Source organism: Saimiri boliviensis, chromosome X (assembly GCF_048565385.1).
Source record: "Saimiri boliviensis isolate mSaiBol1 chromosome X, mSaiBol1.pri, whole genome shotgun sequence".
NCBI lineage: Eukaryota > Metazoa > Chordata > Mammalia > Primates > Cebidae > Saimiri > Saimiri boliviensis.
In genome coordinates this window covers 1,270,320-1,558,677 of record NC_133470.1, presented here as the reverse complement: position 1 = coordinate 1,558,677, position 288,358 = coordinate 1,270,320, and the positions used below count along the sequence as shown (strand labels likewise).

General features: G+C 37.7%; 2 pseudogenes; one reads left to right on the top strand and one right to left on the bottom strand.

Annotated features, from left to right (window-relative positions):
* The first annotated feature begins 228,500 nt into the window (after window positions 1-228,500).
* Window positions 228,501-229,705, top strand: LOC101043580 (calponin-2 pseudogene; annotated as a pseudogene).
* Window positions 229,706-247,923: 18,218 nt separating this feature from the next.
* On the bottom strand, window positions 247,924-249,819 carry LOC101050373 (polyadenylate-binding protein 1 pseudogene; annotated as a pseudogene).
* Window positions 249,820-288,358: the final 38,539 nt, after the last annotated feature.

Here is a 288,358-nt window from a genome sequence, read left to right as displayed (position 1 = left end):
AATGCTGTTAGCCTCTAACAGTTTTAGGAAATGAAATTACACCTGTGTGAGGCCATGCGTCCAGGTGGGCTCCCAAGGACTTCTGTCTCGTGGTACCATTTGCCATGCCCTTCTGTGCAGCCAGCCCTCCCTGACTGTGCTAGAATAAGGTAGAGGTGATGTGGCGGATGGCATTTCTGAAAATGGATTAGAAAACACCTTGAAGTTTTTTTCTTCTCTGTATGTGTATGTGTGTCTTTCTTTCTGTGTTTTTCTCTCTGTGTGTCTCTTTCCCTCTCTATCTTTCTCTTTCTTTCTCTGCCTGTCTCTCTTCTCTCTTTCCCTCTCTCTCCTCTCCCTCTCTCCCTCCTCTCTCTCTGTCTCCCCCTTTCTCTGTCACTTTCCCTCTCTTTCTCCATTTCTCTGTCTGTCTCTCTCTTACCCTCTCTCTCCTTGCATAGCTCCCTCCCATCTTTCTTTCTTTCTCTTTCTTCATCAGCCTCTCTCTTTTTCCATCTCTCTGCCTCTCTCTCTATCCATCTCTTCCCTCTCCCTGCCCCATTCTCTGTCTTTATCTGTGCTGCTTTCTTCTTTTTTCTCTCTCCCTCTCTCTCTGTTTGTCTCTATCTGTTGGTCTCTCTCCCCCACCTGTCTCCCTCTGTCTCTCTCTCTCCCTTTTTCCACCTACCTCTGTCACTTTCTGTTTCTTTCCCACTCTCTCTTCTCTTCTATTTCTGTCTCTTTACCTCTGTCTCTCTGTCCCTCTCTCTTTTCCCAACCTTTCTCTCCTCCCATCAGCACTCCCTCTGCGGAAGCCAGCTACCATATCCTGAGCAGCCCATTTGATTGGAAACAACTGAGGCCTCTTCTGTAGGAACAGCCTTGTGACTGGATGTGGTAGCCGAATTTCAACCCCAGTACAGGTTTCCGATGGCTTCAGCCATAACTGAGAGCTTGATGTCCACTTAATGGGGGACCCAAGGCCACAAACCACCCCATGAAATGACTCCAAGATTCATGACCCCCACACACTGTGAGACAATAGCTGTTTGGAGATTCAGTTGCTACATTTGGGGAAAATTTGTTCTTCAGTGATAGAAAATTAATACAACTCAGTCGTCAAAAGCACAATAGGATTTTAAAATTAACTGAACCCAATAAAGAGTACAGGAATCATTACTAGCATGGCTAATTATTAATTCCAAGAAAGTAGATTAACGCAAATGTTATTTTTCTTAATAGTGGGACTTACGTAGAATAACAAGACAAGCTTTTTTTTTTCTTATAGAAGAACCTACCTTAAGTTCTGTGTGATAAGAACAGGGAACTAGAGAGACATTGGTTTCAAAAATAGACCAGGCAATAGGAAACAGCCCTAAATTTCAACATTTTGAAAATAGAATCTTCACATTCACTTCTATGAATGTATTTCTTTCTTTTCTTTTAGACCAACTGGATTTTCAACTATATTACTCACCACAGTGTTGTCTTTAAATTTTGGCCTCTGATTAAATGCTAAGACATAAAAGTAGTGCATAGAATACATGGATCTATACTTAGCATTCAAATTACATAATAAATTGTGGAATTCTAAGCCAAACATTTATAAATTGGATCTAATTTCTCAGTGTATTATGAAAATCGATAAGCTATTTTAATATATAGCAGGGGTCAACTTTTTTTCTCTTGTAAAGGGGAACGTAGTAAGTATTCTAAATGCTGCAAGCTGTGCTGTCTCTGTTGCAGCTACACACAACTGTGTTGCAGTCATGCAAAGCAACTACAGGAAGATGTAAATGAATGCACATGGTTATGTTTCCATAAATATTATTTACAAAAAAAATGGTGATCAACCAGAAATGGTCATATACCATAGTTTGTTAACTGTGATGGTTAATATTGAGTGTCAACTTGATTGGAGTGAAGGATGCAAAGTACTGTTCTTGGGTGTGTCTGTGAGGGTGTTGCCAAAGCAGATTAACATTTAAGTTAGTGGACTGGGAGAGGAAGACCCACCCTCAACTTGGGTGGGCACCATCTAATCAGCTGCTAGTGAGGCTAGAATAAAGAGGGCAGAAGAACATGGAAGGACTAGACTGGCTGAGTCTTCTGGTCCCCATCTTTCTCCCATGCTTTGTGCTTCCTGCCCTCAAACATCAGACTGCAAGTTCTTCAGCTTTCGGACTCTTGGACTTACACCAGTGGTTTGCCAGGGGCTCTCAGGCCTTCAGCCACAGAGTGAAGGCTGCACTGGCAGCTTTCTTACTTTTGAGATTTTGGGACTCGGACTGGCTTCCTTGCTCCTCAGCTTGCAGACGGCCTATTGTGGCACTTCATCTTGTGAACGTGTGACCCAATACTTCTTAATAAACTCCCCTTCGCATATACATCTATCCTATTAGTCCTGTCCCTCTGGAGAACCATGACTGATACATTAACCCTCTGCTGGTCAATGGCATTTGGGAAGTAACTGTATGTTATGAATATATGGGGTTACATTTTTTAAAAGGTTGAGGTTGTTCAACATCTTTGGAGAAATGCAAATCAAAACCACAATGAAATACTAGCTCCCACTAGTCAGATGGCTATGCTTAAAAGGTCAAAAAAACAACAGACGCCGGCAAGGCTAGGAAGAAATAGGAACACTTACATACTATTGGTGGGAATGTAAATTACTTCAGACATTGTGACAAAAGCAGTTTGGGCATTTCTCCAAGAACTTAAAACAGAACTACCATTTGACCCAGCAATCCCATTACTGCGTATACATCCAAAGGAAATAAATTGTTCTACAAAAGAGACAAATGTACTCATATGTTCATTGCAGCACTATTCACAATAGCAAAGACATAGAGTCAACCTAGCTGTCCATCAACAGTGGCCTGGATAAAGAAAATCTGGCACATATACACTGTGGAATACTATGCAGTCATCAAAAAGAATGAGATCATGGCTTTTGCAGCAACATAGATGCAGCTGGATGGCATTATGCTAAGAAAATTAACACAGGAACAGAAAATCGAATACCACATGTTCTTGCTTGTAAATGTGAGCTAAGTGTTAATTACTCATGGGCATAAAGATGGTAACAGTAGAAAAGGGAGACTACTAGAAGGAGGAAGAGGGAAGGGGGCAAAGGCTGAAACACTAACTATTGAGTGCAATGTTCACTACCTCGGTGGCAGGATCCAAAGCCTAAACACCAGCATCATGCAATATATACAGAGAACAAACCTGCACATGTACTCACTGACTCTAAAACAAAATCTGAAATTATTTTCTTAAAAATGTTACAGGAGGGATTTCATCTTTTGATAGAAGATTGGTCTATTCATCCTTTAAGGCTTTCAGTGGCAGTCTCGATGAGTCAATGACTTTCCTTATTGACCAGTGTGTGTAACTAAACACTGCAACAAATAAAGTAAAAAAACACTTCAAAAATATTGTATTTTTCCATATAGCACTTTGAGATGATGAGAGTTCTGAGTTTGTTCCTCATCTTTACAAGATTTGACCAGGAGGGACTATCCCAGTTGGCACCATGCAGCAAGGAAAGCTAGGTAGAAATCTTTATATGCACTGCCTTGAGCAACCAGAACAGGGGGATTTGGTCAACTGCAGTGGCTCATATAGGAAGATAAAAGTTCCCAGGAGGAGAAAGCTGGAAAAGAGACGCATCACATTCTGTGCCTAAACTCAACATTTTTTCCTGGGTGACCTGAGCAATGCGTGTGTAAGAACTAGTAAGGGCTAAAAGAAATAAAACTAGATTCCAACTGCCAAATATGGAAAGAAAGACTGAAAATTAACTGCCTGTTAAAATTTAAAAAATATATATTCTTTAGAATAACGTAAAGAGTGTAAGTCTCAGAGCACAACAAATGATAGTTCACACCCAGGCCTGATTTTTTGTGCCTGGCTCTTGAGCTTTTAGACTTGCAAAAAGCTGCAAACAAAACAAAAAATAAACAAAGAATGTGTAACAGATGATATGAAGCCAATCAAGTCTAAACCGTTTACTCTTTTGTCCTTTACACACACACAAAAAAGAAAGCTAAACATGTAATGCCCAGAATATAATCTAAAACGACTAGATATACCAAAAAGCAGGAGAAGTGGGCCCATACTGAAGAAAAAACAAAGCCAAAATACAAAAGCCAGCAATGTTGACTGACCTTAAGATACTCAGATGTTAAATTAGCAAACAAGAATGTTTATATAGCACTCATGTCTGTGATTAAGGATGTGAAGTTAAAAAGAAATAAGTGTGCATAATAAATGAAATGAAAGATAACTTCAACAAATAAATTTATAGCCAAAATATAAAAAATATTATATATGATCTAAAAAGTACCCGGATAGTCTTAACAGTTTGGGTTAATAAAGTTCAATTGATAGAAATCTTTCATCTGAACAATAAAGTAAGAGAGAAAGAGAAAGTAATGACTGAAAAAATAAATAAACAAACTGGGTGTGGTGGCTCACACCTGAAATCCCAACAGTTTGGGAGGCTGAGGAAGGCAGATCACTTGAGGCCAGGAGTTCAAGACCAGCCTGTCCACTGTGGCAAAACTCTGTCTCTACTAAAGATACAAAAATTAGCCAAGGGTGGTGGTGTTTGCCTGTAGTTCCAGTTAATTGAGAGTCTGAGACACAAGAATCACTTAAACGTGGGAGTTGGAGGTTGCAGTGAGCCAAGATCATGCCAGTGCAAACCAGGCTTAGTGACAGAGTGAGGCCTGTTTCAAAATAAATAAATAAATAAACGAATGAGAGACTTTTTTTTTCTTTAATTGCCCAGGCTGGCCTCGAACGCATAGTCTCGCCTTCTCAAGGGCCAGGAAAACTGGCCTGTGCCACCGTGGCTCTCTATAAAATAAACAAACTAACAGAGTCTCAGGAACATATATTGAAATATCAAAAAGTTTAATTGAATATTCAGGGAATCGAGCAGAAATGACAATAAACTTCTGGATTTTTGTGAAAGACATGCATTAATGATTCAAGAAACACAGTGAATCCCAAAAAGGATTAAAGATAACATAGACACATAATTGATCAACTTTTGAAGTCCAAAGATAAAAAGAGAACAAACAGAGAAAAAATGACTTGTTCCATACAGTTGAGTGGAGTATGGATATACATATATATATAAAATACCAGTAGATAGCAAATATATGTATTTCTATGTGTGCTATATATAGCAAATATATATTTAGCAAATATGTATATTTGTATGGTTGTATGTCTATCTTGCTATATATATATTTATATACATATATATTTGCTGAATATATTTTCTATATAATGACGAATATTTTTGTATATTTGCTACCTACTGGTATAATATATTGCAAATACATCTATATATTTGCTATCTGCTGGTCATATATATTATATATTTGTATCTAGAGATATACAAATAGACTTGTTAAGATAAAGTTCAAAGTGCATACAGAGCAAGCAATGTTTTGATACACTGTGTAGCTGCTCTAAATTTTATTACAGATTTTAAAAAGTACAAAGCAAACATTCACTAAAAGTTTTCATATGACTGCATCAATTTTCCCAGTTACGATAACGTTAATCAGTTTCATTTTTTCACACACACACAATCATGATAAACAAATATTTTCTACTGTTTCACTTTCCATGAGTAAGCTTAAGGATGGTTTCACGGAAATAGTTGAAATTCTCAGTTTGCCTGTCCTTTGCACAAACTCTTGGGATTACAAAAAATCACAGCTCTTCCCCTTGGTCCACTTGGTTGTCAGGTTTCCTGTACAAATAATGCTATAGGGGAAGTACTATATTTGTTTAGCTCTGATTCAAGAACTGAGTTTCAGAACATGTTCCAGCATCTTCAAGACTATACTTCTATCTCTCCCTGCTTTCTTTCAATAGCCTCAAAAACAAGTAAGAGTTGTAAACTCTAGAGATTTTCAACAGTATCTGCATTAACATTTTTTTACCGAACATTCATTTGTACTCTAGGAGGATTAGCAGCATCCCTGGCTTTTACCCAGTAGATCCCAGTCACATCCCATGCCTTCGTTGTGACAACCAAAGATGTCTCTGGAATTGCCAAATGTCTCATGGAGGGGAGCAAATCACCCCCAAATCTGAGCTACTATGATGGATGCTACATCAGTTATTTCTTCTAAAATTATTAGGCAACAGAGTCTGTGACAGTAAGTGTATCAGTTCATTTTCTCAGTGCTATAAAGAACTACCTAAGACTGGGTAATTTATGAAGAAAAGAGGTTTAACTGACTCTCAGTTCCACAGGTGTACAGGAGGCATGACTGGGAAGCCTCAGGAAACTTACAAGTATAAGTGTAACTTACATGGTGAAAGGCAAAGGGGAAGCAGGCATGCCTTACCATGGGAGAGCAGGAAAGAGAGAGAGAACGAGGAGGGACGTGTCAAACACTTTACAATAAACCATCAGGTCTCATGAGAACTCATTCATTATCATGAGAGCAGTATGGGGGAAATCTGCCCTCATGATCCAATCACCTCCCACCAGGCATTACAAATCAACTTCAGACTTGTGTGGGGGCATAGAGCCAAACCATATCAGTAAGTACTCAAAAATACCTGATGAATAGTTGCTACTACTTATTAAACTTCTACCATGTCTTCAGGATAGCAATAGATGAAAGCCTCATTTCCATTAGGGGGATGAGAAAGCAAGTTTGAAAAAGAAGCTGACTGCAGAGGCCAGATCTATATTTTCATTTTCCAGTAGAGAAGGTTGAAGAACTTCTTTCTACCTGTGGCTTTAAAATTTCCGTGTAATGGTCCCTGAACCAGACTGAGCCCATTTAATTATCTTTGGGCACTGCACATCCGCTGGCCCAAGGCCTTTAATAAATAGCAGGTGATGATGATATTTCTGTTGCTTCCGTGGAAGATACAAGGAAACCAATTCTTTCAATGCATGGTTGTGTCCTGGTAACAGAGGCAATTTGAGAGATGCATTAACTTTTTCAGACCATTAAGGTATTTTATGGGAAATGACTTCAACCAACGGTGCCCCAAATGGTCGTCTGGTGGCCTCGTCCAGTTAATGCAGCTTCCAAAATTACCTCCTCCACAGGAGTCCATCGGGAGCACTTAAGGTGAGCAGCTGTTAACATCAGAGTAAAGCCAAGGTATGCTCCGCATCTGTGTCTTTTTGCAAACTCTATTAGGTCCCCAGTGGATACAGAGGTGCAGTTGGTTCATCATGCATAGGGGACGCTGCTTCTCATAGAATCAGGACCCACGATAATCCCAGTTCTCTCCTTTGAACCACAATGTCACTGCCCTGCCCTATCCAACAACTCTGATATCTCCACCTCCTATGCTGTTGGGAAGGAGCAATGTGTCAGAATAAAAGTATGTGCTGCAAATCGTAGTGCATCATCATTAAGTATTCATGAATCATGAGATGCTGGTTCCGGGCAAATTTGAAGACATGGTGATTCAGAATTCAAAATGGATGTGTTTCAGAAAGAAGAAAACATCGAGGAACATTCATATCTTTTGTGCAGACTTCTTTGCAGAATTGTACTCATAGAAACAAGGCACTCTTCCTCCATATAATCTTTTTTTTTTTTTCACCTTTGAAATATGCGCTTTACTTTAAACGGTCATTTCTATCATCAGCAAATTTGCCTTCTAATGGTAGGTCAAGAGTTAAAAGTTAGGGTCAGTATCATTATTCTTAAACTACCCTGAAGTGAGGGACGTGGTTCTCTCATATGAATTACCCTTATAAATACATCGCTGCGTTTCTCTTTAAATTTTCTTTAAAGTGGGATTCAGGAACTCTTGTAAATAATTCTGCATGTAGAATTCTTCTGGGTGTCTTTGTTTGTTTGGTTGGTTGGTTGGTTGGTTGGTTTTGAGACAGAGTCTCACTTTGTCTCCGAGGAGGAAGTGCAGTGGCAAAATCATGGCTCACTACAGTTTCGACCTCCTGGGCTCAAGTGATCTTCCCATTTCAGCCCCCCAAGCAGCTGGGACCACAAGGTGAGTGCCGCTATGCCCAATGCCCGGCTAACTTTTGTATATTTTTCTAAAGATGTGGTTTCACCATATTGCCGGGGCTAGTCTCAAATTCCTGAGCTCAAGGGATCCTCCTGCCTCAGCCTCCCAAATTGCTGGGTTTACAGGTGTGAGTCACTGTGTCTGGCCTTTTTTTTTTTTTTCTTTTGGCTAGCCTCACCCCCTAGCATAGACATTATAGTTTCAACACTGGAGTATAGTTTTAAGACCAGAGTATAGTTTTAACACTGGACTATCATTTTGCCTGTTTCCAAATCTTGTACAATTTATACCATACAGAATATAATCATTTTGTAAGTGGATTCTTTCATTATGTACATGACATTCATTCATTTTGTATGCAGTTGGGCGTAATAGAAAATCTTCTAATATATGAATTTACAACTGTTTTCCATTCTGATATTGATGGGAGTTTCTTTTGTTTCCAATGCCTGGTTTCTTCCTGATACATGGCTATTTTGAAGAAGTGCTGCTAAGCAGATTCTTATGCACGTGTTCTGGTAAATATATGTATGCATTTCTAGTAAGTCCATGCTTAAGGGTGGAATTTCTGGATCACAACGCGTAACAAAACTTTTACACAGTCCCTGCGCCATATAACACTTCCTCCAGTTGTGTCAAGAAGTGAATCTACATTCTCCTCAACACTAAGTATTTCCTGCCATTCTGTTTTTAGTCTTTGGTAAGAGTACAGTGGTATTATATTTTGTTTTTAATTCCATTTTCTTAATAATGAGTAATGTTGAGAACCGGATTACAATTTTGTTGCTCATTTAAATGTCCTCATTAAAATTACAATATCTATTTTTTTCAAAAAGTGTTTAATGGGAGTGATGGACCAGTAGTTAGGTGGATGGATGAATAGACAGAAAAGCAGACAGACAAGTAGGTGAAATGGATATAGATAAATGATAGTTGAATAGAGAAATAGATCAATTAGATAGATGACAGATAGATATAATTGATAGATGATAGATGATAGATCTGATAGATAAACATGATAAATAGCTGATAGATAAAAATCATAGATATGAATCCTTTGTTGGATATATTTATTGTATGAAGATATTTTCTGTCTTTTTTTTTCTAAAATCATTATTATTTCATATTTTGCATTTAGGCTTACAATATACCTAGAAAGAATTTATGTAAATGATGTTAGCTGTTCTCACATGCCTGTAATCCCAGCTACTCAGGAGGCTGAGGCAGGAGAATTGCCTGGACCCGGGAGGTGGAGGTTACAGTGAGCCAAGATCGTGCCACTGCACTCCAGCCTGGGCAACAGAGTGAGACTTCGTTTCAAAAAAAAAAAAAAAGGAAAGAAAGAAAGAAAATGTGGAGTAGGTGCACCATGGAATAGTATTCAGCCATAAAAAAGAATGGATTCTGATCCTTGGCAGCAACATGGATGAACCTACAGGATATCATGTTAAGTGAAATAAACCAAGCACAGAAGGGCAAATACTGCATGACCTCACTTACATGGGGAAACTAAAAAGTTGAATTCATAGAAGCAGAGAATAGAACAGCAGTTACCAGAGACTAGGCAAGGGAGGTGTGAATGAGAGAGACTGGTCATTGGGTACAAACTTATAATTAGACAAGAAAAATAAGTCCTGGTGTTCTCCTGCACAGTAGGGTGACTATAGTCCACAATAATGCATAGAGTACTTCAAAATATCTAGAAAAGGGCTGAGTGGGTGGCTCATGCCTGTAATCCTAGCATTTTGGGAGGCTAGGGTGGGCAGATTACTTGAGGTCAGTAGTTCAAGACCAGTCTGGCCAACATGGTGAAACCCTGTCTCTAGTGAAAAATAGAAAAATTAACTGGGCGTGATGGTGCATGTGGTCCCAGCTACTCAGGAGGCTGAGGGAGGAGAATCACTTGAACCAGGGAAGTGGAGGTTGCTGTGAGCTGAGACTGCACCATTGCACTCCAGCCTGAGCGACAGAGTGAGACTGCTTCTCGAAAAAAAAAAAAAAAAAAAAAAAAAAAGCAGAAAAGGAAATTTGGAATGATCTCACTACAAAGAAATGACAAGTATTGGAGATGATGGATATGCTAATTACCCTGATTTGATCACTACACAATGTCTATATGTGTGAAAACATGACACTGTACCCCATAAATATGTCCAACTATTATTTGTTAATTGAAAGCAAAATTAAACTTTTTAAAGCCCCCCCTCAAAGAATCTTAAGGACAGGAAAAATGGAAACAATAAAATTTAACAACCATATCCTTGACTCATTTCAGATATTCATGGAACAGCTTTCACTAATAAATTATTAAGAATAATTTTAGGCTTACAGGTATTGGAAATATAGTTTGTCTGCTGAAAAAGGTGTTCTCATATTCATAGCACTGTGAAGAGTTTTATTAGAAATCAGTAATGATTCTTATCAAGTGCTTTATCTAAACTACTAAGACGATCATATAGTTCTTTTTCTTTATTCTGCTGTATGGGGAATTACATTGAGAATTTTCAAAGGTTAAACCAACACTATATTTCAGCAATAAACCTCACTTAAACAAGATGCATTATTTCTCTTATGTACCACAGATTTAGTTTGCTAATATTTTATCTATATTTGCCATTCTGGATATGGTAGAAATTGTATTTAATTCAATTTCCAGATTTGTTATTAGGTTAATTCTGTCCTCATAAAATGACTGGGAAAGTTTCTCTTTTCATTCTCTGCAAGAGTTTGTTTATGCTATTTCTTCATAAAATTTTGGGATGAATTCACTATTGTGTCCATTGTTTTTGGAGATTCTTTTGTGAAATTTCTAAAATAGTGAATAATTTAATAAGTTAATAGGGGTTAATGAGTTTCTACTCTTCGATTGTTAATTTTTGTTATATTATAAAAGAATTTGTTCATACCATCTAGATTTTTATTAAATAAGCATGCATTTGTACAGAAATTCTTTTAATATAGTTTAATGTAAAATGATGTTACCTTTGGTTTCTTAGTTTATTAATGGGATCATATCTTTTTTTTTCTGGGACAGTCTTATGGGAGTTTCTGTTATATTACTCTGCAAAGAAATAACTTATTACAATGTTGATTCACACTATTATTTGTACTGCTTATTATTTGTTTATTATCTCCTCTGAACTGCAATATATATTCTCCATTTTGCTTTGTTTGCATTCTATTTGCTGGAATTTCATTCACATGTATGATTTAGATAATTCATACTTGTTTTTCAACTTTTCTTTTTTCTGACATACATATTAACATCCATACATTTTCATTAAGTTTAATTGGAGCATCATAACACCTTCTTGGACACATTTTATTTCTTATTATTATAGAGTTCTATATTTTTTTCTAAATTGCAGTAAGTTATCTGGAAATTTCTTCTTTGACCAGTAAGTTATCTGGAAATGTATTGCTTAACTTTCAAATAATTTGACATTTTGCTTTGTCTGGTTGATTTCTAAATTAGTTTTGCTGAGACCAGAGACCGTTCATTGTAAATTCAGCACTTTGAAAATTGCCTGACCCTGAATTATGTTCCAGCATATTATCAAATTGGGCAGATGTTGCAAGTATTGTCAAAATGAGTGCATACTAACCAATTTTGTTAACCATATTGTAAAGGTTGTTTTTATCCTTACTCTTTTATTTTTTTTTTTTTTTTTGCTAAATTTATATCAGTTTCTGCATTCTGTATCACTCATTCTGATTTTGGATATCTCTGTCTTTTCCGTGTTTTGGTCAGTCATATTTTTGGAGCTTTGTCATTTACATATATATGAATTAAAATCATTATGTCTGTATTGGATTTATTAATGAAACCTTATTTTTTGGCAATTCTGCTTTCTAGTCTAAATAGAATAATATTAGGATAATTATTCCCATCTGGCTTGGTTAATGTTTACATGACATTAAACATATTTTTTCTATTCTTCTACTTAAAATATTATGTTACCTTTGTGCTTAATATGCTTCCCTAGTAAGTAGCATATAATCATATTTTACTTTTTAATCTAGTCTGAAAATATTTAAAATAAATATGAAAATATTCGATGACTAACATCTAGCATAATTACTGACATATGTGAACTAAACATATGACATATGTATTGTATTACTCTTTATTTTTGTATTTTTATTGTGCTATTATTTGTATTATTGTTTTTTCCCTGCCTGTCATTTGCTTCTTCTGTTGCTGCCATATCTTCTATCAATAATTTTTATTTTTTCCTCAAAGTTCATATTCATATTTTTCAGCCATTTACTAGTTTGTTCTGCAGGGTTTTTTACCATTATTTAACTAGATATTCTTGAAATTCAAATGTGCCTTCTTATGTTGCTGAAGTCAATATAAATTTATAGTTTTTCCTACTTCCCTGAACTTGTGTAGATTTAGAACACTTCAACTTAATAAACCTTAATCTATTCTTCTATCATCATGCATTTTTAAAGTGAAATTTATCTCACAAACCATAAGTGTCACTATTTCAAATTGCACAATTTAGTGGCTTTTACTATATTCACAGTGTTATGCAATGAACCCCACTCTCTAGTTCCAGAGCAATTTCATCATCCCAAAGAGAAACCCACTAACCATTAGCCAACTGTTCCCATTTACCTTTCCACAGTCCCTGGTAATCACTAATCTACTTACTGTCTGTGGATTAGCCTTTCCTGGGCATTTCATATAAACAGAATCATGTAATATATGGCCTTCTGTGACTTTTTTCTTTTACTTCATATAGTGTTTTCAAGGTTCATCCATGTTGTAGCATGTATTGGTGCTTTGTGCCCACCTGTAGCTGAATAATACTCCCTTGCATGGATAGATCACCTTTTGTGTAGGCATTCATCCATCAATAGACACTTGAGTTGTTTCTGCTTTTTGGCTCCCATGAACAATGCTGCTTTGAACATGTGTGTAAATCTCTTGAGTGGATACTTTCCTTTTCCTTTGAGTGAAATTGCTTGGTCATGGGTAACTTTCTCTGTAACACTAGTTCTGAACTTTTGCAGCCTGATGGTGAGCAATGGAGGAGGTAAAATTATTGGAAAGGACTATGACGCCAGCAACCACTACTGTTGAACATAAACTAAAGTATTTGACTCAAAAAATAGACATAAGTCATGCTACCTATCCATGTCGACTTCTTCAGTCTTTTTCTACTGACAAGTAGTTTTGTATTTTTCTTTTACTTCTAAATTATATATATGTATATATATATATATATATACACATATATATTTCCTGACAAACATGTTTCTATACACATAATAACATTACTCTCAAAAATGAGAGCAACGCTTTTTATTTTTCATGGTAGGTTTAAACAATTATCATAACTGTATATTGATATTGATCATATCAATATACAGTCATAACAATTATATAATTGATTATATCCATTATAATCATGACTTAATATTTCTATATGTTTCTTTTATCCAAATCATTGACTATAATTTAAAAATGAATTGTTTCTCTGATGACTGTTTTACATTTTCCAGGAATACTCCTTTTTAGATGTTCAAATATTTGGCACCTATAGCTTATAGACAGATATTAATCAGTGATGAATGTGACATACTTTTTATTTGAATCCATATTAAGCCAGATTGCTTGAATCAATTCACTAAATCACGAATCTCATTGGTACCAAATACATAGCAAATAAATTCCCAGGAATATAGATAGAATCTCAAACACAGTCACACACACACACACACACACACACACAAATACCCAGTCCATTATACACGTTAAAGTATTTGTATGAATTGTTTTTTTTTTACTTAAATATTTTGATTAGGTAACGCTTAATTTGTTTTATACAAAGCAATGATGGGTCAGTAATTAAACTCATAATTCTATGAGATGCATAAGTGACCCCTTTAAACACCAATAGTTGCAGACATAATTAAATCTAATTAATTAGGCATTACAACTAAGAACACCCATGATGGGTTCAGAGGGAACTTGGCCCCACCTTAAATTTATGCACATTATGTACTCATTTCTAGTTATTAATTCATTTCCACATCTCCATATGTTAAAAACAAAAGCACAGTAACAAGTTTCCTTTTTACCTTTTCTTTGTGTTATATAACTTCTCCCTCGGTTTCTGGTATCAAGTCACTTAGCTTACCCTATCATTCAAGCTCTATATCTGAATTGACATTTTTAAAATTTGAGCATATTTTATTTAAAAACTTACTATTACAGTTCATGGATATCTTTTTTTTTTTTTTTTTTTTTTTTTTTTTTTTGAGATGGAGTTTCTGTCTTGTCACCCAGGCTGGAGTACAATGGCGCCATCTCCGCTCACTGCAACTCTGCCTCCTGGGTTCAAGCAGTTCTCCTGCCTCAGCCTCTGTGTAGCTGGGATTACAGGTGTCCGCCACCATGCCCAGCTAATTTTTATATTGTTAGTAGAGACAGTGTTTCACCATGTTTGCCAAGCTGGTCTTGAACTCCTGACCTCAGGTAATCCACCTGCCTCGGCCTCCCAAAGTGCTGGGATTACAGGTGTGAGCCACTGCACCTGGCCCTATTGATATCTTAATATTTTAGATGAACCATTATCACTCTTTCTTTATATCTCTCTAATGAAGTATGCCTTTGAGGTTGTTAAAAACCATCTGCCCTCTCTAAGTAATAATATATACTCTGACTATAAATCAAATCTCACTGAATGAGCTACATTTTGACTGAATAAACAAATAAGGTCCTGGGAGATCAATTACAATATACTGCAGGTTATCTGGCCCAATTGCTGATCGTAATTTATAAGACTGCGATTAGAAATGAAAAGCAAACATGTTTTAATAATTAAATTTTAAATGTTTTAAATAACTTTTAACTTCCATTTTGATTGTATTTTAAATAGAATTGTCCATTTAACTATGAGTGAGTTGCCATGCTTGCTTTTATGAATTTTATCCTAAAAAGAAGTTTAAAATAGACATCCCAAAAATGGAGTCTGGGACAAAAACCTACAGATTGGGGTAGGTTGTAGATAAATTATTAAGAGCAAAATACCAGCTTAACTTAAATGGCAGATGATAAATGACTACAACTTAAAATTGTTTTTGTCAGGTTCATGTGCAGCTCATTACTTTTTAGCCCTTATTTTTCCCCTGCCAGATCTTAGGGAAAAAAAAATCTTAATTTAAAAATGACACAGATAATTTTGTATTCATTCCTATTACCATTTCTCTCTGTAAAACCATTGATTTATTCTTTGCTCTATTTTTCAAAAATTATTCTTTAAAAATCATTTTATAGGTTACTTGAAAGTTATCACAACTCAGTGCTATTAATAAGATACACAGCAGCTTTAGACAGAGATTAAAATTCTCTTAGTTTTTATTAGATTGAAGGAGTAACTCCACACTGAGACAGATGCTATAATTCAAAGTAGTCCCTTGAGCTGTAAAAACTTCTATGGCAGGAAACTGTTAAAAACCCCAAAGTTATATATTTTCCTCTAGAGACTGCTTTAAATGTGTCCCAGAGATTCTGGTATGTTGTGTCGTTCTTCACATGTACCCCCAAACCTAAAATGCAATAAAAAATAAAAATAAATTTTAAAAAAACCCAAAGTATTTCTGAAGCTTAAAATTTTATTTTGCTTTATTTTTTTTAGGCTTGGTGGCATGCATGTGTAGTCCTAGCTACACAAGAGGGAGGCTGAGGCTGGAGGATTACTTGAGCCCAGGAGTTCAAGACCAGCCTATGCAACATAGTAAGAACCTGTCTTTAAAATAAAAATTAAAAAAAAGCAATAAAACTTTCAATTTTTGTATGACAGTGTTAGTATGCTGACTTACAAGGGTAGATCATTCTAAGATGCATGTTACAGGCTTTCAAACCTGGTACTGTTTTATGCTTCAAAAATTATGTTTATTCATTGGGTCTCATGGGATTTCATTGCTGAGATGTAAACCTATAATCATAATGTTGAGAGGAAGGGATTACAAGATAGCTTTACAAAGCCATCTTTGCATTCGATGCTAGACATCATTCCCTTTTAGACTACAATGAGTAACATTGAGCTTTGTTTACTTTGAAAATGAGTCTTAGTCTATGAATGCCTGGGTAAGGTCAAGAATAAAGAAACAGTGGAATAGAGAAGCATCAGGTAGATAAAAAGATCAATGTCACAAATTTGCTATTTGTAAAAAGCATCATTCTAATTTTGAAACCAACAAAATGGGGAAAAAAACAGAATAATGAAATAGTAAGATGTCTTATGTACAAAAGCAACACATTTCAAGGATGATCTAAAACAATTTATTAGTTATAGGAAGAAATATACCTGAAAAGTGCAAACATAAATTGGGTTTGGCTTCTTGTCACTGAAATGATCTACTAAATCTAACAGCATCTATGTTCCTTTAGCCATTGTGTATATTGTATACAAATGTGAAACCATAACTCTTATATTACTTATAATAATTTCTTATAAATAACTTGCTATGAAGGCTTGCATGTCATTTCTGTAGACCTTATGAGTCTAACTCAAAGGAACTTTCCAAGAAAAATATTGAGATAGATGGTTATACATTTGCATATGCAATTATATACATATGCCATATATATGTACGTATATGAATAATGAACACACGCATATGTAATTTGAAATTTTTTCTCTAAAAATCAATACTCAGGGATTACCATTTTTTATAGGTTTCTTAAAAAGTTGTTAGTTTTGAAACTCCATATTTTATATGGATATTCAGTTATCACTATTTATTAAACATTCTTTTCCCATTGAATTTCTCTGGCATTCTTGCCAAAAATCAGTATACTATATAAATGAGGGTCAATTTACGTCCCCTTTGTTTTTATCCATTGGTTATTTGCCTCTATGTATGATAATAACAGGCTCTTTTAATTCCTGAAGTTTACAGTAAATTCTGGAATTACCCAGCCTCTTACATATGCAGTTCTTTTTCAACATCATGTGTTGTTCCTTGGTCCTTATATTTCCAGATAATACTTAGATTACACTTGTCCATTTCTACTTCAAAGGCCTGCCAGTATAATGAGGAAAACTGCATTAAATATATCAGTCAATTTGAGAAGATTTTGTATTTAACAACATTAGGTCTTCTAATCCATGCACATGGCATATATTCCAATTTATCTCAGCGTTCTTATTTTCTTAGAGCCATGCTATGTGGATTTCCGTGGAGACATCTTGGATGACTTTTGTAAAAAATATATTCTAAACATTTTCATTTGTTTTTATGCTAAGGTGAATTTTTCTTTAAGTTTTACTTACAATTGCTAGCTGCTAGTAGGTAGAAAAACAATTTATTTATATCGGCTCTGTAAATTGTGACCTTGCTAAGTTCATTTAATGATTCTATTATTGATTTTGCATGTTCATTAGGATTTTCGGCATTTGAAAAGCATATTGTCTTTGGATATAGACGATTTCATTTATTGTTTTTTAATCTTTATGAAATGTATTTGTCTTTCTTGAATCATTGCAGTGGCTGAGAGTTCCAGCATAATCTTGAAGACATAGGTGAGAGTGCATGTCAATGCTGAGCTCCCAATCTCGAAAAGAAAATGTTCCATATTTCAATATAAAGCACAATGTTAGCTGTAATTTTTTAAATTAGATGTCATTCATCAAATTAAAGAAATTCCAGGCTGGATTATGGGCTTACACCTGTAATTCCAACACTTTGAGAAGCTGAATCAGGAGGATCACTTGAGCCCAGGAGTTCAAGACCAGCTTGGGCAACATAGTGAGACCCTGACTCTACAAAATATTTAAAAATTAGCTGGGTGTGGTGGCACACACCTGTAGTCCCAGCCACTCAGGAGGCTGAGGCTGGAAGACTTCTTGATCCCAGGAGTTGGAGGCTGCAGTGAGCTGTGATCACACCACTGCCCTGCAGCTTGGGCAATGGAATGAGATCCTGTCTATAAAAAAAAAGAAAGAAAAAAAAAAAAGAAAGAAAGAAGTTTGCATTATTCTCACTGTATGTGGAGATTTTAATATTTTTGCATCCACTTTAGTAAGAAATTATCATTGTGTAATTTACTCTTCTTTGTGGTATCTTTGTCAGGAGTTGGTATTAAAATTACGTTGACATAAAATAAGTCTCTGAGTGTTCCTTCTCAATTTTCTGAAATAATTTTTGAAGATGTATATAATTTGAGTAAAATTGTCAGTGTCAGGAAAAATATTCTGATTTTCTAAATCACTTAAGACATGGGTAAGTGTATGGAAAATTACACCCAGTTATGAAATCCCAATATAAATGAAATCGAGCAACAGGGATATTTAAATTCTAATCTAGTTTTATTGTGGCTGTCTTCTGAGCATGGCCTGGCCTTCTGCTTGTACGGAATCTCTCTTCAGCCTTCAGTCTTCTAATGCAGTTTGTTTAGCAATTAATTAGACATTCTGGATGTCCAGGGATGTGGCACAGTCGAGTGGTTAAATACATGGAGTTCAGAGATAGAAAGGGAGAGTTTCAAAACCTAGCGCATCCCTTTGCTAGCTATGTTGGCCTGGAAAAGTTATTTAAACACTCTAAGTTAAAGTGCCACTGTCTTTAACACTGGATTAATAATATCTTCTCAGTGGGTTATAATATAAACTGAATGTGTTAGTGCTTATTAAACACAGTTCACAGCCTTGCTCATGGTGAAAGATGGTACTTCTTGCAATTTGGTTCATATTCAGTTGTTTTGATACAGCCATTTTTCTTAGACTTTTTACACTACCCTTACTTTCTTCACAGATTCCTTATAACAAAGAGGATTTTTGTGGGGGTCGGGGCGACAATCTCCTCTGGAGTGCAGTGGTGGGATCTTGGCTCACTGTCAGCTCTGTCTCTTGGGTTCAAGTGATTCTCATGCTTCAGCCCCCTGAGTAGCTGGGATTACAGGCATGCATCATCAGGCCCAGCTAATTTTTGTATTTACGGCAAAAGCAGGGTTTCACCATGTTGGCCTGGCTAGTCTCAAACTTCTGACCTCAGGTGATACCCCTGCCTCAGCCTCCCAAAGAGCTGGGATTGAAGGAGTAAGCCACTGTGCCCGACCAACAAAGAGGTAAATTAAAATTGCATTAAATATATCAATTTAAAGTGTTTACGCATATTTAAATGTTTTCTGCTTCATCAATGTTCTGTCTCCTTAGTCCCAAATGAAACAATATGACAACGTCCAACGATAGCTTCATATAATGAAATAAAATTAATTATGGTTGAATACAAAGATGGGCAACAGGACTAATGCCTTTAGAAAATACCTTTGGGATTTAGATTCTGAAAATTACATTGTGAAATTGTAGTCACTGCTTAACAAATGTAGTAGTGGTTGCTATTGCTGCCTATTACAAAAACACATGGATCCAATGTAGAAACAAGACACTAAAAGCTACATTTAATATAATTTCAATTGCTAAAATTGGTGTTGTCAAGAGCTTGAGTAATCTAAGTTGTGCGCATGTCCTTCTAGGTTTTGAAACCTATTTCTCAATTAAAGAAGAAGTCGACTGGTTGTTCCTTTCAGTCTTCCCACGTCGACAAGTGAAGCCAAGCACAATATTATCCCTGTTGTTTTGCTTTTCTTTTCTGCAAATATATTTTCCAATATATTCTAAAGCAAGGGGTGAGGGAGGCTGACTTCAGCTATTTTATAAAGAGTCTCATAACTTACATTTAATGTGCTGCCAAATGACTTTTTATAAGTGAACAGAAGTTAACTCTTCTGCAATAGTTTCTGTTTGTTATAAAACATTTTCAATTGCACACTTAGCACCAACCAAGTCATCTTTATTTAAAGAATGCATTCAAGGCTGGGTATAGCTGCTCATGCCTGTAATCCCAGCACTATGGAGGGCTGAGGCAAGAAAAGTGCTTGAACCCAGAAGTTCAAGATGAGCCTGAATATCATAGCAAAACCCTGTCTCTGCCAAAAAATTTTTAAAACTAGGCATGATGGTGCTTGCTTGTAGTCCCAGCTACTTTGGAGGCTGAGATGGGAAGATCACACCATTGCACTCCAGCCTAGGCAACAGAGAAAGACCCTAAATAAAAGGAAAAAAGCATTTATTTAAATTAAATCCAAACAAAATTTAAAGACATAAGAAAAACGCTTTAACTGAATTTGTCCATCTGTCTGTCTCGTTTTTGTAGAGACACACTGATGAATTTATAAAGGCTGATTCGACTGATACTGAAGAGGTTGCCTGACAACTGTAAAAGCACTGCGAATGCACTGACCAACAGAGCCTCTGTCCTGTTATTTTCCAGTCCTGTTTGGACTCTGAAGAGTTCACTCTGAAGAGTTATTGCTTCCGCAATAACCTCTGAGAATTCACCCTTATGGATTCGAAACCATCCTCCTCCCTCTTGCCATGTTTGAAATCTCGCCTGCTTTTCTCTTAACCCTTGAAAGGGACTTCTGTCTTCTTTGAGCTTTACTCCCATTGGTCTTCCCATCAGTTATATTCTCCAGGGCATCTTTTGTGACTCAATCCTGCATTCATACTATTTTTGTCTCTGGTCAAACATTATCAGCCCTCATTACTTCAGCTTTGCCTCTCTGTAGCTATCCTGGATTGAAGAGTGCACTCCTAAACTTCATGTACTCTGGGAACCTCAGAATGTGACCTTATCTGGAAATAGGCTCTTTGCATATGCAATTAATTTAGATCTTGAGATAAACTCATGGGTCCTAAATCCAATGACTGGTTTCATGACACAGAGACAAGAGAAAGAACATGGAAAAATGGAGGCAGAGATTGGACTGATGCAGCCACATACCAAGGAACACCTGCAGCCACCGGAAAATGGAAGGTGCACCAAGCAGCCTCCCCGAGAGCCTTCCATGGCAGCATGACCCTAAAGGCACCTTGATTTTGAGCTTTTCAGCGTATTGCAATTTATTACAGCAGCCCTGGGAAACTAACGCTCTCGTTAGCTCAGCATTCACTTTCTCTATTTCCATTTGCCATTTCTCTCTTGAGCTCCAGACCAAAATTTGAACTCTACTCAAAAGGTTAAAAGCATCTCAAATTAACATTTCTTTTTTTTTTTTATCTTTTATATTAGGTTCAGGGGTCCATGTGCAGGTTTGTTATATAGACAAATTGCACAGCGCTGGGGTATAGGGTGCAGATAATTTTGTCACCCAGATAATAAGCATACTACCCAACAGGTAGTTTTATCATTCTCTCACTTCTCCCTTCTTCCACCTTCAAGTAGGCCCCAGTGTCAGTTGTTCCCTTCTTAGAATTGATGTGTACTTAATGTTTAGCTCCCACTTATAAGTGAGAACATACAGTGTTTGATTTTCCGTTCCTGTGTTAGTTTGATTAGGGTCATGGCCTTCAGCTCCATCCATGTTGCTGCAACGGACAGGATCTCATTCTTATTTACAGCTGTGTAGTATATATGTGTATATGTACCAGATTTTCTTTATCCAGTCCACTGGTGATGGGCATCTGCGTTGATTCCATGTCTTTGCTGCTGTGAATCGTGCTGCAGTAAGCATATGCATGCATTGTCTTTATGGCAGAAGGATTTATATTCCTTTGAATATATACCCAATAATGGGATTGGGTCTGATTAACACTTCTAAAGCAAGAGGCATTCTCCCTCTTCTTCCCAAAAGCTGTCTGTTCCTTCAGAGCTTTCTATTTGTCATACTTTTCTTAATCCATTTTGGAATCCAAGCTAAAACCTCAGCAGAGACTCTGTCCTCATTCCATACTCATATTTATTTAGACCCCAAATACCACGGATTCTCGTTTCATAGGCTTCCTCACTTAGAGCCCCTCTTTTTCTTGACCATTGCAATTGATCAAGATCACATCAATGCTTAAAGAGTGCCACCCCCTAAAAATATCATCTCTGCATTTTAGTCATCCTGCTTGCTGCCAGCACACCCTTCCCCAGACCAGCCCCTTAATGCCCAGAGGAGAAAGTCGAAACATTGTCCCATGTTATATACACAGAAGCCAACAGGGTCTGCTGCCTGACCAAGTTTGGGGTCTTGAGTTTTCTGGCTTTTTTTGAGGTTCATGCTGGGATATTCCATCACTCCAATTTTCTTCCAGGCTCCTATAGAGCCCAATTCGTTGCTCTAGCTTTTTAAATTATTGTTATCAGAAAGTTCCCATTTTTCTGGTCCAACTTCAAAATTCATAAAGTCTCACTTCAAATGTCATCCCTTTCTTCAAAGTCTTCCCAACTCAGCCTCTGTGACAAAATATCTGATCTTTTTCTACCCTTTTGGACCCAATATTCATTTTTCATTTAGTCTTACCCTTGATTTTTCTATTGAGAGCCCTTAAATGCTCTTCACTCAGTAGTAATCGAAAAACTCTTTCAGGAAAGGAACTCAGGCTCATTCATATGTATTCCCTTGGTGCTTGGCTTAGTGCCCGAGAATGAACAGATACTAAATGTTTTTGAAGAAAAGAGACTCATGCGAGAATCAGACCACACCTCTGAAATCCAGTTTTCAGCTCAACAAACTATTATTTAATTGTTTTGACCTGGCAGGAAGGAATATTTTCTTCAAACCTTAAACACAGAAGACCTCAAAATTAAAGCTCTTCAAACGCATAAAATGCCTCAGCAATATAACAGACTCAGGATGACGAGAGTTTTATGAAGAGTCAGAAGAATCATCAGAAACAGAGTAGATTCTAACATGTGAGGAACGCTGTGTTATGTAACGTATGGAACATTGGCGGACTTTCAGCTCCTTGGCGGTTGTTTTTGCCTGTGCTGGGTCTCCACATCCTCCTTATAATTGGAATGTGTGTTTGAACAGAAAGCCATTAGAATAGCAACCTGTAGGCTTTGTATGCAAGCCAGTGGTTTTCTTGCCAATTTTGCTGCTAAACACTGAAACTTCTAATGGAGAAAAATACTTCTCACTGTGGTGTGAAGTAAGCTATCATAAAGAATAGGTCATTAGTGGTGGCAGTTTCTAGGAGCCGTGGTTATTATCCAAGAATAGAAGATGCTGAGGAAGCCCTGATGGTCTTTGAGGGAACTTATTCTTCTCATTCAATCACCTGCCACATAGCCAGACTGCCACCTCCAGAACTGTGTACAAAACATCCACCCTTTCTATTTCAATAAAGACAACAAAACACACAAAAATAGAGCCAGGATTCTCTCTGACAAGCCACAAAACCTCTTCACATGTATGTTTTCAAACGTATTAGATACAGACACATTACATTCCAGAGAGAATCTCTAAGGCTGAATGCCAGTTCATTATTTTTATCATTCTACCATCATTAAAAAAAAAAAAAGTGCCTGCTCTTAATACACTATTTACAGACAGACACTCGGTGCCAGAAATAACCCTGATGTGAAATCGGCGCTCATACATTATTCATGGTGTCTGGTTTATATTATTTCTGGCACTCACGAGGAAACAAGAAGCATGGGTCCCCTGGAGGATAATTCAGGACTCTTCAAACTCAAAGGATACCTGAGAGAACAATGTCAAACACCAAAACACAAGCAGAGGTCTGATGGAGTTGTGAGATTGTCAAAAAAAAAAAAAAAAAAAAAAAGGACCAAATGTACTCATTATGCTAAATTGTTAGATGAAGCAGGAAGGGGCATAATGTTCCTTGCTCCTTTTAAAAATACCCATAGGGACAGGGAGGTTTACCATAATCATGTCAAAGAAAGCCCTGATAAATCCCAATTACAACATTACCTTGGCAGTCATCTAGAAAATGCATCAAAGCACTAGATGTCAGCCCAGAGAGCAGTACTGTGAAAACAGAAAGGACTCCGGCTTGCTTTCAAAGACCGCATGGGTGAACCCGACTTGCATGACATTGAAAAATCCCATCACCTGCTTCCTCATGTGGAAAACTAGGGAAACAGTCGTACCTAGCAGGGCTGATAGATAGTTTAATGGAGCACCTAACTTAGTACTAGGCAAATTGCAGGTAATAAATGGCCATCCCTCTTATTTCTGTCCACCAAGGGATGTGAAAACTTCAGGGAAAACCCCCTTGGAGTGCGTGAGGAGGGTCTAAAATTTTTATTATAAGAGGAAGTACCTATCCTCAGATGTGTTTGACTTTGTATGGTGGAATGATTGACTCCAAGAGACACAGCAATTTCTAAAGCTCTTGTTAGAAATTTTATAATCTTGTAGTGTTCTGCACTGCCAGTCAATTTAGGTTTCAGCCGACATCAGAACGTGGATGAAGAGTGCCAAAATCTAAATTCCCTTCTTGACTCTGCTTCGTATCAGAATACTGACTTTGAATGAGCCTCTCCTGGTCTGCTTATCAGATGTAGATCTCCCCAGCACAGAAGCATGCATTTGGAAGTGTTGGCCACCTGTTCTCATGAAAATGGCTTCTCTCTTTTGTAGCTTGTGTTCTGGTAGGCAGTATTTTGCCTGCTTCATCTCAGGGTTCTTTGATTTTTCTCTCTCCATGTCTAGATTTCTCCCCCTAATTTCCCAGCAGGAAGCTCAAATATATGATGAACAATGAACTCATTAGTTCCCCAAACATTCTCTTCCTGGAGTATTCATCAACTGATTAAAGTTAGCATTACCCACCCAATCCTTGTAGGGAGAGACTTCAGCATCAGCCTTGCCCTTTTTGGTTTTCTCTGAATCACAGTCTAACTTTTTTTCTGTTTCTATGATAGATTCTTACTCTGTCACCCAGACTAGAGTGCAGTGGGAAAATCACAGCTCACTGTAGCCTCAACATTCCATGCTTAAGCAATCCTCCTGATTCAGCCTCCTGAGAAGCTGGGACTACAGGTGTATGCCACCACGCCTGGCTAATTTTTTATTTTTTTGTGGAGATGGGGTCTCACTCTGTCACCCAGGCTGGTCTTAAACTCCTGGTTTCAAGCGATCTACCTGTTTCAGCCTCACAGAGTACTGGGATTATAGGCGTGAGCCACTCTGCCCTGCTCGAGCGTAACATCTGATAACTTACTAAAACCATCCCTTGTTCTCTGTTCCCACATGATTATGTTCCTTCTGTCCATTCCATCTGTATTAGCTTCTAGAGCTATAGAAACAATATTCCACAAACTTGGCAGCTTCAGACAAGATTAATGTATCTTCTCACAGCTCAAGAGACCACAAGTCAGAATTCAAGATATCGGCAGGTCTGTACTGTCTCTGAGAGCTCTGTAAGAGAATATTTCTTGACTCTCCCAGCTGTGCTGATTGCTGGCAATCCTTGATTTGTGGCCACATCACTGCAACTTCTGCCTAGATCATGACTGTGTGTCTGTGTCTTCTCCTCCCTATGTGTGTTGGTCTCTGGGTCTACTTTTCTTCTATTCTGTTTTTTTTTCTTTCTTTCTTTCTTTCCTTTTCTTTTTCTTTTCTTTTCTCTTTCTCTTTTTTTTCTTTTTTTTTTTATTTTATTTGAGACAGGGTCTCTCTCTGTTGCCCAGGCTGAAGTACAGTGGTGCCATGTAGGCTCCCTGCAACCTCTGCCTCCTGGGCTCAAATGACACTCCCACCTCAGCCTCCTGAGTACCTGGGACTACACGTGCACACCACCACACCTGGCTAATTTTTGTATTTTTTGTAGAGACAGGGTCTGACTGCGTTGCCCAGGCTGGTCTCAAACTTCCGAGCTGAAGCAATCCTCCCTCCCTGGACTTCCAAAGTACCGGGATTATGGGCATGAGCCACCCTGCCCACCTTTCTCATCTTATGAAGACACCAGTCACACAGGGTAAGGTCCCACCCTACTGCACTACAACTTCATCTTAACGTACATCTTAATTACATCTGCAAAGGCCCTATTTTCAAATGGACAAGTACCAGAGAGGAGGAATTCAACATATCTTTTTGACAGAGACAAACCAACTCCTAACAAACTAATAGATATCATTGACTTTTTTTTCTCCAAATTCAGTTTTGTCACTCAACATCCAACATGTCTCTAAGAGTTCTCTTTCTTTAAAAACTCAAAAGCAGAAACCCATATGCTTTAAGTTTTCCTTAACCAGCTCCCATGGCATAGCACTGTTTACACCTCACTTAGAAAGTTTTTTAAAATTGAGTTGCAGAATACCTTGTTAGTCTACATCTTTTTTTTTTTTTTTTTTTTTTTTTCTGACTGAGTCTCACTCTGTCTCCCAAGCTTGACTGCAGTGGCATGATCTCGGCTCACTGCAACCTCCACCTCCAGGGTTCAAGCAATTCTCCTGCCTCAGCTTCCTGAGTAGCTGGGATTACAGTGTGTACCATCACGCTCCAGCTAATTTTGGTATTTTTAGTAGAGATGGGATTTCACCATGTTGGCCAGGCTGATCTCAAACTTCTGACCTCAGATGATCCACATGCCTCAGCCTCCCAAAGTTCTGGGATTACAGGCATGATCCACTGTGCCTGGCCTAGTCTATATATTTATTAATCATCAGTTCTCCAACTACACCAAGTCTCCAAGATTTGCTCTATGAGCATGCCCTGTTCTTCTGCCCCACCACCAGTATCGCTTTTGTCTATGATTCTTTTCCTAGGATTCTCATGATTCAAATAATCTCTCATCACTTCTGCCTCCTGCCCACAAAAGATTATGTACATCACCTTCCTTCCTCCTGTAGTACTTTCTACACCTATTATTTTAGCTTTTGTGTTTTAGAGAAAAGGAAAATTTGCTTGTAGTCTCCGCAACATGTGTCAGACATGAGTATAGATACAATCAATTTCTTGCTTAATCCTTGCAAAGACATCTCAGCTCAGTGCAGAAGTATTAATCTCACTTCAAAAACAAGAAAAGTAAGTGTCAGGGAGATAAATGTATTCAGGTTTGCATGGCTGAAATTTGGCGAAGCCATTGTTGCAACCTAAATCTGATGCTTTTACTCATTCTACCAACCTAATTCACCCCTACATTTGTGGTTATGATGGGCTCCTTGGCACCAAAACAACATCCTATTTATCTTTGTATTCCTAGAGCTCTTAGTGCCTTGAACTTTCCCAGATGGAAATGAGGATACAATAGATGAATAATCTCTCTGCCTGTAGCATTCTCTATGGGTGCAGGACTTTATTGATGTTCACATTTAAATAATGATTTAGAGAATTCATATAGAGTGAAAGTATTTTGTTGCAAATATTGCTTCCACGATGATCTTTGACCCCTTAAATTTCACCACAGAGGACTAATTTCCATGCATAAAAATCTGAACCACTCTATGAACATCTCTACTGTATCTACCAATGTAAAAACCTATCAGTTTTCACTTCTAGTTTCTGCTTTGATTTGAATAGAGAGTCAGATACAACCCCCCCCCCCCCCCCGCCCCAAATAAATCAGAAAATATTGTGAAAACTGAAGACAAGAAAGCAGGGAAGTGATGCAGCATCAACATTGCAATCCAGACTCTGATTAATAAGTACGGCTTGACTTCATCAAGGCATTTCCACTTGGGAGAGCTTTTAATGTTTATTATACACCAATTAAAATGCTTTTCCTCTCACACAAATTCTAATGGCTTTGTCTGGATAAAGTTGATGCGTGAGGAAATTTTGTTGACCTCGTTTTTAGTTTCAACTTGAGATATACTGAATTTTCTTTAATTGTTATTTGAAGCAAGTTTTGAAGTGAAACAAATATAAATTGTTTCAGCAAGTAAATTAATTACTTCGGTTGGTACACTTTGTGTTCATTTTACCAAGTGTCTTCTCATATATTAACTCCCTGAGTCTTTCATAATACCTTAACAATGTATAATTAAGTATACTGAGCTATGTGTACATTTAGGCATATATTTAAAATGTACACTCTAAACCCAAAATATCTGAGACAGGTCTCAATCAATTTTGAAAGTTAATTTTCACACGTTAAGGACGCACACATGATCCAGCCTCAGGAGGTCCTGATGATATGTGCCCAAGGTAGTCGGGGTACAATTTGCTTTTATACATTTTAGGGAGACATAATACATCAATCAATATATGAATAAGATTTACATGATTTTGATGGGGAATGGCAGGACAACTGGAAGCAGGAAGGGAGGGACTTGCAGGTGATAGGTAGATTTACAATTTTTCTGACTGGCAATTGGTTGAAAGAGTTATTCTTAGGTTGGTGCACAAGTAATTGCAGTTTACTTTCCATGGCAAAAACAGCAATTACTTGTGCACCAACCTACTATCAGTAGAAAGAAAGGAGTATCTACATTAAGATAAAGGGTTGTGGAGACCAAGGTTTTGCCATGCAGATGAAGCCCCCAGGTAGCAGGCTTCACAGAGAATAGATTGTAAACGTTTCTTATCAGACTTCAGATCTGTGTGGATGTTCATGCTGGAGGGTAGAATCTCAGTCTCCCACAGTGCTGGGATTACAGCTGTGATACCCTGCACACGGCCTGGTGAATGCTTTATTGCTGGTGATGATTTTGCAGAATCCCCAGGTGGCACACATGGGGCATCGCATGGCAAGGGTGCTAAAAGTGCTGACTCCGGTCTCTCCGCCTCTTCTCATAAAGCCACCACTCTCTTGATAAACCATTAAGGCGTTAACTTATTGATGCATTATTCCATGATAGCAAAGCTTTCATTATCCCATCACCTCTCACAGGCCCCACCTCTCAATACTGCTACATTGGGGATTACATTTCAACATGAGTTTTGGAGGGGACAAATATTCAAACTATAGCATAGGGCAAGTGAAAAACTTTACTTGTGTAAGAGTTTTTATTTTTGTGATTAGACTGGACTGGATTATTTTTAATCTCCTAAATAGGGCCTTCTTGCTATTTTCTAAAAAAAAAAAAAAAGGTAGGGGGGAGAATAAATGAAGAGAATGCGTCAAAATGACAAGAAAGAAAATATAATAACATGATGCCTTGCACCATCGTGTCCCGAGTGGTCAACTAACATTGCATTTCTCCATTGTCCCTTATTCTATATTTCATTTTGATGTTCTGACTTTCATATAGTTTGCACAAGGACAAGAGTATCTGATGAAAAGATATCTGTAAATGTGGAAAAATAATACACACCCTATTAATGGAGATAAAGGATGCCATTTAGCATCCACAGACAATGCTACAAAGTAGGAGATTGCAGCATTTTTCATAGTAAAGCCCCTGACGTTCCATCTGCATGAAAACTCCCAGCTGCCAAGAATACTCCTGCTGGGTTTGCTAGGAAAACACCACCAAGCGTACTGAAAAACTCTATTAGGGTTCATCTAAGAAAACTTTATCGTATTCTGCACATTCAAAGAACTGTTTTTGCACGCTTTGCAAATATTGGCTCTGCTTTTAGTGAATTCTGTCTGATTTATTGGAGATATGTGTGTCAAAGGAAAGTTACTCCAACTAGAGCAAAGCGTTTTGACATCATAGACCCCATTTTCCTTGCAAATCTTATCTCTTTAAAATTCATCACAAATAACACAATGAGGTGACAATTATTATCCTGATTTTACATATTTAATGTCAGAGGCTTGAAGCCTGGAATTTATACCCAGCCTGCTGATTCCAGAGTGTCTCTCCACCATGCCACCTTGCCTCTCTTTCTCTGCTACTGGCCATGTCTGACCATCATGAAGATTGTGTGGATTTTTATCTATGTGGCCACCAAGGACACCATCTACAAGTGTGAACCTCTTCTTGTTTTTTTCTTCCAAGTGCTTTCTTTCAATTTCACCCCATAACTCATTTGGAAATGATGGCTATAATTCTGGTTATTACAAGGAGTTGATTTCCCAAAACAGCATTACTTTAGCCATCCACTTAAAGTAAATTCATCTGTAATGTCCCAATACGGTATATTTTATACTTATACATACAATGGGCAGCTTCAAAATTATTTCTTCTTTTCTGTGCTCTGAATGTGAATCCTAGGTCCACTTTAATATATTAATTATTTGGTAAACTTTTTTCCTTCTAAAAATACACATTCCCTGTTTTGAAATGTAACACATATTACATTCGATAATGCATTATCAAGTACATTACATTGATTACATTACATGTATATTACATGTGAGTATGAATGTGAATCCTAGGTCCACTACAATATATTAATTATCTGATAGATATTTTCATTTTAAAAATACATATTACCTATTTTGAAAGGTAATACATAGTATATTTGGTAATGCATTATCAAATACATTGCATTCATTATATTACATTCATATTACATTTATAATACATATTACATATTATATAGTACATATTTCCATCTTTCACAGTAGACTGTGCCAAGTCACAAAGTAAATGTAATTGAAAATGTATTTGTTCTTCATTAAAACTCTCATTGCAGCACTGTTTACAATAGCAAAGACCTGGAACCAACCCAAATGCCCAACGATGATAGACTGGATAGGGAAAATGTGGTACATATACACCATGGAATATTACGCAGCCATCAAAAACGATGAGTTCACGTCCTTTGTAGGGACATGGATGAACCTGGAAACCATCATTCTCAGCAAACTGACACAAGAGCAGAAAATCGAACACCGTATATTCTCACTCATAGGCGGGTGTTGAACAATGAGAACACATGGACACAGGGAGGGGAGCACTACACACTGGGGTCCGTTGGGGGGAAATGGGGGAGTGGCGGGGGGTGGGGAGGTGGGAAGAGATAGCATGGGGAGAAATGACAGATACAGGTGAGGGGACGGAAGGCAGCAAACCACACTGCTATGTGTGTACCTATGCAACAATCTTGCATGTTCATCACATGTACCCCAAAACCTAAAATACAATAAAAAAAAAGAAAAAAGAAAAAAAAAAACAAAAAAAAACAAAACAACTCTGTATCGACATGGTAGAAAATTTCCCTTTTCTCCCCTTTTCCTTGTTCCCTCTTTTTCTATAGTATCCAGTCATAAACAGCACATATATCATATGCCTCTCCATTTATGCTAGTTAGATTTGGTACTTTTCCTTCTAAAGTTGCTGAAGTTTCAATGTGAGCTTCTTTAAGAATTTCACTTGGAGTAGATTCATGTTCTCAATCTTATCTTTTAACTAATCATTGCTAATGCATAGAAACGCTTTTGGAGTTTTTAATTTTCATGTGTTAATTTGATTGTCTTGAATTGTCCATGTATTAAATTATATTGTCTTTAAAAACATAATTATAATTCATGCTTTCCCAAAATTATATTTCTCTTTCCTTTCGAGGTCTTGTCTTAGTTTAGGCTGCTAACTAAACAGATTGGGTAGGTTAAACAAGGGACATTTATTGCTACAGCTCTGGAGGCTGGAAGTTCAAGATCAAGGCATGGCAGATCGACTTCTGTGGTGAGGGATCACTTTCTGACTTACTGGGTCCTACATGGAAAGGAGAGAGAGAATTCTGCTCTCTGGTCTCTGGTCTCTCATCCTCTTTCTATACGGACACTCATCCCATTATGGGAGCTCCACCTTCAAATGCCATTCCTTTGGGAGTTAGGGCTTGAACATGGGAATTTCAGAGGACACAAGAATTCAGAACATAGCAGATTTGAGTGAATTCGAGTTTGCAGAAAATGGCAGGACCAGCCAATCCATTCGCTGCCAGTTTTAAGGATGACATCATTAAGTGATCCTCTAGATGTTGGTTTAAGGAGAAATAGTTGGTTTATTAAATAAAATATCTGATTAAGTCTCATTTTCTAAAAGACTGTTTTATCTTTAATGCATGGTTAATACTAGTAAATTCTAAACATCAATTTAAAATAATACTTTGTTTATGTTTAAAGCATTATAATGATAAAAATATGTTTGAGAACATTTTGGAAAGGTAGTGATGTAGGAGAGAGAATCTAAAATAAGCCATAATTCAATAGGAAGAGACATTGCAAGTAATGTTTTATTTCTTCATGCAGACACTTGAAGTGCTTTAAAATATTGACCTAAATATGCAATATTTTTGAATATTCTATTTCCTCATATTAAAATTTTTGGTTCTGGGATAATAACATTTTTGGCTACATGACTAATTCTACTAAAAATCCAAATTAAGTCATACTTTTTCTAGGTTTTTCACATCATTATTTACAAATAATATTGTCACATAAACTTTATTTGTGTGGTATATCAGATGTTGGTACTAGGCTAAAGCTAAGTGCATTTTCTGAGTAAAATTTCATTTTTACTTTGTTCTGTAAAAATTATGTCATCAGCAGTATTCCTTTATTCAGATTTTAAAAGTTGTCCCACTGCTATCTGACCTGCTGCTTTTAGTAATGGCAAGCCTTTTTTTTTTTTTTGTAGGCTGAATTTGTCAAGGTCAATGGTTGATAAAATTTTACACTTTTCTTTCAATCAGTTTGACGTAGATCTTCGATAAATCCATTTAATTTAATGGCAAAAGTGGTGTTGTTTCTAAATGTTAACATTTACAGCAAATTTGGAATTGATCCATTTTTTTTCTACTACATCAATATTTTGCAAACTTTCAAAATCACTCAGAAATCATTTGTGAGATTTGAAGGACTAGGGTTCCTTCCCTTCCTTCCTCCTTCCTCCTTCCTCCTTCCTCCTTCCTCCTTCCTTCCTCCTTCCTCCTTCCTCTCTCCTTCCTTCCTTCCTTCCTCCTTCCTCCTTCCTCCTTCCTTCCTCCTTCCTTCCTCCTTCCTTCCTCCTTCCTTCCTCCTTCCTCCTTCCTCTCTCCTTCCTTCCTTCCTTCCTTCCTCCTTCCTCCTTCCTTCCTCCTTCCTCCTTCCTTCCTCCTTCCTCCTTCCTTCCTTCCTCCTTCCTCCTTCCTTCCTCCTTCCTCCTTCCTCCTTCCTTCCTCCTTCCTCCTTCCTCTCTCCTTCCTTCCTCCTTCCTCCTTCCTTCCTCCTTCCTCCTTCCTCTCTCCTTCCTTCCTCCTTCCTCCTTCCTTCCTCCTTCCTCCTTCCTCCTTCCTCCTTCCTTCCTTCCTCCTTCCTCCTTCCTCCTTCCTTCCTTCCTCCTTCCTCCTTCCTCTCTCCTTCCTTCCTTCCTCCTTTCTTCCTTCCTTGCTTTCTCTCTTTGTCTTTCTTTCTTTCCTCCTTCCTTCCATCGCTGTTTTTTTGGTCTTTTTTATTATTTCCCTTCCTCCTCCCCTTATCGCTGTTTAATTCTCCTCCCTGCCTCCTTTAATCCTTCTTTTCTTCCTCCCTCTCTCTACTTCTTTTTCCCTCCCTCCCTTCCTCCCTCCTTTCTTTCCTTTCTCCTTCCTTCCTTCCCTTTTTTTTTTTTATTGTCCCTTCTTCTATTCCCTTCTACTTTCCTTCCTTTCTTTCCTTTTTGGAATTTAAGGAGAGAACTTTTTCTTGTTGGAATGCTGTATGATGTATGCTGTCATTGATTCCTGTCCTCTGCAACTGAGTTTAGCTATGAACATCAAGTTGTAACTTTACGTTACAAAGCCGCAGGGGAAGGAGCAATAAGGAGATCTCCATTTTCGTCCTGACACTTGCTTTCCTGCTGTGCCGCTTTGCACGCTTAACCTTTGGGTACTTAGTTTTCCATCTGTTAGGCATATTTACTACTGTGTAATAATAGTAATAATTTATGACCTCTCTTTTCTTTAGTGAATGCCCATGTATATTTTAACATGAGACTGGCAATCTTTGACAATGTAAATGCACAAATTTACTGAATACCTCATTGGAAATGGTGTTAACGCTGTGTTAGCTTTACCTTGGTGCTCTTAAATCTGCAGGCAGCATTTCTCAAGAGCACTATTTGCCCACCACAGGGAGCTGCAAGCTGTTCCATTGGCTCTAGCGAAAGGGAAAGCTAAGCCCATTCCCCTTTAACCTACAACATTCAAAAGCTCTTTCTTTGAGTTCATCCAAGACAAAAGATTAAAATGAAATTTAAATGCATTCACTGGACTTACAGATGCCTTTGACCTTCAGGCGTATGTGTTGAACGTTATTTCACAACTGCAAACATAAATCTCAGAATGCTTTCTTTCCACAACTGCAAACATAGATCTTGGAATACTTTCTTATTCCACATGACTGAAACTTTAGGAGCAAAATTCTCTGCCTCACTATGCCTTATGTTTATTACCACCGTCAAATTTGGCTTTTTTAGGTCGATTTGATAAGTACGTAGTGAGTGCCAACACAGTCTTCTACTTGGCCAGAATTATCAGAGAATGGAACAAATATTGCATTCTTCTGATTTTTGACCTTGTTTCTTTTCTCCTCTTCCCTTTTATTGTTTTTCTGTTTCTCTTTTTTTTTCTTCCTCCTTGGAGTTCATTCAAATAAAAGAAAATTCTGGAATCTTAGGGAAGGGAAAATGAGAAACAATCTTCCAATGACATTGCCCAGATCATACTAGTGCCATGTTGCTAAGTCCACTGTTCAATGCTTATTATCTTACCTGGTCAATTAGAACTTGGCATATACTTATTTCCTACAGCAGCAGGAATTTCCCAATCACCAGGATTTCCCAATCTTCACTTCTCTTCTCCCTTCCCAATTGCTTTATTTTAACCCCCTTTCTTGGCTTTTCCTGTTCACTGGACTCGTTTGTGTTGGAGTTCTGTAAGTCAGTACTGCTCCTCTTCTTTATTGATCTTTCTATCCTTAGAGATCTCACCAACTATCATGACTTTTAATAGCACTGGCATACTTCATCTTCCCCACACTTACAATTCCAGCTCAGATTTCTTTTCTGAACCCATACTCTGCACCCAACTGCCTCCTTAACGTCTCCATTTACTGGTTTCATGGACATCCTGCACTCAACAGGTGGAAAATCAAACTCTAACTTGCCTACAACCCTGCTTAATTTACTTCCTTTCTCATTCCAGGGACTCAGTTCTGCCACAGGAGTAGCAAAATAAGTCAGGGTTTTCGGTGGAGTTTATTTAGTTTTCAGAGCAAATTTTAGCTCTTGGTGGCCTGTGTTTGGGCTGTAGTAACTTTTAAGCAATTTATATTCTCCAAGAAATATGCAACCCTCTGAGACTGTGTTAGCAACAAATGTTCCAATTAATGATTTACAACAGCTAGAAAACATGTATTTGTCCTATAGTTCTTTTATTTTTGTTATACTATAAATTCTTTTTCAAAAAACATATCAATATTTATTCAGCTATCAGGACAGCCTTTCTAGTGGTTCATGTTTCATATAGCCAGTGTTTATTTCTACCATGGTTCCTTCAACAATGTTTGCATTTTACCAAAAATAGAATCAATTCTCAGAGAAGTATGCACCCTCATGTTTAGATAATCTCACTGCTAGAAAAATTTCCATCCTTGAAGTCTTTCCTCTTGCCCCTCACTCTAAGATTTACAGCCTCCTCCAAGCTCCCAGACCAGTGGCTTCTCAATGTACATATCCCTGTAGGCTGGTCTGGGGCAGCTTGTTTGCAAAACTGTCCACAAAACGATGTTTGCAGCAAACGTCTCTGATTTTAATTCACATCATTACACAATTGCTAAGTCTCGAGCCCTTTTGTTTTCTTTGCTGTTGTAAAACTCAACAGTATTGTACTTAGGGAATTTCTCTTGCCATTGCCTTCTCAGATCGCGTGCAAGCACCCTTGGATCTTGAACTGGGTTTTGGAGCCAGGAAAATGGTCTCATCTGGTGGTCACTCCCTAGACATGAGAATCCTTGTGATTTCAGATACATGGTGGTAACGTGCCAGGGGACTTCAGCTCCTTCTGCAGCAAGCCTAAAAAATGGGAGTTTTGCAGGGTCCTCAATGCTTCCTATTGATGACATAGACAGGCAATTCTTCCTCATAGACCCCTGGGACAGAAACAAAATAAAACAGGGTTTGCCAACAGCTGGACACACAGAAATAAAAGAGAAGAAAAAGGGAAAGAAAGAAAAAAAGATGTCAGTGGCTTAAAATGAGCTAATCAGCTCAAAATTTCTTCAAAGTGCTAATATCTCAATATTAACTGCAAATGAATTTATACATCTTGAAAATAAAAATAATTTTCTTATTTGAGTATTCTGCTACCCACCCACCCCACCCCCGACTCCTGAAGATGTCAGACCCACTCACGTGACTTGATTTTCCAGGAGTTTAGCAGAATTTGGGGATTTGTGTGGCATCTACAGTGACTGCACACGGTTTGCATGTTTAATCCTGGACGTCAATGAGCAAATGCACTTTGGGACAGTTAAGCACTGATATGGCCCCAACAAGTCCCTGCCTCAGTTGTCTCCTTACGAAGAAGTCAAGTGTTCCTTGCTCTATAACTCCCAGATGTGATTTTTGGCCCTGAACTCTGAACTTTGAACCCCTCTTGTCGTTTAAACTCTGACCTGTGACTTCATTTGGGTCCTCTATCTTCCAAACTCTGATATCTGACCCCAGTTGACTCCTCTGCCTTTGGAACTCTGATCTATGACTCCAATTGGGTCCTCTGTCTCCTGAACTCTGACCTTTGACCCCAAAATTGGCCCTTGGTCTCTGATCCCTACTCTGTAACCCTTACATGGAACCTCTATCCATGATTGCCACTCTGTGACCTGTAAATGTGGACTCTGAGGATAATTTCTGACCTGTGACCCCCAGATTCCATTCTGTGAACTCAGATGTGACCTCTGCTCCTTGTATCAGATATGTGAATCACTCTCTTAAACTTGAACTATGCTCCTGAACTTTGACCTGTGACCCCCATCCATGACACATGTCATCAATACCTGACATGACCTGGAGCTGTGACCTCTCTCCATGAAGGTGGAGCTGGGACTTCAGTTCTCACCTTCTGCCTGTGAATTCTCCCTGTGAACCACAGATGCCGTGTTGGTGTTCAATCCCCTCTCTGTGACTTCCATTTCTTGTCTCTGCCCTGTTAACCCCAGATGTAATCTCTGCCCTCACTCCCCTTCATGTGACTTCTAGAAGCTCCATGACCCCTGATGCTGACATTGTGACCTCTTGAAAACCAAGATGGTAAATAGAACCTGGTTTTAGCTATGACAGGTAGAGAGCTTAGAAGTTGATACTTCATTTTGTCAAAATAAAAACACTGAACAAAGTAAAATCAATAAGCTTTCTTAGAGCTCTCAGAGAACTGATGGCACAGAAAGAAGTGCCACTCAGAAAACTGGAAAGACAGGTGCATATGGAGACACACGGCTGAGATCAGCTCACCTGGAGCAGAAGACACATAGTCCCGAACTGGTAGAGACACACACCCATGGTAAGTTTGCAGAATTGCTGGAGGCCGAGCGTGGAATAGCATGAGAGTGAGAACCTTCTGGAGTCAACTATCTTAAGAGGGAACCACAACTCTAATGGACTTTACTTCCAGAAACCCCCACCAAGATTTTATTATGAAGATTCCAGACAGATTCCTTGTGGCTCTGGAAAGGGGCTGAGAAATTAAACCACTGTCAATAAAAAAAATGGCCAGAGTTTCCTCCTAATTTAGGGAAAATGACTTTACTCAGCTTTAATCCAACTGGAGGAATAGCATGCTTCACATCTTAGACAACCTTTAATCTTCCTGCCTCACAAAAAAGAATATAAATGCTTACCACTGGAGAAACACTTTTAAAGATCTCAGCTCAGAATCATAGCCCTTCCAACCAAAAACAACTGAAATATAATATTAAGATTATGGATGTTTTTTCTCTACTCTTGATCACCACACTAAAATAGCTGCAGTTTAATAGTAGTGAACTACAGCAGAAAGAGTCAAAATTGCTAAACTCCCTCTAAGAAGACATAACTAGGGAAGCCCAAAGTCAAGATAGTAGATAAGAACAAGAATACCAGAGGAATATGAAAACCTCTAGCACAGATAGATATAGTGCAGATATTTAGATAGATGATAGACAGGCAGATAGATAGATAGATGATATATGAAGAGATAGATAGATATATAATACCTTGATGATTGATAGATGATACGCTGCTATTGTTGGATGACTTATTCTATAAGTGTGAGTTAAATCAAGTTAATTGATAGTGCTGTTCAGTTTAACTATACCTTTTCGGATTTTTTTTTTTTTTTTTTTTTTTTTGCTATTTCAACTATCAGTTACTGACAGATTCATAGGACTAGAAAGCATACTAAGAGAGGAGAAAGTAAAAAACTGGTCACACAGGCAGTTAGGGTAGGTTCTTATTAAAACTAGAAGAAAGAACAGCCTGAAAATCAAACTGCAGAGCCCGGATAAGAAAAAGCCTGTGTCTTTGAATGAAAATGCTTACTCTGTGAACCCAGATGAACAAATTCCACCCCTTTGTGGACACATTTCTCTCTCCTGTAATTGGCTGCAGGCTAAGTCTTCATTTAAATAGGGTGAATCATCACTTCAGTCGCTGATTGGTCCCAGGTCAAGATCCTGGGCCAAGCCTTCTCCTCTGTCTCCAAACGGTTCTTTACACTCTCATAGCTCTTTCTAAGTCAAGCTGTCTCTAAAACAGCCTGCAGCCTAGTCAGTAGATTCTTCCCCTTCTCAGTCCATCAAACCCCAGACTCAGCCTCATAACTGGTAACCTTCTTTCAGGCTCCCTCTCCACTGCAGAAGACTTTCTACTTCCACTTGTTAAACTTTTGCTCCCACCTCACTCTTTATGTCCACACTCCTTAATTTTCTTGGTCATGAGACAAAGAAACTCCAGGTAATACTTGAAACAAGGAGAGACTGCTACCTTGTGGTGCGTTGGTGAGATTATAACAAAACAAAGTGTATTCTCAGCCTACAATAGAACTAAACTAAAAATCAATAACAGAAAGATAGATGAATATTCCCAAAATATCTGGCAATGAAATAATACTCTCTTACATAACACACGGGCCAAAGAAAAAGTCTGAAGAAAATGTTTTAAATATTTTGAATTCAATGAAAATAAAAAAATACAACTTATTGAAACATGTGAAGTGCAAATGAAATCTGAAAGCAATAAATGCATATATTAGAGAAGAAAGAGCTAAAATCAATAATCTAAGTTTCCATGTTAGTAAAGTACAGGGAAAGAGATACATTTAAATTTAAAACAAGTAGAAAGAAAGAGAGAAATCAAAGCAGATAACAATAAATTTTAAAACAGCCAACAGAAAAAAATCAGCAACCAAAAAAAAAGATTATTTTAAAAGATCAGTAAAATTTAAAAACTTCTGAGTATGCTATCCAAGCAAAAAGAGAAAAGACACACTTTGGTAATATCACAAATGAAACAGATTATCATCAATGATCTCATGGACATGAAAATGTAATAAAAGAATACTATAAATAACTTTATGCCCACAAATCTGATAATTTCAATGAAAAAAAAATTCTGGAAAGATACCAACTGTCAGAACTCACACAAAGACAAATAGATAACTTGAATAGGCTAATATCTATAAAGAAATTGAATTGGTAATTAATATTTTTTCAAAAAATGTACCAGACCCACCTAGTTTAACTACAGAATTTTATCAGACCTCTAAAGAATAAACATTTATTAGTCTGCTTGAGTTGCCATATGAAATACCACAAAATGAGTGGCTAAAATAACATAATTTTATTTTTTCACAATTCTGAACACTAGAAGTCTAAGATTAAAGTATCTACAGGTTTGGCTTCTTCTGAGAACTCTCTCCTTTCTTGTTGATAGCTCTCTTCTCCCTGTGTCCTTACATAGTCTTTACTCTGTGTGCAAATCCCTGATGTCTCTTTTATTAGCACGCCAGTCATACTGGATAAAGGCCCCATCCCAATGACCCCATTTTTACTTAAGGCCTCTTTAAGGGCTTTATCTTCAAGTAAGATCACATTCTGAGGTACTGTGTGTCGGGACTTCAACATATGAAGACTTCAGGGTGACAATTCAGCTCATAAGAAACAACCTCAATTTCCTAAATGTTTTCCATGAAATAAGAGCAAAGGGAACCCTTTTTATCTCATGCTATGTGGAAAGTATGATCCTAATAATAAAACCAGATAAAATCATTGCACAAAAGAAAAACTACAGGCCAATATCTCTCATAAACATAAATGCAAAAATTGTTAACATAAATAATAGCAAGTAGAATTCTACATGATAAACCAGATAAAGGCAATGAACAAAACTAAAACTATAAGCCAATATCTCTTATAAACATAGATGCAAAAATTAACTGAAGTATTATCAAATAGATTTATACCATATATGAAAATATATATACACAATGACAAAGTGAGGTATATCCTATCTATGTGAGGCTGGTTCACATTTGCAAATCAATTAATATAATCAGCAAGCTAAAGAAGAAAAGTCATCAGATTATATAAATTGAGGCAGAAAAAGCATTTGATAAAATTCAGTACCAATTCATGAAAAAAAAAAAACTCTGAGGAAGTTAGGAGTAGAGTCCTTAATTCCTCAATTTCATGAAGAATATATCCACACATCCTAAAGCTAATATCCTACTTAATTAGGAGAAACTGAATATTTTCCACCTAAGATCAAGAGCAAAACACAGATGTCTCCTTTTTCTATTCCTTGTTCAACTTGTGATGGAGGTTCTAGGTTATGCAATAAGACAAGAAAAGGAGCTAAAAATTATATATATTGGTAAGGAAGATTAAAAATTGTCTTTTTCCCTATAGATAATATGATTATCTATGTGAAAAATCCCAAAGAATAAACAACTACAACAAAAACTCTCAGAAGCAATGCATGATTATAGCAAAATCACAGAACACAAAGTTAATGTACATAGTCAATTGCTTTTCTCTTCACCAGCAATGAGTAGTTGAAACTAAAAAATAATTAAAGGATTACTTAACACCATGGAAAGACAATTGACTACTGCAAGTAACAGTGAAAAATCTACTTTTACATTAAGGCTTTGCGTATGCTAACAAAATATTGTAGACAACCTCAGATCTATTAGTAGGGAGATGGCTAATCAAAGCATTGCATATGTGTGATTATTTATAAATCATGGCACAAATAATTATAATACTGATCTGCACGTACTGTGATGCACCCCAAGCTACATTATATAGTATATAAGTACCATATAATGTTATTGATGAAATACATCAGATTGTCCACATGTTGGGTATTTGTACATATGCCAATGATGATAGCTATCTCTCAAGAGGTGGCAGGAAAACGAAATCCTACAGAATAATCAAAATTTTGTTACTTTCACATGATTTCTATGAGATAACTAGTTCATCCCCTTCCTTACAGATGGGACAATTGAAGCTCAGAGAATTACCATTAACAGTGTTACCATCTACAGAATCAGAATTAAACTTGGTCTATGAAGTTTAAAAGTTCATGCTCTTGCACCAAAGCATCCTATTTTATATTCATAAAGCAAGTAAAATGTATCCCAATGAGAGGTATTATCTAGACGTAAAATATGACAGCATCGTAGGAATGGATATCATTAGAAGATCTATTTCCATATTATAGGGCCATTTCTGATCTCAGTAAATGACCCATAATAACAATGATTTGTAGATCTTGTTATAAAACCTTCTAATAAAAATTCCTATATAAGTATCCAACTTGTTTCAACAAGAATTCATTAGCTTGTTTTACCAATGTAAGCAAGTTTAGAATTAAAGTTTTATACCTAAGGGTTTTGGAGATCACAGGAGGCCACTTGCAGGGCTGAGACGAGAGATACAAATTTAGAAAGGAGAGAAGAAGACTTCAAAAAGTACAGACTGGACTCTGAAACAAATGATTGATAATGTAGACTTGTAGCCGGGTAAGAAATAAAACAAAACAAAAGAAAAATCAAGGATGTGCTATTTTCATGTAGGATTTTCGTATTTTTGTATATCCTTATTTTTCAGCATATCCCCCAAAATATATTGAAAAATAAGGGTATACAGCCACTCTCAATAGAAACCAGTCATGACCATATACCTAAACTTTAAATAAGTGGGTTTGAATGCACACAGAAATCTATTAATATCAGACTCTTTCTGATTTCTGAACATTTCTACTAGCTAAAATACGGCCATCGCATTTGAATTTTAATTTTCAATATAGAAGGTAAGATTACTTCACACTTCTCGGATATTACTTCATTTATTTCAAGAAAATTTTGTCTTTGTTTTCTGTCTTTCTCCCTGCTACTCTCCCTCCTTCCTTCCTTACTCCCACCCTCCTTTCTTCTTTCCTTTTTCCCTCCCTCCCTTGATGATGTGAATTTTGTCCTGGCAGAAATTGAATGACTCATCTGCCACAAAGTTGAATTCTAACACACAATGGTGCTTGGTTTCACGTAGTATAGTTGCAATTTCGTGCATTTAAAAATTACCTTAAACAACACTGAGATCCACAACAGCAATGGAAATCATTAACATGTGGAGAACTACCATCGACTGCCAAAATTCTTTCCACATCGGCTGCTTAAACTCGGGTCCTCTGCAGCCAGAGGTTGCTCTGTTTCCTCCTTTAGAAGCTAAAAACACTGTAAATGGTTGCGTGATATTTTAAAACTACAGAGATGTCATCCTCCAAAAAGAATAGACTAGGGCCGAACAGGTGTATACTCTGTAAACTTTGTTTCCCAAAAAGTCTGGTTGAGTGTTCAGGCTCCAACTAGCTACCAAGAAATATGCCAAGGTCTGCAAACTGTAGAATGCCAAACAATAGCAAAACATCCCTTCCAGGCATTTCATCAATTCATTCATTTTTCCCCCTTAAATAATAAGCTAACTTTACCCTTTATATTCAACCAGCAAAGCTTAGGGGATGACACATGTATAAGGCAGACTGTCAGAATGGTGCACTTTGTAAATAGAAAGAAATGAAAATAAAATAGAAAGAAAAACAAAGCAGATGATTTGGTAGGAACTCTGTCTGACTTGTAGTCTCTCAGCTCATTAACATTGTCTCTAGGGAAGAAGAGTTTATCTCGGGCTGCAAACAGACAGCAAATGGTAAGAAGGCTCAGGTTCTGAGACTTGGGTAACCGCAATAAGAATCCCCCATGTTAGAGTGATGCAGAGCTCAGCTTTCTAAAGCGGAGATTTCTAATGAAGAGACAAGTTTCCCGGTGTAGTGAGGGAGTTGGGCTTACAGCATTTTGCATTTTGCACAAAAAATTTTACACAAAAAATTTTCTGCATGAAGATTTGCATTTTCAGGTTTATTATTGTCAGATCTTGACAAAATTCAGATTCTGTAAAATTTTAAAGGGCATCTACAACAATTTTTTAAGGCACAGTTAAAAAGCTCTTCTCTTCTCCCTACCCTGTTTAATTCATCAACCTAGAAGATTTGGTTAAAGCCCTCTCTGTAACAGTTTAGAAGTGGGGTGTTACCATGGACTTTTGTTTGAGTGATACAAAATAACTCATTGGGTAGCTCTGACACTTTGCAAGAAAGCATGTAACTCTGTGTTATGCAAACTTAAGACCAGGAGTGGGCGCGCTGGTTCATGCCTGTAATCGCAGAACTTTGGGAGGCCGAGGCAGGTGGATCACCTGAGGTCAGGAGTTCGATATCAGCCTGGCCAAAATGGTAAAACCCTGTCGCTACAAAAATACAAAAATTATCCAGGCATAATCGAGAGTGCCTGTAATCCCAGCTACTCAGGAAGCTGAGGTGGGAAAATTGCTTGAACCTGGGAGGCAGAGGTTGCAGTGAGCCAAAATTGCACCATTGCACTCCAGCCTGGGTGAGGAGGCCTTGGGATTATCCACCTATTAGTGCTGAGACTGAGAAGCTGTTAAAAGTAATCCTTCTTGCTCCAAGCTTGTGCAGGATATTTTTTGATTTCAGCATTTTGTTGCGTATTGACTATGTCCTTCATCTTCTCTTAGGTTATATGTCAATTCACACCAGTCGGTTCAGTTCCTGGCGACTATACGAAGAGGCTGGCTGCCAAAATCTTTCATCACTTTGCCTGCAACTATGAAAAAGTTAGTTCTAAAAAATACAACCTTGCTGTGTCAACTACCAATAGGATTGGTTCGATTCTGTTCTGTCTGTTCCAAATTGATATGGTGCCCGTCTTTGCAATTCAGGCTTTGTAGAAGCTCTTCCATCTCTAACTTCTCACCAATGTTTGTGAACATATTTAGATTTGTAGAACTTTATTGCTTTAGACAAAATCAAGCATATAGTTCTAACTTAAAGGTCCATGAATGCCAGCAACATCACTGAAAATTAATGGCCTTTAAGATTATTTCCTATTTCTTACTGTGGCTCACAACTTAAGAATAACTCTGGCCAGGTGCGGTAGCTCACACCCTGTAATCCCAACACTTTGGGAGGCTGAGGCAGGCAGATCACTTGAGCCCAGGAGTTCAAGACCAGCCTGAGAAACACAGCAATACCCCACCTCTACAAAAAAAAAATACAAAAATTAGTCCGTTATGGTGGCATGCGCCTGTAGTCCCAGTGACTTAGAACACTGAGAGGGAAGGATCTCTTGAGCCCAGAAAATGGAGGCTACAGTGAGCCATGATCATGCTATTGTACTCCAGACAGGGTGACGGAGCACGATCCCATGTCAGAAAAAAAAAAAAAGAGAGAGAGAAAAGTAAATAACTCCTGTTGCTGAAGACATATAGGCTTCTCAGGGTGAGACAGTGAATTCTGTCTTTCCCAATGACGTTTCAGGATATTTGTTCACAGGACAAAACATATCAGGGATTGGTACTGCCTAGAAATTTCTGGTGAGTATTTATTACCCCATGATAATAATTGTAAACCACAATTTTTGAAGGTTTTTTTGAAGGTCTTTTTGAAAGTTTTAGAAGGTTTTTTTTGAAAGTCACACCATTTTCCAGAAAGGTAAGTGGAATATAGAAATGGAGGTGAAAGAATGAAATGCAGCTAACGTTTCTCAGAATTTCTAAAAGGTGTACAACATGTCCTACCTTTATTTTAACTATAGTAATGACTCTACAAAAGAAATGCCTGACAAAAATAAATTATGATTTATTTCATATTAACTTCTCAGGAGTACCTAGAAATTTATCATTTAGGAGTGTTAGAGTTTTATTCTGTTGAATGGACCTATGAGATGTCTCTCAAAGAAAACAGACTGGTTCTGCTCATGTATTTAACAATTGTCTTATATAAATACACATCATACATATTTTATTGTATGTATAGAGGCATAGAATATATGAGCTATATATATATAGTGTGTGTGTGTGTATATATATATATATATATATATATATATATATATGAGATCACAGTTTCAAAACTTACATTGTAAAACTGTATTTTCAAAAATCAGTAAGTTCATCCAGAAACTAAAAGCTGGGTGTTTCCAGAGCTGGCTCTAATATGCAAATCATCAAATAAAGAGATGTGAAAAGCATCATCCCAGGTATTTAATTATAAGCATGAGCCTTGGTTTGAAGTGCCCCAGCAAACAGTGCAACCTTTAAAATACAATTATGAAAAAATCAAATAAGCATCCATTTCATATCCAACTCCTCTTCTTCATTCCTTAATATAAAAACCACATTTTGAGATATACATGATTTTCAGTTTCTTGAAGAACTAAAGCATCACCTGCATTTTTTCACAGAGACAGCTGACAGCTGATATCATACAAGGGGGCTGCTGGTGGCATGGACTGAGTCTAATGTGTTTGTGGTTCTGAGATACTCTGGCATCTAGTTTGCTGGCCATATTGTCTATGAATTTGGGGGGTTGCTTTTTTTTTTTTTTTTTTTTTTGACATGGAGTCTCGCTCTGATGCCCTGGCTGGAGTGCATTGGCGCGATCTCAGCTCACTGCAACCTTCTGCCTCCCAGGTTCGAGCCATTCTCCTGCCTCAGCCTCCCGAGTAGCTGGGACTACAGGCACCCGCCACCGTGTCTGACCAATTTTTTGTATTTTAGTAGAGACGAGGTTTCTCCATGTTGCCCAGGCTGGTCTCAAACTCGTGAGCTCAGGCAATCTGCCCACCTTGGCCGCCCAAAGTGCTAGGATTACAGGCGTTAGCCACTGCGCCAGGCCAAATTTGGGGGTTTGATTTCTAGTTGTTCTGTTTGTTTTTGTGTGGGAATTTGGCAATAGATAAAAACAATGCAGTTACTACCACTGCCATCTTCCCAGAAACCCATTCAATTTTTACTTAAACAATTAAATCATTTTAGTTTTAATATTTGATAAATAGTCTTAATTGCAATTTTACTCTATGAAAAATACCTAGGTGAAGAGTTATCTGCACTCTCATGTTTATTGCAGCATGATTCATAATAGCCAAAATATGGAATCCACCTAAGTGTCCATAAATAGATGAATTGATAAAGAAATTGTGTTATGCCTACACAATGGAATACTACTCAGCCTTAAAAGGAATGAAAGCTGTTATTTGCAGCAACATGGATGGACCCAGAGGACATTATGTTAAGTGAAATAACCCAGGCACCCAAAGACAAATACCATATAATCTCAATTATACCTAGCAATTTAAAAACATCAAACATACAGAAGCCGAGAGTAGAGTGATGGTTACCTACCAGGGGTTGGAGGTGGTTGGAGGATTGGGGAGATATTGGTCAAAAATACAACCTTTTAGTTAAAACAGGAGGAATAAATTCAGGAAATGTATTCTACAACGTAGTGGCATTAACACTATGTTAGGGGTCTAACACTGTGTGATACGATGTTCTAGCTAATAACAGTATATTGTACACTTGAAAATGGCTACAACAATGGACTTTAAGTGTTCTCACACTAAATAAATGAAAAATATGTGATGTAATGCACATGTTAAGTAGCTTGATTTAGTCATTCCACAATGAATACATATTTCAGAAAGGTCTGAAAAAGCACCATCCCAGACATTTAGTTATAAGAATAAGGCTTGGTTCAAAGGGCCCCAGCAAACAGCACCACCTTTAAAACACAACATTATGGAAGAATCTTGTAAGCACCCATTTCATATGCCAGTTCCTCTTCATCCCTTAGTATAAAAATCTTATTTTGAGATGTACATGATTTTCAGTTACTTAAAGAATTAAAGCACCAGCTAGTTTCTTACAGATTCTTTAGATGACATGGTACACCCTAAATATAAATATAATTTTTATTTGTCAAATTAAAAATAAATGAATAACAAAAGGAAAGTCTTGAGAAATTCCAATTTTTATTAGTTTTGTTCAAGGAAACTATTAATCTTACAAAGATTTGTCCCAACCAGGTCAGATCTGGAAAATAACTATCATGAGGACACAAGAGTGTATTTTGATTTCCCTTCTATGAGAAATTGTACTCCTTACCTTGGACCATCTCTGTAAAGGGGTGTGTGTTTGTGTGTGTGTGTGTGTGTGTGTGTGTGTGTACACACAACACAGTGGACATTTGAAACTTTCATTTTACTTTTTTGCCATTGAATATAATCTAACCTCTCCAATGCAAATGTCCCTCCCTTATTATATTTTAGGACACTTAACTATTGCCATGGCAATTGCAAATAAATCAGAACATGAATATTAATTTTATAACACTATTATTTGCAGTAGAATAATGCTATTATTTGCAGTTCATAGCCTTGACTGCCCTTGGCCTTAGAGAATAGGATGTGAATGTGCAAATACAGCAAATATTGCGGAAGCAAGCAGAAGCTTCTCTGCCTCTCTGCCTACCACACCCAACATTGCTGCCCACTTCTACGTGCTTGTCCCTCTCCACGGATCAATCTACTCCCATTCGCTCACTGCCACCTCTACTGCACCACCGATCACAAATATCACTCCCTTGAAATGTCACAATTACTAAGTTGTACCAAGCACTTCCTATGTGTCAGACAATGTCTCCAGGGCATTATCCACTTTACCATGGCAAGGAGCCCACCTGGGGCACGCAGTTGCCCTCTGCATAACAGTGCAAGAAAACGGAGACTCAGAGAGCTAGAGGAACTTGTGCAAATAAGTGGCCTGTCCAGGGGTCAAAGGCTAGCCTGACTTCCTCCAGTAACAACATCCTGAGCAACTGCCTTCCACTGTCTTTCAAGAGTACATGTTCACCTTTGCTTCCCCGTGTATTAGGTTGGGCGATGCTTATCTGTCTTAATGCACTCCCTAAGCACTGTGGTAGAAATGATTGCACTGTGTCAAAAATACATAAGTAATTATTAGTGTAACTGAGTATACTATACATTCCTTGAGAGCAGTGACCTAGATTGTCTTGACTTTATAAACCTTATTTATTTGTTTGTTTGTTTGTTTATTTATTTATTTTATCACAGCAGCTGCTAAAGAAAAATCAGACAGCATAGGCAGGCACAAATTAAGGTTCATGAAGTCTAAACAAAAAGAAAACACAAATCAGAGGCTTGGTTAAGCTAGGGTTGTATCCTTCCTGTCCGACTGACACAGGAAACCCTGTGCAGCTGCAAAAGCTAAGGAATACTGCATAGGGGGGTTGGGGGGTGGGGGGGTGCGGGGATGGGGGGACGTTTAAGCCATCACTGACCTCAAAAGCAAGAAACAGTAATTCCAAGGGTCGGCATAGAAGAGAAAAAAGTACTAAGTTATAAGAGGGAGCTGAAGCTTCAATATGGAAAGGGAAATTATATATAAAGAATTGAAAATATTCAACCATTGTGGAAGACTGTGTGGTGATTCCTGAATGACCTAAAAATAGAAATCCCATTTGACCCAGCAATCCCATTACTGGGTATATATCCAAAGGATTATAAATCATTCTACTATAAGGACACATGCATGCGAATGTTCATTGCAGCACTGTTTACAATAGCAAAGACCTGGAACCAACCCAAATGCCCATCGATGATAGACTGGATAGAGAAAATGTGGTACATATACAAGATGGAATATTACGCAGCCATCAAAAACGATGCGTTCGCGTCCTTTGTAGGGACATGGATGAACCTGGAAACCATCATTCTCAGCAAACTGACACAAGAGCAGAAAATCAAACACCACATGTTCTCACTCATAGGCGGGTGTTGAACAATGAGAACACATGGACACAGGGAGGGGAGCACTACACACTGGGGTCTGTTGGGGGAAAATGGGGGAGGGAGGGGGGGTTGGGAGGTGGGAAGAGACAGCATGGGGAGAAATGACAGATACAGGTGAGGGGAAGGAAGGCAGCAAACCACACTGCCATGTGTGTACCTATGCAACAATCTTGCATGTTCTTCACATGTACCCCCAAACCTAAAATGCAATAAAAAAGAAAAAAGAAAAAGAAAATAAACCCAACTCCAGTCAATGCACCACTACAGAACATGCAGGTATCTCTTAAAAAGTTGCATAGAAATAAATGATAACAAAGAATTCTAAACCACATTTAAATATCTTTCAAGATTTAGGACCCGAGAAAATATGTTTAGACATCCAAGCATGCAGATTATGACTCTAGTAGAAACGATTTCTAGAAAATATGCTTCAAAAACATAACAATTGGATGCATAAATAAAGTAGGTTGTGGTGTAAGAAGCAATATTAAGCCACAAACTAGTAATGGCAGTAGTAAATATACGTTTGAAAATTTTATTTTTAGTTTTTGTGGGACATAGTAGAGTCATATATTTTATGTTATATGCAAGATATTTTGGTACAGTCATGAAATGTATAATAATCACATCAGGGAAAACTGGATATCCAGCCCTCTGGCATTTATCTTTTGTGTTACCAGCAATTCAATTGTACTCTTTTATTTATTTCATTATTTATTTACCACAAAATGCCAAAGGAGATGAAGGAAAATGTTTGATTATAAAGAAACAGCATACTTTGTAATGTTATTTTAGTTGGTTTGCTGTTTTCATTAAAGTATAGTTTATAAACAATAAAATGCACTAATGTAAACTAATGGCATGATGCATCAGGTTTACTAATTATATGTACAGAGAGTTAGTTTGGGGCAGTACTTTAGAACATTAGAGAGACCTTTTCTTAATTCTTTCAGGTTTGAGTGAATCTCATTCAACAGTTTATGCATGTATGAGTGTGTTTTGGCTGTTTGACTTAATCCTGAATTTGAATTCTACTGGGGCCTTAACTACTTTTTTTTCCATGAGGTTTTTTAAAAAATTAAGTTATTCTTCAGTCACCTTTACACAAGTATTAGCTTCTTTGTAAGAAACCAAATCCCATAATGCTGATTACTGAGAGAACTGCATTTGCATCTGAGTCCTGTTGAATCACAAATTGAAAGTATGTTTAATATTAGAAGCTGATGTAAATGAAAACCCAAGGGGAAAATAGCTCTGGAATGAGACTCTAAATGAAGATTGTCCTGTTGTAATTTTAATTCTAGAGTTGAAAGAATATTAAAAGCATATTCTAAACCTACTTCATCATTTTAGGAGCTGTAGTTTGGATACCAGAAAACTCTCTCTCTCTTTCTCTCTCTCTCTCTCTCTCTCTCTCTCTCTCTCTCTCTCTCTCTCTCTTTCATCAGCTAAAAAGCCAGGGTTGTTGATTTTTTTTAAGTAAGACTATCTATAAATGCTGGGGTCCCTAGAGTGGACAGTTCCCCCTCATCTCAGGAATGGCAATTTGCAAAATGCACAACTTCCCATTGTTCGTCTACATTCACCTAACTGCTACTCCTAGAATACCAAGAAACCAGGGCTTGAGTATCTTTCCGTCTTTTGAGTCACAAGTTCTTCTTTTAGCCTCAATCCATAGTCATTCCATAGTCATCCCAAAAGGTAGAAAAATATTAATCAAAAGGAAAGAGATACTGCCACAAAACCTCGAAAACTATGGAAAACATTTACCATGAAACTGCCTTTTTCAATACTCTATAAACCAAACAAGTATCTAAAGACTAATCTCCTTGGAGAAGTAGATAAATTAAATACAGTCCAAAAACTGGAGATCTTGAAATTCAAGTTCGTATAACCTTTTAGGGTACACATTGTCTTCTGAAATGTTAAGTTTAGGGTTAGTGCGCTGAAAGGTCATATAAAGTCCATTCAAAACTATAGGTTTTATTATTTCTAACTAGTATTTTGTACACCTTAACCAACTCCCCCGATTACCCTTCCCAGTCTCTGGTAGCCATCTTTCTACCCTCTATCTCCATCGTTCATTTGTTTTGATTTTCAGCTCCCACATATAAATGAGAACATGAAAAGTTTGTCTTTCTGTGTCTGGCTTAGTTCACTTAACATAATGACCTCCAGTTCCATCCACGTTCCTGCAAAGGACTGAATACAAATGACAAATACTTGAGGGGATGCTACCCCATTTGCCCTGATGTCATTATTACATATTGCATGCCTGTATCAAACTACTTCACGTAACCCATAAATAGATATACCTACTATGTTCCCACAAAAACTGACAATGAAAAATAAATACAACAAAACTATGTGTTTCATCTGAGGCATTTTCATTCTCATCAAGTCTGTGAATATATTTTTTCTTATCAAGAGCACTGACAGTCTTACAGCCCCATGTAATGTCAAAGAGATGTGACTAATTATTCTTTTTAATAACAAATTTATTACGTGTGCTCGCTATCTCACTACTCTTTGAGCTCTCTGCTTTCCATTTCTCCCCCAAAGCTTTATGACTGCCCTGGAAAGTAAGAACTGCAGAGAGATACTCAGAAAGGTATGGAGTTTGGAGCTAATCCCACCTGCATTTGAGCACTGTCAGTGGGGTGACTGAGGGTGTGTGGTCAACGCATTCTGAGCTTTGGTTTTCTCTTCTATGCTGAAAATAAATCGTGGTTTCTAACTCACGGAGGGAGCTGTGAGAGCAGAATGTTCTAAATGTTGTTTTCCCAAGCCTGGCACCTCCTTTATGTTTCATATGTTTATGGGTGTTCTCACAATGATGATTTTAAAAATAATTGTGGTTCTCTTGTATCTAAAGTAAAACTCACTCTTTTTATTGGAGGGTTTGGTGAGTTTTGAGAAAAATAGTAAACATATTGACAACATAATTTATGCATAAAACCGTTCCTCAACCTACATATCATGCTTTGACCTTTTGTCATCAACCCCTTGCTGTCACCTCAGCCCACGGGTACCACAAATCTGACCACTAGTCTCTCTGTAGAGTGCATTATCCAGAATATTTAATAAATGGATTACAATAGCACCTTACTGACACCGGCTTGTTGCGTATATCAGCAATTCGTTCCATTTTTATTGCTGGATGGTATTTCATTCTATACATATACTACAGCTCTGTTTTCTTTTGTTTAATCCTCAAATCCATTAAAGCACATCTGTGTTGTTTCCATTTTTTCATGATTACAACTAAAGCCAGAATGAATACTCAGTGATAGGATTTAAAAAAAAAAAATGTTAACTTTTCATTTGTCTTTGGTAACAGGAGGGGATTTCTGGGTCATATTGGGTCAGGTAGTGATAGGGACAGGAGTCACGGAAATACTGTGTAGAAAAGGGGGGTTCCCAAGCAAAAGCCAGATCCTCAAGCCTGGAAATCCATGGGCCTAAATGGGAACAAGCATTCCTGTTTTTGTTTTGTTTTTGTTTTTTTTTTTTGTTTTTTTTTTTTTTTGAGACGGAGTTTCGCTCTTGTTACCCAGGCTGGAGTGCAATGACGCGATCTCGGCTCACCGCAACCTCCGCCTCCTGGGTTCAGGCAATTCTCCTGCCTCAGCCTCCCGAGTAGCTGGGATTACAGGCACGCACCATCATGCCCAGTTAATTTTTTGTATTTTTAGTAGAGACGGGGTTTCACCATGTTGACCAGGATGGTCTCGATCTCTTGACCTCGTGATCCACCCGCCTCGGCCTCCCAAAGTGCTGGGATTACAGGCTTGAGCCACCGCGCCCGGCCGCATTCCTGTTTTCACACTCAAATGTTACCTTTTGGCTCACCACACCCCTGCCATTTTGTACCCATATAAACCCCAAGACCCAGGCTCCATGAGCAGAAGAGTAGTATAGCAGAGAAGGAAACAAGAAGAGAAGAGAAGGAGTATCTGAACATTGAGAAGAATTTGACTGGGGATGATCAGAGAGGACATCAGCCATGGGACGGCCAAACTCCAGGGGAAGATCATCTTTCCACTGCATCCCCTTTCCAGCTACTCATCCATCTCACTGATAGCCACCTCTATCTGGCAATAAAATCCCCCACATTTATTATTCTTCAATTTGTCTGTGTGTCCTGATTTTTCCTGGATGCCAGACAAAAACCTGGGTACCAAGAGGACACTGAGCTGGTTAACACTTAAGCCATGTGTGGATGACAGAGCTAAAAGCACACTGTGACATGCCCACTAGGGCTTCAGGAGTTGCAGGCACCCAACCCTAGAAGCTACTGTGGGGTCAGAGCCCAAAAGCACTCACTCCGGCTCCTGCACCTGCCTGTCTGTGTGCTCACCCTCCCATAAGGGGTTTGAGCCACAGCAGCTGAACAGACATGCCACATCCCTGTCACACATACTGCGAGGAAGGTTAGGGAACTCTCCTGTTTCAGTAGTACTTGCATGTTTGGTTTCGTAAGAAGCCACTGCTCTGTTTTCCTGTGCCTGTACCGTTCTGCATTCCCACCAACAACATATGAGGGCTCTCTGCTACACCCCCTCCTCACTGAGCTTCATACTGTCTGGGTTTTGTTTTAGTATTTTTGTTCTCCTATGTTGATTTAAATGTTAGACCTTCTCACTCTTGTGTAGTAACATGTCCCTGTGGTTGTAATTTGCCTTTCCTTATGGACTAAGGATGTTGAGCATCTTTTAATGACCCCGCCGTACTCTGTATCATCTTTGCTAAAGTTTCTGTTCAAACGACTTGCCCATTTTTTAATTGGATTGTTGATTCGGTATACCAGACTGTGTATTTCTTAAGATGGAATCTTAAAAATAGGCTTGATCGAATGATTTCCACTGAGTATGGGAAATCCCTGTAAATCTCTCACCCAGTTCCTCTCATTATTAACATCTAAAGCAGCTATGGCATACTTGTCAAAGCTAAGAATCCGACATCATTGAGACAACATTCCCAAGTACACTTCAGACCTTTTGTCAGAGTCCACCAGCTTTTTATGAATTTTTTTTCTGTTCCAGGATCACATTGGGGGATCACACGGCATTTACTTCTTGTCTCTCCCCTGTCTGCTCTTGTTTGTGGCCTTTTTTCAGCTTCCCTTGCTTTTTCATGACCTTGACTGTCTTGAGTACTGTTCAAGTAGCCTGTGGAATGTCTCCCATGCCAGGTTGGTCTGTTGTGTCTTATTATTAGAGTAGAATTAGGAGATGTTGGAAAGAATATCAGAGGCAAAGTACCCTTCTCAGCCCCTCAGCAGCATAGAGGGTTAGATAGATGATACATACAAAGATAATGGATACACAGATGATAAATTGATAGATGGATAAATGATAGATGATAGATAGTTGATAGGTGATAGATAGATGGTAGATGATACGTAGATGATAGATTTTATAGATGATAGATATAGATATAAATCATATACTATTAAAAACTAATAAAAAATTGTTAATTATGTTACAAAATATCACTATATACTTAAATATATTATATATGACATAATGAATATAATGTATAATGTTATACATAATATATGTATAACTATATATAATATATCATGTATTATATACAATTATATACATATATTATACATATATAATTGTATATTATACATATATAATTATACATATATAATTGTATACAGTTGATCCTTGAACAAGGCAAGGCTTGAGGCACCAATCCCCTGTATGGTTTAAAGTTCACATATAGGCTGGGTGCGGTGGCTCACACCTGTAATCCCAGCACTTTGGGAGGCCAAGGTGGGCAGATCGCTTCAAGTCAGGAGTTCAAGACCAGCCTGGTCAACATGGTGAAACCCATCTCTACTAGCAACACAAAAATTAGACAGGTGTAGTGATGCATGGCTGTAATCCTAGCTACTCAGGAGGCTGAGGCAGGAAAATTGCTTGATCCTGGGAGGAGGAAGTTGCAGTGAGCTGAGACTGCGCCACTGCACTCTAAGTTGGGCAACAGAGTGAGACCCTATCTCAAATAACAATAATAATAATAATAATAAATAAGAGTCCAAAGCCAAAGAACCTGGAGTCTCATGTCCAAGGGCAGGAGGAAAAGAACTGAAGCATCCAGCACCGGAGAGAGATGAAAGACAGAAGACCCCGCAAGCCAGCTTATTCTGCCTTCTTCCACCTGCTTTGCTCTATCTGAGCTGGCAACCGATTAGACATCGCCCATCTGAGAGTGGATCTTCTCCCAGCCTACCAAGTCAGTGCCACAGTCTCCTCTAGAAACACCCTCACAGACACACCCAGAAACAATACACCAACTATCTAGGCATCCCTCCATCCAATCAAATCGACACCTAATATTCACCATCACACACGACAACTGTGGTTTTCTGAAAGATTCAAGAACATTTGGATTTCGTTTATGATGTGTCCTTCATTTTGCCGTGAATGTGAGAGCAATGATTTTCTTGCCAGCTTTCTATATCCTAAGTTTAAGCTAGAAAGCTAAACTTTTTTTTTTTTTCTTTTTTTTTTTTGTAACGAAGAAGGGCTTCGAGTCAATCTGTTTAAGCACTGAGTTTAAATTGCTGGCTTTCGGTAAAATGTTCAAATGCATTTTTTAAAAAGAGACATGCCCTTTAAAGAATTAGTCTGGGTGAAGTTGCAGTTTCTGCCCATAAATTTATTATATCTCAGGAATATTTATTAAATGGAGTAGGGGATGGAGACCAAGCTGATAAGTAGGTGACCTTAGAACTAGCACCGGAAATGGAAGAACAACTTCTAGAAAGAACTGAAAGTAACCTCCTTTAGTCTCCATAGGGCGACACAGTATGCAGTCTTTACCACACAGCCGGTGCTCCATCTAGCTTTAACGAATGAACGAATTACTTAATTAATAGTCTAATGTCTGTACTGCTTTGTGTGGAAGAAAAAAAATCTAGCCAGTACGATTTAAAATGCTGTCTATAACCACTTCACTGAATCTGGAAACTAAGTGAATGCTCCAGAAATATTCCTGGTGATGTCTTTTTCCTAGTTCTGACCTGGTCATATTAGCATTTCTAATTCATCTCATGTGTGAAAATCTCATTCTTTTCTCCCATCTTTTTTTGGTGGTGCTCCATTTTTTTAACGTACGGAAACGAAAATTTCTGTTCAAGTCACAGAATTTAGGCTAAATGCATCTCTTTTCAGCTGGATTCAACTTCCAGCCGCAATTGTGCTTCTGTTTGTCACACCCGGGTAAACATTTCTTCACAAAAGCTTTACTTGCTCTCCTTCTCTGCATCATTTTGGAGAATGCCTCTTTTCTGGAATCAATGCTCATCATCAAATATCTGTCTGGAAAGACTGCATTTAGGTATATTTTCATGGTATCCTAAACATTAAACAAATACCGATGATTGAAGCATTTGCATGGTTTGAGCAAATACCATGACAAAGTTATGGTTTCAACACCTCAGGTATGAACGCTCATTATGTATAATTGTCCCTCTCCAGGCATTGGCAACTGCAGGTGTAGTTAAAACAAAGCAAAGCCCTTGAGGGGGTCACACGGAGATGCCAGATTTTTAAGGAAAATGTCTGGTCTCAGCAAGTCAAACCAACATCGCCACCTGCTGGTCATTGTCTGATATGCCATGCCCCATGAAGATGGCACTAAGAGGTTTTGCAAATGTGCCTTGACCATTATTAGCAAGGTAACTTCCTTTACAATGCATATTAACATGTCCCCTGCTTAGATAAAGTATCGTGCTCGCTGCACGCATAAAGATAGTGATAGCTCATGGGAAAAGCATCACGGGTGACCACGGGATCCCACATTTCTATGAATACATCGAGTATTGGTTCTTGGACTTACCTGCATATTAGCATCACCTGGAACTTTTAAAATTTCACATTTCTGCAGGTGAGTTTCAAAACACTTAAGTTTCTCATAGTGGGACTCAGAGGCATTTCTTTCTCCAAGGCTTCCAAATGATTCTAAAGTGCAGCCAAGCTTAGAAATAAAATTGAGCCTTCCTCTACTGCATGGCTTAGTTGAGAATGATGTAGACATTTGAGCTACATATTAAATAGCCAGATGTTGAAGTAGGACTGTTGAAGTGGTAATTAAAGAGAGCTTTGGAAACATCACTGGGTTAGGAGCCAGGCAGCAACATTTCTAGTATTACTTCTTTGAATTACAGTTGCTTGATGTGGGGTCAATACACACCTTTGTCACATCCCATTTCCCATTTTTTCAAGGGTTCACTGGGCTGTGGGCTATCTAAGGGATTTAACAGCTCAGAATTCTACTTAGCTCTCTTTGTTTGAAAATAATTATGGCAGAAATCAGAGCAGATATGAAACATTGTAGGAGTTAGTTTAAGTTACTAGGTGTATTACAGAGCATCTATCTCATTGGCAATAATGTTAGCTGAGTACATACAGAGCAGGTCATTAATAATTTTCAGTATTTTAAAGAGTTCCCCTAATAAATCATACTCATAGAACCAACTTGATATTTGAAAAAATAGAAAGAATTAACTGATCATGAAAATATCCCTTGACTTTCTTGACTAAAAACTTTTCAGATAGACTAAAACAAAGTTCTACAGCTAAAATGAACATAAAATCACCTGGCCTATTTGCTTAACCTGCAGCCACCCAAGGGGTTCACCTTGCCCACTGCCTAGACAGAGCCAATTCATTAAGACAGGGGAATTGCAATAAAGAAAGAGTAATTCACACAGAGCCAGCTGTGCGAGAGACTGGAGTTTTATTATTGCTGAAATCAGTCTCTCCAAGCATTCAGGGAGCAGACTTTTTAAGGGTGACTTGGCAGATCAGGGGAAGCCAGTGAGCCAGGAGTGCTGATTGGTCAGAGACGAAATCATAGGGAGTCAGAGCTGTCTTCTTGCGTCCGGTCAGTTCCTGGGTGAGGCCACAAGATCAGATGAGCCAGGTTACGGGTCTGGGTGGTGCCAGCTGATCCATCAAGTGCAGGGTCTGCAAAATACCTCAGGCACTGATCTCAGCAGCAGTTTAGGAGGGTCAGCATCTTGTAACCTCCAGCTGCGTGACTCCTAAACCGTAATTTCTAATCTTGTGGCTAAGGATAGTCCTATAAAGACAATCTAGTACACAGGTAAGAAAGAGGTCTGCTTTGGGAAAGGGCTGTTACCATCTTTGTTTAAACAATAAACAAAGTTTCTCCCAAAGTTAGTTTAGCCCATTCCCAGGAATGAACAAGGACAGCTTGGAGGTTAGAAGCAAAATGGAGTCAGTTAAGTTAGATCTCTTTCACTGTCTCAGTCATAATTTTGCACAAGTTGTTTCAATCCAATAGATAAGAAAACAAGTGGAGAAAAACAAATTAAACGGAACATCCAACAGCTGCTTACCACTACAGGAGTTTACAAAATTCAACTCTCAGGCTGTCTTCTGGGGTTATAAAATAAACAATGGTGGAAACACGGGTAAACCTGGAGGACATTATGTGAAGAGAAATCAGCCAGGCACAGAAAGACAGATACTGCATGATCTCACGTCTATGTGGAATCTACGAAAGAAAAATTAATAGACGTGTAACCGCCCAAAGGGTTCCTCCTGCCGACTGCATAAAGGCCAAGGCATTGTAGTAGAGAGAGAGTTGAATAGACACGAAGGTAGCCACGCCAAGAGGGAGATGGAATTCATACTCAAATCATCTTGTTCAAACTTGCAGATTAGGGGTTTTTCAAGAACTGTTTGGGGGAACTGTCCTTGGTCCTGGCGGCCAGGTAACCAGTGCTTGCTCCTGATTGGTGAGGGCAGAGATGAACTCATAGTGGGTTGAAGCTGTCCTGTGGACTGGATTCCTTCTGGGTGGGGCTACAGGTGTAGTCATGGGTGTTAGACATGCAAAAAACTGTCAAGATATCTCCAAAGGCCAATTTTCAACAGTGGAGCAGGAGAACTTGAGGAAGTTGCACATCTTACAAGGCTCCTCTCCTCCCCGCAGCCGGCAGGCCTTTAAAAATGCGGTTGAGTTTGAAGGCAAGCCCTATTATCATTTAAAACGTATCCTAAATGTCTTCCAAAGTTAGCATGCCCCAGTAGCCCAAAAATAATTAAGGGAAAAGCAAGATGGAGGTTGGGTTAGCTTAGCTTACTGTTAGAATTTTCCCGCTGATCTAATTTTTGCAAAGGTGGTTTCAGAAACAGAGAGTAGCATGATGAGTGCCAGGGACAGAGGAATGGAGAAAGAAAATGGGGAGATGTTGATTGAAGAGGAAAGTTCCAGTTGGACAGGAAGAATAATTTCTTGAAATCTATTGCACAGCATGGTGATTATAGTTATTAATAATGTAATGTATATTTCAAGATTATTGAAGGAGGCCATTTTAAATTTTGACCCCCACACACAAAAACACAAATAAGAAAGTGAGGTGAAAAATATACTAATTAGTTTGATTTAATCATTTCATCATGTATGCATTTATCAAAACATCACATTGTACTCCAGAAATAGATACAATTATGATGTCATTTAAACAAAAATGAAATAATACTTTTATTTAATAATAAATAATTTAATAATAATTTTACAGAAGATTTAAGATTTGAAGTTTTTCAGCCTCATTCTGTTAACAGAAAGGGATCTCAATCCAGACCCCAAGAGAGGATCCTTGAATCTCACACGAGAAAGACATCAAGGTTAGTTCATAGAGCAAAGTGAAAGCAAGTTTATTAGGGAAGTAAAGGAATAAACGAATGGCTACTCCATAGACACAGCAGTCCCGAGGCTGCTATTTGCCCATTTTTATGGTTATTTCTTGATGATATGCTATAAAAAAAGAGGGGGGAACTATTTATGCCTCCCCTTTTTAAACCATATAGGGTGACTTCCTGATGTTGCCATGGCATTTGTAAACTGCCATGGTGCTGGTGGGAGTGTAACAGTGACGATTACCAGCGGTGACTTTCGTGGCCATTTTGATTTTGGTAGTTCTTTACTGCAAACTGTTTCATCATCGAGGTCTTTATCACATGTATCTTGTGCTGACCTCCTGTTTCATCTTGTGACTTAGAATGCCTTCACTGCCTGGGAATGCAGCCCAGTAAGTTTCAGTCTTATTTCGGCCAGCCCCTATTCAAGATGGAGTTGCTATGATTCAAATGTTTCTGACAATTCTACCTCCTGTGAGTTATGAGATTGTGGATGATTTACTCATCCTGGTTGATACTGTACGTTTCTTTATATATAAAGTGATATCATTTTAAAGGAATTTGCGGGCAGATTGGGTGAAATAAGGTATAAGCAAAATGTTGTTTTTGTTAAAAATCTGTAATGTGTTATAAAGTACCATTGACATGTAAAGTGCTACGCCCACTCTAGTATTCTATCAAGTAAACCAGAGAATCTGAAGATTTATATATACACAGTTTAAAGTAAGTACTTATTCAGAATATTATGTGTGCAACATACTGTGATGGCCATATTTAAACACAAAGTAGTTAAGTCCCCTAAAAGGTATATTACCTAGATTAAATCTATAAATGTATTATAAGAATGACAGGCATAAAACCAGTTTATCCAGTCCTATCGATTGGTACTGGGATAAACAGAAAAACATTTCTGTTAGATTTAGATTTACATTGGACTAAAAAATGTTAAAATTTGGTATATGCCCCTCTATAAGATTTTATATACCTGCAATGAGGTTTTTGGTATTTTTTTTCCTATGTGATTCGTCTTCATGGCAAAATCCTAAATTCATTTTATAGGTCTTCAAATATGTTCCACTGCCCTTCAGTAACTTACTGTTTCAGCTTTTTACCAATAATCAGGTTTTCGCAAACCTCTCACAATATTTTTGCAAGCTATAATACTGTGTAAATTACAGAAAACTACACTTCTACTTGACGGACCCCAAAGACAGTGATGCTCCCAGAAGATTATAATAATGGTATTTTTAATGTACTGTGTTTCTGTTTAGATAAGTTTAGGTGGAAATACCTACCATTATGTTAAATTACCTGCAAGTGTTCAGTACAGTCAACTGCTGTATAGGTGTGTAGCCCAAGTGTGTAGTAACCTAGACCGTCTAGGTTTGTGTAAACGCACCCTTTAATGTTCACACAGTGATGAAATCGCCTCACAGTACATTTCTCAGAATGTAATCCTGTAGTTAACTGATGCATGACTGTATTTTAGATGTTTCTACTTCACAGCTGATATTGGAAGGGAAAATATTGAAGGATATTCTGATCTTTAAGGACCCTTGCAGGTGAAAGGGATACTATTTTCTCATCTGCCTCCAAGTTGCACAAGTCCATGAATAAGACCTGTAAGTCTATATGTTCCAGTCTTCTTGCAAGATTTTCAAAAACTCAACGTCCTAATTTTAAGTTGACTGAGCTGCAAGCCTTTTCAAAGGTGTGTCTTTTCCAATATTGACTATGACGAAAACTGCCACCTTATTCATTCATTTATTATTATCATGTCTCCTCGTCTTTTAGAAGTCTGTCTCTTCTTTGCGATCAGTCCTTTGGAAGTAAGAATCTGCCTCAAATATTTTGATTTCCGCATGGTCTTTCACTTAATAGATGTTCAATAAATTGCTTCATAAATAAATTAGCAGGAGAGGGAAAGAATAAGGGAATAGGAAGACACCTGAGGTAAAAAGTGGAACAAGTTTATTGAAAGTTCTTTTGCTTCACATGCAACTATATAACAATTATTCATACACTTAATCTCTACTGATTTCACAGATATTCTTATGAATGAAAAATGCAATTTGATCAATGCTTACCCAGGGAAATTAAAAAAGAAAGATTGTTCTTTTCTTACCTAACCTTGGCTATAAATAGATTACAATTACTTTGTCACAGTATTCAGGCTATTTCTACTGTTGGGGGAAAAGTTCAATGCAATTCCTTTCACATACAGCAGAGTCATGATAAAGTATCCCTTTAAGGCAATCATTTCTTTTATCTTGAACAACCTAAAATGTCTGACTCTCAAAAAAGAGGCTTTGGAAAAATCTAAAATGCAAGTTCCACATTTCCAGCTATTCGCAGTTGAATTAATAAGCTTGGTCCAGTGAACTACAGTGGAGTAGATGGAAATCATTTACATTAATTCTGTTACTCTCTGGTAAAGAATAATGTCCCTCAATCCACATCACTATAAAAGCAGCCAGATAAGATTCACTGCTCACATAAAAAAAATAAAAACCAAGACACAAGCCGTAACGCTATGTGTGTATTCTGAGTAAGCAAACCAGAAGCTGATCTCACAATGCTTTGAGCTTCTTAAGTAGTTTCTTTTGCATAGTTGTATGTGTATAGGGCAATGAACAATAAGAAGTTATTTGTTGATCAATTGATCTCTGGGATTTACCCAGAGGGCAGTCTCTGTTTTTGTTTTCAAAGTTAATGTGTCCATGTCCTCTAACCAAAGCCCACCAAGAACACACATGTAGTTGAAAAAGTTGGGTTTGTTACTTGGTTCAGCAAGAAAGAACCCTTAACCTGGGTGTAGTTAGACTAAACAAAGACATCTTCAAAGATATCATCAGATCCAAATCCCCAGAACCTGTAGGTATGTGATGGCATGGGAAAAGGCACTTTGTAGATAAGATGTAGAAAGGATCTGGAGATGGGAGATGACCCTGGGTTATCCGGGTGTCAATGTGATCACAAGAATTCTTATGAGAGGGTTTGAATGCACATGGACAGGAGAGGGCAATGTCAGCATGGAGCAAAGAGAGAGTTGAAGATGCCAGCCTTGAAGACTGGAACCATGGAGCCACAAGCCAAAGGATGCCTCCAGACCACAGTACTTGAAAAAGGCAGGAATTGTCCTTCCCTAGAGCCTCCAGAGGGAGCATGGTCCTGCAAGCTCTTTGATTTTGGACTTCTGTCCTCCAACCACATGAAAATGTATTTTGGATAACTCATCAAAATTGCAGCAGTTTGTGCAGCAGCCACAAAAAGTTCAAGCACCCTGGGAGCCTGTTCTGGCCACACTTGGCAGTGGCTGGAAATGCTGTCAAAATGGATGTGTGTGTGTGTGTATGTATATATATATGTGTGTGTGTGTGTATATATATATAAATATATACATGTATTTTATATATATGTGTCTGTGTGTATGTGCCCATATGTGTGTGTATATATACAATACATACTGGTATTATTTATGATAAATTCTTTTTATTACATAATATTTAGTAGTCATATTCAATTAACAAGGTCAACAGAAACTTGTAAAGGTTCTGCTAAGTAATCTTGCACACTAATCTGTCCTTACACATTTTTAGTGCAGTAACATTAAAATAATCCTTGTATCCTTTGTTTACAGGATTCTGCAAACTGGGCAATAAATACAGATATGAACACACAAGAAGTTATTTATTTTCTTAAAGCTGGTAAGGTTAACAGAGACTAAAGTTTATTGATAACACAAAGACTGACCCCGATCCTAATAGCATCAAACTCAACGTTACTCTTGGTCAGAAAAGTGCAGTGGAGGGTACAACAAAGTGACACTCTTTGGTCTCTTCTGTAGTCCATCTCTGTCTCTGAGAATATCCTTATTTTGGACATTTCATATAAATAGAATCATGCAACATGTGGCCTTTGTGTCTTTCTTCTTTCACTGAGCCAGATGCTTTCAAGGTTCTTCCACGCCAGGGAGACCTTCTCTATTGCTGATGAAAATGGGAAGTGACATGGTATAGGTACTATGAAAGACAGCTTGAAGATCCCTCAATGGGAAAAACACAGAATTACTGTATGACCCCAGAAACATTCCTATTTTACTACATGTTTTTCCCAGAAACACTCTCTAACAAATTTTCTAAGAACTTTTGTTCAGAATATGCTTCTAAGGAACACAAAGCAAAAACCAATGCCAACGCATCCACTGAATTATGCAAAAAAAAAAAAAATCATATGGCTAACTGTGAGAAATTCTCCACAAAGGGTGTAGCTAAAACTTTCTAACTGTGCTCATCTTATGGTTGCAAAAAATGTAAAAAGACCAGTCATTTTGTTGATCAGTGAGTGCGGAGATCTAAAAACAAGATATACCATGTCATGCTGTAATTGGGCAATTCTCACCCCATATATCAAAATTTCCAAAATGTTGTTTATGTTTCTTAACACATTGTTGAAGTTAAGCCCTCCTTCACTTCACACTTAACATAAACCACTGAGTTCTCTTCTTCCTGTATTGAATGAGAATTCCTCAAACATCTACATTCCTATTGCAATGCTTGTTGCAGGTATTTAAAAACCTATCCTTATATACCCTTGTGATATTTCGTGGCATGAAATGTATATTTAAAAATAAATATGTATATTTTTTAATAAATGTATATATATTTTGAAAAATATATATATTTAAAAGATAAGTATATACATTTAAAACAAATACATATATTTTTAAAATAAATGTATTTCACGACCCAATCTAAACATAATTACTTCCCAAAGACCCTACCTCCTAGTACCATCCCACTAGAGATCAGGGCTTCAACATATATTTTGAAGAAATAGAAACCTTTGTCCATAACAAAATTTATTAAATATTTATGAATATGCATAATAGTTCTTGCAGATACATTATCAAATAAAACTGAAGGATGTTATAGCCTTGTGAATTTTAAGAAGTATATACGCATGATGAAATAAGGCACATTTTCAAATAAGATTGGTCCCGAAAAATTCCACTAGTATTTAATTTGCAATGAGAAGATAAATTCCATCGAAGGGAAAAATCAATAGCGACATTTTCAGCAATTTTAAAAGATTAAGATTTTATCAAAAGTACAAAAATGACTGCATTTTTTAAAAATATGGGCTTGTGATTCTAGCAAGTGGGTTTAACTGGCAAGAATTAGCAATTTGGGGAAGAAACAATCTTTGTTTTGCACAGATTAGAACAGGAATACAGAAAAAGAAATGGTAACAACATAAAATAGATTGAGAATAGGCATATTACAAATTAGGCTCAAAATACCCACTCACTCACTCAAAGCAACATATAGTTTTTGATCAGTATTTATTTATAATTGCCACATAAAGATAGTAAAAATGGATACATCAATTACACCAATGTAGATCTCACGCACTCTTTAGGAAATAAGAGCAAAATAGGAACATTTTCTGTGATGGTGGACAGAATTTTAAAGCCCCTTGGAATTCGTTTTGTTTTATTAGTGGAGCTGTTACAGAGAAATAGAACATTCATCAAATAGCCATCAATCAAATAAAATTACCTGATTATCCATGATGCTACCTAAAACTCCAAAACAATGTGAAAGAGGGATTATAGTTAATCACAAAAAATTTCCTAAAGGCGCTAAGTAAATGCTGAAGTCATTTGTTTTATAGGGCTGTCCAACACAGTTCCTACATCCAAACATGGGAGAAGAGAGACATTAAACTAAGGCAGGAGAGAAATCAAGGTTTAGAAAATAATTACCTCTTAAAGTATCCTTAAATGTATAACTCTCTCTTTTTCATTTTTAAGAATCTCCTGAGCATATGAATACATGAGCTCTTTCAAATTTAAAAAAGTTTTTGGGAGGCTGAGGCATGAAATTCACTTGAGTCCAGGAGGCAGAGGTTGCAGTGAGCTGAGATTGTGTCACTGCACTCCTACGTGGGCGACAGAGTGAGACTCAGTCACGATAAATAGCAAACAAAAACAAAACAAAAACTATATGTGTGTGTGTGTGTGTGTGTGTGTGTGTGTACACATATATATGGTTTCATATGATTATAATAAATATTATATGTTTGAGTTTCGGGATTTACATAGAACTATAGAATAATATACAATTGGAAATAGGTATATATCCAAATGCCTAGAAAAGTCATAGATAGAAGTGGGTGAATGATAGATATATAGATAGATAATAGATATATAGAAAGAGATGTCCTATATCTATATATATCCTACACACACATATATACATGTATATAGGCATACATATGAGAGAGAAAGACCGAAAGAAATAGACGGGATGGAGACCTGGGTTCTGTCCAAGGCAAATGATAGAAGCCACCATGATGTGAAATGCATACCTGTGTTGTACAAAGCCACTTAGAATTTGCAGTGTGTAAATAAATGCAGCTGCTATTTACTCTAATTTCATACAGTTCTCTTCTACGTGTTTGAAAAATGCAGTAATGTCCTGGTTCCTTTTATATTGCTTTTAATAATTTTGAGTAAATTCCCAGAACTTAAGATACAATCAAACTCAGTGTTTAAACATAAATATATTCTAAAGCAGCGTTTTTTCTGAAGTATTCAAGCAGATCATTGAGTTTTCCTAAGAGCCATATGGCCTGCAAATATCCATACATCAATATTATTCTCAAAATGTGAAATATGTTTGCAATATGTGCCATGCCATGATAGATTAGTCACGATAAATAAGTTACTTACCAATCTCAGTAGAAGAAAACAAGGTTAGAAAAAGAAAAAAAAAAAAAAAACTCGGAATTTTTTTCCTAAGTCGTGAGTGCTAGATTTTAAAAGAAAACATAATGAAATAAGTATAGATCAGCTTTTAGAATCTACACAATATATGTCAATGAATTTATTCAATAAGTTTATATTTTCTTCAGTGGCATGTGATTTTCTGATGATAGACCAGCTTCTGGTTTGAATGCCAAATCTTGTAACATCTTAGTAAACATTGAAAAGATAAAACTCTTTTAAATTTGAAAGAGCTCTTGTATTCATATGCTCAGGAGATTTTTAAAAATGAAAAAGAGAGAGTTATGCACTTAAGGATACTTCGAGGTGTAATTATTTTCTAAACCTTCATTTCTCTCCTGCCTTAGTTTAATGAAGAAATAAGTCCTGTCCTTGAAGCTTGATGTTGTCATGAATATTCTTCAACAATTAGCTATTGGGGACCCCTTAAATTGAGAATTCTATAAACAGTGCTTGAAATTACATATTCAAACAGTACAACCACTAATTCTTTTAATTGTTTATATTGACCTTCCTTTTCCAAGAAAATCATTCTCCCATAGAAAGTACAAGATAATCTTTCCCTGACTATAGAAGAGTTAATTAGATTTAATTTGTTCAATCAAGGCTGATAAACAGATTATAATTTGCCTTACAAAAGGAAAGGTATAATTATGGTGACTTTTGGTGGTGTTATAAAACACCTTGTTGATTACAGTTGAGGGAAAAGATCAATGTGCAAGTATAGCATAATTGTTTTACTTAAAAACATAATTTTTCAGATGGATACTTCTGGCCACTTCTGAACTCAAGAAATGACATGATAATCTATTCACAATCAACGAATATTCACAACATAGAGAAGTTGAACTCAGTATTTTTTCATTGTTTCTAATTAGAGAATTATAAACCAATAACCACACCCACAATAAAATTAGCATTTGGGGAAGACTTAACGCTAGGACGCAAATAAGGTGCCTGAGAAGTGAGTCACTTTGAAAAACAATGAACTCTGCCAATTTCAAAGCCATATTTATATTTTTAAATGTTCTTCATTCCATTGGCTTACAGAAGCGATTGATATCTTTAAAAAAATACATTTTCACTTTGGGAGGTCAAGGTGGGATTTTCGCTTGAGTCCAGGAATTTGAGACAAGCCTGGGCAACATGGCAAAACCTCATCTCTACAAAAAAACTACAAAAATTAGCTGTTTTGGTGGCATAGGCATATAGTCCCAGTTCTTCGGGAGGCTGAGGTGGGAGGATCACTTGAGCCTGGGTGGTGGAGGCTGCGGTGAGCTATGATTTCGCCGCTGCACTCCAAACTGAACAACAGACTGTGACCTTGTCTCAAAAAGAAAAAAAAAATCTAATCAAAAAAACTGTTTATCTGCTCGTGGGTTTATAATGGGGATTCAAAGTGTTATTCACTATCATGTTGAATGAAAAGATTCAGTGTCATGCAGGAAAAATTGGAGAAAAAGAAACTGGCACATGAAAAATTAGTCACCCGCTCTCCATAATTATTCACTATATCCCCTAAAGGGATAGAACAGAGGAAAAATCTTCAAAGGTGCTCATACTGAGTTTACATCCTTTTTACATACATTCTGTGATCTAGAATGAAATAACATGTTTTTAAGGAACTGCCTGTCTTGAAAATACACATTCAATGTATGTTGAAATTTTACAGACAATAGGTGGTCATTTAGGTCACATTACTGACTGGAGTTGTATGTTTTCAATGGTAGCCTGTTGATGCCAACCTAAACAACCTAAAAACTTCTACGGTGCTTGGAGAAATTAAATGCTGGTGTACTTTTATTCTTAGATAAATATTTGACTGATCATATGTAGTTAATATAAAGTACATGTAACACATCAAGTAATACGATTCTAATTTTAAAACATTTTCTAGACCATCAAATCCTTACTATTAACATCACTGTTTGCTAACATTTTGGAGACGATCTAAGACAGGCAATGTATAAGAAATCAACTGTTGCCCGGGCACGGTGGCTCACGCCTGTAATCCCAGTACTTTGGGAGGCAGAGGGGGGCAGATAACGAGGTCAGGAGATCAAGACCATCCTGGCCAACATGGTGAAACCCCATCTCTACTAAAAATAAAAAAAATTAGCTAGGCGTGGTGGTGCACACCTGTAATCTTAGCTACTCAGGAGGCCGAGGCAGGAGAATTGCTTGAACCCGGAAGAGTTCAAACTGGGAAGTAGAACATCACATCTTACATGGCCCATGTCTGCAGCAAAATGCATTTTGTTCATTTTATACCCATTTCTGGACATTGCTAGCACACATTTATTGTGTCAAAGCTTATTATTGATATTTCCTTATAGCATCTTCTCTTTAAAAATGCATCATATTTTCACCTAAAATATGAAAAAGTGCTATTAAAAATTTATATTCTTATAGAGTAAAATTTTATTTTTTTCTCAAGCTCTGTCGGCGTTACCTTAACTATCTAGGTGCTTTTGTTGCATAATACGTGGGGTTTTCCTGTTCAGTTTTGAAGCTTGTTGGTGGGAAACCTCATTTCTATAAGAAACCAAGGTTAGTAACCCCATTTTATAAATTTTCATTACAACCCATGCTCTGTTCAGATAAACTGAATCAAATTGTACAGATACGACATAAATCTCACATACTAAGATATATATTTTAACAAAATAAACAGTTTAATTTTTCTATATTGATGTATTTCTTTCCACAAATAAGATCTAATTAAGTGAACATGGATGAAAACTTGAATTGATAATCTTAAGTAACACTAATGCTTCTTGCATATTCCAATGAACGAGGAAAAATTTTCTCAAAATCTTTCTTTCTTTTTAAAATAAATCCTTCTTGTATTTTAAAGAAATCTTTTTAAAAAAATTATTGTATTGTAAATTGGCAAATTATAATTGTATTTATTTATGGGGTAAAGAATGATGTTATATGTATGAAATGTAGAATGCTTAAAATCAAACTAAATAACATATTCATTACATCAAATCCTGTTTATTTTTTGTGGTGACAACATATGAAATGTTCTCTCTTGCAGTTTTGAAATATACATAGTATACTGTTGGTGAGTATGTAAACTTTACAGGCACTATGGAAAGTCACATGGAGGTTTCTGAAAAACCTAAAAACAGAATTACTATATGATCCAGCAACCCCACATCTAGCTATTTATATCCAAAGGATTTGAAATCAATATGTCACATAGCTATCTACACTCAAAATCTTTGTCCTCATAGACCTGAATTTAACTATTGGTATTTAATATTGTCTTAGTCCATTTGGGCTGTGTGATGGTTAATATTAATTGTCAACTTGATTGGGTTGAAGGATGTAAAGTATTGATTCTAGGTGTTGCCGGAAGAGATTGATATTTGAGTCAGCACACTGGAAGAGGAGGACTCACCCTCAGGAAGACCCACCCACAACGTGGATGGGCACCATCCAACTGGCTGCCAGCTTGGCGGAAGAAAGCAGTCAGAAGAAGGTGGAAGAAGCTGACTTGCTGAATCTTTCAGCCTTCATCTTTCTCCCATGCTGAATGTTTTCTGCCCTCGGACATCAGACTCCAAGTTCTTTGACTTTTGGACTCTTGGACTTACACCAGTGGTTTGCCAGGTGCTTTCAGGCCTTTGACCACAGACTGAAGGCTGCACTGTCTGCTTCCCTGCTTTTGAGACTTGGACTGAGCCACTACTGGCTTCCTTGCTCTTCAGCATGCAGAAGGATAGTGGGACTTACACCTTGTGATCGTGTAAGTCAATACTCCTTAATAAACTCCCTTTAATATATACATCTATCTTATTAGTTCTTTCCCTCTAGAAAACACTGACTAATACAGACTGCTATTACAAAATATTATAAACTGGATAGTTCATGAAAAACAGACATTTATTTCTGACAATTCTGTTACCTGAAAAGTTCAAGACCAGGGTGTCAGCATGGTCAGGTTCTGGTAAGTGCCACCTTCTGGGTTGAAGACTGCTGACCTCTCTCTGGATCCTCATCTGGTGGAAGGAGCAAGGGAACTTTCTCGAGTCCCTTTTAGAGGGGCTCTAATCCCATTCATGAAGCGTCACCCTCATAGCCTCATCACTTCCCAAAGGCCCCATCTCCTAAACCAATCACACAGATGATTAGGTTTTTGACTTATGAATTTTTGAGGGAACACAAACATTTGGACCATAGTAAGAGATTATGTCATGTTAATATATTCTTGAATTAGCAAAAGAAATCTTGAATGAGCAGTCCCTTATATTAATATCATCGATACTTTACTGTGAATTACTTAAATACAGTATTCAACTGGCAGAGTTTCAGTGATGTTGGGCAGAGTGTAAAGGCAGTGAGTTCTGAGACTTTGACAGAACCCAAAACTAGAAGAAGCCAACTTGAAGCAGAAGGCATAGTAATACATGTTATGAATAGTCACATAAGTATGGTGTTTCAGGGATTTCTTGGATGAGTTGTGCATTAGTCTGTTCTCATGCTGCTAATAAAGACGTACCCAAGACTGGGTAATTTATAAAGGAAAGAGGTTTAATGGACTCACAGTTCCAAATGGCTGAGGAGGCCTCACAATCATGGCAGAAGGCAAATGAGGAGCAAAACAGTCACATCTTAAATGGCAGCAGGCAAGAAAGTGTATGCAGGGAAACTCCCATTTATAAAACCATCGGCTCTTGAGACTCATTCACTATCATGAAAACAGCATGGGAACGACCTACCCCGCTGATTCAATTACCTCCCATTGGGTCCCTCCCATGACACATGGGTACTATGGGAGCTACAATTCAAGATGAGATGTTCATGGAGACATGATCAAGCCATGTCAAGTTGCAAGTTGCCCTTGTACAACCTCAGAACAGTGATATATCTGTCAGATACACAAGGCGATGCTTCAGTAACAAACAATCCATCTCCACAGCGTAAGTCGGCCAAGGTTTATCTCTCACTCACTCTTCCTCCATAGCAGGTTTGGTGACATAAAGACATTGTTACCCAGATCATTCAGGGATACAGTCACATGGCTGTGAAATCTCATAAAAAAAAGTACTGCAAAATTTTCGAAGTACTTAGCACCCACAGGGTCACTGTTGAAAACATTAAAAGTATTTTCAGTAGTTGTGCTGATAGAAGGTGGGAGAGGAAAGGGTATTTAAGAAAATGAACACCAAATAATGATACCTCTGTAGAGAATGGTAGATGAGGAGAGGGATTCATTAGGCACTGGGACAGGTATGTAGGATAGGGGTTTGGGAGGACTGCAGAAAGTTGAACATATTTAGAGTCCAATTCACCATTGTAATGGAAATTGCAGTCCTTGTAATTGTATTCCGTAATATTTTCCTTACTTCTTTAGCCTCTTCACTATATTGCTGAATTAAAATACAATAGTATTGAGGCTATTTGCAGGTGATTCATTTTTAAAACATTACTTATCCTTGCTTAAGTATTTTTGGTGTATAATTATAAGGGAAGATTGTTGGGAAAATATCATCAGCTTCACTAATTTTTGTACTTTATTCATTTCTCTGTTGACTGAGTCAGGATCATCAGTTTTAGAACTGAGTCAAGTATAGAAAGGATTGAAATTTTGTTTCATGTATTAAAATGTTCATTCGTCAGCCGGAGGAAGCAAAGCAGGTAAGCACCTACTTGTTCATTATATTGCTGTGGTACATTGACTGTCTTTCTGGAGACAAGGAGATGGGGAATGAATAGGATCATGATTTGTGTGTGTGTGTGTGTGTGTGTGTGTGTGTGTGTGTGTGTGTGTGCCTACGCAAAAACAGTGGAGCCACAATGAATACTGGGAACTTCTCCTGAGTTTAAAAGACTGCAATGCAAAACCTTTTATTTTTTTAATGGTAAACCTTTTATTCTCAATATTTCTTAAAGGTTTCCTTTTGTTTTCATTCCTAAGAAGTAATTAACCAAACAGAATTGATTTCCAAGTCTGATTGGAGAAAAAAAAATTTCAAATGCACAGAAACAAAATTTTGAAATATAGAGAAAAGGACACATTTATTTAAATAAGATCATATGGAATATATAAGGTTGATGCAAAAATAATCGTGATTTTTGCCAATAAAAGTCATGCTAAAAGTAGTAACTATATCTATACAACTACATCTATAACTACGTCTATATCTATACATTTGTATCTATAACTATGTCTATAACTACATCTATATAACCACATATATATAACTACGAATATATCTATGATTACATCTATACCTATAAACATAACTATGTAACTATAAATATATCTATATATGTAACTACATCTAAACTGTAACTATATCTATACATCTATATAACCATCTCTATAACTATATCTATAAGAACATATATATCTATAGCTATATCTTATCTATATCTATACTACTTCTGTATCTATAACTTTATCTATAACTACATCTATATCTGTAACTATAAATATATCTATATTCAATCTCTAATTACATCTATATTTATAAATATATCTATCATTACATCTATATCTATAACTACATCTCTATCTATAAATATATCTGAATTATATCTATATATCTATGCCCATATCTATACCTATATATCTATTTATCTACATCTATATTCCTATATCTACATCTATATATCCAACTTTTGTATCTGTATATCAGAATCTCTATCTACATATCTGTATCTATCTATAACTACAACTCTATCTACAAACACATCTACATCTATATTCATAACCATACCCACACCTATATCTGTGCATTTATTCATATATTTATATATTTGTAACAATACCTATATCTACATCTCTGTTATCTATGTCTATACCTATATCTATATCTATGTAGCTCTATTTGTATCTATCTATATCTAAATAACTACAGTCATGTGTCACTTAACAATAGGAATATATACTGAGAAATACGTTGTTAGATTGACTTTGTCATCATGGGATTATCCTAGTGTCCACTTACGCAAACCAAGATGGGGTAGCCTACTAAAGGCCTAGGCTGTGTGGTGTAGCTTATCGCTCCTAGGCTGCAAGCCTGTACAGCATTTTCCTATATACATACTACAGGCAGTTGTAACACTATAGTATTTCTGTACTGAAACATATTACAGGGTAGTTGCAGAGAAAAGATTTGGTAAAACAGAGAAAAGGTATGGTAAAAATACAGTCTCATAATCTTACAGAACCACCCTCATATCTGTGGTTCATTGTTGACCTAAATGTCATTATGCAGCCCATGATTCTATATCTAAATCTATATATATGAACATATCTAGGTCTACATAACTACATGATATAGATTGGATATATATCCCTGCCAAATCCCATGTTGAATTGACATCCCCAGTGTTGGAGGTGAGGCCTGGTGGAAGGTATTTGGGTCATGAGGACGGATTTCTCATGGTTTGGTGCTGTCCTTGAAATAGTGTGTGAGTTCTTATGAGATCTGCTTGTTTAAGTGTGCGTCTCTTCCTCTCTACCCCATTCTCTGTCTCTTGCTCCTACTTTTGCCATGAGATGTGCCAGCTCCCGCTTTGCCTTCTGCCATGAGTAAAAACTCTCTGAGGCCTGCCAAGAAACCTAGCACATGCCAGTACTACACTTCTTGTATAGCCGCAGAACCATAAGCCAATGCGGCTTATTTCTTATAAATCATGTAGCCACAGGAATTTTTTATAGCAATGCAAGAATGGACTAATACATAGATCTTTCTATAGCTATCTCTATCTCCGTCTCCATCTCCATCATGTATATCTTTGCCATAACCATCCATGGATGAACAGTGGGCATGCTATGTTTTCTGATAAAGCTTTGCATTGTAATGCTATTTGGAGCTCCCTAGTGAAGGCTTCCCTAGAAATGAGTCTTTCTGCGTTATCCTTTATTCAGTTCCTTTCTTCTTCATGTACAACAGCAAGACTGGCTCCTTGCCTCATTGAGCCACTGAGATTCCCTTGAATACTCTGGGGCCCACTTCCACCCACTGGCCTATTTTTAGGGCTTTTCGGGTTGGCAGCTGCCAACATCTCTTTGCAACTGTACCCATTTTCCTCCTGATTAAAAAATCTGTAGGGACACAGCAAAAGAAATAACAGCAATCGTGATCTTTGCCTGTATTGATGAAGACAATAGATGCATGGAAGGTCTGGAAACCGGACCCTACCTTGAGGTCAAACTTTATTGAAAATGAGGTCAAACTTTATCGAAAATACATGGAAGAAAACAAGGAGATTCTTCCACTTTCTTATAGAGGATGTTTCCTATACAGAGTTGATGTTATTTTTTCTTTACCTACTTTGAGGCTTTCATAACAATAATTAAGATGGTGTCAGCAATGAAGATATTTCCTATGTTAAGAAATTAGCTACTACCTTTGTGTTAGAGCAGTAATTTTTTTTTTTCTTTTCTTTTTTTGTTTTTTTTTTTTTTTTAAACAGTTTTGCTCTGTTGCCTAGGCTTGAGTGCAGTGGCATGATCTCGGCTCACGGCAACCTCCGCTTCCCAGGTTCAAGCAATTCTCCTGCCTCAGCTTCCCGAGTAGCTGGGATTACATGAAGCTGCCACCATGCCAGGCTAACTTTTTGTATTTTTAGTAAAGACATGGGTTTACCATGTTGGCCAGGCTGGTCTCAAACTCGTGGTCTCAAGTGATCTGCCTGCCTTGGCCTCCTAGAGTGCTGGGATTGCAGGTGTGAGCCATCACGCCCGACCAGAGCAGTACTTTTCAAACAGTATTGTGTGTATGCATATGCATGTGTATGAATGTGTGTGTGTGTGTGTGTGTGTGTGTGTGTGCACGTCTGTTTACTCATGCAGCAAACATTAGTGCTACAGTGAATAACCCACCTTACTTTCCCTGAATTGTACAGGGCAATATTGCATAGCAGAATGGACAGCAATACATTTTAATATGTTGTACTTAGGTGTCTTCGAGATGGCTCCTATTTCTACAGGTCTTGGTGGAGCTAAGTTTTTAATCATCTTCCAAGTGACATTGATGATATTCAGAAAAGAAAACAACAACAACAAAAAATCAAAAACAGAGGCCAGAAAGTTACTAGGTTGGTGCGAAAGTAATTACGGTTTTTGCTGTTCCTCTTCTTTTTGTGAGACAAAGTCTCACTCTGTCACCCAAGCTGGAGTGCAGTGACGCCATCTGGGCTCACTGCAAGCTTGGTCTCCCGGATTCAAGCAATTCCCACCTCTGCCTCCCAAGTAGCTGGGACCACAGGCATGTATCACCATACCTAGCTAATGATTTTTTTTTTTTTTTTTTGATAGGGACAGGGTTTTGCTATGTTATCCAGGCTGATCTTGAACTCCTTAGCTCAGGCAGTCCTTCTACCTCGGCCTCCAAAAGTGCTGGGATTACAGGCATGAGTCACTACACACTGCCCAATCTGTTATTTTTTTACAAACTGTCTCTTTTCCTTTTATGACCATCTACTGTTGTTTTAAAGACCCAGTACTCTTATTTATATCTTTGAATATGTTAAGTATGCTTAATTAAATATATTTTTCTGTTTCCTTGATCAACTCTTCACTTAGATGGAGTTCTTTGGATTATCAAATGTATCATTTCTAATGTATGATGGGTATTATCTTCAAATGTTCATTGATTTTGAAGACACATGCGTCAGTTGACTTATGGCTCTTGAATGCATCAATAATGCTTAGTTGTTGAAGTTAACTACATGTTCATCATCTATCTGTCTGATAGAGCCCTTGTTTAGACTTTCTGGTGTGGGATTCACATTTAGCTTTTGGAAGATTTTATGCTGTTTTCCATTAGATGTGTGACAGATGTTAGCCTTCAGACTCTTAATTTTTTTTAAACTCTCGGTTTTGGTCCAGGAGTTACCTATGTAACAAACATGAGTAGGTTTGTTACACAGGTAAATTGCATGTCGCAGGAGTTCGGTGTACAGATTATTTCACCACCCAGATAATAAGCAGAGTACCCAAAAGATAGTGTTTCTTTCCTTATTTTCCTCCCTCCCTCTCCCCACAAGTAGTTCCAGTGTTTGTTTTTCTCTTCTTTGTGTCCATAGACGCCCGATTTCAAAGATAAGTTTGCATGTTCTCTGTTCTCACCTGGAGTCAACCATCCTTAACATTGCTAAACTAATTCACTCATAGACGTGAATGAGTTTGCTACAGAATCCGTAAGTCAAGATTCTGCTCTTTTAATAATAGCCCGGGTCCTCATACCTAGCAATCTGCCTTCTTTTTCCCTTTTCCTGTTTGCTGTGCCTTGCCTCTTCCCAATTAACAGAACTTCTCGTAATGTCCTGCGCTCTGGCGCTTCCTCCGAGGTCTGGCTTCTTTCTTCCTGTTTTTGGTCTGTTACCTGTATGTCTGGGCTTCCTGAGAAATCTTCATACTAAATACGGTCATTGCTATACACGTAAGTATGTGTACATTTATATTAGGCCGGTGCAAAAGTCATTGCGGGTTTTGCCGCTGCTTTCAACGGCAAAAACCGCAACGACTTTTGCACCAACCTAATACGATTTTAATCGTTTCTATATGTTTGTGTAGAGTGATATAGAACATACCGTATGCTTAGTTTATTATCAGGTTATCTTCATCAACTCACCTTTCATCTTTGCTCTCCTTCTGTAAATTACTCAGAACAAATGCATTTCTACATACTTTAAAGTAGTTATGTTTTCTACTAATCCCAATAGTATCTTCCAGATGGAAAATTCTTTGAGGTCCTTCAAACTGATTTTTCTTTTTATGGATTGCTCAATCATGGTGGCCATTTCAACAAAATAAAGAAATCTTTCAACTCGTGGGAACTAAGCTAACACCTAATTTGCAGGTTCTTTCGTTTCCGGAAATCTCTGGGTGCCCCCAAGAAGATTAAATCTTTTGAGCATTATGCACGTCTCAGAGTGTCTAAATTAATGGGGCATGCTGAGGGTTGTTTGTTTGTTTTTCGCAATGCATCTATATGCATTTATTAGACCCTGACTGCAGCAGTTGAATTTGTGTGAAGGAATATGTCTTTACCCAAATAGGATTGCAGATCACAGACATAAACACAAACGCTGCCAGATTTTATGAGGGGGAAAACAACCCATTCCAGTAAGATGTTATCATGGATTTACACTGAGAGTTACTGCCTAGAAGGACTATAATGCAACCGCCTCTCCCACATATTTCTAACAGAACACCCTGCCAGATTGAGGCCAACTCTCTGTGGCTGTGTCAATCCCACACGTTCATTTTTCTTCGTCCTGCTTTGGTAACATACAGATTCTTTCAGTGACTTCCCTTGTTCACGTTTCTTTGCCTCCTTATAGGATTTTTGATAAAGATAGTTTACTTCAAAAATATCAATGCTGTTTAACTCACTCATGCTAGACTTGGTTTTCTGATACATTTTGCCATCAGTCAAGAAGCCACAAGCACAGACTTATGCTGTTCATCTCTGTTCACTTAACTAAGTAGTTCTTTCCCATGGAGGATCTTGAGATTGTATGACACTTTCAATTTATGCAGAACTGTGCAATCATCTTTTTTGATACAAAACCATTTGGGAAACTACATGGATGCTTGCTGGGCAGACACCTCAGAGGTGATACAAAATGGCATAGACAGCCTTAGATGTGGCATCAGACTTTTCTGAGCTTCAGATCTAATGGAGTATATTCCTTTTATGGCTACTTATCAGGGCCGTAGTGAGGGAAACTGAGAGTATGCATCCCACAATTCTGCATAAATAAAAACTCTCCTGCAATCTGAGGAACTTCTGTGTAAAAGAACTATTCTGTAAGTGAATGAAGATGAATAGTTCAGGTCAGTGCTTACAGCTTCTTGACAGATGGCAAAATTGCTCAGGAAATCAAGTCTATCAAAGCTGTGTCCAAAATACTTCATAGATTTCAATTTTATGACTGAAAGACAGCTTTAAATCTAAACCACATTTTGCTGAAAATACTAGTGGTGTTGAGAAAGTGGCAAACTTGGTCCCAGAAATCTCTTGGGATATATATATATATATATATATACACACACACACACACACACACACGTGTGTGTGTGTGTGTGTGTGTGTGTGTGTGTGTGTATCTTCCCTGGATAACTTCTGATTCCTATTCACAGAGCTGAGTCTCTCAAATTTGTGCAATGAGTTTATTTCTCAAATGAGAATAACCCACAAATTTTTTGACAGAGGGTTGGAGGAATAGGAGAAAAAGAAAAACCTCACAACATACACAGGCATACACATGCACAAACTGCTGTACATATATAGATAGAGAAAAATCCAGCATCAAGAATGCATTAAGGAAGATGAAAGGTAGAATAAACCATGGCTAGCCCGTTATTTTCAAAATAATTTCCAAAGTGGACAGTGGCCCAAAATCTTGTCCTCAGCCTCCCAAAGTGCTGGGATTACAGATGCAAACCTCTGTGAGCTGGAAACCATTATCCTAAGTAAATTAAGACGGAAACAGAAAACTAGTTACTGCATGTTTTCACTTCTAATTGGGAGCTAAACATTGTGTACTCCTGGACATAAAGATGAGAACAACAGACACTGGGGGCTACTAGAGGGGAGAGGGTGAGGGGCAAAGTTTGGATACTATGCTCAGTACCTGTGTGATGAGATCAACTGTACCCCAAACCTCAGCATCACATGATATACCCAGGTAACAAACCTGCACATACACCCTCTGAATCTAACATAAAAGTTGCAAAACGAAAAGAAATGTAGAAAATGAAATCCCCTTCCTCTCTATTTTCTGGAAATTGGATTCTGCTTCACTGGGGGCATCAGAGCTTTATTGAACAAGAAGGCTGCAAGACACAAGTCTTCTGAAAGTTTTTCCCACCGTGATGACTTCTTCCTGGGCACCTGTTTTCCTAGATAAGACCAATGCATTCTCTCTTCAGGACATAGTGAGGCATGAACTTGCAACGGCAGCCTGCGTTTTCAGACTCAAATCAGGATGAAAGCAGAACCACTGCAGATAATGAGTCTTCATTTGAGAGGATCAACAGTTTTATTCTGAAAAACATGGTAACCTAAGACCCAGAAATATTAGTTAATGTTTAGAAGTACTTATGCTTAGAAGAGTGTCTAAATCCTTGTTCTGCCTCCAATAAGTTTTCAAGATGATTTCTTTGTATCTAATCAAGTCTTATTGTTGTATCTGGCAACATTCATCTGCAACACTCAGCCTCCTTAATAATTTAAAGCAAAAAAAAAATGCATTGAAGTAGGCACTACGGTACTCACTTTTACCATAAATCCAGTAGATTTCTTTTGAATATGTATTAGTAATTTTATAAACACCTTCAAAAATTGTTATGGTCTACATTAGCAAATGAACTGGGTACATATTAACAAATGTAGCTTGTCCTGTGTACGTTTTAAATAATTTCATTCCAGGATAATTGGTTGTAAGGTGTTTCAAATTATACACTTTGAGAAAAGCAGATCAATTTCAATTTAAAGAAACATTAAGAGTTGCAGGCTGTGCCAAGAATTGATGTTCGTGTTGTAAATCAAATCTCATTTTCTGCTCAGAATTACTGATTTATTTTCTTCCTATCCTAATGCCTGTTTAATCACAAATAAAAATAGGTATACGATAAAATGTGCCTGTAGAATGTAATTTGCAATTTCCAACATTTAACACTTTTTAAATGTTACATTGCCAATCTCTCTTTCTTGCTATCCATACAATTTTGATATGTAGCTGATTTAAGAGGCACGAGGACATTTATATTAAAAGTCTACATTTTGAGGTGTGTGTGTGTGTGTGTATGTGTGTGTGTGTGTGTGTGTGTGTGGAGGTGGGGGGTCTCACTATGTTGCCCAGGCTGGTCTTGAACTCCTAGGTTCAAATTATACTCCCTGTCAATCTCCCAAAGTGCTGGGAGTACAAGTGGGAAGCAGGACCTTGAGGATCTTAATGTTGGTTATCTTACACTTTTAAAGCAGACAGCATCTGAATCTTCTTCAATATTCTAAATTTGTTCCAAATTCTACCACCTCAAGGAAATTTTCTAGAAATTATCAATGAAAATGGTTCACATATGAAAAAGTAATGCCTAGTATTTAGTAATTCCTAATATTCTAGAGACTCTTGTTTGATGGGGATTGCATTATTTTAACCTAAGCAATTGTTAAGTTGTGAAAACAGAGAAGGCTACCCCTAAGATTGAGAATTAACTGAAACATGAATTGTGCCTTTATGTCGCCTAATTGGGTCAAAATTTTGCCTTAAGAGTGGAAGTATCATTTTCTTCTATAGCAAATTATACTTTCATAATTCCACACTTTAATATATTATCACTCACTGCATCAGAGGGAACTGCTACATTTTTTATTTGACGTTTGAAACAAAAAGTTTTCCTGGGCAGATATCTCCATTGTTATATGCTTTTGAAGGGAGTGATGCTATTTTCTAGCTTTTTAAAAAGAAAGAATGAAGAAGAATAGCACAGAGTTTGGGGAGATTTTGATATGGAAACAGAAGACTTCTAAAGCAGGTAGAATATAAGACAAATATAATCCGTGATCTGGAAGTAGTAGGAATCCAACTGAAAAATAAATCCCCATGAAGAAAAGTGCTGTAAAGCCCCAAGAGTATAACCACACTGTAATTACATGGTCCTACAAATATGACACTGTAATGGTGGATCCACGTCATTATACATTGATCCAAATCCACATTCTGTACAACACCAAGGGTGAACCTTCCTGTAAATTATGGACATTGAGTGACAATGACATGTCAAAATAGGTTCATCACTGTACCAGATGTGCCACTCTGGTGGGGGATGTTAATAATGAGGGAGGCAGTGCATGTATGAGGACAGGAGATATATGGGATCTCTCTGGACCATCCACTCAGTTATGCTATGCACCTAACACATCTCTAAGAAAATAAACTCCTTATAAATGATATGTAAGATACTATGCAGTCATTTAAAAAAGATAGAACCTAATAACAACTTGAAATAAACTAGTTCATTCATTAAATAATTTTAATAATACTGTGTTAGTTGCTAAAGACTTAAAAACGCTAAGTTGTCTAGGAGATGGGAGTGTTTATGTGATATTGTATTTATTGAGTCTATTACATTAAATGCCCTCATGACTAGCAATGGGGGATCAGTTGATATCTTTATAATTTCTAATTAAAGATATCTCAGAATCTCATATACTTTTTTTAAATGAATTCTTAGTCTTTCATATTGTTTCTTATTTCTGTTTTCATCTGTCAAAGAGGGTGAAGAGTGTGTGTGTGTGTGTGTGTGTGTGTGTGTGTGTGTGTGTGTGTGTTTCCTGGGAGTTACATCTCAAAAGGCATAGGTGTCATTCATTTTTATACAAAAGTGGACCTTAGAAACAATAAAACCTGGCAGCTGAAAACCAAGAGAATTCTGTACTAGCTTAATTATTGCCTATGCAAATGATGGCATGCACATCAGACCCAAAACAGCATTTATAATTTTCTCCTCTCTCAGTGTCTGCCAAAGAGAATGGCATACAACACAAAGTAAAAATTAAAATGCTTGCATGGGCATTAATAGGCATTTGCTAATGGCAAAATAATGACCTCAGACCTTATCAAATGTCTCCTCACAGAAAAGAAATGCATAATCTCTGACATTACCTCTGTTCAAAACCTCAGATCAGATATATGCATCAATTTGAATGGTGGTGACCTAATGTAGCCTGATAAAGCATGCCCAAACTGGGATCCTTATGGAACCTCCCCCAATGGGGAAGTGTGCTCATGAGAGAGGACTTTCTAATTATTGGAAACTGTATCTCTTTCTTGCAGAACGCACAAGCTTTTACAAGTCACTGTGTACTCTGCCTACCATGTGCTTTCCAATATTAGTCCTAATTATAGGGGAAAATTAGGTAAGCCTTTTCTTGGATCAAGAACCACCCAAGCCCCTCAACCATTTACATTGCCCCTTTATTTTATCAGGTCTCCATCAATCTCCTCAACACTTCCATTCTTGCCACCCACTCAGCTGGAAGATTGGCTGCTATAGGTTGGATGTTTATCCTCCCAAACCTCATGTTGAAATTGGATCCCCAATGTTGGAGGTGGGGCCTGATGGGAGGTGTTTGAGTCCTGGGAGTGGATTTCTTTTGCATGGTTTCATGCCATCCTTGCAGTAATAGGTGAGTTCTATTAGATTCTGCAAAACCTGGTTCTTTAAAAGAGCTTGGCAGCTTACACGCTCTCTCTCTTGCTTCCTTTCTCACCATGTGATCTCTGCACAAACCATCTCTCCTTCTGCCATAAACAGAAACAGTCTTAGGCCCTCATCAGGTGCCCAGTCTTCCAGCCACTAGTATCATGAGCCATATCAACTTTTCTATCAACCAGCCAGACTTAGTGTTCTTTCATAACAACACAAAACATACTAGGACATTAGCCAAGCTCAGTGAATAAAGAGAGTCACTTGCTGAACATCCTAGGTGTATAAGCATTTGAAGGCTCTAAAGCATCTGTTTTGAACTTGAGATGTCTTCATGTATTTTATCTGAATCAGGTTTACCTAGAGTGCTTGTTGAAGTACTCGATTTTTTAGGAACATTTCTCACCCATCATCAAAGAACTAATTCTCTTTGTGTAGAATGCAAGGATCTTTATTTTAGCAAACTTCCCAAATGGTGTAGACTACATTGGGAAAAACTTTTCCAGAAGGCAAATGATAAATTTTTTACCTTCAGCCAGATAATGTGTGTGCTCAGGTCTGCTGGGTAGAAATTACAGAAGCAGGAGAAGGTATGGCCTTGGTCTTGTGTCTTAGGAGTCAACAATAGCCTCCTGAATAATCAGGGTCATTCTAATTTGAGTTTTTATTTAAAATTATTGTTTATCTCTTGTAACCAATGTATTTGAGAGTGGGCAGGTTAGATCACTGTCAGTCCAAGCTGAGGCATGAAGAAAAAGTGTATTCCTTGAGAGAGGTAAGATTTGGTGCAAAGATATTTATGTAGATTTAACAAAAAAAAAACTATTCATGACAAGCTTTGATTGAAAATATATATATATGATTCACATTTTCCTTCGTCTCAAACTACCTCATATTAAGATATTTGTGTTACCCAATATGTGAGTTTGTTTGGAAACAAACTCAAAGGCCCCACCTTCTAATATAGATGCTCCTTGAATAACAATGAGGTTACATCCAAATAAACCCATCATAAGTTGCAAATATTATAAATAAAAGGTGCATTTGGTGCATTTAATACACCTCGCCTACCAAACATCAAAACTAAGCCCAGCCTACCTTAAATACACTCAGAACACTTACACGTGGGCACAATCATCTAACTCAATGCCTATTATATATTAAAGAGCTGAAGATCTCATGTAGTTTTTTAATCCTCTACTAAAAGTAAAATACATATGAATACGTATGGATACTTGAAGTACAATTTCTACTAAATGCATATCACTTTCATACCATCATAAGTCAAATCATCCTAAGCTCCAATTATCTGTACCATCACCTTGGGGATTAGGACTTCAGCATATGGGTTCTGGGAGTGACACAAACATTCAGTCCATAAAAACCATAAATCTTATGTTTATCATATTCTTACTTCCTTTTTTTCTCAACTGAGGCTTTGTTTGACTGGCATATGTTTTTAAACATGCATATGCTTTTATTTTAATTGCCCTTAATTTTGCAAAGGAAAAAGAGTAAACTGCAGTTTGGAATCTTGTTGAACTCATGATTTTAGCTATGTAAAAACACTGGTGTGTTTCCCACAGTGCTATGCTATGTGTGACAATGGATTCACTCTTCTCAGCGTTCATCAGGAATACTGTGGATTCACATCAGAACTTATGCTTGACTATCAGCTGATTTGTTTCTATTTATCAAACTTGTAAAATACCATCATATGAGTAAAATAACATGTGGCACATATCCTCATCTCATTTCTATTTTAAAATTAATGTGACTGAGTCTGGAAAAGCTCACATATCTAATCTCAGCACTTCAGGAGGCCAAAGTGGGAGGATTTCTTGAGCCCAAGAGTTCAAGACCAGCCTGGGTAACATACTGAGACACTTTCTCTACAAAAAAATAAAAATGAAAAATTAGGCAGGCATGATGGTGGATGCCTGTAGTCCCAGCTACTCAGGAAGCTGAAGTGAGAGGATTGCTTGAGACCAGAATTTGGAGGCTGTAGAGATGAGCTAAGATCTTGCCACTGCCCTCCAGTCTGGGCAGCAAAGTGAGGCACTGTGTCTGAAAATAAAATAAATGTCAAAAAAAAAAAGGAAGAAAAAAATAATGTGCTTCCATTTAAGGCGGTGTTTTACTCTCTTTTTTATGTTATTTTACTCCCTTAAGTTCCATTTGATTTCTAATTTACAGCGTATTTTGAGATATGAGATATGGTGGAGTGCCTCAGTATTGGTGGACACCCCTCCCCCACAGAGCTGGACCGTCTCTGGTTCAGCTGCGCTTGCTGTGAAACTCTCAACCCAGTGTTTTCAGTTACTGCTTTTTTTTTTCCTTTGGTGGGGGTGGGGAACCAGCCGAGCCTGATTACCTGGCTCCCTGACTCAGAGTCTTTTTTTTTTTTTTTAGTTGAACAGTCGACTCTCTCCCAGGTGTTCCAGTCTCCTGTTGAAAAGGCGCTGGGATCTATGTGATTTCCCGTGCAGTGACTCACTGCACCAGCTGAAACAGTGGTGCTGAGATTCCTGGAAGGTTTTTTTGCCCAGGAATCTCCTGGCCTGGCTCCCTATTTCAGTATCCTTTTAAATCAGATGAATGGGTGATCTGCCTTCCCAGGGCTCCAATCGCCAGCTAAGAGGGCACCAGGACCGGTGTATTTTGTACAGAGAATCCCCGCGCCAGGGCGCCGGCAAAGCAGCCACCGGGACAAAACAGCCGCACGGGCCAAAATAGCCACGCGCGGGTCAAAACAGCCTTGCTGGTGACCCGTGGGGGCTCCACTGCCTGGGAATCTCCTGGTCAGTGGGCAATAAAAATCCATTTGGAAATGTGGCATCCACTCACCCTCTGTGCTTTCACTGGGAGCTGCAATCCTGAGCTGTTCCTAGTCGTCCGACGAGAATCGGGATAATCTATTTCTTGAACATCCTGTAAAAGTTATCTGGGCTTGATGTTCTAAACAGTTGAAAGACTTCTAGCCACTCCTTTTTCACTTCTTAGTAAGCCAACCTTCACAAAATTCTTAAATTTTCCCTTAACCTTTGGCCCTAGGTCATAGTGTTTGAAGTGTGATATTTTGTTCTTTTCAATCTCTATTTTATTTCTAGTTTTGCCCCCTTCTACATTTATAATGTTTATTTGTTTTTGTCTCTTTATTCCTTAGTCAGTATTGCCTCACATGTCCCTCTTTTCCTAGCTGCTTTTCAAAGAACAACTGTGGGTTATGTTGAGTTTCTCAATTGTACTATTAGAAATTTTCATAATTCACATTTTTTATTTCTTCTCTTATTTATCTCTTTCTCTTCATATTCTTACGATGTGTGCTATTGTTTTTTTACTGTTTTGTGTGTGTGTGTGTGTGTGTGTGTGTGTGTGTGTGGTTGTTGTTGTTATTGTTTGTTTTTTGAGACAGAGTGTAGTTCTGTTGCCCAGGCTGAAGTGCAGAGGTGTGACTAGGGCTCACTGCAACCTCTACCTCCCAGGTTCAAGCAATCTTCCCACCTCAACTTCATGAGTAGCTGGGACTGCAGGTGTGTGCTACCATGCCTGGCTAATTTTTGCACTTTTTTAGAGACAGAGTTTTGCCATGTTGTCTAGTCTTGTCTCTTAACTCCTGAGCTCTGGTGATCCATCTGCCTCAGCCTTTCAAAGTGCTGGGATTATAGGTGTGAGCCACCACGTCCAGCCCTTTTGATTGTTTTCGTGTGAGTACTTGGATTATCACTTGTGAATTATTTTGTTTTTTGCTTAAAATTTCTAAGGATACAATTCCTTCAATGAACCAATTTTACTTAATGTAATATTTCAATATGTAGTATATCATTATTATTTGCTTCTGATAATACTTTAAAACTCTGCATGATTTCATCTCTAATCCATGAGTTGTTTACCTAAGCATGTTCATATTTTGATTTAGTATGCAGGAATTCATTTTCTACTTTCTTATTAATTTATAAATTAAAGTAAACTTAAATCAAAATGATATGAATTAAGAGTTATACAGAAAGTATGGTCTCCATTATTCTTGTTCTTTGATATTTGTGGAGAGATTTTTATGGCCTAATAGGTGATCAGTCATTGTAGTACTCTAAATGCTTAAAAAATAAGGTGTCTATTAACATGGTCCATCTCACACCTGCACACTTTACTATTAGGTACTTTTGTGCATTGCTTCAAAGTATTTTAGCTCTACCTCCAATGCATGCTACTTTGGTGATCAACACCATGCAGGTCTATCAGAGTTCAGGCAAGTACATTAGCATTTTTCTGAAGTTGTAGAATTCTGCAACGTCTCAAGGACAAAACATAAAATGTTGAGGGAGTTTATAGATTTAGGGGACCAGGTTTAGCAAATGAACAATGGGGGCTTAAGATCAATGCTTCTACATTTTACCTTTTCATTCACAAATGTGCAGCTGTGAGAAACAATTTGTAAGTTTGCCAGTCTCAATGGGATGAAGCATCAGTCACCAAATTTGCTGAAAATTCCTTTTATTAGCTCTTCCACCTTTCCTGTCCTGTTACAGGTGGTTAGACAGACATGAGCCGAGCAGGAGAGGGGTCTTCCCCCACCCACCAGGAATGTCAGGCAAGAATCAGGTGATGGTTTGACAATTATCACATTGCCTCTCTGAAAGTGATAGATTGGCAGCTGGCACCAGGGAGAGGCCCAGTTCCTAATTGTCCACACCTGTCACACTAAAGCGTTAATTGAATGCAAGCACCAGAGAGAAGCACCTTCCCAGGCATGTGCAATAAGAGACAAAATGGGCCGGGCGCGGTGGCTCACGCCTGTAATCCCAGCACTTTGGGAGGCCGAGGCGTGTGGATCACGAGGTCGAGAGATCGAGACCATCCTGGTCAACATGGTGAAACCCCGTCTCTACTAAAAATAAAAAAAAAATTAGCTGGGCGTGGTGGCACATGCCTGTAATCCCAGCTACTCAGGAGGCTGAGGCAGGAGAATTGCCTGAACCCAGGAGGCGGAGGTTGCGGTGAGCCGAGATCGCGCCATTGCACTCCAGCCTGGGTAATAAGAGCGAAACTCCGTCTCGAAAAAAAAAAAAAAAAAAAAGAGACAAAATGGCAGAATGTGATCTTCCAGGGGCACTCCACCAGAAAAGGGATGAAAGCCTTAGACAGACGTGCATACAACTTGCTGAACACACTGTGTGTGCTCACTTCTGAAGGCTAAATAGGGCACTGTGCATATGGAAGAATACATTGTCAGAGGTGCATCAGTTAGTGTCTATTTTTCCCAGCTTCTCCCAAGCTCCAAACTTCTATGCCACCTGAATTTTGCTAAGAAGAGTACATGTCTCCCAATCTGAGTGAGGACAGGTAAGGGGGAGTCACTGTGTCATACCACAGCCACAGTGGGACAGAAATAAAAGCAAGTGTTATCTTGTCCTCTCATAACCACTACATTCAAGATGGCCCCAGGCTAAAGCCACCCTTAACTGCTTCGCCCCATGCACACCCATTCATTGTGACCTGCATCACTCTATTTTGTGTTTACTTCTTGTCCTCTCCACTTCTGAACAATTGATCTTTGGAAAAGCAGCCAGCAGCCTAAGCAGTCCAGCACTTTGTTCAGAACATCTGCAGTTTGATGGACGATTCTGCCCAGTGCCTTTGCACACCACTTCTCTGATTTATCTCCCTGGAGTGCTCATAGGCTATAGTTGCCTTAGCAGGTGGAACAGAAAACCCTTTTTCACCAGGTAATCAGTCCCTTGTCCTTGCAGTATCTTGGCTTATTCTGTTGCTATATGCATTGAATACTGTATATTTTCATATATAGCCTATTCTTCTAGAATTGGAGGTTGGCCAGGAGTGATCGCTTACGTCTATAATCCAGGTACTTTGGGAGGTTGAGGTGGGAGGACAGCTTGAGGCTAGGAGTTGGAGACCAGCCTGAGCAATACAGAGAGACACCATCCCTACAAATTAAATTAAATTAAATTAAATTTAGCCGGGAATAGCAGCATGCACCTGTAGTTTCAGCTACTTAGGAGGCTAAAGCGGGAGGATTCCTTGAGCCCAGGAGGTCGAGGCTACATTGAGCTATGATCACATCACTGCACTCCAACATGGGCCACAGAGTGAGACTCTAAAAAAATAGATAATCAAAAAGCAGAATAAAAGATCTATTAAAACCACCATCAGAAAATATATTCAAGAGATTTAGGATCTATGTTGAAATGACAATGAGAGGATCCCCAGAAATGTGAAACAAAACGAAACAAGGCAAAAGAAACAAAAGATATGCCTAAATGCTCCAAATTGTTCAATCTATGCCAGTAATTTTGGGGGAAAATGCACACACTGCAAGCATTTTTGTTCAATTGTTATGGATAGGCATGGTCAGTCAGTAGCCCTAAAAATTAAAGTGATCACTTTACAGACTTGCTTACAAAAACAAACTTCCTCCGGCTGACCTGCCCTTTTCATTTTCCAAGTACCGCATGTCTAATTGCCTGGGAGCCTTAGGAAAAGCTTATATTATTTTAACCTTTTTTTAACTTATTCTCTGACTTCTCAAATCTAAAGCCAGAAAAACCATGAAGGTCTTCAGGGAAGAAGGGTAGAATCTGAACAGCATTAAAACAAGTCATGTGAAAGAAATGGTTAATTACCACAGAAGGAAAAAAATCATGAGTAAATTTACTTTTAATATTTTTATGATTAAATAGAAGCCAAAGATTAGTGACCACTAGATCAATTCCAAATAACTATTTGCTAGTGTATAATATGAACCTGTGTGTAAATTATAATATTTTCCAACCTATACTAGATCATTATTATTTGACAAATAACAAAAATATATAAGGTGCAGAAATGATTCAGATACAAGATTTCGTACTAGGAGCAGTTCCTTTTAAATTACAATTTAATTTTGGTTCTTGCTAGTCCCAGCATGCACTATGAACCTCTCAGCAGGATCCTCTGATTTTAGAGTTGAACATCTCTGATATAAGTTCTCTGTTTAAAATACTGAGTGATGAGGCAGGAGGAGGATCACTTGAACCCAGGAATTTGAGGTTGCACTGAGCTATGATTTCACCAATGCACTCCAGCCTGGGTGACAGAGCAAGATCCTGTCTCTAAAAGAATAATAAAAATAAAAATAAATAACAGAAGAAATCATTCATTGTATTTCATTTTTATTGTACTTAAAACAGTGCTTTAAAAATATAAATGTGTTAGATTGGATTTTTTTAAAGTAATTTTACCTAAATCTACTCATGCAAATGAATGTTCTCCACCACATCGGTTCCCCGTGGAATTTGAAATCCCCTTCCAGTGATCTTGCCAAATTTCAAAGAGATGTGAAAGCCTCATCCAGATACTATGATGTGTTTGTACACATGTGCTCTATCCACAGTTCTAGCACATCTCAATTTGGTCACACAGTCACATTATGAAAGGACACCACCAACGCGAGCTAAAAGAAAGCTTAGTTTTGTTGCTCCTCTGTTTAAATTTGACATTACCTGCCCTCCCACCACTTTCCTGTTGTAGACATACATTTCTCATCATTTTCATGTACAAGACCCTCTCAATCCCAGCTCTGCTCTCTGCAAATTTGTATTACCTCCATACACGTGCACCTGCCTTCCCAAAGCCCATTTCTTTAAAACACATGCATTTATCATTTACTGTGATTGTGCCAACTAGCAAAGAGGACACACAGAAGAGTAAAGACTAGGGTTTTTCTCCTTGGGCTGCTCATAGTAGTTAAGGCATAGGGTCATGTTGCAGGGTCTTGCAATAGAGGCAGTAGACATGCACAGGAAATATTCAGGCATGGTGACAGTGACAATGGATGGACCACAGGGCACAACTCCCTGAGGTTCACAATTAAGATGGAATCCTAGACGAGTGTAAGATTGCTCCTAGATAGGAACTCTTTTCACTCCTCTAGGAAGCAGCAAGCCTGACTCATCCCTCATGCCTGAAATTTCAAATAAAATCCATCAAGATATTGTATCTTAAGAACAAAAAATAAAAATAAAAAAGTCTTTAGATTTCTTTAGGAATGGAATTCTAGAGTAAAATAATTTGTTCCCATGCACTTCACCCAATTTTTGGTCTGCAATAGTAATTTGTATTTATTACATAAAAAACAAAAATAAAACACCCTAACATTATTTAATAAATAACTCTAATTTTAAATTTTTTTTTAAAAAAACTATAAGAGTTAGAAATGTAAAATTAAGTATAAAAATAATAACAGCTAGCCAAGTATTCTTTATAAAAATTTAAATAATGCATGTTATTATTCTATTAGTTTCCAGAAACCTCTTCATTATCAAAAATAAATTGTTATGGATCTGACCTGAATTCTTTTAAGTTTATTGTTAAAAGTTTTATAGCCCAGAGTATGATTTAACAGACTAAATGTTTTGTGTTGTCTTACAAAGAACTATTATTGGGTTGTCTTTTCTCTCAATATTAATTAAAGTCAAGTTGATTGATAGTATTAATCTAATCTCTTTTTTCCTTACTAATTTTTATATCTACCTTTGCTATCAATTATTCATGGAAGGGTATTTAAAATTTCCACTTAAGTTGTGAATTTCTCTGGTTGTCCTAGTACATCTACAAATTTTTGATTTATGCATTTTCAGACCCTGTTATTAGGTACATAAAAGTTTAGGATTTTATATTATTTTGTTAAACTAACCCTTTTATTAAGAAATAACCCTTATTACTGAGAATATGCTTCACTGTGAAACATCCTTTATGTTATATTAATATAGCCATACGAAATTTTATTTAATTAGGTCTCACATGATGTAACTATAAATGATATTCTATCATTTTACCTTTAATCTCCCTGGGTCTTTACATTTAAACTATGTTTCTTGTAGGCAGCATACATTAGGCCTTGTCTTTTATTCAACTTGAAAAACTCTGCTTTTAATTGGTATTTTCAGAGCATTTACATTTTAGGTTGTCACTGATAGGGCAAAGTTTGAAATATCTCCTATTTGGTTTCCATTTCTTCATCCCATTTTTTTAAAATATTTTTTTCTACTTGTGTTCATTTCTACCAAAATAATTAATTTTTAATTCTATTTGATCTCTTTTTAAGTTTGTTAGTTATAACTCTTTGTATTGTTATAGTGGTGGTTGCTTTAGGGTTCATAGTATATATCATTAACTCATCACAGCCTATTTACTTTCAAGTGATATCACACTTCACATTACTGGAGTATACTTATCTGATAACTAGAACATTACCAGAATACACTTGCATTTCTCTCTTCCTGAGCTTTGTGCTTATGTTGTCATTAATTTTACATTTACATATGTTATAAACTCCAGACCAGATCATATTTGCTTAAAGGACCAATAACCTTTATAGAGATTAGTAATAAGAAAAACATGTATGCACTTACTTATGATGTCTGTACTGTTGTCATATTTGTTTAAGCAATCAGTATCTTTTAAAGAGAGTTAAATAAGAAAAAGATTCTACACATTATTAATTCAGTCACAAATTCTAGTGTTCTTCATTTCTTTGTATAAATCCACATTTCCATAACCACACTTGATATCATTTTCTGTCTGCTTGAAGGATGCCCTTACCACTTCTTGCAGTGTGATCTGTACTAATCAATTATTTTTGCTTTTGTATTTTTGAACATGTCTGCATCTTCTCTGATTTTAAAGAATATTTTTGCTAGTTATTTGATTCTACATTCTCTTCTCCCCACCCCCCAACTCTTTAGATACATCATTCCACTGTCTTCTTGTGGACATTATTTTTCACATGAAATTTCCTGCAATCATTACTTTGGCATATAGTATGTAACCTGTCTTTTCTCTATGGCTGCTTGTAAGATTTTGTTTGAATCATCACTTTTCAGCGCTCTGATTATGGAGTACTCTGCATTTCTCCTAACTACTACTTTGGCATTATATACAAATTTTATAAGTTAGAGTTTTATTTGTAATTTTGGTGCTTTGAGTTGGCTGAGCTTCTTGATTCTATGGGATTATAGTTTACATCAAATATGAAAATGTTTTGTCATTATGTCTTCAAATATGGTTTCTGTGATTTCTCTTTTTCAGGAATTCCAATTACATGTATATTAAGGTACTTATAATTTTCCCACAGCTCATAGATCTTCTATTCACTTTTTAAAATCTCTTTTCTGTGTTTTTTTTTTTTGATAGGGTTTTTATTGCTATGTCTTTAAATTCACAAGTCATATTTTTCCCACAAACTCTAATCTCCTGTTAATTCTTTTCAATGCAATTTTGATGTCTCACATTGTAGATTTTATATCCAGATGTTTGATTTGAGCCTTTCTTGTATCTTAGATGTCTTTATCTAACTTTATGAATACATGAAATAGTTATAATAACTGCTTAATGTCACTGCATAATCTAACATCTGTGTCATTTCTGGGACTGTTTTGATTGATTGATTTTTCTTCCTCTTATTGATTACATTTTTGTACTATTTCCTTTCTTTGAATGCCATACCTTGTAAAATTTACCCATTTGGACTTGAGTGTTTTTGCATGCTGTAAGTATTCGTGAGTTATCTTCTAAGATGCACATCTGATCAAATAGACCCAGGCATGTCTACAAGGATAGACTACATTCTAGACATGAAAATACATTGTATTAGTCAATTTTCATACTGCTATAAAGAACACCTGAGACTGGGTAATCTATAAAGGAAAGAGGTTTAATTGACTCACAGTTCCACATGGCTGGGGAGGCCTCAGGAAACTTACAATCACGGCAGAAGGGGAAGGGGAAACAGGCACCTTCTTCACAAGGTGACAGGAGAGAGAGTATGTGCAGGGCAAAATGCCATTTTTAAACCATCAGATCTTGTGAGAACTCCCTCGCTACCATGGGAACAGCATGTGGGAAACTGCCCCCATGATTCAATCAGCTCCCACCAGATCCATCCCTCGACATGTGGAGGTTACATTTTCAGATGAGATTTGGGTGGGGACACAGAGCCAAACTATATCATACATCTCAAAAAATTAGAAGAAAATCCAAATGACACAATGTATGTTCTTTGACCACAGTAGTGTTAAATTACAATCAATAATTAAAACATATTCAGAAGATATCCAAATATTGGAAACCGAATAGGACAGTTGTAAATTATCAATGGAGGAGTTGAAGAAAAAAATCAGAAGTCAGAGAGTAATTTGAACAAAATGAAAATGAAAGCACAGTGTATCACATTTGCAGGATAACACTAAATCTGTACTAAGAAATTTATGGCTCTGAATGACTATATTAAAAAAGAATGAAGATTTTAAATCAAGGAGCTCTAGCTTTCACTTTAAGAAACCAGAAGAGAAAAAGCAAGTTAAACCAAAAATAAGCAGCAAAAAGAAAATAATATCAGGGAATCAAAATGAAATATGGTAGGTAGCCAAAGCAATACTAGAAAGCTTAAAGTAAATAATAATATACCAAAATGGTATTCACATTTAGTATTAATTAGAGAAATGCTAGTTCAAATGAAAATAACACAAGAACTGTTAACATCATTGAATTTGCAAACATATAAGTAAGACTGCCAAACTCAACTCTTTTTTCCCCTTTTTTCCTCTAACCATGACTTTGTAGGGTAGAATTTTCTTCTACTGCCTCCAAGTAAGGCTGCTGTGTTTAAGGCTGCTGTGTTGCACTCTTTCTGACCTATCATTTCTTCTTTGCTGAATTCTTCATCTTCCCTTTATGCGAGCGTTCCTCCAGCCACATCCCTCACTTCCTCCTGTTTCCTCTCCACACTGTCTCTCAGGTAACCTTACCTAAAACAACTAGCTTAATTATTACTGAGGGGACCAAAGGTTACCTGGTGGATGTGAAGCAGACCATCCAGAGGCCAGACTCCTCATCAGAGAAATTCAAAAATAATTAGACTCCACTATTCTCCAAAGCTGGTATAGGATATCAGGCTTCTTTTCCCCGAAAATTTTAAGTAACAAGAATTTCTAGTTACTCCAGAATGCATGCGTGTCAAAACTCATTTTGCAACCCTTACTGACATTAAGGCACCAAAATGCCTACAAATATAATCATTTCTCTGACCTACATGGCTACGATGGTGCAAATTATCCTTCAGCTCCTGCTTTAAGGTCCTTAAATACTGACAATGAAAATCTACCACAGCAAGCTCAGTCCTCTCTTGCTGAGGCACCCACTACACTCTTCTGCAGCCTTCTTTCTATCCAATAAAACTTCCTTTTTTAAGCCTCTACGGTTGTCTGTAAATTCTTTTTACCACCCAACTACCTGAGAGCTGACCACTTTCCAATGCTGGGGTTCTGAAATCTTGCCAAGCAATTACCTCCTGGGTAGGGTTCCTTCCAAACTATAGCATATTCCAATATCTGACTGAGATTTTGGTTCAACTCAAACTCCATCCAATGTCAAATACCCATGTCTTCATGCAACCTCAGCTCAACCAGTGCACTGTCATATTCATGGTTTCTTCATTGGTTAAAATTCCACCATTTTTTCCTAGAGTGGACAGGTAATCCATATAAAGAATTGTACAAATGCAAATAATCTTTGCTTCTATTCTGTCAGTAGTGAAAGTGTCTAAGTAATTTGGGGTATAAAAAAAGAAAGTTGTCATCTAGTTACCTTTGTTATAGCTAAGAACTACGTAACATTATATAAGCATCATTTACTTGTGCATGTACTCATGAGTTTACATGTGTAAATACGTAAATATATGATAAATATGTTCACAGAATACTTACCTCATTAGAGAAGAATAATTTTCAAATTCATAGATGCATATTAATGTACTGAGTGTTCCTGTTCCCTTCCATATCCTAAATTTATATTTCAATTTACAGCCTTCCTATTTATTCTGCATTTTTACATTTGTTTCTATGTGCATGCATTTATAGCAAATATGTATATTATATACACACACATATATTTGGCTTATTGTATTATATGTGTGTCTGTATACGATTTAAGCAATGCTTATAATACAATAAGCAAAAAAATCTCAGATTGAATTGCAATGGCAGCGTACCTTGGTCCATAAAATTTATAATATTTCAAAAAATTCTACATAGTTGGAGAGAAAGAACTGAACAGTACAAAGGTGATCATTTCAATGATGCAAAATTATCTCTGTGAAGTTCACAGAATACTTACCTCATTAGAGAAGAATATTTTTCAAATTCATAGATGCACATTAATGCACTGAGTGGTCCTGTTTCCCTTCGAGATCCTAAATTTATATTTCAGTTTACAGCCTTCCTATTTATACTGCATTTTTATATTTCTTTCTTTTATTTTTAATTCTAAAGAAATAATCCCATTTTTACCTAGTTAATTCATTATTAGTGGCCTAGAATGCTTGTTAGCACCCAAAACTATGCATGCCAGAAGGTGCCTGTGGAGGCAGTTTAAAATTAAGCTGACATTATAATTATCAGTGTGATACCATTTAACTTATGGTTTCCAAAAAAAAAAAAAAATGGCTTCAGGAACAAAAACAGAAAAGCCAAGAATATCCTTTAAAACACTATTAACTTCAAAGCCTTGAACAGATATATGCCATAAAAACCTAGATAGCATCCTTAATTACGCTTCTAATTGTTTTCACCTGAATCACCAAGGGCAGAAATGCTGTCCTATTTCCCTGACTCCTCACATATTTTTGTTTGAAGCTTCTTGGTAATTCTAGGGAGTACAGGAGCATCCCCTACAGGAAGCACCAGTGCCAAGTTTAATTTAAATGTTTTCATGGTATCTTTTTCATCTGCTAATTTGTATTCACCCAGTGTGTTAACAGTAATTGTGTCAAGAGAATTAGAGACGGCTACTGCAGTGGTTTGCGAATTACATCAATGTTTCAGCCTCTAAAAGGATTCTGCAGTTTTTTTCAAAGGATTTCAAAGCACATGCTGAAATACATACTGGGATTTTTGTTTGTTTATTTGTTTCTATGTACCATGTTTTGTTTACACTAGGTTCTCAAATATGTGTCTCTCTCTTTAGAATTATAAAATTAAGCTTACATGTAGTTAATTTTTAAAAAGAGAAAGAAAGAAAAAAGAAATTCAGGGAGGAGCACATTCCCTTGTATTTCACTGTCAGCTTTAAATGCAGTCTTTCCCTAAAGCAGGAAAAAAAAGACTCAGTCTAAGAGCAAAATAAGTTGTAGAACTCTGTGCATGGCGTGTTTGTGTGCAGGTATGTGTGAGCGTGTTTGTGTGTCAGTGTGTTCATGTGAGTATACATGCGTTGGCAAGTGTGTGTTTGCAAAAATTCTATCAGTGAGAAAAATCGACTTTGCAAAAATTCAGTCATCTGTGATAAAAAATTATAACAGTAAGCTGAGCTAGCCTACCCGCCCCCCGCCCCCATCTTGCCTTTCCCTTAATTGTTCCTGTGCTACAGTTTAAATGGTAATAGGCCTTGCCCAGAAACTCTACCCCATTTGTAAAGCTGATGGGAAGCCACTGACTGCGGGGAAGAGGAGCCTGATTCCTGCTAAGGCGCAGACATGAAGGATTGCCAGCCGTTCTTCCAGAGGTTATAAGATATGCAATTTCCCAAATTACTCGTATAAATAACATCACTATTGTGGAACCTAAGATTGGCCTTTCGAGATAACTTGGCAGTTTTTTTTGCAGGTCTGATACCCATGGCTCCACCTGCACCCACCAACTGCCCTTCTGTGGCCCCACCCAGAAGCAATTCAGCCTTCAGAAGGACAGCTTCGACCCCCTAAGATTTCATCTCTGCCTTAATCAGTCCACAGCAAGCACCTGTTACCTGCCACCTCACCCCCTTCCCTTCAACTGTCTTTGAAAAACCCCTAACCTGTACAAGCTTTGGATAAGATGATTTTGTTACAAAAAAGGGGGTCCCAATCCAGACCCCAAGAGATGGTTTTTGGACCTCGCACCAAAAAGAATTCCAGTGAGTCCATAGAGTAGTGAAAGTAAGTTTATGAAGAAAGTAAAGGAATAAGGAATTGCTACTCCATAGGCAGAGCAGTGGTGTGGGCTGCTCAGCTGAGTATACTTAGGTTTATTTCTTGATTGTATGCTAAATGAGGGGTGGATTATTCATGAGTTTTCCAGGAAAGGGGTAGGCAATTCCAGGAACCGAAGGTTCTTCCCCTTTTTACACCATATAGCATAGGGTCACTTCCTGACTTTGCCTTGGCATTAGCAAACTGTCACAGTGCTGGTGGGAGTGTCTTTTTTAGCCTATAATGAGCAGTAAGGACAGCCAGAGGTCACCTTTGTGACCATCTTGGTTTTGGTGCGTTTGGCCGGCTTCTTTACCACATCCTGTTTATCAGCAAGGTCTTTGTGACTTGTACCTTGAGCTGACCTCCTGTCTCCTCCTGTGATTAAGAATGCCAGACCTCCCGGGAATGCAGCTCAGCAGGTCTCAGCATCATTTTACCCAGCCCCTGTTCAAGATGGAGTTGCTGAGGTAGGGGAATCATCTAAGCCTGGCAAGTCGAGGTTGCAGTGAGCTATGGTAGAGCCTGGGTGATGGGGATGAGACCCTGCCTCAAAAAAAACAAAAAAAGAGGAAGGTGCTGGCTCTGTAGAGTCCCCAAGGATGCCTTTCAAGACACTGTTATTACAGATCAAGAGACTTATAATCTTTACTTTCACAGGTGAGCCTTAATTTTTAAAATAACATAGTACTTTTTAATTGTGGTAAAATATACCTAAGACAAAATGTACCATTTTAACGTTTTTGTTGTTGTCGTTGGTGGTGGTGGTGGGTTTTTTTTTTTTTTTTCTTTTCTTTTTTTGAGACAGAGTCTCGCTCTGTTGCCCAGGCTGGAGTGCAGTGGCGTGATCTTGGCTCACTGCAGCCTCCTCCTCCCGGGATCAAGCAATTATCATTCTTCGGTCTCCCAAGTAACTGGAATTACAGGCATGCACGGCCATGCCTGGCTAATTTTTCTATTTTTAGTAGAGACATGGTTTCACCATGTCGTTCAGGCTGGTCTTGAACTTCTGGCCTCCAGTGATCTGACCCCTGTTGGCCTCCCAAAGTCCTGGGATTACAGGCATTAGCAACCATGCTCAGCCCATTTTAACCACTTGTAAGATTTTGGTGGTATTAAATACAGTACATTCATATTGTGCAACCATCACCACTATCCATCTCCAGAACTTTCACCTTGCAAAGCTGAATCTTTGCACTTATAAGAGTGCAAACAATCAGTTTGCATTTCTCACCATCCACTGCACAAACGTCTGGTAACCACCATTCTACTTTCTGTCTGCATGAATTTGGCCATTCTGGATATTGCATAGCAGTGGAATCATAATACTTGTTGTTTTGTGTCTGGCATCCTTCACTTAGCATAACGTCATCAATATCTTCAAAAGAGCCAAGACCAAATGGGAATTTCGTTTGAACCAGGTGCTGCTGTGAGGTGCTCATGAAGTCATGGCTACCTTTTGCAGAAAGTACAGTCTCTCTTCCTCCCAAAGCAGAGCTGCGATTTCTAGATGAGAATTAGTTACTCTATCTCCAGGTAACCTACAATAAAAAACAAATATCCCATATTTGTTCTTGGAGCTGAACAAAGAAATACCACATACCAGGTAACTTAAAACAGCAGGCATGTGTTCTCTCACAGTTCTGAGGTCTGTGAGACCAGAATCAACACCAGAAGCAAGGTGTGGACAGGGCTATGCTCTCTCTGAAGGCTCTAAGGGATGGTCTGTTTCATTGTCTCTCTCTCAGCTTCTGTAGGTGGCCAGCAATCTTGGCAGTTTCTTGGTTTGTGGCTGTGTCACTCCCATCTCTGCCTCTGTCTTCATATGATCTTCTTTTTATATGTGTCTGTCTCGTTCTCTCTTCCCTTCTTATAAGGATACCACTCATATTGGGGAACATGTGGTGCTCAGTTAAATGAATAAGCTCTTTAGTGATGATTTCTGAGATTTTGGTGCACCCATCACCAGAGTAGTATATACTGTATCCCACGTGTAGTCTTTTATCCCTCACTCCCCTCCCACCCTTTCCCCGATTCCCAAAGTCCATGTGTCATTCTTACGCCTTTGCATCCTCATAGCTTAGTTCACAGTTAGGAGTGAGAACACAGGATGTTTGGTTTTCCATTCCTGAGTTACTTCACTTAGAATAATGGTCTCCAACTCCTTCTGGGTTGGTGTGAATGCTGTTAGTTCAGTCCTTTTTATGGCTGAGTAGTATTCCATGGTGCATATATACCACATTTCCTGAGGACACCGATCACATTGAGTTAAGTTCTCACCCTACTCCAGTATGACTTCATCTTAACTAATTTGTGTCTATAAGAACCCTGTCTCCAAAAAAGGGTACATTCTGGAATCTAAGGGTTTAAGATATCAACACATCTTTTTGGGGGGTACAAAAATTCAACAAATAAAAGTTTACATTCTTCCTCATTCTGTTTGGTGATCACTGGCAGTTGAGTTTTCTTCTCCCTTAAGAATATGGAATGGTATAGGTCTAGTTTGCCCAACCCATGGCCTGTGAGCTGTATGCTGCCCAGGACGGCTTTGAATATGGCCCAACACAACTTTGCAAACTTTCTTAAAACATTATGAGACATTTTTTCAACTTTTAAAAAACTGAACAGCTATCATGGGTGTTAGTGTATTTTATGTGTGGCCCAAAACAATTCTTCCAGTGTGGCCCAGGGAAGCCAAAAGATTGGACATTGCTGGTGTTGTGACTTCTAGGCAAGAGGTTGCATAAGCCTCATGCCATATCTCTGTTCTTACTAGAGCCGACAAACATTGTCGCCTGCTTTTAGCAGAGCTGACACACGCAGGTAAGACCAATACCGTGGATAGTCTCGAGGAGATCCCGGGCTTAGCATGAAGGTAAGATGTGCTTTGGCATCCGCAACTGTCCTTCCCACCTCTGGACAGGTTTGAGTCCAGAGAATATGTCATCTTTATGTCAGGAACACATTTTCTCCCAGAAATTTCATTCTTCAATTTTTAAACTCTTTGTCCTCTGGGTTGAATTTTATGCTGTTAACCGTGAACGTTTTCCATTTCATGCTAGTTTATAGTTTATAAAATACCTATAATGAAATGCTCATTTTTGACCTTCCCAACAACTCTCTGTGAAATAGGTTGAACAATTATCATTCACTCTCTTTTCAGCGATGTCATTGAAACCTAGAGATGCATTAAACAGCTTCTTAAAAGTCTCCCAAGGTTTAGATTTGAACAAAGGCACAAAAAAATCAGGTTATTTTGAATCCACGCTGTAACTTGAAATTATTGTTATAGAAAAGAAAATCTGTCACTGAAACACAGAGAAAAAAGGAATGTTTATATAGTTTCTGTAGATGTCTCTTTAGTTTTGCATTAGTAACCCTTTCTCATTATATTAACGCCTTTATTTAATTATTTGTTCCTTTTCTTAGGACACCAAAGCCTTATTGCTTCCTTTATTTCTTACTTGGAGACAGAGTCTTGCTTTGTCCCCCAGGCTGGAGTTCAGTGGCATGATCTTGGCTCACTGCAAACTCCACCTCCTGGGTTCGAGTAATTCTCATGCCTCAGCCTTCCAAGTAGCTGGGATTACAGGCATGCACCACCATGCCTGGCTAATTTTTGTATTTTTAGTAGAGACAGGGTTTCACCATGTTGCCCATGCTGCTCTTGAACTCCTGGCATCAGGTGATCTGCCAGCCTTAGCCTCCCGAAGTGTTGGGATTAGAGCTGCCTGGCCTCTTTTTTATTTTGTTTTTTACTTTTTGTAGGGCATTTACAAAAAGATATCCTAAAACATAGTTAGGCTATCACATGGACTTTTTTCTCAAGTCCTTTGGTGAGGCATGGAATTAAGTTGAAAACCAGCACAATGACTGTAAGCCTAGCTAGTGCTATCGTGCTTCCACGCTAAGTACACAGTTGAGAATTTTACAAAGGGTTGTACAGGAGACAAGAGTTGATCACTCAAGCAACAGATGGTTCCATGTACGTATTTGTGTTCAGCTAAAAATTAAGAAAGAAAAAGAAAAACAATTTCAACAAAGATTAAAGATTTTGTGAGAGAGATATATTTTAGTAAAACTGTTCATTATTTTCCCAGGAATTCTCATGGAACAGTTTTAGCATGTGTATGTTGGAGGTGGTTGGAGATACATTTTCTAATCAACTTTCTTTTGAAAATATTTATTTATGTATTTATACAAATTTATGGGGTAGAAGTACAATTTTCTTACATGCACAGGTTGCGTAGTAGTGTAGGGTTTGCTTCTTTGCTAAAATGTAATAGGGCTGGGCTAATTTTCTTCCACGATTTTTATGGTGGTAAAACATACATAATGTGAAACTTGCCATTTTAACCAAAGTGTGCCATTCTGTCGTATTAAATATATTCACAATGTTTTGCAAATATCACCTCTATCGATTTCCAAAATTTTTTCTTTCTCCAAAGAGAAAATCTATGCCCATTATGCAGTAACTTCCCTTTCATCCCTCTCTCCTTCTGCCCCTAGTAACCACCAATCTACTTCGTCTCTATCAATTTGTCTTCTCTAGATGTTTCATGTCAGCCAAATCATACAACATGCGTTCCTTCATGTCTGATTCCCTTCACTGAGCACGATATCTTCAAAGGACTTTCATGTTGTAGAAGAACATGGCATGAGTCAGAGCTTCATTAATTTTATGGCTGAATAATATATTCCATTGTGTGACTAGATCCCATTTTGTTTGTTCATGTATTGGTCGATGGACATTTGGGTTGTTTCTATCTTTTGACTATTGTGAAGAATGTTTTCATGAACACTAGCATACAATCGTCTCTTTGCATTCCTGTTATTCATTTTCGAAGGTATATACCCAGGTGTGAAACTGCTGAGTCAAGTGCTAATTCTGTGCTTAACTTTCTTTTTTGTTTGAGATGGAGTCTCACTCTGTCACCCAGACTGGAGTGCAGTGGCATGATCTCAGTTCACTGTAGCCTCCGCCTCCTGGGCTCAAGTGATGTTCCTGCCTCAACCTCCCAAGTAGCCGGAACTACAAGCAGTTGACACCACACCTGGCTAATCGTTTTCATTTTTTGCACAGATGGGGTCTCACTATGCTGCCCAGGTTGGTCTCAAACTCCTGGGCTCAAAAGATCCTCCCACATCAGCCTCCCAAAGTGCTGGGATTACAGGTGTCTGCCACCATACCCTGCTTGGAATAATATGAAATCAAGGGACTAAGTGAATCAATGTACCTGTTCTATAAACGTAACAATGTCACCATGCATATATGTTATCTGTAGCCAAGTATAGCAAGGACAAGGTGGGGAAAAGGAATTCTAGGAGTAAGACTTCATTACATGGACCATGAGACATAATTATTTATTGCATCTCACAAATGTATAAGGTCTCCTAAATGCATGCATTGACCTAAATGTTAAAGGAAGTGCTGGTATCTGCAAGATACTAAGCAAGTTAGTCACAGAGAAGGGTTGGAACTAGAGCATCCACCTCTCCGCCTTCTGTTGTGCTTTTCTTTCCATCGGTCCTTCAAATGTGTAGCCCACTATATATAGCTCATTCCACTGTGAGAATTATCTATGGCATTCTCCGCATCACTTGATTCCTCTTCCTAAGAAAGTCAACATGTTAATAGATTATCATTCTGGCTTGTCATTTTGAGTATCTCATTTTCCTTTTAGAACGCCAGAGTGGCTCTCTCCCAGCTCTTCATTAAACAATCGTTTTAATCACATGTTTGAAGCTTTCCGTGCCTGAGCTCCAGTTATCTAATTGCTGTCATTTACTAAGTGCTTCTGTTACCTGAGTTCAGAGAACAAATGCTCCCCCACCCCAAACAAAACCAGGCCAACTTGCAAAATCCCTTTTAAAGAGCACATTTCCCTGCATATCTGTTGTTATCTATTCCTTTGTTTCTTTGGGGACACCACACTGATGGCAGACAAGAAGCCAAAATTCCTATCTTGGCTCAGTTTTACAATCAAGGTGAGCCCTTTGGTAATGCAAAAATCTCCCTACTGCCTCCCTTCATTCCCCCATCCTCTCTCTTCCCTCCCCTTAACTTCCTTCTTTCCTTCCTTCCATTTTCTTTTGACATTCCTTCCTTTTTGATTGACTTCCTTCCTCCCTCCCTTCCTCCCTTTTTCCCCTCACTTCCTCCCTTTCTTTCTTTTTTCCTTCCTCCTTCCCTCCCTTCCTTCCTTCCACACCTGTCCGGAAGCTACACACATCTTGCTCATTTATGGAGCGAGCCCGATACCTGTTATCTCCCCCTCACTGGGTAGCGTGCAGGTCAAGATGGCGAAAATGACATCATCACTTTTTTCGATCTTCCTTTCCAGGTCTGTGGCAAATGAAACTGCTCAACACAAAGCCTGACAAATAGGAAGTACTTTGGGGAAGTATATTTTTATTCGATGGATGTTGTAGATGTAGGTGACATCCAAGGCTACATGAACAAATGGACAGAATTACGTTTTAGGAAACGCATGAGGTGCAAACCTGCAAATTCATACATGTCAGAGATGAGCTGTTGGAACACAGTCCTGATGTTGATATTGGTTTGCAAACCTGTGTCTCCATGTTTGTGATTCTTTTCAGAATGTGGGATTTCATAATGAAATTTGCTTTCCAATTTGCCTCTAATTTGATAGACCGTTTTATTCAAAAATACTGTTAATCAGGATGTTCTCTCTCATCTTGCTGTCTGGGACCTACACTCGCATGTTGGGGTTCCAATAAAGAAACAGGTAACTACAGACATACAGAGAAATGTGCTATTAAAAAGGGATTTTGCAAATTAGCCTGGTTTTGTCCCGGGTAGGGGAGCATCTGTCCTCTGAACTCAGGCAACAAAAGCACTTAGCAAATGACAGCAATTAGTTAACTGGAGCCCAGGCATGGACACCTTCAAACCTGTGATTATAATGATTGTTTAATGAAGAAGCATGTCAGTTGTACCAGATTCTCAGAAGCCCCTTGTTCCCCACAGCATAGACCTTGGGGCTATTATCATTTGTATATTTTTTTTTCTCTGTCGTCATCACCACATTAAGAATAACTTTAAATAATATCTTTATTCCAGATAGCTTGTGATAAGATAAAGACAAACCTGATCTACTCAAATTCAATGTGTCTTCAATGGGATGTGTAACTACAATTCCACTGATGGATTCTCCCTACAGGTTAAGGATATGACTCATTGGGGTGGCGATGAACAGTAATTAATGTGAGTCTCCTCCAAGGAGAAATGAAACGTTGCTTTGGGGAAGGCCTTTGACAGGGCACACTTGTAAACTTCGAGAAGATAACAATTACAGGTTTATGCTCTCAAAGTGAGGAGCCCATCCTGGATGAGGTTGATGTATACTTAGCTGTCTCCAGGGACTTGGAGGGTATTATCTTATATTAAAGTCGATGATTAATTATCATGGTGCTTGGAGAATCACTGAAGCACAGCTTGCAGCCTGAGTTGATTGAAAGCCCGTGTCCAATGTAATTACCAGCTTGTCTATCAGAATTCTCAAAATAGAACAGGAGAACTCGCATGGGGCTGTTTAAAATATTTATATTTGCATTATTTGGGATCTCAACATTTAAAACATGCATCCAAAGGGAAATACTTTCCATATTTTTCCCCCAAAATTTCATGATGGCATTAATATGAATTTATTTTAGCAGCGACAATAAAATAAAAATTTTAAAGCTACTTTATATTTAAATTGTATTTCATCAATATGTGTACTGGATGCAACAAATAACACAAATTTAAAAAAGGTTCAGATTTGATTGGAAAAGTTATACACACAGAAATTAAGACACAATTTCAAACATTTCTATATGTTTAACCAGATCAATTATAACATAAAAAGTTCAAAAATATGAAACACATGCATAGTTGCAACTAATTGAATTTGGAAATCAGACAAAAATAGTAAATATACTATCCTTTGATTTTTACCAGTGTATAAATATGTCAGTGTAATAGTATGCAGCAGCAGAAATAAAATGGGCATATGAGAGAAATGTGCATACGTACACACACATACACACACACACACACATACACACACAAGCTAAGTGGTTAAAACATTTTAATCCAAACCCACTCTTTCTTTAGACAATTTTTCTTTTGCTATGACGTTTCCAATCCATGAACTGCAATGAATCTGGACAGAGACATGCTTCTCAAATTTCCAGCCAACTGGAGAATGATACAGCATGGTGTGATCTTGTCTCTCAGAACAAAATCTCCATCACTTAGTGGTTTTAATCCATTTAATTCTCATTTGTGGTACATAATCATTCCCTCTTCCTTCCCTGCCTCCCCTTCTTCTTTCTTCCTTCCCCCAATCCTTCTCTCTTTACTCTTTTCTTCGTTCATCTCTCTTTTATTCTCCTTTACCTTCTTCTACCTATACCCCACATTCACAAAAACATCACTTTGACAGTATCTCATAACCACGTGTGATTTCCCCTTCATTGCATTTCTCTGCCTTCTTGGCTAAAAGCAAGGACCCACCTCCCCCCAAAGCCCTTAAATTTGTGACTGTTTTAATTTTATGGCTTTAAATTTGATACGGTTTATGTTTATATTCCTTTTCTTAGACAGGGTCTTGCTCTGTCACCCAAGCTGCAGTGCAGTGGTGTGAGCAAGGCTCACTGCAGCCTCAACCTCCCCAGGCTCAGGTGATCTTCCCACCTCAGCCACCTGTCATTGCTGGGACTACAGGGACATACCATCATCCCTGGCTAAATTTCATATTTTTTCTTTTCTTTTTTTTTTCTTTCTTCTTTCTTTTTTTTTTTTTTTTTTTTGAGACAAGGTCTCACTCTGTCACCCAGGCTGGAGTGCAGTGGCGTGATCTCGGCTCTTTGCAACCTCTGCGTGATCTCAGCTCATTGCAACCTCTGCCTCCTGGATTCAAGCAATTCTCCTGCCTCAGCATCCTTAGTCGCTGGTACCACAGGCACGTGCCACCACGCCTGGCTTATTTTTGTATTTTTAGTACAGACAGGGTTTCACCATAGTAGCCAGAATGGTCTCGATCTCCTAACCTAGTGATCTACCTGCCTCGGCCTTCCAAAATGCTGCAATTACAGGCTTGAGTCACTGCACCCAGCCAAGTTTCATATTTTTGTAGAGATGGGGTTTGCCATGTTACCCAGGCTGATCTCAAACTCCTGGACTCAACAGATCCACCTGCCTCAGAACCCAAAGTGCTAGGATATGTATATATTCTTTAAAAATATATATTTTTTAATCTAAGTTTTAAACTTAAAGCATATTATGTTGTTTGTAATATTTTTGAACTATTTAATATGTTGCAAAGTTTCATGTATATCTTTCTTCTATCTCCTGGCTGATTTATTTAGATTACAATGTCATATTTTGTTGCATTAATCCATTAATCTACTACAAAGTTTTGCCTGTAATTTGGGCCGAGCTCTGGTTGATTCCTTTTCGACCAGAGTATATTTCATTGTAGTTATATGCTAATATTCCAACAGCCCAGGATTAGCAGTGAGGTACAACTTAAGGAATGTAAATTTCCCACAAGTTGAAAAGAAAGCAAAAATGTCTTTGTGTAGGTAGAAATAAAAGGAGTCCTGTTAGCAATTTATGTGAGGAATTAAAGATTGTTTTATAATATCATATGGTTTACCTTTCAGATATATAAGGCAGTGATGACCAAAACAAATAAACAAATTGAAATTCTCTTTCTCCCTGAATATAAAAAGAAATTATAAAAATGAAAAAAAGAATTAAAAAAGAGATCTCATTGTCCATTGATTTTTGTTTGTTTGCTTTGCTTTGCTTTGCTTTGCTTTGTTTCTGCAGAAACAGTAACAAGTCTCTAAAGGAGCTTATATTAGAAAGAATACATCAGTATTTACTAAGAAAGCCCAAAAAATGGACTGAATGCTTCAGTATTCCAATTACCCTTTAAAACTAACTAACAAGTTGCTTGTTCCTTTTCCTGACATGTAAAACAGACTGGGCACTTGTATGTGCTTAATCCATATTTCTTAAAAAGAAGAATGCCTCATTATTCATAAGAAAGTGAAATTGCCGGGTGTGGTGGCTCCCACCTGTAATCCCAGCACTTTGGGAGGCCGATGCAGGCAGATCACAAGGTCAGGAGCTCGAGACCAGCCTGGCCAACATGGTGAAACCCCTTCTCTACTAAAAGTACAAATATTAGCCAAGCATGGCGGTGTGTGCCTGTAGTCCCAGGTACTTGGGAGGCTGAAGCAGGAGAATTGCTTGAACCCAGTAGGTGGAGGTTGCAGTGAGCTGAGATGGCGCCACTGCACTCCAGCCCAGTGACAGAGTGAGACTCTCCCTCAAAAGAAAAAAAGAGAGAGAGAGAGAAAGAAAGACAGCGAAGTCATAATCTTTTTCCATTGGCTAATTTATATTATAATGGTGTCCTCCATAATTGGAGAAGTTGACGAGGAAGATAAATAATAAAATATCTACTGGGAGACTTTTAGCATCACTAAGTTCCTCTTTATGCCGTTTTCCACAGAGGGCTTATATCATCTGCATTATGCAAACTAGGAGATAAACAACACTAGCGAAAAATATAATAAAAAGTATAAATGAATACATCACTGTTGGTTTAGTAAAGGAACACTGAGGCTGAGCATGGTGGTTCACACCTGTAATCCCAGCACTTTGAGAGGCTGAGGCGGGTGGATCACCTGAGGTCAGGAGTTCAAGACCAGCCTGACCAATATGGTGAAACCTCGTCTCTACTAAAAATAAAAAAATTAGCCGGATGTGGTGGCACATGCCTGTAATCCCAGCTACTCCAGAGGCTGAGAGAGAGAGAACTGCTTGAACCCGGGAGGCGGAGTTGCAGTGAGCCGAGATCATGCCACTGCACTCCATCCTGGGCAACAAAGTGTGACTCAATCTCAAAATAAAATAAAATGAAATAGTAAAGGAATACTGAAAAAAAAATCTATTTTCTTCCCCATAATGGCAATTTTACAGTTCTTTTTCTGTGAAGTTGCATTGCTTTATTAATGGAAACACGCAAGTTGTATTTTACAAGTAATTCCCTCTGCACGTAGGGTGTATAAAATGTTGCCCCTGAAGTAGGCGTGGTCTGTAAGATTAAATGGAGCTGGTTGCATACTTGTGCACAGTATGAGCTCCAAATCCCCTATGGCAAATATAATTCCAAAAAGAAAGCCCTTTGTGAGTTCAGCTGTTGGAGACATGCAATAGGTACAGTAAGACAGTTGACATATTTTCCTTTACTCCCAATTCAATTACAAGCCCATGGAACATGACTAGTGTATGAATATTCACTAATAAAATCTGCTCTGATTTTTTACAGAAATTTAGCTGTTGAATTCAGTCACCGAGGCTTGCTACTATTTTTACTGAAGAGACCTACTACTTAGAAAGCACTTGAAAACAGTGTGCTAATAATAAATTGTGAGTAATAAACAGCAAAGACATGACAGCTGGTGGTGGCATTTAAATCCCTAAAAAAAAGTTCTTATTCCTTGAGTGCCTACAAGGTTGCAGACAACTTATTAAAGATTTTCCATTGATTGGTTTGTTAAATCACTACAATGACATCTTGAAGTGACTCTTATCCTCATCTTACTTGCGAGGGAATGTAAGTCCAGGGAGATTACAGCACTTTGCCTGGGATAGTAAATAGCCTAACTGTGATTAGGGTGGAGGTTTTCACATCTATGCCTTTGATTATAATCATTGACACATCCTTGGACTGCATCACTAACATGGCCTTATGACCATAAAGCAAGCAACTTCTTCCTAGCCCCTGTCTCTCCTTTATTTATGACTGGTAACCAGAAAGAGAGCACAATATACTTATTCCAAAGGATGGCATGTCTAGCTTTCCTGAAAGATGAGGTAGAATGCACCATGACTTAGGAGCAAAATGCATCATGTCTAGCTTGGATCAACAGTGAACTCCAGAGGAAACCGCAGGTGCTGGACCTCAACTCATGGTGACTTCTAGAAAAGGGATGAAAACTGACCTTCTGTGATAGATTGGATCATTGGTCCCTCAAAGACATCCACTTCTTGACTTTTGGTATCTGAATATGTTAGCCTACATAACAAAAATCTTCACAGATCTGATAAAGTTAAGGGGCCGAGATTAGAGATCATCTTCAATTATCCAAGTGGTCTCACTGTTATCACATGGATCCTTATAAGACATAGACAGGAATGTCAAAGAGGAGAGGAGAGGTGATGATAGAAGCAGAGATGGAACGATGTGCTTTGAACATAAAGGAAGAGACCAGAGTCAATGAGGACTCCAGAATTTGGAAAAACCAATGAGTGGATTCTCCCTGGAATCTTCATAAATAACCAGCCATGCCGACTCCTTGAATTCAGCCCCTTAAGACTCATTTCAGACTTCTGACCTCCAGAACTATGAAAGAATCAATGTGTGTTGTTTCTTAAGCCACTGAGTTTGCAGTAATTTGTTATAGCAGCAACTTGAAACTCATACATTCTCCCATCAGGCAAACTTAGTGACTTCTTCATTGTGGATGAATTTGGAAATGATTTCTTTTTTGCATTTATCAGTAGTCTAGTCATTTATCTTAAGGAAAGCTTTGCAAGACATTAAATTGCACAGACTTTTCTAGCCAGTGAGTACTGTGCCTCCCTCGAAAAACCAGATGACTCAGAGAGTTCCTAATTGTTTCCATCAAAGGCAACTAAAATGTAAGCCAGGCTTCTTTGCATCTCCCAAGCATGCAACTCAGAACTGCACTTTATAGATAAAGAGCACAAAACACACTGGGTTATAAATTGGAGAGTTTATTTCAGTCTTCATTTCACCTAATACATATTGCCTACAGGTAACTGAAACAATCTCTGGAGATTTGTAATAACTGATTTGATTGTCTCCTTTCTCTCTTTCTTCCTTTCTTTTCTTTTTCTTTCTTTCTTTCTTCCTTCCTTTCTTTCTTTCTTTCTTCTTTCTCTCTCTCTCTCTCTTTTCTCTTTCTTTCTCTCTCTCCTTCTTTATTTTTCTCTCTCTCTCTCTCTCTCTCTCTCTCTCTCTCTCTCTCTCTTTCTTTCTTTCTTTGAGACAGGATGTTGCTTTGTCACCGGGAGTGGAGGGCAGTGGTATGATCACAGCTCACTGCAGCCTCCAACTCCTTGGCTCAGGAAATCCTTCTGACTCAACCTTCCAAGTAGCTAGAACTACAGGCATGCATCACCAAATCTGGCTTTTTTTTTTTTAAGAGATGGGGTCTTGCTATGTTGCCCAGGCTAGTTTCAAACTCCTAGCCTCAAGCAGTTCTGTTTTGGCCTCCCAAACTGCTGGGATTAAGCCCTGATGCCTGGTTCATTTTCTTTTTGCTTTTTCTTTACACCTGCTCTCCTCCCTTGAAAATGCTAGTATGCAGTTCTATAAATAACAGGATTCCAACACAATTGTTCTTAAGCTTGAGAGAATATCAGAAGCATCTAGGGAGCTTGAAAAAACACAGATCAGTGGGCACTGTCCCAGAGATTCTGATATTATATGTCTGAGGTGCAGCCAGAAAATTCATGGCATCAAGAGGTTCCTCAGGGATAACAACGCTACCCATCTTGGTAGGATACTTTGGAAACTACTATATTAGTTTTTAGTCTACTTGAATGAACCAATGCAATGATTACCAACCTGGGGTATTTTGCATACCCCTGCTCTCATCCCCCTCTCCCTGGACAATGACACCTGGCACAGTCTGGAGACATGCCAATTATCACATCTTTAAGGAGGGAGAGAAATTGCTGCTGGCATCTAGTGTATGCAGGCCAGAAATGCTGCAAATCATCCTACAATGCAAAGAGTGGCTCTCACCACAAAAAAATCATCCGATGCAAAATGTCAGTGGCTTTGTGAGTAACAGATCAGGCTGCCTATGTTGATGTCTTCACATGCTGTAGCTTTGCACCTTTGAGTAATTTGCTGAATACCTCTCTATACCTCCATTTATTGACAAATTAAAAAGAAATAAAATGTTAATAGATTTGTACAAAAGATGAAATGAGATAATGATACAAATTGTCTAGCAAATTATAAACTCACAGTAAAATGGTATAAAATGTATCTCTTCACTTCAATTGCATGTTATTTCCTCCTCAGTAAATGCATGACAGAATGGAAATGGGCTGTGAGGTGTTGTCTTGGTTGAGCAATCTCCTATAACAACCTCCCAAATTCTCACTCTGCAGAGAAGATTATTGACTCATCCCTAAATGAGGGTTTTGAGAATTGTGAAATGACTTCTTTCTTGCCTCCTGATACAAACCTTCTAATACTGCCCTGGGGATTTAAAAAAAAAAAAAAAAAAAACAGAATTAGGATCAAACCTCCAGAAATCAGCTCCACTTTCCATTTTGCAGAGTCAGCAAGCATATCTTATTTGTAGCTCTTCACTGCATAAATTAAATTTCAAAAAGCACCCACCAGGGTTAGAGTCCACATAGAGTTGTCTTTTACAAAAGTTTGTCAGTGGTTTTGCTAGGTACATATAAGCCCTTGCTTAAGCATTGGAAAAGCATTATTAAGGACTGTGTGCCTGTGTGATTTAAGAGGTTTTTTTTTTTTTTTTTTTTTTGAAGCCTCTTGATATTGTAAAATTTATGGTTTTTCAAATGATATTCTCCAATGTCTTTATCTCTAGGGCTTGCTGTTTTGATATTTAATACATGAGATGTGTCAGATAGAATGTGGAGTAGAAGGATTGCCTATCAAAATCACAAATGACATGGAGCCATTATCCTGGGGAACTTTTCAAAGAAAGTGGTGGAAAGTACAACAGTGTTTTTATGGGGCTCTGAAACCCCTCTGCTTTGAACTCTGTTCTCAACTCTTAATTGCTAGTGGAATGTATCTCCAAATGAGCCCTTTGATAGCTCTGTCTTTGCAGACCAGGTCTGCAGGGGAGTAAACAGCCTTTATTTTCTGCATAGGCGAGTATTCAGATGCAACATTTATAAATACAAGAAGCAGCCTGTAGGGCAAAGCAAAAGAAAAAAAGATGATTCTGCATGCTAATCGGTAGAGAATATTCTGAGCGCTGGTGCCTGAGTAAAGATGAGGAAGAGGGACCATGCTGTGCTTCTGCAGAGACTTGCCTGTTTGGAGCTGAATTTGCACAGCAAAATTGACTAGGATTATTTGATCTGAGTTAGTTTCTCTCTGAGGCAGGTGTGGGCACTAAATGTCTGTTTGGGCTCCATTGCTCTAACAGAATATGGCAAGGAGAGAACCCCTAAGAAGTGATTATTCTGAAACTTCAGCAGTTGTTATATCTACATTTTCTAAAACAGGCTCAGCTTTTAAATGATTGCCACTAAGAAAGGGAATCAATGTCTTGGATTTCTTGAAAATATTGTAACACTTCACCAGGCAAATCTGTGTTATTGTAAGTGCTGTCTTCTCTCATCTCATAACTGTGAAAACAATATTACAACAATTACATGAAATGTCGTCTGTAACCTACTTTTCCCTGGTTATTCTGTTACTAATATAAAGTATCATTCACATCTTTTAATGTGACCAGCTAAATCCAATGAAGCATAGAAACACACCATCCATTTTCTTTCTAAACTTTTAATTAAAGTGAAAAAAATTTTCCCATCAAGTCAAAAGCAACAAAAACAAAACTGGGCCTCCCGACTTGATCTTGCATTCTGTTCTACAGATTCCAGATCTCTCCTCCTCTTAGTGGGTAAACCACATAGAAAAATTAAAATCTCAGACTTCACCACTATGCGATTTATCCATGTAACCAAAAACAACTTGTACCCCCTAAGCTATAGTAATGTATATATATATATATATATATATATATATATATATATGAGCAAATCAGTCTATACTAGATGAACGGGTGTTCTGCAATCTGCTAACATTTGTCTTCTAATCTTATGAAACTGTTGAATCTGTTCTAGCCAAAAGAAAAACCAAAAAACAAAACCAAAATAGGTCTTCTTTTGACACAGCCTATGGGTTATTTTCATTCTTTATCTATCATTCTTTCATTGTTTGAGAAAAATGTGGAATCACTTCTTTTCTTGAACAGCTCTATTATTTACTTATCACACTTCTTTTGGCCTGCCTTTGCTAGACCTTGGAATCATTGTTTTGTCATTTTCTATATTAACAGCTCTTGTTCACAAAACATGGATGGAACTGGAGGACACTGTTCAGTGAAATAAACCAGGCTCAGAAAGATAAACACTACACGTTTTCACTTGTATGTGGAAGGTAAAAAAAAAAAAAAAAAAAAAAAAAAAAAAAAAAAAAAAAAAAGTGGATCTAATAGAATTAAAAAATAGAACAGAGGATACCAGATGCTGGGAAGGGTAAGAGAGGGGAAGAGATTTGTTAAAGAATACAAAATTACAGCTAGAGAAGAGAAATAAGTTCTAGTGTCTATAGCCCTACAGGATGCATATAGTTAACAATAATATATAGTTTCAAATAACTACAAAGAGAGTATTGAATGTTCCCAACACAAATAAATGATCAAAGTTTGAGATGATGGATACGTTAATTCTCCTGATCTGATCACTTTAGAGGTATCGAAACCTCACTATGTACGTAAATATACAATTTTTAAACACATATATTACTGTACACATGAATATGTACAATAATTATGTCAATGAAAAATACATAAGCAATTTTTATTCAGTTTATTCATCTACTCACTATATTTAATGTAATTAGTTTAGAGATTCTCTAGTTTAAAAGACTACACTTGGTCTGTCTTTGCACACTTACACACATGCTTTTACCTATATACAGTCGTCTTCCCTGCTGTCTCTCTTGAATGCAAAAACATGTTGGAAATCTCTTCCAGCCATGTCTAATCGGAGGTAGACTGGTTTGTGGTCATTCCGAAATGTATTATGCTTCAATTTTCTTCTGTTGTCTTCAGGTTTTCTGATAACAATGACACCACCATCCAATTACATCATCCATGGGATGGCCCTTCCTTGACTCACACTCAGGCCCCATGAATTTTCTCTCTTTCAAATTTCTCACCCTTCTCTTCTGTTCATCTTCCCTCATACAGACGTTTTATTCTCTCGCCTTAATCACTACAAATACTTCTTTGTTTCTCTTTTGTGAGATCGTAAAGCAATGCTGCTAAAACATTACTCTGTATATCCGTAGCATGCCCTCTATAAGGCTCTTCACTCTCCTGCTATTGCCTTAAGAACGATCCCCTTAGCTTGGCCTGTAAGAGTCTACGTGATTCGTCCCTCTGCCAAGTCACCCTGCAGCTCAAGCAAATTTCTCTGTTCACCAAATACTTCCTTTGTTCATCAAATACTTATATGACACCAGGTATATTGCAACTCTCATATTCAACACCAGGGATAATGTGATAAACCCATCATACAGAACCTCACACTAAATGTGGGCTCCATGTTTGAAGACTGTGTCATTTAATTTTGAAAAGTGGATTCTCAGTGAGAAGGCAGCCTAATCTCCTGGTTCAGTATCAAGAAAGATAAATAGGCCAGCATTGGTTACCAAGATATAAGGATCAACCCATTTACCTGACTTGCTCTTGTCTTTTCACCAACTGTTTCTTGACTATGACTTTGTCTCCATGATGGGTGTGCTCAAAGGGAGATCCAACCCTGAAAATCAAGCACTAACACCTGCTCTCTTGGTTCTTGTATTTATTGTTATATAATAAAAAAAAAAAATGCTCTACAAACTGGGGTTGTCACTTTACAAGAATTATTTACCAAACTTTCATAGCATTGTGAGCCTGCATGGACCGAAGCAACAAATAGTGAAGGAACAGGCTGAATATCGCAAATACATGGACCAATCAAGATGCGCCTTTTTTCTTCTCTTGCAATTAGGGACGTTGCACATTTTACAACTATAAATAATATTTTTAGAAAGTTTGCTTTGTCATTTATTTCACTAGAAATGAATTTAATCAGAAAGAAGAAAATCAAGATGAGGGATAAAATTCTAATTAAAACAACATTAGCCAACATTAATTTAGGGAGTGGTGGCCAGAGGAGGACTGGAATATTCTAGCAGTCTAGGCTGGCTAATTTCATTCACTTATTTAGACATGCATGAATAAAGCATGCCTCGTTTATTGTTTGCACAAACCATATCAGTGCAAATATTATAGCTGTATAAAGCAGTCAGCTAGAAAACTCCAGACAGAGTTTTCTTCCTATCTTAAAGCTCTATCTCATGGGTGTGCGGGATAAATAGGCAAGAAAGGAACAAGAAGAGTATTTGAAAGTCAAGAAACGCTTCTCTTCTGACAGGTTGCCACAGAGGTAGTGTCTGTAAGCTTTTCCATTTTTCTCTTCAGATGAGAGCTCTGATTCTCTCTGGCACTTTGCTGTAAGACGCCTGGAGACATATTAAACCTTCAGGAAGCTTATCATAAATAAATTCACATTTAATCACCACAGGCTACCAAGGAAATATTCTGTTTCCTTATAACATTATACAGTCTCTCAGCTCCATGGATTTATTTTCTTGAAAAAAGGTAAAAATGATAATAACGACTGAATAGAGTTAAGGAATCAGGGAATAAAACTCACTTCCCAAAGTGTGCCTTTAGTTGTTTTTCTTCCTCCCGCAGTAAAAAGGCAAATGGAATTGTGGATTCTGCACTCAGCAATCTAACCACCCACTGCCAGGGTACAGTTCTTGCAGGACATCAAATTGGGATTTCACTGCCCAGCACAGCAGGGAATTACGATGCACCCAATTGTGCTTCTCAGAGACAAATCATCACCAACCATCCTTCATCTACCTATCATCATTATCTACTAACAGTGCTTTAATTCAAGCTGCCACTTACGTTTCTGCTGTGTTGACCACCCCCCAAACATCTCCAATGCTTTGAAAAAATGTGCAACATTTGTGGCCAGCTAAAAAATGAAATTGACAGGCCAGTTTCTAAACTGCTAAGAGCCAGGGAACAAATGCTTTAAAGAAGCTGCCTTAAAAACCCAATGCGTCCAGCTGTGTGTTGATGGAATGGTCTTCTGCCCACAAATTCCTAAACACTCCATTTTTCTGTGTAGCCACAGATTTCGTCTACACAGGTGTTAAATATAAATGTTATGCATCAGGCAACAGGTCTGCACAATGCAGAACAATCACAGGTTTGGCTTGTTCTCAAAGTACACAGGAGACTTTCCCTGTATTCCATAGTGCAGAGTTGGATGTAAGAGGACAAACACTTGAGGGATCAATTATATTTACCATCTAAGCGTTAAGTATAAGTCTATCCACTAAACTTAACTACCAGCCATACACATCTGTAACATCGATGGGAGTGAGTTGTGACTTCTACTTTTATCATTACTTACCGTTTCTAATTTTAACTGCCATTTCCTTAGTAATGAGTTTGCACAATATGTCTTGCAAAGTAATCATGACATTTATATCATGAAAACATATGATATAATTACTCATTACTTATATCTTAATTAAAATCACAGATTATAGAATTGAAATATTGAGGTGAAGCTTGCCATGCACTTGATGTAAATATCCAGTGTGTATGGGTCCCAACAGCATTTACTCATTAACTTTGATTCTTCAACACATAAACCTATCTTACCTCCATATAGGTTGATATATTTTTCTTACTTGCATAATTCTTTATTTTTTTTCTGAATCTGTCTGCTTTTTATAACTCACTGTGTTGTTAAATAGGAATTGGGAAGTAAAATATTAGTAGGAGGATGTCGACCACGCTCTTGTGAGCTTAAAAGAACAAAAGAAATAAAAATGAAAAAAAAAAATTGGAGAAGATGGTTTGCACAAGCAAGACGTTTTAATTGCACTTCTTCTTACAAAGGACCCTCCTTCAAGCAGGAAAACCCAGAGAGAGATGAACTAAGCGGGCATCACTGTGGGTCCATCACAATTAAGTGGCCACACTTCATGTTGAAATCAAGAAAGCCTGGGAAAGACAAGGTGGAAAAAAAAATGATAGTGAAAAACCTAGAATGTGATTTGATGCAAGTAGAGATTACCCAATGACTAACAACTTCAGTGATAGAGGCGCTCATGTACCTCATACAATAGATCCCAGAGAAGTAGACTGTTTATGATTTGGTGAATCCCTCAGAGACAATATCTTGGGTTCTTTATCTCACTTCTCACCTCCTTTCAGCATGTTTTGTCCTATGTCTGTGGTGGCGACGTCTATGTTCTATGTCTGTGGTGTTGGGTTCACATGATGACTTCTAAACATCCAGTCAGCATGGTTTCACGCATGTGTTACATGGCTGCAATACAGGGTATTTATTAAGGGATTGTATTTCTCTTTCTTTCTTTCTTTTTCTTTCTTTCTTTCTCTCTCTCTCCCTTCCTCCCCAATCCCCTCCTTCCCTTTCTTTCTTCTTTTCTTCCTTCCCTCCTTCTTTCTGTTTCTTCCTTTCTTCCTTTCTTTCATCTTTCTTTCTCCGTCTCCCCTCCCTCCCTCCCTCCCTCCATCCATCCATCCCTTCCTTCCTTCTCTCTCTCTCTCTTTCTCTCTCTCTCTCTCTCTCTTCTTTCTGACAGTTCTGACAGGGTCTCACTCTGTTACTCAGGCTAGAGAACGGTGCTACAATCATAGTTCCCTGCAGCCTTGACCTCCTGGACTCAAATAATCCTCCTGCCTCAGCCTCTGGAGTAGCTGGGACTACAGGCTTGCATCACCATGCCCAGCTAATATTTTTTTTATTTTTATTTTATTATTGGAGAGAGAGGAGCTTGCTAAGGCTGGTTTCAAACTCATGGTCTCAAGTAATCCTCCTGCCTTGGCCTCCCAAAGTGCTGGAATTACAAGTCTGAGCCACCACACCTGGCGTGCACTGCATTTTTCTGATGGTTGACTGCAGGTAGTATCTAAGCTTCAGCCTTCCCTTTTCTCTTCCGCCTCACATCAGGGCAATTGGGTACACAAGCTTGGGTCGTCCCTCCTTGGGTGACAGCCGGAAGTGTACCAACACCAGCCCCTCATCATATTAAAAGCCCCAAGTCAGTCTTTCCTGGAAGCGTTACCATTCTCAGATACTTGGGAAGCCCACCCTGCCCTTCCCAGAAAGCCTCATTGGGAAGCAATCAATTTTTCATAGCTTCTTGGTGTGTGTGTGCATGTATGTAAAATTATCAGCCTCAACAACCAAATCAAATTTATTGTCATGGTCAATCTTAGTTTTGTAGGATAATCACAGCAAATATATATATTTTTTTCAATTCAAAAGACAGCAAAATTCTTTGTGGAGACTGCTTCCTTCAGACTTCATTATACGTCTTTCATCATACATAGCTTTCATGGCTTTTCCTAAACTGATCACTTAAGAAAGGCAAACAAGATTCTCCTCTTTGGCCAAGACTCATTATCCTTGTACCCTTGGCTAAGAAAAAGCTGTGTTTGCCAGGGCATTTGATTAAACAATATCAGCCTTTACAAAATGAAAAAAGAAGAAAGAAATGTCTGTTCAGTAGACAGCCACGAGTATCTACTGCAAGCAATGTAGCAGAAATGTGTCCAGACATAATGGGTGTTGAATAGCAGTTCCTTCCTGTAGTTCCAAGCATTAGCAAGCAGTGAACATCACCTTTAATTTAAAGTTGTGAACATGAAAAACAGATAACCTAGAAGGGCACTGATTTACAACAATGTGCTGCAAGAAAACACGGCTATTTCAAACCTTTGCAAGACTCATGTATTATGATCATTTATCAAAGAATGCACAATATTGTAGAAATGGACACACCCCCAAAATTAAATACTTATGGATAAAAATACCTTCAGCTCTTTGTGATCATGTGAAAATTAGAGTTAGATCATCACAACTTTTTAAAACGACAAGACATGTCATTTAAAAATCTATTCATTTATATAAAATTAACAAACTTGTGCTATTATATTTTAGCCATAATTATCTGCAAAAGAACCATAATTTCACACATATTCAGATTGATTCATTTGAGTTCTGAACAGCTGAAGACCTAAATCAGAAAACATGACAAAATCTTTTTAAAATATGGTGCCTTGGGCTGTCATAAAAATCTGTCATAACGTCATATTGGAAGTCTGTTAAAAGCATCCTACTTCAGAACATTAATCAATATTGAAAAGAAAATGAGTGTTGGTGGTTGTAACAAAAAAGATTTTTGAACATTTTCCTAATCATTTTAATTTAAGCTTGAAGTAACAGTTTAAGGGAGACGTTATCTAAAGCATTTGAACTCTGAGATAGATTTCAAAGCTTCACATGCAAGATTCATGTATTCTGATGATTTATTGAAGAATGTGTGATATGGTGAATATGCATGGGAAAATCTCAAGCAGTTATAGGTAGGTCAATGTGGAGCCCTGGTGTTATGCACAGCCTGAGGTAGCACACTGTCTGGCTGCATGCTTGATCCATCACTCAGGAGCCTTGTAGGGTCCTGGATGACGAATGTTCATATGCAATGCCCCTGAGGTTCAACTCTGAGTCATTTGCGTAGAAGAAAATATTTATTTCTGCAGCACAGTATTATTAAGAATGGTATGTTTTCCAAGCAAGCTCACAAAAAGCTTACCAAAAAGTATAAGATACAGAATATTTTTGATTGACAAGTTTACAATCTAATATGGTTATAATTATAACTAAATAAAATGGGTTAGAATTGAGTAAGAAAAAAGTTTAAAATCATTTTAAATGTTAATACATAAAAGGAAATTAATTTTATTTTGATGGTGATTAATTGTCAGATGTAATTTTTGTTTTTTTGAGATGGAGTCTCGCTCTGTTGCTCAGGCTGGAGTGTAGTGACGTGGTCTCAGCTCACTGCAACCTCCACCTCCCAGGTTCAGGTGGTTCTCATGCTTGCCTCCCAAGTAGCTGGGACTACAGCATGCACCACCATGCCCGTCTACTTTTTGTATTTCTTTTAGTAGAGATGGGGTTTCATCATGCTGGCCAGGCTGGTCTTGAACTCCTGACCTCCGGTCATCCTCCTGCCTCAGCCTCTCAAAGTGCTGGGATCACAGGTGTGAGCCACCACACCCAGCCCTGAGTTAAATATTTCTTTAAAAAGTACTCACTTAAGTTTTGTAATGACCAGAGTGTTTTTGTAGATATCCAAACTCTTTTCTGATATGCCAAGATAATTTAGAAAGAACTCCATTCAAGGAGTCATGATCTTATTAAATTTAACATATAAAGTGTTGGCCTTAAGAAGAACCCATTGGTTTTGATTCTATTTATTTCTCGTGCATTGAAACTAACAACATCAGAGAGTCAAATTCCTCTCACATTCTTGTCTTTTTTTTCTCCTACCAGCCACCCTTTGGCGATCTCGCAGATTTTGTTTGACTGTTTATGGGATCATTTGCATTTCCCTTAGTCGTTTCTGACTCAACATATTTGAAAGTGATTCTACTCAAGGAAGTCAGGCTTAGGTTATATGGGGCCCCCTTCAGAGGTAATATGTGAGCTGGGATTTGAAATGGTCATGCATATTTTATAATTGTCTTCTTCCAAAAAACAGTAGAAATGCCTTTTTTTTAAAAGCACTTGTCTCCAATTTCACCACCAAGTATTCCTTATTGATACAGATACAGAGCAATAAATGCCTTATCTTGTGGGAAATCTTGCTGTGTACAGCATATTTTCCTTGTACAATGACTTCAGTCTTTTCATAACTCCTATTACAACCATAACATTTGGTCAATATAACCTTAGAATCTGAATATTTGGTATTTGTGCTTTCCCATCTACAGGATAAATACCTTCAGGTCTTGGCAAGACTCTATTTTTGGTGCAAATGATAAAAAAGAAAAGCATTATTGGTTTCATCTTAAATGTGCCTAATTATTTTCCAGGAGGCGGTTTGTACAAATTCCATGAAACTGCTTTATTCAACACCCAAAATTAAAGTTTAAAACCATCATACAACATATATTACTTGTTCAGCAAAAATTTGAAAACAGATTTCATAGAAATGAAGACCATGTTGGATTTTTTAACTTTGCAAGGAAATTATTGATATTAATATAATGTTTACTATGTTAGAGGTTTTGCATATTATGTGATATTTCATTATGTATAGCCATATATTCTGAGAATTTTTTTTTTTCAAAATTGGGGGTAACTCACCTTGTTTTGCTAGTTTACACTTAGATTTGATTTTTCTACTATATAAACATCTATAAATAAATAATATCTAAAGGCAACAAAAGTCCTACAAATCTGTCAACGTATCTTTCTGTTACCACTTCCGATTCTCTTTTGTACAGTATTAGGCAACACGTGGATATCATTATGGGGATTTCAGCACTTGGATTGTAAAGTTCCTTTGCTTTGGGTGGGAAGTGGCAGCAGGAGAAGACAGCGAGTTTTGTCCACAATTAGGCCTGTATTTCAAAATGATGAAAGTTAAGCATCATTAGTGGTTAACAGCATTTAGTATTTTTATTTAACAGTGTTAAACAGTATTTTAATAACAGTATTTTATTAACAGTATTTTTATTTTCACCTTCTTGAAGACCATGAGGATATCTTTAAGCATATGAAGACTCTTGCTAATGGCATTCAAATCTGAGAAGTGAAAACTGAACACAGAGCACTTGGAACAGGAAAGATTTTATACACTGAGGTGTTAATACTGCCTGTTCTGCAGGAGATAGTGATCGTCTTGTGGATAAAATAGGGTTCATTTATGTTCCCGTTCTCGTTGACAAGTACCCATAATAGAAACATAAGAGTATAAAGAAAATGACGAAGAAGGAAAAGGAGAAGAAGAAGAACAGGAAGAAGGAGGAGAAGGAGAGGAGGAAGAGGGAGGAGGAGGAGGAGGGAGAGGAGGAGGGAGAGGAGGAGGGAGAGGAGGAGAAGGAGGGAGAAGAGGCGGAGCAGGGAGAGGAGGAGGAGACAAAGAAATGAGAAATGAAGAAAACATTTAGGACTTATGGGTAATTCCAATGTAACACCAGTTATAAATTGTAAACAGTCATTTGAAAGTAGACAATCTGTTGGGTTACAAGTGTTCATATTTTGAGACAGAGACTGGCAGTTTTATTTTATGATTTTATTTCTATTTTTTTTTGTGATATGGTGTGGGCAGCAATAGCCGCCATTTTGTGATCTGCTCAGCCATGTTGTGGTTTGCATAAGCTGATAAGTTTCAGTCTACTCCCTGCTGATAAGTTTCAGTCTACTGAAACTTACTTAGACCGGAATTTCCCAACTGCAAGCTACCCTTGCCCCGCCTCTCTGCCTGGGCTTACTTAAGCTGTGAACTTAGCTTCAATAAACGAGACTTGATCAGACTCCTGTCTTGTCTCCATTTCTCGCGTCTCCTGCCCATCCATCCCCACTCCCTCCCTTCGAGCTCCCGTTGTTATCCTGCAGGTCGGGACAATATGGTATCCCTTTGTCACCCAGGCTGGACTGCAGCGGGTGCAATCATGGTTCACTGCAGCCTCGACCTCCCAGGCTCAATCGTCCTCCTGCCTCAGCTTTCCCAGTACCTGGGACCACAGGCCTGCACCACTATGCCTGGCTAACTTTTGTATTTTTAGTAGAGATGGGTTATCTCCATGTTGCCTAAGCTGGTCTTCAACTCCTGGGCTCAAGTCATCTGCCAGCCTCCGCCTCCCAAAGTACTGAGATTACTCTGGCCACTGAGCCCAGCTGAAAGTTTTGTTTTAAAGGGAATTCTAGGGATAAAAGCCTAAACCATTGTTCTCCATCCTGAAATGCATGCTTTTAAGCCCAGTTAAAGAAATTTGTCTGGAACCTCTGGTGATATTCAAGGTTCTAAACTAAATTTCAGTGTGATAAAATTCTATAGCAAGACTCCTAAATCCCATAGAGAGCTGTGCATATATGCATTGCTTCAGAGAGGGGCTTATATTATTACTATTTTGAGAAAAAGTCTCACTCTCTCTCCTGGGCTGGAGTGCTGTGGCACACTCTTGGTTCACTGCAGCCTCGAACTCCTGGGCTCAAGTGAGTCTAAGGCCTCGCACTTGTAATTAGAAGCTCCAAGGCTCTGTGATCCTCAAAATAGTAAGAACCACTAAAAGTCTTTTTGAGTCATTTTTTTTTTCTTATTTTAAAAATGATGGGATGAAACTACACTGACTTTAAGGTCAGTTCGAGCTCTATAATTATATGCATCTATGAATTTTGTAATGACTTCTTAAAAGCAAACTTCCTTTTCTCAGTACCTTATCTTTTCATAGCCTTTAAACAACTCTTCAGGGAAATAAATCACTTTGACCCAAACTAGGTCAGCATTGAAGCAGAATACCATTTGTCAGTGCCCACAAATTCAAGATTCTCTTTGAAGAATGTGTCAGAAACCATGCCTTACTTGATCACAGATAAATATAGTTTAGAACTCACAGAAACTGCTGCTGGAGTCATTGGAAAATGGCTTTTCAAAATAAAAATGGTGCCAAATTATGTCACATGATTAAATGATCATTTTGTTCCATTGATGAACAATTTTCAATATATGCATTAGCGGAACAATTACTGTTTGTAAAACTACTTACAATGTGCATTTATATAGTGGTTTTTCTTTTATAATGAGTGTTCACTGACTTTAAAATCATTTAATTTTTATTCAATCCTACTGCCTTCCAAATGCTTTCAAATATAGTCACATAAATATGAAAATAGGAAGCTATCTTTATTATCATTTGGGGAAAATATAATAACATCATGAGCAGTATCACGTTAGAAATGTCTACACAATGTTGTGCAGAGAGGAATCCATTGAAATAAGTACTGATTGGGCCAAGATTCATGACAATGGAAATTTTAAAAAAGTTATTAGCAGAAGCACAGCTGCAACAAAATCAAAAAGCAAAAAACATACCCCTATAAGCTTCTGGCAGCAAGGGAACCAAGTCTGTATATATCATGGAGATATGGGTTGGCATATGACAGCCTGCTATAAGAAAGAACGTCAACAGATACTTAGAGTGGCCACGTAGAGCTGCTGGCTTGAGTGCGCATCCATTGCTGAATGGATCTTGCACAGTTCCTTGGTTTAAAAAGTGAGATATTGCCAGGGCATGGCCCTAAAATAGCGATATGCCAGGAAAAGAAAGGACAATGTCCCCTCCTCTCATTCTAATCTTCATAGTATAGAAGGAATTGCAAATTCCTGTAGGAACAACCATGACCTTCCTAGCTAAGCATGTGTTCACAAAAATAATTGCATTCAATTGTTTCTGCGTCTGTTCCTGCTCTGCTAGGCATATTGTACTCTGACTTCACATCAGTGCCATCAGACCTGAAGCTGCAGGGAATGGAGATGAGACCAGGGCATGTGGGCAGGCAACAGTAGGCAAAACCCAATGCCAAGAGAGACACCAGAGAGAGCATCCTTAGCCCCTCCATAGGGAAATCTAGTCTTCATTCATCATGCTCAATGTCTTTACATGTGTAGTTAACATAATGTGTTTAAAATGTCCCCTCTCTTAAATCATTGCAATGAGCAATGTGTGTTTGCTGTTTTGTATGTTTGTTTTTATGTAAAGAAAATGGAAATGTTGACAAGATAGGATGGAATGGGCCAGAGAGCATTTTCATTGAGTGAGGACCCAAACAGGGATTCAAGGGAGGAAGAGAGAGAATCCTTAAGGACAGGGAGGGATAAGATTTCCAAATATTGCTCCAGAAACTCTCAGGGGAGAGCAGAGTGGCAAGAAGGAGAATAGACCAAAATGTCATTTATTTGTCACCGTATGCACTGCCCCACCTCTGCTGACTTGATTGTACCAAATAACTACTATCTTCCAACTTTGTCATGGTCACTAAAGATGGGACTGGCCCCTCTCTCAAGCACAGTCCATGCACAAGGTATTCAGTGTTCCATCATTGACATCTTCAGGTAATTTTCAACTAAGACATAGGAAGACTAATGCAGGGAGAAGTTGAGTCTGAGGCAAAAGAAAAAGAAATATAGACCTGTATAAGTTCACAAATGCGTAGAGTTTGTCACACATGGTGGACTTTTTTCAATGTTCAACCTATAAGTACTCCAAGCTGAACACAAACCCATTAGTATCTTACCCCTCCCTGCCACTCCCCATGCTTTTATTTCTGACCCCAAAGGAATGTGAATTTCAAACTCCTGTCAAGGATTGGGCTCCCTCACATTTGCTAACTTGGAATGCCTAAATTTCCCCAGTGAGGACAGAGCAAGACAGCAAAGAGATGTCCAGTTAGAGCGGCCTTCTAATTTTCGTCTGTGACAGACCTAAGGCATGTCCAGTTGAGCTCCAATTCTAAATTATTCTATGGTTGATTTTTATTTTTTATATGTAGATAATAAAACAACTGAGTAATTCAAAATCCAATTTTTCTTATTTAGGGCTTTATCTATTTATCATTCATTTCTAAATGGAAAATAAGCTAGGCACAGATAGACTATCAGTTATAAACTTAGCATATCAAAAAACTCATGGGCAAAAATCCTCAACACCACGACAAAAGACAGAATTTGTTATTAGCCTGAAATAAATTTTCATTAGGAAGGATGATGGTACCCAGCAGTGGAATTCTGATGTGAAACGGTTTACCTTGAATATCCTTCAAACGTGCTCCTGCAAGAACTAAAAATTTAATAGGAAGTTATTAGATTAAACTTTTGAAAACAGTGACAGAATTACATGGGCTCTGATCGTAATCATTTGTTAAAAAGACATGTCAAGGAAAGCAGCTGCCTTAAAAAAAAAAAAAAACTGTAAGACTTTAAGGCAGTAAAGTTTTATTATATATAAAAGGTTGACAGTGGATCCAGCAGAGAATGGAGCCATCTTGAGTGAAAAGCAGTTAAGATGTCACCCAGTCCACTAGAAAAATTAGTGGAACTGGTTTTAGTAATTTAACTTTAGGTGTGGCTGTCCGATGATCTCTTAAGTGTCTCAACTTCTATCAGAGACAACACAGAAAAAGTCTTGCTTTCCAATTTATAGACTACTTAAGATTGTGTTTAATGAAGTGTTTTACTTTAGGCTGTTGCATTAATGGCAACTATTGTTAAATACCTAAATTGCCATGGAAACCTTGCCCTTATCTGTGGGTGTTAATTTTGCCACATTTTGCATGAAGGAATTCCAGCTCACAGATGCAAAATGCCTTGACTGGGGTTACACAGCTTCACATTGGCTCAGCTGCTTTTCCAGGCCGTCTGCCTGACTATCCCATTATACTACCAGGAGGAAAGGGTAAGTCTGCTGGTCCACAGAGACTGCAGCCACTCTCCCTACTAGGGGCTCAGGCCCAAGGAAATCTGGATTCTGTCCCTGAGTCTCTGGCTAAGGTGAGGAAGGATGTGTCAGGGTCAGGCCTGAAGAGGTGCTCTGACTGTAGTCTGCCACAACTGATGTGTCGGACTGTGGGGGACACCTCTTGGGGACTAAACTGTCCAGCCTCCCTGACTCCAGCAGGGAAAAAGCATGCCTGGAGCTATAGAGATGAATGCCACCCTTCCCCGACCTGGAGAACTTATTGTTTTAGGCAGTTATGAGTCCCAGTGCTGGCTGCTGCCCCTCCCCCAAAGAGCTCAAAGGGCTTAGGGAGCAGGCAGCTGCAGCTGCGGTGCTGGTCACCCCTCCCCTCTGGAGTTTGACAGGCTTAGGCAGAATCCAGCTGAGAGGCTGCTGAGAATCTGCATGACTCTGGAGTTGCGGCCCTAGGCCCTGGCAGCATGGTTTCGCAAGTGGAATCTTCTGATCCATGGGTTGCACAGTTCTGTGGAAAAAGCACAGTTTCTCCAACTGGTTAGCATGCTCACTCCCTGCTTCCCTTGGCTGAAGGTTGTGGGCTCACCTGCCCCGTGGGGCTCTCAGGTGGGCCCCCGCACCACACTGCTCTTCCTTCCTCTCCGAGGTTCACCTCAGTGGCCTAGTCAATTCTGATGAGAGAACCTGGATACCTTGGTTGCTGGTGAAGGATGCACATGCTAATTATGGTTCTTTTTGATGAGAGCCTCTGACCACAGCTGTTTCTAGTCAGCCATCTTGGCCCTGGCCCCCAGATGATCCTCTTTTTAACATATCATCAGAAGGCAATAGTAGCTTAACACTGCTTCACAATGCCTATGTTACGCACGTCACTTCATCTAATCACGTGGGCATTGTAACATCTGATATCATCACAAGAAGAGTCAGTATAGCACAGTAAGATATTCTGAGAGACAGAGAAAAGGAGAGACCATATTCATTTAACTTTATGACAGTATATTGTTACAGTTCTTCTCTTGTATTAGAAGAATTGGTTGCTATTTGATTTACAATAAGATTAGTTATTTCATTAGTCTGTTCTCACACTACTGATAAAGACATACCTGAGACTGGGTAATTTATAAAGGTAAGAGGTTTAATTGGCTCACAGTTCCACAGAGCTGGGAGGCCTCACAATCCTGGCAGAAGGTGAAGGAGAAGCAAAGACACATCTTACATGGCAGCAGGCAAGAGAGCTTGTGCAGGGGAACTGCCCTTTATAAAACCATCAGATCTCATGAGACTCATTCACTATCATGAGAACAGCACAGAAAAAACCTGCCCCATGATTCAACTACCTCCCATCAGGCCCCTCCCAAGACACATGGGAATTATGGGAGCTACAAGTCAAGATGAGATTTGAGTGGGGACACAGCCAAACCATATCAGTTATTATTGTCAATTTCTTACTGTGCCCAATTTATAAATTGAACTTTATCACAGGTGTGCATGTTCAGGAGAAGACATCATATATATATATTTATAGGTTTGGTATTGTCCATGGTTTCAGGCATCCACTAGAGGTCTTGAAATATATCTCCCATAGATAAGTGGGGACTATTGTGTGGCAGAAGAAAAATCAATACAGAAAACATTAGAAGAACTCGACCTTTTGTTGCTGGACCAAAGTCATACAGAGATCACGAGGAAGAACAGAGGTGGTCTTTATCAGCAAAAACAGGCTCCCAGCTGACAGCTGGCCAGGAAGTGTTGGCCTCAGTCATACAACTGCATGGTACTGAATTCAGCCAATAACCTCAGTGAACTTGGAAGCAGGACATCCCCTGAGCCTCCAGTGAAAAACACAGCCCTGTAGACACATTGATATTTCTTTGTGAGACCCAAGCAGATGACCTAGTTGAGTCATGCTGTGCAGACTCATGGCAACTGTGCAGTAACAAATAGCTGTTGGTTGAAGGCACTAGATTTGTGGTAATTTGTTGTAGAGATGATAGAAATTCCTGTTAATTTCTATTTCCTGATCAATCATTCTTCCCAGTAATCATATTTTGACTTTCAATAGAATTCCTCTTCTCCCTTCCCACAACCTGTCTTGCTAGAATCCAAGTCCCCATTCCTTCTGTAACCTCAAAATGGCATACAGGTTTCTGAACTCCACTGGGATACTGAGCAATCACTCTGTGATTCTCCCCATGCGCATGGTTAAGTAAGTTTGTATGCTTTTTCTCCTATTAATCTGTGTTTTTTGTGAGTTGATTTTTCATCAAAGCTTTGCAGGGGAAGGGCAGGCACTTTGCACCCACAGCACCTATCAGGTTTTGTCCCTGAGTCTACAGATTTAACATTGCTTGAAGTGGACTACTTAGCTGGCCCAGATGATAAATGGCCTCTTCTGATGAAATCTATTGACATTTGGTTTCTCTCACCATGGACTAATGCAACCTCTCAAGTGTTAATTACCACCTCCATGCAAGTTACTCCCTAATCAGATGTTTGCAATTTGGCCTCTTTCCTTTGCTCTAGATTCATGTATCGAAAGGTTTCTCAGATATCTTCAACTGGCTGCCCTGAAATCCCCTAAATTTCAACAAGTCTCCAAACAAAGTAATCATCGTGTTCCTGATACCAACTCCTCTTACCAACTTTCCTCTTCCTTTAATGGTGGCATCATTTTCACAGGCAGGATTGAATCCTTTAAGCTGTTTTTGACTGACCTATCTTCCACGCTGTTCTCATTGCATCTCTTGCCACGTGATATTTCCTTAAAAAAATAAAGTATTGGCTGGGCACAGCGGCTCATGCCTGTAATCCCATCACTTTAGAAGACCAAGGTGGGCAGATCACCTGAGGTCAGGAGTTTAAGATCGGCCTGATCAACATGGTGCAACCCAGTCTCTACTAAAAAATTACAAAAAAATTACCTGAGCATGGTGGTGGGTGCCTGTAATCCCAGCTACTCGGGAGGCTAAGGCAGGAGAATCACTTGAACCCAGGGGGCGGAGGTTGCAGTGAGCCAAGATCGTGTCACTACACTCTAGCCTCGGTGACAAGAACAAGACCCCAACTCAAAAAAAAAAAAAAAAGAATCTTATTTCCTTGTGTGTATTTTTCTACCATTGAGTATGTGCTTAATAATGTTCTTACAAAGAAAGTGAAATCCCTTCTTTTTCCTGACACAGTGGCCCTCATCATTGTATTTTCATTCCTACAACAGATCTCTAATGAATGTTTTCTATCTCTTTTTCAATTTAACCTAAGTTAAAATGTTTTGGCCATGCCAAAAAAAAATATTTTGCAAGTTAATTTCTGTTTCTTTTTTTTTATTATTGCATTTTAGGTTTTAGGGTACATGTGAAGAACATGCAAGATTGTTGCATAGGTACACACATGGCAGTGTGGTTTGCTGCCTTCCTCCCCCTCACCTGTAACTGGCATTTCTCCCCATGCTCTCTCTCCCCAACTCCCCACCCCACACTGTCCCTCCCCTATTTCCCCCCAACGGACCCCAGTGTGTAGTGCTCCCCTCCCTGTGTCCATGTGTTCTCATTGTTCAACACCCGCCTATGAGTGAGAATATGTGGTGTTTGCTTTTCTGCTCTTGTGTCAGTTTGCTGAGAATGATGGTTTCCAGGTTCATCCATGTCCCTACAAAGGACGTGAACTCATCGTTTTTGATGCCTGCATAATATTCCATGGTGTATATGTGCCACATTTTCCCTGTCCAGTCTATCACCGATGGGCATTTGGGTTGGTTCCAGGTCTTTGCTATTGTAAACAGTGCTGCAATGAACATTTGTGTGCATGTGTCCTTACAGTAGAATGATTTACAATCCTTTGGATATATACCCAGTCATGGGATTGCTGGGTCAAATGGAATTTCTATTTCTAGGTCCTTGAGGAATTGCCACACTGTCTTCCCTTAATTCAATCATTTTTAATATAATTATTTATATAGTAAGTATTCTATTCAGTAATTTTTTATACAATAATTTTTGTGATTATTTGGCTCAGGCCTGTAATCCCATTGCTTTGGTAGGCTAAGATGGGGGAATTGCTTGAGCCCAGGAGCTCAAGACCAGCCTGAACAACATGGTGAAACCCTGTCTCTACAAAAAATTAGCTGGGCAAGGTGGCATGCTCCTGTAGTCCCTGCTACTTAGGAGGCTGAGGTGAGAGCATTGCTTGAGCCCAGGAAGTCAAGGCTGTAGTGAACTGTGATCTTGTCACTGCATTACATCCTGGGTAACAAAGTGAGACTCTGTCTCAAAAGAAAAAAATATTACCTTAGGGTGGTAGCACACGCTTGTGCTCCCAGATACACAGGAGGTTGAGGCAGGAGGATTGCTTGAGCCCAGGAGTTTGAGGCTGCAGTGAGCTATGGTGGCACTACTACACTTTAGCCTAGATGACAGAGTGAGACCCTGTTTCAAATAAATAAATAAATAAAAATCTAAATAGACAACACATTACATAGCAAATCTAATCCATTTTTTTTTTGTTTTCTTCTTCTTCCTCCTCTTCTTTCTTATCTACTCCCTCTCTCACATTATTTTCTCTTGCGTCCAATTTTATCAGACTGTTTCCCATGATACCACTGAGAAATTCTTGAGAATTTCAGCCAAATTTGGCCACACCCATTTTTTTTTTTTTTTTTACTGATTTTAAACTTTATTGTTCATTTTTAAAATGGGGAAGAAAAACTTTTATTGGCAACCATCAAAGATATTCACAACAAGACTCAGACTCAAAGTAGAGACTCCTAAACGGATGGTTTTCCCTCAACTCCTCAGGCTGGAACAGATTTTAAACCAAGCTGGAGACATCACTCCAACGCTGGCCACAAACTCTCAATCCTCCTTTTCTTTTCATTTTTATGAGACAGGGTCTCACTGTGTTACCCAGGCTGGAGTGCCATGGTGTCATATTGGCTTACTCCTGGGCTAAAGCAATCCTCCTACCCCAGCCTCCTGGGTAGCTGGGACTATAGGCATGTGCCACCAGGTCAGGCTAATTTTTCTATGTCTTGCGCAGGTGGGGTCTGGCTGTGTTCCCCAGGCTACATTCTCCTTCTCAGCAGCAGTTGACCCAGCTGAACTCTATCAATGCTAGTAAAACATGCATTTTACTTGTACTCTGATATGCTTCCTCTTCCAATCTCACTAGCTGCCCCTGTTCACCTTGTTCACCTAATCTTTTCTTACTTATATTTATTTTTCCCTCTTTACAGTGCTTTCCTCCATCAGAACAAATGTGCTTTCTCTTTGTAATGAATGCATATAGAAGTTTGTATATGATGTGTACTCAAACTTATGTTTATTGTCTTTTATATATTTTATCATTTCCTCTGATTTTTTTTTGTCCCTTTAGGGGCCATACCAAAGCTATACATTTTAGTTTTTTTCATGATCTCTAGCATATTAAAGGCTCTTAATAAATATTTGTCCAATGAGTACAAGGGAGAGTGAATTTTATCATTTCTTACTGTATAAGTCTAACTTCTCCGTTTAGCTTAATACAATTCGCAATGCAAAGAGTTGTCATTTTCATGGTTAATTTTTATCTCCACGATCATAACAGTAGCTGTATAATTTAGATTCTGCAGAACAGTCATCCTTTTTTATCGTTTCTCATGTTATTTAAGTTTCTCTAATGAGTTTGAAAATTCCATTTGAGGTTGCAAATGAAAAATTTAATCATTGCTTTTCAGTTTAGAGTATCTCACCAGATGTCCCCAATTCACTCTATAAATGTAGTCTTTTGCTATCCTGACTCTAGTAGTTAGTACTTGTCTTATACTTCCTCCCTCTCTGTTTGGGGAATCCAAACTCCCTAAGTGAGATGTATTATACTATAATTGTGCCTCCCACTTTCTCTGAAACTTGCCTATTTTCTGCTGGATCAAACTCAAAACATTTTATTCTGCTACTTCAGGCCTTTCCTATCTGCTCGAAAATCTCATTTCTATTATATTTAACTACATCTAAACATGATTCACACCTTTTACTTAAGGTTTATTTTTCTGATTATATAATTTTCACTCTCACCATGCTGCCAAGAAACCTAAACTCTGTAGGACCTATGTATGGACTGTCGATGAAAAGAGCCAAACTCTGTAAAATATTTAAAGAGGCTTATTCTGAGCCAAATATGAGATACCATGGTCTAAGGAACAGTCTCAAGAGGTCCTGAGAACACATGCTCAAGGTGGTTGTGTTACAGCTTGGTTTTATAAATTTTATGGAGACATAAGAACTCAATCAATCCATGTGCGGTGTACATTGGTTCAGTACAGAAAGGTGAGACAATGCAAAGTCAGGGCTTCCAGGTCAAAGGTGGATTCAAAGATTTTCTGATTAACATTAGATTGAAAGAGTTAAGTTATTATTGAAGACCTGGAATCAATAGAGAGGCATGACTTGGTTAAGATAAGGGGTTTTGTAGAACGAAGTTCTTATTCTGTAGATGAAGTCTCATAGGTGGCTACCCTTAGAGGCAATAGATGGCAAATGTTTCCTATTCAGACAACTAAAACGTGCCAGACTCTCAACTAATCTCTTCAGAATCAGAAACAATTTGGAATGAAAATGGGATTCTCTACAGAATGTCAATTTCCCCTACAAGAGACAGCTTTGTAGGGCCATTTAAAAATATGTCAAAGAAATACATTTTGGGGTAAAATAGTTTGATTTCATTCAGGGCCTGCTATCTGTCATATGATGGTATACCATAGTCAGGTTGGAATTTGGTAACTTATTGATACAAAGAGTCTGTTCTATCTTCTTAAGATCTTTGTTTTAAAGTGAATGCTGATTAGTTGTGCCTGACTTCCCAAGAAGGAAGAATACAATGAGGCATGTCTGACCCTCCTTTTTCCAATTATGGCCCAAACTAGTTTTTCAGGTTTCCTTGAAATTTCCTTGGCTAAGAGGACGGGTCCATTCATTCAGTTGGGGGCCTTACAATTTCATTTTTGGTTTATAGGCTTTTATTTACCAGGAATGGCCCCAACATAGCTATGTACTGAAATTCAACTTGTTCCTCACAGTGAACTGAAATGCGCACTCTTTCTGGTAAAGCAATGTTCCCACTGAAAAGAATTCCTTTCTCCCATGGATTGCTCTTTCTGCACTTCTAAGGATACCTATTCTTGCTGCCTAAAAACCTTAGAAGATTTTACACAGCAAGGCAGTTATGTTTACAAGGGCATGGATGTGTTTCTTGGCTACACTTGTTTGTTTTCTGAGTGACTCATCTAATTATTTATACTTTCGCTTTTAACCTCATTAAGACACATTCCCACTGGCTTTACAAGTATTTGCTCTTACCCCGCTGGGTTGAGTATGTATGTAAAACATATGAGAGGCTGAGTCAAGGGCCCAGCACATGGTCAGAACTCCATCACTTTGTAACTCCTAGAGCATGTAGCATATTTTGCCTTCAACAACTGTTTCTGTTTTGTTTTTAAGAGATGGAGTCTTGCTCTGTCACCCAGGATAGAGTGCAATGGTGTGATCATAGCTAACTGCAGCCTGGAACTCTTGGGCTTAAGATCCTGCCTCAGCCTCCTGAGTACCTAGGACTATAGGCATGCACAACCATGCCTGACTAATTTTTTTTTTAGGTTTCTTAGTTTTGTTTTTGTTTTTGTTATTGTAGAGATGAGATCTTGCTGTTTCCCAGGCTGGTTTCAAATTTCCAGACTCTCCTGACTCGACCTCCCCAAAGTACTAGGATTACAGGCAGCAGCCACCACACCAATCCCAAAAACTGTTATTTATTCCTTACTTTGATTTTACCATGGTACTTTATAATACAAGGGTCTCAAAATGAACAATGACCACTGACAGATACCTTGCTCAACATAATTTAAATGCACAGTCACTTATTAATACATTTGATTCTTAAATTCCTCTGTAACCCCATGATATCTGAGTTTTTATTTTCACTTATGGAGCAACCACTGAAGGGGAATCAAAGGCTGAAGTGACTTCCCCAAAGTTTCCCAGCTATTTAGGAATGAAATCAACTTAATGCCAGATCTGGTCCTCTGAATGCTCAAAATATAGACAACACTAACTAATGTCATGACTATATTTAAATCGTTGTGATTCAAAATTAAAATTATAAACTTACGCAATATGGAAAACCAAATAGTTATAAAAAATAGTTTTGTCTTTAAGTTTTCTTTAAAATAATCCTGTATGATGAAAAACAAATCAAAATTGCATTGCAATGATTTAGGCAAATATGAGTGAGTACATCTGCTATTTAATTATATTTCAGGAGCTTTGACCAGTGCCTGGTACATTAATAGAAAATGACTCATACATTTGGTCCTGACATGCAAAAATAACTATGTAGTATACATATATAAAAAGTGCAAAAGTTTATACTGTGTATATACCTATGTAATTATTGTTGCATGTAATTATAGCAGATGTATTGATATAACAACTGTGAGTGTGTGTGTGTGCTCGCATGCGTGTGCACTCATATATACAATGTTTTCTTTTTTTTGAGACAGGATCTCACTCTGTTTCCCTGGCTGGAGTTCAGTGGTGCAATCATAGCTCACTGTAGCCTTGAACTCTTGGGCACCATGCCTGGCTAAATTTTTCCTTTTTTTTAAGAGATGGGAGCTCACTATGTTGCCCATGCTGTCAAAATATTTTTATTGTATTAATTATAATCATATTACAATTGCAAGTTACTGAGGCTAGAGTCATATTGTAACTAAAAATGAATTTTAAATATAAATTATTTATAATCTTTATTTTTATTTTTAGAGAGAGGGTCTTACTCTGTCACCCAGGTTGGAATGCACTGGCATGATCACAGCTTACTGCAGCCTCAAATTCCTGGGCACAAGCGATCCTCTCACCTCACTGCCTCAGCCTCCCACATAGCTAGGACTGCAGGTGCATACTATCATGCCCAGCTAATATTTATAAGTATAAATTATTAATATATGAATATATAATATATATGAACATATATATACACATATATAGTCTTATGTTTTCTCTCTATTCATATTCTTTAATATTAATTAATATGAGCATAAGCAACACAGAGAAAGACAAGCTTCAACATTATTTTTAAAAATGCTGAAATACAACTAAGACTATGTGTAACTTAATTTACATCCCTAAATCTACACTATCATGAAGACCGTATGATGTTCCCACCCAAAGTGAAAGCATATTCAACTCCTGGTCTTGTTCTAATAGTTCTTCTTCATCTGTTGTATCAGAAGGTGGTGATTCTGTATTGTTCTTGTGTTGGATATGAACTACTTTTCAAGTCAGATGATAGCAAAGGACTGTCTCTCTAGGCCAGATTATTTGCTCCCATGAACCAGATATTTTGCCGATGATATTGGCAGGGTTTTGAGTTTCCAGGATTTCATGAGTCATGGCATTAAAGCTCTTATTCTAAGGCACTGCAGTTTGAAGATAAAAGTATACCTGGCTGAATTTTGCCTAACTGATCTAGGTCCATGTCCAGGTCTTGACTAGAAACCAGAATGCTATGAATGATCAAATTCCCAAGGGTCAGGGCTTGATGGAGGTGGGGGAGAATGAGATGCCAGGCACCAGGCCAGCTGCAGGACCCTCTCTACAACTGGGTCCCTGAATGAACTCAAGGCAGGAAAGCAGCAGGATCCCTTGTAAAGCTGCTAAGGACAGGAAGAAAAGCCTCCAAACAGATGGGAAGGGTGGGAAAAGATATGGAAAACAATATAGTGAGACCTCAGCTCTATTAGAAAAAGACAGACAGACAGAAAGAAAAGCAATTAGCTGAGCATGGCGGTGTGCACCTGTGGTCCCAGCTACTCTGAAGGCTGAAGTGGGAGGACTGTTTGAGCCTGGGGGGTCAAGGCTGCAGTGAGCTATGATTGCACCACTGCATTTCAGCCTGGACTACAGAGCGGGACTCTGTGTCAAAAAAAAACAAAAACAAAGACAAAAAAACAAACAAAAACCCAAAACATTAGCATGATCCAGCAACATAGATCATCTACGTAAAACATTATATCCGAATATTCCCCTCCAGGAATTGCTTTGAGAGACTTGTTAGGAAACGATTTATTTTGTCTACTTGCAGCTTCTAACAAAATGCCTAGCATGTATAAACACTTTTTAATGAAATAAATTAATTAATCACTCATTTTTCTCAGAATTAGATAAATGTGGGCTTAGATTTGACCTGTAGGGCCTCTTTTTTAAAAATAAAAATACTGTATCTGTCATTTCTCCCCATACTACAAAACCAAAAATGCAATTAAAAAAAATAAAAATAAAAATAAGCAATTTGGAGTCAAAAAAATTAACTCCTGTCATCAGCCTTCAATGTTTAAAGACAGAAAAAACATAGTTTTAGTGTTTTTCTCTCTGATGTCTCATTACCATTAAAGATTACAAAGATTTTTAAATAAAACAAGTAAAATACTGCTACAAATCTTCAGAAAATTCCACTGTACAGAGTATAATGCATTTAATAAAGAAAATTATCAAAATAAAATAAAATAAAATAAAAATACTGACACATATGATATTTCAATAAAATTTAAATAAGATACATAAAATACGAAAATGGGCCTGACTCAAATATGCATTTGTCCAGATGAAACTGCCAATCTTCAACTTGTTTTGATTTACAAAACGACAAGTCTGTAGTTGAACGAAATAGGCTAGTTTATGACAGGGAAAAAGAAGGATGTGGTCTGAAATGATGTTAATGAGTTAAGAAAAAGGTAAAATTCTGGTTTCTTTATTTCTCTCTTCCTCCTACTAACCTGTAAATATTCATTTACATTGACACCATTCATTCAAAATCATAACTAAAAATGCACTTACAGATCATTATTAGGGAAATTATGGGAAACCAAAAACATATGTATACTGACAAAAAGATGATTCTATCAGCATCTAGCAGAGTAAGAGTCTAATGATTACTGACCTGAGGATAGAGATTTGAACGATACCTCACCTAGTAAAAGCATTTGGTATTTGGCAAGACTCTATCAACTTCATCATGCATATTCTCATCCCATCTGCCTTATTATAAATGCACATCTTAAAATGCAGTTGGAAAGAGCCCTCAAGCAATGTAATGACATGCCTACCTTCCTTTATCATTCTTCTGCCAGACAACTTTTTAAGAGCTCATTAACGTCCAGCAGAGGTGAGCCAAATGGGTTGGTTGCGTGCTATGAAATAACGGTTTCAACGTCAACAAATTTCTCAGTTGCTATAAAAGTATATCGAATTCTCCCTACAGAAAAATATTGTATCGAGTAGTTTGAATGTACGTATGTGTGTGTACTGCGTGTATACATTTCTAATCATTATATTCAATATGGTCATCGGTTTATAGGTACAATAGCTGCATTTGAAGCATAATAGAGGTATTTAACTTTAAAGTCGTTTGTAATAAAGGTATATTTATATCTCAATTGATTTATAATTCTTGCTTTTTAAACTTATTACAAATGACACGTTTTAATATAATTTAAAATTAATTTTTAATATCATGAAGTACTTAAAAAAAAGCTGATACTGTATCATATAACCACTTTCTGAAAAACTTTGCTCACACATGTTACCCAATGGAAGAATCTCAATATCGTTACATTTGTTTCAGAATAACTCTTGATTTTTTTCAAGTTGAAAGCATTCAAGAATTCAGAGGATTTGTTTCTGCAAGTTTGGATTCCTAATCAGTTTAGAGATTTATTTAGGATATTGTGTATCAACTTTAAAAATAAGTTGTTATCTGGTTTTATTTTCTGTACTTCAATGCTTTAAGATTTCTATTTTGCATCCCTGATTTAATTAGTAAACAGTTCATAGACAGATGCTTGTCTAAAGAATATTGCCAGAATGTCTGTCTTTTTGCATGAACAAGAAATAAAACCTTAGAAAATGAAAATGTGTTATTTTCCTTCCCTTTTTTTCAAAAACATTGTTTCATCATTCCCTTTCTCAGAAGGGCCCTTTACTGAACAACCATACCTTTCAACGAACAAACTAGCACAGTTCAAAGAGAGGAAGGAAGCATACATTAGTATACTGGATAAAAAATGTTTACATCACCTAACTTGATCTAATCTTAAAAATTACTGTCTTAACACTGTAGATTATGTATATGAATTCAAAAATCGTTTTTCCTGTATCTAGAATTGTAGCACAACAATGGACTCTGGGCTGGAAGGAGTTGTGTGCATTCCCATATTTGTCTAAATTCTCCAGAGAAACAGAATCTATCTCTACCTTTATCTCTATCTCTATCTCTATTCGTGTTTGCTGATAAAGAGTTCACCAGGAACCAAGTAAATCAATGGAAAAACTATATATCTATACACATAGGCATATATATGTTTTCCTCTGAAAGAAAAATATGCTTTTAAATTTAAACATTCCCAAGTGGGGATACAAGGTGAGAATATGTGGTGGTTCATGCCTGTAATCTCAGCACTTTGGGAAGCTGAGGTAGGAGAACCACTTAAAGCTAGGAGTTTGAGACCAGCCTGGGCAACATAGTGAGACCCCATAGCTACAGAAAGTTATAAAGATGAGCTGGGCATGGTGGCACATGCTTGTAGTCTGGGCTACTTGAAAGGCTGAGGTGGAAGGATGACTTCAGCCCAGGATTTCAAGGCTGCAACAAGCTGTGATGGCGCCACCTCACTTCAACCTGGGCAACAAAGTAAGGCAGTGTCTCAATTAAAAAAAGAAAAAGAAAAAATAATATGGAAATTAGACATTTTATGCAGGAATACATACTGGAAAGCAAATGTGCAATTTAATAGAGAGCTGAATGTGACTATTACCGCTATGCTTACATAAAGTGTCATATCTTAAGTGGATGGCTTGCTTCAATCTTCTTGGCACTGGAAACTTTTCTCTGCAGTTGGTACTATCATGATAACAGTTCTACTGAGGCATAGAGTGGTTCAACAGCTTGTCCAAGGATACAATCTAATAATTCCTGGAGCTGAGATTTAAACGCAATAGTTGACTTCCAATTCTGTGGTCTCAACCAAGACACATGGGCATGCCCAGCCTAAACAAGTAACCTGGTCTTTGAAGACAACACAAAATTCTCTTAGACAGTTAGAAGCTCCAAAATGTTAACACCTAGAAACAAAAACAATGAAAATATATTTTGGAGCCAGCTGAGTCTATGGAAATAAAAATACAGAAATAATGCTGTTGAATAACCGGAATGGTTAGCAATCCGTCTGCCAAGAGGCAGCAAAAATTGGAAAAATAAATCACACAAAAGCAATAATAAACACTGGATAGAGGCTACTTGTTCTGTTCAATAAAGTTGAAGGTAAGAAAGATTCTATGAAAGAAGAAATGAACAATACGATAACAAGACAACAGTCTGAGGAAGGCAGAGATGTACAGACAAGGCAAGATGAACGTTTCTGATGTCATTAATACAAAGTGTGGGGCTAAAGATTTAAATCTCACAGAAATGTGATGTAATAATTATGTGGTTGCAGGATATTATGGAAATGTCTTTTGAAAGACAAGAAGTGTGATATGGTTTGGCTGTGTCCCCAACCAAATCTCATCTTGAACTGTAGCTCCCATAATCCCCACATGTTGTGGGAGGGACCAGGTGGAGATAATTGAATATAGGGGCAGTTACCTCCATGCTGTTCTTGTGTTAGTGCGTTCTCACAAGATCTGATGGGTTTATAAGGTGCTTTCCCCACATTTGCTCTGCACTTCTTGCTGCCACCTTAGGAAGGAAGACATGTTTCCTTCCCCTTCCACCCTGATTGTCAGTTTCCTGAGGTCTCTCAAGCCCTGTGGGACTGTGAGGTGAGTCAATCAAACTTCTTTCCTGTATAAATTACCCAGTCTCGGGTATATCTTTATTAGGAGAGTGAGAATGAACTAAGACAATGTATAATACAAAATAATGATTTAATATTACAATGTCTAAAACACCACCTCTTACCAGTAAAAAAATAAGTAAAAGATAAGTGGGGTGAAAAAAATTGATTTTATGTTCGTATTTTGAAAAAGTAAATGCATATCACATCAGAGTTAAATTATATATTTACATGTATTTGTGTATATATATATATAGTGTATATCTGCATGAATCTATTTGTATATGTGTATATTCATATGTATGTGTGAGTATATATATAAACATATATGATTAAGGATATGAATACGTTATTTCATATCCTTAATATGAATGTTATTTCATATCCTTAAGCATATGTTAAATGTAATGCTTTGTAATAAAAAGCTACATATTGTATCATTAATAAAACATGTTTAATGAACAAATCAATATTTTTAATTTTTGAAAGTGTACCTATCTCTATCATTCATGGCAATGTAAATGAATTTATGGTGAATTCACCTATAAAAACAGAAAGATATTAACTACATCAAAACACTCTTGATTAAATGAACCCTTTAAACAAGCATAGAGAAATAAAATTATTCAGAGAGTTCAAAGTAAAGGAATGATCAGTTGTGGGTTGCATCAATACAGGCAGAGAGAAATCAGAAAGAATTGCACGAATATGGGACAAAATTGAACTTATGGAAAACATGTTAAATACAAATGTCCAGACTCTCCTGACTCGACCTCCCCAAAGTAAGAGTGCCTCTCTTAGTAAAGGTATTCTTCTTGCCATAGATCTTTGAAAAGTAAGAGAACTGTTTGTAAACACAAGATGATGGAAAATTTTATCTTTCTCAAGATTTTGCATTTGTTTATAGCAAATTAGCATAATTAAAACGTTCAGGCACTACCCCGGTCTTATCTTCCACGACATGTTGAAGCATCTATGACATGCTACATACGGGTTTGTCTGTGTCTCCACCCAAATCAAATCTTGAATTTTAGCTCCCATAATCCCCATATGTTGTGGGAGGGACCTGGTGGGAGATAATTGAATCACTGGGGAGGTTTCTCCCATGCTGTTCTTGTAGTAGTGTCTAAGTCTCACAGTCTCACAAGATGTGATGGTTTTATAAGGGGTTTCCCTTTTTGCTTGGCTCACATTCTCTCTTGCCTGCAGCCATGGAAGACATGACTTTGCCCTCCTTTTCCTCCCACCATGTTTGTGAGGTCTCCACAGCCATGTGGAACTGTGACTCAATTAAATATCTTTCCTTTATAAATTACTCAGTCTTGGGTATGTCTTCATTAGCAGCTACACGAAATTTTCCATTTGTTTTGGTTTTCCCCAGTCAATTCATAGAAATAATTTCTATATTGGGAATTCTAGTCTTTTGTCAAGAAAAATTCTTGCAAACAACTTTATTGAATGTGTGATTTGTTTTCTATTTCTTTAAGGTATCTTAATGTTAATATCCTTGATTTCAGTTTTGAGATATACAATTTTCATGTTATTCAGTTCTAGTATTTTCTAATTTTAATAATCCAGTTGTCTTTGGCCAACTAGTTAAGGAGAAGTGAGATGATTAATTTTAAAAACTTTTGTGTAACATCTTCAAAGCTGATGAAGATAATGATGATGATTATGTACAACTTCCATAGATTATACATATATTTGTAATGTTTTATATGTTCTTAAGGTAGCTTTGTGATTTTTTTCTTTTTGTATTAAAGTTTACCGTAATAATTTTTATTGTAAAATATTGGGTCTTCTGACCAGTTATCGTATCTACTTGTAATTCTCAGACTTCAAGGGCATATGATGGAGTGCTATGATTGACTAAGTACCAGGAGATAACTGCCAACTTCAACTATGAACACGGAGAAATGCCAGTGAAAGAAAGAAACAAAAAATGCTCAAAGGAAAAAAATGGTTAATTTTGTATTTCAATTTATAGTTCTTTTCTTAAATATAACTTAGTTTATGTAGAACAAAACTTATTCTGTCTTAACAAACTCAGTATGTATTCCAAAATGTATTCTAAAGTAAAAATGAACATATTTAACTTTGGCAAAAATTAATATGCCGTCAGCCACTAGGCCTTAAAAAAATAAACCGTGAACACTTTTTATTTGATTCTCCTTAGCTGAGCAATGCATAAGCAGTTTTTCTATGGATTAGATAAGGTAGCTGGGTTGATTCACTAAATTAAGTCAAAACGTTATATTCTAATATATGTGCAGTTTGAGGTATTTTCTTTTTATAGGAAGTGAATCTCTGCCTTTTGTTATTTCTTTTTATTAATTCTGTATAACATAGGATTACCTAGGCCACAAGATCAACACAGTGGTTTTTATTTTCTTAATTTAATTTTGAGTGCAGAGGAGATTTTGAATATTTACAGAATCACTCAGAACTATATTAAAATAAGCTTTCATGAAGGCTACACATTAAAGAAGTCCTTTGAATGCTATTTCCCTAGGCCTTCAAATTGTCACAATACCTGGATATCTTTCCTTCTCATAAAATTCTCCCAAAAGCAATGGAGGATTAACTCCCAACCGTGGTGTGGTGTATGTTCTGATCTCATACATTCAGTTATATATTCACTGAATTTAACAAACAAAGGTAAAGCTAAACAGATGCCTTTCTTCCCTTTATTTTAAACATAATTGTCATCTGTTATTCATTTCTAAAAGGAAGGAATGCATAAATAAGGAAACTATTCAGTGAACTTAATGCAGATGGAAATATTATTAACACATGGTATTTTAGAATGAATTTCTTTTCTCTTTTTCATTATTAAAACCAGATATGTAGCAAAGTGAATAGCATTGGATATTATTATGTCAAAATATTTAGTTAGCAAATGCACACATAAATTTAGGTTTTCAAATCTACCTTAGTCACTGTGAGGGAAACCATGAAGGTTTCCCAACACCCAATAGATGGAATTGGGAACTTTTGAAACAGTATTACTTTCTTCAGTTAGACATTTACATTATTGGTGCAATTTTTGAAGCCCATAATCTCAAATTTTACTGTATTCATTTACAGTAAGATTCTTGCAAGTCACTGGCACTCTCATTTCTGGTGGACAGTGAAGGTTCTCAGGAATGATTCAACTACTTTGGAGACTTGTCCCAAGGAGTTAAACAATTTAAAAAGAAGACATACATGAGGCCAACAAACATATAAAAAAATGCTCATCATCACTGGTCATTAGAGAAATGCAAATCAAAACTTTATTGAGATACCATCTCACGCCAGTTAGAATGGCGATCACTAAAACATCTGAAGACAACAGATGCTGGAGAGGATGTGGAGAAATAGGAACACTTTTACACTGTTGGTGGGAGTGTAAACTAGTTCAAGCATTGTGGAAGACAGTGTGGCAATTCCTTAAGGACCTAGAAATAGAATTTCCATTTGACCCAGCAATCCCATTACTGGGTATATATCCAAAGGATTATAAATCGTTCTACTATAAGGACACATGCACACGAATGTTCATTGCAGCACTGTTTACAATAGCAAAGACCTGGAACCAACCCAAATGCCCATCAATGATAGACTGGACAGGGAAAATGTGACACATATACACCATGGAATATTATGCAGGCATCAAAAACGATGAGTTCGTGTCCTTTGTAGGGACATGGATGAACCTGGAAACCATCATTCTCAGCAAACTGACACAAGAGCAGAAAATCAAATACTGCATGTTCTCACTCATAGGCGGGTGTTGAACAATGAGAACACATGGACACAGGGAAGGAAGCACTACACACTGGGGTCTGTAGGGGAGGGACAGTGGGGGGTGGGGAGTTGGGGAGAGATGGCATGGAGAGAAATGCCAGATATAGATGAAGTGGGGAAGGTAGCAAATCACACGGCCATGTGTGTACCTCTGCAACTATCTTTCATGTTCTTCAAATGTACCCCAAAACCTAAAATGCAATAAAAAAATGAAAATAAAAATAAAAATAAAGTTGGTGGGACAAGAGCAGAAATTAATATCCTTTGTCAAATTATTGTGGAGTAAAGAGAGAGAGCCACGTACCTTAAGAAAAAGGCAACAAGAGACAAGTCAATCAACCTTTAGGAAATGTTAAGTCAAAGAGCTTGTGAGGTCATATTGCCTCTTTTTTCAATTCAAAATTCGTTAAAAAACTCGTGATGAAATTTTGATAAGGAAAATCCTTAAATGAAAGTGATCGTTTCGGTATAGAAGGGACATCTTCAAAGTGCCAGAAAATAAAAAATACCTTTTTCTCATTAGAAAATAAGAAGTTGATGAGTTTTGCTGACAACCCTTATGGATAACAAAGATATTCTTAGTATACACATTCTTGGGCTAATTATTTGCCAAATGCAAAGTTTGCCAAGAATGTCGCACTACCTGAAAGGATCCTCAAATAGGATGACAAAAAAATGGTGTGCTAAAAATCACAGAAGCTGTTGTTCCTGGATTGAACCGCGGGTCAGGCTGCTTATTCTCATGGCCCAATAATGAGATGCAGACCAGCTGGGAAAGAAGAGAGTTTGCTTCTGTAACCGGGTACAGGGAGCAGACCCGGAAAACATCACCAGACAAACTCAAATTACAAACTTTTCAGAGCTTATATACTTTCTAAGCTGTATGTCTACGTGTAAGTGTGCATTCAGCTAAAGACATAAGTGATTAACTTCTAATCTATAACTAAGGTCTGAGTCCTGAAGACCTTCCTCTGGAGCCTCAGTAAATGTACTAATCTAGATGAGTCTGGGTGCCAGGGATGCTTTCTCTGATCTCCTGTTAAATCATAGAGGTTTGGGGAGTTCTTTTAGACCCCCCAATAAAACTTGTTTGTGGAGGTCTGGGGAGTTACTTCAGACCCCCAACAAAACTTATTTAATCCTAAATGTGTCCTGTTAAAAGTTCCTTCATTTTCTTATTGTGCTTCAAGGTCCAGGAGAGGCCTAGCCAAAACTCTTGGTGGGTTTTTGTTACAGTCAAGCCTTTGTATAAGGGTGCTGGCGCTTTCAGCTTTTAATATTTAACTTCACCACTCTGTCAGTGTTGACACAGTTGTTATGGAGGCCTGCCTGTTCAGCTGTTAGTGAGACCTGGCCTGCCACACTATGGCCTTTTATAGACGTTACTAAAAATCTATAAATATACACTTAAAAAACAAAAGCATAAATGACACTCTTCTGGAATCAATTTCCGTTTCTGAGTAGTGATATATCTGTTAACTAGATACACACAAAGTTAACTATTACGGCTCAAATAGTTCTTTGGTCCTGTTTGGTCTTAATTCTTCACCTAATCCTTTCTGAGCTATTCTCATGTGTGTTGCTTATGCTTTGGGCCTCTTGTTCTCTTAACAAACATTGCTTTTTTTTCTTTATCACTAATAAAAGATGTTATTAGCTTTTATGTGTCTTCATGGACCGAACAACCATACTTTGCCCAAGATGAAACTTTTACTTCTTGCACGTAAATGTCTGAACAGATGGGTGTTTTTGTTTTTTTTGTTTTTGTTTTTGTTTTTGTTTTTTTTTTGAGACAGAGTCTCACTCTGTCACCAGGCACTAGGCTGGAGTGCAGTGGCACAATCTCGGCTCACTGCAACCTCCGCCTCCTGGGTTCAGGCAGTTCTCCTGCCTCAGCCTTCCAAGTAGCTGGGACTACAGGCGCACGCCGCCACGCCCAGCTAATTTTTTGTATTTTTAGTAGAGACGGGGTTTCACCATGTTGGCCAGGATGGTCTCGATCTCTTGACCTTTTGAGAGAGTGAAAGTTCTGTTGTCTGGATTCACTCAGAATTTTCCAGAATAAACCCATCTTCTATCCTGTTTCCTCATCCCCAGGACAGGTGTCCTTGTTTAGTTGCTGGAAAATGGTTTGTCACTATCACATTCATATCCTACTGCATGGAAAGGGGAAAATTAGCTGGAAAAAAAGTCTTTTTTTAAAAGATGAATAACTTTGTGGGTTTTTTAACCATTTTATTCTATGAACTATGATTGAAATGTTGAAAGCTATACATTTAACAAATACAACTTGATGAGTTTGGGGATAAGTGTACATTTCTGAAACCATCACCACTATCAAGGTTATGAATATATTAATCAATTATCTCCCAAAGTTTCCTCCCTCCATTTATTATTATTTTATGTCTGTGTGTGGGGGGGGGCACATGATATGAACATTTAATGCGAGATCTACTCTTTTAGTAAATTTCACATATAAAATACAGTATTGTTTGTCCTAGGCACTATACTGGAGAGCAGATCTCTAGAATTAATTTACTTTGCATAACTGAAAGTTTATACCCTTTAACCATTACCTCCCCATTTCTCCCTCCCCATCTACTAGGTTACCAGCATTAGCTCTCTGCTTCTGAGACTGACTATTTTTTATTCCACATATAAATGAATCAATAAGACCATACAGAATTTGTCTTTCTATGCCTGGCCCATCTCACTCAGCATAACATCCCTCAGGTCCATCCATGTTGTTAAAAATGACAAGATTTCCTTGTTTTTCAAGGTTGAATAATATTCCAGGACATATATAAATACATATACACGCTTTCTTGATTCATCTGTATGTCAATGGACTCCTAGGTTGTTTCCAAATTTTTGCTGTTATGAATAATGCTGCCATGAACATGGTGGTTTTCTTAGTCCATTTTTATACTGCTATGAAGAAATACCCAAGGCTGAGTAATTTATTTAAAAAAAAAATGGTTTAATGGACTCACAGCTCCACATGGCTGGAGAGCCCTCACAATCATGGTGGAAGGCAAAGGAGAAACAAAGGCGTGTCTTACAAGGTTGCAGGAAGGAGAAGTGTTGAGCAAAAGGGGAAATAGCCCATTACAAAACCATCAGATCTCGGAGAACTCACTCAATATCATGAGAACAGCAGCATGGAGGTAATTGCCTTCATGATTCAACCACCTCCCACTGGGTCCCTCCCACAACACGTGAGGATTATGGGAACTACAATTCAAGATGAGATTTAAGTGAGGACACAGTCAAGCCATATCAGTGGTGCACACATGTCTTCAAAATACTGATTTCAGTTAAAAGATGAATGACTTTGAATTTACATTCATGATTTCTACCTACATCCCATGCACTAGAACACATGTGTGTATAGCGAAACATTTTTCTTGGTCTGCGTGGTGTCACATTCCATAGGTGCTGTAACAAGAAAACAGAAAGAGTTCCTATGTCCAGCAAGGTTCTGTCTTGGTCATTTGGATATTCTAGAATCATTTAAATATAAAAATATAGATAATTAATTAAATATTTTGAAAACTGGTACAAAATTTCCTGTTTTCATACTCTATTCTTCCCAATAAAGGTGGATTTGATTAAGGACTGAGAGGCATGTGGGAATTTAGTTTTTTATTCTAGGAATCATCTAAGATAAAGCCTGCCTCTCAACATTCCAAAGACTGATGTAAATAAAATGGAAATTTAAACTGTGCTGAATTACCTAAGAGGTAATTCATAGAAATAGAAAAATGAGTTTATGTCAGACTGTTTAAAATGTTCTTCTCCTTTGTTTGCAAACCCTGGAAGACAAAAAAGGTTTTCTACTATTTCCATTTTCAGTGAGCTGTCATTTAATGTTATTATAATGTCTGTACCTATGGCAGCATTTGGTCCTTTGAGGTTAGTTATTCTACTTTATTCCTTCTAGCCACTTTCTGTGTTCATGAAATTTGTCAATGTTTTGGTAACAACTAACAACTCCCTGCAATAACAATGAACAAACAAATATAGATAGATAGATAGATAGAGTATTTTCCAGTTGGAAAACTATCTATTTGTCTATCTCTCTATATTATAAATTTGTATATTTCCTATATATCTTTCTCCAATATGTAATACAATCTACATATATATGGCTATATAGTGGTATATATATGCATATATATGTATGTTGTATTTGTATTTATAAGTACATATATGTATATATCATATTTACATTAAATCTCTTTTACACACATGCACACACATATGTACACACAAACACATTTTTTTCTCTGCGGCCCATTTTTATTACAGAAGTTTTTTCCATTATGGAGTATTAGTTCAAATGATTTTATCTAGTCTGACATAGAGGGAACTAGCTCTGGTACTTTGGATTGTTTTTTTTAAATCCAACCAACATATACTGTACACCCATTGCATACCAAGTACTAACTCAGTGGCTACTCAAATGGAAAGGCAGATACCCAAAGTTTATATTTGGGGAGAAATCTGATAAAAAGGAAATACAAGACAACAAACACAGAAACACAACCACTGGGCTCACAAAACTTCGTGAAGATAACCATCAGGGTGAGAAGATGGAAAAATTGGGAAGAAAAGATATTCTGTATGGTGGTCAGTTGTATGATTGATCTATATCACATGCATCCATCCTCTCTTCACTAGCAAGAGATGCAGTGTAGACCCCAGGCAAATTAGACAAATGCAGGGTTAATTTGCATCTGCTTTACACTGTAATCATTTAAGCCAAGAACACAAACTTCACAAACCACTAAAAAGGTAACACAATGAATCATATAACCTACTCAGTATCTTTTTATGAGTAACCTGGAGTATGTTAATATTTATTCCCTTGCCTTATGGATATCAATTCATCTAGACAACCACCAAACATAGCCCAGCTGATAAAAAAATATATATATTCAATCATGACTTGGAGAGAAAAATCATATTAGGGGAACATTTTCAAGAGAGACTCAGATAAGCCAATTTTTATAAAGCATTTGAGACACTAATGGGCTCATATGTTTCTGTGGCTGTGAGAGCAGCTATTTGGGGTAAGGCAAGCTCTGAACCTGAAAATGACGGCTATAATCCACATTTCCATTTTAGTTCTGCCAGAGCAGAGCCCATGAATTACTGGGGTTTTTTTTTTTAGCTGTTTAGAAAAATACTACATGAATAGTGAATTTGAGCTGACTCAGGAATAAGGTTGTGAGGTTTAGACCATCATGTGCAAAGAATGATACTGAAGAATTGTTTGTATTGCCATGTTAGGAAGTGAACTTACATCTTGCTAACTGCAGATTACCTCACCAGGGCTAATGGAAAGGGATGCATGACACTGTTTTTTCCAGAAGAGAAGAGCGCAGGTGAACAAAAAGGTCCAAAATTTATTAAGCTGTGCTGGTTATATAATTTCTGCGGAAAAAGAGTGAAGGAAAGAAAAATAGAGAGGGAGAGAAGAGGGAGGGAGAGAGGGAAGCAGGGAGGGAAAGAGAGAATGAATTATGTAGACAATCTCCCTAGATTTCTTTACTTTTTTAAAAAACTTTTACGAGTTTTACTTTAAAAGTCATTTTGAAGACATCCCCTTAGGTAAAATAGGATGTTCTTTATTTTATTACAAGAAAAAAGATCAACTTTAATTCACTTCTCTAGAGGTTTTCCAACTTCTATAAAAATGATAATATAGACAATAAAATTTAACTGACTTCTGCTGGAAAATCTTCCATTAGGAATTTCAATCTAAATTGTCTTAAACTTTTTAAAGACAATGTTGTTTAGTTGGGTGAGATGGTTCTACTTTTTAGGAAGTTTGTAATTTATATCTGAGACTTAAAATCATATTAAAGATATTTTAGAATGACCCCTTAGTTGGTATTTCAGAATTTTATCGTGAAAATTACAACATGAAGGAAAATCTAATGATTCTATTTTGATCATGCTAATATTACATCAGAAAATAATAATCATCTGATTTTAAATTTTAAAATGGCCACTAAGAAAATGCAATAGTGACTGTTAATGGACAAGGACATTTTTAGACAAAATCTTTCAGTGTTCACCTTTATTTACTTAAAATTTTTCAGAACTACTTCATGGCTTTATTGAAATAGGAAAACAAAAGCCTATCAATGGATTTTTTTCGGGATGTGGAACGACCACCTAAAAAATTTACATTAAAAATGCTACAGTGTATTTGTATCACATGTAAATATATGTATAATATTTCTATATTATGAGAATATTTACACCAAATATACTAGATCATAAACTATCCCAAGAGCTTTGAATGAAAGACAATTTTGGAAAAAAATATGTCAGAATAGCAAGCATTGGGTATACCAGTTTATTCCATTATCTAAATTCCATACCCTTTAATCCATTTTGATTTGATTTTTGCACCCACAAAAATTTTAATAAGTTAAAAATAAATAAAATTTATACCCTTAATATTTAAGACTTTAACAGATGGATTGTAAGAAAAGCAAAACAAAACAAAAATTATCCAGTATGAGGAATCAGTGAAATAGTGCTGAAAACACATTCTCTTTTTCACAGCATGTCAGGTCTTTTTTTTTTCTACTTGCACTGTAAGAGATTGAGCAAAAATTCTCATATTCTCCTTAGTTTTCTTTTCTTGAGCTTACAATATTTTCTGAGTCTACTTTTCAAATTTTAGAGCTTGTTTTGAAATTGCTCGATTTGTTTTTAAATAAATTGTTTCAAGTTCAAGCACATGAACCATGCAGAGATTCCACCTTTAGTATACCAAAAAATCCCATGCCTGTCACCTAATTATCTATAAAATATAGAAAAGCATAAGTACTAATGACACATCAAAGGGTAGCATGATTGCATGGAAAACACTGGGCAGGCATGTAGAAATTCTCAGATCCGATCTTATTATCCTCCGGTCTGGGACAAGCCTTCCATGACCCATTCAGACTTTATTTCTCACCTCTAATGTTGTTTAATTCATTTGAATTTATTTAAGAATTGCTTGGGTGGATGCTAAGATTGAGTGAGCTAATTTATGTGAAGGAGCTTCTTGCCACATGCCCTCACTTTACAATGGATAGATGTAAGACAGAATTCCAAGGTGTACTGCAGTCTCCCAACATACCAGAGCCATAAAAAGCCAAAAAAAACAAAAAATGCCAGGTAAAGTGTGACCCAGGGTGACAATGTGTGTTATCTGGGTCTCATTGAGCTCACACCAGGCATATAGATCACACATTTCACAGCCTTGAGGGGAGTTATGAACTCTACAAGCCTGGGAGCTACAGCCACTCCTGTTTAGGCATCTCCTTCCAGCTCCACAAGCTTCACCCACCCGTTCTAAAAATAAATGACTCCTTTTCAAGGGCTTGCAGAAAGAAGAAATTCATCAGATGAACGGACATAAACAATATGAAGATACTATCAGGCTTCACTGGCTAAGAAATGGAAAACTTCTTTCAATAAGGTAAATTATAGGTTTTTAGAAAAATGAAAACCTTGAGCCATGTGTCTTAACTTGCTTGGCATTGGTCTATAAATAGGTCCTCCATCTCTTCTCCCACCTCTTCTTTCCTCCTTCTCTGTCCCTGTCTCCCTCTCATTTTCTTTCCTTCACGTATTCGATGTATATTAACTATATTCCTCTTACAAAGCTGTCCGCTGAAAATGGAATTCCAGAAATGAGCAGTAAAGGGTCTTTGCCCTTGAGGAGTTCATGGTTTACTGCAAAAGGCTGACAGAAAAAGCATTACAACCTGACTCCATGATTTCTATTCTCCAGTAGAGTGGGAACACAGAAACAGAAGCAGCTTGATCCATTTTTGCATAGAATGCTTGAGTATTCAACAATGTACCCACATTTTTAAGTAAAAGCTACTACCATAAGACAGCTTGTCATGTTTAACATGATGTGACCTAGAATCACAGTATGAATATTAAATACATTTCAGAATTTGATTTGGCATTGAAAAATGTTCTTTGCATAGCCCCGTTGAATTTGCTCATTAGAAATGTTGCCAAGGTAGGATAACCAGCAACAGCAAGATCTCGAATAGCATTTCTAAAAGTGAGATCAAAGGAGGATGCATTAAGAAACAAAAAAATGATCCAGTGGCTTAATTTGTAAGACATCTGCAGAAATGTCCTGAAATTCAAGTCTGATTGGACGTGGATGGCATTGAGAATGAGATGTCAAATTATAGGGATCCTACTTCCAAAAACAGCCCAGCCACTGTCTCTTCATTGTCCACTGGGCAATACACCCTGACTATCTTCAGCTCGGTAAGCAAAGTACCATAAGAGAAAGCAATGACATAGTCCGCCAGTTTCCATTTATACCAAGGGATAATGTAACTGGTAAGACAAGACAGCATGAAAAAACTCTTGAGTGATACCAGAATGCTTGGAAAGAAGCAAAATTTAGGTCAAATTATGTTTATATGGGAGCAGTCATATACCAAAGAACTGATGTTGGTTTTGAAATCCTTGGGAATTTCTGCAGTGACATTTTTATTTTAAATCTTGCAGATAATGTGAAACCTTTATTCTGGGATTTGAATGAATAGATTTTAGTGGGTATGTATATCCCTAAAATGAAAAAGCATGTTTAATGTACACAAATAACAATCCCTTAGTATGTTTATAGAAAACTTATAGTGAAGAATACTTTATTATACTAATATCCTAATCTTTGAGTTGTTCCTCAAATTCTCACTCTCCCTCCACCCACCCAAGGATTACTTGACTGTGCTTTTCAGGAAGCACACCTGATATGGTTAGACTTTGCGTCCCCACCGAAATCTTATCTTGAATTGTAATCCTCAGATGTTTGGGGAAAGACCTGATGGGAAGTTATTGGATTATGGATGCAGTTTCCCTCATATTGTTCTCATGATAGTGAGTGAATTCTCACGAGATCTGATGGTTTTATAAATGGTAGTTTTTTCTGCGCTGACACATGTGCTCTTTCTCTCACCTGCTGCCATGTAAGATGTGCCTTCGTTCCCTTCTACCATGATTTTAATTTTCCTAAGGCCTCCTTAACCATGTGGAACTGCAAGTCAATTAGACCTCTTTTATTTATAAATTACCCAGTCTTGGGTATGTCTCTCTAGAAGTGTGAAAATTGACTAATAGACGCCCTTTAACCTGAGGCTGAGTTAAGGAAGATTTTGTCATTGTTGTTTTGTTAACAAATATCACTCAGAAATTCCAAAGACGAAGTTTTTGCCTGGTGTAAAGAGAATCAGAGGTCATAATTCATTGGTTTCTGAGAACACACAATTTAATGACTTTTCTTGCAGAGAATGTCTGAAATTAGACTCCTGATCCACATCCTCTTTTCTTTTTATTTATTTTTAATTTTTATTTTTATCTCAAGTTCTGGGGTACATTGAGTACCCCAGAACAAGTGTGCTGGGTGTGCATGTTTGTTCCATAGGTAAACATCTGTCAACCCATCATCTAGGTATTAAGACCAGCATCCATTAGTTCTTTTTCCAAATGTTCTCCCTCCCCCAACACAGGGAGGGGAAGAACGCATACACCCTATTTTCTTTTTTTTTCTTTCCAAGATAGAGTCTTGGTCTGTCACCCAATGGGCTCACTGCAACCTCTCCCTCCTGGGTTCAAGCCATTCTCCTGCCTCACCCTCCTGAGTAGCTGGGATTACAGACAAGTTGCACGACACCTGGTTAATGTTTTTTTTAAATATTATTTTTTATTTTTAGTAGAGATGAGGTTTCATTATGTTGGCCAGGCTGGTCTCAAACTTCTGACCTAATGATCCGCCTGCCTCGGCCTCCCAAAGTGCTAGGATTACAGGTGTGACCCAATAGGCCCAGCCACACACCCTCTTTTCTATGTTCTCTTCCTTTTAGTATTCTTTCAAGATAAATGACAACAAAATCTTCGAGATATGTACACAAGAAACATGGCTTTTATCCGGACATCTGGTTTCTCTCACTACTCTAAGTTCTGGGAACTTTCCATCTTCCATCTATCATCTCTACCACCATGAGGAAAACCAGTGTCATCTTTACACATGCAGAAGCTAAAATAAAAATATATGAGTGTCAATCAATACAGAAATTCCAATTCCCATACCAAATTGTGCAATATTTCAAATTATAGCATAAAATATATCTTTAAGATTTTGATCCCATAAAAGAAAACAAGATTTCTCTTCATGTGCTGACATACAACATCATTGCCAACAGGACAGATTATTAATTGAAGTCACATTGCAAAACATTTTGGATGCATAGAAAGATATCTGGAAGACTTTCACAGTTTTCTTTATGCATTCTGTGTATTTGGATTATTTGACAAATAGGTTAAACTTTTGTGCCTTAGTCCTTTGGCTTACTGTAACAAAATACCTGAGGCTAAGCAAATTTTAAGAATGGAAATTTATTTCTTACAGTTCTGGAGACTGGGAAGTCCAAAATCAAGGTGCTGGCAGATTCAGTGTCTATGGAGGGTTGGTCTCTGCTTCCAAGATGGTGCCTTGTTGCTGTGTCCTCCTGCTATAGAAATTCTGTGTTCTCACATTGTAGAAGGTGGAAGAGCAGAAAGAATCTAGCTAGGTCCTGTTAGCCTTTCTATAAAGGTACTAATCCCATTCAGAGGGCAGAATAATCACCTCCCAGAGGTCTCACTTCTTAATACCATCACCTTGGGCATTAAGTTCTAACAGATAAATTTTGGAAGGATGCAAGCATTCAAATCATAGCATTGTGCTAATGTATGTTGCAAAAAAGACCTCTAGATATTTTGATCTGGACTCGTTTAAAAGTGAAAGAGATTATGCCTTTCATAAGCTGGGTGCAGTGGCTCACATCTGAAATCCCAGCACTTTGTGAGGCCAAGGTGAGTAGATCACCTGAGGTGAGGAATTTGAGAACAGCCTGGCCAATATAGTGAAACCCCATCTCTACTAAAAATAAAAAAATTTAAAAAATAGCTGAGCATGTTGGCGCATGCCTGTAATCTCAGCTACTTGGGAGACTGAGGTACAAGAATCACTTGAACTCGGGAGGTAGACGTTACAGTGAGCCAAAATTGTGCCACTGCACTCCGGCCTGGGCGACAGAGTGAGACTTCGTCTCAAAAAACAAGAATATGCCTTTTGTATTCATGTCTCTATTCTCAGCATGGAACAGACATCCTAGCTGATATGTTCTCAATTTGTATTTCTAAAAGCGTGAATAAATGAGATGACAACATGACATGTAGTGCTTTATCAGCCTGAGCATTTGGGGACTCTCGATATCTGAATGCACAATGAGCATACATTTACTATATTTAGAAATAGATAAACTGGTACTTGCTAAAAATTAGAGTTTATAAGAATAATATATGTAAGACTCACTTTAAAAAGCCATTTGGAAAACTGTGAGCAGGTCTTAAGAATAACATGGATTAAATGGTGGCAGAGGAAACACTTAGAATGAAAGAATGTGGTTGCATGGTGGTAAAGTAAACTAAATCAATAGTTTCAGATTGAAGAAAGAGTGGTGAAGAAGTAGTGATTTCATATGCCTTACAAATTTTTCTCACTCTGTTTAATTCTTTTTTCTTATTTGTCAAGGCCAGTCAACAGATTACCTGAGAAAAATAAATAACAAATAGCAGGACAACAAAATGAGAAACAAGGGCACATATTTTTGAGAAAATATATTTTAATACAGCAATTCATGCTCCAAATTAACAAATATACAAGATAAGACTTGTGTCAGAGTCTAGTCTTAGTGAGACTCGCAGGAAATTTTATAAGTTTAACATAACACCATCTTTTAAAGGGTTTTCCACAAAGAAACAGTAACTTCAGTATGAAGTGGTCATGTTAACCCAATAGGCACCATTTTCAGATCGTGATGTAATTTATGGAATGTCTTTACACATCTTAGGTTTTTGTTTTGTTTTCTTTTGTTTTTTTGATCAAATATCTTTTTGAATGAAAGAATGCCACAGACATTATCTCAGTTCTGCAGAACCCTGAGTAATGGAGGCTGATTTGCTTTGAACATTGCCAAATTCCCATACGCACACAAGATAGAGACCACTAACACGTCCCACTATTATTTTATTCCCATTTAAGTACATGCTTGTGTATATTCTGCAGCTGCTGAAATTATAACTTATATTAAGGCATATATTTTAATTTCATTGGGTAGCCTTCTTAATAATTTCCCCATAATTGTGTTTTTTTAAGACCCATATTTCTTTAAATTTTTTTATTTCTATAGATTTTTGGGGAACAAGTGGTGTTTGGTTACATGAGTGTTCTTTAGTGGTGATTTGTGAGATTTTGGTGTACCCATCACCCGATACACTGAAACTGTATATACACTGGACCCAATTCGTAGTCTTTTATCCCTCGCCGCCCTCCTACCCTTTCTCCCCAGTCCTTAAAGTCCATTGTATCATTCTTACGTCTGCATCCTCACAGCTTAGCTCCCACTTATGAATGAGAACATGTCGTGTTTGGTTTTCAATTTCTGAGTTACTTCACTTAGAGTAATAGTCTCTCTCCAGTTCCATCCAGGGTGCTGCAAATGCCATTAACTCATTCCTTTTTGCAGCTGAGTAGTATTCCATTGGATATATAAACCAGTCTCTTCATCCATTTGTTGATTGATGGGCAATTGTTTAAGACACATATTTCTAACAGTAAATGTGGCTACACATACTGCTATATGGGTAACATCACATTTGTATAGGAAAGTAGTGCCTATAGCATAGTATCACTATTATTATAATAATATACTATATATATAATATATACTTTTATAGGAAAGTAGTGCCTATAGCATAGTATTACTATTATTATATTATATTATTATAATAATATTATTATATTATATATATTATTATATATAATATTATATATTATATTATTATATTATTATATATTATTATATATAATATATAATATTATATATTATTATATATTATATTATATTATATATATTATATTATTATATATTATAATATATTATATTATATATAATATATATTATATTATATATTACATATATAATTATATATTATATATTATATATTATTATATATTATTATATATTATAATTATTATATATTATTATATATTATATATTATTATATATTATTATTATATATTGTATTATTATATATTATATTATATATGTTATTATATATATTATATATTATAATATATTAAATATATATAATAATATGTATATATTTATATATATTATTATTATAATATACTATAATAATAGTGATACTATGCTATAGGCACTACTTTCCTATAAAATATATACATAATATATTACTACTTATTTTACTACACACTCCATTGCCAACCTACCACCTCTTGGTGAGCTGAGCTGTGGAAATGTGACACAAAGGTGTGGCCTGGGAACTGAAGGCAAAAGGCAGACTCTGCAGTCCTGTTTCTATTTGACAATTAAGTTAAAACTTCTGCCTAAAGCAAGTGAGTCCTGGTTATAAGCAACAGTGCAATCAGTTGAAAATGATTCTTGGATGATATGGAGTATCTCTCAGTGCCTCCCAAATGTCAGCATGAGTGTGCCTACCAACCCCTTGAGATCATGCAGAAATGCAGATTCTAACTCAGGGCCTGAGGTTTGACAAAGAAATTCAGCATTTTCTTAGTATATTAACAGGGGAGTGCAACCATCAATACTATCTGTTCCACAACATTTTCATTACCCCTAAAAGAAACCCTGCACTTATTAGCAGCTGCTCTTCATGCTCCTGCACCCAGCTTTGCAAAAAGTAATCTCCTTTCTGTCACTACTGATTGACATTTCTTATCAATGAAATTTTATATCCTAGGCATTCCATATCAATTTCATATCAATGAAATCTTGCAGACTGTCTTTTGCAATTGGCTAATTGTGCTTAACATAAAGCTTTCTTTGCATGTTTCAAATGTTTACTATTAAGAATAATTCCCATATAGATGCTAGAAAAATACCACTGCCAAAATAGGATACAAAATATTCATAAATAACCTCCATATAACTAATTATCTATAATCTATGGATTATACCATTTTTATACAAAGATAGTAGTTTGGTGATTAGTGTAACCCTGAAGGAAAGTTCCATTTTATTAAAAACGTGATGGTATTAATTTGAGAGTAATACATAATTATATATAATAGAGATTATAGTTATATATAATCTTATATTACATGTTATAATAATGTAGGTAGTGTTATAATGTATAATATATATTAAATATGTGTATTAGAAACATAATATGTAAAATAAATCATAATATATACTATCTATATACAACTGACATAATCTATGATTATATTTTTATATTATAAAAGTATGTATTATAAAATATGTATTTAAATATATATTGATGTTATATATAAATACATAATATATGTTGTATGCTTAAAATGTGTTCGACAATATGATATATAACACAAAATATTATATAACATATTCTATTAATACAAATATTAGATGTAATATAATGTGTATATGTATATTTATACTTATATATAAATATTATGTATATGTATATTTATACTTATATATAAATATTATATAAACTTATATTATATATATTATATAAATAATATATAAATATTATAAAAATATTATTATACATACTCATAATAAATAATATAAATATTATATATAAAAATGTGTATATGTATTATGTGTCTACTTACATATAAATATGTATAATATAATATATTAATATAAATATTATCATATTTATGTTACAGTTATATATTTATTTTTTATATATGTTATATTTATTTATGCATATAATATTTATATATAGATATACATATATAATTCATATAACATAATGTGTGTTTACATTTATGTGTATAAGTATAATATTTCTATATTATATATTTTTATGTTTACATAATATTTATTTTTATATAATATAATGTATAAGTATACATACATAAATACTATGTAAGATAATTTTAACATATTATGTAATGTTATATGTTGCTATATTAAGTAATTATATATTCATACGTGTGTGTGGTGTGAACATATATAATGTCCAGTAAGGTTCACAGTCCTACTCAGAGAACATGAGCATAATGGAAACAGATATTTCCTATTTTGAACTGATGCCACTAAAAGTGTTTTCACTTAGACCTGACAGTGGATAGCTGTTTCCGTGCATTGTTGCAGATTTCCATATGTTTCAAACACAGCCTCTAAGAATGCTATGTTTAACATGTATATAGGCATGAACCAATAGATACTCAAACAAAAATACTTTTCAACATTGGTAGCCTAATTCCAGATGTCTAGTTTTCACCCTTCCTTGTATTTTACAACCTCCCTCTCTACTTTTCTATTACTTTAAAAATGTTGCTTTAAAACATTCTGGGCTTATTTTCCTCAGAATCACTTACTAGTCCAGTAATAACTATAGATATTGTGAATTCGTCTGGTTACTAGAGTTTTTTCTTTCCTCTCCATGGTGGTAGAAAAAGAACAAAATTATTTTAACAATTGCAACTGACTATTTTAATCAGACATATTGATACATTCTAGAGTAAGGTATCAATTGGGTAATGAATTTTCTCAAAGTAATTCCCTCATGTTTTTAATAATATGAAATTTTCCTTCAATCGTCAAACTATTATTTTGTGTAAAAACCACTTGATAAAAGAAAAATGTTCCAACTTCGTTAACTTCGAGTGCAGGATTATTTGGCTAAATTATTCTGCCTATAACTGAGCTTGACAGCCCAGTGCAAAATGCAAAACCAACAATTTTCCTTGAAAGATCGATCCTTCAGTGAGGTTTATTACAGTGAGGAAATATTGCTTCTTAGATACGTTTCCATCTTCTTTCCATCAATAACACCATTCTCAGCTTCTGGTAATAGCCTGCAATGGATTATTAGATAAATGCCTTTTTAATATAGAGAATCCGGGTGTAGTGGTCAAATACTATGATTGAGTGGCTTTCATCTCTCAGCCTCATTAAGCAGGGACTGGCTATAATGCTCTTTTCTTACTTATTCTGCTTGGGCTGCCAAGCTTTTCCTGTGGCTATGAATGATGACAGTGCATTCATTATTTTATGAAAATTCAGAAATATTTCCATCTCTTTGTTACGTATTTCTCTATTCCCAAAGATTGGCAACTGAGAGAGCCACTTCTGTTCTGCTGACACTAGCTTACCTCCATTTTCTTCCTTAGCAGACATTTCCAAAATTGACATAAAAATTCAGAATTGATAATTATAGGTTTCCATTGATTCAGATTCTATTTTGTCCCTCTTTAATACTTTACTCTTGGAGGCATGGACAAAAATCAGGCCATCGATGATAATCTGTAAAACATTCAATGACAACGGTAATACCTAACCGATTTCCTTTTCAAAGCCATATAACTATAATTCTCACTCTTATGCAGAGATTCCAAAGTGCTGAACAGCAGCTCCTCTTAACTGAGAAATTACTCAGGTCTTGAATCACAGTTGACTGACACATCATTAAACACTCATTATTAGGATGGCTGAAAACAGCCTCTTTTTTAAGCTTCAGATTTATGTGTTTATACACAGGAAAGGAAACCACAAGTTTATTATGAGCTTGGTATTTTTCTTAGCAGCTGAGCAATGAAAGAAGGAAAAGGCAAGTATACACAAGCTCCAGGGAATATATCTAGCACAAATTTTATCTATTTACCTTAAAGTAGAATTCACATTCCCAATGTCCTTCAACAGGTAAATTGCACAAACTGCAGTTCATCCAACAATGGAATACAACGCCAAAAAGAAATGAGCTGCAAAAGCCCTGAAAGACACAAAGGAAACCAAATGCATGTTGCTAAGTGAAAGAAGCCAGTCTGAAAAGGCTGCATATTGTATAGGAACGTTCTGGAGAACTATGAAGATAGTCGTTCCCAGGAAGTGAGGGGAGGAAGGGATGAATAGGTGGAGAACAGGATTTTTAGGGAGGTGAAACGATTCTTTGTGATGCTATTATGAAGGGTACATGCAATTCTACATTTATTCAAACCCCCAGAATGTGCAACACCAATAATGAATCCTACTATAAACTACTGTGGACTTTGGATGATAATGATGTTCCCAGACAGGTCCATGAATCACAAAAAATGTACCACTCTGATGGCGGATGTTGACAGTGAGGAAGGTTGTGGATATGGAGGGATAAGAGATGTATAGGTGGCCGGACATGGTGGCTCATGCCTGTAATCCCAAAACTATGGGAGGTTGAAAGGGTTGGATGGCTTCAGCCCAGGAATTCCAGACCAGCCATGAGCAACAAGACAAAACCCCATCTCTACAAAAAAATACAAAGCCAAAAAATTAGCCAAGCATGGTGTCATGCACCTGTAATCCCAACTACTTGGGTGTCTGAGGCAGGAGGATCACCTGAGCCCAGGAGGTAGAGGCTGCTATGAACTATGATCGTGCCATTGCACTCTGGCCTGGGTGATAGTGAGATCCTGTCTCAAAACAAAAACAAAAAGAGAGATATGGGAAAATTCTGTATTTTCCACTCATTTTTACTGTAAAGCTAAAACTTCTCTTAACATTTCAAAGTAATAATATGAAAAACAAAAGTCTATCAATTTTGAATGAAATTGGTTTTCCTGAGAATTATGAGTTTGCTAGGATTTTGGAATAGGTTGTTGCCTTGGGAGAGAGGTTAGATAAAATGGTTTTGTCCATTTACTGTTTGAAAATTATATGGCCATATGTGAACTTTTTTTTCTTCTTGGTGGATCTAAACCACAATTTAAAGAATTCTAGGAAGTAATTTAAAAGTAAATCTTTCTAAAGATGGAGAGAAAAATGCATGGGCTTTGAAATAAAGAAAATAAGGAATTAATCTATGTTGATATATTAAAGTTTTATGGATAAATGTAGAAAGATGTTGTCAATAGTGCACACTCTTACAATGAGCATACATCTATAGCCACTGAAAGAAGAACTCAGAATACATCTAGACCTGTTTGGATCTCTTAATTATTGAAATTGACTAGGAGCGCAGTTTGAGTTATGAACAATTTTTTGGAATTGCCATGAAATTACAGAATTACCAGTTCTTAACCCTTCTCTCTAATCTTTGATTACTATCTGGGATAGGACAAGGGTTGCAAAGCCCTGTGTCCTGGGTGGTTCTGTGGAGACAAATCTGAAACCAGGGCTTTCTCACTATAATGCACTATAATATATATTTAGTGTTATGTATAGTTTTCTATTTGGTTTGGTAACAAAAGAAGGCAGAGATTCAAACTGACAAAAAGCTTATCATTTTTTTCTTTTTTCTCTTTTTTTTTTCTTTTTTTTTTTTTTTTTTTTTTTTTGCCCCGAGATGGAGTCTTGCTCTGTCACCTGGGCTGGAGCACCATGGCACAATCTTGGCTCACTGAAACCTCTGCCTCCTGGGCTCAAGTGATTCTCTTGCCTCTGCCTCCCTGGGATTACAGGCACACAACACCATGCCTGGCTAGTTTTTGGGTTTTTTTTTGTATTTTTATTTAAGACGGGTTTCACCATGTTGGCCAGACTCGTCTGGGACTCCTGACCTCGTGATCTGCTCACCTCAGCCTCCAAAAGTGCTGGGATTACAGGTGTGAGTCACTGTGCCTGGCCATCTTGAGCTTTTAAACAAAAGCCACTTATTCAAAGAAACATCATTGCAGGGCAAATGATCTCTTGTGATACCTTTCCCCCATCACCCTTGAGTAGATGTCCCTGGGAAGTTTCTGATCAATCATCAATCGTCATTTAGCCACCAATGATTAAGGTTTTGACATGTCAATAAGGCATCACTGATCTGTAAAGTGTGAAAATAGTGAAAATAATGCAAGCTTCCTAGTTTCCTTACCATCAAAATATCAGTCTACACTGTCAAATTATTAGTGAAGTACCTAAAGATTATTGTTGCCTGGAGATCATTCTTAACCCATTCTTAATGACAGCATGCTGTTTTTTTAGTAGTTAACATTAAATGCTGGAAACCATTCTATTGTGGCTTTATAGTATAATCAATTATGCAAACACAATAGCAACTGCAGTATGACGAATTATGGAAATTAATTGATATTCTATCACATGTTTTCATCTTAAAGCTGAAAATGATCCCTGTTAATGTTTCTGAAACAGGTTTGAGACTTTATATGGAATGATAAACGTTCTAAATACATAAACCTTGATGTTCGGACGAATATCTGTAGCTGGACCTTAAACTTTAAAGTAGAATTCACATCCCTAATGTCCTTCAACAGGTAAATGTACAAACTGCAGTTCTTCCAGCAATGGAATACAACGCCAAAAAAGAAATGAGCTGCAAAGCCCTGAGAGACACAAAAGAAACTAAATAGATGTAAGAGAATCGCCTTGTGATATATTTTGTTTCACTTTGCTTGACCATTTCGATCTCTATCTTATAAAAAATGATAAAATAATATGTTGTTCAATAGGTAGAAATCTCACTTAGAAAATCCCTAATGTTAATATGCATGTATTATTCTATGTGCTTAAACATTTTTTTGATTATGAAGAATTAATATTTCTAAGAGCTGATATACTCAAAAGGGGAGAGTGGAAAAGAAAGTAGAGATCGGAACCATGGAACTACAGAGTGAGTGCAGATTGTTTCCATTTCTTTGCAATAGCTTCCCATTACAAATATGGAAATATATTACTTTAGAAAATTATTGTTAATATATAGACATTGAAGGTGTCGTTTAACATGGTCTGATCATAAGAACCAATAATAAAATTCTGGATAGTTAAGTAGGTATCTGTCTTTGCTCACTGCTTTCTTTCCTTCTAGGATGTCATAATTCTTTAACATGTGTCAACATGTGCAGGAGATAATGGTGCAAGATGCTGTATGTGAGAGAATTTGAAAGCATCAAAAAATAATTTATTATAAAATGTATACCTTTTACACTCATTTATAATATTCTGCAAAGGAGAGCTTTCATACCTATCGTCAACTTCATTTTCCCTAGCCAAGGTTCAAAAGTATACATTATAAATTGTGTACTTTTTAAATGCTGTGAGAAAGTGTGTCTTCAGTCTGCCTGGTTTTAGAAGATCAGTGTTTTCACCACACTGGTAGATAGAATAACCCTCCAATGTGTAATACTTCCATCAAAAACACAAAAGGACTCCACAAATACAGTATCTACAAATAAATAGGGTTGTTTTCCAATAAATCCAGGTATGTGTTCACTGTGACATACATTACTAGACAATTGAGGGGTCCCCCTTTATGAACCAAATGTTAGAGATCAGATTTGCATAAAATACAAGCCAAAAGTTCTTCGTCTTTCACAAAAAAAATATGGATATGAAACAAAAACAGTACGCTCATTTTTACACACAAAAAACAAGCCTAACTCACTCTTTCCCCAAAAAGCCAAACCATATAAAAGCTCTTGGCCCATAGCCACAGATGAGATTGTGGAAGAAATTTATTTTGGTTAAACGGTAGAATTTCGTTTTTAAAAGTCCCTACCTCTTCCCCACGATATTTGCCCAAGCTTTCAAGATTTTTAAAAATATTTTCCAGAAGGCTTATGTGTACAAACCAAGCCAGATGTGTACAAACCAAACCAATTCAGTGCCCAGTGTACAAACCAAGCCAGTTCAATGCCCAATTTATAGCTTAAGCAAAGAATTCTATAACCAGAGAGGGCTCTGGTTAAATTGGACACTGAATCGGAGGCAGATGTTCAAAAAGGTTTGGGTGGTCATAATGAATGACTGCATGATGATAAAATGTTCCTGTCTAAATTACGACATTCATCATACTCTCCCACCACCTTATTTTGCTATTAGAAAATAGTTGAAAACAATGCAACGTTAGCCATGTTCGGATTTTTCTATAATCAAAATAGACTCAACATGGGGTACCATGAATCAATTTCTGGGCAACCGGCCCATCTCCCATCCCTTTAGTCTGTCTGAATCTTTCAAGGGAACGAAGCTGTTTTATTAACTTCAGTTATTGCAATAAATGTGTTATTTACTGGGTTGTTTAAACAAGGGGGACATGTTTTTTAACTTTTAAGTTTAGAGATACATGTGCAGGTTTGTTATATAGGTAAACGTGTGCTATGGGGGTTTGTTGTACAGATTATTTTGTTACCCAGTTATTAAGCCTAGTACCCATTAATTATTTTTCCTGGTCCGCTCCCTCCTCCCACCCTCCACCCTCCATTAAGCCCCAGTGCGTGTTGTTCTCCTCTACGTAAGTGTTGGCTGTGTGTTCTCATTATTTAGCATCCACTTATAAGTGAGAACATATTATTTGGTTTTCTGTTACTACATAAATTTGCTAAAGACAATGGCCTCCAGCTCCATCCATGTTCCTGCTAAAAACATGATCTTGTTCTTTTTCGTGGCTGCATAGTATTCCATGGTGTATATGTACCACATTTTCTTTATCCACTCTCCCATTGAGGAGCAGGTTGATTCCATGTCTTTGCTGTTGTGAATAGTGCTGCAATGAATATACACATGCATGTGTCTTTATAATAGAGTAATTTATATTCACAAGGGGGAAATACAGAAATAATCCATTTTCTCTTTCCCAATCTTCTAAACTAGAATGCAAAAGTATTATAATCAGTTGTTTTCTCTGAAACAAGGCTGGATTCAAATGTGCTGTGAATAGCTTATCCTGATCTTATCAATTACAAGATTGATTCTGACCCTAAGGCAACATCTCAACAAAGGACATATTTATCATTACTGCACATCTGCTGACCTTCAGTCCATTTGATAAAAGTTTATTGATGTTTCTCCACCCACAGTTCTTATGTATCAGACCAAGAGAAAGTATTACTGGTGTCTCTTTTTAATGCCATTACCTCTGAAATGGAGGTGGTAGAAGCTCAGGTTCAAGATGGTGATGCTATTTGCTAATGAAAACATGTCAATGATCAGAGGGTTTTTATAAGCCCCAAAGTCACTCATGTGAACTTTAAATCTGAAACAAAAAGTATTTCCACTGGAATTTTGTTTTCTTTTCTTTTCTTTTTGTTTTTTTTTTTTTATTGCATTTTAGGTTTTGGGGTACATGTGAAGAACATCCAGGATTGTTGCATAGGTACACACGTGGCAGTGTGATTTGCTGCCTTCCTCCCCTTCACCTATATCTGGCATTTCCCCCCATGCTCTCTCTCCCCAACTCCCCACCCCCCCAGCTGTGCCTCCCCCATTTCCCCCCAACAGACCCCGGTGTGTGATGCTCCCCTCCCTGTGTCCATGTGTTCTCATTGTTCAACACCTGCCTATGAGTGAGAACATGCGGTGTTTGAGGCAATGGTTGAACTAATTTACACTCCCACCAACAGTGTAAAAGTGTTCCTATTTCTCCACATCCTCTCCATCATCTGTTGTCTCCAGATTTCTTAATGATCGCCATTCTAACTGGCGTGAGATGGTATCTCCGGAATTTTCAAAATTAGAACGGCCAGTCTTCTTTGTATCCATCTCCGTATATGCTTGTGTGTGAAGGAACACAGAGCTACGCTCATTTATAACATTCTGCAGAGGAAAATACTTCATACATATCTTCAACTTTATTCACCCAGCCAAGGTTCGGCTATTACCAGAAAAAAAAAAAAAAAAGAAAAGAAAAGAAAAGAAAATCACAGCTATCATTGCCTTTTACACAGGGAAGATGTCACTTTTGCCTAAGCACACTCAGGCAGAGCTCTTAAACTGCATTTGCAATGAAAAATATTATACAAGGGTATGAGGAATGGTGTGGGTATGGACAGATTGCCTAATATAGCTGAAACTTCCTTTTGCGACACCAAAAGCAGGAAAACGTGGGTGCAATATTGAGATAACTACTGAAGAAGAATATCTGTTACCTCATGTGTTATATCTGATAAGAGTTCCAGGTGCAAATGTGGCAAACACCTATTTTAGGATATAAAAGTTCTCACAGACGAATAAATTTATGACATATTCATTGTTTAAAAAAATGAGTAGAACATGTACAGAAATAGAGAAAAATGAAGCAGAACTTAGGATGGACAATGAAAAAGACAGTCAGTGAGTCAAAATTGATACATATCAACTACTTCTGGAAGTAAAAGATATAATAAAATTCCAAAATAATCAAACTTTTACAAAATTATGTGCATAGTTTATATATAATTAATATATAAAGAAATGTAGCACAAAATAAAATTTAGACCAACCTAAATGATGAATGTATATAAGATTAAAAATGAAATGTTAAAATGTATAAAATTCATATATATGAAACACACAAAATTTACATTATATAATATATGTAAGTATAGTACACAATAAAACAGATCAATTTCAGTTATGACGATACGTAATAAATGGGAAATATAATGTTAAAATGAATACAATTTATATGTATACAATTTTTATATATGTAACTTATATTGTATACAATTTACATATACAAGTGTACCAGCACAAAATAAAACAGGTTAATCTAAATTATTACTGTACATAAAAAATGAGAACTAAAATGTTAAAAGGCAATGATTTTAGCATTGTATTAAAGATAATACAAAATGAGTGGCTTCATGGCTTTAGGTACTTGCTCTACATTTTGTGTTTTGTTTGTTCTTGTTTATTTTTTTAAAAAAGAGGGTCTCGCTCTATTGCTCAGGCTGGAGTTCAGTGGCATGACCTTGACATTCCCAAGTGAAGGCTCACTGCAGCCTTGACTTTCCCAGGGCTCAAGCTAGGACTATAGGTCTGAGCCACCACACCCAGCTAATCCTTCTTTCTTTCTTTTCTTTCTTTCCTTCTCTCTTTTCTGTCTTTCACTCTTTTCTTTCTTTCTTTCTTTTTCTTCTCTCTCTCTCTCTCTCTCTCTCTGTCTTTCTTTCCTCCTTTTCTTCTTTCTTCTATTTTTGTACAGATGGGACCTCACTTTGTTTCCCAGGCTGGTCCTTAACTCCTGGGCTCAAAGGATCATCCCACCTCAGCCTCCCCTGCAGCTGGGATTACAGGCCTATGCCACTATTCCTGGCTACTTTTTCTTCTTCTTTTTTTTTTTTCCTATTCTCTTTTGTAGTTTTTGTAGAGATGGGGCTTCACTTTGTTTCCTAGGCTAGTCTTGAATTCCTGAGCTCCAGTGTTCCTTCTGCCTCTTCTTCCCAAAGTACTGGGATTACAGGCATGGGCCACTGTGTCTGGCCTCCTCTAAGTTTAAAAGTTTGTTGAGCATTTGATTGTACATTAATATGGTTAAGCACATGAGCAAATGATCTCCTTTTAGTATATAAACCTGACTCAATAGAAGGCAAGGCATGAGGTCATAATGTATATAAGCCTGCCTCAATAGAAGGGTAGTATTTTCTGTAGAAGCCTGACTCAGTAGAAGTCAAGGCATGTGGTAATAGTGTTCAGAATTAATTAAATATACCAGTACTTAGTATTATAAATGTCATTTCTTTACCCCTTTATATTTACGAGACACTGGAAAAGCTGTTTTCTCAAATTATTTTATTCCATTCTCATTGCAGCCCAACACAGTAGATAACCTAATCCAGATTTTTACAGATATTGAAGGTGAGTTCAAAGAGCTATTGCTCATGTTCGACCCACAGCACATCTATATCCCCAATTACTCTGTATATTAGTAAATCATGAAAATAAATTAAAATGCTGTTTTTGTATATACTTGCTGTTTCTTAGTAAACAGGAATATGATCATTCTTTATGTTTTACATATATATGTGAAAGCACTATCTAATATAGCATACAAGTAATATAGTTGACTTACTCTATATTTATGAATAGCTATAATTTAATCAATAATACTTAATTTTTATCAGTTTTGTTCTACATGATCTCCATAACATGATATCTGACCAACAATTAAAATCACTGGCAAGAGATAGTAAAAACAAACCACCATGTGGATGATGTCATTGCCTTATTAGAACATCCCACACAACCTACTTGAAACTATTTAAGGATCTTAAGTGGATTTACTAAAATCCACTCAGGTAAAAATCCATTTCGATCACTTGTGATAAGGAACAAGACTATTTTGTTTGAAATTAATATGGTAAAAAGAAATGACCACATCATGACTATTAAAGTATAAGATCCTGAGAATAAAATGACTTTGAAATACATGGAACTTACTTGAAGTAAACGAAAATGTTACTAGAATGCACAAAAGAAAGCTATAAAATGACCCAACAGCTATGGAGAGCATAGAAGGACTTTTAAAAACTATTTCTGGCATGTTCTTTTTTTCTGACTTTTTTTCATTAATAAATACTGCTTTGCTCCTATTTCTAATTTGTTACATTAAAATAAGCTGTGGTTAGTTATGCTGTTGAGGTCAAGTCCTGACACTTTTTAATTTGAGGGATAATTGTCAGAGAATCTCTGCAATTGGTGACAAAATTGTCCTACTGGGAAATAATCTTTTTTTCTTATTTAAGCAATTTTCCCCATGAAGATTCTGGAGAATAGGGAACACTGCAAATTTGGCATTTTTAAAAATTATTTAATGTTTTTAGCATTAGATCAGGCCCTTTTTGTCCAATCCTATTTCTACATGGCTGTTCATACTTCCTTGAACCAAGGCATAAAAATGGACAATTCCCCGATATCTTTGGTTCATCCCTCTGAAGGCTCCCATGTATACACATTAAATACATTTGTATGCCTTTCATCCTATTAATCAAACTGCCTCACATCCATGATTTTCAGCAAACTTTTAGGGATTCAAAGGCATTGGCCCCCACACATGACTTTTGGTATTCACAGGGATCCTGGAACAAGTGCCCTCCGGATACTGAGGATGACCGTCGCTTCATGCGCCCACTGTAGCATAACACTTAAGATTAGAAGGGATTTAGATGCTTCTTTAAAATTAGTTTTTATTCCTTGATGTTATCAAAATTTAAAGAATGAATAAGATGATTTGTTTCCCCACCTAAGACCACTTTTTTCCTTGAGGGCAGCTGTGTTTATCTACTGTGTCTCTTATTCCAGAAGTCCCCAGTGGGTCTGCGACCTGTTAGAAACTGGGCCATGTAGCAGGAAGTGAGCACTGGGCAAGTCATTGACGCTTCATCTGTATTTACAGCCACTCCCAATTGCTGACATTTTCACCTGAGCTCCGCCTCCTGTCAGATCAACAGCGGCATTAGATTGTCATAGGAGCTCGAATCCTATTGTGAACTGTTCATGCAAGAGATCTAGGTTGATGCTCCTCGTGAGAATCTAGTGCCTGATGATCTGTCACTGTCTCTCATCACCCCTAGGTGGGACTGTCTAGTTGCAGGAAAACAAGCTCAGTGCTCCCACTGGTTCTACATTATGCCGAGTTGTATAATTATTTCATTATATATTGCAATGTAATGATAATAGGAATAAAGCACACAATAAATGTAATGTACTTGAATCATCCTGAAACCATCCCCCCAACCCCTAGTCCATGTAAAAATTGTCTGCCATGAAACCGATTCCTGGTGTCAAAAAGACTGGGGACTGCTGTCTTACAGTATCCAGAGCTTCTAGAACAATGTCTAAGACAGAATAAACACTCAAAGTTCTCAGTGAATGACAAATAAATGAAGATCCCTGCAGTGTTAGGACGAAACTTCAGCCTGTGGACATTGTTGACCACATGAACTGTGATTTTCATGAGCAAGAGTGGAGCTTCTTTGGCTGAAGGAAAGAGCTTTGGTTTAGTAAGTAAAGCAAGAGTACATTTTTGGAAGGACCTCTGACCATCTCAGGATTAGAAGAAGGCTACATACAGAATTGGGCTTGGGAATAAGTACTCAGGAGTCAGAAAGCAGAGACTACAATGAAAGCCTCCATGTGGAAGAGTTTAGTCAGGCAAGACACAGTTAATAGAATGCCTCGGAGAGGCTAGATGTGGCGGCTCATACCTGTAGTCCCAACAGTTTGGGAGGCTGAGGCAGGAGGACTGCTCAAGCCCAGAAGTTTGAGACCAGCCTGGGTAACAGTGAGGCCTCATCTCTAAAAAGAAAAAAATAATAATAATAAAAAGAAAATGGTTCAGAGGATCAACACTCTTCAAGCCTTTCACTCTTCTCATCAAGATTTAAATGTGTGGAAGGGTTATCTCCCCGAGCTGCTGTAAACCATGTGCATACCCTAACGTGAGGGACAAAAAAATGTCTGTAGATTATCATCACTCCAGGCTCCAGGCAATAGAGATGTGGTAATATTCATAAAGAAATCAAGAAACACTTAGAAAATTGATATGAATGCAAAAAAGACAGAAAAGGGCAAGAAATACTCAGTGCAAAGACCATTTGAAATTTTCAAGTCTACATTTTCTGCATCCTTCTACAACACCTGAGATATTCATATTCATGTCACTGGTAACCTTCAATCTGTTGCATGTTTGTGTTACACAAGCATGTCCTGTTTATCACATTTAAATTCCATTCTACTCGTTTTAGCTCAGAGGCCAGGTTCTAAACTGTAATCTAAACTTTTTAGTAGCAAGACATTACTTATTCATAATATTCCTTCTTTGATCCTAGAAAATATATGATCTTCCTGATCACTGTTTGAAATGATTTCAAGCCTTGAGGTTGCCTATCTATCTATCCATCAATCATACCTATCTATACATCCAGCAGTCATAGCTATCTGTTTATCCATCCATCAATTCATCTATCCATCTATTCACCATTCTATCTATCATCTATCTGTCTATTATTTATCTATCTCTGTCTGTGTTCCTCTTTCCCTCCCTCTCTCTTTCTCTCTCTCCATGCATATACAATTGGCCCTTGACCAACACAAGTTTTAACTGCATGGGTCCACTTCTACGTAGATTTCCTTCCTACTTTGCCATCCCTGAAAGTAAGACAAACCCCTCCTCTTCCTCCTCATCCTCAGCCTGCTCAATGCAAAGATGACAAGGATGAAAACCTTAACAATGATTCACTTCCACTTAATGAATAGTAGATATATTATCTTCCTGATGATTTTCTTAATAACATTTTCTTTTCTCTAGCTTATTTTATTGTAAGAATACAGTATATGATACATATTACATATAAAATATGGGTTAATTGACTGTTCATGTAGGCTATTAGTACTTAAGTTTTTGAAGAGTAAAGGTTATATGTGCATTTTCAACTACAGAGGAAGGTGGCACTCCTAACCCTGAAGTTGTTCAGAGATTACCTCTGTGTGTGTGTGTGTGTGTGTGTGTGTGTGTGTGTGTTCATTCAAACTCTTAAATAGTAGTTTCCTTGAAACTTAATCTTTGAGAAAGATAACATGAAATACAGAGCCTTGCGCTGCATCCTAATAAATTTAAAATCTGCCTGGAAAATAAGATTTATTCATAAAACCACACTTCTGTAGAGTGTTTCTATGATAAGCCCGATGTATTCTAAGTATACTATCGCGCGGATCTCAGCTTTCATGGATTCCACAGAGATGTTACAGAATTCTTAAAGCTTTGTTCACCTAGACCATGGTGAAAAAAAATTTAACACCATGCTTATGAATTTCTTCGATTTTCCTCCCCAGTGATAATATAAGGAAGAACAACAAAACCAGTATTTATTATTTTTAGTATGAGCCCACAAACAGCTGCATAATTATCAGATTATCAGTCGTTTAATTGGCAATTATTTAAATTCAAGGTAATGAGAAAGTGAGGGGTTAAAGAAGACCTAGATGAATGTTGATACCATTTTAGGGACTATAGAAAGACACACATAGTATGAAAGAGATGTGAAAGTATGTTTTGCCATGTTTCAAGTGAGAGGTATAAACAAATTTAAGCAACAAAAACAAGAACAACTCGGGATAGAAATGTATGAATGTGGTAGGAGGTAAATCTCAAGTGCTTTGGTTAAGATTGTTGCAGAGAAGGATTTGGTATAAATAAGGAGATGGGTCCAATCTGGAAGTCTGGAGAATACTGACATTTAGAAAGTGCTGAGAGACAAATGTCTGGCACCATGGAATCTTCCTCTAAGGTCATATACACATGTCTCATAGTCACTATGGTAGAAGAATCAAGAACTGTGATTATTGAAGAGGCAAAGACAGTGAGATTTTAGGAAAGACTGAATAGGTGGTTTATGAATGAGCACAGTCATCTCTTATGCATCTCTTCCCTGAACACAAACAAATCAACAAGATCAGCAATGGAACTGGAAATCTTATTGTTTAAAGAACTTGTGAGCAACTCCACTACTCACTCACAATGGATGCAGAAATTCAATGAAATTTACACAGATGGTAGGGGTGCATTATGAATTGTGTTTCACAAAATAATTATCTGCAAAAATATGAATTACCAACATGACTCCAAGGGGATTTTGAAAACCGAGTGTAATTACTTCCAGGAAACATAAGAAATTATCAGGAAGTGATCCCTGATACCCCAAAGGCCAGTGGCTTGAGAGTGAAATTCTATTAAAACCTTGAAAGATAGATCATTTCAACATTTTTAAAAAATTATTCGAGAATGCAGGGAAAGGAGGGAAATGCATTGATTTTCATGTAGTTCCAGGTAAAATGATTTAAGAACGTTTTCAAAAGAAAGCTATAAGGCAACTCCCCTTACAAATGTGACTAAGTTTAAGTAAAACATTTGAAAGTGTAATATAGAGACATATTTTTAACTGTATACCTATTATGTGGGGGTTCACATTAGAAATAAAGAATAATTCATTATAAAACAGAAATATATTAATTTCATTTTGCAGATAAAGAATTCATATAGAAAAATTAGAAACATCATGATAGAATCTGAAAAGACACTTATAAGTTTATTTTCAAATTGAAAACAAATTGGAAAAACATATTTTAATGTTATATATGCATGTTTATAGAGACAAAAGTGAGAATTGTGTTTAGTGGCAAAACCATAGAAATTCTTGCAACATCACAACTTTTTGAAAGATGTTCCCCACCACACCATGAAGAGCATTATGGAAGTTGTACTCAAACCAATCTGACACAAGAAACATAAGAAATAGAAAATTAGAAAGCAGATGACAAATAGATAAGTATATATATGTTGCATAAATGAAAATGTTATAAGTATTGGAAAAAAATTCTTTCAAACATAGTAAAACTACTCAATAAAGGTTCTAACTACAAATTAATATCTTATTATGCACAAATATCTTTTACCTCTCCTAAGGCAGGAGAATCACTTCAGGTTGGGAGTTTGAGACCAGCCAGGGCAACTTAGCAAAACTCTGTCTCTAAAAAAAATTTTTTTTAATTAGTTGGGTGTGGTGGTGCAGGCCTGTAACCCCAGTTACTTGGGAAGCCAAAGTGGGAGGATTGCTTGAGCCCAGAAGTTTAAGACCAGCCTGGGCAACACAGTGAGACCCTTGTCTCTAAAAAATAAAAATAAAAAATTATCCAGGCACAGCAGCTTATTCCTGTAATCTCTGCAACTTGGGAGGCAGAAGTGGGAGGATTCCTTGAGCCCAGGAGTTGAGGCTACACTGAGCTATGATCATACCACTGCATTCCAGCCTGGGTGACAGAGTGAGACCCTGTCTCTTAAAAAAGAAAAAAATTCTGCCTTTACATATACCATCTTAAATACAAACAGCAACCGAACAGAAGTTAGTAACAGAAAGATCCAATTACAGTACTAACAAAAAATGAAAATAGCAATCGTTTAATATGCTACTTGGGGTCAGGAAGAGTGGCTCATGCCTCTAATTTAGCCCTTTCGGAGGCTGAGGTGGGTGAATCATTTGAGGTCAAGAGTTCAAGACCAGCCTGGCCAACATGGTGACCCCATCGCTACTAAAAATACAAAAAATTAGGCCGTGCGCGGTGGCTCAAGCCTGTAATCCCAGCACTTTGGGAGGCTGAGGTGGGTGGATCACGAGGTCGAGAGATCGAGACCATCCTGGTCAACATGGTGAAACCCCGTCTCTACTAAAAATACAAAAAATTAGCTGGGCATGGCGGCACGTGCCTGTAATCCCAGCTACTCAGGAGGCTGAGGCAGGAGAATTGCCTGAGCCCAGGAGGCGGAGGTTGCGGTGAGCCGAGATCGTGCCATTGCACTCCAGCCTGGGTAACAAGAGCGAAACTCCATCTCAAAAAAAAAAAAAGTTACAAAAAATTAGCCGGGCATTGTGATGCACACCTGTAATCCCAGTTACTTGGGCGGCTGAGGCAGGAGAATTCTTTTCTTCAGGGTCAACGCTATAATTTGAGAGCCTTGTTCTGTTGCTACATGCACAAACAGCTATTTTAAGGCACTGAAAGGCACTTTACTGCTCAATTTGGAAAACCACCTTTATTTAAAACATTTCCTCTTTCGTTTGTCTCTTGCTTCTTCTCTTTCACTTGAGATTATATAAACATTAGTTTCTGAATACAAATAAGGCCTCATAGAGATGCATCTGTATCTCAACGAAATACAAATATTTAGGCTGTATCTCTAAGAAATAGTTAATACTACCATGAGTGTGGGACTACAATATTGGGAGAAAGGAACTGAGTAGAGATAACTAACAGGATGGTGAAAACTAAGGATGCGGTTAGAGACATAACCAGTGAGTCCTATGGCTTGTTTTTAGGGACTATTCCTAGTTCTCATCAGCGGAATTGAGGCAAGAGTGATGTATGACACATGCCTATTATGTGTACCCAGACTTCTCCAAGTCTTGCTTTCTTATCATCCTGTTTGGCAGCTAAATGTTGATGACCAGTGTGACCTCAATGTGTTTGAACAGGTGAAGCTCTTTTCAGTCCTGTCTTTGAAGAAGAAAGTGGGCAGAACACCTATCTCTCCCACCACGGGAGACAACCTATAGTGGACTTCAATCTTAGCAAGAAATGAACTTTTGTTGGGTGAAGCCACTGGGATTTGGTGGTTGTTCTTACAGCAAGAAGCCTCTCTTGACAAACACATTTAGATCCAGGTATTTATAGCTCAGGACTCTTGGCAAATCACTGTCACATGGACACTCAGTTTATTTATTGTTTAAAAAGGAGTTAAAACTATCTAGCTTCTCACCTTTATAGTGGAAAGTATTAGAGGCAATCTATGAAAATGATATGAGACACACTACTTTAAAAACCTTTACGTGGCTAAGAAATAATTAGTTCACTTGTAAATGTAACTTTGGTTTCCACTGTAAATATAACCTGGCACTTGGACAATCTATGTCAACATTAAATTCTATCCACTCATTGCTTTATTTTAAAATTTTAAACACCTTTTCCCCTTGCAGTCGATACTTTGCAAACTTGGAAAGCAAGAAAACCACAAAAATGTTAAAAGAATTTTAAGGTAACCATTACATATGAGAGAACAATCTCAGTTAATGAATTTTAACTCGACTGAGCTCGCTTATTTTGTTTTCATAGATTAGTGCTTAGCCAGTGTTCAATTTGATTTTTTTGTCTTCGTTCAGCCTTTTTTCTTGTCTCTCTTGATACGGTTCGTGAAATAGAAATGAAGACAGATAAGACTTGATGTTTTTGTGCTTTTTTTCCCCTGTACATAAAGTATTACATTCTAGACAATCAGTTTCTAAAGAAAGGTTTACATTTGCAAAATAGTGCCAGCATGGTTTTTGTCAATTTAAATAATCTTTACTTCTTGTGGTCTGTATTTTCAACATCACCAGTGCAGTTTATTTCCTCTTTTCAAACCTGTCAAGTCCAAGCAGAACTTAAGAGACAGCCGGGATCAGGTCAGTGAGCAACAGAACGTTACTGGTGTGACAAGACATAATACAACTTCCCTTCAAACAAATTACTTTCTTTAGAGACGATGTCCTTTTTTCAGTGTTTATGATTTAAAGCAAACCAAAGGAAGCAGATGTCAATCTGTGAGAGAATTACAAGTCTACAGGAAAAAGAAATGACACAAGCATCTAGCAAAGTGAGAATTGAAAAGTAAAGGAAGAGTCGGATACGTCAGTTTTCCTACCCTGACACTGGGACATTAATAACTGTCAGACAGCACAGACAATGATAGTATTTGGATTCTTTAGACTGACAAAGACATAAATGGGCAGCTGAGTGATGATGTATGATCAATTAATGAATACAAATCTCAAAACACAGGCAATTTTCATTTATCTCATGGTGTTTCTTTTATTTCTATCTGCAATAGTAGAAACTGTACCATCCATCTATTTCACTGTGGAATGTAGTCCTAGGCATGATGGCTTTATTTTCTTGTTGCTTCTGAATTATCATATCAAAACACACACTATTTTATCTGTATAAAATATCCAGAGTAGACAAGTCACAGAGACAGAGAGTAAGTTTGCAATTGCCAAACGCCGGAGAAAGGAAATGAGGACTGACTGATTCACGAGTGCCAGGTCTCCTTTTGGAGCTATGAAAATATTCTTGCATTAGGTACAGGTGATGGTTGCATACCATTGAGAAGTACTAAATCCCACTGAGTTGCAGACTTTAAAGAGTGAATTTTATGTTATGTGGATTTTCCTATAATAACGAAAAATTATGCTGCCACGTCACATGTTCTGAGGCAACCCGTTGGGTAAGGATCAGATTAGATGCTCATGACTTCAAGATGAAGATGCCAAAGACCTGCACCTATGGAAGCTCTTGGTTTACTGAGAAAGCTCCAGAGCAGATCTGAAGTTTGGAAAAACCCATAGTTGCTTCAAGAGAAAGGGATGCTTCTGGGGTTAAGGGACTTTGGAGGAAAGAGATACTCCTGGTGAAAACAGGAAGTGCCTTTCTCTGTATCTTAAGGAGAACAGCAACACAGAGCAATGCTACAGGACAGAAGGAGGTTGCCTTAGCCCTTGTGAGATAAGCAAGTCCATAGTGGACGTGCGCAGAGTGGGTGTCCCTGAGCTAACTCAGACAGTCAATCAGCCAATGGATCTGAGGATCTTCAACATTCAAATTCCTAAAATGATGTTTGCTCTGATCGCTAAAGTCAATGCATGCATATTTCTTGAGACCATGACTAATAAAGATTTTGGTGGGGTCCAGGGGCATGCTCTTGTAATCCCAGCACATTAGGAGGCCGAGGTGGGAGGATTTCTTGAACCCAAGAGTTTAAGACCAACCTGGGCAACATCTCTGCAAAAAGATAAAAAATTAGTTGGCATAGTGGTGCACACCTGTGGTTCCACCTACTCGGAAGGGTGAGGTGGGAAGACTGCTTGAGAGGGTTTGAGTTGGAGGCTTCAGTGATCTGTGATAACATCACTGTACTCTAGCCTGGGCAACAGAGCAATACATTGTTTTAAAAAAAACCAAAAATGTTAAAAGTTAAGTTAAACATCTTACAAAACAGATTTTTGCTATTTCCTTCCTACCATATTGAAGGATTCAACCACAGCCACTCAGATCTTTATTAAATCTTTGGAGATTACATCTCGAACACTGGGATTCTGCTCTTCAATGATAATCCTAGTTGATTTAACTTTCTCCATTCTTTTATTGTTATTTCTTGAATCTCAAAAATGAGGCAAGAAAAAGGTTTTCTTCAAGTCTAACACCATATAGTTCAGGGTTTGCTGTCAATGGATTTATTCTTAGGTAAAGAAGTAAAAATTGAACATTCTGAAGAAAATTGCATGACCTCTTTCAAAGGGAGGTGTGGGTAGAATCTCACATGTTTCTTGAATCACCAGCCTGGGGAACCACCTCAGATGTTCTTCCTTTTCAGTGATTCATCCTAACTCATGACTTGGCGTGGCCATTTAACCTCCTGTCGTCTCCTTGGATAGAAGAACTTCCTCACACTTCAGAACAAGAGATAGACCGGAGACCTGTGCTTGGCTTCCCAATTTTAGACCCTACGGGACTGTTTGCTTTTCTGATTTAAACTGGCAAAATCACAAGAAGAAAGAATGTCATAATTTTTTTTTCGAAGGTAAGGACTATGACATGAATATTCCTGTTGCCTTCAATTTTCCAATATAACTGTAAGTCTCTGTATTAGCTCCCTGGGGCTGCTGAAACAAAGTACTGCAAACTGCAAACCAGGTGGCTTGGTCAATGGAAATTTCTTCCCTCAGTGTTCTGGAGAAATCTTAGATCAAGGTGTCTGCAGGGTTGATTCTTTCTCAAGGCTGCTAGAGACACATCTATTCCATGCCTCTCCCTTAGATTTTGATAGTTGGCTAAAAATCTTTAGTGTCTGTTGACTTGTAAATGCATCATTCTGATCTCTGCCTTCATCTTCACATGATATTCTTGTGTGCATGTCTGTGACTAAGTTTCTCTCTTCTATAAGAATGCCAGTCATATTGGAATATAGTGGCCCTCTCTGCTCCTATATGACCTCATCTTAACTAATGCCATCTACAATCACCCTGTTTCCAAATGTGGTCACATTTTCAAGGACTAGGCTTAGGATTTCATCATATGAACTTTCAGGGGGACACCATTTAACCCAGGATAGTCTCTAAGTAGAAGTGTTCTCAGGTCCCATTTTACAAAACCATCCCGTGAAACAAAAGTACCAAGAGATAAAATGTGAGTGAAAATATGAACACACATAGTAATCTATTGTGTAACTGTCAGGATACAAGATACAACTTAATGATAATACAGTTGTAAGGTCTATAATGCAAGTAAAACAGCAAGCTACAAGATCATGATTTGGGAAGGTCAAATCTGCCTCTAGGGGAGAGGATTTTACAAAAGCCTTACCTGAGAAGGTCATATGTTTAAGTAAATCTTGCAGAATAAGTATGAGTTATCAGAGAATAAAAATGAAGGGAGAGCTAACTACAAAGGTGGAAGTTTAGAGTCTGGTAAACAAATAAAAAGCAGTGAATTTCATGTGCAAGAATACAAAATATAGATGGGGCAATGGTGTAAAAACTGCCTCTTTCAATGAAGAGATGCTCAATACTGCAAGACTAACCCAAGCACATGGGTCATTTTTATTTTCAAGGTGTTTACACCCTTGAACTTTGTACATTTGGCCACTTAAGCGGAAGTTGCTCTTCTTCTGCTTCTTGTTGGTTTTTGGGATTGGGGCTTCTCCCTCGCAGAGAATGTTCACAGAGCTCAGTGTTCCAGGCCCTAACTTCCACTGGGCTCTGGCCATTTCTGAAAAAGAGATACAGTCAGGCAGTGTATGGCACATGACAATCTCTGCATGCTCTGCTGTTGCTTCTTTCTCAAATGCAATTTGGAAAGTGACTTTGATGGACACAGACCTTTGCTTGAGGGGCTCTGAGTGCACAGAGACCACTTTATATGCATTGCATTTGGTCGAGATGCCTGAGCCATTTTCACTGACAAGTGGACATTTAATTTTGGATGTGCTGCTGGAATCTGGGACATCCTTTGCATAATGTTGTTGATTGGGGAAAGCCCTGGTCTGAGAGGGTAATGCTATTTTAGAGTTCAGTTTTCAGCCTTCGTTTTATTGAGCTTCTCTCTAAAGACAAAATAAATGTGGCTGGGAGCCAAGTTCCAATAGCAATTTTAGGGTAATTATAAGAGGTCTCTGGTGTTTGGCAATTCAGCTATGGTATCATCCCGTGTTGGTAAATGTGCTTGGATTATTGTAGTACATGTATTTTTGAGTATAAAATAAGAAAATAAATATTTAAGATTATTGGTTAAAAGAACTGAACAAAGGTTATTGGTTACTGGTTAAAAGAATTGAATGGCTTTTACCTATAACATTGAATGTGTAGATGTCAATTGGTAATTGGTTACTGGTTAAAAGAATTGAATGGCTATTACCTGTAACATTGAACGTTTAAATGTCAATTCCTTCATGTCATGGGTGAGACCTGGTAGGAGGTAATTGAATCATGGAGGTAGGTCATTCCTGTGCTGTTGTTGTGATAGTGAGTAAATCTCACAAGATCTGATGGTTTTATAAAGAGGAGTTCCCCTGCACAAGCTCTCTTTCCTGCCACCATGTAAGACGTCCCTTGCTCTTCTGCCATGAGTGTGAGGCCTCCCCAGCCATGTGGAATTGGGTTAATTAAATCACTTTCATTTATAAATTACCCAATCTGGAATATGCCTAATTAAATATCATTGTTATTTTTATTATTGGAGTTTAGAGAAAAGTCTAAAACCATAACTTGGAAGGATGATGGCAATGTATAAACATTTACTGGTCAATTAGAAGTCCTTGCTGACTTTGGAGTGAATTAGATTGAAATCTTGAGTCATTGGCACTAAGGAAACAGTCAGGGAAGAGATAGCTCTAAAATATAATGTGGTTTTAAAAGAGACGGAGGTGCCTGTGAAAATCCGTGACCAAATGCTCATCCCAGAAGCAAATGATGAAGCATTAAGTCAACTACTTTAGGTTATTCTTTGGGACTTAAACTAACTTAATGCATTAATGGATACATCTCTACAAAAATGCTAATAAAAAGTACAGTATCCATGATGATCAGGAGATAAGTGATACAACAAATGAGAAACTCATTGGACAGCCCATGGCAAAAGGATATCTTCTACAGCATTTTAACATTTTATTTTTCATCTCAAAAAGAACAGATGTTCTGTTGAAACAAGTTGGATAAATCTGCTATGATATTGATTATATTGATATATTGAATATCATAATATTGAATATTGACAATATTGATGTATATGCAATATATCTAAAATATATAAGACATACTTTTTGCAAAGGTATAAAATTTTGGAATATCTTCCAATTCACATACCATTTAGCTGTATAAATATTTATCATTCATATGCAGACACAGACAGTCCTCAGCTTATGATAGTCTTGACTTACATTTTTAGACTTTATGATGATGAAAATGCAATATGCATTCAGTAGAAACTATAATTTGAGTACCAACACAGTCTTTTTTCACTTACAGTGTAATATGCAATAAATTACATGAGATATGCAAATCTGTATTGTAAAATAGGCTTTGTGGTAGGTGGTTTTGCCCAACTACAGGGTAATCTGAGTCTTCTCAGCACATTTAAAGTAGGCCAGATGAGCTATGATGCTTAGTAGGCTAGCTGTATTCAATGCATTTTTAACTTATGACATTTTTGACTTACAATATTTTCAACTTATGATGAGTTTGTTGGGATGTAACTCCATTGTAAGTGAAGAAGCATCTGTGTTACATATCTTAAACATGCCAGACATTGCACTAGGCACTGCAGATATAAAAACATACTTAAAAAAATGTCTGGCTTCAGGCATTTACTGGTCTTATCTGGTTAGTTCATCTCTCTCTCTCTCTCTCTCTCTCTCTCTCTCTCTCTCTCTTTGAGAAAGAATCTTGTTCTGTACCACAAGCTGGAGTGCAGTAATGAGTAATGTGATCACATTTCATTGCAAACTGTGTATCCTGGGCTCAAGCAAAGTTCCCATCTCAGCCTACTGAGCAGCTTGGACTATAGGACTATAGGTACACACCACCATGCCTGGCTAATTTTTTTATTTTTATTTTTTGTACAAACGGGGTTTAACCATGTTGCCCAGGCTAGTCTCAAACTCAAGTGACCCTCCCACCTTGGGTTTCCAAAGTGTTGGGCTTACAAGCCTGGGCTTCTCTCTTTTTAAATTAGGAGTATGAAAAGACACGTTCCTTATATAAATTTAGTAAAAGACAGAATAAGAAATAACAGCAACTGAGGTAGGCAGAGTGGCTCACACCTCTAATCCCAGCACTTTGGAAGGCTGAGATGGGCAGATCATGAGGTCAGGAGCTCGAGACCAGCCTAACCAACATGGTAAAACCCCATCTCTACTAAAAATACAAAAATTAGCCAGGCACAGTGGTGGGCACCTGTAATCCGAGCTCCTCAGGAGGCTGAGGCAGGAGAATCGCTTGAACCTGGGAGGCAGAGGTTGCAGTGAGCTGAAATGGCGCCACTGCACTCCAGCCTGGGCGACAGAGTGAGACTCCATCTGAAAAAAAAAAAGAAATGACAGCACCCCTTAATAAATAAGTTGCTTGTGATGTATCACAAATACTAGGAAGAGGTCTTCATTTTAAAGGAAAGGAATTTGAATCTTACTTAGACTGTAACAGTAATGGGGGAACATTAGAGCAAGGTCCCCTGTGCAGTTATGTACTTGCTGCTGCGTTTCTAATACCCATAACAGAAGCAGTTAATCAGTCCATATTTGTTGGCAGAATAAATTGAGACTACCGTAGTCTGGGATTTCACCCTCTCCAAGGGTGATAATATGAGGTACCTTTAATTGATGCGTATGCAATGTATCAATGGCCTCAAAAAGTGCAAGGGACACTTTGCATTGCTAATCTGCTTTTTATTTTAAAGTTCACATATTATAAAGGAGAGGGTTTATTTTGTTTACTTATTTGAACAGTAGAACCTTTTGCAGGTGAAATGGTGTGGATGTCTAGTATGCAAATAGATGAAAGCTGAAGTTGTGTCATGCCTGGGTATTCTGGCTCGTGTCTCCGAGGCCCTGCAGACTATTGCAAGTGTTTGTGGAACACAGTTTGAACTACAGCCATGGGCAAAACCTCCAGGACTCTGCTGACAGCCTGGAACACAGGTCTTATTTGTCTCCATGGGTGGCCAGCATCCCTTCTCCAAGGCCTCATTTCTGTACCAGATCTTAGCACAAAACTGGTTAGAAAAATAATTTAGGAGAACATTACAGAAGCATACAAAACAAGGTGACAGGAATGAATGGGACTGCATCTTTTTATAAGTTGTTTCATGCTAGGATTATTAAAATAGCAAAAGAGAGACACAGAGGAATGGATTCATGATATAGGCAGCATTTGGAACCGTATCAATAACCCATTTTACAGCATGATAGAATCTGGTAATTATTCTCCCAAAGATTTCAACTCTATTTTTCAACCTGAAAATATTTAAATATTTTTAAACATAGCAGCATTTTCAACCATGTTAAAAAGGCATTTCTGTTTTGTTATTGGGGATATACATGCACACATATACATACACACATGCGCATATGTATACATGTATGTATATGTGTGTATATATATATCTTTTTGTAAAACTAAGTATACGTACTTTTTTTACAGTGTCATAATCTCTGAAGAATCAAGAGTACATTTATGCAACAGAAAATCTGTATGTTGTCATTTAATGACATCAGTATGGGGCAAAACAGAAATATAAATACCTTAAGTAAGAATCAGCTTATAAACTCCCAATTTATAAATTCTTACTTAACGTATATATACTTCTGTTTTGCCCCATACTGATTTGGGGCAAAGAGAACTGCTAACTAATTTGGGGCAAAACTCTACTAATTAATTTGCTGCAATTGCTAATCAATTTGACACATTTGGGACAGGCAAAACATTTCATTTTCTCTGTGGCATTAATGTCTAGTTATATTTCTCAGTAACTCCCCCGTATCCAAAGTACCTTCATGTATATTATTTAATGTGGCCCAGACCATAATTTTGTAGCAGCAGTACATTAAGTAGCTAATATTGGCTTTACCTCGTGTGTGAAAAACCTGAGAAGAGTTGCAAAGCATGAAAAATCCCCATTGCAATATCAAAGTATCTCAAAGCCATATGTGTATAGAAAGAAAAAAAATACTAGTCATAGAACAGAAAACAGAATGATGTTTACCAGGGGATGTGGGAAGAGGACCCAGAGGAGTTGTATTCAATGGATGCAAAGTTTCAGTTCTATAAGATGAAAAGTTCTGGAGATCTGTCTAATAGCATTGTAAATGTACTGAGCACTACAGAACTATATATTTAAAAAGATTGGTTAAGATGATAAATTCTGTGCTGTGTTTTTCTCCTACCACAATGAATTTAAAAAGCAGGTCATCGAATAGTATGTGCCCAATTTATATCAATTAAAAGAACATTTTTGGAATCCTGGAAAATGTTTAAAATCTAATTTAAAAGATAAGTTGAGATTGGTGAGGCCGTATTAATGACATGGATAGAGTCTTTGTTATTTTTCTTATCCCTTTGTTTATAAAAGAGAATAAGAAATTTATCCCCTGACATTTTAAATCAATTTATTATTGCCTACAAATATTTACTTCTTTTCTCACAAAAGAAAATTTTTCAGATCCTTATACACCCATGTTTATAGCAGCATAATTCACAATTGCAAAAATAGGGAAGACGCTCATCAATCAACAAGTGGACTAAAAAACTGCATATATATATACATACACAACACACACACACACACACACACACACACACACATATACACACACGCACCATGGTATACTACTCAATGATAAAAAGGAATAAAAAAAAGAATGAAATAATAGCATTTGCAGCAATCTGGTGGGAATTGGAGACCATTTTTCTAAATGAAATAACTCAGGCAGGGAAACCCAAACATCTTATGTTCTTACTCATAAGTGGGAGCTAAGCTACGAGGATGAAAAGGCGTAAGAATGGTACAATGGACTTTGGAGACTGGGAAGGAAAAGTACCAGGGGGCAAGCGATAAAAGACTACACACTGGTTATAGTGTGCACTGCTTGGGTGATGAGTGTACCACAATCTCAGAAATTACCACTAAAGTATGCATGTAACCAATCAGCAGCTGTTCCCCCCAAATCTATTGAAATAAACAAAATGTATACTTTTTCTAGAATCAATAATGTCAATTATAAGACACCTTCAGAGGTACACCACATGGCTTATGTAGATTTGACCATCCACAGAAAGATAGTTAAAAAGCAAGTTTTTATTAAACATTCTCTCAGGAATGCTTCTTCCTTTATATTTATAAAAAACCATCTCTGACTGGATGCAATGGCTCACCTCTGTAATCCCAACATTTTGAGAGGTCGAGACAGGAGGATTGCTTGAGCCCAGGAGTTCAAGACCAGCCAAGGCGACATAGTGAGAACCCCATCTCTACTATAAATAAAAGAAAAAATTAGCTGGGTGTGGTGGTCTGCGGTCCCAGCTAATGAGAAGGCTGAGGCAGTGGGATCACTTGAACCTCAGAGATCAAAGCTGCAGTGAACTGGGATTGCACCAGTGTATTCCAGCCTTGGCAACAGAGCAAGACTCTCTTTCAAAAAATCAATGAATAAATAAATATTTTTTTAAAAAATAAACAACTTCTCTTTGTATCTCAGTATACACTAGCCAATGATCTGGTAGCAATATTGTCCTTTTTCTTCTGAAATATGTTCTCAGTATTCAAATTGGACCTCCCTGGCATAGAATTAGTTGAGTTATGACAGGAAATAAGGGCATCCAATGAGATCAAAGTAAGCATCTCACAATCACATGCACTCTATGTCTGAATTATCTGTAGCCCCCAGTGATTGGCTGAGCACCCCCAAAATGTAATTGAAAGTCATCACAATTGATAGCTGTCTCAGATAAAGGACAAACACATGACAAAATGCAGTTTTCACAGGTACAGTGGTAGCTCCCCGTCATTAAACATATTGAAAATTTTAATCAGTTTATGGGATAGACACAAGTGAGTTATTCTAACACAAGTTATGTGACCGTAATGGAGCTTAAACTCACCAAACTCAGTCCAGGAACAGACCCTTTTGGCATCAAAGGAGCAGATCTCTTCCACTTTGAGTCTGTAAGGTAGTGAGATGGCCACTATTGGAGCCAATAAATAAGATACATGTTGCAGGTGATGTGAAAGTCATCTTGGTGGGTTGACCTCTCTAGGATTCAGTGCTTCCCTGCTTGTGTGCCACCTCCACCTCTGGGTGAGGGCCACAAGACTAGATGAGTCCTGTGTCATGGGTCCGGGTAGGTTTGGCTGATGTCAGGTCATTCGTTTAGCCAGAATGCAAAAGTCTGAAAAATACCTCAAAGATCAATCTTAGGTTTTCACAATAATGATGCTATCTACAGAAGCGATTGGGAAAGCTAAATATCTTTTGACCTTCAGCTAAATGACTCTGGGGCAATAAGAGACTACAGGAAGGCAAACTAGGGAACAATGACTGGTTATCATTTAAATACACCTACATCTTAGCAGATTTCAGGTCCTCTGTCCCCATAATCCTAACCTTGTGGTCTTCCATTAGTCTTACAAAGGTGATTTCCAACCCTAAGCAAGGAAGGGTTAGTTTTGGGAAGGGATTATTGTAATCTTTGTTTTAAAGGTAACAAAGGCAGTTCACTTGTAAGGTTAAAAACAAGATGGAGTCAGTTATGTTAGATTTCTCTCACTGTTACAACTTTTGCAAAAGGCAGTTTCAAAATCAGGCTTACAGAGCAAGCCAACCAATATGATGCAGGTAGATTCAAGGTCAGAAACTGCCCTTAGAATGAGCTGACACCAATGCAGGGGATGTCACTCTGGGGCTGTGCAAGTTCATTATTTACCTGTTGTTCCTCCTATGTCAAGGCCATAATTGCAATCTAAACGTGAAACTGTGCAGGAGCAAGGAAGCAGACACTGAAACTGTTTGGGGGCTGCTAAATCACCATGGCTAGCTTGCTCCCAGCCTATGGTGCAACAATTTCTAAATGTATCAGGTAATCTCTGATCATTGCATATTCAGCCCATTTTTCTCTAATCTGTATCCATGTTGCAGAATACGTGGTCCTATGCACTGCCAAAACCATCGACACAGGGTTAACAAGAATTGCATGCCAGCTTCTGGACATAAATACACTTTTAATTAAGCATGAAGCAGGCTGCACTTTGGCCCACTTCCTTGCAACTAAGAGCCCTGTAGCACTAGACACTAACCATCTGCATCCACAATACTCCTACAGATAGGATTTCTGACATTAGTTAAGTAAGACAGTTTAAGAATTGATTTACATCCTCATTGCTCCTATAGACAAAATCTCTGACATTAGAATCGTAAGGCTTTTGTTTAAGATTTGCTTAAAATATTTTTTCAGGCCCTGAATTCCAGCAACCATTTGAAGATGCCCACAGAGAAATGGGATAAACGTAAGAACACAGTTTCTTCCTCTCTCTGTTCCATGACGGCAGTCTCCCACCAATCAACCATCTACACACTTCAGCCCATTCTAAAACCCTTAAAATTCCTAGCACCAAATTCCTTGGAAAGATGACTTTGAAGTTTTCTCTTGTCTCTTTGTTTGGAGGCTGTCTTTCTGTGCTGCAATCCAGTGTCTCTCCATATTGACTAGCTGTGTGCATTGCACAATGAATCTATTATGATTACAGACTTATCTAGGAATTGCTGATGAGTGCATAGCCATCCCATTTTTCTCTAAACCAGGCGTCCCCAAACTTTTTACACAGGGGACCAGTTCACTGTCCCTCAGACCATTGGAGGGCTGCCACATACTGTGCTCCTCTCACTGACCACCAATGAAAGAGGTGCCCCTTCCTGAAGTGCGGCGGGGGGCCGGATAAATGGCCTGAGGGGGCCGCATGTGGCCTGTGGGCCGTAGTCTGGGGACGCCTGCTCTAAACCATATCAATTTTGCAGAATTCACAGTCCTATGCATTATCAGTTGGCTCAAGTTCATTTGGCAGAACCAAAAAAGGCCTGGCAAATTACTCAGGGTTAAAAGAGACTAACTCCATTTCTTTCATACCTGATACCATGATGATGTAGCCCTAGCATCAGTTCTTAATCTGGAGGTTCCTGCTACCTTGCTGTAACTGCCCAGTGGGTTCATCTTAACTTGCTGCCCAGATATAGCTAATTTATCAAAACAAGAAGATTGCAATAGAGAGAGTATAATTCACATAGAACCAGCTAAATGGGAGACCAGAGTTTTATTATTATTCAAATCAGCCTCACCAAAAATTTGGACATCGTTTGGCAGCCAGGGGGCTAGAGAATGGATGCTGCTGATTGGTTGTGGATGCAATCAGAGGGATGTGGAAAACGGTCCTTGTGTGCTGAGTCACCTTCTGGGTGGGGCCACAGGGCCACTGAGTCATGAATCTTGAGTCCAGATGGAGCCATCTGGTCATCAGAAATGCAAAAGTCTGAAAAGACATCACAAAAGGCCAATCTTAGGTTCTACAATAATGATGTTTGAGGAGAGCAAAAATCACCTGGGGACTATTGTACAGGTCCTGGAGACAAAAACTCCATCTCAGGAATTTAGAAGGGTGCAAACACCACCTGGTGACCATCAAACAGGCCATCTAGAGGCAAAATTCGTCTGGAGATTTTAGAAGTAATTCAATTTCCCTGGTATTGAAAGTGGGCATCTGGTTCCTGGCCTCTTTCAACTTTCATAAGTAAATAGAATTTCTATATATCGCCAAATGCATGAATATCAAAACTCATTGTGCAACCTTTGCCCACATTAAGGCACCAAAATACCTACAAATGTAATCATTTATCACGAAAATTACCCTTCACCTCCCCCTTTAAGGTTCATAAACACCTCTAAGGAAAAATCCACTGCAGCACTCTCAGCCACCTCTTACTAAGGCATCCTGACCCCGCGCTCTGCTACAGTGTTCTTCCTTTTTGTTTCTTCCTGAGATGGAGTTTTGCTCTTGTTGCCCACGCTGTAGTGTAATGGTGAAATCCCAGCTTACTGCAACCTCCACCTCTCAGGTTCAAGCAATTCTCCTTCCTCAGCCTCCCGGAGTAGCTGGGATTAGAGGTGTGTGCCACCATGCCCAGCTAATTTTTGTATTTTTAGTAGAGATGGGGTTTTGCCATCTTGGCCAGGCTGATCTCAAACTCCTGACCTCAGGTGATCCACCTGCTTCGGCCTCCCAAAGTACTGGGATTATAGTGAGTCACTGCGCCCAGCTTACAATGTTCTTTCTACCTAATAGAAGTTTTCTTTTCAAACCTATACTGTTGTTAGTAAATTCTTCTTACCAACTTGAAAGTTGACCAATTCCTGATGCCTGATGCTGGGGTTCTGACACCTGGCCTGGCAATGTTACCTGTAGGAATATTTGGGAAATTTGCAAATCTTGTGACCTTCAGAATAATGGTTGTTAATGGTTTAACTTCACCTATTGTATTAGTCTGTTTTCATGCTGCTAATAAAGACATACCTGAGACTGGGTAATTTATAAAGGAAAGAGGTTTAATGGACTCACAGTTTCACCTACTGGGGAGCCCTCACAATCATGGCAGAAGGCAAAGGAGAAGCAAAGGTGCTTTTTACAAGGCTGCAGGCGAGAGAGAGCATGTGCAGGGGAACTCCCCTTTATAAAACCATCGGAGCTGTGAAACTTACTTACTATCATGAGAATAGCATGGGAAAAAACCCACCACCATGATTCAGTTACCCCCACCAGGTCCCTCCCATGACATGTGGGAATTACAGGAGCTAGGATTCAAGATGAGATTTGGGTGGGGACACAGCCAAACTATATTACCTATATATTAGCAGACTTCAGGCATCTCTCATTCTCCTAACCTGGTGGCCTTTCGTTAGTTTTACAAAGGCAGTTTAATTTTGGGAAGGGCTACTATAGTTTAAACTATAAAGTTCTTCCAAAATTAGCTTGACTCATGCCCAGGAATGACCAAGGGCATTTTGAAGATTAAAAGCAAGTTGGAGTTAGGTCAGATCTCTTTCATGATCATACTTTTCTTACTGTTACCAATTTTGCAAAAATGGTTTTATTACCTCTCTGCGGGTGCCGCACTTGAACCTTAACTTCAGTCTTGGTGGGCAATGAGTTTCCAAAATGTTACTCTTGAGTAAAAGTTCTCACCAGTAACTTTTTTAAATATATATATTACTAATCCAAATCTAATTTCTCCACAAATTCAGAAAAATATTCAAAATAGTGAATACGTTGGTAACTATCTAAAGGGTATAAACGCTCTTCTATAATTTATTTGCTTCTTACAACTGAAAAAGTTGAACCTAGGTAAATGTGTGCCTGTGTAATAAACCTGCACCTCCTGCACATATACCCTGGAACATAAAATAAAATTTAAAGAAAGAAAGTTGAGGCCAGGCGCAGTGGCTCAAGCCTATAATCCCAGCACTTTGGGAGGCTGAGGTGGGTGGATCACTTGAGGTCAGGAGTTTGAGACAAGCCTGGCAAACATGGTGAAACCCTGTCTCTACTAAAACTACAAAAATTAGCCAGGCATGGTCATGGGTGTCTGTAATCCTAGTTATTCAGGAGGCCGAGGCAGGAAAATTGCTTGAACCCAGGAGGTGGAGATTGCAGTGAGCCGAAATCATGCCACTGGACTCCAGCCTGGGCAACAGAGTGACAGCCCGTCTCAAAAAAAAAAAAAAAAAAAAATGAATTTTAGAGATGTAATTGATTTAGCAAAGGGAAAAGAGCCCAGAGATTCAGAGTAAATTCTTCACACCCCTGTGCCAGGGCTCCATTGCTAGCTGAGTTTATGACCATTTGCACAGATGGTCATTTTTAATTTTTCTAAGTATATGTATGTTAAAGAATGTTGCTCCTTTAAACTGTGTGTTGGGTAGAAATCCCCCCCTCCCCCCTCTCTCTCACCAGGATCTAAAATTCCCCACCCCCGCCTCACATCCGGAACGGCTACCTCAGTTCCTAGTCTACCCAGCAACAGCGATTAACCTATCACAGGTCCTGTCCCAGCCCGTCATAACTTAGCCAATCCCATACTTAAGCATCATCCGCCTAAGAAGCCACCCAATCCACACCCGCCACCTCGTCCAAACCCGCCAATCACATACTGCCACATAACCCCAGGCCACTATATAAACGCCCAAGCCCAACAGCAGCTCTCGCTCTCTCGCTCTCTCGCTCTCTCTCTCTCTCTCTCTCTCTCTCCCTCTCTCCCTCTCTCCCTCTCCCTCCCTCCCTCCCTCCCTCTCTCTCTCTCTCTCTCTCTCCCTCTCCCTCTCTCTCTCTCTCCCCCTCTCTCCCTCTCTCTCCCTCTCCCTCCCTCTCCCTCTCTCTCTCTCTCCCTCTCTCTCCCTCTCCCTCCCTCTCCCTCTCTCTCTCTCTCCCCCTCTCTCCCTCTCTCTCCCTCTCTCTCTCTCTCTCTCTCTCTCTCTCTCCCCCTCTCTCCCCCTCTCTCCCTCTCTCTCTCTCTCTCTCTCTCTCTCTCTCTCTCTCTCTCTCTTTCCCTTGCTGTACCCGCTTGAGCTACCCGCAGATCCCAATAAACCTGCATCTGGACCCGGGTCTCCTGAGTGTTCTGTGGCGCCAATCGGGAATCATCAAGAGGGAACGGGTCGCACACTGTGAAAGCTATCTTCTTTCAGTACTAGAATGCTCTTTTATTCTTACTCAAAACTCCACGTTTCTCAACATCTTTCAAATTATTAATTAATAAGGCAGATAGTTTTAATAAAAGAGAGGGAAGAAATTTCTAATATGAAGTTAGAGAAAATATTTTTTCCTTCAGCAAATTATTTTCACCTCCAACGGAAAGTAGTCATTCTATTTATACTTATGCTAATGGATACTTTTAATAAAGAACTTGCAGAATTCAATTTCATTGAATTCACTGTGACTGTAGGAATACACAGACCTTTGAGGCAGCTGCTTGGCTAATGTTTGTATTCTACTGACTCCCCAAGAAAGTTTCCCCAAGGGAATGTTTGCCTGTGAACACCAACTCCTTTCAGATGGAAATCAGTCAATTACCATTTATATTTTGAAGAGTTTTGTGTAATTTGGGAACCATTACAAAAATGTCTGCCCTCCATTCATAAGCCAAAATTTACATTTGCCTAAAGATTCATCCGGATTCCGATTCCAACCAGAGAGCTAAATGGCACAAAACCCAAACGCATTCTCTGAAAATCAGGGCGGGATTACAAAAGCTGCTAAAATGTCATCGCACTCCTCTCCACGACCGGGGTCCAAGGCTACGATGCCTAGTGAAACACTTCCACTTACAGTTTCATTTTCCAATCTTCTAGCTGAGATGAAAATCACTCTCTACTGCAAATTGCTTTGCTGAAGCAAAAATGAATGGCTTTTCAGGCAAACACACTAACATTCCCACCTGAAGATTTGCTTTTAGAAGGTGATAGTTTTCCTCTTCACGTTAAAGATGAAAATATCCCATTAAGCAGAGTGGGTTTGAATTATGCAGTGCCGGGGAATGTGAAAATAAGTTTAGTGTAAACAATCTCCTAGATTTCATACAGTTTGCTGTCTTTTGGGTAATGACGCCAAATTTTTTCTTCCCATGACTGATCGGAGAAGCATTTTTTCCTGGGTGTTCTAATTAGATTAAGGCTTGTGCACATATTAAAATTTAATTCTAATGAATACTGACAGAAATGGAAAATTACTTATAATTTGACTCTGAGTCTTGATTATCAGTACATTAGTGTGCTATCCTTTTTTAGCTGTTAGTGGATTTTGGCATATTCCAATAACTCCATTAGTTAAAGAATACATGACAATTTACTCCTAACATTGGTCTAAGCCCTAATGATATTTTAAAAGAAAATATCTACGCCTTTATGGATGTTAGCTTTACAAAAAATGTAAATGTAAGTGACTTTGCATATGGCAATCTGGCACAAAGAGACCACTTCACTCACTCAGTCTAGCAAAAATAAAGGATGAAAATAATAACAGGAATGACAAAAGAAACTCTCATATATAAGAGAAAGCATGAGATCAAATGGATACATTAACAAGTGCAAATTAAAGAAGATACCCTATTAAAATTAAAACATTTTTACATTGGATAAGAAAAGCACAATCCAGCTATACGGTTTAATTTTCAAATACTTAAAACATAAATAACAAAGAAAAAGTTGCAAGTAAAGCAATAGAAACATTATGCCAGGTAAATAGTGGCAAATAAAGAAACAAATGTGACTATTAAATTAATACAAAACCCAGGATGAAAATGTAACTGAGAAAAGGCTATTTTATAATTATATATAGTATGATTCTTTAAGAAACTTCAACAGCCATGTAGCAATCACTGCAGAAATTAAAGAGCAAATTGTCAAAGTCCTATTTATAGTTGGAGACTTTAATCATCTTTTCTCAGAAACCAGGAATTCCAGTTAATTTGAACATAGTTGAAATATGCAGGGTTTCAAAGACACAATTAACAAAGATAATCTGAAACATTTCCCCAAAAGTAAATGCATTCCTTTCAAACACCAATGGATTAATCCCAAAAGTACTGATGCAGCAGGACTCAGAGAGATATGGGATTATTATCGTGGGGAAAGGGACAGTCAGAATGTTTACTTCCAGCCCTTCTCCTTCTGTTTCATTTTCTTTTGCAAACTGCGGATGCACTTAGTTATTACTTGTTTGATTAAATGTAATAGGGAAAATTGTGAAAATTGTATGCTAGGCAGAGAAAAATATTCTAATTTTGCTCATTTAAAGTACAATGCATTATTTTAAGCAGCAGGTGTGGGAATAATAGACCCATGAATTGCTAATGAGAGAAGTTTGACCATGCATGATTTTCAGCATCACTCCAAGTCTTACTCTCGGTTCTCTGTTGAACCTGGTATCCTATGCATCTTTTTAATAAGTTTCATCTGTGCTGCATGCTTAGATCTTCCTGGAACAATCTGGGCATATTGACTATGGAATTTTCACTGCCTAGAGACCTCTTCCCCCAGAGACCTGCTTTACTAACTCTCTCACCACCACTTTCAAATCATTGCTCCAACACCACCTCCCCAAGGAAAGGGCCCCGGGCCACTCTTCAACGAAATGGCTGGCTCCCCTCCACAGCACTTTCCACCCACTTAAGCCAACCTAGTTTTCCATTTTTCCATAGCAAGCATCAAGTCCCAAAAGAGCATACAGTTTACCTGCTTAACACATTTAATACTTTCCTTTGTTAACTCCAGGTAGAACACAAAGTCCACGAAAGCAGAAACTTTAGTTGGTTTTCTTCACCAATCTATTCCCACATCTTAGAATATAACAGAGCCACCCCTAATGTTTTGAATGTATAAACGTAGACATAAAACACTCAGAAGACAAGATTCCATTAGAAAAATAGAATCTCTCATCAAAACTCTCCCAAATCTAAAAACCGTAAGCATATTTTACCAAATGATTAAAAATCCGATATTCAAACTTTCAAACACTCATATAAATGTGCATACACTTCTATGCTTCAACATAAAAAAAACTGATTCTAATAATCATCTTTCTATTGCTCAATGCTCTATTAAGAGTCCTGACATTCTAAATGTAAAAAGAAATATGAAGGATTATTTGCTTATAAAGGTAAAGAAAATGTTGTCATTATATATAACAGGGATAGCTGCATAATAATACAAAGAACGTACAAAGAATTAGAATAAAGAATTTTATCATTAGAATAATAAAAGGATCCATGAAATTTGCTACGAGTAAATAAGTCTGTAAGCCAAGACAAGGCACAGATAACTGACTTTTCTTTCTGGAAAATGGTATCATAAGCACAGTTAGAGATAGTCAATATTTTAGAGGCAAATCTCTCTTGATCTTACATCTATTTGTGAGGTGCAAATTCAATTAAATTTCAAATAGAGGCCAGGTGTGGTGGCTCACATCTGTAATCCCAGAACTTTGGGAGGCCAAGGTGCAAGGGTCACTTGAGGTCGGGAGTTTGAGACACGGTGAAACTTTGTCTCTCCTAAAAATACAAAAATTAGCCAGGCGTGGTGGTGGGCACCTGTAATCCCAGCTGCTCTGGAGGCTGAGGCAGGAGAATTACTTGAACCTGGGAGGCAGAGGTTGCAGTGAACCAAGATCATGCCACTGCACTCCAGCCTGGGCGAAAGAGAGAGACTCTGTCAAAAAAATAAATAAATAAATAAAAGATAATAATCAAATAGAATAGTTTCAGTTATCAATTGCTGTATAATACATGAGCCCAAAAGTTAGTGACTGAAGACAACTACACTATTTGTTCATATGTCTGTATAGCTCAGGGGTTTGAGATTAGCGAGAATTGGGAAAGAGGTTCTTCTACCCTTCTTGGAGATTGTTGCTGAAAAGGCCTTTGCAAACATTGTAACCGGGAAAATTATGACGGTGAAAGAGATCAGACCTAACTGGCTCCATCTTGCTTCTAAAGTTTAACCTGTCTTTGTTCATTTTGTTCATTTCTGGACATAGTCTGAACTAACTTTGAGAAGGCATTTAGTTTATGGGTTAGCTTTGACACAAAATTGATAACAGCTCTTCCCCCACCCAAAAAAGCCCTTCTTGCCTGGGAACCAATCTGCTTTTGCAGGATTTACAAATTAGCTACAAAATTAGAAATTAGAATAGCCTCTGGCTGCAAGACTCTGAACCTCTCCAAATTGCTCCTGGGCATAACATCACTATTGTAAAACTTCAGATTAGCACTTCAGGTATTTGGCAGATCTTGCACTGGATGTTCCAGCTGACACCGCCCAGACCAGTAATCTGGCTCAACCAGTTCTGCTATCCTACCCAGGAACAGAAGACAGCAAGAAAACCTCACTTCGACCCCCTTTGATTATATCTCCAATCCAACCAATGAGAACTCCCCACGTCCTGAGCCCCTCCCTACCCACCAAATTATCCCTGAAAACTCCAATCCCTGAACGCTCACAAAAACTGATTTCAGTAATAATAAAACTCCAGTCTCCCACACAACCAGCTCTGCATGAATTATTCTGTCTCCATTCCAATTTACCTGTCTTCATAAAGCGGCTCTGTCTAGCAAGAGGGCAAGGTGAACCTGTTGGGTGGTTACATTGGGGCATTTATTTAGCTGCATCAAATGATGCCTTGTCTGGGGTACAGGGCTTAATAAGGCTTCATTCATGTGTCCATCTGGCAGACTGTTGATGGAGAGCAAAGCTGAGGCTGTTGGCCGTAGGCTATGGGTCTTCTCCATGTTAATCTCTCCTCATGATGGCTTGAGTTTCCTTACGGTGTGGCAGCTGAGTTCTAAGAAAAATATAAAAATATAAAAATATAAAAATTAACTGGGTGTGAATCCCAGCTACTCAGGAGGCAGAGGCATGAGAATCACTTGAACTGGAGAGGCAGAAGTTGCGGAGAGGCAGAAGTTGCAGAGAGTCGAGATTACACCACTGCACTCCAGCCCGGGTGACAGAGTGAGACTCCATCTCAAGAAAAAAAAAAAAAGAATCTTGTGGTCAAAGGCTACCTAAACACATCTGAAAAACAAGAAATGTGCAAATAAATTTGCAGTAGATATAAAAGGCAAAAAAAATAAAACCAATTATATGTAAATTGTTCTTAAAAGTCAATTTAAAACATTAGACAAATTGATAATAAGATATAAATGAGAATAAGCAAATCACTTACATTGACACTGAAACATCCAGTAAACATATGGAAAGATGTATGGATCTCTCTAATGATAGAAAGGCATATTTACTTGTACACATAAAATTAACAAAATGTAGTCTTTAAAAATAGAACTGGAATGACCATATGATCCAGCAATCTCACTACTCAGTATATATCCAAAGGAAATTAAACCAGCATTCCTATATGCATCATAGTCCTGGATACAATAAATAAGATAGGGAATCAACCTAAGTGTCTATCAGTAGAGGAATGGAAAAGGAAAGGTGGTATCTATACACAATGGAATACTATTCAGCCTTAAAAAATGAAATCCTAGCCGGGCGCGGTGGCTCAAGCCTGTAATCCCAGCACTTTGGGAGGCCGAGGTGGGTGGATCACGAGGTCGAGAGATCGAGACCATCCTGGTCAACATGGTGAAACCCCGTCTCTACTAAAAATACAAGAAATTAGCTGGGCATGGTGGCATGTGCCTGTAATCCCAGCTACTCAGGAGGCCGAGGCAGGAGAATTGCCTGAACCCACGAGGTCGAGGTTGCGGTGAGCCGAGATCGCGCCATTGAACTCCAGCCTGGGTAACAAGAGCGAAACTCCATCTCAAAAAAGAAAAAAAAAAAAAAAAAAAAAATGAAATCTTGTTTTCACTACAACGTGGATAAACCTGGAGGATGTTATGCTAAGTGAAATAAGACAGGCACAGAGAGATAAATACTATATGATCTCACTTATATGTGAAATCTAAAACAGTTGAACTCAGCAACAGAGTAGAATAGTGGTTGATGAAAAGATACAAAAGTTTAGTTAAATGGGAGAAATAATTTCAGGACTATTGTACTCATAGTGACTATGTTAATAACAATGTGTTGTCTACTGGAAAATTGCAAGATAATAGATTTTAAATGTTATCAGTCTGAGCATGATAGCTCATGCCTGTTGGGAGGCTGAGGTGCGAGGATTGCTTGAGCTCAGAAGTTTGAGACCAGCCTGAGCAACACAGCAAGACCTCGATCTCTACAAAAAATAAACAAAATTAACCAGGCGTGGTGGTGTGTGCCTGTAGTCCCAGCTACTCAGGAGGCTGAGGTGGGAGGATCTCTTGAGCCCTGGAGGTCAAGGCTATCAACATGCCACTGCACTCCATCCTAGGGGGACAGAGCAAGACCCTGTCTCAAAAAAAAAAAAAAAAAAAAAACCCACAAAGCTCTCACTACAACAAAATGATAAGTAGGTGAGATGATTGATATGTTAAAAGTTTGATTCAGCCATTTCAGAATACATACATCTGTCAAAGCATCATTTTGTGCATTATAAATATATACTATTGTTATTTGTCAATAAATATATGTCTATATATATATAAAGGAATAAAAAAATGTGAAGTCTAACTCTATGAAGTGTAAGGTTATAAGAGAATAGTGATTCCCATTCTTTTTTTTTTTTTTTTTTTTTTTTTCTGAAATAAGCATTGCTACAACCAGTAGGGAGCAATATATACAATTATTTAATAAAATTGAAAAACAATGACTTATACCCTCTGGCTCAGAAGTTGGATTGCTAGCTTCTCTGCTTAGAGGTGTCCCTACCCTATACACAAGAAGACATGTAGACCAACTGTATTAATTTGCTAGGGCTGTTACAGCAAACTACCACAAACCAGGTGGGATTATTTGGTTTATTTGTTTGGTTATTTTAGAGGCTGGATCTTGCTTTGTTACTCAGGCTGAAGTGCGGTAGTTTAATCACAGCTCACTGAAGCCTTGACCTTCCAAGCTTAAACTATTCTGCTTCAGCCTTCCAAGTAGCTGAAAGAAACTATGTATACCATCATGCTTGACCAATTTTTAAACGTTTTATAGAGACTGGGTCTTCTGTGTTGCCCAGGCTGGTCTTGAACTCCTGGGCTCAAGCAATCCTCCCACCTTAGCCTCCCAAAGTACTGAAACTGCAGGCATGAGCCACTGTGCCTGGTCCAAACTGTGTGGTTTAGAACAGATATAGTAATCTTTTCATGATTCTGGAGACCAGAAGCATAAAATCAAGGTGTCACTGGAGTCATGCTTTCCACTGAGCCTCTAGGGAAGGATTTTTCTTTGCCTTTCTAGATTCTGGTAGCCATAGATGTTCCTTGGCTTGTGGCCCTATCCCACAGCCTTTATATAGAGTTCTCCCTATGTCTCTTCATATAACCCCCCTCTGTGTGCTTACGTGTCTCTGCCTCAAAAACCCTCTTTTACAAGTCATGTGGATTAGGGTGCATCCTAGTGACCTAGTCTTAGTTTGACCCCATCTACAAAGACTCTATTTCCAAATAAACTCACATTCAACAGTATTGGAGGTTAGGACATCAACATGTCTTCTTGGGAGTGACACAATTCAACCCTTAACACCACCCTGTATCAGCATCTTTTTTAATGTTCTTCCTATTTAAATAATATGCAGTTATTTAAGAATGAATAGACTTAGATATAATAATCTTTTAAAATGTTTAATGTATTATTATTTTTTAAATTATTTTTTGAGGGGATCTTTAACTTTTTTTGTGAAACAGGGTCGCACCGTGTCGCCCAGCCTGCAGTACAATAGTGCAATCTTGGCTCACTGCAGCCACGACCTCCAGGACGCATGCTGTCCTCCAACCTCAGCCTCTCAAGTAACTGGAACCACAGGCTTGTGTCCATGCCTGGATCATTTTTTTTGATTTTTTTGTAGAGACAGGGTCTTGTTATGCTTCCCTGGCTGGTTTCAAACTCCCGGGCTCAAGCGATCCTCCTGCCTTGGCCTCCCAAAATACTGGGACGACAGATGTGAGCAATGCTACCCAGCCAGACATAATAATCTTACTCATGACCTCTTACAAGACTCATCAATGTGATTAGAGTTGAAAAAGATCAATAAATGCTTATAGATCTCATTGAAACAGTGTACAAATTGATGTACATTTTAAAATTAAAATTATGAATAGACAACGGTGGGAATGATGAATACCTATCTCATCAAAGTAGTTGTTTTTGAATATGAAGGGAATGGAAGGCCAGGACTGAAAACTAAGGGGATTTCAACGCTGTTCACAAAGTCTTGTGAATTAAACATGGCCACAGCAACCACAGAATACACACAAATGTGAGGAAAGGAGGATAACGCTACTCATGCTTGCTTATTCTGAATGGTGGGTTCATATGAGTTTGTTTTATTAGTTTGCACTTTGGATTAATTTTGAGATTTACCCAATTAAAGCAATAAAACGTGGTCAAAATGGATTTAAAATAATGACTTACAAACTAGATCATGATGTGAATGCCAACGGAACTGAAAGTTTATCTAATTTGTGTTTTGGAGAGCCAGGGAGTACTCTCTAAATTCCAGTGGAAACGTGTGAATGTGCATAACCTTAATTTTAAGCTGTATTTGAAATGCACCCTGCTCTTTTCACATCTTTGCAATCTCCTCTTACCTCCTTCTCTTCCAATTGGAGTAACAGTCACCAGTTTTTAGAAGTTTAATTTATACTGTGTGTATCTCTGAAAATCCAGACGAAGGTGTATTTCATATTGATGAACGAGTGGGGGAAATTGGCTATGTTCATATTGACGTGGTATAAATCTTTAATATGTCTTATTTTTCTACTATGTACAACTGCATATTTTAAGTACACGTTTATATTAAAACTACAGTAAGAAACCCTAACTTTAGGAACATAAGTCTCTGATGGTGGAAGAATATTGTTGAAGTTAACAGTGTTTCAAAATGTAGGAGGCACTTTACAGAATTATAATTTGATGTAGCACCAATTCACTAAACTCAAATCAAATTATTTCTCCCCTCCTCTCCCACTCATGAGAGCGAAGGCACAGAGTTCATATTTAAGGTCCTATTTGGCTAGTTTCACCTCTGTATATCCACTGTGCATTTGCTTGGGAATTGAGTACACATCTTCCATTGCGTTTAACATAAAGTGGCCTTCCAGAGGGAGGTGAGATGGCAGAGCTTTGGCTGCATGGTAAAACTTACTCTGTCTAGCAATGGACCAGTGCCAAGAGAGGAACTTCAGAGATAAATGACTTGTTTAAAGTCCAGTATTACGCAGGATGTCTTGGCTGTAAACCAATGTACTGTAAAATTGGAAGGCAAGGGATCTCTGCTTCCCAACGGGGCGTGGTAATCTCCTTTCCCTCTTGCATGTCCAGGGCAACCTGGATCATTAAATAAAGAAGTTAGGAAAGAACTAGTGGCAGCTCGCATGTTGTTGCCTGCACAAGCAACATTATTTCCCATGATATTTTCATCTTTACCGTGCCCATTATTTTGCACTGCTGGCTGCTAAATCCAAAAAATGCACCTTTCACTTCTCCTTTTATTTGAGACATTATGGCGCTGTAAGGTTAGACTCTAAGTGAGCTTCATGGGCTTAAAGAGTATATATTACTATAGAGAAGGTGCTTTCCACCCACGCAGCCACTGAATTATTCAGTCTCAGCTTCTTTCTCCAAATCACCATGGAAGGATATGCACAGGGTCGATAGTCATATTCAAGCCAGCTGTTAATTAAACATAATGAAAGCCATAAAACTGTACCAAGTTCTGAGGCTCCAAATGGTATTCAGTACTCCTCCCACTTCTTTCAAAATTTCCAGCACCTATTTTTCCCACCCCAGGAGTGTATAAATATCAAAGCAAAAGTATGTGCTCACATTCCACTTACATTATTATTTTCCATATATGTTAATAGACCATACACATCATCATATGTGTGCACAATGCATGATGTATAATGCATTTATAAGTGGAATGCACTTTTACGTACAATGCATTGTGCACAACGTATTATGTACAATGTGTTTGTCATACATCAATAAATCTTGGAGATTTTTCACATTAGTACATAAAGCAACACCACCTTCCCTTTGTGCACTTGCACAATGCAATAATCACTTGATAGAATAAATAAGACAATTATGTTGAGTGGATCACAAAGAGTTTTGGCATTCTTCTAAGTTCAATTCCCTGTTGTCAGTGGTTCCTGAAGAAGTCTAGGCTTTATAAACCCAGTGGATGCCGCACATATGGTTTCTCTGATGATCTCGATTTCCGCTAATATCAAGTTCATCTACATGCCCACTTAGAGATCTTGGCACTATTCATGATTTCCCTAAATTGACATTTTTCATGCCATGTTATTTTACCAAGATATGTGGATTATACCCTCCTTTCCAAGGATCAAATTGTATCTTCTCTTTTTCCCAAAATAGGTTGCAATACTAACACCTAGTACTTCAATATGTGACCTTATTTGAAAATAGGGTCATTGCAGATGCAATTAGTCTAAGATGAGGTCATATTGGAGTGGGGTCGATTCTAAATCTAACATGACTAATGTCCTAGTGAATAAACTGTTGTGTGAAGACATAGATGCACAGATAGAGCACCATGTGATGAAGAGTTAAGAGATTGTAGTGACACATCCTCAAGGGAGGAATGCCAAGGATTGCTGGCTATCACCAAAGCTAGGACAGAAGCTAAGGCCGATTCCTTCCTCAGAACCCCCAAAGGAACCAACCCTGGCAATACCTTCTGGTAAAACTGAAAGGCAAGGGATCTCTGCTTCCCAGCGGGGCATGGAAATTTCCTTTTATTCTCGCATGTCCAGGGCAATTTTGGCCGTTAAATAAAGATCTGCTGGCAGCTTGCACCATTGTCGTCCGCACAAGCAATGTTACTTCCCAACATACTTTTATCTTTACCGTCTTTATTACTTTGAACTGCTGGATGCTAAATCCAGATATGCACCTGTCTCCAGAATTTTGGAATTCTGGTTTCCAGAATTGTGAGACAATAAATTTCTGTTGTTTCAAACTGCCCAATCTGTGTTTATTTGTAATGGAAGTTCTAGCATATCAGATGTCCCTAAATCTCCTTACAATTTGCTCTTTCGTCTCTAGCTCCCAAGCACAACTAAAATTCGGAGCTTTCATTAACACACAATCTCCTCCCAGACTCCAATTCATGCCAGCAAAATTTGGCACCTAAAATATGCATGTGCAGATATTTCCCTCCTTGAGTTGCTCGTGACCACAGGTTTACAGGGAGATTAAATTGAAACCTGTCATCTATTGAAGCATTGATTACCTGACTGATTGATTGAATAATTTACTATAGGAAGCATTCACTGAATGCTTACTAGATGTCAGAAACTGCATATGAGACCCTGCTCTCAAGTTAGCCAAGAAATACCTCTCCCCATCTTAGAATATTTCCTTGAATGTCATTGAAGAACTGCAAGTTCTCATTTTCTCACTATTTCACATGTGCTATTTCCTTTGCTTGAAACCCTTGCTAATCTTAATCTCCAGGATTTAGTTTAAGTCACATCTTCCCTGTGAAGTCATCTTTTATTCCTCAGAGACTGGGAAAATGTGCTTATATTATTCCTCAGAGCAATTCTAGGATGGAAGGTCTACCTTATTCTAGATATTATTTTTTAAAATGAGTTATTATGAAAATTAGACCCAATTACAGAGCTTAAAGAATAGTCATATTCTAAATACCCTGCCTTGATCATTACACAATTCTATGCATGTAACAAAATTTCACATTTACCCCATAAATGTGTATACATATTATATATCAGTACATTTTTAAAAGAATATTTTAAACTGTGAGTTATGCTTCTAAATACCAAATCCTGTAATGCACTACAGTCCACACACTTAGACAGAAAATGTCCCTAACCTGGGGCCTATGCCTTAGAAGGCACTGTGCATTCCAAACACAAGTCAACCATTAAATGCATATGGAATCAATGATTGACAACAGGAACCTGTCACTTGGGATCCAGGGCTCAACTCAAACAGGGTGTAATTGCCTCCCTGAGCATCTGTTTTCATGACTAACACCTTTTCTGTCTCCAAAACCCTTCCCAAGTCTTGACCAACAAATGATCCTGAAACCAGGGGTGACTTGTTTCAGTGCCCCTAAGGTCTGTGGGTTACAGCTAAGACATTTCTGAGATGGACATTGCTTTACTGTTTTGGTATGTGGAAGGATCTGAGTTGCAGAAGTGTTTAGGTAAATGGAAAAAAAAAAAAGTGTTAATTTGTTGAACACTTGTTCTCAGAGTGAAAATGCAGAATAGAATCCTAAAGTGTAAGCTCTGGCTAAGAATGGCTTTTCTCTTTACAAGTAGTTGCATTGCAAATGGTTCTATAAGCAGCTACATAATATCCTAGGTTTGACCACCTAGACTGTGAAAACATCACCCTCTTTCCAGAAAAATCTAGGATCCTCAGATGCAGAGGACGGTTCAATAAAAGGTATTTTCAGCTAGGTGTGGTGGCTCATGCCTATAAACTCAGCACTTTGGAAGGCCAAGGCAGGTGGATCATTTCAAGTCAGGAGTTCGAGACCAGCCCGGTCAACATGATGAAACTTCATCTTTATCAAAAATATGAAAATTAGCCAGGTGTGGTGGTGCATGCCTGTAATCCCAGCTACTCTAGAAGCTGAGGCAGGAGAATAACTTGAACTCGGGAGGCGGAGTTTGCAATGAGCCAAGATCGCACCACTGCACTCCAGCCTGGGCAACAGAGAAAGACCATGTCTCAAAAAAAAAAAAAAAAGGTTCATTTCCCAGCATTGCCCAGTAAATTTTTACTTGCTGCTCTTCATTTCCTACATTATGGTTCTAGATGTACTCACAAATTAGCATAGTGTCTCCAAAAGCTGCACAAGGTCACTGACAAACATGTTGCAATATAAAAAAATTATATTGCATGTATAAACATATGATATTCATGTATAATATGTATGGATATACATATATGTGTTCTATATATTTCACATATATACACACATATGTATATATCTACGTATACATGTATACCTGTGTTCTATATACATCTATATGGACTTCTCTATTGTACCTGGATATCACATGGAAATTGTGTTCATCGTCTCTTATTTTAGCTACCAAGTGAATGTTCAAATATTAAATTTTAAACTAAAGTTCATGTTTAAAACATAAATTAGAAACTCCAATCTTATTTAAATCATTCAGTTTATAAAATTTAATATTTATTCTCTATTTAATAATCTTTTGCTTTTTATTACATTTTTATATGTTTAAGCAAAGCTCAACTTTTGGAAACATGAAACATTTATTTATAATGTGATATTTTCATGTGTTTTAATTTACATAAGTGTTTTTAATTTTTTTACAATGACATTTAATTTTTAATTATTCAAAATAGCACCAAATCAAACCCATTGCTGTTTTTAATTTTTTTAATAAAGTGTTACTGGAACACAGACATGCCCTTTTTTTGCAGACTGCCTGTAGCTTCTCTCACGAGTTAATAGTAATTGCTCAGTGCTTTCAATAATGAAATATTGGAAAGATTTATTGGAGACACCCAACTGGATTTTTGCAATGGACAGAAACTGACATCGGATCAATTAATTCGTAATTATTTATGTAATTTGTTAGTGACTTACCAAAAAATTTCATTCAAAGGGATGCTAAAACTATAGAAACTGCAACAAAACAAATGTCACGTTTTAAAAGCAGAGTCGCCATTCTCTAATTTCTTCCTTTCTAACCTCCTCTGGGTCACAATAACTCTTGCAAAGAAAGCTGGTGAGAAGAGGAATCTGAGTTCTGCAGTCAGCCAGTTACCATATTCTTTCTTGAATTCCAATTGGCACGTTTTGAACAGTGGCATAAAATTGTAGACATGAAGGTTGACCTCGGAAGGCATCAGCAGGGTAGGTATTTGTATGGCATTCCCCACAAAAGAGGACAAAAGTCCACCAATTGAAGGAGAGTCACCCACAGCAAAAAGAGCTATAAAAGAATTCCCAGAGAAGCCAGGTTGGCTTGTGGGAAGCTTTTGTTGTGATTGAGTTGTGATTGTTCAAAGAATATTCTGTCCTTAATCCTTTTCCCAGTTCCCCTGAAAATACTTGACAGTGGTGCTTGCGGTTGCAGCGTTTACCCTGAGATAACTTTGCCATGAAATATCTTGATCGTATTGTTATTTTTGCATCACCCTAGCATATTGACTTTGGAAACAAAAGACATCATTCTATTTATAGCATTCTGTTTGTGGTAGTGGTATTTCTAGTTTACGAAATATAGTAATTCTCAATCACTGAAAATGTCAAATCCTAGAAAATGTGGCATTCCTATGTGTGATATTGACATCATTCTCCAACAGTGGTTAGACAAAGACTTATTTGATAAATCCAATTTTTCCTAAATAGATGATTCTGATGATTCAGACTATTCTGGTGTTAGTTCTTTTAATAAATAACTCGAAGAACAGTTTTTATAATTTATTTTCACACTGAAAATCAGTCAGATTTACTTCAGCCTCTAAGAGGATGTTTATGTAAAATTAATTGAGTGCTGGCAGTGGACTGCACTTTAAAAAAAAAAAGAAAAGAAAAGAAAAGGGAAAAAAGTGAAAACACATGTTTTTTTATTTTGTTTTCTCACATGATCCCTGTGTGTGATTCCTGTGCCTGCCTGCTAGGTTTATTTTGCTTTGTGTGTTCTAACAAACACGCTTTATGGATTGCCTGTTGTGTGGGAGAAAGTGTATTGAGGACAAACTTTCATTACAAGACAAGATAGTTCCCTTGATCCCTTCGTGGGACTCATGAGGGGGCAGCTCGCTTTCTTAGCCTACAGCTCTCAAACCCCTTGCAGGAGTGGAGTACACAGGTAAGCGGGTGCAGGATCTGGGATGAACACATCCCATATTGGCTCCGTGGCAGCATCTAAGGGTTCCCCATAACCCCTGGAACCCACAGCTTTGCAGTCTGTGAATGGCTTAAGTGTTAAATAGCTCAGTGGAGAGTCAGCATGACAGCCTCTTGCAATCACATCTGGGTTCTTGTCCAGCGTCCAGGAAGAATGAGATTATGTGAACAAATTGGAAGGTGGTGAACATGGAGGATTTTATTGCGTGATGAAAGTAGCTCTCAGTGAAAAAAGGAGCTGGAAGGGGAATGGAGCGGGAAGGTAATCTTCCCCTGAAGGTCGGCCATCGCCAGCCAAACTCTTCTCCAAAGTCCCGCAGTGGCTCCAGATTTGAAGGTGGAACCCCTGCCAGGGATCCCACCATTTTCTACCTAGTATTTCCCTACCTCCTGTCCATATCAATTAGAGCTGCCCCCCTCAACATGGGAGCCCCTAGCTACTCATACACTTGAAATGTGGGCAGTCTCAACCATGATGCTCAAATACACAACAAACTTCGAACTCTTAATACGATAAAAGTGCATTAAATACCTCATTCATATTTTATATTGATAACATAGTAAAATAACAATATTTTGGATGCATTGCATTAAATAAAAGATATTTTATTCAGATTAATATCACCTGTCCATGAGTTCCCTGTGACTGCAGTAACAAAACATCACAGACAGAGTAAGTTAAACAACAGGAATGTATTCCCTCATAGTTTTCAAGGCTGAAAGTTCAAGATAAATGTTAGAAGAGTTGATTCCTTATGAGGGCTATGAGGGAGAATTTTTCCTAAGGGTTTAGATATGCAGCAAATATTATTCAACTCTTACATGTGGATGCAGTGCCCATGGGCCTTCTGACTAATGAGGAGTAGAAGAATTTTTCTAAGAGTTGAGTCTCTTTGCTAGTTTTCTAAAAGAGTGTGTATCTTGAAACTCTGATTTCTTCTCCAGTTTTAGCACAGTACTTTTCATAGCTCTATCTGTAAAAGTGTCTTTCATGTGACCTTTTGAACAACATTACAATCAAAATCTAAAAATTTTTCATGCATTTTTTGGATAATATTCCTAAAACTCGCCGTACGAAAAATGTTCCTCATTCCGAATCTACGTATTTGGAAGATATGTTACTTTTTGAAAATGTAAATGGATATCTGGCAGCTATTCAAATTCAAATTTCTAACAAACAGCCCTTCTGAAAAGAGGAAGATTGAAATTTGAAAAAAAAAATGATGACATACTATGTAAATCTGTTTTCAGGGTTTTAAGGGAAAAAACATTCGTTTCTCAATATTCTTGATGACAGATTTTGCTATTTTCAAAGTAGCCTTCAGTTCACAATAAAATATATTATTTATGTTGAAGAGCTTTGATAAATTTCAAATAATGAAGATTAAATTTCATGGAATCAGCATTTAACTCTCAAAATCAATAACCTTACAATTTAGAGGATGTTTAATTCACTCTATTCAAATTTTAAGAATTTGTATGACTTCCTTTTAATTTTTTTTTTTGCTAATTCCAGATTATGTATGATTTCTTAATATACACAAAAGCAAAATGAGACACACAGAACAGTGTCTAATATAAGAATGAGAAACACATTTACAAATCTCTTTTAATAAAAATTGAAGAATGGAAGCTCTTTTTCTGAAAGTATCCCGGCTTTCTGAGTGGAACGTTATTTTCTAAATAAACTTTTTCATTGCTCATTCTCCATCTTGCTTGCATAAAACTTTCCAGGTGAGTCAGGAGACATTTGGAAATTCTCACATGCCACGAAGGTTCCTGGCCATTTGTCATGGGTGATTCTTCTGTATCTGTACAGGTACGATTTCAAACACTGCATAGAAATCCCTACACGGGTTTTACAGCAACCATTTTCTATTCTTGAAAGATTACTTTTGAGAAATTGCAACTTGGGATGCAAAGGGAGCATGATATGTTCTTCAGCATGAGGACACCTTCGTCCTAAAAAGTTATGCCTTTCAACATTTCTTAATATTTCTATTATGAAATATTATTTGGTAGATAAATCCAACTATAGCTTTTGGTGCCCCAAATAAGAAAAGTGGAAACTGCTCTCGTGATCAGTCGGCTCAGGAATAAAGCTGAGAGTCAGACCACCTCATTCTGTATCACACTCTGTTCATAGTGTGAGGCCATTGACCACCCATGATGACCCTTGGTCACAGAGGACCCATAGGAGTGAGCCTTTGTCCCTACTCCTAAATTAGGGACTGGGAGAAGCCAGCTTCAAAACTGGTCACTGCTGCCACTGAGATGTTGAAAAACATCTCAACAGTAAAAAGCTAGTGAAGGTGACATCTGATCACTACTGAACGCACATTTTATTAACCCTTTTCTTTTTTATTGTTTCTTTTTAATGATTTTATTTCCCTAATAATTTTATTATTAAAACTTTTACAAAATTTTATTATAACTTTTTCTGTTAATTAAAAATATTTCTCTGGATTAGACAGTGGTGAGGGCTGCATAGTATTGGAAATGCACTTAATGCCATTGCATTGCATACTCTACAATGTTTAAAATGCTCAATTTTAGGTTATGCGTATTTTACTATCATGAGTTTTTACGATTTACTGCACGATATGGTGATGATAATTAATAATAATGTGTTTTATGCTTCAAAATTGCTAAGAGAGCACATTTTAAACATTCTCACTGCAAAAATGATGTGTGTAAGGTGATTAATGTGTAAGTGTGTAAGCAATTAGCTTGATTTAATCCTTCCACCATGCATACGTATGTTTAAACGACACACGGTACCCTATAAGAAAAAAAGAGAGAGAGATTTTAAATTCATAAAAGTAATTATGCAATTATTTTTGTAATATGTAAAAATAGTTATGTAAAATATATAGATGTAATAGTTTAATTAATAGAATTACAGTTTCATTAATTATTAATTTTTATCTAGCAAGCGAGCTAGCTATATTTCTGCTTTCTGCCTTTTGGATTTCAGACTTGATCACCCACTACCACTCCAAGAGATCCAATACATGTAGCAAAAAAGAAAGAAGCCTCCTGCTGTCTGTCCATTTCTTTCAATGACCAGGCAGCTATTTCCCGGCTGAATAAAAAGATCATCTTAAAAACCAATTCTGTATGCTTTTAGAGAAAATAAATATGATTTATTTGAGGGTTCTCAAACATGCCCAGCGTGTTTGAAGCATCATGTCCATCTTTAGTTATTGCGGAAATGATGGTTGTGACTTCTGCGAAAGTCGTTAGAACACATGTTCTTCCGTTTACCCCCAAAACCACCGAAGAGACTTAAAATAGGAAAAAGCATGCATCACTGCTTGGATCTAGACAGCTGCCCAAAGGTGGCAGATAGTTGGGAAAGTTTTCTAGTATAGAAAGAGACCAGATGGAAACAAGTCAGTGATGTCCACAGCAGCTTTTCCTCAGAAAGTGGCGTCATGTTGTCAAAGGATCAGAGAGAAGATTCTACAACTTATTTTTAAAAATTGTCCTTATAGTCATTTTCACCTGTCCATCACTTCCATTTCACCACCCGTTCTCTGGCCATCACCTGTTTCTCTTTCGGCCCATCCCACTTCTAGCAACAGGAGTCCAACCTTTCAATGGTATATTCCCAACCTGGCCACTGCACTGCCTTCTCCTTTTCATAATTCCCCCACATGCCTCATTTTTTCACTTTGTACATCCCTGGCGTAGGCTCCGTAGTCATTTATTTCAATCTCTCTTTTGCTTTGTTCCCTCTCTATGGCACTAACCTGGAAAAACCTTGCAGGGCTCACAGTGAACTCCCTGCTGGTTCTCAAAGTGCTCTTGACAGCTGAATGTGGCTGGAAAAATTAAAAAGTTCTTACCCAGCCAGCTGTATGAGGCAGGTATCAATGAATGTTGGCTTCAAATAATCAAAGAATACATTGTAGGAATGTGGCTGCGGGTTTTTGCTTTTCCAATGACAAGAATATATGCAATAGAACAATAACATTTATTCAATTTATTAGTTCTCTACAAAACTTTTAGGCTATTAACATGCTGCCACTCTGAGATCCAGTGCCCTGGGATACTTACTTTCTTTTCCATTCCTGATTCTAAAAAAGAAGCAGCAAAGGTTTCTCTTCTGATTTCTAACTATTAGCAACTTTGAAAGTTTTATAAGGCAGCTGGGATGAATGGAGTGGTTTAGGAGGCTCTGAATTTCCAGAGGTGTACTGGGTCCATTTCATCATTAAAAAGCTTTTCAAGAAAACAAATTGTTCTTCCAAAAAACCACATGCAAGTGCATGGTCATCACGGCATTATTCACAATGGTAAAGACATGGAATCAATGTAGGTGCCCATGAATGGTGGACTGGATAAAGAAAATGTGGTACCTATACACCACGGAATACTATGTAGTCAAGAAAAAGGAATAAAATCACATCTTTTGCAGCAACATGGGTAGAACTGAAGGCCATTATCCTAAGTGAATTAATGCAGGAACATAAAACCAAATGTTCTTGTTTACTTTAAAAAAGGTAACCTGAATATTCTCTCATTTATAAGTAGGAGCTAAAAAGTGGGTACTCATGGACATAAAGATGGGAACACTAGAGACTGGGAATATGAGAGGGTGGTGGGAGGGATGGGAGTTGGGGGCAAGGATTTAAAAACCACCTATTGGGTGCTATTTTACTACATGGATCCGTACCTCAAATCTCAGAATTATGCAATATACTCACGTAAAAAAACATGCACATACATTTTCTGAAACCAAAATAAAAGCTGAAAAAAATAAATACATACATAAATAAAAATCTTTTCAGCAACTCTGTGGAAGAGATAAGTCACCAAGAAAGGAGACTGGAAACAGAGCAGAAGAAAATTATTAAGGAAAGGAATCACTGCTGCAGTGAGGCACTGCAGTGGACTCCAAATACTGTTTTGTAAATAAGCTGCTGCTGTTTATTTATATATTTAGTGTATCTCACTTCGTCCAGGTTCTACGAAAAATTCAGTTATTATGTGGACAACAGACTTTTAGCAGGCTTATATATTTTAATCAAGTCATCAGCTCATGGAAGCACCCACCCATGCCATACTATGGCAACCAATTTTTCTGCTTCTGCTTAATTTACTATGTTAACAACATCTAACTTCTAACCTTCAGGTGGACAGAAACTCAGAACTAGAAAACAAGCCTCACATGTTATCACGGTTTCCTCCGTTAAGTTGTTTACAAAACTGGATTACAGGGAGATTTTATTCTCAACTTTCATTTTAATTCATAACCAAGTAACCTTAGCCTCTGGGAGCTTAATGGGAAGTCTCTCCCTAGAGAGATAACCAAACGACAACCACCACCACAACGTTCTACATTTGCTGAATGTGCAAGAATAGAAAATACAGTGAATAAAAGGAAAGGCATTGTTTTTTATTCCTAGGTAATATTTTTGGAAAAGCAAAATAGATATGTTATATGTTTCAATCTATTCATCATTTTTGTCCTTCTTGAAAAACTTAATAGATGAATATTGAACAAAATTACCATGGTATTTCCTTAACTATGGAAGAAATCCACATTGAAATAGTCAGAAATATATTCAGAGGACATTTTTCTGATTAATTGGGTTAGACAGGAAATGGATTCGGGCTCTGAAATCAACAGTTTTCTAAAGGAAAAGGAATCTCTTTCTTTGAACTGAATCTATAATTTTAGGGCTGCTGTACCTTCATTTTTCCCCTCTGATCGCACCGGGTCACCAGTTTCCCAGGGCACATCCCTCTGTGTAAAGACTTCAGACATAGTCGACTGCACAGGGACCACAAATCCAGTATGAACTCACTAAGCATTTCCATCTGCTATTTATAAAAGAAGTTTGGAAGAAAGCAATAGCACATGTCAGGTAATTTGTCAGTGATTCATTGCAGTGACAGGTTATGGTGTTATTGGGTTAATGTCAGGCATGGGAAAATTCCCAGCCCGGAGTGATTTTCCATCATGAATTTGATTGGAATTCGCATCAGAGTTCTCACAGTGGTAATGCATAAGACGAGATGGGCTGGTGGGCTGCCCTGCCGTGGTGGCAACATCAATAGCTTTTTACACAAGCCTTCCATGTAGAGACTCTCAGCAAACAGCAAAATGAGAACCATGGGGTGAATCATAATGGCCTGTCTGGGTGCATGTTTCTCTGGAGGTATTGGCTTCTTATTTATACGACCATCACTGGCTATTTATCTACCTTTCAGCTGTGAAGGTGAAATCTGGGATTCTCTTTCATCACAGCTGAAAGCTATGCCTATGCCTTCCTGGGAGAACTAGGAAATACTACTTTCTGAGCTGTATGTGATTTTATCCCCAAATAATATTTTACTGACCTCTATCAGGGAAATCTTGCTGACTTAAAAGCAGCAACTTTATTATTCACCAACACATTCTTGCATTTACTTTTTCTTTTATTCTCATGCTACTTACAGATGTTCCAATATTTTCTGAGTTTAATTCTCTGCCTTGCATATTCTTTAGTTATACAGCCCTATTGGGAAAAGGGAGACAGAGTAAAAAATAATGAAAGGAGTTTTGTATTGTGTTTTTTAGAACTATCTTTTAATACAATCCCAATGGTGTCCAACAATCACCTCTCTCTAGTTCCACAATATTTTTGGCACTCCAGAATGAATTTCATAGTTGTTAGCATTCAATTCCTAGACCTTTCTCCTCCCAGCCCCTGACGATTATAATCTACTTTCTGTCTCTGTGGATTGACTTATTTTGTATACTTTCTACAAACAGAATTATACATTATGAGGTCTCTTGTGTCTGACTTCTTTTGCTTTGCATGATGTATTTAAGGTTCATCCACATTTGACATGCATCAGTACTTCATGACTATTTAGGGCTGAATACTATTCTATCTTATGCATATGCAACATTTTGCTTAACCACTCATCTACTGATGGACATTGGGTTAATTCTATCTCTTGACTATTAAAAACAACGATGCCAGGAGCATATGTGTGCAGGGAGCTGTTTGAGTCCCTGTTTTTAATTCTTCTGGGTATATATTTATGAGTAAGATTGCTTAATCACTTATTCTGTCATCACTGGCTATTCATTTATGTTCCAGCTCTGAAAGTGAAATCCGATATTCTCTTTTATCATGGTTGACAGCCAAGCCCACACTTTCCCGGAAGTAGAAACTCGGAACTAGGAAACACTTCTTTCCATATGTGATTTTGTCCCCAAATAATATTCTACTAACTTCTATCAGGAAGATCTTGCTAACTTAAAAGCAGCAACTTTATTATCCATTGAAACTTTCTTGCATTAGCTTTGCCTTTTACTTTTCTGCTGTTTGTAAATGGTTCAGGATTATCTGAGTTGATCATATGGCCATGTCATGTTTAACTTTTCGAGGAACTTCTATGCCGTCATCCATAGCAGTTGAACCATTTCATAATACAAGAGTATTCCAATTTCTACACATCCGACTCAACACTCATTTTCTGTGATCAATTACAGTCATTCTAATAGGTGTGGTTACTTTTTAATTGAAATCCATTTCAATTTCATTATTGATAACAACTTTAATATAAAACTAGTTGTGTCTTAATATACCAAATTTACTCTTTACATTTTTCTTGAGTTTTATTTTTTAAAACCACAGTAAACAAATAGCCTTAAACGATATGCCCTGACTAGTTTTAGAAGTAACCATCTCTTTCATAGTTCACAAAAAATGAGGCCAAAAAACACAAGTGCTTGCATAATCTAGGGGCTTTTGATACAAAGCCATGGGAATGTTATTCAGAAATAAAATTATCCTTCACAAGGCGAGGAAAATAGCTGACTTAACAGAAAGTAGATAAAGAATCGTTAGCAGTCGTCTTTGTTTTTCTCATCATATGGTTATGATGTTTTGACTTCTTCCTAAGTAAAAAGAAAGTTTCAGAGGAAAAATAAAAACACTTCATTTTGAAACTCTCAATTTTTCCCACTCAGGACACAGATTGATCTATATACAAAGAAAAAAAAATTAAAGCTTGATCTGCGCCTTTTGGAAGAAACCAATTGTAATATAAAAGGTTATTTTAATTGACTGTATCTTCTTCTGACCAATCTGGACATAGGGATTCTTGTGTTTTATTTATTTGTTTGTTTGTTCGTTTGTTTGTTTGTTTTGGGACAAGGGCTCTCTCTTTTGCCCAGGCTGGAGTATAGTGATACAGTCACAGCTCACTGCAGCCTCAACCTCCTGAGTTCAGGCAATCCTCCTAACTCAGCCTCCTGAGTAGTAATTGGCACATGGGTGTGCACAACATACTTGGCTATTTTTAAAAATTAGCTGTAGAAATAGAGTCTCCTTCTGTTGCCCAGAATAGTCTTGAACCGGGCTCAAGTGATTCTCCTGCTTCGGCCTCTCAAAGTGCTAGGATGACAGGCATGAGCCACTGTGCCCAGCCTAAATCCTTCTATTTCAGTTTGTTTTGTTGTACCTGAGGTTTGTGAACACACTATATATGTAAGTATAAATATAAAATTATGCATGTATGCATATACAGGTACATATAATTATGCATTTTTCTTCAATTTATTCATGTTTTATATGTTTTTATTCTAATTTTACACTTTTATTTAAAAATTACAAAAGAACTTCATCTTTGCCCAGGCTTATAGAAAACCGAATTTGAGACGATAAAACTTGTACATGAACACGCTTGCAGCAAATGCAATTCCAGGGAAGAAAAGTGAGGGGCAAATGAAGTACAATAGGGAGAGAGAGGTGAATCTAAGTGTACAGATTACTCAGCTGGCCATACCTTGAGGACAAGCTGAGAGCACAGTCTCTTCATGGAGGCTTCATGAAGCCCTGGCTACCAAAGATGCTCTCAAGGAGAAAAGCACAGAATAAGTTACTATTGTCGGAAGCTTCTAGGTTTTCAAAATTATCCTCAAAGAGCATCAGCCCCTAACAATTCTGAACTCTTCAGTGCAGTTCCTGAAATAAAGGACCAATGAGCTCTGAAACCAAGACTCCCTCCCACTTGGTCTTTTGGTACCCAGCGGCCTCCTAGACCCACTGTGGGCATCAAACTGGCCCAGTAGCCTTGTAGGACTCAGAGACAGCAATGAGCTGCAGACCAAGGTGCAGTTGAGGGTACCTGAGAACCAGAGAGCAGAAGCCGGAGTGCACTTCAGTCTGCAAACATAAGCATCATTTTACAAAGACAGTTTTCCAATGGCCACAGCGCCCATTGCGGTCAACTGCCTTGAGGTGAACGGTATGTTTGCTATATTATCCCAGGAAAAGTCTAGTGAAAGGATTCCAATTGTGATCATTATTCATGATTTTATTTTTTTTAAGCATAGGCTAGGTTTGTAAACTTTACTTTTGATAAAAATGCAACTTTTTTCTTTTATAAAGAGAACCATGCTCAAATGACTTAGATACATCTATTAGTCAGGGTTCTCTAGGGCAATGGAACCAACAGAATAAATACAGATAAATATGTAAAAAAGATACGTGCACTTAACAATTTATTGTAGTACAGTTCACAGTAGTAAAGAAATTGAATCCACCTCAGTATCCATCAATAGAGGACTGGATAAAGAAAATGTGGTACATATACACAATGGAATATATTCAGCCATGAAAAAGAATGAAACCATGTCTTTTGCAGCATTGTGGATGGAACTGGAGACCATTATCTTAAGTAAAATGAGCCAGACACGAAAACATAAATACCACATGTTCTTGCTCACAAGTGGGTGCTAAAAAATTTATACACATAGATATAGAGAGTAGAATAATATACACTGTAGGCTTTAGAAGGGTGGGTTTGCAGGAGGGCAGTAGAGGATGAGGAATTACTTAATGGATGGAATGTACATTACTTGGGTGATGAATATCCTAAAAGCCCTGACTTGATCACTGTGCAATCTATGTCTGTACCCAATTGCACTTGTACCCCTTAAATTCATATAAATAAATTATTTTTAAAAGAAAGATATTCATCATGAAAGATTGACTCATGTGATTTGAGAGGCTGAGAAGTCACAGAGTCTGCTGTCTGTAAGTCAGAGACCCGGGAAAGCAGGTAGCACAGTTACAGTCCAAGTTTGAAGACCTGAAAATAGAGAGGCTTGATGCCCAAGGGTAAGAGAAGATGGATGTCTCGGCTCAAGCTAGAAGTAAATTTTCCCTTTCTCCACCATTTTTTCTATTTGGGCCTTTGGCTGATTGGACAATACGCATGTACCCATGTTGGTGAGGGCAGATCTTCGCTTAGTCTACTGATTCAAATCTTAATCCCTTCCAGAAACGTCCTCACAGACACACCCCGAAATAACGTTTCCCCAGCTATGTGGGCATCCCTCAATCTGGTCAAGTGGACATATACAATTAACCATTATAGTACATATTAGTTAGAGTTAGTTAACTATTTAGATAGTATTTCATTTTTCCATTCACATTTAACAATATCAGTCAATTTCTAATTGCATTTTGTAATAAGTTACTTCAAATCCTTTTCAGAAGTATGCAAACAAAATAGTGAAATATTTGAAGTATATGAACCAAGTGGTGAAGCCAGAATTTAGGCACAAAAATCCTACCCTAACTCGAACCTAAACGTGGCTTATTTATGAAACTTGTTTCCCACGATGTCATGTTCATGTGACCACACCAAAGGCAAACATCGGGAAGAGAACGTTTAATTCACACCTATGGCCACCTACAACCTTGAGATGTGTATCGGCGCCACTACTGGATACACAGGAGGAGAGAAAATGCTCTTTTCCTTTCCGTCTGAGCTGGAGGCTATAGTCTCTGGGAGGTAATATTTTAAGCCTTCTTCCTTTTATGAATTTCCACAGTAAAAACACAGAGCAGCATTCACCATAAACTTTACGTTCCCCTTTAAATTACTGCTAAGTTCCCTTCCCTAGGCTGTATAAATTCCATTTTTCCTACTCATGATATTTGATTTACTATATATCACTCAGCCAGACAGATTTCTAGCCCTTGGTGGAAATCACCCTTATTTGGGTAGTTAATACCCTGAAGACCTCTTAAAAATGTCATATATATATATATATATATATATATATATATATATGTGTGTGTGTGTGTGTGTATATATATATAGTATTTAAGATTATTATTTTCTTAATCTTGATATACTAGTATTTCACTTTCATCAGCCTTTTTTATGTATCAGGTGACCTACAGACACAATATACCTGAACTTTCTGTTTGTGAACAAAGACCCAGGAATAGTAAATAACATCCATATCTCATGATCGGTAAAGCCAGAATTTAAGCACAAAAAAACTTCACTAACCCTAACCGAACACTGGCCCCTCCAGGTTTTGAGTTTTTGTTTGTTTTTGAGACACAGTCTCTCTCTGTTGCTTAGGCTGGAGGGCAGTGGTATAATCACAGCAGCCTCACCCACTGGGCTCAAGCAATCCTTCTGCCTCAGCCTCCCAAAATACTAGAGTAACAGGCATGAGCCACCACTTTCAGCCCTGGATTTGATTTTGATTTCCATCCTACATCAATAACAAGAGCATTTTCACTGTAACGCATGCAGATCCAGCTATTACGACAGAATGAAAAATGCAATTCTAGCAGGATTAATTAGTGTTGCTTTGAGGGAGAAATTGAATTCTTCTGCCAAACCTTTGAACAACCATGTTCTCATTTTCTTTTTGTGTTTTTATTAGTCTCTCCTTTTACTTTCTTTGGCTTTCTTTTTGCTTCACTCATTTCTAGTTTCCCAAGTTCAATGCATAATTCATTGGATTTGTATTCTTTCTTGATGCCTAATAAATGTTTCTAGTATGTAGCTTTAACTCAGAATACTACTTTAGCCATTCCTTAGAGGTTTCCGTGTGAATTTGTCTTTAATGCCTGTTTCTAATTGAAAAAATGCTAATTAAAGTTTTGACTTAGTTATTAGCCTAAACATTTATCTGGAGTAATGTTACTTAATTCCCAATACAGAGGGTTTATGTTTTTAATTGTCCTATGTTGAAAATATATAATTTTATTGCATTGTGATTAGTGACAGTAATGATTTTCTTAGAGTGTGGTTAGGAGTATGTCGATAAGCTTTTTGCCTTAACGCCTGGAAAGTATGCAGACAAAAAAGAAAAAAAAGTGATGATAACTTGCTGAATACTTGTCTTCCATCCCATTATTATTTTATCAGGTCTGTAAAGATAGAGTAGAATATCTAGTATTTTCTATTATTGGTCTTAACTACACAAATCACAAGATAATCACAAACCTTCCTTCTTACCTAACTTTGGCCTAACTTCTTGTGCTACAATCGATACAAAATATTCATGAGTTCTCCAAGCTTTTGAATTGACCATTCAATTGAAATCTGCCTGTACATGAAGTCTGCCTCGTGATCCAGTTTGCTAATTAATAAATATTTCATGGAAGTTACACTTGAGGTAGATGTTTGGTAGAAGGAAAAGGAAGGGAAGGGACAGAAGGGAGGAAGAAAAGAAAGAAGAAAGGGAGGGAAGAAAAAGAGAAGGAAGGAAAGGAAGAGTGGGAGGAAGGAAGGGAGGGAGGGAAGGAAAGAGGGAGGGAAGGAGGAAGAAGGAAAGGAAGGCAGGAAGGAAAAGAAATAATAAAAAAGAGAAAAGAAGAGAAAGAAAAGAAGAAGGAAGAAAGAAACAAAGAAAGGAAAGAAAAAGGAAGGATGGAGGGAGGAAGAAAATTGGGCAGTAATGTGTTTAGTTATTACAGAGAAACATGGACATCGGATGGCAATTACCAATACTTTGCTAGTTTCTTTCCAAACATTTTCAACTCTCTAAAGTATTGGACAGACGGGGAAGTAAAAATATTCTCTAGTGGCAAACAATATTTCTTAATATACCACTGAAATACTCATTCCTCCTCAATCATATTTTTGTGCATCAGGTAGTTATGTTAAGATACTTAATATATATTAGAGGCAGTGATGATGGTTATAATTTCCGAGAGTGGATGAAATAGAAGAGTTCTTTTATTTATAAAACTCCTAGTTGTATGCCTGCATATGGCAATCAATTTCAGTAATTTTCAGACCCAACTACTTCTAGCTGAGATTGTGGTCACTCCGATCAAAATCCTTACTCCCGTATCTTCCTTGCATTCGTTATTAAGTTCTCAACCCATAGGATGTAAGAAGTAGTATTTGAACTTCAAGAAATAATCCTTAAAAGGCGGAATTTCTAATTCCTTAGACAGATTCTTCTTACTGCCAGTGAGATGCAGATGTAACGGCTGGAGCTTCAGCAACCACTTTGAACTACATGGGTGGAAGTTATGTCTTGAGGATAGTGGAGCAACAAGATGAAAAAACTCTGGTTTCTTTTGTTATTGAGGTTGTCTCTTCACTTGTATTCAAGCCTATTTCTAATTAATACACTACTTCACTGCGTGTTCTTGAATGGCTTTTTATTGCTTTCAGGATAAAAGGTATACACAAAACATTACAGTCCATCTCTTGCTTCTCTTTCTGGAAGTATCCCTGAACACACTCCTTTTTCCTCATTCTATGCATTCTGGCTACACCCAACTTCTTTCACTCCCTGACATTCAACTTACCCTTTCACATTAGGCTTATTCACAGATTCCCTTCCACCCTGTTCACTCTTTCTTGCTTAACTATATTCAGCCTTCAGCTCCACTATATAGACATACTCCCAACAGAAGCCTTTTCTGATCAGCCTTGCCCAGGCAAGGTCTCCCAGTGTATGCCGAGACTGTTTTGCTTGTAACTTTTTTTAAGTGCTGTTGCTAAACTCCTAATTCTTTAAGGCAGCAGTTTTCCAATGGAGGCAAGTTTGCCTCTAGGGGCAGAACATTTGACAATGTCTGAAGATTATTTTGGTTGTCACAGCACTGAAATGAGGACTGAGAAGATGCTACTGGCTTCTACCCTGTGAAGTTCAGGAATGCAGTTAAATCTCCTGTATTAGCCATTCTCTCACTGCTAAATAGAAGCACTCTTTTCTTTACAAAGAAAAGAGGTTTAATTGGCGCACAGGTCTGCAGACTGTACAGGAAACATGGTAGCTTGTGTTTCTGGGGAGGACTTAGGAAGCTTCCAATCACGGCAGAAAGCAAAGGGGAAGCAGATGCATCGTACATGGCCAGAGCAGGAGCAAAAGAGAGAAGGGGGAGATGCCCCACACTTTAAAATAACCAGCTCTCACAGCAGCTCATTCATGATCACAAAAACAAATCCAACGTGATGGTGTGAAAGCATGTATGAGAAACACCTCCACGATCCAAGCACCTCTCACCCTACCTCAACTCCAACATTGGGTATTACAATTGAACATGAGATTTGGGTAGGGACACAGATCCAAACCATATCATGCCTACCATATGCATCATGGCCCTCCCCCAAAAAATCCAGCCCCAAATATCAGCAGTTCTGCAATTTAGAAAACTTCCCTTAAAATTTCCTGATGGAAAAGAAAAAAAAAAGAAAAAGAAAAAAAACTACCACAGTTTACAATTATGTACCTGATGTTATGACACTTTCTGGCATACAGCTAACAATTGAATATTTAAAATGTTGAATGACATTGAAGTTATTTTTGAGGAATGGCTGAGTAGAACTGTATGGTTTTGTTCAAATTATTGATGAAAAATACGGAAAAGGTTGCATTAAACTTTGACTACATGCTGGTACACTCTAATTGTAGAGGAGTATTATTTAATGACTTCAAAGCAATACTCTCTGGAGACAAGAAATAAACTCCATTCCCACTTTATACATGAAGCTGTTGAGACCCAGTGAGTTGTCTCCTGCCACTGGTAAGAGGTGCACCTCAGATAACCTCTCAGCCCTCCCAGCCCAGTGCCCAAGGTTCAGCCCTGAAGCACCATGAGGAACTGCCTGTCTAAAATCCCCAGGGGTGCATGCCATACTTGAGATATTGAGTGAATATTCACTCGCCCTGCACTCACTGAATCGCCCAGAGCAACTTCCAGTCCTGCAAGCTCCATTTACGTAAGTGCCCTATGCAAGTGTGCCAGTTTGTATCTTTTATGCTGTATTTTTACTGTGTCTTTTCTTTGTTTAGATATGTTTAGACACACAAAACTTACCATTGTGTTACAATTGCCTACAGCATTCAGTACAGCAACCTGCTGTGCAGCCTTGTAGCCTAGGAGCAGTAGCTCGACCATACAGCCTAGGTGTGTAGTAAGCTCTGCCATCTAGGTTTGTGTAAGTGTACGCTATGATTTTTGCTCAGCAGGGAAATTGCATAATAATACGTTTATCAGAACCTGTCCCTGTCATTAAGTGGTGCATGATGGTATATATCTACGTATCTATAGACATATATGGAAATACACACACATATCATTTACATACTATACTGTAATATACATCTACTATACATATACATTATATCTACTGCTACATATACTATAAACATTATATGTCATTATAAATATAGTATATATTTTGTTACTTCAAGGCAACACATTCTATATATATAAAATAATATTTATTACATATGTAGTATAATATCTATCTTTATGTGTATACTATATATGCAGTAAATCCTCACTTAACATCATTGATACGTCCTTGGAAACTGCACTGAAGTAAAATGACATCCTGTATGACATAGAAACTTAACCATTGTTTATATCAATTAGCCCACAGTAAACTTGTTTGTCTATTTTTATTTTATTTTATTTTATTTTTTGAGAGAGAGAGTGTTGCTCTGTCGCCCAGAATGAAGTGTGATGTTGCAGTCTCAGCTCACTGCAACCTCCACCTCCTGGGTTCAAGCAATTCTCGTGTCTCAGCCTCCCAAGAAGCAGAGGTTACAGGCACCCAACACCATGCCTAGCTAATTTTCATATTTTTAATAGATACGGGGTTTGACCCTGTTGGCCAGGCTGGTCTCGAGCTCCTGACGTCAAGTGATCCACCTGCCTCAGCCTCCCAAAGTGCTGGGATTACAGGCGTGAGCCACGGCACCCTGCTAAATTTGTTTTTTCAATACATTAGAGTACAATGTTTCCCTTAAAGTCACAGTTTCCAGGAATGTATCAACAATGTTAAATGGGGACTTACTGTGATGTGTACGTGTGTGTGTTTATGCGTGTTGGGGGAGAAGGGTGTGTATGTGCACACACATTATATATAATATATATTATATTTTATATGTAGTATGTAGAGTATACCATATATGATAATATCTACTATACATATAAACACAATACACATATAAACTGTGTATACTATGCATATATAAGTATAGTGTACTAGTATGCATAATATATACCAATATATATATAATATTGGATATGTAATATCCAGTATATAGTATATATTTATATTGGATGCCAATCTTGGATCTAAAACATTTCACATGATGTTTTACTTTGCCATATATATGTCCTCAAAAGCAGGTCTTATCATCTTAAATGAATTTTGACAGTGATGATCCAATGACCACTGTATAGGAAGAATGCCATTTGGATTTTTTTTTAAGCTATCCTAACCTTTTAGGAGGACAATCAAAATCCTGAAACTGACACAATATTTCAGTAGTGATACTAGTTCTTTATTTTCATTAGTAACTTGCTACAGTGAGGATTCCATATATCCAAGGGCAGACTTTAACCCTGAGGTCAGCCCAAGATCACAGCAAATCTATGGAAAATGTGACATTTTAAGTAGACTAGTTGGGTTCAGAAAGTTCAATTGCAGCCAAATAGAAACTTCACGGCTCACCACAATTGCAATTAGACTCAGAAATGGAGCTGGAGTCTTTCCTGGACACTGAGCTGATAAAAACACACACACAAAAAAATTCATTTGCAATATGATTTACAAAAAAAGTCTTGTTTTTCTCTTAACATTCATTTTTATTAAATGAATAAGGCTAGTAGTGGCATATATTTCAAATTAATTTAATACTTAAACAAGATCATTTATGACAGAAATTTTATATATTGGCGAATATAGTTAATGGTTGCATCAATAGATAAGCTCTTTTAAAATTAGAATAAATAGTTAAAATACAGTTTATGTTCTCCTCAGTATATTACGAAATGTCTTGTATTAGTGTCCCAAGTCTGCCAAAAACAAAACACCAGAGACTAGGAGGCTTAAATAATAGGATTTTCCTTTCTCATGGTTCTGCAGGCTGGAAGTCCAAGATCAAGGTGTGGGCAGGACTGGTTCCTCCCTAGTCCTCTCTTCTTGGCTTGTGGATGCTGTCTTCTCCTTGAATCCTCGCAGGGTCATCCCTCTGTGTATGTCTGTATCTTAATCTCCTCTTCTTTTTTTTTTTTTTTTTTTAATGAGACAGAGTTTCACTCTTGTTACCCAGGCTGGAGTGCAATGGCACGATCTCGGCTCACCGCAACCTCCGCCTCCTGGGCTCAGGCAATTCTCCTGCCTCAGCCTCCTAAGTAGCTGGGATTACAGGCACGCGCCACCACGCCCAGCTAGTTTTTTGTATTTTTAGTAGAGACGGGGTTTCACCATGTTGACCAGGATGGTCTCGATCTCTCGACCTCGTGATCCACCCGCCTCGGCCTCCCAAAGTGCTGGGATTACAGGCTTGAGCCACTGCGCCCGGCAATCTCCTCTTCTTATAAGGACACCACTCTGTTGGATCAAGGTCTACTAGTGACCTCGTTTTACCTTAATGACCTCTTCAAAGACCCCTTCTTCAAATACAGTCACATTCTGAAGTTTTGGGGATTAGGACTTGTTAGAACTTCAATGTATGCATTTTGAGGGCATGCAATTTAACCCTTGTGATATCATATTCTATGATTACAATAACAGTTCCTACAAATATAAAGAAATGAGAAAAGACTTTGAAACTGAAGAAAACATGAGTATTCTTGATAAAAGCTTGTATACATACACTAATAATAACAATCATATCATGAAGTAGGGAGAATTTCGGTTATTAGAGGCTGGGAAGGGGAAAAGGAAGGAAGGTAGGGACAGGTTGGTTAATGGGTACAAAATAATAGCTAGATAAGAGAAATAAATTCTAGTGCTCTGAAGCACTGAAGATGGTGTGGTTAACAACAATTTTTCATATATTTTCAAAAAGCTAGAAGAGAGGATTGTGAATATTCTCAACACAAAAATGTAATAAATGTTTAAGGTGATGAATATGCTAATTACCCTGAAATGATCATTACACCTTGTACACAGGTATGGAAAAATCACTATGTGTCCCATAAATACGTATAGGTATTACACGTTGGCCCAAAATGAAAGGAAAACTAAGAATGCTTCAGGCAGAGGAACAACACTACATGTTCATAAGCAGGTCTTCATTTTAAATGCAAAAATCAGGCATTGATATAATCTCCTGATAAATCTTGAAAAACGTCCCTTACTTTTCACACCCTTCAGCCTCACCCTCACTCAATTTCCCTACATTCACTGATGCTCACTAATACTTTTCTATTTTATTCCCAATCTCTCAACCAAGAAGGATGCTGAGGTTTATTTCAGAGAATGCGTGTTGAAATCAGAATTTCATACAAACACGCACATATGCACACATACACACAAACACACACACATACACTGTCACATTTTCTTATACATGGTATGCAAAGAAACTTCTTGCACTAATTCTATAACAATAGCAATCACCATAGATGCATCCACATTCCGCTATTTCTTACTTATGGGGACAATGTCTGGCTGTTTCCATTTTGCTTTGAGCCTCTTCCAGCTAAATTTACAAACATGCCACCTCTGCACCCTGGATCAATAATTCCGTCTGAATTCCTGAGCCAGATGCCCATCTGCCTACTAAAGAACCAGGACGCTGCCTCATTCTATGCATTCGTCCCATTGAGATGTCATGTTTCCTTGCAGGGTTTTATCCTCCTGAAGTCTCCACCACCTTCAGCTTCCTACACGAGGCCCCTTAGAAAAGTGCACAGTCATCCCCTTTCCCAGTCTCCAAGCCAGAGTCCAAAGCAAAAGTTGAACTCTGACCTCTGGAATGTGTTCCAGAATTTCATATAGCTTTTTCTGCTCAGAAATATCTGTTGAGGATTTGACCTTGGACAACACAAAGAAAACTGTCAGTGACGGAGTGATGGTGATATCGCTCACTCTCAAAAGGGGATGTAGATGTACGTCTTCTGAAATACACAGATCGCTTGAAATATTAGAGGAAAAACAGTGGTACAAGGTACACCCTTTTGGAGTTAAAGAGACAAAGTTAGTTGTTTTAGTGACTGTTTAACCTTGAAAAAAACAGGGCCCCAACTTTCTTCCTTCTTAAAGAAGAATGAGAAGTAAAGGATCTCAATATTTAATAGGTTTACTGTGACAATCAAATGAGCATAAGAGACAAAGCAATAAAAATTTTAAAGTGTTGTATAAAAGTAAGTTAGTATTAAAAAATTTCAGCATGGGATATGAAATTTCATAAAATGTATAATGATCTAGAATGTTTAAATATACTATAAAATGAAGAGGAACTGCCTCATTGATTTCAAGGTAATTAGTATGGTAAGATAATTACAAATATATTACCAATATCCCTTCTGAGAAGACTGTGACCCTTTCTTTGGAAATTATTTTTGAATGAGAAAAGTCATTAATAAAAACATAACACAGTCTATAACACTTTACATTAAATATTCTAAGGTTCATATTCCCCTTTTAACACATAATCCTGTTATGACTGTAAACACTATTTTTTAGCTATACAATACAAATGAAGTCAACATTTTAGAATCCAAAGAAAACCAGGGTGTGTGCTTTATACATTTAATTTGCTTTCACAGGCCTTATTCTGAGATAAATGCTCAATGAAGTCAGACACACACTACTGTCTTTAGCATACTCTTCTGGAAGGTTCTGGAAAGTACTGGAAAGTTCCCCATCTGCCTGAGCAAAAGTGAACACATAGCATGTACAAGTCTGCTGACTTTAGCAAGAACACAAAAACGGTTTTCTTCCCCTATTCAACATGGCCCATATTGCTAGCTCTAAGCTATAACTAAATAGCTTAAAGAGCAAGAATTTGTGGGGGTTGTCTATTTTTTTCACATTTATTGGAGAGGGACGAGGTGGAGAGTGCAGTGTGTTCATTTATTTACTTCTTTTTCTTTCTTTTAGAAGTTCTCCCAGGGCACAGGGCTGTCCAGCTGAGACCCTTCCTGAGTCCCACTTGGCTCTAGGTGTGACCTCAACACTCATTTCTGGACTTCTGGAGGTAAGATAGAGACCGAAGTCAACATTTAGATCTTTCCCATAGAAATCTATGCTCTCTACTTCCTCAGCCCCAGTTCCACATCTCAGATTGTGTCTCCTTCAACCCAAAAAGACAGAGATGTTGAAGTCCTAAGCCCTGGTAATCTAGAATGTGACCTGATTTGGAAATAGGTCAGTTGCAGAGGAAATTAGTTACCTTAAAGAGAGGTTATACTGGATTAGGGTGGTGCCCTAATCTAATACTACTGGTGTCCTTATAAGAAGAAACTCCTGAAGCCTCTCTCCAGACATGCAATCTTCTCTCTGTGTCCTCCCAGGATTGTCCCTCTCTCTGTGTTGGTGTCCTCTTCTTCGTATAAGGACATCAGTCCTATTGGATCAAAGCCTGCCCTATTGAACTCATTTTACTTTAAATGCCTCTTTAAAGACCTTATCGCCAAATACAGCCACATTCTGAGGTCCTGATTGTGAGGACATCAACCTATGAAATTCTACTCCATCATTAGTAGGCTCTGGTTAATTCGTCCTCATTATGTTGCTTCAGGCTGAAGCAACAAAATATCAATATCTTGATGATGCTTGAAACTGGGTCCCTCACATCCTGATAAACATTCAATCAACCCCATCCCATTACCTTTTAAGTACACCATCTGTTTCCCATCAGGGTTCCGAGTGTTAAATTTCCTCACCTATGTTTATGAGAACATTAAAACCCGCACTGAAAATATTTTTTAATAAAATAAAATACATAAAGCGAAACCAGGGTCTTATAAGAAACCTGTAACAACATACTTATGAACATGATTGTAAATATCCTAAATGAAAATAGAAAAGTGAATTCAGCTAGGTTAAAAAAAAAATTCATCACAATCAATTTGGGTTTATATTAGAAACCCAAGAAGGCTGGTCATTAAAAAATATATATGAGTCTCGTCCCATCCGGCCCCGTCCCGCCACCGTGCCCGCCAGCCATGAGCTCCACGCAGTTCAACAAGGGCCCCTTGTACGGGCTGTTGGCCAAGGTCAAGAACCGGCTCCCGTCCAAGTATGACCCCCAGAAGGAGGCAGAGCTCTGCAGCTGGATCGAGGGACCCACCGGCCTCTCCATCGGCCCCGACTTCCAGAAGGGCCTGAAGGAAGAAGGGATTATCTTATGCACACTCACAAACAAGCTACAGCCAGGCTCAGACCCCAAGATCAACCGCTCCATGCAGAACTGGCACCAGCTAGAAAACCTCTCCAACTTCATCAAGGCCATGGTCAGCTACGGCATGAACCCCGTGGACTTGTTCAAGGCCAATGACCTGTTTGAGAGTGGGAACATAACGCAGGTGCAGGTGTCTCTTCTCACCCTAGTGTGGAAGGTCAAGACTAAGGGGCTGCAGAGCAGGGTGGACACGGCATCAAGTACTCGGAGAACCAGGAGCGGAACTTCGACAACACCACCGTGAAGGCCGGCCAGTGCATCATCGGGCTGCAGATGGGCACCAAGAAATGCGCCAGCCAGTCGGGAATGACCATGTATGGCACAAGGAGGCATCCCTATGACCCCAGAAACCACATCCTGCCCCTCATGGACCACTCGACCATCAGCCTCCAGATGGGCACCAACAAGTGTGCCAGCTAGGTGGGCATGACAACTCCCGGGATGCAGCGGCACATCTATGACACCAAACTGGGAACTGATAAGTGTGATAAGTCCTCCATGTCCCTGCAGATGGGCTACACGCAGGGCGCCAACCAGGGTGGCCAAGTCTTTGTCCTGGGCCGGCAGTTATACGACCCCAAGTACTGCCCACAAGGCACAGTGGCCGATGGGGCTGAATATCCCCTTACTACCAGGAGGAGGCCGGCTACTGAGGCTCCCAGCACGCTCTCTCCCCACGTGGGCTCCCCGTCTGGGTTTTTGGGTTTTTCTGTGTTTTCAACCTTTTTTCTTAACCTGTTCAGTGCTGCCAATCAGCCGAGGGTCTGTGAGTGGCTCCTAGAATCAGGCAGCAGGGCTTTTTCCCCCTTGCCTTGGTCCTTCGCAGGACTGAGCCACCAGGCTGTGGGCGGAAGGGGTCAAGGCCGTATCCTGATACCTGTAGGGTCAGGGTCCCTGCTGGCACATCCAGGCTGTGGGCAGAGCTGTGCTTGGGAGAAGTGCCTGGGCTTGGAGGGAACTGATCCCTGAAGGTTTCCGGTTGCCTCGCCTCTTCTCACTTTTGTCACCCGATCAGTTTGTGGTTTCTGTACCCGAAAAAGTTTCAGGAAGTATTAACAAAAGAAATATATCTTTTTTTTTTTTTTTTTTTTTTCCCCGAGGAATGGGGTGGGGACACTGGAGAGGATGCTGGGAAACGAGTCCCCTGGAAAGGGAGATGGACCACGACGCTAAATGTCTCAGGCTCCAAGTGGTTGGATTTCCCTTGAACCCTCCTACCAATAGATCTCAGACCCTCAGACCTGCCCTGGGGCCTGGTGGGGAAAATGAGGCCTGTACAAGGAAGCAGAATTCTGAGTTGCTGGGGCTAAGCCTGACCCTGTCTCCATGCTACCCTGCCCTCCCCTTAGCCTCAGTGGGGTTTTTTTAGTTGTTGCTGTTGCCCAGGCTGGAGTGCAGTGGGGCCATCTTCACTCACTGCACCTCTACCTCCCGGGCTCAAGGGATTCCCCTACCTCAGCCTCTCAAGTAGCTGGGACTGCAGGTGCTGCACCACGCTGGCTAATTTTTGTATTTTTAGTAGAGTCAGGGTTTCATCATGGTGGCCAGACTGATCTCGAACTCCTGGCCTCAGGTCATCCGCCTGACTCGGCCTCCCCAAATGCTAGGATTACAGGCATGAGCCACTGCGGCCAGCCCCCCAGTAGGTTTCAAGGAGCTCCAGCCCTCCTTCTCCCCTTCTGGGCCTGACCAGCTATACTGCTCCATCTCCCTGGGCAACACACCCTGCCAAGTACTGCAGAGACCCCCATCGAGGGACCCTGCTTCGTGAGATAATGTGAAACCCAACTGTGGACCAAATGCAATAAAACCTCTGTAAGAAGAAAAAAAATATATATATACATATATATATATATATATATATATATATATATATATATATACTGTCACATCCACAGAATAAATGACAAAAGTCATAATTTAATAAAGCATTCTACAAATGTTAATGATAATTCACAATAAAAATAGAAACTTCTAGCAAACTAGGAAATTCCTTTAACCTGACAAAAGCTATCACAAAAATGGGGATAAAACAATTTTAAAATTAAGAAATTAATGAAAAAGATAATTACAAAACCATTTCAAAGTAGACATTTCAGAGCTGTGTGGATTATCTATAAGGTTGTTTGTTAACATATCAAATATTGTACTAGCCACTAGATAGTAATGTATGTTTCAAACATATTTCATATCAAAAATATTTTCAAAAGAAGAGTTTTCTCCCATCATGCAGATACAATTAAAGTAAATTATAATAGCAAGTCGGGTCTTAATAAATGGAAGAATTCTAGAAAGCAAAATACTTGAATGAGACATACAATAACAAATTAAATATGCATTTTTCCAGTAAAAGTACTCTTGGAAATTTACATGGGATCTAGTCAAACTCCAGAGCTTCTGTACAGCAAAAGAAACAATCATTAGAGTGAACTGGCAATGAACAGAATGGGAAAAAAAAAATTGCAATCTACCCATCTGACAAAGGACTAATATCCAGAATCTACAAATAACTAAAACAGATTTACAAGAAAACAAACAAACAAACAAACAAACCCATTCAAAATCTGGTGAAGGATATGAACAGACGCTTTTCAAAAGAAGACATATATGAATGAGGCCAACAAACATATGAAAAAATGCTCATCAGCACTGATTATTAGAGAAATGCAAATCAAAACCACAGTGAGATATCACCTCATGCCAGTTAGAATGGCGATCATTAAAAAATCTGGAGACAACAGATGCTGGAGAGGATGTGGAGGAACAGGAACACTTTTACACTGTTGGTGGGAGTGTAAATTAGTTTAGCCATTGTGGAAGACAGTGTGGCAATTCCTCAAAGATCTAGAAATAGAAATTCCATTAGACCCAGCAATCCCATTACTGAGTATATACCCAAAGGATTATAAGTCATTCTATTATAAAGACACATGCACACAAATGTTCATTGCAGCATTGCTTACAATAGCAAAGACCTGGAACCAATCTAAATGCCCATTGATGATAGACTGGACAAGGAAAATGTGGCATATACACACCATGGAATACTATGCAGCCCTAAAAAACAATGAGTTCATGTCCTTTGTAGGGACATGGATGAACCTGGAAACCATCATTCTCAGCAAACGGACACAAGAACAGAAAATCAAACACCACATCTTCTCACTCATAGGCAGGTGTTGAACTAAGAGAACACATGGACACAGGGAGGGAGCATCACACACTGGGGTCTGTTGGGAGGTCTAGGGGAGGGGCAGTGGGGAGTGGGGAGGTTGCGGAGAGATAACATGGGGACAAATGCCAGATATAGGTGACAGAGGGATGGAGGCAGCAAACCACGTTGCCACGTGTGTACCTATGCAACAATCCTGCATGATCTGCACATGTACCCCAGAACCTAAAGTTCAAGAAAAAAATAATAATAATAAAAAGCAGAAAAAAAGAGAAAATCACTGGACAACATTTAGAAAAATCATGTGCAAATACACGTGTTTTTCATTTATTACAGCAAGACTTAGGAAGAGAAAAAGTAATCCCAGTACTTCAGGAGACTGAAGTGAGAGAATTGCTTGTGTCCAGGAGCTTGTAACTAGACTGGGCAAAATAACAAGACTCTGTCTCTATAAAAAATTAGCTGGGTGTGGTGGTAAATGCCTGTGGTCCCAGCTACTCCAGAGGTTGAGGCGGGAGAATCACTTGAGTCTAGAAGTTTGAGGATGTAATGAGCTATGATCGCACCCCTGCGCTCTAATCTGAGAGATAGAGCAAGACTTTGTTCCCACCCTTTCACAAAAAAGAGAGAGAGAGAAAGAAAGAGAGAGAGAGAGGGAGAGAAGCAGAAAGATAAAACAGGCTAAACATATGACAACAGAGAAGAATTAACTAAATCATAGTGTATGTATTCAATAAAACGAATTGTATAATATATTTAAATTTAAATTTAGTTTGTAATTCATATTGTGTACCATCACCATATACTGCTCCCTAGATAGTAATTTGGGGAGATATTTCTCTGTATTTTATAAAACTTAATTTTAAATATAAAATATTTTTTAAACAGTGAAAATAGATTTTAATATATTTTAAAACTTCCACCTCCCCTAAGCTTTAAAAATAATAAATAGATCACAAACATATATTTGACAGTGCCATTTAAAATGATGCAAATAGAAGAAAAAGCAATATTGTGTGCTGGTGAAGAGAAAGATGCAATACCCAGTATTCCTCAGAAAGCTGAAAATATATCAAAATTGTCAACGGCAAGCCAAAAAAAAGAAAAAAAAGAAAAAAAAAAAAAAAAAAGCAAAGTCAGCAGTGGTCTTCCAATGTGCAGTTGGTGACTTGGCTTGTTCGAGTTTTAAGGACTGATAAGCAAGTTTGCTGATACTTTCCATTATGGATTTTCAGAGGAGCAACTGATTGTGGACACCCATTTGTTCCGAAGTTGCTATGTAGATGAAAGAAAAATGGACCACACAATTCTTTCCTCAGGAGACAAGGATATCATGCATGATTGAGTCACCCTGAGGCTTCCTCCACCCTCAGTTTCCCCAGAAACGATGTGTGATTCTTGGAGCCTTAGAAAGCCAGGCTTTGCCCAGAATCAAGAAGTAATAAGATGCCCTGTGCTGACACAGACAGCCTTACTGAAGAAGGCGTGCTCGTTAGTGGAAAAACAACTTCAGATGTTGGACCTATTTGCATATTGGGCCTTAGTACACCACAGACTGTCAGCATTTAAAGACTATTCAGCAAGTGTTAGAAGCCTGTTACCTTTCCATTACCATTGCCATTTTCAGCTTCCCCAAATATTTTGCCTAACAATTGTCGTGCAACTCATCTACTATCTACATATATTTTCTGCCTGATCAGACATCCAAAGCTTGTCATTTGTTTGACCTTTGTTTAAAAATAAATTCCTTTGCCTATCAAGAGATAAAGGTGACGAGAGAGAAAATAATGTACCGAGCTGTCATTCTGCCAAGGTAAAAAGAAAGAAATTGGATGAGAAATCACTGAGCCTCGAAAGAAGTCAGAGCGTTCCTTGACATTCATTTAGGTCATAACAAACCATTTAATGACGTCCCTTCTCCATTAAACCCTAGCACATTAGCGCCATTTGTTTGTAAGGCTGGATGGCTTCAAATAACCATTTTCTTTGGCTGAGAGAGAAATGATAATATTCAATGCTCTGATTTTAATATAGTCTCAACTCTGGTGTGTTCATGTTTTTCACTCCTTTATCTCCAAAATATACAAAGGGGACCAGAATGGTTTGGGTTTCTGATAAATAGAAATGCAGCAAGCATTGTGATTTAAACAAGCATCACCAATCTTTATAATTCTGTATCCAATGCTTGATATTCTTTATTAGAGGTTGAAAAATAACTTTCTCTGAGTCTGTTAATAAGTCCTTTTCTAAAGGAGTTACAGCCAATTATTTCAAGAAATACCATGAAAGTCAAAAGAAAACTGATCCATGATAATTATTATGTTATTCACTAATGAAAAAGGAGTCCATTACATCAAACTAACAAAAACAATATAATCAACGTAGTGCATGTGTTTCTGTATTTGGAGTATCATGTAATTCATTTAGCTATCCCTGCTATCCTGGGTCAGGATGTATACCATTCTATTTCATTTTCCAAGAACTCCAGCAAAAGAATTTATAGTCACAACTTTCCTTTCTTTTCTTTCATCTTTTTTTTTTTTTTTTTTTTTTTGAGACAGAGTCTCACACTGTCGCCCAAGTTGGGGGGAAGTGGTGCAATCGTAGCTCACTGAAGCCTTGACATCTCAGGGCTCAAGCAATTCTCCCACCCTCAGCCTTCCAAGTAGCTGGAAATACAAGCATGCATCAGCACGCCCAGAAATTTTTAAAATTTTTTCGTAGATGCAGGTTTTTGCCATGCTTCCCAGGCTGGTTTCAAGCTCCTGTCTTCAAGTGATCCTCCTGCCTTAGCCTTCCAAGTAACTGGGACTACAGGCCCACACTACCAAGCCTGGCTAGTTTATTTTTCTTGTTACTTTTAGAGCTGGGGTCTCACTATGTTGCTCAGTCTGGTCTTGAACTCTTGGCCTCAAGAGATCCTCCTGCCTCAGCCTCCCAAAGTGCTGAGATTACAGGCAGGAGCCACTGTGCCCAGCCACAACTTTATTTTTTACAACTTTCAACACAGTCTTTAAACTATTTAACTCGGCTTTCCTATTACCATATTGCATTCACTGTACTCTCTCCTTATTGATCTCAGTGGATTATCTGCTTTCTTAGACATTACTATTCCTATTGTAGAATAAAAATTTGGCAAAATATATCCCTCACTACCCTTGCCAGTTGATCTGATCCCAATATGATTTCACATAACGTTGTAGGAAAGGTTATCACTTTACTTAACAGATGTCACCTCATATTTTGTTTTTCTAAGCCTTCATTTACAGTGTCAATTTTCTCTTTTCTCTGAATACATTGAAGGGAAAAACTCTTCCATTATTGTTAATTTGCTGTGGTCTGTTCTGAACTTGTTCATTTTTATTCTTCATAACCTTGACATCTTTCCCTGATTCTGTCTCCTGTTAGATATAAAGTTATCTCTTGACTGCAGCCTTAGATTTCCTCATCCATTGTGAGAAAATAACTGTATTTTCCTGTATTATCGTAAATGAAACTTTTTCAGCTGCTCTACTTCTTGGCCTAGAATCTATAGGAATCCCTGAATCTGTATTGATTGTAAGTCTTGTTCCCTCACTGGAACCATTTTTACTTGCCCTTGATTACCTCAAAGTCCTTTAAATACTGCCTTTTATAATGTACATGCCATAATATGCATTACATAATGTGAATCATATAACATACATTGCATATTAAAACATAATGTGCGTAACCTAACGTGCATCACATAACATACATAACAAGAATTGCATAACATGACATAGCATAACCTAGCCCAACACCTAACAAAGCATAGGATAGCATAACATAATGTATAATGTAACATACATAGCATATAAAATAACATAGCATGTAACATAGCATCAAACATAAACCAAATGATATGGGAGTGCTGGGAAAGGAAGAGCATGGTCACTTTAAATGACGCAGAACAGGGAAGGGAAGTCCTGGGTAGGGAAAGGTGGGTCCTTGGCTAGGGCTCCATCCCCAGGGAACTAGGTGAAGACAGGCACTCTTGCTTTCCTGCCCAAATGTTTCATTTTCTGAAACCACCCTGGCCCACCACGCCCCCATCCCGGGCCTATAAAAACCTGAGACCTTAGCAGGTAGACACACAGGTGGTCAGACATCGAGATGAGCATATCAACGGAAGAAGACACGAGCATGCTGGCAGAAGAGCACATGGACAGGTACCAGCACACCGGCGGGCCATGTACCAGCGGGACAAGGTGCAGTTTGGCCTGGGCAGTTTGAGGAGATAAGGGGCCGCTAAGCAGCCCAACTCCAGGAGAAAGCCATTTCCCTTTTGACTCCTCCATCAGCTGAAAGCCACTTCCACTCAACGAAACTTCGCACTCATTCTCCAAGCCCACGTGGGATCCAGTTCTTCCAGTAAACCAAGGCAAGAACCCAGGATACAGAAAGCCCTCTGTCCTTTCAACAAAATAGAGGGTATAATTAAGTTGGTCAACACAAGCTGCCTATAGGCAAACTAAAAGAGCACCCTGTAACACACACCCGCTGGGGCTTCAGAAACTGTAAGCATTCACCGGTAGACACTGCTGTGCGTTGGAGCCCACAGCCTGCCTGTCTATATGCTTCCCTAGAGATTTGATCAGCAGGGCACTGAAGAAGTGAGCCACACTCTCATCGCATGCCCTGCGAGGGACACAAGGGAATCTTTCCCATTTCACTAACACATACGTCATAGCATCAAACATAGCATAGCATAGCATAGCATAGAAAAGCATCGCGTAAGTCATAACACATAGTGCAGCACAGCACAGCATGTAGCATAATCTGCCATGATGCAACATAGCATGGCATATATGATAGCATCCAATGCCATAACAGGAAACAGCATGCGAAATGCCACCCCATAACAATACATGATGAAGGCATTGTTCCCATTCCTTTTTCAGTCCAATACCTTCTCAATTCTTTTATCTCTTTTCAATACCATTTCTCTCTTCCCATACATTCTGAGAGGGAGTTGAGTGGGCACGCACAGAGGTGGGATTTGGAGGTCCTGGACTTTGATCCTGACCAGACTTGGCTTTTCGTTTTGCAAGCCCAGGGAAACAACCCTAAGGCAATTCATCTAATCTATGTTTACATATTTTAAAGTTATAACCAAGCAAATGAGTAAAATGATGTATATTCCGTGTTTCTATTTTAACAAAACACACCTTTATAACAACCTGGAAGGACAGGTACAAACTGATTGGGGAATGGGGTGAGGGTGAACTGGAGAGGGGGCCTGGGGAACTGGTCATGCCTGAGACCCATCCCTTTCTCTTCCAATGCCCAGGCTCTCTCCTAAGCTCCTCCAGCACTCATGGGTAGAGACTCCAGCCTGTATGTGTCTGTATTATTTCATCTGCCTCCTAAGACACATCCATGTGCATTCAACCCCTAATGCATATCTGTATCCATCCACTCTCTCAATGCCTGTCTATTTTCCATCCACCCCTCTCCACAATGGGCATTATATTCCATTCATCCTTCATGGGTATTTGTGCTCCATCCATCCCCCCACGCACATTCATATTTGATCCACCTCCCCAATACGAACCCATATTCAATCTGCCTCTCCAATGTGTGTTCATATTCCATCCATCCTTTCACAAGGGCATCTATATTCTGCTTGCCCACCCACAGCACAAGTCCTTATTCTAACCTCCCGGCAGCCACCACGTGGCCACTCCTCTGAATAGAAATGTCCTTTACAGGCACAGCTTAGGGAACAAGCCACGCTAATTCTGGAAGTGGGTGTAGAGTCATTTGGGCCGGGATGTCCAGGGTCCTAGATACCCAAAGTGGGTTCTAAACTGAGGTATAGAGCTTTGACATCTTGGAGTCTTTGCACAGATGAATGTGGCTGCAGGAAGGTCAGAATTCAGTCCCTGAAAGCAAGGCTCAATACAGGAGCTCTTCTAACCTGGATTTAAGGGTCGTACTGTTCTGTTGCTTTTTCTGCTATCAGTGATTGGTTCCAAGGGTTATTATGTAACCAGTTCATCTCATGACATATGCCTTTGTCTATTCTAGTCCTGGTCCTGACACTCTTTGATTACCAGAATGAAATGAAAATTACCCAGTGCCAGAAACTACTTGCAAAAAACCAGTGATGAAGGAACAACTTCTATTCTACATGCTCCTAAATGACTGTGAGGGTGCCCCAAACTAGGTTTGGACAGATTACCTGAACTACAGGTGTTCTAAACAATCCCTTGGGAGGCCACCAAGGCCAAGTTTCTTTGTGATTGCCAAGTATTCCCCTTGGTGCTCAGATCCTGCCAGGCACATTTGGGCTCAAGTAAGGGAGGGTAGCAGAAAGCTCAGTTCCCAGCTGATAGACTGAGGAAATTATGCTTGATCACTGGCTCTGCCATCCTCTATCCCTGAGTCTTCCCTGTCACATGGTCACCTTCAAGTTCAGCATAAGCCGCTACACAAACCAGGTGTGTATCCTTGCAGAGATTAGCTTTGGCTTTCAACCATGATTCACTGAGTCGGATACATAGAATGTAAACCCTTTTCTATCAATATGTTCTACTTCAGTAGTTTCTTTAGCGATGGCTCTTTTCCGGTTTGAGTATCTTCCCTTATCATCTCTGTAAACATGAGGGTCCATCTGGACTGTAGCTCTCCTTCGACGGACCCATCCTTTTGCCATCGTATGTGTTTTCATACAAGAGATTATTTACTTGACTTGCCTCCTCCCTGTTCTCATAAGCAAACTCTGGCATTTGATATCTATGAAAAAGGAAGAAGCCCTTATCCCCTTTCCTACTTTAAACAGCCTCATGACACTTTGCTTTGTACACAGAGGTTTATTTTGTTTATCTTTTCTGTTGCACAAACCCAGGTCCACTGAAGCACTAACTTCAGTTCTCTTTAACCCTTAATGTATATAGTCTGAGTTCCTACAGGGGGATTATATCCAACTTTCCTCCTTCAAGGCTACAACAGACCTTGGTACTATTTTACACTTCTTTACTGATTCTCTTTGAACTCAAGTTTACGTAGTAACCACTGAGACTTTCAAGGGAAACACTTATGATTCAAGCAAATTTCCCCTTATCTGATACATCTTTGGTTTGACATGATCCCCCTTGATTTGACATCTTCCCTCCCTCTTATCTTCTTTATTCTTTTTTGAGACATTTCTCAGGCAAGGCAAGAGTAGACTGCTCATTTAGATGTTTTTTGCACTCCAGTGCATTTTATAAAATCAGTAGAAATGAGTATGCCTTTGTCTTGGACTCTCCTTTCCCTTTGACATATCACACAAGCGGCATTTTAAGTGAATTGGCTTCACGAATACAGCCTTATGGACCCATGAACAGTGGAGTTACATTCTAATAAAAAGTGTTGGACAAGCCGCTACAAATGTGTGTCTCCACATTCTTCTTTGTCCTATGATGCATTTCAAGAATGACACTCACGTGTAAATAAATATCTGAATATCTGACATGGTAGAAGAACCAACCTCTAGAAAATAACTAATCCATGGAAATTGACCTTTGTAGTTTAAACACTTTATTTTTCAGAGAGGAGCCCAGTCTCAAGGCATCCCTTGAAGAAAATTTTAATCCGGCCAGTAGGACATTCCATTTTTCGGCAGAGGATCCCAGAAAGACAAAATAGGATTGATCCCCAGAGCTCACTGAGGAATCTGGTCTACCTCATATAAGCAAGCAAGGCCTTGAGAATGTCTCAAATCAGAGAAACTAGAATAGGGCCTGGGACCCACGGAGCTTCAGAGGTTTCTATGATAATTAATATGTTGCTTACTTAGCCTGCAAAATTCTAGGAGGAACGTTAAGAACAGAATTTGAAGAGGTATTGAAAAATGCAGAGGGATTTGGAGAATGTAAATATACTATCTTCATGCTTTATTTACTTGACATTTAGGTCTGCAAATAGAAAGTTGAATTGTGTCTGTCTAATTAAGTGCACAATTTTTATATATGTGTGTGTCAAGGAGTATAAGCGTTGCATTAAATTAACACAAGACTGTTGAGATCATGTAACACTCTACATACATATATGTGCATCTGTGTGGGTGCATGTTTGCATACACACATAGTACCCCTATTTATCATGTTAACAAAATGCCATTTGAAAGCAATAAAGAGAATCAGTGTTCAGAAATTATTAATACATTTCTGGTTTAAAATTTTTCTAATCTCTGTAATTCTGCAGTATTCTTTGGTATGATCTCAAAAGCTTGATTTTTGACTCATTTGACATTTATGGCACTTATTCATAAAAACAACCAAATATAGTCCTAATACAGATGCACCAGCTAATTTTTAGGAAGTTACCATAATTATACGATCAAGGTATACTTTGATAAATACTGTTTTGATTAATAATCAGAAAATCCATGCAAAAATAAACCTAGGAATTCCTTCCCTCCTTCTTTGTTACAGTCAGCATTAAATGAACAAGAAGAGCAATGATCAATTCTAAGTCTTTATTTTCATTTTATCGTAGTTAATGCTTAATATTCCATCCTTACTAATGTAAATCTTGGTTGGTGGCATATGCATTTTCCAGGTCAATGTTACTACAATGCACATTTTGCATCAAATTTTGCATTATTCGACTAACGCTGTGTAAAAGCATTTTATAGTAAGGTCTATGAGATGGAAGGGGAATAATAGCAATTTTTTTGATGAAATGCCTTTAATGAGTCATTGAGTTTTCAAGGATTGATTAATTCACTCAAATGACATAAAAGCCGGCATGATATGTAAAGTGGTCAGAGTGCAAACTTCAGCATAGATATCTTAGACCAAATCTTTTTGACCGGAAAGTGCGCGATGGCTTAAAAATCAGGAGGACTGATGAATTCAAAACCAGTCCTTTGTTAATGGACTACATCCAATGCAGCAGGTCCAGAAAGCATGTTATCACTCTGCATTCCGTTCAGCAGGAGGAAAAGAACATCTTGTATTCAGCAATGCTCTTCCCCTAAAATATCATTGTGCCTCCAAAATGTAAGTGAATTTTGGGGCTTGTAAAATGCATGATGCACTAAAACTAGCATTTAGTAGACCTGGGCATGATGTCATTTCCATGAAAATAGGTGAATTTTTCTCACTTAGCTTCCCTCTATCTTTGCAGGCTGTCTAGCTTTGCATTTTTTTAATTTGGCTAATGGCAAGCATTTTATTGCTCAAAAATCCAAAAATAGTGCAGAATTTACTTTTGCAAATTTACAGATGTATTTTTCTAGCTAATTATACTCTTGTTTTTTATAGGGATTCTAGATCAATCTCCTGGAATCCTTTTACTCCACAGGGAATATGCTACCATAGTTTTCATAATTACTTGATTGATTACAATATATGTGGGAGTATGCGTGTGCACACACATATACATAGTAAGTCCTCAGTAACATCATGTATATATGCATACATACATATATACATATATGTACACATATATATGTATAGATATACACACACAGTAAGTCCTCAACGTTATCAATAGGTTCTTGGAACTTGCAACTTTAAGAAAAACAACACATAGCAGGTTCTTGAATAATATTGTTTTCATTCAAAGTTGCTACATTATAATGGTGATGAGAAAAAAACTGGTTTCATGATGTCACTTTAAAGTTGCATATTCTAAGAATCTGTCTTACAACATTAAGTGAAGACTTACTGCATATAAATACAAGTTTACTTCCTTAAGATGTATGGAATGCATTTATCTGTGTCTATTCAAATACATTTTATATCCATCTATATATTTATATATACATAGACTTTATACATGTAAGGGTGTATTTGTGTACATATATATGCACATGTATATACATATATATTATGTATCAAATCTGTGTGTGTCCATCCGAAATTAGAAATTAGAGACACACACCATACTGCGTTGTTATAAATTTACCAAAGACATTATCATCTTTGGTTTGCAACATTTCAACCTTCAGATTTTATGTCTAAACAAGATTAGAGGACTTAACCCCCACTTTCTGTTAAGTATGACAACTTCAAAAACTGTTTACAAACCACTTTTCCATCTAACATGTTGAAACGAAATCAGGATTTCAATATTTCTGAGTGCTTATGGAAAGAAAAATGTTTAACCCTTCTTACCTGCTTACCTGTTGAAGGTGTGTAAGCACTATAGTTGCAGGAACCAAAGGCATCAGACCTCTTTCTTTTTTGTTCAGGTCTTTTGGCCACCTATCATTACATCCCTGGAATCTTATATTAAATAAACATACCAAATCATACATATTGGAAATCAGGCAAGGCTTTTAGTCTTTACTGCTATGAGAAAGAGTTGAAATCCTTGAGTTTTGTCCAAAAACCGTAATAACAATAATAATCTCTCAACCAGATGGCTCTCTCTTGTTACGGCTATTCTCTTTCTTTACTCTCTGTTGCTATTTACTCACTCCAAAGTCATTTCTTCACCCAATTTAATCTGTATTGCACATGGTCAAGGCATAGACATTGCATTTGCTAAGCTCTCTGATCACTTAATTTTCAAACTCAATGAACAGCAAATAATTGTTGATATTGTTCCACCTTTCTGGAATATCTTTCTCCATCTACAGCTTTCAACATTCTAGCTGTCTTCAAGTGAATGCTTAAATACGATTTCTTTCATGGAGCATAATCTTTTCTTTCTCCATTCCCTAGCTAAAAGTCATCCTTTCCTACTCTTCTTTCTTTTAACATTAAACTCTACCTAGAAAGACAATATTCGTTATAAATACAAAGAACTAGGGAAAGCTGCCTTAGTATCCATTTTGATAGAATTATTTCTAACACATTATACCTGTTGTCTTTTAAGCCAGCAAAATGAAAAATGGCATTTATTTCAATATGCCTTAGAATAGAGCTATTTATGGGCACATCATTCTCCCCTACCTGACAATGAATTCCAGAGAACAATGATTATTTTTACTCATCATTTTATTTCTGTCAGTTTTTAGATAATTCAGAATGGGTTGTAGGTACTTAATACATGTTGCATTCATTTTTTTTTAGATCAAACATTCCCTTATCTGAGAAAGTATTGAAAATACATATAAAACATATGTTTCTGCTCCTATATATTTGATATTCATATCTCAGAAAAGTCTTACACTGTTATGCCACATACAAATAATACATGTGAGTATGCTTCAATTAGAATTACTCTTTGTTAATCTATTTTGAATTAGCCCAGTCATCACGGATCACTAATATGAATGGTTGTGCCTATTACAAATAGGTATGGCCTCAAAATTTTAATTCTACTCGATAAGAGTTTCCCCTTAATTTGAGGATGCCCCACACACTCTACCATCTTAGAGAGAAAGAGAAGACCTAGATGATGTTAAATCCGCAGCCCCTATAAATCCTTCACCCTCTAATGTGGCCAAACCAAAGCTTGCTGTTTATCTACCTTGTATATTCAGGGTTTGCATATTATTTGTTTCAAAAAGCATGGTTGTATTCATGGAAATGTGTCTGCACCCACTATCAAGAACATTATTGGATATGGTGATTATGGCAAATTGGCTTGTTTAGCTACCTGGCACATCACGGAAATATAAATGAGTCAAGAGATCGAGACCATCCTGGCCAACATGGTGAAACCCCATCTCTACTAAAAATACATAAATTAGCTGGGCATGGTGATGTGCGCCTCCAGTCCCAGCTACTTAGGAGGCTGAGGCAAGATAATCCCTTGAACCCGGAAGGTGGAGGTTGCAGTGGGCCGAGATCACGCCACTGCACTCCAGCCTGGCGACAGAGCAAGACACTGCCTCAAAAAAAAAAAAAAGAAAAAAAAAAAGAAAAAGAAAAAGAAAAGAAAAGAAAAAAGAAAAGGAAAGAAAATACAGGCTGCTCAGTGAAATTTGAATCTTAGATAAAACCCACTTTTTTAGCATAAATATTCAATTATCTTTGCATCAACCTAATAATTCCCATACTGGATATACTAATACTAAAAATATTCAGTGTATCTGAAATTTAAATTAAACTGGTCATCTTGTACTACTGCTTGTGAAAACTGTCAATCATAAGGGTCACCTATTAAAATGTTTGTTGGCCAACTGGGTGAGCAAACAATGTATTCAGGAGCTGAAGGTCTCACATTAGTTTTTGATGGAAGAATCCATTAACCACCATGCAAGTGCATCCTGTAAAAACAATACAGTATATGCTATTAAAATTTCAAAAATGCGTAAGTTTCCTCGAAACTTGGGCTGGTTTCCAACTTCGGTATCTTTAAAGAATTGGGAAACAGTTGCTTTCTGCACAATTTTTTTTAAGCTCTATCATTTCCTAGACTTTACTTCTTTAGGCTAAATTATCTCAATTCTTTGATCATTCTTTTCCTCATCAGTTAAATATTTCAAAATAATGGTTTTCATTAATATACAAAATTGATGCTAAAGAAAAATTAGAAAAAGACCTGCTGGCTAATGACTTCTTAGAAAATGAAGGTTCTTTCTGTGCTTCTTAATGATAACATTGCATGTTAACTTTGAATCAGAAGAGCATCTATGAATAATGATAAGAAGGTACTGTCTTAATGAACCCAGCCCATACGCATAAAAGTTATGAAAGTCACTGCTGGGTTTTTTATGGGAAATAATGGGCTCTGAAGATAAATATGTTTGGCAGGCATCTGATAACACAGCCACTGGATTTCATTCATCTTAGAGCTCTGTTCTTCAGATATTATAAGTTTGGATAGGTTTAGACATCTCAAAGAAAATGCTACTTCAGTTGCATTATTGCAAGTCAGATAAAAGACATTATTGCTATAAAATCTCAGGAGTTTGGCAGAAATTACACAACAGCTTTGGCATACTAATACCCTGCCACCAATAACACTTGTAGATAGTTCTTTTCAGAGGTTTGAGAGCAGCAGGTACTGAAAACTCTAATTAGTCCACCTAACAGGGGTGATTAAATAAAGGTTTCTCTGGAGTGAATTATAAAACTACTCCATTTTCCCAGCAAAAGGGATAGACAGGAAAAATCTCTGACATCTTGTCTATGGAATAAAAGAATAAATTTGGTATCTCTCACATTTCTCTGAGTTGATCCAGAGTATTTTGGATATTGATGTGAATTATGTGTAAAATGGTAATTGTTTCTTGAATTACAATGAGTGTGTTCCTCATTATCACCAGCTATGCTGAAGGATTACTCTTTCTGCAACATCACTGGTGATTTTTTAACTACGATTAATGACGGAATAGAGAAAGACACCAGCATCTAAACATTTGAATTGAGTTCCCAAAGAGGTCAAAAGGGCTGGATCTTGAAAAATTGTATTTGCCACAAGGCAAATAATAGACATTTTGAGATGTAGGCTCTCCCTAGGATAACAAACACATTTAACATAGTTCCACAAAAAGGTGCCCAAATAACATTCATGGAACATAGACGGATGTTTTCAAAGTATAAGGATGGGGCTCAGTGGCTCACACCTGTAATCTTATACTTTGGGAGACCAAGACAGGAGGATCACTTGAGCTCAGGAGTTCAAGACCAGCCTGGGCAACATGGTGAAATTCCATGTCTACTAAAAACACAAAAAAATTAACCAGGTGTAGTTAGCGCACGCCTGTGGCCCTAGCTCTTCAGGAGGTTGAGGTTGGAGGATTCTTTGAGCCCAGGTGGTCAAGGCTGCAGTGAGGGAGATTGGGGCACTGTATTCCAGCCTGGGTCACAAAGTGAGACCCTGTCTCAAAAAAAGAAAAAACAAAAACTGTATATGGACAAATGTGTAAATATAATCAAAAATACATTGGAAATTCAAAATAGCCATTAGGAGTGACTGGCCCTATTAAACATTAAAAAGCACCATAGGACCTCTATTTTGAAGAGACGTACAGTTTTATTTATAAAAGAGAAGCAACTAAGTGGAGCAGAAGAGAAAGTTCAGAATTAGATTTAAATACATAAGGAAATATGCATAAAAATATGCCATCTCCAATTACTGGGCACAGATAAACTTTTTACCAAATGGTATTGAGACAACTTGTCAGACATTTGGAAAAAAAAAAAAAAAAAAAACATTAGATATGTCCTTCACACTGAAGGAAATGACAAACTCTCAATAAGGAAATTCAATGTTTTAAAAAATCTATACCAGTATTAACATGACATAAGCAAATTCCTTTTCATAACTCAAAATCCAAATGCTGCACAATTATAAAAATATCTTGACAGCCGGGCACAGTGGCTCACACCTGTAATCCCAGCACTTTGGGAGGCTGAGGTGGGCAGATCACCTGAGGTCGGGAGTTCTAAACCAACCTGACCCACATGGAGAAACGTTGTCTCTAAAAAAAAAAAAAAAAAAAAAAAAAAATCTTGACAACATCAAAAAAGAAAACTTTTGAAAGGCCAAGATGGACAATAAACAAAGTTAAAAAGCAACTGATAAAAAATAGAGAAAATATTCACAACATACGTTGTAGATTAAATGCTGAATAAACTTAGTAGATAAAACTTTTTATTTAAATAAAGAAAAAGATTAAAATTCAGTAGAAAGCATTAATAAAAAATGTATGTAAAATACAACCCTTAAACCCAGGCAAAGAATGTTAAGCCAAAGTTAAGAAAAAGTGAAGATAAAACAAACTTTATGAGATACCAGTTCTTAAATATCAATTTTATAAAACTTTGGTGTGCCTGTGAGAAAACTCTCATCATTTTTTAGTTGAAAACAAATTTTTATTATCTTTTTGGAAGATAATTTGGAGCGAACTTAGAATTTAAAAAACAAACAAAACCACAAATAAATTTTTAAAAAATCACTAAGACTATATTTTCCATTTGAATCATCAATGCTACTTCTCAGAATTTATCCAGAGGATGCATGTCCAATAATATTAAAATTTACATGTGTAAAATTATTTATTGCTGTGCTGTCTGAAATTGCAGCATATAGGGAATAAAACTAAATGCTCTTCCATAAGTGAATGGTCTCATAAACTGCGGTGCATACATGCAATGGTGTATTCTGAAACTGTAGAAAAGGGAAAATAAAAACCTTATTTTAAATTGATACAGAGTTTTTAAAAATATTAAGTGAAACAACAAAAAGCAAAACAGTGCCTATGTTAATGAAACTTTTATGCAAGAAAGAAGTTAAAAGGAGAAAGGAGAAGGCTCATTTGTGTAAAAAGAAGCATGGTCAAATAAATCAGAAACTAATGAAGTTCAAAACGTGCAGGGATGAATGCAAATAGGATGGAAAGACGTGGGAGGTAAGAACAAATAATAAGGAATGAAGAGTGACAGTTTTCTGAGTACTTTTTGTATTATTTTCACTTTAGTATTACGTATGTTCACATACTCAAAAATAGGCATATAATCAGAAAAACAGGGAGGGAAAAGAAAACCACAGGTTCATACAAACCAAAAAATAAATAAATAGCATAACCACACTGAGCGACGGTGGGGAAAAAGTAACTGTTTGATAAGAATTGTGCCTATATACCTCAGGCTAAAAACAAAAGAATATTTTGAGCATCTGGAAGTCTACTTGGTAGGTTTTTATTTTTTTTTATTTTTTTCCGCTGTTGAAGGAATTTTTATTAAAGCAAGAATGATATAATACAAATTACATTTCATTGCTCAGTTTTCAATTTTTTAACTTAAAACGGAACTGACATTTTGAGCTATTCCACAGTAAAGAATTACAGAATTAAAGAAATGCTTTAAATTTTAGTACTTTGTTGAAAATTCATTTTCCCAAGGTCTATAAAACATTAATTTGTTTTTGTATTTTACTTTTTTTGTGAGTTGTGTTTTGTTTTGTTTTTAAATCAATAAGTAATCCAGGACTAACATTATGTTTGCTAGACCTGGCATTAGTTTGATACATAAGGTTCAAAGTTTTCTTTCCTTTTTTTTATTGTATGTTTTGCAATTTTTTCCATAACATTAAATTTTTTGATGTTTAGATGTTTTTCTTCGGTGAAGCACAAGTTTCTTTTCATGGTTCCTGATCAATTTTAAACAATCGGAACACCGGTGGCGCTGTTAACTGCTCTCTGGGCAGCCTCTTTAGCTTGGTGAGCTTGTAGTACAGCTACAGTTGCATCAACCTTAGAACGGAGTGACTCTGGAGACTGGAGCATATGAAGAAGTTCTGAATTATCCATCTCCAACAACACGCCAGGGATTTTACCAGCAAGAGTAGGGTGCATGGCTTGAATAAGAGGAAACAGCAGTTCACCCAACATTTACTCTTGCTCTTCAGGACGGGGAGATGACAACATGGCAGCAGTCAAAAGTTCCTGACCTTGCACTTGAACAGCAGGTTGTTGCATTGTAACTTGCGGCTGTGAGCGAAGATGTTGCTGAGGATTGCGAACACTTGCAGCATATGTATACCGTGGAAAGGTGTGGACAGCAGGAGTAATTGCAGCAGCTGCAGCTGCAGGACATGGGAGCATCCTCTGCATTGATGCGTTAGCAACGTGGTCTGTTGACATGACTCGTGGAATCTGTGAAAAAGCTGGTGTTATGGTAGTAAATGGTAGTATAGGAGCAGCTGGATGGGTAGCGCTGGGCATATTTTGGAATGGATGAGGTCTGCCACCCTGAGCAATCCAGCAAGGATTTGGTCTTAGTTGAACAATTTGGCTAGGAAGGTAGCATGCTGCACGGTTCTGACTCTGCGGGAGAACAGCCATGAAATAACCTGAAGGAGGTGCCGGCTGGTAGGGGTTGATCACCGGGTTGGGTACAGCTAGTACACTTGCCATTCTCTGCATATACTTGTTAGAGAGGTAAGCCTGGCGCTCTTCTTTGCTCTGAGCTAAAGCTACATACAATGGCTTTGTGTCCAGAATTCTACCTTTCATTTTTGTAAGTGCTTTAGTGGCTTCTTCTGGTGAGGAGAAACATACAAAACCAAAGCCTTTGCTGCGATTACCGTCCATCATAACCTTTGCACTAGTGATTGTGCCAAATGGAGAAAACTCTTTCCGGAGACGTTCATCATCAATACTGTCATCAAGATTTTTCACATAAAGATTAACACCCTGATATCTGGTGATGTTGTCACGCTTCATCTTAAGTTTCGTCTGCCGTTCCCCCTTTCGCTGAGCTCGAGCAACGTAAATTCGTTTTCCATTGAGCTCCTTTCCATTCATCTCATCCACTGCTTTCTGTGCATTTTCATGCCTTTCAAAGTTTACAAATCCAAATCCTCTGGATTTTCCACTTGCATCAGTCATGACTTTCACACTTAAGACAGGCCCAAACTTGCCAAAGAGATCCTTAAGGCGCTCATTGTCCATGTCTTCTCCAAAATTCTTGATGTAAACGTTGGTGAATTCTTTTGCCCTAGCTTCAAATTCAGCTTCTCGTTGTTTACGAGACTTAAATGGTCCAACAAAGACTTTGCGATCGTTGAGGAGCATTCCATTCATTTTTTCAATAGCACTTTGAGCTGCTTCTTGTGTGTCAAAGTGCACAAATCCATAGCCCTTGGAGCCATTTTCATCACAAACCAACTTACATGAGAGGATGTTACCGAAAACAGAAAAGGTGTCATACAATGCTTTACTATCAATGGATTTGTCCAGATTTTTAATGAATATGTTGCCCACTCCACTTTTGCGAAGTGATGGATCACGGTGAGACCACATGATGCGTACTGGCCTGCCGTTTATAACATCAAAATTCATGGTATTCAAAGCACGATCCGCGTCCAAGGGCTGCTGGAAGTTCACATAGGCGTAGCCCAAGGAGCGGCCAGTGACCATGTCCCTGCAGACCCGGATGGAGAAGATGGGCCCTACCGGACTGAACTTGTCGTAGAGCATCGTTTCAGTCACGTCTGGGTGGAGGTCCCCGACGTAGAGCGAGGTCATCAGGTAGCTGCGGGCGCTGGGATTCATCTCAGCGGGGCTGACCACAGTGTTCACATACGCGACCTTTCTGTGACAGGAGGACAGCAAGTGCCAGGGCTCCGGACCGGAGCCGGCGGTGATGCGGGTGGGAGCATGCGCAGAGGGACAAAAATCCACCGGTCGCCGAACGCGGTCCATCAACTGTCGCTGCGTGTGCCCGCTGTCGCCGGGGAGCGACGGTGGCCGTGTCGGGTCCTGGCAGCGGGAAAGCCTTGGTCTCTTGGTTCCTTCTTCCATCTGTTTCCAGGCGCCGGGCAGGCGGGTTGCTCTCGGCTGCTTCACCACGTTATTTTATAAAAGAGGACGAAATAAATAAAGAAAAGTCTCCGTCGGGGGAGATGCGGATTTTTTGTAAATCTGAGGGTCTTTTTTAGATTTATTTATTTTTTGTATTTTTTTTTTTAATAATAAATGTGTGTTCTGAGCCCGGAGCCCACACCCAGCACATCCAGCACTAACTGCCTGGGAGAAGCGGCTAGGTTTGTTTTACACTGGTATAGTTAGCAGTTCTGCAAGTCTAAACATTTTAGTCTTCAAGCATTGTTGATTTGCTGACTTTGATCATTGTGCTGATAATATACAACGTGATGTCTATGTATTTTAAGAAATGCCCTCTGGAGGACTTCGGGGTAAATGAGAATTACATTTGCAACTTATGATGCAACAGTTATCAAGTTAGATGCACAGTCGCACTTACAGAAAAAGGCACACAAAATATCATGCAAATAAAAAATCACGAAAAATTCAGCAAATCTGGTGAATGCGTGTGGGCTTTTTTGGTACTTCATAAATTTCAATAAGTCAGAAATTATTTTAAATACAATGATATCAAAAGGAAGAACATAAAATAAATCTACCTTCATCATTGCTCACCTATCTAAATGTTTCTCATTTGTGAGGAAAGCGAAGACCACCTGGTGAGTATCAAACAGACGATCCGCAACCAAAATTCCTTATCTGAGAAATTTCGAAGTAATTAGACTTCTCTATTATCTAAAGCTGGCATCCAGCACCACGCTGCGTTTCCCAAATGTATGGGTAACTAGAATTTCTACACGTCTCTGGAATGCATGCACGTGGAAATTCATTGTGCAGCCCTTGCTGACATTAAAGCACCAAAATGTCTACAAATGTAATCATTTATCATGACCTACATGGCTAATGTGCTCCCAGTTACCCTTCAGATCCCACTTTAAGGTCCACAAATGCCCCTAAGGAAAAGTCCACCAGGTATGCTCAGTCCTCTCTTGCTGAGGCACCTGCTGCATTATTCCGCAGCATTCTTTCTACGGAATAACACTTTCCTTTTCAAACCTATACTGTTGTCGGTAAATTCTTCTCAACACCCATGAGCAAATCATTTTCCATTGCTAGGGCTCTAACACCTGGCCCAATCACTCATTGCATTTATTTGAGTGATTACCAAAAGGAGCAACCCCCGCTACATCCTGGCAGTGGAAAAATCGTTGAGAGACAAGCTGTAGCACCAAAGCAAATTCCAACGCTATTGGTTTGCAACATTGTATTCCTGGACCACAGTGAGGAGGATTAGGGATGCTGGACTGCGTGAAGGGCCTGGGAAGCTGGAGAGGGACATGGGTACCAAATGAACCACCAAAACCATGTTAACGGCACTCACCATGTTAATGGCACTTCACAAACTCATGTGAATAGACACCCCACTCTCACCCAACATTTACAGCAATAAAACACCTGGGCAAACCAGATGCCTAACTTCAGAACCAACACATAATTGAAGAACAAGAAGGAAACGTTCTAATTTTTGTGTCAATTTAATGCTCTCAAAGTGTTTCAAGAGGATGGTCCAGGCAGAAAACAAGAAAAGGTTCCTATAAAAAGCAGAAGGCTAAGATGTGTTAACATGTGTGTACACATATGCATGTGTGAATGTGTGCGTGTGCACATATACATTGTTACATAAATATATACAGTTACATACATATGTACATATACAGTTACATAAATATATAAACATACGCATAAATAGATATTACATTTATTTTTGTATAATTAAATAAAATTCCCTCAAAAGAATTTTTTAAATTTAGAAATGAGTGGTTCAACAAATGTAAAGTAGAATGAAAACAAAATGTAAAGTAGACTGAAAACAAAAACTCCCTGATGAAAAATTGTGAAAAGAAAAAAGTTCAGAAATAAATAATCCAAGAATTTATCATGATAAGTTTGCGTCCTACTTTTCTTCACAATAAATCAAGGTCTCTCAATAGCCAAAGAGGGAAAATATATATATATATATAATTTTAACCCTGGAATGTGAGAAGAAGCCAAATATTCATGGGTTAGAACAAAATTTTATTAAATATAAGAATTCAGACTTTTTTACAATTATCTCCCCATTTGTGCTTCTTAAATTTTTTTAAAAAAAGGTTATTCTTAAAGAAAACCTCCAATATTAATGAAAAGAAACAGAAGACATACCAGGACAGATCACCAGGAAATAGAACCAAATCTAAAGGAAAGCTTAAAGTTAATTCAGGATCCAATAAACCTTGATCCTTGAAAATATCGTTGTCTAGCAGTGAAGTTTAAATAATGCAGAAATACATTTCTATCCCTTTGAATCCAGTTAAAAAATTTAAATGAATAATATTTACATAATATTGGAATACTGTCTCTTATTGAGAACATTTTTGGATTTCAACCAATAATAAAGCCCAAAAGACTTTCTCACATTATAGAAATTAAGAAATTTAAAAGTGTTATAACAATAAAAATTAGAAGAAAGAAGAGATGTACCAATTTTCTGAAATTTTAGAAAATAAACATCAGAAACTAACTTGGATGCAACTGAAGTATTGAAGGTTACTAAAGTTGAAATGTTCACTATAAATTATAAAAATTACATTTAAAATGTTTGACATTGGAGAGTGAGATTTTTGGGGAGGGGGCTTTTAAAAAATAAGAGCATTTTAATGAATTTCCCAGTGGGTTTGAATAATTTACATTGCTTGATTTGAAACAGCATAGGGTATAAATGAATTGTATATCTACATGTATAATTTCTATAGCCTAAAAACACCTGTAATTAATTGGAAAGCGATGACGCTTTTGCTGAGAAGGGATTCTACTGACTTTGAAAAAAGCAAACCTCTTCTGAGGTGAGGGGCCATGGATAGGATATCAAACCTCTAAGCCTTGGTTTTGTCAAAGCCAAATAAAATACAGAGGTGAATCTCTGAAATTAAAACATTTCTTTGGGAGGAAAGAATTGCAATTCGGGGGATATACACAGATCCGGTGCTCTTCACTATGTCTGAAGAACAAAGAGAAAGTTAGAGGTTTTAGGAAAAGGAGAAGTGTTATGTATTGCTCTTTGACAAAGTTCATTGGCACTAGTAAGGTTTTGGGGAGCCGGCAAGTTTTGATTGATCAGTGAGGGCAGCCACAGCTGGTTGTTTCAGCAGCTGGTAGATAAAACCAGTTTCAGGTCACAGCAGGCAGTTTTAGCTGCTGGGCTTGCAGAGAATTCCATTTTAGGAGCAATCCTCTGAGTCCTAAGTGCTTTTTCCTACTGGTCTCTGGACTCTTGTTTTCGTTGGGTATGACAAGAATGACTCACTTAGTAGGATCAACTTTCACAGTTTCTTAGCCTCATTTGGGTTTTTATCAAAATCCTGATAATGCTTACCTTAGTGGGCAGTTGTGAAGATCAAACGGTAGAAACAAGCAGAAGGATCAGTGGAATCATAGCAACAGCAGAAACTGATTTGCTGTAGTTGCTGGTATCAATTGGAAGTTATTGAATGAAAGAGGAGATTAAGCCATCAGATAGTAGGAGTCCATGTGAGTTTTAAGACTGGAAGTAAGCTTTAAGAGGAATCTGACCCTACCAAGACACATTTAAGACTCAAGCAGATCAGTAGAAATGGTGCAAACTACAATTTATAAAGGCCATTCTCATAGGTCAAGAATATTCCTGAGTAGCGTTTCTTAAACTCCCTAAAATCTCTTCATATTCTTCAAACATTTTGAGAGAACTTCGTTAATGTGAATTTTACCTGTCCAATATTTACCACTGTGTACTGAGAATTAAATATATATATTTATTAAGTTATTTTAAAATAGCAATAATAAACATTACAAATTAATAAATACCATATTTTGGTTAAAATAACTCTATGTTCTAAGGCAAAAAAATAATGAGAAATATGGCATTCTTTTACATGTTTGCAAATTTTTTAAATGTCTGGTTTAATAAAAGAAAGATGAGCTCTCTTATCTGCTGTATCCCATCTGTCGCAATGATTTTGTTTTTTGGTTTTGTTTGTTTGCTTTGAGACAGGGTCTCACTCTGTCACCCCGGCTGGAGTGCAGTGGGGCCATCATAGCTCACTGCAGCCTCTACCTCCCGGGCTCAAGTTATTCTCCCACCTCAGCGTTCCAAATAGCTGGAACTATAGGCGCATGCCACCACGCCCAGCTAATTTCTTAGAGATGGGTTTTTTTTTTGGGGGTGGGGGTGTGGGATGGGTGGGTTTTTTTTAGAGATTTTTTTTTTTTTTTCAGAGATGAGGTTTCACCCAGACTGGTCTCAAACTCCTCAGCTTAAGCAATCCACCTACCTTGGCCTCCCAAAGTTCTGGGATTACAGGCATGAGCCATTGCAACTGGCCCACAATACATTGTTTTGTCTGATATAGGTAGAAAATCTGGCCTTTCAGAGATGGTAATTAGAAAAGGGAGAAATATTCTAATAGTCTTTGCAGGTAGTTGGGGTTTGATACTACACCAAAACCCAACAAATGGTAGTTTCTGAAATAAATTTTAGTTCGCCATATGGAAACTGAAATTATTATAAACAGACTTTTCTTACTCTGTTACATTAACATCGATAATTAACTACATTAATTATCTATTGCATTTTTGAGGGGCTCTTTGAACCATGCACAATTGTGTACCATCATACAGTATTCACTTAGAAACTACTGCTTCCCTAAGTTTTGCTGATCTTGCAGATTTTGACAAATTTTTATTATGCAATGTTTAAAAAATCATATATGTTAGTAACCACTGATGCAGTCTTTAAGAAACACCTTATGCATTGGAAAATCGTGTAGCTTACAGCATTGAATGCAAGTTTCAAAAAATTATATGGTTCCCTTGCAAGTCCAAATGCATCACTGTCTACAGATGCTGTTAATTGTTTTCCTTGAAGTAATGAGCTCACTTCATTCATTTTAGACAGCATGTCTGCCCAAGAGTGAAAACCAGAAGAAACATAGTTTCTCAATTCTCCTATTCCAGTAAAACCCATGTTCTATCATAAAAAGATGTGTACTCAGGTATGGATCAATATGTATCTAATAAGTGAATAAATCTGTTTTATAAAGGACATCCTTAGATAAATTCTGTTTTCTTTTTTGTTTGTTTGTTTGTTCTACTGTTAGTGCCAGACAGAAAAGAATGAAATGACAAACAAATAAGGCTTAGTGCCACCGCCTTCATCCATGCTAAGTCACTAGCTTTTTGCAGCATCAGGTAAATGTCAACCCAGTGAGAAAGGAAAATAATGTTTTCATATTATTATGAAAATACTTCTGACCTGCCTGTTTCCCTGAGTGGGTCTCCATGACACCCCGGGCTCTACATACTAATCACATGTTCAGAACCACTGTCCTACAGGAAAGCCTATTTAGAAAGAAAACATACCTTGAAATTTTTGAGCTAAAATGAACATACGTAATAAGAAACTTTCTTGGTGATTTAATGAAGACTTAGGCAACAGGAAAAAATACATTTATTTTCTGGATTAGTTGTCTCACAGAGAAATGCATCTCATCCACCCAACAAGTATTTATTCAGTGCCAAGTACACGCTTCAGGCATATCTTCTGGGGTTGTTCAGTAGGTAAACAAGACAACTGAGGGAAATTTGTGGTTTCTGACAATGAGAAGGGATTTGTTTTATTAAAGATGATATTCAGTAGCAGGAAAACCCTGCAACATGCTCGTGTTGGAAGGGAACAGGCTTGTTAGTGGGTGGAAAGTTTGAATTTACATTCTGACATGCAAGCAAAACTATTCCTGCAGGTTAATCCATGACCAGACGTAGTCTTCAAAGACATTGTCACGGATCACCAGAGGATTCCTAATCACTATCCAGCTTATGCTGCCAGAGCTCTCTTTGGAAACTTCCAGGAAACATTATGTTCACTTGAGGAAAATTATATGCAAAAATAACTTTCTATTTATGTAAGAGATGGGGTCTGGGGTGGGTGGCTCAGAGCCCAGTAGAAGTTGTTACTGGTGTAGTTGCCATTGTTGTTTTTATTTCATTTGGGGCTATGTTTAGAGAGTGGTTCAAATCTAAACTGAATAAGAAACAGATATCTTCAAATTTAAATTTCTAAATTTCTTTTCAAACAAATGCTCCCAATTTTTTCAACAGAAATGATTCGGGTTTTTTTCCTTTTTTCTTTCCTTTTTACTTACCCAACTGGAAGTAAGTATTCCAGTAGCAAGCTGACTCTTTCTTGCTCTTCCTGTCACCCAGAAACTTTTCTATTACTGCTTAAAGTTGAGCCTTTCTAAATTGGGTCCTCTGTTATGTCGCATCCCTCTGATTATGAACAGAGAAGCAAACCCCCGTGAATGCCTGTGCAACTGCGACCAGATCCCAGGAGAGTACAATTATCAGACGACATCTAGATCCTGATAACATGTCTTGGGCAAGTGTGTGAGAATTCCTTACAAATCACACCTGTATGCCAGGCACAGTGTCTCAAGTCTGTAATCTCAGTGACTCAGGAGGTCAAGAAGGGAGGCTTACTTGAACCCAGGAGATTGAGGCTGCAGAGAGCTATGATCATGTCATTGCATTCCAGCCTGGGTAACAGAGTGAGACATCATCTGTTTAAAAAATACAAAAAAAAAAAAAAAAAAAAAATTGTGGCCGGGCGCGGTGGCTCAAGCCTGTAATCCCAGCACTTTGGGAGGCCGAGGCGGGTGGATCAAGAGGTCGAGAGATCGAGACCATCCTGGTCAACATGGTGAAACCCCGTCTCTACTAAAAATACAAAAAATTAGCTGCGCGTGGTGGCACGTGCCCGTAATCCCAGCTACTCGGGAGGCTGAGGCAGGAGAATTGCCTGAACCCAGGAGGCGGAGGTTGCGGTGAGCCGATATCGCGCCATTGCACTCCAGCCTGAGTAACAAGAGTGAAACTCCGTCTCAAAAAAAAAAAAAATTGCACTTTTCCTTGTAGTCCATTTAAAGGAGATTGCAGTAAATATAAAAGCAGGGCATTTACAACTTTCTCTTAAAAAATAAAAAAAAAAGTTTTCTCTACATATAGCTAAACACAACGTCTGATTTAAAATACCATAAAAAAATATGCTTATCCAAAAATTTTCTTGACAAGAATGAACCAGGAATGTCAGCAGTTCCTCAATGAAGCCCAGAGAATAAATTCTTCTAAATAGCAAGAAAAGTAACATCACAGTCAATACCATGGAAAAACACACAACGGGCCTTCACCTGAGATTTGGTCTGTAGTAGCCCTCCCTGATCAAATGCAAAAGTTCAAAATTATAAAGATCCAACGACAGAAAGCCCACTCACATACTACTGACCCTACAAGTTTTTTTAAACATGAGAATTTTTTCTAAGCAAGCATAAACCTATCTGAAAATAAATAGCTCAAGTAACTATGCACACTTATTCTTAACTAGGAATAAACATTCTGGGTCCCTCATCATTTTGTCCCCTGGGCTAAAGCAAGCACAACCTACCTTCGTGATCACAGACTGCTTTTCCAGGACTGAAAGGATCAGGGACCACCGTCTCTACCATGGACTGGTTTCCCTGGACAGAGGTGATCATGGCAGAACATCTCTCTCATCAACTGCTTTTCCTGGACTTAAGTGATTTGGGCCACTCAACATCATCTGCTGGCTTCCCTGGAATGAGGGTTCTCAGCCCAACCTGGCCTCATTCTTAGAAGCGGGATTGCTGAATTTTTCTAAAGTGCTTTGGTTGATCTTTGTTTCCCTGTCATCACTTTGCAAAACAAAGAGGCACCTCAAAAATGCATTTCTTCCACCAATAAAGGCACCTTTGACAAAGACTTCTGTGAAATAAAAAGAAATTCAAAAAACAAAAATTATAAAAATTAAAAATAAATAAATAAATAAAAATAAAATAGTGGCTTGGGACCAGCAAATCACTAAGTCAAGGGAAAAAATCCATCTGGGAACTGCATCAGGCAAACCCGCCTCCCATTTTATTCCTAAGTAAGATAGCTACAAAGATAAAAGAAAAAAAAGAGAAAAAAAACTACATACCTCCTTCACAATTTGCCCACAAAGAAATTCCTCGTGAGCCTCAAGATGTTTGCCCTAAAAACGGGGTTCTTTTGAATTTCACCCTGGCAATGTAAATGGATAGCTTATCTTCGTAGGTGCGGAATAGAAAGTCATTGCTCTGCTCACCTGAGAAAAATGCATATCTGGTTGCTTTCCCTGCCCAATTGTTTATGCAAAAATGCAGATTTGCTGAGCCAGACTGTGGTTTAAGTGACTCTTGCTCTACTCCACTCTCACATGTAAATTTTATATTCAGTGAAAAGCTGATCAAAGACTCAAAGGAATACAACTTTTTGTCTCTTATCTACTCATGACCTGAAAAGCCCCTATCTCCCAATCCCACTTTGAGTGGGCCCGCCTTTCTGGACTGAACCAATGTATGTCTTACACATATTGATTGATGTCTCATGTCTTCCTAAAATGTGCAAAACCAAGCAGTGCCTCAAGCAGCTGGGGCACATGTAGTCAGGACCTCCTGAGGCTGTGTCTTGGGTGCGTTCTTAAACTTAGCAAAATAAACTTTCTAAATTGATTGAGACCTGTCTCAGATACTTTCATTCCACAATTCTATAGCCCCAACCCCTTTTTTGCTTCTCGTAGAGCAACAAGTTCCTGCCCTGGGCAAGTGACCACCTAAATGAGGGTGTGCATTGACTTGTGTGCTAACATTTCCTGAGGTAGGAACATTGGCTTTTGCTGCGGGGGAGGGAGGGTACCAAGAAGAGAAACTGACCAGAGATTCTGCTGTGCGTTAACCCATTGGAATACATACAGGTCCTGAATCTGGGGGGAGTTGCAGTTGCGGCTTTCATTTCTAAACCTTTTATTCTGTTAATGATTTCAATTTATCCAATTATCCTTATTACCTTGCTTCTCTCTTTTGAAAGGTACTGTGATTCCCACCCGAACTCTTGTTGCAGACCGAATGTTTGTGCTGCCCCCACCCCAAATTCCTACGGTGAAACCCTAACCCCTGCTAGGATGCTGTCTGGAAGTGGGGCTTTTGAAGGTGATTAAGTTTACATGAGGTCACTAAGATGGTGCCCAGTGATGGGATGTGTCCTTATTAGAAGAAGAAAAAACATAACAGTATTCTATCTCCTCCCTCCTCTCTCTCCATTCTCTCTCTTCTCTCTGTCTCTCTATTCTCTCTCCTCTCTCTTCTGTCTCTCTTCCCTCTCTTCGCTCTTTCCTTTGTCTGTCTTCTCTTTCTCTTTTCTTTCTTCTCTAGCTCTTTTCTCTCTGTCTCTCTCTTCCCTCTCCTCTCTATTCTCTCTGTCTCTCTCTCTCTGTGTTCTATTTGTCTCTGTCTCTCTTCTCTGTCTCCTAGTCTCTCTCTTCTCTCTGTGTCTCTGTCTCTCTCTTTTCTCTGTCTCTGTCTCTCCTGCCCACCCTCTCTTCCTCTCTCTCCCTTTACCGTGGGAGGATACAGCAAGAAGTCAGCCATCTGTAAGTCAGGAAGAGATTTCTCACCAGGAAGCAAATCAGTGGACACCATGATTGTGGGCATTCCAGCTTTGCAAACCTTGAGAAAATACATTTCTGTTGTTGAAGTCAACTAGTCTATGGTATTCTGTTAGAGCAGCTTAAACTGATTAGTACAACTCTCAAGGTCAATATTTTAATTTTTAAAAAAATTTTAACAGCCTTGGAGTTACAAGTGGATTTTGGCTACATGGATGAATTGTATAGCACTGAAGTCTGAGATTTTAGTGCACCTGTCACTCTAGTAGTGTGCCTTGTACCCAACATGTAGTTTTTATTCCTTGCAGCTCCCACCCTCCAACATGAGTTTCCAATGACCATTACACTACTCTTTATACCATTGCGTACTCATAGCTTAGCTCCCACTTATAAGTGAGAACACGCAGTATTTGATTTTCTATTCCTAAGTTACTACACTTAGAATACTGGCCTCCAGCTCCACCTATGTTGCTGCAAAAGATATTACTTTATTCTTTTTTACGGTTGATTAGTATTCCATGGCATATAACCACATTTTCTTTATCCACTTACTGGTTGGTGGACATTTCGGTGGATTCCATATCTTTGCAATTAATTGTGAATTGCGCTGCAATAAACATATGCGTTTAGATGTCTTTTTGGTATAATGACTTCTTTTCCTTTGGGCAAATACCCAGTAGTGGGATTGCTGGATCAAATAGTAGTTCTACTTTTAGTTCGTTAAAAAATCTCCACACTGTTTTCCATAGAGGTTGTACTAATTTACATTTCCACCAGCAGTGCATCAGTGTTCCCTTTTCACCACATCCACACTAACACCTATTATATTTTGACTTTTTATAATAACTATTCTGGCAGTTGTAAGGTGATGTCTCATTGTAGTTTCAGTGTGCATTTCCCTGATGATTGGTGATGTTCAGTATTTTCACGTTTGTTATCCAGTTGCATATCTTCTTTTGAAAAATGTCTATTCATGTCTTTGCCCACTTTTTGATGGGATTTTTTTTTTCTTGCTGATTTGTTTGAGTTCCTTGAAGATTCTGGATATTAGTTCTTTGTTGGATGCGTAATTTGTAAATATTTTCTTCCACTCTGTGGGTTGTCTGTTTACTGACTGTTCCTTTGGTTATGCAGAAGCTCTTTAGTTTAATTAAGTCCCACCTATTTGTCTTTATTCTTGTTGCATTTGCTTTGGGGTTCTTTGTTATGAAGTCTTTGCCTAAGTCAATGTCTAGAAGGGTTTTTCCTAGGTTTTATTGTAGAATTTTTATGGTTTCAAGTCTCAGATTTAAGTCTTTGATCTATCCTGTGTTGATTTTTGTGCATGATGAGAGATAGGGACTCAATTTCATGCTTCTACATGTGGTTATCCGGTTTTCCTAGCACCGGTAATTAAACAGGGTATCCTTTTCACAATTTATGTTTTCGTATGCTTTGTCAAAGGATCAGTTGGTTGTATTTAGCTCTATTTCTGGATTCTCTGTTCTGTTCCATTGGTCTATGTGCCTACTTTTTTCCAGTACCACGCTGTTTTGGTAACTATAGCTCAAGATCAATATTGATGCCATAATATTCTTAGGGACTATGTGGAGATCAGACTTTGTTCTGGCTCAACTGGCTAGCAGGTTAGATACTGATACGGACAGAGGCAGGGAAATATTGGCTAGAAGACGGAAACTCCTTGGCAAAAGCCCAAACTCAAACCTGGAAGCCCGTGGCCCTAAATGGGAACAGACATTCCTGCTTTCTCTCCCAAGTGTTGCCTTTTTGCCTGTCACACCCCCCATCTTGTACCTATATAAACCCGAAACCCCAGGATCCACAAGCAGAAGAGCAGAGGAGCAGAAGAACAGTGTGGCAGAGAAGGAGAGAAGAGAAGGAGCATCTGAATGCCAAGGGTTTGGCTGGTCAGAGAGAATTACTGAACTCCAGGGCAAGATCATCTTTCTACTCCATCCCCACTCCAGCTCCCCATTCATCCCACTGAGAGCCACCTTCATGTAGCAATAAAGTCCCCTGCATTTACCGTTCTTCAATTTGTCTGTGTGAACTGATTCTTCCTGGATGCCGAAAAAGGACCCAGGAGTTTCAGGCACCCACCCCTAAACACTACTGTGGGGCCGGAGCCCAAAAATGCTTGCCCCATCTCCTGCACCTGCCCATCTGTGCGCTCACCCTCCCATAAAAGGTTTGAGTGCACATAGTGGCTGAAGAGACAAGCCACACTCCTGTCACATATCCTGTGAGGGGGCTCAGGGAACTCTTCTGTTTGAATACCAATGAAGCATAATCTTAAACCATGGTGAACAGTGGTATTAGCTCAAGTTTTGGATCTCACAAGGGTCTCTTGCCTCTGTGGAGTCCATCTCTATATCTAATTTCATGAAGTTAGATGTCCCTCACATCAAGGGGGGGACCCTCTTGATGCCAACCACGGGCTCAACAAATTTAAATCTAGTGATTTCTATTAGCATATTTGTTTATTACTATGTCAGGTGTCTTTCTCTGCTATGAAGTCTATCTCAAATTGTTTGAAACATTTGAAACAGGGCCAGATTTTAAAGATCCCATAGTGGTACAGGCTTAGAAGGACACTGTGCTTGGTTTAAAGCTCACTGCTATCTTCTTGAAATTTTTTTTTGAGCTAGAGTCTCCCTGTATTGCCCAGACTGGAGTGCAGTGGCATGATCTCGGCTCCTTGCAGCTTCAACCTACCAGGTTCAATTGATTCTCATGCCTCAGTCTCCCAAGTAGTTGGGACTACAGGCGTGCACCACCATCCCCAGCTAAGTTTTTGTTTGTTTGTTTGTTTTTTAGTAGAGACGGGATTTCGCCATGTTGGCCACACTGGTCTTGAACTCCTGATCTCAAGTGATCCACCTGGCTCAGCCTCCCAAAGTACTAGGATTATAGGCATATGCCACCATGCCCAGCCTTCTTGAAATTCTTTGTAATTCATGAACAATCTTCATTTTCCATTTACATTTTTCACCAGGCTCTACAAGGATTACAACCAATCTTGCCAATGAATTTTAAAAGGTGTCATGCTGATGAAGAGAACACCTTGTTATTGTCCTAATTTGTTCATAATCTTGATATAATTTGTTTAATCATGACTTTGAGGAAGGCGTGATTATCATCTTTAGTCCTCGAATCCTATGATCCCATGCTGCAATTTGCTGTGAGAAATATTAAAGTGTTTTTGCTTGTTTGTTGTTTTTTACAAAAATGAGATATATTAGGGAGTAGAGATGGCTAGTATGCTCTATTAGGCAGAAATGATTGGAAATATTCTCTGATGAAATACATAGAATGCTTACTCAGTAATAAATATTAGTATATATCAAATGTTAAAAGAAAAATCTTAGCCAAATTAAATTTAACAGAGTTTAATTGAGCAAAGAACAATTTGCCAATCAGGCTGCTTCCTGAGCTAGAGTAGGCTTGGAGACTCCAGGACAGGCACATGGTAGAAGATTTGTGGACAGAAAAAAGGAAAGTGATGTACAGAAATGGAAGTGAGGTACAGAAACAGCCAGATTGGTTACAGCTCGGTGTCTGCCTTATTTGAACAGTTGGCTGCCTTTGATTGGCCGAAACTCAGTGATTGGCAGAAGAGTAGGCTACAGTCTGCTCACAACTTTCTTTAGGTGTTATAGTTCAAGATGTACAGAGAACTCTTTAGGCTGAACTTAAAATATGTAAGGAGGCAGCTGTAGGCTAAACTTGATTTAACATAGGTGATGCATCGAGATGGATCTGAGTTTAACAAAATTTCTAGGAAGGCATGATTGTCATGTTTAGTCCTTTAATCCTATGATCCCATGCTGCAATTTTCTTCCAAAGCATTCCCTAAAGGGTAAAACAACATAAATTTAGCCTTATAGAAATGTCAGCCTCAAAATTCTCACAGTACTTTATTCTTCGATTAGTCACGGAAGATGGAAAATTGAGGTTTCAGTAGCAGTTATGAAAGTTAAATATTATGGAGGAAGAAACTAATCAACAGTTTTGAAGTTCACTGACACAGGACGTCTATATGTGGGTAGAAGGAATATTGACCAGTGGGATCCACCAGCATGTTTTTTAAATGCAAAAACAGAAAAGTACACACAAATTCTAAAATAGAATGCTGAAAGTACTCATTAACCACCAGCCACAATAAAGAATGCATAGGCCACCTCAAAGCTCACTGGCACAGGATGCTTGTGTGTGGGTATAAGAGACACAGGGCTCCATCAGCATTTTTTAGTCTAAAAACTAGAAAATAGATGAAATTTTTAAAATAGGATGCTGAAAGTTCTCATTAGCAACCAGCCACAATAAAACATTTATTGACCAAGCTGTTTCTATTTGGCATTCCCCGAGTAGCAGAGAAATAGAACCACATGATATTCAGAGTTCTGTGGGGACTCAGATCTCCCTTTTTAATTGAAAAGTTGGTTGCACAGGAAGTGCTCAGATCTGTAACCACCTTCAAAGTAGAGTATAAACTGAAGTATTTGTATAGCAGAGGAGTTCATTTTCAAATATAAGCATTTTATATTTTGAAAAGGCTTCCATAATAGATTGTATTGTGAGATAAAAATCCAGGTATTGATTTTTGTTTCAAATACCGAACCACAACATGCCTATCTATTACATTATATTTCAGTATTCTTTTGTTGTTGTTGTTGTTAAAAATGCATGAATTGCCGGGTGGAATGCTACATACAAAGGATATAAATTAAATAGGACACAGCTCCTGTAGGAGAGAAGTAGTTGCAAATAATGAGACAGAGTTATTTTTGTGTTTTCATTGGTGCCTCTTTCTGGTATCACTGCTTAGTTTAGAAAGGGAAGTCATAATTACATTTTGCCTTGTTCTCTCATATGTATATATAGTTTCAATATAGTTTTACAAAGTATGTAATAAAAGAAGATGCTTTCAAAAGCAGGACATACCATCTACTCAGGAGGCTGAGGCTGGGGCATCACCTGAGCTTAGGAGTTTGAGACCAGCCTGGGCATCATAGTGACACCCTGTCTCAGAAAAAAAAAAAGTAGGAGACAGTAAATTTGATGAAGTAGAGGCTAAACCACCAGCCTCACCTACCCTCCTCAATCCTTGAGCAGACTTGAGAGGTTTCTACTTAGCAACACAAAAAGAAGCTTCCTTCAAGCATTGCCCTTTCGTAAGTGAGGGATTATTGAAACAGTGTTTGGAGTTTGCATATCAACACTGAAAAAGTTAAACGTTGAAATTGCTGGAAATTTGCAGATTGGAAAGTTACCTAAGAGACTGAAGTGAGAAGGCAGACAGAAAGAAAACTAACAATATTTTGAAATTTCTACTTGTGGTTTTACAGGTATTCGTCTTCTGGAAGCCGGCGACCTAAAAGTTGGTGAAAGGTGTTTTTGAAAGTTCTAGGCAAAGGCTAAGGGTAAGGCATAGAGATTCTAAATCTTAGCACAGTGCATTGCACATAGTAGATACGCAATTAATTTTGGTCAAATGGTGTCTTTCAAATACAGAGCAGCTCTACAGACTTTGTTTTCTTGATTTTGAGTCCGATGCTTTTTCTCATAAACTGTATTTCTTTCACCAATTGACCAGAGTCATTTTCATCTCTGCTCTGAGAAAAGAATGCTTAGGAATATTATATACTTAGATGTTGATTTATTTTTCTTTTTATTTATGTGAAAACTCCATTCCATTGAAGATAAAGGAAATGCATAGTGAGCAGTTAGTTATAATTTGCATCCTGTGTGGAAATTTTCTAGCTCATTGATCTTGTCATTTTTAATTTATATATTGTGAGGATAACGAGACCAAGTAAATTAAGAAGGGTGAAGAAGTGTGTAATTCCTAGCCTGTATAAATAGATAAAAATTCAAGGTTCAAAACTAAAATAGGATTGATAATGAGCAATGCATTGTATTAGCGGGTCAGAGATAAAAACAGAAATGAACAAATATGACCTCAACTAGAAAGCATAACCACAAAGGACATGAAATATAGCGAAATCCCAATTTAAATTTGTCTTCCATTATTACCAAAGTGCTCCTACTGAAGCTTGATTATGATTGCCACATCATATATTTATTCACATGTAGAAGGCAAATATAAAATGGGATGTCAAAAAATTATAACACACTTCAAAGGTGTATGCTTTCATGATTCAGATAAAATTAACTCCATTTTTTTATACATTAAGTGTAGAGTGGAAAATGTACAGGATGTGTAACACAGGATTGATATACAGAAAGAAAAGAAAAATAGCCGGGAAGCATAAACAAGAGGCATTTTCAGCAGTTAAACAGATACATGATAACTATGAAATGCAATACTTTTTGCAAGCTGTTTACAGTTTTGATCTGAAGAGTACCATGGTTGTCAAATATTTACTTTGTAACTCAGCGGTTGTTTGTTATGCAGTATTAAAAAACATAGGCCACTTTAGTGCAATTAATACCGGAACAAGTTCAGCCCTGCTACAGATGTTGAAAGTGCATTTATTTTCTTACTACTCTATCAGTTTCTCTTTGTCTCTCAAATTAACACGGTATGACCAAGTTAAGGTTGCTTTTAAGTTTTTTTTTAATTTTCATTTTTGTAGGTAGATAGTAGGTGTATATACATATGGCATACATGAAAGTGTGTTTATTTTCGTACTATTCTATCAGTTTCTCTGTCACTCAACACAGTATGGCCAAGTTAAGGTTGCTTTTAAGTTTTTTTAATTTTATTTTTAATTTTTGTAGGTACATAATAGGTGTATACATTTATGGGGTACCTGAGACACTTTGATGCAGGTATGTAACGTATAATAATCACATCAGGGTGTATGGGGTATCCATTACCTCAAGCTTTTATTCTTTGTGTTAAAAGCTTATACTATACTCCTTATACTATATGTCCAACTGTACTCCTTTAGTTATTTTTAAATGTACAAATGTTATTTTTAAATGTATAAAGTATTGTTGACTGTTGTTACCCTGTAGTGCTATCAAATACTAGGTCTTATTCACTCTTTATGACTGTGTTTTTTGTGCCCATTAACCATCCCCACCAACCCCTCCCACCCCCCAGCTAAACTTTCCAGCCTCTAGTAACCATCCTTCTACTATCTAACTCCATGAGTTCAATTGTTTTACTTTTTAGCTCCCACAAATAAATAAGAACACGTGCTGTTTGTCTTTCTGTGCCTGGCTTATTTCACTTAACATAACGATCTGCCGTTTCCTCCATGTCATTGCAAATAATAGTATCTCATTCTTTTTTATGGCTGAATAGTATTCCATTGTGTACATGTACCATATTTTCTTTATCCATTCGTCTGTTAATGGATACCTATGTTGCTTCCAAATCTTGGCTATATTGAGTAGTGCTGCAGTAAACATGAGAGTACAGATATCTCTTCAGTATATCAATTTCCTTTGGCAGGGGTATATACCCAGCAGTGGGATTGCTGGATCGTATAGCAGCTCTATTTTTAGTTTTTTGAGGAACTTCCAAACTGTCTTCCATAGTGGTTGTACTAAGTTAGATTCCCACAAAGAGCACACAAAGGTTCCCTTTTCTCCACATCTTTGATGGTATCTGTTATTGCCTGGTTTTGGATAGAAACCATTTTAACTGGAGCGACATGATATCACATTGTAGTTTTCATTTGCATTTCTCTGAAGATCAGTGATGTTGAACACCTTTTCACATGCATGTTCGCCATTTGTAAAATTCTCATTCAGATATTTTGCCTATTTTTAATTGGATTTTAGATTTTTTTCCTATTGCATTGTTTGAGCTCCTTATATACTCTGGTTTTTAATCCCTTGCCAGGTGGATAGTTTGCAAATATTTTCTCCCATTCTGTTGGTTGTCTCTTCACTTTGTTGATTGTTTCTTTTGTTGTGCAGAAACTTTTCAATTTGATGGCATCCTGTTTGTTCATTTTTGCTTTGGTTGCCTATGCTTATGAGATATAACACAGGAAATCTTTGCCCAGTCCAGTGTCCTGGAGACAAGGTTGATTTTTTTATTTATCTGCTGATCCTGTGTTCTAAAAACCTGAATTTATAAAATTTATAATAATCATCATTTTTCAATAATAACAATAGTATAATAATCTATTTCTAACTGAACACAAATTAAGCTGCTCACTGGATATATCAACTTAGTCTTATTACATACCAGGCTGACAGATTTTATTTTACCAGCTTTCAGAAGTGAAAAATCAGATTTCAGTAGTTAATTTCTGGCAGGAAAGACATCTGAAACCAATTATCTTTCTCTTGGTCCCCACTTATCTGGGTTATCTCTATGCCTACCAAAATAACTCTTCCTCTTAATTTTGACTAATTACCTTCATGCATTTTGGATCTCTTGAATGTAACTTTCTAGAGACTTGGGAGTGTTGTTGGTGACTTTATTCAAGGAGTATTTCATTGCATAAAAACAAGTGTCTTCTTCTCTCTTACAAATTGAAACAGCCAAGGGGAAGGGATAATGCCTTACTTGTGCTTTAAAAGGGATTCCAGTTGCAGACATCGAGGAGATAAAAAGCTTATGGGATAAAGACAGGATAGTTCAAATAAAGCAGTGGCGAGAAATAGGTGTCAGAAGAGGACACAGTGATATCAGTAGCTATGAGGACATATAGCAAGTTAGTGAATAACGTCATTCAATTCAACATCTTTTTATTATAATGTTAATGAGAAAAGTAATAGACTCCCAGTGGATCTGTTACCAGAAAGGGGTCCCAATCCAGACCCTAAGACAGGGTTTTTGGACCACACAAGAAATAATTTGGGGCCAGTTCATAAAGTGAAAGTAGTTCGTTAAGAAAGTAAAGGAATAAAAGAATGGCTACTCTATAGGCGGAGCAGCAGTATGGGCTGCTCGGTTGTGTATACTTGATTGTATGCTAAAAAGGGGGTGGATTATTCATGAGTTTTCTGGGGAAAAGGTGGGCAATTCCTGGAACTGAGGGCTCTTCCCCTTTTACACCATATAGGGTAACTTCCTGATGTTTCCATGACATTTGTAAAGCGTCCCATGGCACTGGTAGGAGGGTCTTTTAGCATGCTAATGTATTATAATTAGTGTATGATGAGCATTGAAGACAACCAGAGGTCCCCTTCATTGCCACCTTGGTTTTGGTGGGATTTTGGCTGACTTCTCTACATCAACCTGTTTTTATCAGCAAGGTCTTTGTGCCTTCTGACCTCCTATCTCATCCTGTAACTTAGAATGCCTAACCTCTTTGAATGCAATCCAATAGGTCTTAATCTTAGTTTACCCAGCCCCTATTCAAGATGGAGTCACTCTGGTTCACAAGCCTCTGACAGAGCCACTGTCTGTGTGGGTTTGCACATTCTACCCATGTCTGCCTGGATTTCTCTGAATACCGTAGTTTCCACCTCCATCTCAAGACTGTACCCACCCATTACATGAACTGTGTTTCCCTGGTCCCCATCTGAGAGAGTGTCAGTGAGTATGTGAGTGCGCCCTGCAATGGGATGAGGTCCTGTCCAGGGCTGGTTCCCACCTTGCCCCTGTGCCCTGAGCTGCCAGGATGGGCTCCAACAACTAAGACCGTGAACTGGAACAAGCTGGTTGGAAAATGAATGAATGAATTACTGAACACAAATTCTTTTAAAATATAAACTTGTGAAGTGTATGATCATGATACAAATGCATGGCAATAAATGATGCAGTATGAAAGCTCTCAGTGACCCCGCAATTTATGATTGTTTTTGAACTGTGTGCTGGTAGGAGGAACACCTTACAATTTCTGCTTTGCAAACATTTATTTCTTGATTTAAGCCACCACCGTTACGACCACACTCACAAATTCACCAGAAATTGTGTAAATCATGATCTTACTTTTAATGTTTCTTAAATATACACACATACACACACACACACACATATATATATGTTTCATAGACAGATAGCATTTATTTCAATGGTTAACATTAAAAGTGTTTCGGGTCTTTATTTAGAAGTTTGCTGATGTTTTTGTGACCAGAAAGATTTCACAGGAACTTACCTCTTGTTTATATCAAGTAGCCTATGATAAAATTGGGTTTGTTATGTGTCGTTTTGCATAAAGTCATAGTTTCCAAGAACCTACCGACAAAGTTAAATGAGAACTTAATGCATTATACTAGCAAAGCACACAGAATCCCTTACCTTAAGAAAAAAAGTGCTTGGTGCTTCTCAAAGTGCAGGTACAGTATACATACTTATAACAGCAACACTGTGGCTTTGCATCTGGAATTACAAGCTAATCATTTATGATTATATAAATACTGTAAATAAAAAATAAAATTATAAGCCCCCCCAACCATCTGAATAGATTTTCTCCTCATTCAGGGCACCCTTAATATTTAATTTAAGACTGCTTGAGGCCATGTCAGGAAGAGGAGGTTGAACATGCCTCATTATACCTCTCTGGTATTAACATCAACACAGACCTTTAAGTCTGATAAGAAGCATTTACAGCCTATTCTCTCTGAATCCTGCTAGGTGAAGGCTTCCTCTGCAAATAAGACCCTGGGTCTTAACAGTCTTTTATCTTAACCCAGACATTCCTTTCTATTGCTCCCAGGTCTTTAGATAAACTCAACCAATGGCAACTAGAAAATGTTTGCATCTGCCTACAAGGTGGAAGCCTTCACTTGGAGTTGTTGCCCCTTTCTGAACCAAACCAGTATCTTTCTCAAATGTATTTGATTGAAGTCTCATGTCTGCTTAAAACCAAGCAGTACCCTGACCACCTTGGGCACATGTTCTCAGGACCTCCTGAGGCCTGTGTCACAGGGCATTGCTAACTCATATCTGACTCAGAATAAATTTCTTCAAATATTTCACAGAGTCCGACTCTTTGTGTTGAGAATATAATATAATATACATATATGTACATATCGGAGCGAGTCCATAAATAAAAATTGACACAGATTGACATTTTCAGAACTATATTTCCTAAAAAACCGATACTTTTTGACCCAGTTCCTCTCTTGACGTTTCTTTGATGCCTCGATTTCCATTCATGGAAAGCTCACCATGAGAGTATAGAGCCAACACATTTTCAAAGGTGCCCTGTACTCTGCACACCTTCATGGCAGTTGGAGTCATGACCCAAATGGAAGTGTGAAGAGATGATATATCGTAAGAATAGAGTAAGTAGTGCTCGGTGCAGGATCCAATGGCTGTGGACAAGCTTCTAACCACCCAGTGGTTTCACCTTACCTGCTGCCTGGACAGACCGAATTTATCAAGACAAGAAACTGCAATAGAGAAAGAGTAATTCACGCAGAGCTGGCTACGCAGGAGATAGGAATTTAATTATTACTCAAATCAGTCTCTCTGAGGATTCAGGGATCAGCATTTTTAAAGATAATTTGGTGGATAGAGGCTTGGGAAGTGGGGAGTGCTGATTGGTCAGGTTAGAGATAGAATCACAGGGGGTTGAAATGAGCTTTTCTCACTGCCTGTTGTTTCTGGGTGGGATGGCAGAACTGGTTGAACCAGATTATGGATCTGGGTGGTGCCGGCTGATCCACTGAGTGCAGGGTCTGCAAATATCTCAAGCACTGATCTTAGGTTTTACAATAGTGATGTTACCCTCAGGAGCAATTTGGGGGAGGTTCAGACTCTTGGAGCCAGAGGCTACATGACCCCTAAACCGTAATTTCTAATCTTGGAGCTAATTTGTTAGTCGACGGATTCTTTCTGAAAAATGCCCACCTGCACACCGGGAGGACATGGTAGGGCTTCGGGAAGTTTGCACTGTTTGCCCAAGGGAGAAGCCTGGCCTCTCCTGTTCCTGTGAAATAGGAGACAGTTAACAGGAACTCCTCTCGCTTGCTGAGCTTTTTCCTTTTCACCCAATAAATTCCATTTCCCCTCACTCTTCAAAGGGTCTGCGAGCCTAATATTTCCTGGTCATGTGACGAGAACCTGCTTTTTCTACAACAAAACGATGAACTGAATTCCTTCCCAAAGATAGTTCAACCTACACCCAGGAATGAACGAGGACAGCTTAAAGGTTAGAAGCAACACGGAGTCGGTTAGGTCTGATCTCTTTCACTGTCATAATTTCCTCAATTATAATTTTGGCAAAGGTGGTTTCAAGCTGACCTGGGAGGAACAGACTGGAGAGAACCCAGCTAATGAGCTAGCTCAGGAAAGTTCAGAGCAAATGTTCAAAAACTTAACAGGACTCCCCTGAATGTCGTTTTCCTGTAACGCACACAATTTGTGCTGGAAGAATAGATGCGAGATGGAGTTTTTACAGGGGCAAGTGTAAGATATCATGACACATGCAGAGCAAATATCTAGGGGTTTGCAAAAGCTCCTGGGCATGGAAGCTGTTAGAGTAAGAGGATTTGAGGTGCACCTGGGGCTTAAGAAATGGGAGTTAAAGCAGTGCCCTGCAATTAATGAAAGTAAGGACGTCTCTGCAAGTCAGCTGGCTTTACTTATTTTGTTGATGAAAAGAATTAAACTCTGTAAAATATTTGAAAAGATTTATTTTCAGCCAAATATAAGTGACCAATGGTTCATGACACAGCCCTCAGGAGACTCGGAGAACATGTGCAAGGTGGCTGGGGTACAGCTTGGTTTTATATATTTTAGGAAGACATAAGACATCAACCAATACATGTAAGATGTACATTGGTTCCATCTGGAAAGGTGGGACATCTGGAAGCAGTGGACTTCCAGGTTATAGGAGGCAATTTCAAAGATTTTCTGATTGGAAGTTGGTTGAAAGAGTTTATCTAAAGATTTGGAATCAATAGAAAGTAAACATCAGCGTTAAGATAGAGGATTGTGGAGACCAAGGTTATTATGCAGATGAGGCCTCCTTGTAGCGGACTTCAGAGAGAATAGATTGTAAATGATTCTTATCAGACTTAAAAAGGTGTCAGATCTTAGTTGATTGATCCTGGATCAGCGAAAAGGCCTGGAAAAGGGAAAGGAATTTTCTAAAGAATGTAGATTTCTCTCCACAAGAGACAAGTTTGCAGGGCTATTTCAAGATATGGTAAAGAAACGTACCGGGGGTTAAAATATTTTTCTTTTTTTCTTTATCGTTATATAATGTTATGCCATAGTCAGGTTGGAAAGTGAGCTATGTTATACAGGGTTAAATAAAACTTCACTCATGAGACTTTATGGTTTGTAAGGTGTGACTCCTCAGACCCCTTAGACAGGAATTTGGGCAAGAGAAGAATAAAAGGTGAGAGTTTCGTCCTCAATTTAAATTCAATATTATAGCAGCACTTTCACAGAATACTTCAATATAATGAAGTTCCCAAATTTTGTCTGAATGCCCATACTATGACCAAAAAAATAAATAAATAAAGACTTGTGCCATAATTTATAGCCACCAAAGCAGCTTTTTTATTTATAACATGTTTTGATATTGATAATCTGCTTTTGTTACCAAGACACCAGAGGATTGGTCTTGGTCCTGCTGCTTAACACACAGAAAGCCAATCACTGAGACGTCAAGTATTGCCAAGGAAGAAGGTTTTAATCATATGCTGCCACCAAGGAGATGGGAGCTCAGTCTCAAATCCATCTCCCTGACCAACTAAAACTAGGACTTTATGTAGCCGGGAAAACACACGTAACTATGTGTGAAGAAACAAGGACTAGGGAAGGGCAGGAAGCAATCGTGATGAATGAGAGGTCTGGCATCTCATTGTCAACATGTGGTGATCTGGTGAGTTTCAGTTCCTTGATAATCCAGGGGACTGGAGCTTATTTCCTCGGGAAGAAACGCAGATAAAACAAATATAAGCTCCAAGCTTTAAGATCAGAAAGGTGGATTTCTATGTTTATCCAAAAGAAAAGTCTATGGGATTTTCGGGTCAGTTTCACTTTGAAGGGGAGGTAGTGACAAAGATTCTCTGACCAATTTTGTTTTGGCCTCTGATCCTTCTCCTAGATCTAGTTCCTTATAAGGGCGCATTTCCTCGTAAACACCAGTTTTAGCAAAGAACCTGCAAAGTCAGATTAGCCAAAGTAATATCTTATAAAACAGGCTCCTAAGCAAAGAGGATAACCAGATATAAATTACAACGTTTCTCAAAGATAGCAGGGTCAATGCACCAAGAGGATATAAAAATCCTAAATACGTATGCCTTTAAAAACAGATCTTCAAAAAACATAAAGCAAAAATTAACAGAAATAAAGGAAGATACAGAGAAATCAATAAAGTTGGAAATGGGGATAATCCTATTTCAAAACAAGTTGACAAAATAAGCATGTAGATTCAGGTTGGAAAATACAGAGTATGTGAACCACACTATCAATCATGTCAACTTAATAGATATTTATAAAACACAATATCCCACGACTTACACACTTTGCACGCATTGCAGGATTTTTCCTTAGTTCAGCTAAATACTGGTCCTTGCCCATCCCATGGCCAAGAAAATTCAGGCTCGCAGATGATTTGAAGGGTAAGACAGGGTTTTATTGGACGAAAAGGAAGAAAAGGAGGAAACAGGGACTCTCGCAAGGCCACAGTACCTGCTACAGCACTTTCCGTCTGGCCATTCAAATCCCTAGTTCCGCGCAGGAAGAGAAGAGGCGGGGCTCCTCCCCAACCGCATGTGGTCGGAACTTTCCTAGGCTCCACCTCCGTGCGCATTCCTCCCACTGTGCAGTATTTCAAGATTGATGCAATACAGCTAAAATCATGTGAAGAGAGAAATTCCTGACTTTAAATACTTACAGTTTTTTAAAAGACAAAATATCTAAAATCAGCAGTCTAGGCTTTAAATTTTAGAATGTACTAAAGGAACACTGGATAAAGCCAGAAATAAAATGCAGTTAATAAAAGAGGAAAAAGAAATAACATAGAAAAAGCCAAAACGTTAGAAAAGCAAAACCTTAAGAATATTCATTTGTAAAGATCAATAAAATTGATAAGCTATTAGTTAGACTTACCAAGAAAAAAAAGAGAAAACAGATTACCAAAATCAAAAATGAAAGAGAGAATATTGCCATAAATTCTGTAGAGATAAGGAAATATTATAAATCACTTTATTCTTAAAATTTTGATAACATATGTAAAATGGATGGTTTTATTTAAAACACAATTTTCCAACACTGCCACATAAAATAGACATCCCAAATAGCATTGTATCTGTTAAAGAAATTGAATGCTGGCCGGGCGCGGTGGCTCAAGCCTCTAATCCCAGCACTTTGGGAGGCCGAGGCTGGTGGATCACGAGGTCAAGAGATCGAGACCATCCTGGTCAACGTGGTGAAACCCCGTCTCTACTAAAAATACAAAAAAATTAGCTGGGCACGGTGGCACCTGCCTTTAGTCCCAGCTACTCAGGAGGCTGAGGCAGGAGAATTGCCTGAACCCAGGAGGCGGAGGTTGCGGTGAGCCGAGATCGCGCCATTGCACTCCAGCCTGGTTAACAAGAGCGAAACTCCGTCTCAAAAAAAAAAAAGAAAAAGAAAAAAAAGAAAGAAAGAAAGAAAGAAATTGAATGCATAGTTAACAGCTAGCTGCCGCCACCCTCTCCTACCCCCAAACCCAGACTTGCTCCAAAATCAACCACTTCGTTTTGACTCAGATTCTCTGGTGAATTCTACCAAACATATATATGTGTGTGTGTGTGTGTGTGTGTATATATATATATATATATATATATATATATATATATATATAAAACAATCTTAAATTAATTTATTAAAAACGAGGAATACTTCCAGACTTTGTAAATAATGAAGCCAGCATAATCCTAACACTAAAACCAAAGAAGCAGTTTATAGACTAATATCACTCATGACAATAGATGATGCAGGAATTCTCCTCAAAATTTTAGCAGATGGACTCTAGCTAAATAAAAAAGAAAAAATGCTTCATTACATTGTGAGGTTGATATCAGGAATGCAAAGTATGTTTGTCATTTTAAGAAGAGTGTACTTAACCACATCACTAGCAGATTAAAAGAGAAAACTACTATAATCCTCTCAAAAAATGCAGAGAAAGCCATTCACAGTGTCCAACATACATTCACAATATAATACACACATTCAATAATAACAGAGTAGAAACGGAAGAGAGAGTTCTTCAATTGAATAAAGAACGCCTTTAAGAAATCTTCAGCTAACATAACACTTTAAGGTTAAATATTGAACACATTCTATCCTAAAATTGGAGAGAATGCCAGGAAGGATGTCCCTCTTAGCACTTAAAATAGGATTTATAGAAGATGTTCTAGCTGATTTTATAGTACAAAACACACAAAAAGGGAGATAGATAGATAGATAACGGGTAGGTATATTGATAACAGACATGTAAATGATAATTTATAGAGACTTAGATGGATGGATGGAGGGATGGATGGATGGATGGATACATAGCTAGATGATAGACGGATGCATAAATATTATAGACAGATAAAAGCAAGACAGTAATAGGTAGATGGGTAGATAGAGGGATATGATAGATATATATAAATAGACATGCTGAATAATAGGCACATAGACAGATGGATTTAAAAAACACCATTTAATCTGCCACTGTTCATTGTGTGGATAACTGAAACTGACTATTTCCATTAGTTATAAACATATATTTCAGACACAACTCTGTCTCTACATATTTAGAGGCAGCTTTAGTCTACTTGACTAGTTAAGTCATTATCAGATATAGATGATGGAATAAAGTTTGAGAAAGAAGTAATAAAATTATTCACAGGTGGCATTATGCATGTAGAAAATTCAAAGAAATCTATAAATAAGCTGCTGGATCCTATAAATGAGTTCTACAAGTTCCCAGACTGTAAATGTTCTATACACTAGTAATAACCACCATATGTGATTCAATTCCATTTACAATTGATTGTAAGTCACTTTTGTGTACAATGGCATCAAAAGACACAATGTATCTAAAATATATTTAAGAAAAGTCATCAAAAACCTCTACTCTGAAAACTGCAAAACAGTGCCAAACTGAATTACAGAAGCCTTAAGTAGATATACCCTGCCCATGGGTTGGAAAACTCAATATTGTGAAATTGCCAGTTATCCCTAAATTAATCTATAGATTCCAAACAAATCAAATGAATACACCCAGAGGACTGTTTTGCAGATATTGGCATACTGAAACTAAAGGATCTAGAACTGCCAAAAAAAAAAACCCTTGAAAATAAAGGAAAAAATTATTTGACCTGATTTTAAATGTATTATGAAAGTACAGTTATGAAGACAGTATCTTACTGATATAAGGATAGACAAAGACTGATAGAATAGAGTTGGTAGTTCAGAAACAGACCCACTCATACTCACAAACAATTTTGACAATTGCATCATACAAATCAATGGTGAAAGGTAAGAGGTTTCAATGACTGGGACTGGATTAACTAGTACAGGAAATGTGAATCTTCATCTATATTTTACGCTCTTCCCTAAAATAAACTCAGAATGATTTGTAGAATGAAACATAAAAAACAAAAATGATAATAAAAAGTAAATAAAACTAGAAGATAACATAGGAGAATGTCTTTCCAACTCAGGAACAAAGACTCTTCTGAGCAGAGCACTATTCTTACAATAATAATATAAACTGGAGACATCAAAATTTAAAACTTTTCATCCAAAGCAGCATTAAATAAATAAAAGGGAAGGCATAAAGTGAGTAAATATATTTGTAATATAAATGCCTGACAATGAACTCAGTCATATTTTATACAAACTTAATACATATCAATAATAAAGACATAATTCAAAAAAAGAATAAAATTTTAAATAGATATGGGAGCAATGATATAGGACTATCCAACACACTCATAAAATGATTCTCATTATCAATACTTATTAACAAAGTAAAAACTAAAACAACCATGCTATACCACCATGCACCCAATAAAATAGCTGAAATTAGCAAACTATCAACACCAAGAGTTAGAGAAAACATGAACTACTGCAGTTCTTACTGGTAAGGGTGTAAAACTGCACAATAACCACATAAATCAGGCAGTTTCTTTTACGACCAACAATCCACAATTCCCATCGATATATTTTTATGCAAAAAAACAACATATTCACTAAAGACTTCAGTTGAGTAATGTTTTCACATGAATAGAAACATCTATGTTTATAAACTCATTGGACTGCACATTGAAATTCAGCAAACTTTATTGTATGTAATCTTACTCCAATAAAATGCACAAATCCCAGGTCGAATATCATTAACTCAAAAACTCCAAATGCTAACACTGTTTTCAGTCAAGCTGCAGTTCAGAGTTTTCTGTATGCAGTACGAAGGTGAAGATCATAGCCGTTTACTTAAAGATGATCAACAGTTTTCAAGGTAATATAGGAAGGATGTATGTTGATATGTGTTTACATGTATATGTCCTTTTGTGTGTACATATGCTGTAAATACATATTTATAGATAGAGAGAGATTTATTCATAGGTGCCTGTGTAAATATTTTAGTCGATAGAACAATAAGGATACAAAAACGCTTTATTTCTTTTGAGACAGAGCTCAGACTAGAGTGCAGTGATGTGATGAGATCATAGCTCACTACAGCCTCATCCTCCTGGGCTCCAGTGATTCTCCCACCTCAGCCTCCTAAGTAGCTGGAACTACAGGTGTGCCACCTGGTCGAGCTAATTTTTTATTTTTATTTTTTGGAGAGATGGGTTCTCCCTATATTCCCTAGGCTATTTTGAACTCTTGGGCTCAAGGGATCCTCCTGCCTTGGCCTCCCAAAGTTCTATGATTACAGGCTTGAGCCACCGTGCCCAGTCTAAAAACACCATTTAATCTGCCACTGTTCATTGTGTGGATAACTGAAACTGACTATTTCCATTAGTTATAAACATATATTTCAGACACAACTCTGTCTCTACATATTTAGAGGCAGCTTTAGTCTACTTGACTAGTTAAGTCATTATCAGAAGATGACTTCAATCATATAATCCATAAAGATTTCTATTTTACTCACTGCCCTAAAATTCCCTTCTAAATAGGTTGCAGTACTGAGACAACTGATGTCCTGCTCCTTGCTTAATAAGAATCTGAAAAATTGAAACAATCAAATGATAAGAATCTGAAATGGAAAGAAAATACGTTATGTCTATACACACATACACACAAAATGTTGTGTAGTGAACTCCTCATTAGAGACTTGCTTTTTAAAACATCAGCTTCTAAGTTCAAGTAAAATCATGCTGAGAGGAATGCAATTTATGAGATTTATTTTCCAAGCTTAAGTGAGGAAGGTTTAGGTAAGAATCTAGAATAAGTCATGCACTGAACATTGATTATTACAAGAATGAATTCTCAGAATGACTGTGGCAACATTGGTTCCAGATCTGGAAATTACCTGATGATTACTTGCCTGACCTTGTACAGAGAGAATACATGGCTTAGAGAATTAACTGGGAATTATCCAAGTAATAAAAACCATTGTCTACATGTTCTCCTGCCCCCTTAATTATTTGTAGAATCTAAACTTAAAACAAGGCAACTCATTCATGTGTACGCTTCATTTCAACATGAAGATCTAAACAGACATCATTTTCTTTATCCATTCATCTGCTGATGGACACTTAGGTTACTTTTAAATCTTAGCTACAATATCATAAACAGTGCTGTAAAAAACATAGTAGTGCAGATATCTCTCTGATATACTGAAATAAGCCAGACACCAAAAGACAAACATTGCCTGTTCTCACGTATTAATGGCAGCTGAAAGTCAAAGCAATAGAACTCATAGACATAAAGAATAGAAGGATGGTTATCAAAGGCTGGGAAGGGTAGTGGGAGGCTGGCGGTAGGGAGGTGGGAATAGTTAATGGGCACACAAAGAAAGAAAGAATAAATAAGACCTACTATTGGATAGCACAACAGTGTGACTATAGTCAATAATTGAACTGCACATTTTAAAATAGCTTAAAGAGTGTAATTGGATTGTAACTCAGAGGATAAATGCCTGAAGGAGCGGATACCCCATTCTCTATGATGTGCTTATTACACATTGCATGCCTGTATCAAAGCATCTCATGTACCCCATAAATATATGTATCTACGAGGTACCCACACAAATTAAATATTAAAATGATTTTAAAAGGTAGGAAGGAAAACAAAAATAAAAATAAACATTATTGATCTGCTATGGTGAAAGGTACATTATACTATATAATGTGTATGTTAAATCTAAAATTAGGTATCACCATCCATCACATAAGGACAAAAAACACACAAAACTATAAATGTCAAGGCTTTATATGTTTAATAAAATAAAATATTTAAGGGAATTTAGATACCCGAAATATCTATAGATGTGTAGACTACTTAAAATATTACCCATCACTCATGTTTCTAGCAATATATGAAGCTCTCAAAAAACCTGTTTTCTAACATGAAGACATGTTAGAAATCATCTCTATACCTACCTATCCATCATCTATCTGTTATCTGTCTCTCTCAATATCTAATATATATATATATATATATATATATATATATATATATATGTCATCTACTACCTATCTATCTCACTATCTGCCATGTCTGTCTTTCATCTATCATCTATTTCTACAGTTATCCATCATCTATCTATCATTTATCAATCATGTATTTATCATATCGATTTATCTATATCTATCATATATCATATCTATCCACATATCTATCATATATATGTATCATCTATCTATTGATCTATTATATGTATCTCTTTATCATATCACTCATCCATCCATCATATCTATCTATTATCTATCTATCTATCTATCTGGTATCTATCCATCTATCTACCTTTCTGTCTTTCTATCCTATCTATCCCATTCAGCCTTGGTTTCTTATTTGAAGCAAAGACAAGGAGGCACACTTCCCTTCATCTCTTGACCTGTTCAAACCTCCAATTATTTAACTGTTCATTAATTTCTGTGGTGCCTGTACCAAGCAAGAGAACTGAAAGCATCCAATAGAATCTTTAGCTCCTCACGGCACCAACAGTTCAGTGTACAAATGAGAAAGACTCAATGAAACTGAGATGAGATGTCCTGTAGTACCCTGAGGGCTTTTTATCATTTCCCCAGTTGTCCAGAAATTTTCTATGATAAAGAGAAGCCAAGTGAGTAAAATAACATTGAGGAGAAAGATAAATAGGAGAAGAAAAAGAATAAGAAACAAGATAAGAAAGAAAAGGCAAAGAGAAAGATGAGGAAAAGAATAATACTGACAAATGAGCACTTCTGGAATCTCTGATGTAGCCCAGATGTTGGGCTTGACATTGGTTTCATCCACATCACCACAACAGTCACTGACAGGACTATGTGAGGAATCTATTACTCCCAGTTCACTGATAAGGAAACTGAGGGTGAGACAGACTCACTAAGTTGTCCAATGTCTTGCTAAGTGATAGAACCTGAACTGGGGGTTGAATGCTCTGCTGTGAGCTTTTAAGAAAGAAAGAAAGAAAAAAGCTATTGACATTGGATAAACAGGACAAGTTTGGTATTGGAGAAACAGGATTCATGCCTCTGGATCTGTCACCTAAGCTTTCCCAGAAGGCAGTTGTGCTTTGCTGGGCCTGACTGGGAATCAGTCTGTGTAACAGAGATGGCGAGAGTGAGTCCCTGTGTCTTATACATATACTTTTCTTTCTTAAGTTACAGAAGTGGTCAGTTACGGACATTAAGCCTTTTACTTGAGAGGGGTGGAAATTTAGCAATCAATTAAAAAGGAAATTCTGAAGATTCGTGTCTTCAAAAGCATCAAGATTTTTACATTTTTTTTTAATTTAAGAAAAGATAGATAATTCAACCTTTTTTTGTTTGCTTGTTTTTAAGACACAGTATCTGTTGCCCAGGCTGGAGTTCAGTGGCATTCAGTGCAGCCTCAAACTTTTGGGATCAAGTGATCTTCCCACCTCAACCTCCTTAGTAGATGAGACTAGAAGTGCATTTTTGTTGTTGTTTGTAGAGACAATGTCTCATTATGTTGCTCAGACTGGTCTTGAACTCCTGACTTCAAGGGATCCTCCCACCTCAGCCTTCCAAAACTGTAGGATTACAGCCATGAGCCACCACACCTGGCCCCATTTTAAAAAATAATTATTTTACTTAACTTTAGCGCTAGGGCTCCCAGGAGGAGATGGCTAGTAATTTATAAAACAAGAGTCTCCCAAGACACAATAACTTGCTTATTACTGAAATTATGAGATAAAATACATATGGTGTGTGTGGTTATATTTATTTTCATTTCACTAATAAAAATAATGGTTGAATGAGTAGTTATGTATGATATCCTTTATAGACCACCATTATTATTCTTTAAGATGCAAAAACATCATCCTGTTTGCATGTATGTTTATTTCCTCACATGATCTTGTTAAAATTGGAAATGAGTCAAAGAATATAAATATTCTTTGCATCTTCACATTCTTTTCATAAAGTATATGAAGACTGTTAAGAGATTGTGTATGCATTCCTTCAACAAATACACACGGTTAACTGTATTGGGAGCTATGAACTGAGTACAAATTACCGAGTAATACCAATGAAGAAACAGAGTCCCTGCTGTCATAGAGACTATGGATCAGTAGAAGAGTGGTGAAAACATTAAAAATTTATTATATATATAGTATACCTATATCTTGTTCTAAGTGCTCTGAAGGTAAAATACAGGGTGAGAGAATGCAGAAATAATGGAAACCTGTCTGCAGAAGTTATATGAATCTGAGACATCAGAGGGAGACACCAGCAAGGGAACCCCAAGAAAGAAGTGAAAGGCTCCAGACCAACACCCTAAGGAGGGAACAAACTTGGTTTGCCCAGAAATTTCGAGACTGGTGTGTCTGAATCCAAGAAAGTCTAGGGGAGCAAGGAAAAGGAGGAGGGAGCTGTCCATGGGAGCCAGGTTAGATGGAACATTGTCAGTCATATTCACTGTCTTTAGAACTTCAATTACAATGAGATGAGGGGAATGGCAAGGCCAAATTTCTTATGTAAAGAGCATCGTTGGTCTCTCTCTAGAGGACAAATTAAAAAAAAAAAAAGGGGCTAAATGAAATTGTGCAAGTCTAGTCTATGACCCTAGCATACTTTCACATGATGACTTCATATGGCAGAAAGAAAAAAATGACTCCGATTTTTGTGGTTTCCCCATAGATACAGTCAGAATAGCTCCTAGGGTGGTGCTACTTGGATAGATAGATAGATAGATAGATAGATAGATAGATAATAGGTAGATAATAGGTAGATGGATAGATGATAGGTAGATAGACAGATATAGATTGACTAATAGATAGATGATAGGAAGATGATCGATAATAGATAAATGGATAATAGGTGATAAGTAGATAGATGAGATAATAGATAAATAAATGGATAATAAACAGATGATAGGTAGATAGATATAGACTGATGGATGATAGATGAATAGATAATAGATGGATGATAGGTAGATAGATAATAGATGCATGATAGGTAGATAGATGATACATACATACATACATACATATAGATGGATAGATTGATTGATAGATGATAAACAAATAATAGATTGATGATAGTAGATCAATAGAGATAGAATAGATGATAGCTGGCTAGCTAGATGATAGCTAAAATAGAGAGATAAATAGACAAATATATCATAGATAGGTAGATAGATGATAGATGATAGGTAGATAAATAGATGATAGATAGATACATACATAGATGACAGATTAGGTAGATAGTTGCTAGCTAGCTATAATAGATGATAAATGAGATAGAGAGATGATATATAGATAGACGATTGATAGATAGGCAGATAGATAGATAGATAGATAGATAGATAGATAGATAGATAGGTGACAGATGGTAGGGAGAGAGCTAGATGATAGGTATGTAGATTAGCAGACAGACAGACAGATAAATAGATGGCTAGATAGATACGTAATTAATTAGACAGATGGAGAGATAGATGAAATCGATGAATGGATAGATAGACAGATACATTGAGAGACAGAATAGAAAATTTTGGCAGGAGGATTGAACGAATTTTTTTAAAAAACACAGTATGCTGTGTATCAGGAGTAGTTTGGGTTGCACATCACAAAAACCCAAGAGTGAGCAGCTTGAGGAATTAGTGAGATTATGTTGTTGCTGTGTTCTCCACACAACAAACAGTTCAGGGGTGTTATGGGTTATGTGATGTCACCCCAAAATTCATGTGCATCTGGAATTTGGAAAGAAAAGTCTGTGTGGAGAATCACCGTCCTCTAAATTATGCTCTAACATTCTCACTGCATTAATATATACTATTTCTGGAAATACATTGTGTGTGTGTGTGTGTGTGTGTGTGTGTGTACACACACATTATATGTATTGTGTATATATATTTAGTTACATATGTATTTATATATATAATTATATATAAATAAATGACAGTTGGCCAACACAGTTGTTAGGGACACTGACCTCTTGTGCAGTCAAAAATCCATATATAACATTTAATTCCCCAAAACTTAACTATTAATAGCCTACTGTTGATTCAAAGCCTTACGGATAACACATACAGCAGATTAACTCATATTTTGTATATGACATACATTATGTACTATATATGCTATATTCTTACAATAAAGTAAGGTAGCAAAAAATAAAATGTTAAAGAAAATTATAAGGAAAAAAATATATTTACTATTCATTGAGTGGAAGTGGATCCTCATAAAGGTCTTCTCCCCTGTCTTCTTCACATTGAGGAGGCTGAGGAGGAGGAGGAAGAGGAGGTGTTGGTCTTGCTCTCTAATGGGTGGCAGAGGCAGAAGGAAATCTATGCACAAGTGAGCTCATGCCATTCAAACTGATGTTGTTCAAGAGTCAACTATCTATCTACCTATCATCCATCAATCTATCTATCTATCTATCATCTGCCATCTATCTATCATCTATCATCTATCTATCTGTCTATGTATGTATTGTGTTATAATTGATGAGTTGTATTGTAAATTAATACTTCCCTAGAGTTCTTTCTGTATACTGGGTAAAAATGGAGAAGAGAGAAAAATGAAACAATGAAAATACACATGCTAAATGGTTCACAACTTTCATTCTATGTTGATGTGATTATAAGTGATTTGTGGTTTTTATAATTTCCTGGTTTCCTTTAAAAATGTTTAGGCAAGAAGTCAGTTCCTTTTGAAATCCATAATGTTACTTATAAAAATGACAAATACATAAATGTAAATGTTTCAGATTAAAAAAAATTAATTCTTAAATACAATTTTAATTGGCCTTCATTGCAGTCCCCAAAACTCATGTCAGTGAAAGAGCTTGACTTGCTTTTCTTGCCACTAAGAAAGTGAGACAGAAATGATATTTTCTTAAAGCCAGTGGAATGAAGTGAATAAGCTGAAATGATATATTTGCCTCCATAACATTCTTACCAAGAAACACTGGCCTTAGCACAAACTCTTTACAGTTGGAGGATAGAATAATGGAATTTGAAAGCCTATATAAATCAATATAATGTGAGACTCAAAAATAAGAAAGAGCTCTGAAAAGGAATGTTTGCTCCTAAGGCATAGAGCATATTGATTAAAGAAAAGTTTTGAGGGCTCACTGAAGTGGCTTCATTACTTAAGTCTACTCCTCAAAAGAAAAATTGGTTACATATAAAAGATACATCGCTTGTTATATCCAAAAGGTGTGAGGAATTCCTTAAGGAACTCAGTAGATAGCTGTTTTGAAAATGCAGATAACCTTGAATGTGTTTCTGATTTAAGCAAATTATTGAGTGCATGATCAATAAATTGACTCCAGGGCTTGTCTCAAGAGTAACGCAAAGATGAGTTCTCCTACAGACTTATTGTTGTTGACATTTTGGTGCCTTACGTAGCATCCTACTCCCTTTCTTCTTCCTAACAGAATCCCAATTTTATACACCTATTAAGTACAAGTGCTTCAGATAAACGAAATCTATTCCTATCCTGAGGAAGGATGGAGGGGAAGAGAGATTTGGATTTGTCCAAGCCAATCATGGCAATGCTACCATTGTTTAATTTAAAAATGGGATTAGGACTAAATTTTATCCAAAAATACAAGACAAAAAGGTTGCTGGATTGATTCTATGAAATATTTCCACCCTGCTAAGGAAGAGACACCTTTATCAGCATGGATTAACCTTGAAAACATTGTGCTCATCCTGGCATGATGGCGCATGCCTACTATCCCAGCCATTTGGAAGGCCAAGGCAAGCGAATTTCTTGAGCTCAGGAATTCTAGACCAGCCTGGGCAACATGGCAAAACTCTGTCTCTATAAGAAATATAAAAAAATATCTGTGCATGGGGGTGCACCCCTGTGATCTCAGCTACTTGGAGGGCTGAGGTGAAAAGATTGAGTGAGCCTGGGAGATAGAGGCTGCAGTGGCCCATGATTGCACCACTGCACTCCAGCTTACATAGCAGAGTGAGACCCTGTCTCAGTAAGAAAAGAAAACATTGTTCTCAAGAAACCAGTCACAATAAAAGACAAACACCACCATGCACCACATAAAGACATTTCAGTCAATGACAGGTTGCATATATAATGGTGTTCTCACAAGATTATGTCATACTTTTACTGTACCTTTTCTATGCTTAGGTATGCGTCGATGCGCAATCACTTTACCATTGTGTTACCACTGCATACTGTATCCAGTACAGTAAGATTCCATACAGGTTTGTAGCCCAGGAGCAATAGGCTCTACCATACAACGTAGGTATGTAGCAGACTGTACTATCTAGGTTTGTGCAAGTACATTGTCTCATGTTCCCACAAAGACAAAATTGCCTAATGGCCCATTTCTCAGGAAGTACTCTCATTGTTAAATGGATGATTGTACCATATGATTTCACTTATATGAGGCACATAAAGTAGTCAAATTCATAGAGAGAGAAAGCAGAAAGGTGGTTGCTAGGGGCAGAAGAAAGAAAGGTTTGAGGAGTTAGTTTAATGGGGACAGAGTTTGAGTTGGAGAAGACAAAAAAGTTCTGGAGATGAAGGGTGGTGATGATTGCATAACAATGTGAATGTACTTAATGTTTGAAGTTTTTTTTTTTTTTTTTGAGACGGAGTTTCACTCTTGTTACCCAGGCTGGAGTGCAATGGCGCGATCTCGGCTCACCGCAACCTCTGCCTCCTGGGTTCAGGCAATTCTCCTGCCTCAGCCTGCCGAGTAGCTGGGATTACAGGCACACGCCACCATGCCCAGCTAATTTTTTGTATTTTTAGTAGAGACGGAGTTTCACCATGTTGACCAGGATGGTCTCGATCTCTTGACCTTGTGATCCACCCGCCTCGGCCTCCCAAAGTGCTGGGATTACAGGCTTGAGCCACCGCGCCCGGCCAGTGTTTGAAGTTTTATGGTGCTAAGGGCACCAACCCCTCATGTAGTAAAAAATCTGAATATAACTTTTCTTTGAGACAGAGTCTTGCTTGGTAGCCCAGACTGGAGTGCAGTGGCCCAATCTCAGCTCACTGCAACCTCCACCTCCTGGGTTCATGCAATTCTCCTGCCTCAGCCTCCCAAGTAGCTGGGATTACATGCCCCTGCCACTACACCTGGTTAATTTTGTATTGTTAATAGAGACAGGGTTTCACCATGTTGGCCAGGGTGGTCCTAAACTCCTGACCTCGGGTTATTCACCCACTTCAGCCTCCCAAAGTGCTGGGATTACAAGTGTGAGCTACTGTGCTTGGCACTGGGTATAACTTTTGACTCCCCCAAAACTTAAATAATAATAGTCTTTTGTTGACTGGAAGCTTTACCCAGTAATGCAAACAGTGGATTCACACATATTTTATGTGTTACATGTACAGTCCACTGTGTTCTTACACCAAAGTAAGCTAGAGAAAAGAAAATGTCATTAAGATGATAGACTGGATAGGGAAAATGTGGTACATATACACCATGGAATATTACGCAGCCATCAAAAATGATGAGTTCACGTCCTTTGTAGGGACATGGATGAACCTGGAAACCATCATTCTCAGCAAACTGACACAAGAGCAGAAAATCAAACACCGCATATTCTCACTCATAGGTGGGTGTTGAACAATGAGAACACATGGACACAGGGAGGGGAGCACTACACACTGGGGTCCGTTGGGGGGAAATGGGGGAGGGACGGGGGGGTGGGGAGGTGGGAAGAGATAGCATGGGGAGAAATGACAGATACAGGTGAGGGGACGGAAGGCAGCAAACCACACTGCCATGTGTGTACCTATGCAATAATCTTACATGTTCTTCACATGTACCCCAAAACCTAAAATGCAATTTAAAAATAAATAAATAAAATAAAAGAAAAAAAGAAAAAAAGAAAAAAAAAAGAAAATCATGAGGAAAAGAAAATATCCTTAGTTATTAAGTGGCAGTGGATCATCATAAAGGTTTTAATCCTCATCGTCTTCATCTCATTTATCATTTCTTTGTGTTGGGAACATTCCTTCTAGTTATTTCAAAGTATGTAACATATTATTGTTAACCACAGTCATCCCACAGCAGTATAGAACAGCAGTCCACAACCTTTTTGGCACGGGACCGATTTCATGGAAGACCCCCTTGCACACCAGGGAATTGAGGGGATGGGTGAACAGTGGGGGGGGGGAGAGATGGTAATTCAAGTACATTACATTTGTTGTACACTTTATTTTTATTATTACGTTGTAATATATAATAAAATAATTGTACAACTCACCATCATGTAGAATCAGT